Here is a 288,358-nt window from a genome sequence, read left to right as displayed (position 1 = left end):
GCCGTTCAGCCCCAAGTTGTCCCTTCAGTCCTAGCCATGGAGGGCTCAGCCCAGCTCCAGGTCCAGCTGCCATCACCAGTTGCAGGGGGTGCTGCCACCATCCCTTGTAGGATTTGAGGAATTGAACTGGCAACCCTTGTGGTTGAGAGCCCACACTCCAACCAACTGAGCCATCCGGGACTCAGCCCAGCTCAAGGTCCCATGCTCAATCTTAGTTGCAGGGGGCGGAGCCCACCATCCCCCGCAGGACTTGAGGAATTGAACTGGCAACCCTGTGGTTGAGAGCACACTGGCCCATGTGGGAATCGAATCGGCAGCCCCTGGAGTCAGGAGCACGGAGCTCCAACCGCCTGAGCCACCGGGCCGGCACTCCATCATGTTATTTAAGACAAAACTAAATATCTAATTCTTCGAGGGGGCTCTTTCTTACCCAAATTGCTCCTTCATCCATTCTCTGTACATGGAGACTTTCAGTTTACACTGTCTCCTCCTTCTTTTCTTCCTGCTACTTCTTCTATACACAGAACCTCGTTCTAAGCAACTGTTCGATAGCAGCTAACTATTCAACCAGGGAATTTTTTCTTCCTCAAGTTTGTGATGTCTCAGAGGCAGTCCAAACATTTTCCCCAAATTATCCAGAGATAAAATGAATATTCTTTAATTCAAAAATAGACATCTAAGTGATAGCAATTTAAATGTGGTAGCGATGCAGCAGGAAGTGGCAGAATTACTAAAATTAGAAATAGCTCACACCTATTAAGTGCTTAGTAGGCAGCACATACATTATTAAGCTTTATCCCCATTTTAATTCAGCTTTATACCCATTTTACAGATGAGGAAATAGAGATTTAGTGAAGTAATTTGTTCGAGTCCCTAGAGCTGAACTGCCACCACGTGGGTTTGAACCCAGGTGGCCTGACTCTGGGACAGGCACTCAGTCCCTGCTTATACAGCTGCAGTCCTAAAGTGGGGGATGATCACTGAATGAGGCTAGGGACCAAAAGGAGGGGTGGCTTTTCAGGAGTTGTAAGAACAACTTAGCTGAATTCTAGAGGCCCCAGCTTTCAGTGTCTGGGCCTATGCAAATCTTCAAGTGAATGTGGTCCTATTTCTTTGTTTCCATCTGGCTTAGTGAAACTGCCTCTGCTTAGCGGTGTGGAGTATTGCTTTCCCAGTTTAGAAAGTTAATTTATAAAGGCAGCTGAAGTGAAGAATATGGTTCAAAAGGGTGCCTCAGCTAGCAGGTGCTGGGGGAATAGGGTGGGGGCTATGAATGTAGGGCTGGAGAATCGAGAAATAAGCTGAACCTTTGACCCTTGAAGAATGTGGGAGGGGGCAAAAGTATGGATATAGGTCCACAGCCTGGGTAGCACCTATCCCTAAGAAACCCTGATTTTGCTCATTTTGTATTTTTGATACAAAAACACAAAGAGGTAGTTGTAGTTTCCAGTTTCCTGGGAGCAAACTTGCATGCAAACATTGAAAACGATTTCCCCATGTCCTTCTATACTGTAAAAGTAAACATGTTTACTGGAGAAAAATTAGAAACAATAACAATACGACTGACAATACTATCGCACAACAAAATTCACTGCGTAGCTATTGTGAACCATATTCTGGCAGGTCACCAAGAAAGTCTTCAAGCGAATTGCAATCAAACGATTGGTTGAATAAGAGGGGAAGAAGGGAGGAACGTAGAGGCCACGGTGAAGGCCAGGGTTAACCAAATCGGCCCTCTTGTATCAGCTGCTGCCTGACTGCTTAAACAGCCTCATACACTTTGTAGGGAGCAGACTGTCACTTCCTAAAGATGGGGCATCCATGAGGCCCCTCCTTCACCACAGACCATAAGGATCATCTCTGCCTTGCTGTACACTACCTCCCCAGGCCTGGAGTCTCTTGAGAGTGCCTTCCAAAACTCTGCATCTCTCTGGATAACCCTCCAGAAGCTAGTCATCCATGTGCCTGAACATGCTTTCCTGGCACTCGATCCTGGGTACTGCTCCAAGGGCTGTGGCCTTAAGTCTCTCAAAACGCCAGTGTTCTCTTTGGAAACCACCCCTGCCAGGCCTTCTGGAGGGCTGCACCACTGGGAGGTGTGAGGAAAGATGAAGTCAGTCTTTGGGGCGGAAATCTGTTGTCAGCCTGTCTTCTGCTGTATCACCCTGCAGCCCAATGTTGTGTGTGTGCATGCGTGCGTACACACGTATGTGCCTGTGCTCGTGATGTGTCATTTAGATACTGTTTTTCCTTTGAGGGTGGGTCACGTTTTTCTCTTAAAATGATTGTTTGATTTCTTTTTCATGGAAAATCCATGCACAGTACAAAAGAGCACATACAGTGAAAAATTAAGTCTCCCTCCAACCCCTCTTATCTCTAAGTTCCCATTCCCAGAGGCAGCCACTACTACTGACATGTTATTTGTCTAGAAATTCCATGCATATACAAACACGGCCTCTTCAATCTAGTCCACGTGGCCAGAGAGAATTTTTTTAATAGACAATTGCGTCCATCATTCCCTTTGGAGGCTTCTCAATGTACAGAGGACCAAGACTCAAAGGTCTGGCAGGGCCTCCAAAACCCTACCCAGCTCTCCAATGTCCTCTCGAGCCACCTTTTCCCCTGCACTGTGCTCCAGCCACACTGGCCTTCCCTCCTTTCCTACCTCAGGATCTTTGCTTGTGGTGGCCACACTACCTGGGCACTCTCTCCCCTTCCTTTGCCCAGCTATGCTCCTTCAGGTGTTCGTTTACATACCACTTCCTCAGAGCGGTATTCTTGGCTTCCTTCTCTAAACTGAGTCCTTCATATCCTCCCAGCACAGTCAGGTCATTTCCTTTGGAGCATTTTCTTAATTGTGGTTATATATTTATTTGTATTTAACATCTGTCACCAATTAGACTGTAAGCTCCCTGAGGGCTGGGACTCCAGGGTCCCATACAGAGATGGCACATGACGTCCCGCACACAGCCCTCAATTGATTGAGAGAATAGTGAAGTCTTGTCTGGTTTGGAGGCAGTTGGGTTTTGGTGTATTTTCTGCTTTTTAACTTAAACATTTTTATGGAAACTTTCAAATGTACATAAAAGTAGGAAGAACAATGTATTGAACCCCTATACAGACATCATCTAGATTTACTAGTTGTCAAGATTTTGCCACCTTTGCATGAGTTTCCTCTTTTACCGTTTTTTTTTTAGCCTTCTGAAGGCTTAGAAACATTTATAGCTATTATTTATTGTTTACTATGTGCTGGTAACTGAGCTAAACGTTTCTTAAATATACTGTCATTTAATATATTTACTCAACAACCCTGCTAGGTGAACATTATTACCTCATTTTAGAGATGAGAAAACTGAGACAGTTTAAGTCACAGTAGATGGAGAAGCTGGGGTTCAAACACAAGTCTCTCTGACTCCAGAACACAGGTTCTGAACTACCAAACTGCTTGTTGCACACTTTATCAGTGCACTTCTCTCCCACCCTTCTTTCTTCTTTATACATAGAGACTTTAAAAAAGTTTGAAGCATTTTTATTGTGCCTAAGCTGTAAGGGAAATGCTCTCATGCCTGTGAATAGAGTGCAGTAATTAGCTTTATTATTCCTCTATTAAAAAACCACAAATTTGGCCAGTAAATATTTATTGAACTGTTTTTTGTTTACCAAGCACGTGTTCAGAGCTATGGAAACAATAGTGAGAAAAATAAATAAATACTGTCCCTGCTGTCATGGAAAAGAGTAGTGCCAGGTCCTCCAACATTAATTCAGATGGTTTCTGGTTGAATCTATCCTATGTAAACATACCCGTGGCTGTTCAGCTGAGGCTGAGGATTTAGATTGAGAGATGTAAGATGAAGTCCCTAATGCTAAGGGTTGAAAAGAATCAACTCTACTACAGGCATACAATAAGACATTATTGTGCTTCCCTTTATTGTACTCACAGGTATTGCGTTTTTTATAAATTGAAGGCAAGAACCTCCACTCAAATAAGTGATGACTCGCTTTATTGCAATACTTGCTTTATTATGGTGGCTTAGAATGGAACCCGCAATATCTCTGAGGTATGATTTATTCAGAGGTTTCTTCTCTGGGACCCTTTACTACTTCTTTTTCTTTCCCTCTGCTTCATGACTACCTGAAGCAATATTGACTACCTGAAGGACCAAGGAAAGGTAACGTTATATAGTGGAAAGTTACTCTGATAGCTAAACATGGCTGTTGTGTACTGTTGCGCAGTTAGTGTACTTTGCAAAGACGACCGGTTGAAGAGGCCAGTTGGAGCTGAATCCAGCTTGAATCCCTACTTGCCAAGATGAGACCCCGGCCTGAGGCTCCACAGCTCTGAGGAAGGGGTGCCTACTTTTTCCCCAGGCTTCCCACTGCAGACTCACAATGGTATCATATAAGCTTGAGGTGGCCCTCTTGGTAAAGCTGAAAAAAGATTGGAAAGAAAGACAGTTGAAACTGCTGTGTCAAATTAAAGTTGTGTGAAATTTACCCTTTGTGCTCTTCACGTCTCCCCCTGACTTGGTTGATGGAATTCGAACTGGCTTAAGGTTTTCTTTCTTTCTTTTTTTTTTTTAAATACACATTATTTTTTGGAGCAGTTTTAGGTTCACAGCAAAACTGAGCAGAAGGTATGGAGATTTCCCATAAGCCCCCTGTCCACACATGCACAGCCTCCCCCATTACCAATATCCCTCACCAGAGTGGGACATTCGTTACAATTGATGAACCAACATTAACATATCATTATCACCCAAAGTCCTCAAGGTTCTGATGAAAGTAAGAATGAAAGTATTAGTTCAACCTAGAAACAAATGCATGGTGGTTAAAAGCATAAGCTTTATAGGCTACATATTCATGACTTACGAAATTTCCTGCCAACTTGTGCAAAGTAGTTTGGTGCAAAAGTAATTGTGGTTTAAAAGGTTAATAATTGCAAAAACCGCAATTACTTTTGCACCAACCTAATAAGTGGAAATAATGCGAACAACTGGTAATACTTTCAGGTGATTCACTTCTTAGACTTAATTTCTACGGTTAAATTGGTAACTCATCATAATGATGAAGAAAATAATAACAACTACATAGTCCTCTATGAATAAACTCAGAGATTTTCCATTTGGAACACTCTGACTGTTTTTCTTCTTTTAAAATTGAGATATAATTGACATGTAACATCACGTAAATTTAAGGTATACAACATGTTGATTTGATACATTTATATTTTGCAATAGGATCTCGATCATATCACATAATTATCATTTCTTTCTTCTTTTTTTAAAAAGATTTTATTGGGGGAGGGGAACAGGACTTTATTGGGGAATAGTGTGTACTTCCAGGATTTTTTCTAAGTCAAGTTGTTGTCCTTTCGATCATAGTTGTGGAGGGTGCAGCTCAGCTCCAGGTCCAGTTGCTGCTATTAGTTGCAGGGGGCGGAGCCCACCATCCCTTGCCGGAGTCAAACCGGCGAACTTGTGGTTGAGAGCCCACTGGCCCATGTGGGAATCAAACTGGCAGCCATTGGAGTTAGGAGCATGGAGCTCCAATCGCCTAAGCCACGGGGCCGGCCCTATCATTTCTTTTATATGGTGGGAATAATTAAGATCTAGTCTCTTAGCAAGTTTAATGTTTATAATACAGTATTGTTGTCTGTAATCATACTGTGCATTAGATCTCCAGAACTTATTTAGTTGCAAGTTTGTACCCTTAAACAATATCTCTCCTATCCATCCATCCCCGAGCCCTGGTAACTACCATTCTACACTCTGTTTTTATGAGTCTGGCTTGTTTAGATTCCATATCTAAATGATATCATACAGTATTTGTCTTTCTCTGTCTGACTTATCTCACTTAGCATGATGGCCTCCAGGTCCATCAATATTGTTGCAAACAGCAGGATTTCCTTTCTCAGGGCCGAATAATATTCCATTATGTGTTATCTACCTACCTATCTATCTATCCATCTATCTATCATCTATTTCACATCTTCTTTATCCTTTTATCCCAGTCAGACATGGGTTGTTTTCATATCTTGGCTGCTGCTGTGAATAAAAATGCTGCAAAACATGGAGTTCATATCTCTTCGATATCTTGTTTCTATTTCCTTTGGATGCATACCCAGAAGTGGAATTGAAGCATCATGTGGTAGTTCTATTTTTAATTTTTTGAGGAACCTGCATACTGTTTTCCATAGTGGCTGCACCAATTTGCAATCCCACCAACAGTGCACAAGGATTCCCTTTACTCCACAACCTCGCCAACACTTGTTATCTCTTGTTTTCAAGATTAGAACCATTCTAACAGGTGGTTTTGATTTGCATTTCCCTGATGATTAGTGATGTTGAGCATTTTTTCATGTATCTGTTGGAAAAATATCTATTTAGTTTTGCTCTCTTTTTAATAGGATTGTTGTTTTGCTATTGAGTTGTATGAGTTCTATATCTATTTTGATTATTAGCTCCTTATCTGAGTTTTATTATCATGTATAATAGTATTAATAACTTTAATGAGCACAGACATGTTAAGGGCATTGTACTGAGTTTCCCATATGGCTTAATTTAATTCTCTTCAATGCCCCATATGGTAGGTATTATTATCTCAGTTTTATACATAGGCACACTGACATTTGAATTACCCAAGGTCATATAACAAAAAAGTGGTAAAGCAGAGCTTGAACCCTGCTCTATTTGTTTGCAAAACCTACACATAGGACCAACATCTGTTTTGGGAGGAGGGATCTGTTCAGTATTGAAGTCTCTCTTGTGACCTGGGCGCCCAGTGCACAAATTTCAGACTTTCATAAACTATTTTCAGTCTCCTCTAAGTTGGACTCTTTCTCTACTTTCCTTTTGTAAATACTTGCTACCCACATAACGCATAACTGACAACCAGGAATCCTTCTTGGGTAGTGTGGCCAACGGACCACTTTTTTTAGTTAGTATAACCACAATTCACACTTCTGTCACAAGCCCCAAACCAGCCATGGCCTTTTATCTCTGCCAACCTCATTGCTCAGCCAGACTCCTGACATAAGAATATATGAAATCTCATAAGGATTTTTCTCTTCGACAAACCTCCTCGCAGTCATCTGTCAGAGAGGACAGTAATTTAAAGGACTAAGACAAGAAAGCTGTATGAAATGGGATTCGGGGAGATCAAAGAAACTTTAGTTTAACAGGATGAAGAATGTGATTCTGTGGGAAGGTGGGGCAGGAAGTGTTGGCATTGAAGGATGGTTTTCATGGTCCTAAGATCACAAGTATGATCAGGAGTTGACTGATCACAATTATTTTTTGCTTTGGACTCTAGTGAGATCATTGGTTTGCAATTCTTGGCCAGCATGATATTACATTTCACCTTTTCATCTAAGGATCCTATAGTTTTTTAAGACAATTTCACCAGTAATCACAACTCATATTTGGTTTGCATTGACCCTTGACTGTTTTTGGCACTTTATAGATGTTCTTTCATTTAATCCTCACAACTACCCTGTGAGGAAGTTACTATCATTACTGGCATTTTATCCAAGGAAGGATACATAACTTGCTCAAGGTCACAGAGCTAGTAAGTTGCAGAGCCTGGATTCAAAACCAGGCAGCCAGGCTCTTAACCACTATTTGATGTACCCTCCAAATTCTTGTGGGTGAATTACGAATGCAATCCATTTTGCATATAGCATTTGTTGGGCAGCAAATTCTGAGAGTGCTTCTTGCATACTTTTTAATCCAAGACTTGGGGTTTCCCCCAAATATGCTTGGCCTCTATCCCACCTTCAGTCCTCCCCTGGGAAGGTGGCACGAATTACCTGAATGGGAGAGAAAAAGGGGCCTGCATAGCCTATCTTCTTTCCCTCATTCCTCCCTTGGGATGGAATCTGCCTCTGGAGATGACACAGGGGCAGGTCTCCCCTATGGAGTGCGTGCAGGGTCATCTTTGGTGGTCCAGGGCTCCAGAGTGTGTCAGTCTGCCTACTTGATCATTCTCTTGTCTTCTTTCTCAGTTGATCTAGAAATCAGATGAAAAAAAGGGATGTTATGTATCCTCACTGCACCCTCCTCCACTGAGGGAAATAAAGATATACAGGTAAGAATATCACATGAATTAAAGATTCTTGAGCTAACTTCCAATAAATTCACCCCTTGCCCCGTCCAAGATAAGCAGGTCATTAATCAAGCTAAAAAAACAAGAACATAGCAGGTACTTTGCTCATTTAACTCGTGTAATAATCAGGTAAGGTGGGATTTATTATCCTGGTGTTATTCATAAGGAAACTGTATTTTATTCACTCAGTCAATATTGGGTGTGGCCCACTGGCTAGGCTTTGTTCCAAGCAGCTCAGAGAGGTAATGGAAATTGCTCAAAGTTTTATAGCTCAGTAGAAGAATTAGAAGGTGAACCCAGGTCTGACTAATGACACAGATTAGGCATTCCTTGGGGAGACGGGAGAGTGGGAACAAATAAAAAAATGATAATGAACATGTATGGAGTTGAGCTCTGATTTTATAGCCCTGTGTAACTTTATACGATTCAGTACTTTGTGGTGCTTTACCTCATTATACTTTGCACCACCCTTATAAAGTAGGTATCATTTTCTTCATTATACATACAAAGAGCCTGAGGTTTAATGTGTTAAATAATTTTCTTTTTTTTAAAAATTTATTGGGGTGACATTTGTTAGTAAAATTACATAGATTTCAGGTGTACAATTCTGTATTACATCATCTATAAATCCCGTTGTGTGTTCACCACCCAGAATCAGTTCTCTAATATGTTAAATAATTTTCCAAAGGCCACGTAGTAAATGGCAGAGTTCCACTTATAATCCAGGTTCTTTTCATTCCAAGCCTTTAGCACCAGCAAGTACTGTCTTTGTTCATTTGTTTGTTGTTTGTTTGAGCTTACAAAGTTAGTTGAGAGACATAGCCTCTGATATGACATCAGAGGACCTTTAAACCATTAATTAACAAGTGCAGATCAACCTGGTGGGTGTGCATGGAGGTGCTGAAGGGTGGGGAGGGAAACCAGAGGAAGAGGTGTTGGAGAAAAGAGGGGCCAGAGTAGAGTGATCAGCATTGGGTAGGTTCACCCAGGCTTCATGGAGAAAAATTTTCAGCTAGGCTTCAACTGATATATGCTTGCTGATGGTGAAGGAAAATAACATGGCAAGTTTAAGAATCAGAGATAAATTTTGAAAGGCATGCTTTTGTACATGGTACGTTAGTTGTTCAAAAAGAAAAAAAAAAAACAACAGCAGCAACAACAAAACCCCATCCCCTCTGAAAGTGAGGAACTACCTTGGCAAGGCGATGGGCTCTATCTAGGTCTTGAGGGTTCTGTTTGGGTGATCAATGCATTCAAGACCCTGAAGACCCTGGATCTTGTCATGGCTTTCTGTTAACTAACTGGTGACAATGGGGAGTCACTGAGTTTTTCTGGACCTTTATACCCTTATCTCTAAAATGGGGAAGTAGAATATGTGCCTTCCAGAGCTCCATCTAGCAATAATGATATTTCTCCTCCCCTGCAGGGCAGGGAAGACTACCAGCCTTTCCCAGAATTTCTGGCACATAGATGACGGTCAATAAATGTTGAATTGAATTAATTAAAGGCAATGATAGTAATTGAAAAACAGATTCCCCTACATAGTAGGCATGTCCTGTTTGCTATATTTTTGTTGCCTATGTTCTATACTTCATATGTCTTTGCCTCTGAGTTATCAAACTTGTCATTTCCTTGTTGAGAAAACCTCACCCCACAAATCACTCTGCTTCTCTCTTTCTAGACCATGTCTAGAATGGGATCCATCACTCTGTGAATCCCTCACATTCTTAATTATTCTTACATAGCCTTCTGATTTCCTAGTTCTTGGCTTCTGCTGAAATGCTTATTCTGCATTTTTTGTGTAATGGATGTGTGGAGAGTTTCACTTGCTCCATCGGTAGCTGAACAAATTTCTGCATGAAAGGGGTCAATGAAACCACATGACTGAAAGAGTGTAACCTAGTGACAGCATGCTTTAATTGCAGGCTCACGTTTTGACTGAATTCACTTCTTGAAAGTTGATTTAAAAAAATTAAGTGTATACACTGATAAGAATAACATTTCGTGGAGGAAAGATTATTCCATGTGCCTGTTATAAGCAGATGTATTTAGTATTATGTAGGTAAAACAACCGTACATTTGATGGAATTTTTCACTTTTCATTCCCATGGCTTAGCCCCATATTTGCAAAGCCTGAATCACTCTGCTCAAAATTCCCACTTGAAAAAAATCACTTCCACCTAGGATTCTGAAATTGAGCCAGAACCTTGGAATCCAGTTGATCTGGTTGTTTGTGGCAATAGTGTGGCGGACACTCCCGGTTGGCCTCCTGATCTCCAATCTCCCCGTATTCCTCACTAACAGAGCTCCAGCTGTGTGTAGTGTGGCAGTGTGCCCACTGAAGGACATGCACCTTCCTAGACTCCCTTGAAGTGAGAGTGGCCGCAACCCAGGTCTGGCCAGAGAGATATAGGTAGACCGTTTCCTGTGTGGAGCTTCCAGGAAAGCCATTGTTTTCCTGATAAAAAGAGATGAGTCCAATTAGCATTTATCCTTTTCATCTTCCTCTTCTTTCTGCCTGGAGTGTGGATGCCATTTTGGAGGGGCAGCAGCCCAGTTTTCAATTCTGAGGAAAAAAGTCAGGCACTAAGAGTGGCAGAGAAAGAAGCTAGAAGAAGTCTGGGATCTTGTTGATTTCCTTAAAACAGCTGCCTCAGCCTTACTTCAAAATTCTGTTATGAGAGAAAAATAAAACCTCTATTTGGTTAAGCACTATGGTCGGTTACTTTCAGCCAAGTGAAATCCTAACTGTTGCAAATGTAAAATAAAGAAAAATGTGAAAATATTAGTCTTCAAGAAAAGCTTGACATATCTGGAAGATATTGGCAATCACATGTACCATGCCATAAATGTATTTTGCTGAGCATTGGTCTAGCCAGATTTTGTCAGTGATTACTTGAATCCTCTCCTCTCCTCTCCTCTCCTCTCCTCTCCTCTCCTCTCCTCTCCTCTCCTCTCCTCTCCTCTCCTCTCCTCTCCTCTCCTTTCTTCTTTTGCTCCTTCCTTCCTTCTGTTTTTAAACAAATTTTGTTTAGCAGCATCTATACCATCTATGTGCTGGAGATAAAGTGATGAGCAAAATAGGCATGATTTCTGCCCCCCCCATATATACGTATAAAACAATCTAAATACAATGAAAGGAAATATAGGGAACAATGAGACCATGTATATGAGGGACCAGAAATGTCTGGGGAGGCTTCTCTGAGGAGCTGAGGTCTGAGCTGAGATTAGAAGGACGAATAGGAATTTATTAGGCAAAGGTGGTAGATGGAGTGAGAAGAAACAGCATGTATACAGCCCACAAGGCTGTATAGAGCATGGTACTTTTGAGGAACTGAAAATAGTCCCCTGTGACTGAAATATTGAAAATAAAGAATAGCCCCAAATTAGGCTGGAGAGGTAAATGGGCCAGATGATGCAGTAGGCATTTTATATTACGAGTTTGAGCTTTACACTAAGAACAATGGAAAGTCATTGAAGATCCTAAGTCTTTAGGGATGACCTGGCCAGATTTGAGTTTAAACACCCAAATGCCATTCTAACCATATGGCCTAGAATGGATTGGAGATATGAGGCTAGAGTTGATGTGGGGGTCCTGGTTAGGATACCAGATAGAAGATGGTGGACAAGATGAGAGATGATGATAATTTGGATTTAGGGGATGGCAGTGGAGATGTAAGAACACTGTGTGATTTGAATATGATATAGAAGGTAAAGTCAGTTAAGTCTGGTGATGGATTAAATACAGGTTGATGGGTGGGAAAGTTCAAAGAGGACTCATAGATTCTGGCTTGCAGAATTGGATGGTTGGTTGGGGGCGGGGGCGTGGGTGGTGGTGGAATTTACCAAGAAAGGAAACTTCGAGGAGGCCTGAGTTGGGTGGAGATTATTATGAGTTTCTACTGAACATGTTGAGTGTGAGGAATCTTGAGACACCCATGTCACACAGGCAAGTAGAGGTAGAGGAGAGGTCTGGGCTGCAGGATGGATATGCAGATGGTGCATGAAGTTAGACAGCATGAGCTCATTTAAGGAGAGAGCACAGAGGGAAAAGAGAGTGGGGCTTAGGACCAAATTGATGTAAAGATGAATAATCTTGTTTTTATGCTCAGGAAACTCATGACTTGGTAGAGGTGATGAGCTGCAACATATGTAAGTATGGTATAGACAGAAAAAGACTTGTATCCTACCAATGCCATGAACGAGGCATTCAGAGGAGGGATACACTACACCAGCTGAGGGGATCAGAGACTGTTTCATGGAGAAGCTTGTAAGAACATCTTTGTTGGATAACTAGAATAAAGTGAGGTAGATGAGGGAAAGAATGGGCTTCCAGCTGGAGAGAATGACTTGACAAAAGCTTTCAAGTCTGAAAAGTACGACACACTGGGGGGAGCGTCAGGGTTTTCAGTTTATCTAGAGATGAGGTATAAGAAAGGAGGTCATGAAAAGGAGAGTTGGAGCCAGACTGAGGAGGGTGGTAAATGCCAGGCTGAGGCGGTTGACCTGTAGAAGTGGGGATCTAGTTAAGGTTTGTGGATATGTGGAGGAGAAGGTGACATGATAAATCAGTGATTGAAGAAGACTCCTCTGGTTTCCCATGGGGGGTGCACTGGAGAACACAGACACTGGAAGTGGGGAGACCAGGCAGGAGGCTGGAGTGCAGTGTCTCAGAGACTGTTTGAATAAAATGACTGTCTCAAGTAAAAAGGAGATTTATTTTAATAAATAAATAAATAAACCTCCTGGAATGCAATTCTGGAAGTCCAGTTGGTTTACAAGAGATAGACAGTTGTTAGGCTCTCTCTGGGCCTCTCTCTCCCTGGAGACCCATGATGTCTTGCCATTGCTTCTCAGCATTCCTATGTTCCCTGCAGAACAGCTTTCTCCCGTGAGGATCTTGGCGTCTGCTCTCCCTTCACCATGGTTTGCACAGGATTTGAGTTGCCATGGCACTCACTCTAATCTGACCAAATCCATTAGATCTTAAAGCTCCAGAACCTGTCATCCCTTGGCAATCTCTGCAGTAATCATGGCATGAACACAAGCTGTACCTTTGGGTGACAAAGTAGACTCCAAGTTGATATCATAGTCACAATCAGTACCACAATATAATACATCTCCTACCCACATTCCATGTTGGTGGGAAATCATAGCATTTGTACAGGTTTGCTGAGCATGACTTGACTCACAGTATTTCCATATTTGTGTAATAATAGGTTAGCATCTGTTCCCAGAATGAGGACATGTTTGTTGTAGCTACATTCCGTCTATTGTTATGTAACAAATTACCCCAAAACTCAGTGGCTTAAAACAATAATAGGTATTTATCATCTCACAGTTTCTATAGGTCAGGAATTTGAGAGTAGCTTGACTGAGGTAGCTGTGGCTTGGGGTCTCTCAGGATGTTGCTGAGGCTGCACCATCTGAAGGCTTGATTGAAGCTGGAGGATCCATTTCATGATGGCTTCCTCACATGGCTGTTTGGCAGGAGGCCTCAGTTCCTCACACATGGACCTTTCCATAGGGCTACTTGAGAATCCGCACAACATGGCAGCTGGATTTCCCCAGTAAGAGTGATCCAAGAGAAAGCAAGGAGGAAGCAGTATTGCCTTTTATGATCTAGTCTCCAGAAGCCACACCATCACTTTTGCCACATTCTATTTGTTAGAAACAAGTCATTAAGTCTGGTCCACACTCAAGGGAAGGGGAGTTAAGCACCATCATTTGAAGGGAGAATTATAAAAGATTTTATAGGCATATTTTAAAACCTGCAAAGACTATGACTTCAGCACTTGGTACAGTGTCTGACACATAGTAGGTGCTTAATAAAGGTTTGTGAAAGGAATGATTATTCTCTCTTCCAAACTTGGATTCACTAGCGCTGAGTGGCACTAAGGCAGGCAGTCAAAACAAGGAATGGCCATCTGAGGCTTCATTCAGCTTTAATGTATTCTGCTATGTTGTCCCATCAGCAAATGGTTGGGCCATTTGGAGTAGTTGCCTGGACATTCACACAACATATAAGCTGCTGGGATTCCTTTTAGTATCGCACAAAACTGGAAGAAGAGATGTGAGGTCTCAAAGGTACCTGAGAGTTCAGTTTTGCTAGTGAACTAGAAATATAAGTAAATATTTATATTAGGAATCCCTAATGTTATTGATGTTGTTATTATTTGAGGAGCAGCTACTTTATATTTCTTTGAAGACTTGGGATCGCTAATGTGTGTAAGAGCAAGTAGATTCAGGTCAGAGTGGGTGTTATAGGAACTCAAACCCCACAAAAACCATAGGGGAGGGAGAGCAGAATGGGGTTCTTTAATACATTTTTTTAAATCCCTGGTATTCCAAGAGAAAAGAAGGTAAGTGGTAAGTGTGGCAGTAATGGATGGATGTATGCCACTCAGCTCTGCCTTCAAGAAGCAGCCTGACTTTCAGCTGGGAAGAGTGGTTAGTTGCAGAATATCTGGTGTCCAGCATAGCTTTTGAGGCTGTGCCCAGGCAACCCCCAGTCAATGACACGGTGAGGGTAGGCCTAGCTATTTCCGTCTAAGGTGAGTCTTCTCAAAGGAGTCATAGTTGTGTTCCAAAGCTCCGCATTGAAGTGGCTGAGACTTTGTCAATCTGTGTTGGCATCTGAGGGCTCTCCCTGCATGTGAAGTCAGAGATCAAGGTGTATCAGCAAGGTTGGTTCTTTGGCTTATGAAAGCATCACCCTGATCTCTGCCTTCATTGTCTTGCAGAGTTCTCCTGTGTGCATGCCTCTCTGTCCGAATTTTCCCTGTTTAGAAGGACAGCAGTCATATTGGATTAGTTTCCCATCCCCCAATGACCTCATGTTAACTGATTACATCTAGAATCACCCTAGTTCCAAATAAGGTTATTCTGAGGTTCTAGGGGTTAGGACTTCAACATGAATTTGAGAGAGGGCACAATTCAACCCATAACACCTTTTAAGGATTCTGTTCCCTTGGTCTCCTCCTTAGATCTCCCTGAGAAGCTTCATCCAAACCCATGACTTAAAGTACCTCACCCCCTCTATAATGAGAATAGATACCCAAAGGCATTTCTCTAACCTAATCCTCCAGCGAGTTTTGGAAGAATGGATCCAATTACCCAGTGGACAGATTTGGAGATTCACAGGTCTCATTAAATTTATTATGTCCCCAAATCAATTTATGTTTTCTTCAAAGCTTCTCCTTCTCTTGAGTTTCCTATCTCAGGGATGGGCTCTGTCATCCATCTGGCTCCTCCCACATCCTGGAAATTACCCTGAAGGCTTGCTCTAACTTTCCATCTCTACCCCCTATCAGGCACCAAGTCCTGTCAGTTCCACTTTTTTCATAGCTATCACATGGCTCTTTTCTCTCTTTTTTCCCCCTGCTATCACTTTCTTGGTTTAGTTTGCATCTCTTTTAACTTGGATTATAATTAATAATGACAATAGCAAGCATTTATTGAGTACATACTGCATGCCAGCCCCTTACATGAGATGCTTTCTAGTTTTACCGGTCTTCAATCCATCCTGGTTCCAGAAAGACTTTCATAAACACAAATGTAGCAGGTATAAATATTTAGTCTCCCAAATTCAGATGATCAAGAAAAATTTAATAGCCTATGATTCAACTTAACGATTATTTTAAACTTTCATTCCCTCTGATGGCAGAAAACATAATCTCAGATAATTCTGAGTAAATAACTAGTAATTCCTATGCTGTACTTCTTCACTTATAATTTCTAATATTATTCTTATTACTACTGCTGCTACTACTACTATTACTACTATTGAGACTGTCATAATTTTTCTTGGCAGCATAGTATTCTAGTATGTGAACATATCAAAGCTTTCATGTAGTTCTCTATTTATGAACCTTTAGATCATGTGCAGTCTTTTGCTATTACAAAATCTGTGTGATACACCTTTGCATAAATGTGCAAGTATAACTGTAGTGTACATTCCCAAGAGTATGTACGTTTTAAATTTTAATAGCTATTGCTAAGTTGCCCTCCAAAGAGCTTGTACCAATTCATAGTCCCACAAACAGCATATGAAATGCCTGTTTCCTCTCATCAACACAAACAGTATGTATTATGAAACTTTTAAGTATTTGCCGTGTTTTGTCTTATTTATATTTCTTTAATTATGAGTGAGGGTGAGCATATTTTCATTATATACTTTTTTTAAACCTGTTATCCCCACCGAATTTTACAGGAACACCTTTTCTTTTAAATAAATTTTCATCATTCCAAATGTACTTTTAGGAGTTTAGTTTCTAGTCACAAACCTATAATACCACACTAGACAGCATATTTTTTGAAACAAGAATAAGATGTTTGTGACTAAGCATTCTTAGGTGGATTCCAAGCCTTAGAATAAACAATAAGCCAAAAGTCTAAGCCAGCAGTGCCCCAAAGAAATATAATGTGTACCACAAATGCAAGTTGTATTTGTAATTTTAGCTCTTCTAATAGCCACATTAAAAAAAGAAAAGAAACAGATAAATTTAATTCAATAATATATTTTAAGCCAGTATATTCAAAAGAGTATCATTTCAATATACTATCAATATAAAATTATTAATGAGACATTTTACATTCTCTTTTTGTTCTAAGTCTTCTAAATCCAGTGTGTACTTTACAGTTTCAGCACGTCTCAGTTTGACTAGCCACGTTTCAAGTGCTCAATAGTCACATATGCTGCTAGCTACTGTATTTACTGTACTGTATTTACTGCACAGATAAGTAGTTGTAAAAAAAAAAACTTCCTAGTACATAGAAGCTACAACTCACTCCTAAATAGCTTAAAATTGCACGTGACAGTTTGCCTAGTTTTTTGAGGCCAAGTTCAATGCCTTTTAGAGAGAAGGTACTCGAAGTTTATTTTTCCAATTGAGGTATTTTTATTTTTTAAATTGAATGTTCATACTTGTTTTATGTAGCTATGGTCAAAATACCTCACTGTAGCCATGAATCATTTTGTTAGTCATGAAGTGAAAAACAATTCATACATTTTACTTTGTTTCTCAGAAATGAGAGATGTTTTAAGAATGTGTTTTCATAAGATTTGCCAAAATTTTTCACTGCACAATAGCTTTTTTTTCCCTTTTCCTTTTGGACAATTGTTGAGTTGATGAAGCTTTTAAGATAGGTAAGAACAGATGTGTTGACTCAGTTTGGGAAGGTAAAAACAATTTTACTTGACGAGAAGCCCTGAGGGAAATGACAGTCTCTCAGGGGTGTTTGAAATCCAGTGTTAGGAAGTAATGAATCTTCAGCAGATTTTGTGATAGGATGGAGACAGCCGAGCTTGGGCAAATTCTGACAGTTCTCCAAACATCATAACACAATATTAGGACCAAATTCCCAACTTGACATTTTGAAAGAGAATTTACATTTTAATTATTTACTCAAAATTTGCCCCTACAATTGGTCCCTTAGGTAATTGTTAATCCCTTCTCTTTAATTTTAATGCTCCAAAATCTACCAATTTATGGAAGGAAAGAGAAGTGTTCTATGAAGTTATATAAGTGCTTTATAATATTATGTGAGAAATAAACTGTTTTCATTAAGATAGTATTCGTGTTCAATTCAAACCTGGAGTCACTAACACATTAGAAATGAACTTGGAGAATGCCAGCTGGAAAAGCCCTATATGTCACCTAATTCAAGCCAATGTATTACTCTTACAAATTAGAAAACAGACTCAGAGAGGCACAGACACTTTCTTCAATCATATAGCTATTTATTTACAGGTCTAGATTTTAAGCTTTCCGATACCTGGAACAGTAGTTCTCTTTAGTATAAATTATACCATTATAACTTACTGAGCACTTGCTAAGCACTAGGCTCTGGGCTAAGTGCTTTTCATAAATGTGAATAATCACAAAATTCTTGTGATACAAAGAAAAAAATCATCATTCTTCTCTAACCATCTTTTTTTTTTTTTTCCAAAACTTCATTTGCTTTCTTAAACAGAAGTTGCTGACGCAAAAGCCATTCTCCACTTCCAGAGTCAAGTTTGCAAAGATGCCTAGGTATACCCCACTAGGCTGTGTTTGGATAGCTAAAGAAACAAAAACTTATTCACAACTCAAGCCCAATGTATTTCTGTTAAGGTTACAGAGAGGTTTGAAAAGCATCGTGTTTTTCCACTTTTTCTTCCTTAGTTTGTTCACAAATGAACTTCCCTCCCTCCCTTCCTTTCATCCTTCCTTCTTTCCTTCCTTCCTTCCTTCCTTCCTTCCTTCCTTCCTTCCTTCCTTCCTTCCTTCCTTCTTTCCTTCCTTTATTCCTTCCTCCCTCCCTTCTTTCTTCCCTCCCTCCCTCCTTCCTTCCTTCCTTCCATAGAAATTCAGGTGTTAAGTCCATTTTCTATTGAGATTCCAAACTCCCTTTGATTTGTCTTGGACATGTAGAATGTTGGAAATGTAAGGGCCTTAGGCATCATCTGAAGAAAAGAGGTGGCCCAAAAAGGTAGAGGATTTTATCTAAAGTCTATTAAATGAAATTCTAGCCAGACCAGAAAGCTATCACACAGCAGGAGTACAATCAACCCCAAGTGGAAAGCTGCTGGGATAGCAAGAGGCACTGTCTGGCTGGCTCTGGAGGTGCCATTCTTTTTTAGTAACTTTATTCAATCTCAAAAAACAGCAAGGTCTCCAGCTTCACTTGAAGAAGGTCAGGATCTCTTGCCAGGAATCTCAGAATGAAAAGCAAATCTGTAAGCATCCCCAGCACTTCAAAATCCCTAGAATTGAGGGCTAGGGGGCCAGGGGCTTTAGATAGAATAGGTTGTCAGAAACAGACGGGGTCAAGACTTGTAAATATGCACAAAAGGAGGAAACAGGACTTTGATTAAGCTTTGCTTTAAGGCTCTTTAAGTCACTGATTGTAGAATAAAACCAAGACATTAAGAAGACTTAAAGAGGAAAAACTTGAAACTGGTTTTATACTTTGGAAGCGCAGGTTTCCAGAGCCACCATCCTCAATGACAGGCTGGTGAGGTTCTCAACATCACGACCTTGACTTCCCCTCCCAATGACTGCAGCAAAGCAACCTCCAAAGTCCATTTCTGGGCCTCAGTTTCTTCCTCTTGCTTCACTTGTAAAGCAACAGAATTGGTCCATGAGACCAATTTATCTATATATAAGAACTGTGTGATTCTCTAGTCATATTAAAATAATAAAATGATGCAATTCAGTTGCTTGTTAATTTTTCATCATCCGGATTTTTCCCATCCTAGTTTGTGGCTTGGCTGAACTGGTTGAACTTAGAGGAGGAATATCATATGCTCCAAATTACTTATAAGAATTTTATCTCACAATTTTCCCCAAAGAATGTTAGGGCTGCTGCATTGTCTTTGAGATCCTTGCCTAGAAAACAATCTGGAAGCAAAACACTATTAGAGGTCAGCAGTGTGAGCGAAATGTTCCCCAATGTGTTCAGAATAAAGTCAACTCCTTCACGTGGCCTACAAGGCCCTACCTGACCTGGCACCTCTGTACTTTCCAGGCTTGTATCTCACCCTCTCTCTCCTCATATAATTTATTCTGGACATACAAGCCTTCCTTTCGTTCCTTGAAGGCACCAAGCTCTTTCCCAACTCAGAACCTCGATCTAGGCTGTTTCTTCTGCTTAAGCTCTCTTCCCTCACTCTTGGTCTACTTGGATGATTCAGGCTTGTAAATATCACATCGTCAGGGAAGTCTTTGCTGACCACCCATTTAAACCGAAAACAGGCCACCCTGTCCTTTTCTCTTCAGAGCACTCAATATGATGTGTGATTTACATATGTTTGTATGTTTATTTCAATATCGGCCTTCTGAACTAGACTGGAAAGAAAAAGCAGTGGCCTTTTTTTTTTTTTGGTTCGCTATTGTATTTCCTAGCCCCTAGTAGGCACTCAATAAGTATTTGCTAAATTAATGAATGAATGAATGCATTCACAGAAAATTCCCAGCACTGTCAGCTCTTACTGGTTGTTTATATATGACACAACTTATGAGAACACTTAGTGAAATTGTCACTTTGACCCTGTTTTGGTGTTGTGGGAATCGCTATTGGTCCTTCTGTAAGTTGGCAACGCTTCCAATGTGTATTTATTCAGACTGAATCGACCTCTTTAATGACTCAGTGAGACTACCATTGAGTCAGTTCATGCAACCTCAATTCTCTCAATCTGAGTTCTTGGAAAACTGGGGGGAAGTTATCCTGGCCAAGAAGACACCTGAGATTATGAGTTTGAACTAAAGTATCCTTAAGAGAAAAAAATCAAGTGACTCGCACGTCATTGATTTTGTCCATCAATAAAAGTCAGAATTAAGTCACGTGTGGAATTACTAGTCACCTGACTGCAATTAGATTTGCTTGGCTGTTGCTGGGACCACATAAAAAAGGGGTTATTTATTAAGAACAGAATAGTTCCTTTTACATTTTGTAGCAATCATGTCTCTCTCTTTTTTTTCTTCCAGTCCATGGAAAGTGTTATCACAGGCAGCTTTGTGCAGGAAGTTGGGTTTATCACTTCCTCACAGTTGCAGTTTGTCTAGGACTTAACTACATACTATCAGATTACATCAAAATGTAGGCCTTTGTGTGTTTAACTCATCAAAGGAGTGGACCCTCAGGACTTGATATCACTTCACTGCATATGTAGCCATGTAGCAAAACAAAGCCTATCTAAACAGGACAGAACTATTTCTGTTGTGGGGCAGCTCCACTAGCTCAAGCTTGCAGAAATGGTCGGGTTTCAGGTGTCTGCAGTGTTTCACTTCTTGTTTTTATATTTATCTCTTTTTAGAATTGCAGTCATTTGCCTGGTTGTGTGCGAGGAAGAAAAACCCCAAATATTACCTACAAGAGAAGAGACAATCCACAGGGTCAGTTGGAGGCAGTACTAATCTTTACCTCATCATGTTGATTTTCACTTGAGAACTCCAGTCGCGGCTGCCATAGTCTAGGTTTCGGAGCTGGCCATATGGGATATAAATCCTGGTTCCTCTGTTTTCTGGTTGTGCGTCCTCAGGCAAGTTATTTCACCTCTCTGAGCGTCAGTGTTCCCGTCTGAAAAATGGAGACAACAATAGCGCCTGCCTCTTAGCTTTATGCTATGGAATAAATGATATGGATTAAATGATAGGTGCAAAGTGCTTATGAGACTTGCTGTGCTCACCATGGGAGGGATGTCATTACTCTACAGCCTGAGGGGTACAATCAGCCATGCTGGCAGAGCTGTCCCGAGCTGGCTGAAGTTTCTCAAGGCTGCACTTCCACCTCTGGGGCCTTCGTTGCTATTTTCTTCTCCCTGGAGTTCCCTCTTCTCTGCGGTGGGCTGGCTGCCAGATGGTGCCTCTATTGGCAGCCACAGGAAGCCAATGCAACTGTGAAGTAATACTTCTGCTCCAGGGCTTGCTCCGCCCTGTTGACCAAGGTTTTTTTAGATCTGCTCGGCCCACTCCTTTCAATGCCTTGCCTAAAAAGGACTTCTCACCCAGTTGTACTGACTACCCCCATGGCCACGGACAAACAGCTTTCAGGGGATGGAAATGCTGAAGGGGACTTCTTCCTCCCAGCTCAAAGCTTCAGAGGTTTGGAGGTGCTATCTTGCAACAACTCTCCAATCTGATGCTCATTTACCAAAATTGGAAGTCAAAAGAAGAGGGACGGGGCTTGATTCTATAAAATCGCTTTGAGCCAGTGGGATATAATAAGGCAATCTTAAAAAAATATATATTTGCATCAAGGCACTATGCAAATTTTCACAGGCCTATGACCGGAAAGAAATTAAGTTACACCTAAAAAAACTATACTTTAAGAAAGTAAATGATGTTTCTTTTTTAAAATCTGAAACCATTTTACATAGGACTTTGAAACAAGCCTAATGCTTTATGGCTTCTTTATACTTGGGTTATTCACTGAGGTCTCCCTATCTTCAGAGCTTTCTCTTTTCCAGCCTCTGGTGGCAGATGTCCTGTGAGCCACACTGTGCCTCAGCTGTTCAGAGAATCACTTCAGAGCCACCAACTACCCTTCAGTCAGTGCCACCTGGCTTTGGGTTAGTGTCAGAGGTTCACAACCAGAGAATTTTGCCTCTCTGCCTGGCCCCTGGGGTTGAGCTCTTTGGGTATCTCTTTAGCTTTTGTTCCTGGATGTTGTCTCTATCTAAGAACTCCCCTTAATGGCCACAGGGCCAGTCTTACCTTACTCCCTACACTGGAGACAGATTCCCAGGCTGGATCCAGCATCTTGGGCTCCATGTTATCTGGGAAGAGAGTTAAGATATGCGTTTGGCTACAACCCTCTTAGAATAGTTGTGAATACTAAAGGAAGGCCAGCCCTTTCTATAGATTGATGAGATTTAAAATCGATTTTTTTCCCCCCTAATTGCAAAAGCAGCAAATGCATGCACACGCACTCACGCACTGCTAAATACAGAAATGCATAAAGCTTACAACTGAAAGCCCTATATCAACCTCCTAGTGAGAATTCTTTGTTATATACTGTTCCAGATTTATTTCAGTGCATATAAAAACATTTTACTTACAAAAGAGAGAGAGAGAAAGAGAGAATGGCATGCATAACTACTCTTCTGAAACTTGTATGTTTTCCTTAACAGTATGTCTTGGAGAGATTCACATGTCAGTACACACAGATTTACCCCATTGTTTTGTATGACTGTGGCTATTCCACAGTAGAGTGGACTATAATTTATTTACTCAATTCCTTACTAATGGACTTTTGACTATTTTAGTTTTTTTTTTTTTTAACTTAACAAACACTGCAGTACGGAACCTCCTTGTGCAAACATTTTTGTGCTCATGTGCGAGTATATCTCCAGAAGTTTTGGGTTAAAGGGTATGCACATTTTAAATTTTAATAAACATTGCTAAATTGTGTACCAGTATACTAATTTTCAGTCTCCTCTACCCCAAAATCTTAGAAGTCCTGTTTCCTCAAATACTTAACTGTAGTATTACCAAATTTTATAAATCGAACGGGCAGAAAAATCTTGTTCATTTGTGTTTCTTTTATTATTAGTAAAGTTGAACAACTCTTAACATTTTTTTTGCTTGTTTTTTCTCTTTGTGAGTTTTTTTTTATTTCTATCCTTTATCCAATTTTCTGTTGAGCTGTCTCTTTCTTATTGATCTGTGTATCAGGATGCTTTTGGCTGTAATTATAGAATTCTTAGTAAAAAGTGGCTTATGTTTATTATTTACTATATTTTTAAACACAATCTGGAGGCAGGGTACTCCAGGGTTGGGCAGAGGCTTAGCAATCTTGGCACAGATTCTTTTTCTGCTGTGTTGTACCCAACTTGTCCTCTTGTGGTTTCAAGATGGCTGCCATAGTTCCAGTCATCACATTCTAGACAGCTATCTCCAAAGCCCACAAAAAGTTCCCCTATTCCAAATCCTCAAGTTTCTCTTTGGATTCTGGAGGAAAACGCTTTCTACCAGTTCACCTGAAGACATCTTCCCCCACCCAGGTCCCATGGGTCAGAAATGGGTCACATTTCCCTTTTTAGGAGGAGATGCCCACACCATTTTTAATAAAAATTTCCCTGTTAGTCTCCATGTTGTCTCCCGAATTCATCGAAGCAGGCAAATGCAACTTGATTTTAATGCAATAATTCAAATATAAGGGCAAATGCTGTACACGAACTATAAGATTGTCCTTGGCTTTCATTGATTTATTTTTAAAGGCTCAATGTATGACTTGAGCATGGGCAGTCCAAGTCCTTAATATCTGACCACTCTGTAAGTCATAATATCCTGCTTAATCCTCCCAAGCAGGATAACCTCCTAGCTTTTTCCTCTGGGCAGCCAGAGACAGCAGGACCACACCTGGTCTGTGTAGCGATTCATAGGCCAGTTGGGATTTGATGGTAGAATTTCTGGACCTCCCCAGATGAGATGAGGGAGATTCTTTTTTAGGGGGCCACAGGTGGCTATAACAATACCTACTTTTTAAAATGGATGCTGAGCCCTAACTGAAATGGTGAGAAAGTATAAATTTCCTTATCCCTTTTGGGATAGGAATCTCCCCTCTTCTCCCTACTGACATAGAAAGAATGGGAGGAAATAGTAACAGATTATTTTTGCTTTATTTATTTCTTGTGAGTCAGCAGTCTTAGAGGAAAGAGAAATCTGATCTTAGTTACACATTTGTAACTAGAAAATTATCTTTTAATCAGAGCAAGAGACCTCCTCAGACTCATGTTCTCTACTCCCAGAGTCTCGCTGGCATCTTCTGGGTGCCAAGGCTCTGGATTTTTATAAAACTAAGCCTATGGACATACATTGAAGATGGAGTTCCAGAATCATTTAGCTTATCTTTATCCTCCCTTGATCTATTCTAATTTTCTCTATCTCAACCAAAATGAAAGTTCAAACAAATGTCTGTCCTCCTCTTCTTCCCTTCTTCTCCTAATCCCTACCTTATAACTAACACAATAGTCACAGTGATACCTAAACTGAGTGTTTATTAAGCTAAAAAAAGTACTCACTTTCATTTAAATATAGGGAATCCTGGACAACTATTATTTAAATTTATTCCCAATTATTTTATGTTTTTGAGGCTATTGTACATGGACTTAAAAATTGATTTCCAATTTTTTTTGTTGCTGGTGTATAGAAATACAATTGACTTTTGTATGTTGACTTTGTATCCTGCAAACTTGCTGTTAGTTCTACTAGCTTTTTTAGGTAGATTCCTTAGGCTTTTCTACATATATGGTCATGCTGTCTGTGAATAAAGATAGCTTTACTTCTTCCTTTCCAATCTGGATGGAAAGGCTCCAGGAGAATGTAACCCCATAAGCAGCCAGCTTGAAGAGATTTTAAGATCTGCTCTTCTCTTGACTGGGCTGCCTCAAACAATGAAAAACCTGTCCAATCACACTTGTGGTGGTCTTTTCTGCCTCTCTGGTTCTATGAATGCTATTTGCTGTTTCTATTCCCCCTATTTGAGGCTTTCCTTCCTTACTTAATGAATTTGATTTGAACACTAGTTCACTTAGAGTTTTTAAGTTTCCCTTATTTCTTCTATTTTTCTTCTGGCTGATGGACAAATCTGCATTCCCGAAGCATTGAGCACCTTCCTTTTTCCATTTTTGCTTTGGTTCTATATGAAGCTGTTGCAATGATTCTCTCCACATTCTCCAGCCAGTGTGGCTAGGTGACCGTTCACAAGCAAGTGGTCTGGTATCCTTTCCAAACGAAGGTCTGGGATTTGTATTGTCCCGACTTCCCAAATCTTTAAATTTTCTTTATCACGCAGCTTCTCATGCTGGGAAAGCCACAGTTGGTCTCTACTGCTTCCTCACAGTTTCAACTTGTACAAATTACTTGCTGGTAGTACCTTTGATTCATTTCCTTAATGACTTGTACACTTGCTTTGTTGAAATATTTTATCCTCCAAATCTCATTTATTCTTTCAACTGATCCTAATTTTTTTTCTTTTTTGCTCCTATATTTATTTTGGAGATTACTTCTTTTTCCATTTCACTCCTTTCTTTGTTCAAATGAAAGGACAAAATAATATCCAGTCAATAATATCCAATGCAATAATTTTTATACTTCCTTTGTGGAAATATAGGTATACAATTCTTTAACATCAGTGGAACTTTGTTTTTTAGCAGACTATGGTGAAAAAAACATAGTTTGTCAGAGGATCAGGATGGAAATTGGCCTAGGAAGGGACCACTCTCCAGCACAGGGATAATCCTGGATTTTTATTGATTGTTCCCTTTTCACCTTCTTTGTCGTTTCTTTCCAGTTTGTTTTTGCATTTCCTTGGCTCCAGCACCAGGTTATTTTCTTTGAGTCCCTTTTCTTTTTGAAAAATAGCACGAGTAAGTGGAAGGACACGGACTTTGGAGTATAAATAGACCTGAGTTACAACATCGCTTCTGCCTGTTACTAGTTGTGGGTCCTTGGGCACATTACTTACCCTTTCTGAGCTTCACATTTTTCTTCTAAAGATTGCCTCTGAAAACATAGAAAATATTTATAAGGCAACTACCATAGTGTGGGGCCCATGGAAGATATTCAGTACATGTTACTTATGATTATTACTTTTATAGTGTTGCAGAATCCAAGACCGGAAAGAACCCAAGCGGCACTCAGAGAGTTAGGAGAGTCAGCTTTATTACACTGGCGGGCTCTGCGGGATGCTTCCCAAGAGACTGAGCCCCTAGCAAGGTTTTGAGCAGGTTTTTATGGGTTGGGGACTTCCTTGAGTCGGGGAAGTGGGTAACTGTCATCTGGTGATTGGCTCAAGGTGTGGCTTGGAGGGGGTTATGTGGAAGTGGGCTGGGGCTTAGGCTGGGGACTTCTCTCTCTGCCACCATTTTAGCTCAGTTCCACGTGGCAGGGAACCATTTTAATGTCAATTTCCCCATCAATACCTCTGACATTCTTCCTCCCACACTCTTTCTGTAATCACTTGCTATTCATTATTGGGCTTGAATGAATCTATACATTTATGACCGTTGAAAGTAGTGGTTTACCTCTTATTTCCTCTTAATGTTAGGTCAACAGTGTGATGTATCTGCCTCCCCCGCCGAACCCCCCAAGAAAGCTTGTGCAGTCAGTCTGAATTACAAGGGAATGAACATAAATTGAATACGTTTGGAATCATAGTGTTAGAGCCTGAATGGATTTTAGAGATCAGCTGCTTCAACTCTTTTTATTTACAGATGAACTAACTGATGTAGCAAAGATAAGCAGTTTGCACAAAGCCCATAGTAGAGTATATGTAGACACTGAGATTTCCTCACTTTAGGAAAATAATTTTTTTAATTGACGCAAAATTCACATGATATAAATTAACCATTTAAAAATGTACAATTCAGTGGAAGGTAGTACATTTACAATGTGCGTCCATCACCTTTACCTAGTTCTGAAACATTTCTATCATCCCGTATTCATTAAGCAGTCACTGCCCATGCTCTCTCACACCAGCCCCTCGCAATCACTAATCTACTTTTTTTCTCTATGGATTTGTCTATTCTGGATATTTTATACAAATTTTATACAAATACACTATGTGACCTTTTGTGTCTTCTTTTACTTAGCAAAATTGTTTCAGTTCATGCTCATTGTTTAAAAATTCACACATTATAGGAAGTATAATGGAAAAAAAAAATTCTGTAATCCCACCCGCCATTGATGAAGTTTTGGTGTGGTGACAGTTGCTGTTTCCTTTGTCTCCCACATAAATAGGTTTACACTAATCACACCTTTCACTTGAATTTGGTTTTTCACTTAACGCTCTATGAGTATATGAAGCAGCTTCCTGTGTGAAGGGGTACAGATCTCTTCATTCTCTTTTTCGGATTGTGTGATGTTTCATTACATGGCTTTAGTCTAGGTTGTTTAGCAACCCTACTGATGGACATCCTTCTCAACCCCACGCCTTCCATACCCAATTCTATGCTAAGTAAAATAGTTTGCATCCTAACCTGCGGAATGTGAATTGTTTTGAAATCTCAATATTGGAGACAAATAAACATTATGACTTCCATTGTTCGGAGATCAGCTTGGATTCACCTGAGGAATTTATGCATCAGTAAGGACTAGATAAACTTTGAGATTGTTTCTAATTTCAGATTCTTTGATTCTTGGGATTAATACCCAAATCCTGGTAGTGCTAGGGACATATAGGCAAATGTCTAGGACTGGGAACTAGGAGGCCTGGTTTTAAACCACATTTTGCTAAGGACTAGCTCTGGGACTTTGGAAAGTTACCTCTTCAGACTTCAGTTTCCTCTTCTGTGAAATGAGGTGAATGGGCTAGTTAGTAACGAATGTGGTAACTTAAGCTGAGGTCACAGCTGGGTTTACAATGATTTCACTTCAGCAATAACAGCTCTGCTTCATTTAAAGTAGGTTCCCCTGTAGCCATGTATTATGAGACCCTTCTCTCTCAGTCATATCACATTATTCTAGTGGAAACCTTTGTCACAGGTCAATCCAACAAAAATCATTCTTTAGGATTTTAAATGTGAACCACAGAAAATATGGGCAGTTCCTCTCTTGTGGTTGGGTAATGTGAGAAGTGAAACTTGGTAGTCATTGGTAACCATATTATCAGTGTATTGATGTTCTAATGTGGAGAGGGAAGGGGTGGAACTCCTGTGCAATGGGTTAGTGGTGGAGTAATTATATAAACAAGGAGCTACCTCTAAATGCAAGGTGGTATCTTAAATTGTATTCTGGAACAGAAAAGAACAGTAGAAAAACTTGTAATCCACGTAAAGTCTATAGTTTAGTTAATAGTATTGTAACAATCTTTTTTTAAAAAAAAATTTATTGGGGTGACAATAGTTAGTGAAATTACATAGATTTCAGGTGTACAATTCTGTATTACATCATCTATAAATCCCATTGTGTGTTCACCACCCAGAGTCAGTTCTCCTTCCATCACCATATATTTGATTCCCCCTTACCCTCATCTCCCACCCCCTTACCCTCTGGTCACTAAACTATTGTCTGTGTCTATGAGTTTTTGTTTCTCATTTGTTTGTCTTGTTCTTTTGTTGTTTTGGGTTTATATACCACATGTCAGTGAAATAATAAGGTCTCTGCTTTTTCTGTCTGACTTATTTCGCTTAGCATTATACTTTCAAGATCCATCCATGTTGTCACAAATGTTCCTATATCATCTTTTCTTACCGCCGAATAGTATTCCATTGTGTATATATACCACGACTTCTTTATCCATTCATCTATCGAAGAACATTTTGGTTGTTTCCATGTCTTGGCCACCATAAACAAAGCTGCAATGAACAATGGAGCACACTTGTCTTTATGGATAAATGTTTTCAAACTTTTTGGGTAGATACCCAGGAGAGGGATTGCTGGGTCATATGGTAATTCTATTCGTAATTTTTTGAGGAACCTCCACACTGCCTTCCATAGCGGCTGCACCAGTCTGCATTCCCACCAACAGTGTATGAGGGTTCCTTTTTCTCCACAGCCTCTCCAACACTTGTTACTATTTGTCTTGTTGATGATAGCCATTCTGACTGGGATGAGGTGATGTATCATTGTGGTTTTTATTTGCATTTCTCTGATGATTAGTGATGTTGAACATTTTTTCATATGTCTATTTGCCATTTGTATGTCCTCTTTGGAGAAATGTCTCTTCAGGTACTCTGCCCACTTTTCAATTGGGTTGTTTGTTTTTTTGTTGTAGAGCTTCATGAGTTCCTTGTATATTTTGGATATTAGCCCCTTATCTGAGGCACCGTTTGCAAAAATCTTCTCCCATTCAGTTGGTTGCCTCTTTATTATGTCGATGGTTTCTTTTGCTGTGCAGAAGCTTTTAAGTTTCATATAGTCCCATTTGTTTTTTTCAGCTTTTACTTCCCTCGCCTTTTTGGAGTCAAATTCATAAAATGCTCTTTGAACCCAAGGTCCATAAGTTTAGTACCTATGTTTTCTTCTATGCAGTTTATTGTGTCAGGTCTTATGCTTAAGTCTTTGATCCATTTTGAATTAATTTTGGTACATGGTGACAGATAACAGTCCAGTTTCATTCTTTTGCACATGGCTATGCAATTCTCCCAGCCATTTATTTTCTTGTCTTTCCTCCATTGTATGTTTTTAGCTTCTTTGTCAAAAATTATCTGCCCATATTTATGTGGTTTTATTTCTGGGTTCTTAATTCCATTCCATTGGTCTATGCGTCTGTTTCTCTGCCAATACCATGCTGTTTTGATTATTGTAGCCCTGTAGTACACGCTAAAGTCAGGGAGTATGATACCTCCAGTATTGTTCTTTTTTCTTAAGATTGCTTTAGCTCTTCAGGGTCTTTTGTGGTTCCAAACAAATCTGATGATTTTTGTTCTATATCTTTAAAAAATGCCATTGGGATTTTGATGGGGATTGCATATAAATCTGTATATTGCTTTGGGTAATATGGCCATTTTAACTATGTTGATTCTTCCAATCCATGAGCATGGAATGTCTTTCCATTTCTTTGTGTCTTCTCCAATTTCTTTCAAAAAATGTCTTATGGTTGTATTCGTTGATTGTTTCTAATAGCTTTTTTTTTCTCTCTCTTTTTTTTTTTTCTAATAGCTTTTTGGTTGAGTCTTTAGGGTTTTCTATATATACCATCATGCCATCTGCAAAGAGTGATAATTTAACTTCTTCATTCCCAATTTGGATGCCTTTTATTTCTTTTTCTTGCCTGATTGCTCTGGCAAAAACTTCCAACACTATGTTGAAAAGCAGAGGTGATAGGGGACAGCCCTGTTGTGTTTCTGAATGTTGAGCAAAGAGCTTCAGTTTTTCACCATTAATTATGAGATTAGCTGAGGGCTTGTCATATATGGCCTTTATTATGTTAAAGTATTTTCCTTCCTTACCTATTTTATTAAGTGTTTTAATCTTATATGGATGTTGTATCTTGTCAAATGCTTTTTCTGCATCAATTGATATAATCATATGGTTTTTGTCCTTTATTTTGTTTATGTGATGTATCACATTGTTGGATTTGCGGATGTTGAACCAACCTTGTGCCCCGGGGATGAACCCCACTTGGTCGTGATGAATAATCTTTTTAATGCGTTGTTGTATTCAATTTGCTAGAATTTTGTTAAGGATTTTTGCATCTGTATTCATCAGAGGTATTGGTCTGTAGTTTTCTTTTTTTTGTGTTGTCCTTACCAGGTTTTGATATCAGGGTAATGCTGGCCTCATAAAATGAGTTAGGGAGTACTGTTTCTTTTTCAATTTTTTGGAAGAGTTTGAGCAGGATTGGTATTAGATCCTCTTTGAAGGTTTGGTAGAATTCACTAGTGAAGCCATCTGGTCCAGGACTTTTGCTTTTGGGAAGGTTTTGGATGACTGATTCAATTTCGTTACTGGTGATCAGTCTGTTTAGATTTTCCAGTTCTTCATGCTTCAGCCGAGGAAGGCTATATGTTTCTAAGAACTTACCCATTTCTTGTAGGTTATTGAATTTGGTGGCATATAGTCCTTCATCGTATTCTTGGATGATCCTTTGTATTTCTGTGGTGTCCATGATAACTTCCCCTTTTTCATTTCTGATTTTGTTAATTAGCGTCTTCTCTCTTTTTATCTTAGTGAGTCTAGCCAAGGGTTTGTCGATTTTGTTAATCTTTTCAAAGAACCAGATCTTTGTCACATTAATTTTTTCTATTGTCTTTTTGTTCTCTATTTCATTTAGTTCTGCTCTTGCTTTTGTTATTTCCTTTCTTCTGCTGACCTTGGGTTTCACGTGTTCTTCTTTTTCTAGTTCTGTAAGGTGTAACATGAGGTTATTTATTTGGGATTTTTCTTGTTTCTTGAGATAGGCCTGTAATGATATAAATTTCCCTCTGAAAACTGCTTTCGGTGTATCCCCAAAATTTTGGTAGGATGTATTTTCATTCTCATTTGTTTCTATGTATCTTTTGATCTCTTCTCTAATTTCTTCTTTGACCCAGTCGTTCTTTAAAAGTATGTGGTTTAATCTCCATGTGTTTGTGTTTTTTCCTTCTTTTTGCAGTTGATATCCAATTTCAAAGCCTTGTGATCAGACAGTATGCTGGGTATGATTTCAATCTTCTTAAATTTGCTTAGGCTGATTTTATGTCCCAATATATGGTCTATCCTTGAGAATGTTCCATGTACACTCGAAAAGAATGTATAGTCTCATGTTTTAGGATGAAATGCTCTATATATGTCAATTATGTCCATTTCATCTAATGTGTCATTTAGGGTTGCTATTTCTTTATTTATTTTCTGTTTGGATGATCTATCCATAGCTGCCAATGATGTATTTAAGTCCCCTAGTATAATTGTGTTTTGATCAATTTCTCCCTTTAGTTCTGTTAGTAGTTGCTTGGTATATTTTGGTGCTCCCTGATTGGGGGCATAAATATTGATGACTGTTATGTCTTCTTGTTGTATAGTCTCCTTTACTATTATGAAATGTCCATCTTTGTCTCTTGTTACCTTTTTCACCTTGTTTCATCTGATATCAGTATGACTACACCTGATTTTCTCTGGATACCATTTGCTTTGAATGTCAATATCCACCTTTCACTTTGAGTCTATGCTTGTCCTTATAGCTGAGATATGTCTCTTGGAGACAGCGTATGGTTGGGTTTCGTTTTTTAATCCAATCTTTACTCTGTGCCTTTTTATTGGTGAGTTCAATCCATTTACATTTAGGGTGATTATTGATATGTGAGGATTTACTGTCATTCTATCTTTAGTTTTCTGGTAAGGCTGTGTCTCCATTATTTCTTTGCCTTTTTGTTGTTGTCTATTATTTCTGTGTGGTGGTATTCTATAATGTTTCCCTCTGTTTCTTCTTTTATTACAGTACATATTTCAGTTCTTGATTTTTTTTTTTTGAGTGGTTACCCTTAAGTTTATGTAAAACAAAGTTTGATATTTAGAGTATTCCATTTTCTTCAGCATGCTTACTTTCTCCATTCCCATATTCTGGTTCAGGCCTTTACTCTCCCCCTTTTTATGTTTCGGTTGGTACAAATTGTACCTGTTGATGGTGGTCAAATAGCCTCCTTTAGTATTTCTTGTAGTGCAGGTCGTGTATTAGAAAATTCCCTCAGCTTCTGTATGTCTGGAAAGGTCTTTATTTCTCCTTCACATCTAAAGGATATCTTTGCTGAATATATTATTCTTGGCTCATAATTTCTCTTTTTCAATAGTTTGAATATTTGGTTCCACTCCCTCCTGGCTTGTAGAGTTTCTGCTGAAAAATCTGATGATAATCTAATGGGCTTTTCTTTGTAGGTTACCGTCTTCTTTTCCCTGGCTCCCTTGAGGATTCTTTCTTTGTCGTTGACTTTAGACAGCTTCAATACAATGTGCCTTAGAGAAGTCCTGTTGGGATTGAGGTAATTAGGTGTTCTATTTGCTTCTTGGATTCGAGGATCCAGTTCTGTCCACAAGTTTGGGAAGTTCTCATCAATAATTTGTTTGAATATATTCTCTGTTCCCTTCTCTCTTTCTTCTCCTTCTGGTATGCCCATTATTCTTATATTGCTCTTTCTGATGGAGTCAGAAATTTCTTGTAGAGTTCTTTCATTTCTTTTAAGTCTCAAGTCTCTTTCTTCTTCCATCTGTGTAATTTCCAGGGTTCTATCTTCGATGTCACTGATTCTTTCCTCCATCTGGTCTACTCTACTACCTAAGCTGGTTATTTCATTCTTGATTTCTTCTATTGAGTTCTTAATCTCCAGAAATTCTATTTGGTTCTTTTTAAAAATTTCAATCTCTTTTGTAAAATGCTCATGTTATTCTTTGATTGTGTTTCCGAGTTCATTAAACTGCCTTTCTGTGTTTTCTTGCATCTCATTGAGTTTTTTCAGAACTGCAATCTTGAATTCTCTGTCACTTAAGTCACATATTTCCAAATCTTTAAGTTCCTTTTCTGGAGACTTTTCACTTTCTTTCTGAGCTGTCTTTTTGCCTTGGTTATTCATGGCAATTACTGATTTATTATTTCTCTTCCTAGACATCTACAGGAGTGGCTTCTGCAACAGGTTGATAGGAAGAGTTCTTTCTTTTGTTTTCCAGTACTTGTTGGTAGAATGTTTCATTTTCTCTCTGACTGCAGCCTTTTTTTTCTCTCTCACACGGTAGTGCTATGTTATCTCTGCACTATTCCAGCTTCTCACACAATGGGGGGATTCCCTGGGAGACAGGCTTCTCCTCTGTTAATAGTTTGCCTGGGTCACAGGGCACAGTATTTGTGTAGGTATGCAGAGAGCTTTTGAAGTTCCAAAGCTCTTCCTGCACCAGATTCAGAGCCAGTATGTTTCAGCAGTTCTCTTTACTCCTGCAGGGATCCACCCGGATAGGTGGGGCCAGGGTGGGGGGTGAGTTGTGAGAGGTGGCCCAGGGCAATGGTGGAGACCACCACCACAGGGGGTCCTGCTTCCACAGCTCCCTCCCCTTTGCCGGAACTTGTTGGGCTGCGAATCTGTGTCTGCAGTCCACAGTTCTCGGAATAGTAAATATTCTGTTCTTTCCATCTGACACTCCTACTGTTCCGCTTCTAGCACCGGACAGGCGGGGGCGGGGCGAGCTCTGAGAGGGTAGGGAAGGGGCGGCTAGTCTCAGTGCCTAAGGCTTCCATTCTCTGCTTGGCAGTGAAGGCTTAAACCACCGTTTTCAGCCTTCTTCCCTCAGTCTTTTCTCTGAGGTCTCTGTCGTGAGCACTGGGTTCAGCCATATTATATGCTGCCCACTCAGCCCTGTGGTCCATAAGCGGAGCCCTAGCAGGCCAAGTTCTTCCCTCTTCCACAGCTGTGGTAGTTCCGGGATGCAGTGAGCTCGGAGCACTGAGCTAGGTCTGCGTCCTGCGCCTGCTCGGCTCCCTCTCTGCACTTCTCCCTACCCTCCTCCCCCGCTCGCGCGAGTCACCCACCTTTTGGTGAATTCAGTAGTGGGCCTCTTCGTCTTGCCTGTCTGCTGTGCTGGGAATACTTTGTGGAGTTATTGTTGTTCGATTAGTTGTAAATTCTAGGGGAGCTTTACAGAGGCTCACCTCTCGTCGCCATTATGATGATGTCTCGACCTGTAGCAATCTTAATTTTTTAGTTTTAACAAAGATGTTATTGTTATACAAATGTTAACATTAGGGGAAGCTGGGTGAGATTTCTCTAAACTATCTTTGCAATGTCAACATCATATGCTTCTTGATATGTTACAATGAGAAGGGTATAACATTAAAAAAAATACATACCTGACTTTAACCATGAGTAATTTAAGCATGAGGAAATATCATCGAAAGACATTCTATAAATGACTAGATGGTGTTCTTCAAAAATGTCAAGGTCATGATGGACAAAGAAAGACAGGAACTCTCCCAGACTGGAGAAAGTTAGGAGACATGAAAACTAAATGCAATGTATGATCCTGGATTCCATCCTGGACCCGAAAAAAGATCATTAGTGAGGTAATTGGAAACATTTGAATAAGGTCTATAGATTTGCTGGTAGTATTGTATCAGTACTAATTTCCTGGATTTGAATTGTTCTGTGGTCATAAAAGATGTTAGCATTTGGGGAAGCTGCAGTACATTATACAGGAATTCTTTGTACTATTTTTGCAACTTTTAAAAATTATGTCAAAATTAAACATTAAAAATGCTTACTGAAAGGTGACATCATCAAAATGGTGTAGGCAGCTCCAAACACCCACCCCTTCACAGAAATACACACAAAACAGTTCAGTAACTGTCAAAACCAGCTTTGTCAGAAGTGTGAAAAATAGTGAAAAATTTACAGCAACCATGTAAATACTGAATCAAGACAAAGGCAATTTAAAAATGGTAGGAACTCTTTGTGGCATTTTTACTTGCCCTTGGCTCACCCCCTCCTGGGTGCATTGGCAGTCTTGAACGTAGCAGCTTTCATTCCTAGTGTGGGTCCCTGCCTCTAGTTCTAGAGGGAGCAGAGATCGTATTCGTGAAACACTGGGTTTGTCTATTCTAACTTGTCTTGAGGCTACTTAAAGGACTGACACAAGCTGTGTCTCTGTTTTACTTATTCAGGCAGAAAAGTGGTGAATGTTGCCTGAAAAATTATAAGGTGAATAACAGCAAGAACAAAAACCCTGCAGTTGCCTGGGGCAAAAGATTATAGTTAAGACATGCAACAGACTGCCTTAAGCGTGGGAGGAAAAGCTGGGGGAGACTTTGTTTGGTAAATTAGGACTTTCAAAATAGTCTGTGCATACTGGGGAATTTAGAAAGTCACACACGTGCCAAGGCAGGACACTTCCTCAGAAGAGACCTAGGAAGACCCTAAGTTTTCACCTCTGGATAATCTCTAGGCTCAGTGCAAGCAGCAAATGAAGGCTAAGGCAGAATTGTAAGAAACCTGGCTAAGTATTAAAAGAGTGCACCAACACAGCCAATGCGCAAAGAGTGGGAAAGTTGTTTATTTTTTGTTTATTTGTTTTCTTAGCTCCAGGCATCAAGGAAATATTTTTTCAAAACACTAGCTGAATACAATTAAAGGACCAGAAACTTCAGTGACCGAAATCAACAAAGAATAGAGTCTGCAAAAATAGTTTGGAAGAGTCACTAAACAAATGGATAACTGTGGTATTCAACAATCAAGACTAGCAAACCTTGGGGAAGGAGGAGAATCTGCTCTCCAGAGTTACCATATTATACTATTCAAATGTACAATATCCAACAAAAAATATAAATCACACAAAGATACATGAAAGTATGGTTTATTCAAAGGTTAAAAAAAATTGGCAGAGATCATCCATGAAGAACATCAGATGTTTGAATTAATAGGCAAAGACTTTAAATTGACAGCCTTAAATATGCTCAGAGAGCTAAAGGAAACCATGCATAAAGAACTAAAGAAAACCAGGACAATGATTAGGAACACAATGAAAATAGCAATAAAGAGATAGAAATTATAAAAAAGAACTGTATATTATAGAAATTCTGGAGCTGAAAAGGACTGAAGTGAAAAATTCACTAGAGGGGTTCTGCAGATTTGAATATACAGAAAACAGAATCAGTGAACTTGATGATAGGACAATTGAAATTATCCATACTGAGGAGCAGGAAGAAAAAAAAAAGTAAAGAGAGACCAAGGTACTTGTGAGATAACCATCAAGCCAACCAACATATACGTTTTGGGAGTTACAAAGGGAGAAGTGTTCCTTTTAAATTCTGTAGCAATCACCCTAGGTTCCCACCTAATGAGGTGAAACTCTATCTTTGCAATTTTTATCAAATCTAAAATTATCCCAAAATTATATTTTACTTTTTAAAAGGGGGGGCGCTTCCTTCTCTTGGACTTCCAAGTTTAACTATGGATGCTTTCAGCTGTTTTGAACCAATTGACTCTTGTTTCCTTTTGTCTTTTCATCAGTCTTAACACCATGACATCAACATCTTAGCTAAAGCTTAGTGAAAGGCACCACTTTTGGAGAATGTGCATATATGGGGTCATTGTGTGTGGCTGTGCAATTTGTGCACTGCACACAGGCACCCAGATGGGGGCCATTGAGGGCTGAAACCCAGCCTGTTTTCCCTAATAAGCTGCTGTGCACCCTATAGGGCTCCCTTAGCGCAGAGGAAGACAGTACCATATGTGCCAGCAGCAGGCTTGTACTCTTAGAGAGCAAGTACTTCTCTTTGCTACTCTTAGCCTTAATTCTTTTTTTTTTTTTTTAAAGATTTTACTGGGGAAAGGGAATAGGACTTTATTGGGGAACAGTGTGTACTTCTTTCCAAGTCAAGTTGTTGTCCTTTCAATCTTAGTTGTGGAGGCCACAGCTCAGCTCCAGGTCCAGTTGACATTGCTAGTTGCAGGGGGCACAGCCCGCCATCCCTTGTGGGAGTCGAGGAATTGACCTGGCAACCTTGTGGTTGAGAGCCCACTGGCCCATGTGGGAATCGAACCGGCAGCCTTCGGAGTTAGGAGCTTGGAGCTCTAACCGCCTGAGCCACCAGGCTGGCCCCTAGCCTTAATTCTTGCCCCAGAGGAGAAGCTGTAAGAGAGAATGAAGCTAACACCCAGAAAAAGGCCAACACTAGTGATGGAGAAAGGGATTCTGGGTGGCATCCAGTCCTATGTTTCCTCTTGTCCTAATCAAGAGACCATACCCCTGGCTTCCCTAAGATTTACAATTCTACCCCTTTTTTCATTTAAATTCCCCTCTTTTAGCCTTAGTTACTTTGATTGAGTTCTCATTTCTTACAGAATATCTTAGATCTCTTCCGGTTCTGACATACAGTACAATAAACATAGGATGAGCTGGGATAGATGGCTACAGTGCTATTTTAGTAAATGTTTCACAATCAGCTATGGTGGGAGGCAGGGGGCTGATTTGTAGTATTTTCTGATATCTATGGTGTAAATACTACAACCATGGCTGGTTCCAAGCTGCCAATGTGATTTCATTGAGTACGGAGTTGGGAAGAATGCACCCAATTGGCTCTTGTAAGTGTGTATGAGCTGGCTCCACTGCTTTACTGAAAAGCTTCTATTGGGTTCAACTTTGTACACTGATTGGGTATGTGAACAATATTGGTCACCAAGTGGTAAAGACCACAGGCTAAATATGGCTTCAGATATGCTCTATTTAGCTTATAAATGTTTAAAATATTTTGGGTTAGTTGCTAGTGTTTAAATAACATGGTATTTTCCCTGAAAATACATATTCCCACATTTTCATGAGAAAGAGGAATATACTGCAATTTTGGGCCTGGTGCTTCCATTATTTATCGAAGGTGACCCTGAGATTATCCAAAATGACAAATAAGTTTCTGAACCAGAACAAGAACTTAGGTCTTGTGACTCCCAAACCAAAGCTTGGGCCACTTCTTCAAGTTGCCCTCTCATTTCCCTGTCCATTATTATCTTCACTACCATTTGCTTGCTTGGCATTTTTTCTTCAACTGGCATTTTCAATTTACAAAGCATTATGTGACTAAGGGTTGTTAAGGTCATTTCTGTGAGCCCATAACCAGATGAGTCATGGCAAAGATACTGTGCATTGACGAACTCTCTTCCCTGTTCACTTTTACGTTTTAGAATAGTGACTGTTGTTTTGTAAAGATAATGCAAGTTCATAAAGGAGAAAGAGAAGGAGGAGCAGGAGGAAGAGGAGGAACAGGAGGAACAGGAGGAGGAGAGAATGACAGCAAAGGATAAGGGAAAAGTAAAAAATTATCCCCAAACCTACCATGAACTCTTGTTATAGAACATTGCTTCAGACATCCTATGTACATTATCCAGAAAAAAAGATTGCTGGTCAGAAATGGGATCATTCCAGGTGTGCTGTTTTTAAATAACAATATTAAATTCAATCCTATTTGAATTTGACAAAGGAAACTAAAGTGAAACTGTAACAAAGGTGAAACTGAGGGAATTGCTGAAGTTTAAATAAATGTTTGTTTATCACAAGGAACATTAGTTCTTTAAAGACACTCATAAGATTAAGAAAAAATTTATAATAAGCATTGAGTTTTCAGTCATTACGGCTTCACCCCCTTCATGTTGCGCTTTTAGAGAACATCTTTGATGCATTCCTACTAGGAGAGCTAAAGACATTAGTACACTAAAAATTCCTCTATCTCTTCTTTCCTCAGCTGTGTTAAGTTGGTTCATTTCATTTTTGTATGGTTATGGTTTTTAGTATTTACATGCTGTTTTATAAGCATAATTTCTACCACTGCTTAATCGTTGTTTAATATTTAAGTGAATTCAGTGCACTGCACCAGTTTTTTATCTTATCTTCCCCATTCTTGAGTTCTTCCATTCCTCTACAGTTTATGGATTTCATCATCAAGTAGTCCCCACTCCTTACCCACCCCCTCCAAGAAGAGCATATAGTAGTTGTATTCTTTGAATACTTGTCCTCTGGACAATGTTTTTCTGTTATCATGAAAAATAACCTGGCTGGATATAAGATTCTTGAATCACATATTCTTTTTCTCAGAAATTGGTATGAGATGTTATTTCTTTGTCTTTTGACATCGGTTGCTAAACTTGGTCTTTTACCATGGCTTCTCCATTTATCTCCCTTTTGGTTTGAGTCATCACTGGATGTTTTTTACTAAGAAGGGTTCATGTGTGTTATATTCCCTGAGTTTGTTTATTTTCATATTTGAGATGTTTGCTTGTTACCTTTGTAGATGAATGACTTATTTTTACAGGCCTGTTCCAATAATTCTGGAGGGTTTGAAGCCTGCTTGGCTTCCAAAAACCAAATAAAAACACAAAAACAAATAGACAAAAGCCTTGTAAATTATCTGTTATTGTTGCTCGTTTTCCTAAAGAATTGTTTGTCCTTAAAATTCAGTTACAACCAGGATATACTCGTATCTCAATGTTGCTTGTGCTATATCATTTTTTTTCTTTGTGATTTGTGTGCTCCTTTAATATGGAGATTTAATTCTTTGTTCATTTCAGGGAAATTTTCTTCCTTTAGAACTTTGAACAATATTTCCGTATGGTTTGCTGCTGCAGGGAAATCTGTTACCTTTATGTTGGACTGTCTGTCTTCCATTTTTATTATCTTCTCTTTATTTACATTAATGTATTTGCTTTTTCCTTTGCATTTGTTGAAAAGAAAACTGCATTAATAAATTTAGTTTTCAGCAAATGTCTATTATTTCCCCCTGTAGTTTATATTTACTTAATAGCTCTTCAATAGTATTACTTTGGTTCTTGATTTGTTCCCTTAAACTCTATCTCCCTTTCAATTTTTTCTGCTGTTTTATCATCTTGTCATTGAGATCTTTTCCTCATTTCTTTGTTGCAGCATATTTGCATACCTGCCACACTGCTTTTGAAAATATTGCCCATGCTTAACATGTGGAGCTATTCCCAGATGTTCCTGAATTGCCTGATTTGCTCAGATCCAGTTTAGTGACTTCTTCCTGCTTCATCTATTTTTTGTTTCTTCTGGTATCAACTTGAGGGCTAAGTTTTATGCCCTAACTAGAATAAGTATGTGAGGAGGAAGGGATGGACTGCTCAGATGAGCTGTGCCCAGGGAAGATCCATCCCTGGGAGAAGATTTTAGATTTAGAGTCAGACAACCTCATCAGCAGTACCAAGCATGGGGAAACACGCCAGCAAAGTCCATCAGATATCACAGGAGTCCCTCACAGTAGTGGGATAACTGTATGATAAACAACACTTTATTGGACATTTACTCTGTGCTGGACACTGAAGGAAAAAAAATAGCTACCTTTATTATGTATTTATGATGCCAAACCTGTGCCAAGTGCGTTATATATTATTTTGCTCAGTACAATATGAAATACCTATATCAGCCTCCATTGCTTGAATGAGGGAGCTGAAGCTCAGAGAAGATACATCATTTGCCAAAAGTCTTATAGCTAATAATAATAGAGTTGAGTTTTGAAACCAGGTCTAAATCATAAGTGTTTAATATGGAAAGATTCTTTCACCAGGAAATTTGATGTGATATTAAGGATTACTTGTGGAAGTTTAGTCCACTGTGGTTTGCCTGTAATCTATTACAAGCTTTGCTATTTTTCTTTTCCAAAGAAATAGTTTTGATTTACAGGTGAAATATGATCTGAACTTGCTTCAGATTAATCTGAGGGGTTGAGGAAACTGATAGAACATAATTGGCCATGGGTTGATAATTGAAGTTGGGTGACTTGAAGCATGGCTCATTGTACAGACTCCTATAATGACTGCTTAATTTGTGACTTTTCACCATAGTGGGACCTGAGAAGTTATCCCATTTTGGGGACAATGGCTCCCTTTCTTGGTGTATAATGACCTACACGATCTAAATAAATATACCGTAAGAAGTGCTGTTTCAACAGTAGGTTGTTAGGCAAACACATACTCACCAATTTACTCAATAACGCTTTCTAGTCAGAGAATATTATATGGGACAAATTTGAATTGCCTGCCATGTTTGGAGGAACCCAAACCATTTTGCTCTGTATGCATATGTCAAGAGAGAGATGAAAAGGTAGTGCCATTGTCAACTCTTCTGTCTGTTTCATGCATATGTTCTTTTCACACTTAACCTTTTTTTCCCTCCAAAAGTGGTTTTCTATTCCAGAACTTTATTTTTAAGTGTAGCTTGAGTGTAAGACCTTTGAAAATTAGTAAATAAAATGGTACAGAAAGAAGACTGTACCTCCAAAAAAAGACTGCACCTCACTTCTCCCTCACATTATCTCCATCAAGTCTTTTCTTCCTCTTTAGGTGAGTACAATAAACTTTCATTATGTTACATTTTATGTACGAATGATGTTTATTTACTTTCCAGTTGTTTATTACTTACTAAATTGTGTCCCCTCAAAATTTACCTGTTACCTTAGTACCTTGGAATGTGACTGTATTTGGAGATAGGATTTACAAGAGGTAATTAAGTTAAAATGGGATCATTGGGGAGGGCCCTAATCCAATAAGACTGGTGTCCTTAGAAGAAAATTGACACACGCACACAACAGGGAAAAGACTGGGATACAGCAAGACGGCAGCTATCGACAAACCAAGGAGAGAGGCCTCAATAAAAACCAACCCTGGGGACACTTTGATCTCAAACTCCTCGCCTTCAGAACTGAGAGAATAAACTTCTACTGTGTCAGCCACCCAGTCTGTGATACTTTGTGATGGCAGCCTTAGCAAACTAATACACGTACTTAAACTTGTTACTTTCCTTGTTCGTTTAGAGGAAACATTTTTAGGAATGGATTAAACTCATTAAGGGAGGGATAGGTGTACTTTTTCTCTCTACTTTTGGATATTTTGAAATTTTCTGTGATAAAAAGTTTAAAAATATTAAAAATATTTCTGGCCATCAGTATTTCTGGCTTTCAAGGAGAATACTATTGATCGCCAATGACCAACTGTGATGTTATGTGAATAAGCCATTCACAGCGGTGATATTTAATGTAAGTAAAAGCTGGTCAGTAGGAAGGGTCTGTCTATCTCCTGCAGTGGGAGCCTGAAACCAATGAAGTATGAATGATAATCTGAGCTTTAGGCCTTGGCCATCTCTGACACGTGGATCAAAATTACTCCAAGATTAGAAAAGATTTGGTTGGTTCTGCACCTCATGACCCATGTGTACAGGTCTGTTTCCTATGCAGGGGCTTTGGCTTTCAGATAAGGCAGTTGGCAAAGTGGTTCAGAGCATTTTTCTAGGAGTCGGACAGAACTGAGTTTGAATCCTGGCCCCACTACTTACTATCTGGGTGACTCAGCTTAGATAAATTGTCTTCTCTAAATCCCAGCTTCTTTATCTGTAAAATGGGGGTAATGACACTTGTCTTTTAGGATTATTGGCAGGAGTAAATGAGCCCATATATGTAATGCACTTAGCTCAGTGCCTGATCATTATTGTATTGCTGTCTGAAAAAACATGTGGCAATTCAGAATGACTAAATCTGTGGCTTGTGTCCATTTTACATAATGTAGGCTGACCTGTCATTTGTGTCATTTTTTTGGTGTGTTACCACTTTTCTTAAGGTGACTGAAGTCAGCAGGCATCCTTCTGTTTGTTTTGCAATTTTTAAGCCGCATGTGAACCTCAGGAAATGAAGAGATTTCAACATGCTTAGGGAAACAAGAAGGCTCACATAGGAAGAAAGTCTACCTATCATAGAAATCCAATAGAGGTACAGATTTATTCATCCATTCGACAAATCAAACAATATTTATTGAGTACCCAATATATGCGAAACATTATTCTATATGCTAGGGATATAGTGATGAACAAAACTGGTACAAATCCTAGCCTGGGTTTGAAAGTTGTTACACTTATGTGGGGGGTTGACACTACACATTTAGTAGGTGTTACTTATTGCGTGTACACAGTGATTAGAAAATATATGGTAAGTTTTCTGCTGTTGAACCAGTGATCAAATTGTTCAGGAGGGTATAGGAGAGGTTCCAATTAATGAGGCATGAGTAAATGAATATGAACAATTGAAAGGGTAGTGAAACTCAGAGAAACAGTGTGGTTTCTAGGTATAAAAGTTCAGGTTACACTGGTTCATGGTTGTATGCTTTATACTACCTCTTTAACCAGTGTTCTAATTCTCACTGTGATTCATTTTATATTTAGATGACAGCTAGGTCATCTAAATTTGTCTTTCCTCTAAAGCATATTTAACATTCTCATTGTGAAAGGTATTATTCAAAGTTTAGACTTTCTTATTATTATTACTTCATTGAAGTAATACATGAAAAATTGTGAATCAGAAGGGGATGATGTAACTCATTACTTTTTCACAAACAAAAAAAACTTATGAGGAAATAAAAAGTATCAAGAAGTAAAATTTACAGAAAATGTGTAAGACCTTTATGACAAAAATTGTGAATATTCTCAAAATATATTAAGGTAGACCTAAATAAAGTGAAAGATATGCCATATTCATAAATGGGAAGACTGCGTATGATAAAGGTGTTAATTTTTTCTAATTTAATCTATAAATTTAATGTAATTCCCAACAGGGTTTTTCATAGATCTTGAGGAATTCAAAAATTTATATGAAAGAACAAATATACAAGATTCACCAAGACTGTGGAAGAAGAATAACATAGAGGGGTTTGTTGTATTAGTTATGAAGAGTTGTCATACAGTTATAGAAGTTAAGACAATATCGTTTTTGGCCCAGAGATAGACAAAGAGACAAATGGAACAGAATTAGAACCCAGAAATAGACCCATGCACGTAAAGAAATCTGATATATGATAAAGGAGATGTTATAATCAGTGGGGAAAGAATGGACCAGTCAATAGATGATGCTGATCCAACTGTTTATCCATACAGACAAAAAAAGAAAAAAAAAATCAAAACACTTTTTGACTTCGACCACATATCATAAACAAAAATAAATTCCATGTGGGTTAAAGACCTAAATGTGAAAATCAAAGCACCAACCATAAAGCAAAAAAATTGAGAAATATGATTATATTAAAATGTAAAATTTCTGTTTGACAAGAGATGCCATAAAGTAAAAAAAGATCAGACACTGAATGAAGATATTTGCAATGCAATAAATGATTATTGATATTCAGGATATTTGTAGAACTCCTATAAATGAGTAAGAAAAAGACAAAGAACGCAGTGGAAAATAGGCAAAGAATCTATATAGACAGAAGAGGAAATACAAATAGATATTAAACACATCAGAAGATGCTAAATTTTACCTGTAATCAGGAAGTCAAATTAAATCAAGTAGCTTTTCACACATACCAAACTGGCAAAACTTGAAAAAAGCCTACAAGTCCAGAGGTTGGTTAACGTGTGCTGTGGTCTGAATGTTTGTGTCCCCCTAAAATTCATATGTTGAAACCCTAATCCTCACAGGTATGGTATTAGGAGGTGAGGCCTTTGGGAGGTGCTTAAGTCATGAGGGTGGAGCCCTCATGAATGGAATTACAGTTGTCCCTTCAACAACACAGGGGTTGGGGTGACAACCCCCCCCCAAGGTCGAAAATCTGCATATAACTTTTGACTCTACAATTTGCCTTTTGCATCCTCACAGATTCAGTATTTTCCAGGGATGGAAAACAGTATATTCGCCCGGTGGCTGGGAATCCAAGGTTGGGAATCCGCTGCTGGGAATAGGAAAACGCTGTTTCCCAGCTATAGTTGGTCGAATCCTCGGATGTGAAACCCCATGGGTACAAGGGGCCAAATGTATGTATTGAAAAAAATCCGTGTGTAAATGGACCAGCGCAGTTCAAACCCATGCTGTTCAAGGTTCAACTGTGGTGCCTTATAAAAGAGGCTCCAGAGAGATCCATAGCCTTTCTACCTTGTGAGGATACAGTGAAAAGCCTGAAACCTGGAAGAGGGCTCTCACCAGAACCATGCCAGCACCCTGATCTTCTTCCTGCCTCCACAACTATGAGAACTAAATATCTATTATTTACAGGCTTATAAATAATACATATGTCACCCAGTCTGTGACATTGTGTTTAGCAGCCTAAACAGACTAGGACAAAGGGTATAGCGATGAAATCCTTATGTACTTTGATGGGAGGGAAACTTGGTAAAATCACTGTGGAGAGAGATGGGAGGGAAACTTGGTAAAATCACCGTTGGATTCCATACCTGCAGGCAGTTTTTAGGAAAAATGGAAGATGCCGATGGTAAACATAGTGTTGCTGTCCAGTATTTCTGATTCTTCTCTTCTTCCAGGAGCACAGGAAGGCTTTTTCTCCCAAATTCCTTGAAGTTAGGTTGGCCATGTCATTTGCTCTAAATGTGAGTGTAATTAATGTGTGTCACTTCTGGGGAGAAGCTTTAAGCAGCTGGTATGCCGGTCTCTATGCTGCCTCTTTCCTGCTGCTAAAATCTTGGGAATGTATGTATGGAGATGTCATAGATAGAAGTATCTAGATAAAAAAGCTAGCAGGTGGAGACCAGCTGCCCTGGAGAGTCACCTGTGCCCACAATGGACTAAAAGAAATCTTTTAAACTATCAACATTCTATGGTTGTTTGTACTGCAGCAAAAACGAGTTTTCCTGCCTGACAAATGCCTAGCTGATGACCTAAGGTTAGTTCTGAGTATATATTTTAGAAAAGCTCTAGCAAATGTGCACAAAGAAATATGATGCTTTAATAGTAAACAATTAGAAAGGACCTATATGTCTATCTAACAGAAATAAATGAATAAATTGTGTATTCATAAAATTGAATACTATATTGCAGTTTAAACGATTCAACTAGAACTGCATGTATCCACATGGATAAATCTCAAAAAAATGAGCAAAACAAAACAAAGTATTCTTATGCATAATTTCATTTATATTGAGTTTTAAAATATGCACAGTAATAGTATTTAATATACATAATAAAAGTCAAAAAACATGCAGGCAATGATAGAAGTTAACTTCAGGTTGGTGTTTCCTCTGCAGAAGGAGATGTATTAAATGATGAATGATTGATACTCAGAATATTTGAAGAACTCCTATCAATGAATAAGAAAAAGACAAATAATTCAGTAGAAAATAGGCAAATAATCTATACTGGAATTGGAAAGAATCTAATCTGGTATTAGAAACAGAACACTGTGGGAGTATCATTTATATCTATAATGTTTCATTTCTTAAACTGGGGGGATGAGGAGAACCCCAGTGCTTGTTACTGAGTTGTCCATGTTTTTTGGTAAACAGGAAAATAATTAAAGTAATTCATTTAAAAATTCCTATGAGGTATCTGAGAAGGGGGACAAGGTAAGGTCTTTAAGCTCGTGTGTGTGTGAGAGAGAGAGATATTATGGTTTAGTAAAACTTTTTTAAAGCAAGTATGGGAGGGGGAGGGGAAAAATTCCCATCTTTCACAAGAGGAAACTGAGACTCACACTCAGTTAACTATAACTTTCTCTAGGGCTCACAGCTAATAAGTGGTGGAGAAAATTTGAATGCAGGTCCAAAGTCCATTCTCTTTTGACGGTTTTGGGTGTAACTCTCCCTGCAAGCAAGCCTTTAACACTTTAAAAGAACTTGTTTACTCAAATTCATCTTTGATTGATAGAATCAGGATTTATCATCCTATCTGTTATCAGTGAAGAAAGAATGACTAAGTCAGTCTGAGATACATTTTCATATGCCTTTCTGTATCCTTTCTTTCCATTATTTCGGGATTGATTTCCTGGTACCTGTTTGAAGAAGTGGAAAAGTCCAGCCTTGGGCTATCAGTATCTCTGGTGAAAATTGTGGGTTTTTTTTTTTTTTTTTTTTTTTGTTTTTTTTTTGCCTGCCCAGCCTCCATTCTCTATTCTTCTGGTGATAGCATCTGAAACAGAATTGTATTTGGCTGCAAGAAACTGGAAACACAACTATAATGCTTAAACAAAGAAGGTTTCTTGTGTCACATAATAAGTCTGGATGTTGAGTCAGGGCTACTGCAGGCACTCATTGGAGCTATCGGGTATCTGGGATATTTCTGTTTTTCTGGCCTACCAGCCTTGGGGGTGGGGGTGTTCATATACATCGTCGTGCTTGTTCACTCATAGTCACAAGATGGCTGCTGCCTCCCTGGCATCACATCCATATTCCAAGTAGAAAGAAGGGTACAGGGCAAAGGAGCAAGAGAGCCATGTCAGTTTGTTTGTTTGTTTGTTTGTTTGTTTTAGGAAAGCAAATCTTTCCAAAATGCTCCACCCAGCACACTTCTGCTTATTTCTCATTGGTTAGAACTGGATCTCATGGCCATTCCTAGATCCATAATAGGGCTAAAGAAATAAGATTTCTAATTAATAATTTATCCCAGAGAATAGGATAAGAGAAAACTCTTCCTAAGATCAAGGGGGTCTCTGTCCTACCTGAATAATTCTGTGCAGGGAAGGGGGAAATGTATGTTGAGCGGCAGTAGAAAGTATCTGCTATGGAACCGTCATTTTCCTCTGGGGCACCCACTCTTAGCCATAATCAGCCCAGGTGGATCAGATGGAGCATCCTCATTCACAACCCATGGATAAGGAGGATGGGCAGGATATGCCTAATTCCTGCAAGGACTTCTGCTGGAGCTATTGTGGAAGTGGAAACTTCTTGGGGAGTGCTGGCTGTAAGGAAACAAGCCTTGATCTACTAGCACCCTCACATGTGTGGGGCTTGTCTAAGATGCAGTGGTCAAATGGAGACAGGGCCTGATAGTGTGGGACCCTGGTCCAGCTGGCTCTGAATCTAGAGATTAGTTCCTATACTTTTTAGTTACTTGAGCCTAGGAATTCTCTAGTCCAGTTTAAGGTGGATGTGGATTTTGCTAGCAAGAGTCTTAACAAATAGTGTAGGTACAGAGTCACTTCTATCAGGAGGCCCAGACTCCTTTTTATTTTATTTTATTATTTTATGGAGGGCGCAACTCACAGTGGCCCATGCAGGGATTGAACCAGCAACTTTGGTGCTCCCAGCACCACGCTCTAACCAACTGAGCTAACCTGCTACCCCTGGAGGCCCAGACTCTTGAGTTACTGTCAACATCTTTCTGAAGAATCAGCCAGACAACCTGAGGGAGGCAGTAATAGTCCATTATATGGTCAATGCAGTAAATGACCTAGCAAACTGTATACAGGTATAAAACCAATATGTCGTTTCCTCAAGTTGTAATTGATGTATGCTAGATTTTGATAAGTTTGTAAATTTCATTGTAACATTGTATATTTTAAATCTTGTCCATAATTATGAAGCTTTCCGTTACATAGGCTCAGATTGCATCATTTTCTTTCTTTTCTTTTTTAAGAAGCGTATCACTCATACAACTTGGGTTTCAGCTCTACTCACAAATAATATATAAGAGAAAATTCCACTTAAAAAAATGGTAATAGTCTATATGGGGAGGAGTATGACAAAGCAGCACGATCTTTTAAGCATAGAATCAGAAAGTTAAACCAAAGATGCATCTTTTAAAAAATATCAAAAGAAGATGGATCTTTTTTAAAATTTCAAAATCACTTTCAGTTCTCACAAGTGAAAAGAACAAGAATGCTACCATCAATAGATACTGTCTTTAAACTATAAAATGATAGAGAGAACCTTTAAATATTTTTGTTCATTTTTAAAACTTCCATCTTTCTGTGAAAAAAAAAGTGATAAAACTAGAATAACCTGAAATGGAAAAGCAGGCAAACAATGAAGGCAGGGAATGGTAGTTTGGAAAGGAGCAGATTTTAACTGCTGGGGTCATGTTCTATTTCGAGGATGTAAGGAAAGCTGCTAGGTACTCTCTTCCCTGAAAAATGCACTTTTATTCTGCAAATTTTGCACAAAGTTTCGGGAATTCACAGACATCTTAAAAATGAATCCATGGACACTCTCATCCCTGACATAGGGATTCACAGATCCTAGGTTAAAACTCCTCTTCCCTTTTAAGCATGTGAATCTTTGTTCTAAAATTCTTTGTGACAAGAAAAGGAAACTAACCAACCTATCACATTCTGGTCAATAATAATAGGTATCGTTTAAAAAACTTTTATAGTAAGACAAGGCACTAGTCTTGATAGTCTTACATGTTCATCTCACTGAATTGTTATAATTCTTGTAATAACCCTGTGAAGTTGACACCTTAGTTGGTCCTTGTTTTACAAATGGAGAAACTAAGGCTGACTTAAAGAGGTTAAGTAACTACATAAAGGTCTCACAACAGGGCAGGAATTCCAAGCCCTGTTTGTCGTGATATCAAAACTCACTATCCTCTTTTGCTTGTCATTTCCTGTTTTTCCTGCCCCAACTTTTTGTTTTCAGTTGGGTACCACATTTTTACTTTTTCGTTTTTATGTTTGTTAAGTGCAATAATATTTGAGGATATCTCCAGTATCACAAGAAACATTTTCATAATGTTTCTATTGATGATATTACTGAATCTATTTCTCTAAAAACCTGTTCAATCAGATCTCTTCTCAATCTTCACCTCCTCAGAGAAACCCTCCCTCATTTAAAATAGCACCCCAATACTTCATCACTCTCTATTTCCTTACTTGCCTTATTTTTCCTCATAGCACCTCTCATATTCTGATATGTTACATATCTGTTTACTATATTCTTGTATACCACCCCTCCAAAAAAGCAAGGACTTAATTTGTTGCTGCACCCCCAGTACCTAGCACACAGCATAGCATATGGAAGCCACTCTATAAATATATAGTGATGAAGGAAAGAGTGAATGAATGTATATTTAGGGAAGCAAGAGCAGAAGTACATATCTGGTCTTTGTTTCTGCTTCATGTGACTCTTACTTCAGCAAGATGGGAACAGTCCAGACCAACATTTCTCCAGCTGGTAGAGGGCCTCCCAAGGGAAGTTCTGAGGGAGCTGGGATAAGACCTCCCAAGGTGGGGTGCCTGTTAGTTCAACCTCTTTCCTCTGACCTCTCCAACACCTTGGCAGTGCCCTCCTTTCTTCCTATACTAAAGACTCCTCCCCAATGGACCCTTTAAATACCACTGGATCCAGGACTGACCTCTCAAAGCACTCCTCAGTTCCTTAATTAAGAAGTGGCAGAGAATCTTTGCTTTTCCAACCAAGAACAATGTCACTGAACTCCTGTTTCCTGACCTTTTAGAAAACCCAAAGATATGGGGCAAAAATCACACTATAATTAGTCAGATCAATCCTGCTCTGCTGCTGTTGCTCTCTATAACCTGTCTTCTTAGCCTGACCAGTTTTCTTAATAAAATCAGTATCATGTACTCTGTTCTGTGGGGTTTGAACATTGGTTGTATTAATTCCTTTTTTTTTTATTTTTTCATTTTTATTGGGAAATATTGGGGAACACTGTGTTTTTCCAGGACCCATTAGCTCCATGTCAAGCCGTTGTTTTTCAATCTTGTTGTGGAGGGTGCAGTTTACCGGTCCATGTGGGAATCGAACTGGCAACCTTGTTGTTAAGAGCTCATGCTTTAAGCAACTGAGCCATCTGGCCACCCCATATTAACTTTTTCCCAGTATTTCCTTGGATGCTGAAGTTAAGATGACTGGTATTTTTTATTTCCCTTTTATAACATAGTCACCATGTGAATCTTTTAAAATCTTCAGTATGAATTTGGAAACGTTTTGGAAGACCAAATGCTGTACACATTTTATTTATGTATGACATTTATTTTTCTAATGTCATTATTTAAAAAAAAATAAACTATTTTTTAGAGTAGTTTTAGGTTAACATTAAAATTGAAGGAGGAGACAGTTCCCATCTATACCCTGCCTCCATACAGTTTTCGTCTCCTCAACTGCTCATTTCTTTTTAGTGCTGAATACTATTTCATTGACTGGATTATAATTGTCGATTCATTCACCTTGTGAAGGAAATCTTGATGGCTTCCAGGTTTTGGCAATTATGAATAATGCTGCTGTAAACATTGTGCAAAAGATTTTGTGTGGATGTAAGTTTTCAACGTGAGTAAATATCAAGGAACACAACTGCTGGATCATATGGCAAGAATATGTTTAGTTTTGTTAAGAAACTGCCAAAACTGTCCTCCAAAGTGGCTGTGCCATTTTGCCTTCCCACCAGCAGTAAATGAGAGTTCCTGTGGCTCCACATCCTCACTGGCATTTGGTTGTTAGTGTTATAGAGTTTGACCATTTGATTAGGTGGGCAATGGTATCTCATTTTAATTTGTAATTCCCTAATGATATGTGATGTTGAGCATCTTTTCATGTGCTTATTTGTCATTGGTGTATTTTCTTTAGTGTGGTGTCTAGATCTTTTGCTCATTTTTAAATCAGGTTGTTTATTTTTTATTGTTGAGTTTAAGAGTTCTTTGTATACTTTGGACAACAGTTTTTTTGTATTTTTCTGTTTTTTGTTTTTAATCACATGTCTTTTGCAAATTCCTTCCCCCCCCCACCCCGTTTGTGGCTTGTCTTCTCATTATTTATTTTTATTTATTTTTATTTTTGTCTTCTCATTATCTTTATATTGTCTTTCAGAGAGCAGAAATTTTTAATTTTAATGAAATCAGTCCAACTTGTAAATTATTTTTTTCATGCGTTATGCCTTTGGTGTTGTAGCTGAAAAATCATTGCCATACCCAAGGCCATCTAAGTTTTCTCTTATGTTAACATTCTAGGAGTTTTATAGTTTTGCATTTTACATTTAGGTCTATGATCCATTTTGTGTTAATTTGAAGGATGTAAGATCTGTGTTTAGATTCATTATTTTGTATGTGGGTATTCAGTTATTCCAGCACCATTTGTTGAAAAAACTGTCTTTGTTCTATTGCTTTGTCTTTTCTCCTTTGTCAAAGATTAGTTGACTATATTTATGTAGATCTATTTCTGGGTTCTCTATTCTTGTCCAATATTTGTGTATTCTTTTGCCAATACCACACTGTGTTGATTACTGTAACTTGATAGTAAGACTTGAAGTTGGGTATTGTCAGTCCTCCAATTTTGTTCTTGTCCTTCAATATTATGTTGGCTATTCTGGCTCTTTTGTTTCTCCGTCTGAACTTTAGAATCTATTTGTCAAAATCCACAAAATAACTTGCTGGGATTTTGATGAGGAATGCCTTGAATTTACAGATCAACTTGAGAAGAATTCACATCTTGTCAATACTGAGTCTTCCTATCCATGAATGAACATGGACTATCTCTCCATTTATTTAGTTCTTTGATTTCTTTCATCAGAGTTTTGTAGTTTTTATCATGTAGATTTTGTACATATTTTGTTAGATTTATATCTAAGTATTTCATTTTTTTGGGTGACAATGTAAGCCATATTTTGTTTTTAATTTCAAATCCCACTTGTTCATTGCTGGTATATAGGAAAGTGATTGACTCATATATTAAAATTGAATCTTGCAATCTTGCAATAATCACTTATTAATTAATTTGATTCCTTTAGTAGATGTAGGCCTATTCAGATTGTCTGTTTCTTCTTGTGTAAGTTTTGACAGATTGTATCTTTCAAAAAATTTGTTCTTAGAGACGTCATCAAAATGGTGGCGTGAGGTGAGCCTCCGTAAAGCTCCCCTGGAATTTACAACTAATTGAACAACTATAACTCCACAAAGGACACCTTGCACAGCAGACAGGCAAGACGAAGAGGCCCACTACTGAATTCACGGAAAGGTGTGTGAATCGTGCGAGGGGGGAGGATGGAAGGGAGAAGTGCGGAGACGGAACAGCGTGGGCGCAGGACGAGTACCTAGCTCAGTACTACGAGCTCACTGCATCCTGGAACTACCGCAGCTGCGGGAGAGGGAAGAACTCGGACTGCTAGGGCTCCGCTTATAGCCCACAGGGCTGATGGGGCGCATATATAATACGGCTGAACCCAACGCTTATGGCAGAGACCTCGGAGAAAAGACTGAGGGAAGAAGGCTGAAAACGGTGGTTTAAGCCTTCACTGCCAAGCAGAGAATGGAAGCCTTAGGCACTGAGACTAGCCGCCCCCTCCCTACCCTCCCAGAGCTCGACCCACCCCCACCTGCCCGGTGCTAGAAGTGGAACAGTAGCAGTGTCAGATCAAAAGAACAGAATATTTGCTGTTCTGAGAAATGTAGACCGCACACACAGATTCGCAGCCCAACTAGTTCTGGCAAAGGGGAGGGAGCTATGGAAGCAGGACCCCCTGTGGTGGTGGTGGTCACCGCCATTGCTCTGGGCCACCTCTCACAACTCACCCCGCCTCTGGCTCCACCTATCTGGGCAGATCCCTGCAGAAGTAAAGAGAACTGCTGAAACATACTGGCTCTGAATCTGGTGCAGGAAGAGCTTTGGAACTTCAAAAGCTCTCCGCATACCCACAGGGACACTGCGCCCTGTGACCCAGGGGAACTATTAACAGAGGAGAAGCCCATCTCCCAGGAAATCCCCCCATTGTGTGAGAAGCTGGAATAGTGCAGAAAAAAACATAGCACTACCATGTGAGAGAGAAAAAAAAAAGGCTGCATTCGGAGAGAATGTGAAACATTCTACCAACAAGTACTGGAAAACAAAAGAAAGAACTCTTCCTAACAACCTGTTGCAGAAGCCACTCCTGTAGATGTCTAGGAAGAGAAATAATAAATCAGTAATTGCCATGAATAACCAGGGAAAAAAGACAGCTCAGAAAGAGAGGGAAAAGTCTCCAGAAAAGGAACTTAAAGATTTGGAAATATGTGACTTCAATGACAGAGAATTCAAGATTGCAGTTCTGAAAAAACTCAACGAGATGCAAGAAAACACAAAAAGGCAGTTTAATGAACTCAGAAACACAAAGAACAATATGAGCATTTTACAAAAGAGATTGAAATTTTAAAAAAGAACCAGAATTTCTGTAGATTAAGAACTCAATAGAAGAAATTAAGAATGAAATAACCGACAGCCTCTTCAATAAATGGTGCTGGGAGAATTGGATAGCCACGTGCAAAAGAATGAAACTGGACTGCTATTTGTCACCATGTACCAAAATTAATTCAAAATGGATCAAAGACTTAAGCATAAGACCTGACACAATAAACTGCATAGAAGAAAACATAGGTACTAAACTTATGGACCTTGGGTTCAAAGAGCATTTTATGAATTTGACTCCAAAGGTGAGGGAAGTAAAAGCTAAAAAAAACGAATGGGACTATATGAAACTTAAAAGCTTCTGCACAGCAAAAGAAACCATCGACATAATAAAGAGGCAACCAACTGAATGGGAGAAGATTTTTGCAAACGGTGCCTCCGATAAGGGGCTAATATCCAAAATATACAAGGAACTCATGAAGCTCAACAACAAAAAAACAAACAACCCAATTGAAAAATGGGCAGAGGACCTGAAGAGACATTTCTCTAAATAGGGCATACAAATGGCAAATAGACATATGAAAAAATGCTCAACATCACTAATCATCAGAGAAATGCAAATAAAAACCACAATGATATATCACCTCACCCCAGTCAGAATGGCTATCATCAACAAGACAAATAGTAACAATTGTTAGAGAGGCTGTGGAGAAAAAGGAACCCTGAAAAACACTATTGGTGGAAAAAATCTGAAAAATCTGAAAACATTTATCCATAAAGACACGTGTGCTCCAATGTTCATTGCAGCTTTGTTTACGGTGGCCAAGACATGGAAACAACCAAAATGTTCTTCGATAGATGAATGGATAAAGAAGTCGTGGTATATATACACAATGGAATACTATTCGGCGATAAGAAAAGATGATATAGGAACATTTGTGACTACATGGATGGATCTTGAGATTATAATGCTAAGCAAAATAAGTCAGACAGAAAAAGCAGAGAACCCTATGATTTCACTGATATGTGGTATATAAACCCCAAAAAACAAAAGAACAAGACAAACAAATGAGAAACAAAAACTCATAGACATAGATAATAGTTTAGGGGTTACCAGAGAGTAAGGAGGGGTGGGGAGTGGGAGATGAGAGTAAGGGGGATCAAATATATGATGATGGAAGGAGAACTGACTCTGGGTGGTGAACACACAATGGGATTTATAGATGATGTAATACAGAATTGTATACCTGAAATCTTTGTAGTTTTACTAACAATTGTCACCCCAATAAATTTTTTAAAAAATTGTTCTTTTCGTCTAGGTTATCAAATTTCTGGGCATAGAGTTTTTCATAATATTCCTTTATTATGCTTTTAGTGTCCATGGGATGTACAGTGATGTCCTCTCTTTTATTTCTGGTAGTAGTAATCTGTATCCTCTCTTTTTTTCTTAGCTCGGCTAAAGGCTTATGGATTTTACTGATCTTTTCAAAGACAGCTTTTGGGTTCATTGATTTTTCTCTGTTGATTTCCTGTTTTAAATTTCATTGATTTTTGCTCTAATTCTTATTTATTTTCTTCTGATTAATTTGGATTTATTTTGCTCTTTTTTTCCTAGTTTTCTAAGGTGGAAGCTTAGATTATTGATTATGTGTATTTCTTTTTTTCTAATATGTGCACTCGATGCTATAAATTTACCACTAAGCACAGTTTTCATTGTACCCTGCAAATTTTGATAAGTTGCATATTCATTTTCATTCAGTAAAAATTGTTTAAATGGACTACATCAAACTGAAAAGTTTTTGCATAGCAAAGAAAAGCAACAAAATGAAAAGACTAATAAATGGGAGAAGGTATTTGCCAATGATACATTTGATAAGGTGTTAACATCCGAAATATATAAGGTAGACATACAACTTAACACCAAAAAGACAAACAATCCAATTTAAAAATGGGCAGAGGACCTGAATAGACATTTCTCCAAAGAGGACATACAGAGGCCAATAGACGTATGAAAAAATGCTCAATGTCACTAATCATCAGATGAATGCAAATTAAAACCACAATGAGATATCACCTCACACCTGTCACAATGGCTATCATCAAAAAAATCAAACAAGTGTTACTTAGAACGTAGAGAAAAGGGAACATTCTTGCACTGTTGGTGGTATTGCAAATTGGTGCAGCCACTATTGAAAACAGTATGGAAATTCCTCAAAAAATTAAAAATAGAACTACCATATCACCCAGCAATCCCACTTCTGGGTATTTATCTAAACAAATTCAAAACACTAATTCGAAAAGATATATGCATCCCTATGTTCACTGCAACTTTATTTACAATAGCCAAGATATGGAAGCAACCTAAGTGTCCGTCGATAGATGTCTAGACAAGGAAGAAGTGGTAAATATATAAATGGAATATTACTTGGCCTTAAAAAAGAATGCAGTCGTAATCCTTTGAGACAGCCTGGATGGACCTAAAGGGTATTATGCTAAGTGAAGTAAATCAGACTGAAAAAGACAGTTACCATATGATTTCACTTATATGTGGAATCTGACAAACAAAATAAACAAACAAACAAAACAGAAACAAACTCATAGGTACAGAGAACAAACTGCTTATTGTAGTTTGTTGTGGGGTTTGGGGAGCTGGGTGAAAAAGGTAAAGGGATTGAGAAGTACAATTGGCAGTTACAAAATAGTAATGGGGCTGTAAAGTATAGCATAGGGAATATAGTCAATAATATTATAATAGCTATGTATGGTGTTGGGGGGGTATTAGGCTTATGTCTAATCATTAGGCTGCACACCTGAAATTAATGTAATATCGAATGTCAAGTGTAATTGAAAAAAAAATTAAGTCCTACAGAAAATGCAAAAATATTGTTTTCTCTTGAGATTTGTTCTTTGACCCATGTTTTAATTAGAATTGTGTTGTTTAATCTGTATTTTGGGATTTTTCAGTTATTTTTCTGTTATTGATTTCTAGTTTAATTCCATTATGGTCTGAGAGCAAACACGGTATGATTTCTAATTCTTAAAACTGGTTACATTGTGTTTTGTGGTTCAGAATGTGGTCCATCTCAGTGAATGTTCCATATGTGCTTGAGAAGAATACATATTCTGTTGGTGTTGGATGAAGTAGTCAATAGATGTCAATTATATTCAGTAGATTGATGAGGTTGTTGAGTTCACAATGTCCTGACTGATTTTCTGCCTACTGGATCTGTCCTCTTCTGATAGAGGGGTTTCAAATCTCCAACTATGATAGTGGATTTATCGATTTCTCCATGCAGTTTTATTAGTTTTTGCCTTATGGAGATGGCTGCTCTTTTGTTAGGTACATACATGTTAAGGATTGTTATGTTTTCTTGGAGAATTGACCCCTTTATCATTATGTTATACCCTTTTTTATCTCTCATAAATTTTCTTGCTTTGAATCACTGCCTGAATTTAATGTAGCTACTTCTGCTTTCTTAGGGTTAGTGTTATCATGGTATGTTTCCCTCTATCCATTTACTTTAAATCTGTTTGTGTTTTTATATTTAAAGTGGGTTTCTTGGAGACAACATGAAGTTGGGTCTTGGTTTTGACCTACTCTGACAATTTGTTTTTTCATTGATATATTTATACCACTGATGTTTAAAGTGATTATTGATATAGTTGGGTTACTTTACACGTTACTGTTTTCTCTTCATTGCCCTTATTCTTTGTTCCTATTTTTGTCTTCCGCTATCTAATGTTATTTTAAGTTTTATAATAATGTTTGTAGTTATAATTTATTGAGCACTTACTATGTGCAGGTGCTGTGCTAAGAGTTTTGCATTCATTGTCTCACTTAATTTACTTAACATCCTATGATAAGAACTATAGCAACTAGACTTACTATATGCCTGTTAACCTGTTAAATTCATCACATACATTATTATATACATAATCTCATTTAATTCTCTCAACAATCCTTTGTCAAAGGTAATGTTATCTCCACTTTACAAATGAGGAATCTGAGGTTTAGTGAGGGTATGTAAGGTAGCAACTGCAGTACTGTTTTACTGTTAGTGCTCCAAAATAATTCCTAGCGTCCCCACCCTGCCTTTGACAAATGTCTTCCTTTAATGCTTAAGGCTCAGCTTTGTTATTGCTTACCTGTCTCAATAAATGATAGCACATGTACATCCTTTCTTCAAGTTTGCTTATTCTTTCCTAGACTGTGAAGGCTTCTTTTACTCCTGTTAAAAAATTTTTTTTTTTATAAATGTTTTGTGTGTCTGTGTGGGTAGCAATTAGAATGAAAGCTAAGGTATAAAATATATAAAAAGTCTCTACCTTGGTGTTGGTCTGTCTTGTTTGCTTCCCCTCCCCACTACCACAAGACCTTGTTGGTTGGGCCACAGCCAGGGTTTGCTAGTACATGCCCAAGTAGCCAAGTCCTCCCTCTGACCTCACCACGCCTACACTTCCTGCCTACACTTCCGTGGTGTGGGTCCCTCTCTGGGAAAGGTCGGGACATTGTCACACTGCTTAAAATAACTATCTTTTCCTATTTCAGCTCATGGAAAGCTTTGTCTTGCTCATCTACTTTCATTTAATTCAGGAACAAACCTCATTGTCTTTGCTATATGAAACCACACACACCTGCAGACCTGCCCCTGTAATCTGCCTTTGCTTCTCCAAGTGTGGTCAGAATCCCTGGGAAGCTTGCTTAAATGCGCATTCCCTGGTCTCACTTTCAGGGATTTTGATTCATTGGAATAAGTGGCATAAGGAATCTGTGTTTTAATGCCCCATCCTCCCTCAGAGATTTTCCTTTAAAGCCCAAGAACCATTCATTGGTCCAGGCCCATCTGGTCCAAGAGAGTGTGAGAGTGAAGCATAATGAAAGCACATCCATGGTTGCCTTTTAATACTCCTTTGGAATTCTCGCTTCTCTCTTTTCCCCAATTCCATGGGTCTTTGCATAACTGGCTGCTACCACTATACCTGGCTTTGAGGCTCCCTCATCCCCTTGGCTTGGCCATAGACAAATGCATGTTCACTTTATCTCAATGCAGCTGTGATGCTTACCAATTTTTTTGTAGCCTTTGCTCTGCTGCTAATAATTAGCTCACACCAAGTTTTGATCCCATTGATTAAGAGCCCAACAGAGTATGGTAGTTATGCTCTCTGCCATGCAAATTGGAGAGCCCTGAGTTTAAATCTCAACTCTGCTCAGTAATGTAACTATATGATTTAGTCAGATACTGGATCTCTTTTGGTCTCCACTTTCTAATTTGTAAAATGGAATGAGGATATTTGCTATACCTTTGTGCAAAAGTTAATGAGTGAGAAAAATGGGCTAATGATGCATCCTAAAGGTAAGGTTGTGACATGGTTATTGTGCTATAAAGGAAAATATTCAAATTAGTTGGAACGATCTCTTAGAACACTGTTTTATGTTGAGAGAAACGCCCCCAGGGTGTTATAAGTAGTGGGGAGCATGGAGAAGTTTGCCTTTTTATGAAACTTTTTAAAGTGCTCCATCGAAAGCTGACAACCTACCATGAAACTAAGATCAAAGCTGTTCTCTTTTAAATGGAAAAGGAAAAGATAGCTTGTTATGTTTGTCTTTCTTCACGAGGAGTACCTTCGTGAAGGGCTTGCTACTTTGAGAGTGTGAGCCAATGCCTTACTTGTGAAATAGAAAGGACAATTGCAGGGTGCATCCCTGAAATTATTTGTTAATTCACATATATTTGTAATTTATTAAATATTAAATATTTGTAAATTATTTGTTAATTCACATATATTCTGTATCAGGGAGAAAATTGTTCTTGGGAAACTGGAGGATTCACACCGGCCAGGTGAGGTACTAGAGTCAGCGTTGGCTGCTTCTGAGAAGGCCCTATTTCTCACACTTGAGTACTTAGCAGCTGGTGGCTGGAAACCAGAAAGCAGTGCCTAGCAAGGCTCTGTCAGGCCTGAAGTCCCCTCCTCCCAGACCCAACCGCTGACGGTGCCCTCTGGAGGTTTATTCACTTTTGATGTTGAAGTATCTGGCCCTGCTTTTAATGGAACTAATAGCTGTACACAGTTGGAGTCTATTGCATGTGGTGGGTGAAAACGTGAGCCTGTAATTGCATGCTTTCATTATACCACAGGACTGTGAAGCACAGTCCTTTCCCAAGCTGGTGGTTTGCATGGGAAATGCCTTGCAGATATCGCTCACAATAGGGAAATCCTCTCCTGTAGATTGTGATTTGGGCAGAAAGCCTCAATAAAGGGCTGAGCTTTGAGGTATTTTAAAAGAGAGATTAACACTTATTGTAGGAGTGCTAATCACTGATTGAATTAATCAAGCGCCAAACTACAAGGTGTTAACAAGAAAGATTAGTGAGTTTTGGGTGTGAATATTCAAAACCAGGGATTGTGAGTGAAACCTGGGACCAGAGGTTTTCCTAGGTGCACAACAGAAAAAAGAACAAGTAGAAGACGAGTAATGAACTACTGCTTTTACCCAGCAGTTTCTTCCTGAGCAGGCTGGGAAATCATTGTTAAAAATATAAAATGTCATGTGCATGAAACAGTGCTTGGCTTATAATAAGAACTTTATAAATGTTAGCTATTGTTATTCCTTTTGTTTATGAAGATCTCTTGTTAGGAATATCAACTGAGGACTAGGGAAAAACTTCTGTTTTCGTTAGAGAAAAAAAAATGTCTGTCTCTATTACTTTAAAAAAATATTGAAGCTTAATTTTCCTGCAGGAAATTGAACAGATCTTAAATATGTAGTTTAAGCTCAACTATTCTAACAATAAAAGACTAGGGGAAATTCTTCAATGCTAACAATGTATACTAAGATTATTTTTACCTCTTTTCTGAAAAAACAGATCTGTGCTCCGAGAACCAAAGAACCAAGAAAATAGAACTTGAAAGTGAAATTAGAACATGTAAGAAAATGGTTGATTCAAATAAACAGCTGTGTCCAAATCATTAAGACTGGAGAAAATGGTTTTCTAGGAAGTCCATATTTGCAGCAAACACAATGGGAGGGCAAGAATGTGGGGTCATGTGGGGGAGGTTGCTTGGAGAATGGGGAGCTTTGGGAATGAGGTGTTAATTTTAGAAGAATATGATGGAAAGGCTTGAACAAATCTAGAAAGAAAAAAAATCCAACAGATAATATATTAAGTGAAGTGAACTTGAAAAAAAGTTTTTTTGACATTTGTGTGGAGGCATAGTTGTGTGAGTGTCTTTTTAGTACTGAACTGAGGAAAGCGGAGGAGGGCACTAACATTTATTGGGACTTAGTAGGGTCATTGAATGGCTGAAAGGATAATTTGGGTTAGGCTTCCAGCCCCAAAACGACTTTCACGTTTAGACAATTCCAGACTAAGTACCTTAAATAGGTGATCCCTTTTAGTCTTCACTATGCTTCTACACGGTGGGTAATATTACAGATGGAGAAACTGAAGCTCAGTAAGAAGTCCTGGAGATATCTATCTACTCAGTGTAGATTGAATGTAAAACAGACAAAATGGGTCCAAAGTTGTTGAAGCATGCATCTAAATTTCCTTAAAAACATGGAAAAAAAATATTTGCTGTATAAATTTAGTAGGAGTATTCAGGTAATTCACATGTTTAACATTGTCATCATCTGGACCAGCACTATCCAATAGAAATGTAGCATATGTCACATAATAGAATTTAAAATCTTCTAGTAGTCACATTTTTAAATGTAAAAGAAACAAATAATTTAAATAATATATATATTTTTAAATTAAAGTTTATTGGGATGGCAATTGTTAGTAAAGTTACATAGATTTCAGGTGTATAATACATCTATATATCACATGATTTCAACATGCAGTCAATACACAAAATTATTAATGAGCTATTTTGCTTTATTTTTTCATACTAAGTCTTTGAATTCTGCTGTGAGATTGACAGCCTATTTCAGTTTGGACTAGCCATATTGCAAGTGCTCAGAAGTCACATGTAGCAACCATACTGGATAACAGACATGGATGGTGTAAAGTCCAAGTACGCTGATTCTAGCCTTTGAAGGGACTGACCCAGTAGGCCAAGAGTATGTGAGGCCCATCAGAATGTGAATGAATGAATGGTGAATATTCCCCCTTCTGTTTTTCCAGAGGAAAGTCCATAATATGATTTTTAATTTTTTAAATTTTCTTTTTTGTCTCCAGCACTGATACAGATAAAGCAAAATTCACCTTTGATCCATTTGCCTCTGACTGGTCCAATCTCCTCTCCAGGAACAGCCACTGTTACCAGTGTGGTGCTATTTGTATGATTTTACATACATGCATACATTCAGAAATATATTGTTGACGTGTGTTTTTTAAAAAATTGGTGAAATAGTACATATATTTTTTTCCTAATTTGCTTTTCTCATTTAACAGTATGGCTTTGAGAACTCTTCATGTTGGTAGATTTATCAACTCATTCTTTTAAACTGTTGCACAGTAATCTACAATTTATTTAACCATTTCCCCATCAATGGATGAACTCTTTCTAATTTACTGTTGTTATTATTAGAACAACAATGAATGCAATGCAGTGGCCTCTTTTTGATGGTGAAAATAGCATCATTTTCAGAGAGGAGGACAGCAAATCTGTCAGAGATTGGGAAATTAAACAAATTGTTTAAATTGTATGACTGAGGGCTACTGCTGATGCCTCTCTGACTTCTCCAAGCCCTCTTTTAAAGCTGCACCATTTCCTCCCAGATGCTCAAAATGTCACTGTAAGTGTTTCTTTGCAAGAGGCTCTCTTGACATTTCAGAGGCTTGAAACTGAGGCGCAGGATGAATAGAAAGAAAATAATTTTCTTAAAGCCCAGAAGAGATAAAGCCTCCAGCCAGAACAATGGTGTGATTCCAGTTTAGAAAATTCACTGGGATTCTTCACACCCTGACCCCTATTCTCTAGGTGCTCAAAGCCTTCATGGTGCTTCTGGCTGCTCACTGATGTCTTGACCCAGGCCTGCCTTCTCCTCTCTTTTCTGTGATATATAGATGTATTACAGAATTATACACCTGAAATCTATGTAACAAAATTCTTCATCATTGTCATTCCTCCCAAGGAATTAAATTAATTTAATCCATACATATTGATGGCAGTAACCAACAGTCATCTAATCTTCATAAGGAGATCCGTACTTTAAAAGATGTGTTAAATGGATGATTTTCTATTCTCTCCATCCATCTATCCATTTATTCAACAAACGTTTAATGAATATTTACCATGTGCCAAGCACACTGGTTTAGGCCCTGGAAATGCAAAGATGAAGTAAGGACTTTCAGGTGTTGTCAGCAGCGGCGGTAATCTTTGGGTTGGTATGGAAGGAATATGTTGTAAAAGGTAGCCATGTCAAGGTTCTACCCAACACAGTATTTAAAATAGCCCCGAGTAAAAACATATTGAAAGGTAAAGTCCATTTAAAGGTATTCTGAAATGGAACATACACTCTCCTACCCCACACCACGTCCCTAGGGTTTATTTTCTTGTTTCCTTTTCTTTGTCCCCATGTCCTGTTTTGGCTGTGGAATGTTCCTTTGCTGCTCTCTCCACAGCACAGCTGTCTCTTATTTCAGGCAAGGAACAAATCGGGCACTTTAGAAACTGACAGTCCAAGAGCCCATGGTGTAAATCATCATGTGATGAAGTATTAAATCTCATTTGTGAAACAGATTTCCATGCAAAGCATAAACTGTTTAAGTCTGTGACTAGCAACTTCTTCCCCACTGAAGTACTTACTAAAATCATTCATATAATGTTTAATAATAAATTATGCATTATACTAACTTAAAACATTTTTCAAATAGATTTCTACTTCCTCCCCTCCCCCATGTTGACCAGACAAGCCTGGCATCTACCCAAAAAGGATTTTAAATTAGTGAGTCATTAGGCTGTGTAAAAAGAACTTGCCTTGTGCAAAGGTACCCTCTTCCACGAAACAAAAGGGCTTCAATGAGCACAACTCATTTAAAGTGGAGATTAAACATTTTAACCAGAACAGTGCTCTAATTCAGCAAATTTTATTTATGTCCAAATGCAGTGCTATTGGCAATGAAGAGCAATAATCCAAGACAATTATTGTGAGGGCCTTTAGAGTTCCCTATAAATTTCCCCTGATGACCTCAGAGCCAACGCTAGACCACATAGTCAAATATTTGTATTAGGTGTTCCTGTGTTTAACACACTAATTAAAAAGATGGAATTCTTTGATTCTATCTCAAATCATTTTACTTCTAATCTCTTTCTGGAAAAGCCTGCTGGATAAATGGAACTAAGAGTATGCTTTCTAAAAAGAGGCTTTACTGTGTTGCAATAAATCCAGGGACTAGGGACATTAATGTACCTGAAGTGCTCTTAATGAGTCTATGGTAGGGATCATCCTTCGAGTCCTGTTTCAGGGACCTTTATTTTGAAGGTTATAAATCCTTTGAAAAATGACTATAATGGGGAAAAGCTTTACCAGAGGAAACATTGAGTTCAAACATAGCTAAATGCACCGACCAGAAGGGCAGGTTTAAGGACAGGTGAGGGAGCCATGACACTTTGAGGCATCAACTCAAAAAACTTCTTTGGTGAGGTCACGTGACTGGCCCTGATATTTACTCAGAGGAAACCAAGATACCATTTGGGAGTCTCTCCATTGACCCTATAATAATGTATTTCTCTTCTTTCCTATTAACAGTTAGGGGTGAAAGGGACTATAGAGAGCTCCCATCCAAAGTGTCATCTGAGGACCACCTGCATCAGAATCACCTGGGGGAATTATCAAGACTGAACACTCTTGGGCCCACCCTCATTCTTACTGAACCACAAACCTTCCTGGTGGTGCTGGTGGTGCTGGTATTGGAAGGCTTGGATTCTGAATTTATTTTTGTTTTAGAAATTTATTTATTTACTAATCTATTAAAAATGACACTAATAAAACCATTACATGTTAACATACATAGCACATGAAAAAGAATTATGTTTTCTAAAACATCAAATAATTTAGTGAGGAGAGTGGTATTATTTTATATTTTTGCAAATCTCTTTAACTTTTGCAAATGACTTTAATTAAGGACAGATGGAGTCTCTTTTCTGCTTCTGTATTGAATCTGTTGTGATATGTTGTTTTGGTTGAAGTCTAGCCTCATACAGGTATGTAGCTAGAAAAAAGAAGGGTGTTTTAATAGCAGTCTCAGATAATTGTGAATTTTTTATATATGTATATACATGTCACCCAAACTGGACAAGTAACAGTTTCTTAAAGGGTAATCACAATGTGGAATCTGAAATCATATCATTGGTGGTTTTATACTGTTATGTAAAATTTATCCTTCTATCTGGAATCTGCTTTTTTATGTCAGCTACTTAGTGTGATTATTATACAGAGCATAGTTTTAGAACCATCAAATTCAATTTAATCCTTTTATTACCCAGAGGTAAACTGAGGCCCCATAAATGCATCTTCTTGTCACAGGGCCAAAGGCCTTTTGTGATTCTTCTTAATGACTAATATAATGACTAATGTAACAGGAGGTCTGTACCTTTCTCTAAATTCCTCGGAAATTTTCTTTGGAGCCAATAGACCTATACCAAATGGGAAAATGGGAGAAATGGGGAGAAAGGCTGCTTATCCAGGTGTGCAACTTCTTCAGGGCAGGATATTTAGGGAACCAAATAGGAGGCAGAAAACAAACCAGAGAACCAGAACTTTCCCTTGTATAAAAACGCAACCTGGGGCCGGCCCGGTGGCTCAGGCGGTTGGAGCTCTGTGCTGCTAACTCCAAAGGCTGCCGTTTTGATTCCCACATGGGCCAGTGGGCTCTCAACCACAAGATTTCCAGTTTGATTCCTCGAGTCCCGCAAGGAATGATGGGCAGTGCCTCGTGCAACTAAGATTAAACACCGTACCTTGAGCTGAGCAGCTCAGCTCCCAAATGGCTCAGTTGGTTGGAGCGCGTCCTCTCAACCACAAGGTTGCCGGTTCGACTCCTGCAAGGGATGGTGGGCTGTGCCCCCTGCAACTAGCAAGGCAACTGGACATGGAGCTGAGCTGCGCCCTCCACAACTAAGACTGAAAGGACAACAACTTGAAGCTGAATGGCATCCTCCACAACTAAGATTGAAAGGACAACAACTTGACTTGGAAAAAAAAAGTCCTGGAGGTACACACTGTTCCCCAATAAAGTCCTGTTCCCCTTCCCCAATAAAATCTTTAAAAAAAATGTGATTAAAATAAAAAAAAACTATTTAAAAATAAAAAAGGCAAGCCTGGGTCTACACCACTGGGTAATAACTTTAATTTTCAGAATCTTGATACATTAAACCAGAGTGAGATGTTGACATCTTGTGATCAAATCATAACCCCGCTCACAGTGTGTGGAAATATTCATACTGATATCAATAATATTTGTCCACATACTTTTACTGGAATCTACCTTCCTTTAGCAAAACCAGGGTAATCAAAGACTTTTAAAATTGGATCTTACCTAAAATAAATGTGCATTCCTCAGGAGGGAGAGGGAGAAGAGTGCTAATGTTGCATTCTACTGGGACAGACACTGTTTGTTGACTCACATAATATCCACTCTCATTTTTCATCTTAAAGTAATTTGCACATGCACATGGCCACCAGAATTAAAACTGCATTTTCCAGTATCTCTTGCAGGTTAGTTCTGGCTAATGAGGTGTGAGTGGAAGTGCTGTGAGGCAGTTTTGGAAACCTTTAAAAGCTAACTGGTATATGCCCTTTGCCCTTTCCTGTTTCCTTCCTCCTGGAGAGAGATGGAGGTAGCTCAGTCATGGGCTATGAGATCAAGACCTAAGTGTAGGGTCCTAGGAGTGGGAGCAGAAAGCTGGAAGTTGCTTAATACCCTGAGGACTTCATGGAGCTGAATCACCATCTCAGTTGGGCTTACTGCTGGACTGTTACATGAGAAACAAATACAATTCCAGCTTTTCAAGCCTCTGTTATTCTGGGTCTCTATTACTTGCAGTTAACCCTAACATAACTGATACCTTTTTTTATAGGTTGGAGAGGAAGAACCAGCTGACTTCCTGGAGGCCTTTCACTTGGCTGCCAGTTACCACTTACAAGAGCTTTTGCAGCATGGAGCGTCGATGAGACAGTGGTGCTTTTCTAGAGAGTTCCTGGGGGCCTGACCTCTCCCAGGTGTCTTGGCACCCAGGGCATGGCATTGTGTTCCCATCAAGATGGAGGTAAGAAATGCTGCTCTGCTCTTATTCCCATGGCTCTGCTTTCACCCTCCACCAGGAACCAGGGTTGGTGTGACTTCATTCAACCCAGATCACGTTAGGAACAGACACTACTTGTCATTTTTTCTGCTGTAAATGTATGTTTAATTTTTAACACCTTAGCTTTAAAAATATTTGTATTTTTGTAGACAGTGTATTTTTTTATTCTGATTTATATTTCTCTTTACTTAATTTTCACTAATTTTACCCATTTTAGCTTTAGTATAATTTTATTCTTTAATGTCTAAGTTTTTTTGGGTTTTTAACTTGGTTTCCTTTTTTGCTATTTTAATTTATTTTTTAAAACTTATTTACACTCTTTATTTGTTATTGTTCTTCTCTTACCTTATCATTTTATTATTTCCTTTTTCATTCCTTTAATCTTCTGATTAGATTTTTTAAAATCTACTTCTATCATCTTTTTATTTATCTTAAAATTACTGACTTCCTTTTCTTATCTAGCTTTAAAAGTTCTTTTGTGACTTTAGCTTGTCACTATTTAATCTTTTTGATTCTTGTGGTTTTAGTTTGTTCCATTTTTTAAGTTTATTTATGTGTACTTAGTTTTAAGTTTTTTAAAGTTCATTCTTACATTTGTTTTATTTAACTTTTTCAGTGTTCACTTGTTTTAGCCTTTAATATTAAATGTGTCACAGTTTTCTTCTTTTGATTTTTGGGTTTCTGGTTTTCTTATTAGACTTCAGTATTTCCATTTCTATTATTCCTATTTTTTGTTTTCTACCCATAACTTCTGAATTGATTTTTATTTACTGCTATTTGTCTATTTGCTTTAATGAGGAAGTATGGCCACAGATGTGAGGCCTCGGAATCCGGGCGCCCATTCTTTAACTTGCTTCTCCGAGTAGGGGTACCTTGACTAGAGGCTGGGGGCTGAGAGAAGGGGAGGAGTCTATAGTTTCTGTAGTGGGTCAGAAGGTACTGGAGCTAAAGGATAAACAGTGCATTTTCTTGAAGGATCCATTTTACTCAAAGTTTTGGGAGGGAAAATAATTCTGGATCTTTGAAGATCCTTGGAGAGGAGTGATCAACGTGTATACTTGAAATGTGCTGTCAAGTTTAAGAAATTCACCCCAAGTTTCAAAAATTAATAGAATTAATGTAGCAACGTCTCCATTGTAAACCAGTGAGAGAAGAAGGCTCCAGATAACATTTGTGTCAAATATGTTAATCCAAAGGCTTCTGGCTTCTTTTCCCCTTTTAGTCCCCCTTTGAAAATTACAAAACCCCTCCCTCATTCAGCCAGCCTTTGACATGCCCTTCAGTTTCCTCCTGATTTGCTAATACTCTGTCTTTCCATCACAATCGTCCCATGAAGCCCCAGTTTCTCCTCCTAGGCCCAACTCTTAGACAAAAGGGGTCTCAAAACACTACACTTTTCATCTGTTTTATGTCATGCTCAGTGTAGCAAGGGATTGTATTTTACCCATTTGTTTCTCAGGCATAGCACAGTACCTGGTTCTCTGTAGGTGTTTGAATCGTGCTGAATGAACAAATGGATGGAAGGATGGAGGGATGATGGATGGATGGAGGGATGGAGGGATGGATGCAGGGATGATGGATGGATGGAGGGATGGAGGGAGGGATGGATGCTCAGCCTTTAAAGTCACCACTGACTTCCTGACTGCCTGTGTAATGGCCTCCTCTCAGTTCTCATTGTTGCAAATCTTTCTACAATATAACCTTCTCAACTTTCTCTCCTACCTCTTAACCTTTCTTAAATATATTTTCTCCTTTGGCTTTCAAAATTAGATGCTCTTCTGGGATAACCACAACCCCTCCAAATACTTATTTCTGTATCTTTTACTGCTTCTCATTTCATCTCCTGGTTTTCATTGTGGACATCCCAAGACATAGGCCCTGGACTCATTTCTTTATTTTCTGCCTGGTTCTACTTGAATAGTTATCACAGCTTCAACCCTCACTGTCATGCTGATAACCCCCAAATCTATATCTGTAGCCCTGACCTATCACCTGAGCTCCTGCTATCTCTGTCTGCTTACACTGGAAACTTCTGCCTGAATTTCCCACTACCACATATCCCAAACCGATCTCTTCAGATTTCTCCCTATGGGGAAGTGTGTGTGGAGGAGGGGTATTTTACTTGCTTTTGGTACCACTGCAAACAGTAATGATAATAATAATTGTTACCGTATTCTTATTATGTACTATATGTAATAAGACTATATGTACTATATGTCAGGCACTTTATATTTGTCAGCTTATTTACTCCTCACAACAACCCTGTAAGGTAGAACTTATCTGCATTTTTATAGGTGAAGAAACTGAGGCACAACCTGCCCCAAATCACAAAGCTAGTTATGTGGGATTCAAATTCAAGTAGCTGCAAAGCTCAGTTTCCTTCTGCTATGGCACACAACTATCACATTTTAAAAATTATAACTAAATTCCTTGAAAGACAGGGAACATCAATGATCCCTATGAGTCTTTGGAATTCGGCGTGATCTATATCCCTACATTCACAATGTTTGCCAAATAAAATAACAGAGGTGATTAAACATTGAGGCTTTGGACTCAGGCAGGCTTGGGTTCAATCTCAGTGCCATTATTTACACGAAGGGGCAAGGTAGTTAACCTTTCTGAGGCTCAGTTTACTCATCTGTGAAATTAGGGCACTAATACCTACTTCCCAGGAGCATAGGAAAAAAAATGAAAGAATGTATGTCTAGAATCAACTGAAATGTCCATTGATTTATGAATGGATAAATAAAATGTCCTATATCCACACAATGGAATATAGTTGACCCTTGAATGGGTGTAAGGGGTGCTAATACCCACACAGTTGAAAATCTGCCTATAACTACTGGGCAGCCATTCACGTGCTCAGATTTCCAACTGCTGATTGAAAATACTATTTGGCAATTAAGAAACAATGAAGTTCTGATACACTCTACAACATGGATGAACCTTGAAATCATTATGTTAAGTGGAAGAAGTCAGTCACAAAAGACATGGTGTATGATTCCATGTATATGAAATATCCAGAATAGGCAAATCCATAAACACAGAAAGTTAATTGGTGGTTGCCTAGGGCAGGAGGTGGCGTGGGAGGGTGATGGTGAGAGGGAAATGAGGAGTGACTGCTAACAGGTACAGTGTTCTTTTTTGGAGTGATGAGAATATGCTAAAACTGTGCTTTTGGATGCACAACTCTGTGGATATACTAAAAAAAAAAAAATCACCATTGAATTAAACACTTTGAATTGCTGAGTTATATGATATGTGAATTATATCTCAACAAAGATTTTTTTTTAAATGTATATCAAATGCGTAGCACATAATTGGTACGCGATAACTTCTCCCTGTTCTGACTTTCTCCTCCTTGCCTGGTTTATCTTCCGCAACTGATTGTGAACATTTGCTCCTACTTGCAATGTTCTGGCTTTTCATTAACTTAAGTACAGGCTGTTTTCTGCCCCTTGTTAAACTCCTGGTGGACTGACTTTTTCTCCTTTTGAAGCACTTGAAGATTTGGAGGCAGTCTGCCTGCTGCTTCTCACTGCTTGACTCCTGGCATGGCTTGGGCTGTCCTGAATGTGCCCTCCTTCACTGAACCTGTCAAAATCACTGGTCTACCTTTCAGACCTTCTCCCTCTCCTCCTTAATCAACACTCGGTAGGTAACAACTTGAAGCAGAGCACCACTGGGCATTGTGGGTGATGCAAAGAGCTCTGTGGTTGGGGAAATGGCACATAGATACAAAAACACAACTAAGATAACAACACAATTCTGTTAAGTGTCGATTGTGTAATTCTCACTTAGGTGCTATGGGAGTTTAAAGAAGTGGGAGATCATTGGTCAGGGAAGTGTTCAAAAAGCAGTTGGTTTTAAACTAATGAGTAAGCTTCATATTGGAAGAGAGAATGGGGTGGGTGTATGAGCAAAGGTACAGAGCGTCTTCCTTCTTCCTTTCCTTCTTCCTGCCCAATACCTTTATTAGGCACACATTATACACTAGACCCTGGGGTTATAGGAAAAAAAAGTAAGATCTAGTCCTGCCTTCTAGGAGCTTATTAATTGATGTGGGGAACACAAAGAAATGTGGACACACAAAGAAATGTGGACACACAAAGAAATGTGGACACACAAAGAAATGGCAAAACATTTATGAATATAGTGGAGCAAATGAGGTACTTGTTTGAGTTGTAATGGCATCACTAACATTTGGACATTTAGAGTGAAGAGGCGAGGAAGCATGTAATGGTTCACGTCAGGAGGTAAGGAAGAAGAGTACCGCAAAAGCCAAAGCCAGGGACATGAAGGTTTGTTGGGGCTTCATTGTGAAGGTTTTATGTTTTGCGTTAAGCAATTTATGTTTTATGCAGATGTAGTCAAATGTGGTGGTGGGCTACCCATTTCACTTCTCGTAGGCAAAACAGTCTAATTCCAGTTCCGTCTTTCTGCTTTCTCTCGAACATTAGCTCCCTTTCAATGCTTCCCGAAGCAAGGCTCCTTCCATTAAACTCTGACTGCTGTCATCTTTTCTTGAGGACCTGCGATGGAAGTCCCTAGGTAAGGCACGCTTCCCTCCCCTTTTTCATCTTTCACACATCTTACTGAAAAGCAGGGAGGAAAGCTTGATAGCACCCCCACCCCAGCAGAGATCACCAAATTCAGAATCAAAATAATGTTGATCCCATAGATTTTTACCTGTGGTTAAATGCAACACATTTATTGTATTCCTTTCCAAATTTTATTTTGATTAAAGCATTTTAAAATGTAGGCGCAGACCACCCCCCAAAATAAACCCTTATAACATTCCCAAACTAAATCAGTACACTTTCCATAGAATTTGTCTTTCTATGTTCTGAAAGATTTAAGACATCTTTCTAAAAAAACAAATATCTTTGTAGATCATTGAAGGATTAGTAGAAATGCATATGACACTCTCAAATGTACTTAAGAAGTATTTTTAGACAGAGCACTGAACAGATATTATTTCTATAATCTACAAGCAAAATGAGATTGTAGTTTCCAAACAAAATAAAAGGGCAAGTTTGTTGACTGAATTCATACTCATTTATCATTCTCTCTTGTACTGTATTAATATCTTTAACCGGCCAGTCAATCATACAAAAATTAAATCCTCAGTAAATCTTATCAGTACCACAAAAATAATGGGATTTCTGTTTACAAGGTGTCGATTGTGTTCAGAGCCTTTGATAATGACTGCAGACAGTCAATAAACACTGAGACATTTACATGGTCAGTAGGAGCCTAACTAAACTATCTAATCTCAAAAGACAGTCAACACAATCAACTCTAAACCTAATCCTCTCAAATACTGGAGAGACAGTTTAGTGTTTTAAATACTACTCAACCCCAAACCCCACACTAAAAAGAACCATTAAGGCTTTTTCTTAAACTCACAAAAGTGGGACATTCTGATTTCAGTTCCATTTTCTGAGGGTAAATCTTTACCTTATAATCTAAGTTCAACCTTTTATAGCATGTGGGATTTGTGACGGGTGACAAGTATTTTGAGTATTATAGGACTTAACTGAAAAGGAAAAGAGGAGTAGTATTTGACACTTATTTTAAACGTTTAAAATGACTATTTTGTTTTTAAATTTCAAGAAAGTGAAACACATTACTTGCTGGTTTTGTTTGTTATTATCAAGTAAACTCACATTTACTCAGAACACCTGTATAGTTGGTGCTATAATTATTGCTGGGGTATTTTTAAAAAGAAGCTGAAAGAAAAAAAGTACTATTCATTAACCTTTTTTTTTCTCTTCTAGGCCTGTGTTACTCAATGAAGATAAAGGTTTAAAAATTCTAAAATCCTGACAAGAGACTTGCATAAAGGAAGTTGAAAATGCCTGACTATTGAGTCATTAGTTTAGATGTTAAAAGAAACTGGTTTATTGGTGGCAGAGAGAGAAAGAGAAATAAGAATTTCAGCATGATTGTATAAATACCATTTCGAGTCTATGATGTTTTTGTGATGTTAGTCAAATTTTGCTACCCAGCAATCATACCATATTTCTCTAGGCCATTCATGTGTTCACTCTACTGGAAGGGATTTATTTTATACTTTTTCTTTGCTTCTCAAATTTTCAAAATTCTCAAAATTTCAAAATTCTCAAAATTTGCTTCTCAAAATTTCATATGAAGGTGCTTGGGAGTGCATTTGTTGGTTATAGGTGGCAGTGGGGGGTGGGAGAGTGTGGGGGTGGGTGTGGGTGGGGGAGAAGTGTGTTCTGGTATCTCACCCAAACAGAATGCTTTTCCTGAGATGTTTGATTTTAGACTATATTTTTTCTTTTCTTGTATACATCCAAGGTGTTGCATTCTGTGTTATTCTTGTTTAAAGAGCCTGGGCCTGGCCAGAGAAGTTCTGATTTATGGGTCAATTCCCACCTGAGGCAAGAGTGGGGCTCAAAAAAGATCATCCTTGCTGTTTGTGGAACAGCTTTTTTTGTTTTTTTTTCAATTTTTATTGGGAAATATTAGGGAACAGTGTGTTTTTCCAGGACCCATCAGCTCCAAGTCAAGTCGTTGTTTTCAATCTAGTTGTGGAAAGTGCAGCTCACTGGCCTATGTGGGAATCGAACCGCTGATACTGATCTTATGAGCACTGTGCTCTAACCACTGGGCGAACTGGCCACCCTGGAACAGCTTTAATGATCCACTTTCAAAATAAAATGTGGCCTTGTCTTGAAAACTGATTAACACAATAGGCTGCCTGAGATCTGATGTTCAGTTTTCTTCAGGCTATAGAAATGAGAGATTCTTTGGTTGATCTGGCATTCTGCCATGTCAGAGAGCTCATTGGAAATCTCTACTTGTCATTTGCAGGAAATGGCTGGAAGTGTATGAAAACCTGGAATCCAGGAACAGGATTTAATCATGCCACATTATGCGGTCACTCTCTTTGTATCAGGTCAGTGATTGAAAGGGAAGAAGGCTGGTTTATTTTTTTGGGGGTGGGTAAATGGGGAAACTCACACTGGCAAGACCCTAAGTTCTAGCATCTTTGGACATCATTAAGGTTTAGATTTGAGCATTTCAGAGCTTTTCTCTTTTTTGTTTTGTTAATGAACATGCAAACACTCTGAACTTCAGCAATTCTTCAGCACCGTTGGAACCTAAAATCCATTGAATCCAACTATATTTTCACTACCCCTCCTTCCTTTCGTGTCCTCACTTCCCTCTTTACTCAGCTTAAATCTGTGGTCAAATGTTTTAATCACTGCATCGAATATACTCTCAACTCTCTTGTTTCTCCCTCACTTTGTTTTGAACTAAATTGGCTACACTATACAGCCTTTGTTAAATTCAACTTTCCCCTACTCCGTTCACATAGTTGAATGAAGCTGGAGAAAAACACACAACCAAGCTCATTGGTCTCATTTTCAATTCTTGAACACTCATCTGTAGTGGACCCTTCAAGCTACCCAGCAATCATACCATATTTCTCTAGGCCATTCATGTGTTCACTCTACTGGAAGGGATTTATTTTATACCTTTTCTTTGCTTCTCAAATTTTCATCCCCTCACTGTCATGATGACTTTGCTTCCTATATACAGAGAAAATGGAAGCCATTGGAAGAAAACTCCCACAAGCTCCCACAACCACATCTATCCACCTACCAGCATGTAGGCTCATAGACTCTGCCTTCCCTGCTGTTCTTCTGCATGAACTCTCTACACTCTTTATAAAGGCCAGCGTTTCCACCTCCACCTGCCTTGCTTACTCAGTCAAAGGCAACCCTCTCCTTTCTCCTGCATCATGAATTTCCCCTACTCTTTCCTAGTACCATATAGGCATTCTCTCATCATAAAAACAAAAACAAAAACTCTCTTGATGCCCCTTCTTTTTCCAGTTTACCCCTTCCCCCATTTCTCTCCTTCTCTGTATAGCAAAATTCCTCAAAAAAGTTTTGTATAATTGCTGTCTCTAATCTTCTCCTCTCAGTTCTTCTCCTCTAACCCCCACTCTCCACAGAAACTACTCTTACAGTAACCAAAGCAAATGTAGTAGTTGATTTTCAGTCCTCATTTTACTTAACCTATCAACAGCGTCTGAACAGTCATTCCCTTATATAAATACTTCGCTCACATGGTTTCCATGAACTCCAAGTTTTCTATGTACCTCATTGCTTCTCATTCTTGTCTGGTTCTTTTAGTTTTCTTGATCTCTCTATGTTGGAGTGCTCTAGGATTCAGTCCTAGGATCTCTTTACTACCTTGGTGAGCTCATCCAATCTCAGGGCTTTAAATACTATCTATATATTGATTACTTCTAAATTTTATATCTCCAGTCTGTACCACTTTCCTGTGCTGCAGACCATATATCCGACTTCCAACTTAACACCTCCACTTGGATGTTTAAAAAATATATGAGAATCTGATCGTCTACCCTTAGCTGGTATCTGTTCCTCCCTTAATGTTTCCCTTGTGGGGAAAAAAAAAAAAAGGATTTTGTGGAAAGTACCCTCACAGGGTGATCTGATCCCAAATTCCTAACTGGGCAGGTCATGGTGGATAGTCACAGCTCAGTCTATAACTTGTTAGTAAAAGTTCATCTTTGCCTTAAGCAACCCCTGTCCATTTTTCCTGTGCATCTAGGTTAGCAGTCCTTTGAAATAAGCCCTAACCACCCTCAAGAAAGTACAGAATCTTGTTAACTATCTGTAATCCAATTCCCACCTTGCTTTCCCCCACTTTCATGTAATCTTCCTTATGTGCCCTCCTTAATTTTAAATGCATAAAAGCTGCAAAGCTGTTATTCTTGGGAGCATTTGAGATCTTGCTCCCTGGCATACGTCATCAGTTTGGCTCAAATAAACTCTTTAAAAAATTCCCTACAGGTTTGGACGTTTCCTACGTCAACATCCTTCTTAGTAAGTGGAGACTCTATTCTTCCAGTTGCTTAAACAAACAAACAAACAAAAATCTTGACCCTTGACTTCTTTTTATCTGACACCTCACATTCTAACCCATTAACAAATCCTGTTGGCTCTACCTTCAAAATATATTCAAAATCTGATCACTTCTCACCATCTCCATTACTATTACCCTGGTCCAAACTACCTTCTAGCTGATTCCACTGCTTCTGCTGCATCTAGTAAATAGCAGAGCTGAGATCCAAACGCAATTATTCTTCCATTTTGAAGACTGATCTTTGGTCTGGGCTCCGCTGTCCCTCTGCCTCTTTACCTTTAGTGATTGCAAATGTAAGTACCTCCCCTACCTACATCCATTCCCATTCTTTCCATTCCTCTTTAGTAGTGGAATCTTAACTACATTCAAATGACACTGTGACCAATAAAGGCTGTCCTCCCCTGCCTTATATGCAAATAGGTGTGGCCATATGACTAAGTCCTGACCAATTAAATAGAAGCAGAAGTTGGTGGGTGGAATTTTCGGGAAAACTCCTAAGTAATCCGAACATGCAGCTGGTCCACACCCTTTTTGCTTTTCCCCCACTGTTCTTCCTGCTGCTAGATTGAGGACTTGGTGGCTGGAGCTCCAGCAGTGTTTTTGTATCCTGAGAAGACCTTGAGTATGCAAGCCACTTGCTAAAGACAAAAAGCAGAAATATAGAAGCAGTCTGTCTGTCTGACGAATTTTTGGATAATCCAGTCCATATCTGGATTCTTTACCATGAGAGAGCAAAGGCCACTGTAGTCTCTTCTGCAATTTAAAGCTTGACATAATTCCTGTCAATTCACCTTGTCACATGTTTTTTCTGGATCTTTTATAGAATCTAACATAGTGCTAAGCATAAAACTGATCCTCAGCAAATGGAAGTGATTGGTTGCTTATGATAAAGCAAATTCCTCAAAATTTTGTCTGACAATTCATTTCTACCTACCATTATCAGTAATGACATGACTAAAATTTGGGATTCGAATTTGTACACCTAACACTTCTAAGGAAACTTCTTTTGTGTTGAACTACATATGATTCATCAAAATGAATGAGTAATGTAATAAACTTATGTCAAACTGAATAGGACTTAAATTAATAATATAATTTATATAAAATCTAAAGTATGGATTATAATGAGACTGAGTTTATAGGTTTTCCCTAAAATAAACTTCATTACTTTAAGACTCTAAATAAAGATAAAAATACTATTACCGCTCTCAATTTTTTTCCCCACTGAAACATCATCACAAGACAAATTTCTATATAATACAAACTTTGAATCTTTACAACAATTTCAACATTACAAAATCTACTATAAGAAGAGAATAATAGGATTGTCCCTTGTGTCAAAATTTTACTGATGTAATACTTATGACTTATAAATGACTTAAAAGAAAACAATTTAGTCTTGATCGTTCCTGTTATTGAGAAGTCTTAAAGTTCCAAATCACAAATCTACTTGCAAAGCTATGAATTTGCAGGCCTAGTGAAGAGAAAGAAACAGTTGAATTTTACAAGTGTGGAAAATTGGTTGGGAGGTGATTTGTTCTGAAAATTGGTTGAGTCCCTCTTGTGATTCAGGCCACGTGATCTGGGCATTATTCATCTCTAAGATGAAGTGTGATTGATGGAGCATGTTCCCTCAAGTGCTGTCTCTTACTTAGTAATGTGTGGGCAAGTCATTTAACCTCTCAGAGTGTAAGCTTTTTAAAATTTTATCTGTAGAACCAATACTAAAAATAGCTATTCCACAGGGCTGTTGAGATGATAAAGTGAGGGAATATCTGTGAAAGGGCCTAGTTCATAGTAGTCACTCAATAAATATTTATTCATTCATCTTGATAATATATTACATTTTATAAATGCTTTAGAATTTTTGAAATGTTTTCACATACTATACAGTTACTGTCAAAATACCAAGCACCGATTAGCACTTCCTCTGAGAGTTTTTGGATGGTTGTATTTTAATTATTTTAGGATATGACCAACTTTTGTGGAGTTGAGTTAGTTGGCTTCATTATACTCCTGCAACATTTCCTTTGCACTTGTTGATTTCCATGGCTGCATGATGATTACTTCCTGAGAAACAAAGGAACACATGTGTTTAGAAGTAAAAAGGAAGCATACAGATCACCTATTGAACCATAACCCTGTAAAACCTGGTATAAATGGAAACTTTTCTTTTTATCATAGTGTATTTGAAGTGAAGGAATTCACATTAGTCATTCGCTCAGTTTTTAGTCTATAATAGGTGTCCTTGTAAGGGGACAGATTGTGTCAGGCCTTATAAACCAAATATACTCCAAAACATTTTGTGAGATAGACTGTTTACGACATCAAAATTTCTGAGTGGTGACCAATGCAGAAAGTGATAGTAGGTAATGGAAAATTTGAAGACAGAGTATGAGTGGAGGAAGAAATAACTCAACACTCTAACACACGCTGACTCTTTTTTATTACATTAATTAATTGATTAATTATTGTAGCAAACATTAATTGAGGACTGGTATGTATGAGGTCTTATACTAAGTGCTCTGAGCACTATGAAAGGGAATCAGGTCCAGAGGTGGTCTTTAAAGAATTCATAGCTTAGCATGAGAAATAAAATATATATGTCCCCTGTCCAAATTATGTCCTATGTGAAGTACAATTTAGGACCTAGGGTGGCTTTGAGGAGGGAGCTGTCTGTGTTGAATCTTAAAAAATACATAGAAATTTGTTCACCAGGTATACAGATGGAAAGGCATTCCACAGAAAAGGAACAGCACCTACAAAGGCCCAGAGGTGACCAGGCTCAGAGTTAATGGATTGGCAGATTGGTTTGGAGAAGACGGGCAGGCTAGGAAAATCTACGTTAAGGATATTATTATTAGTAGTAGGTGGATGTTTGGTGTATGGAGACTGGCTTAAAGTGGGAGGAGAATGCTATAGACTGAATGTGTCCCCTCAAAATTCATATGTTGAAACCTAGTCCCCAGTGTGATGGTCGGGGGTGGGGCCTTTGGGAGGTGAATAGGTCCTGAGGGTGGAGCCCCCTTGAATGATATTAGTGTCCTTATGAAAGAGACCCCAGGGAGCTCCCTCACCCTTTCCACCAGGTGAGGACACAGTGAGAAGATGTTCATTAAGGGGCAAGGAAGCAGGCTCTCACCAGACACCGGATCTGCCGATGCCTTGATCTGGACTTCCCAGCCTCCAGAACTGTAAGAAATAAATATTTATTGTGTAAGCCACCCAGTCTATGGTAATTCTATTATAGCAGCCTGAATGGATTAAGGCAGAGAAGAAAGTTAATGAACGCAGTTTTGGACATGTTGAATGTCAGATGCCAGTGGGACAGGATATCATGGTGGAGATGTTCTGCAGATTGTTAGAAACGAAGTTTGGAGCTCAGGAGAAAAGTGCAATTGAAGATCTAGAATTGGGATTTGTCAACACAGAAGTAGATGAACTGACAAGAATATAGAGACAGAAGATAAGATAATCAAGGACAGCTTCCTCAGAGACAGCTACATTTAAGGGACAGACTGCTGAAAAGAAACCTGGGGAGGAGGCTGACATAGAGAAGCAAGGGAGGTATGATGAAACCACAAGAAAGTGGCAGCTTTCCCCTTTCTCCACAGTGTAGTCTTTCTTTAATGAATTAGGAGAATGTCAAAGAAGAAAACAAAAAACAGAAAACAAAAATTGCTAAAGGTGCACGTAACCAAATCCTTTTGTGTTTTTTTTTTTTTTTTCCCAATGTTGGTTCGTCTCTTCACCTCCAAAAATGAAATCCAGGAGGCTGGAGCCTGGAGCCTGGAGAATGGAAGGTTCTAGGATTCAGGTAAAAAGGGATGGTCCTAGGTTGAGAAGCTCCAATGAGGACGGCAGTATCATATAGTGGTTATGAGCTCTAGAGTTAGACTAATCTGCATTTAAAGCCTGACTCTGAGATTCAGAGGTAGATTCTCCCAGCAGATGTGTGCCATGCTGGATATGAACTCTCAGACCCCATCCACTCTCAGTTTGCTTGGAATAAAGAAGAAATTTCTGCACTGATCTGTGGACATTTCAAGGGCTTGGAACATATTAACTTTTTAAATATACAGTTTTCTTTTTAAAGATTACTAAGTCAATTAATAAAACATAAAGTTCAGTACACAAGAAATAACTTTATAATAAGTATATGAGCTTTATAGTCTCAAAGCATTTTTATAGGTAACTGACATTTTCAAAACTCTAACCATCCGGCATCAGAGATACATCTGCATGTGTCCATTTGAAAAGAAATAGAAGAAAAATGCCTCTCGCTATCAAATTATAATGCAGTCGGTTTTTTTAAAAAACCAAAAAATTATCCTCAATGGTTCATGATATTGTTCTTAATATATCTATAGTACTTTTTAGTTCCTGACACTATTCTGAAGACTTTATTTGCATTAATTAATTTCATCTCCCCAACAAATCTATAAGATAGGAGTTTGTCTATTATACAGATAAGGAAACTCCAGGCACAGAAAAGTACCCAAGGTCACATAGCTAATAAGTAGCAGAGGTAGGATTTGAATTTAGGCAGTCCAAGCAGTCTATGTATGCAAGCTGCTACACTACACAAAAGCCTACTTTGATTCTGGTACCTGATTATATAGCTAGGCCCACTTTGTTTATCTCCTGGTACAGAAGAAAAGCTTTGTTGTGCATGGGAAGGGAGGCTTTCTCACCAGGGCGCAGTTGGGACAGGTGTGGGTGTGGGTAGTTGGTGGGAGATATATTTGTATTAAATCAGAACAACAAGCATGATACTTATTTATGCTAACAGGAATTAGAATCACACAATGATTTTATTTCACAGTTTACCTCTCTAATCCCATAGGAAGGTGACTTTGGTCCCTTGTGACAAACAGTCATAAAGCTAAGAGAGAGGCTCAGTACTTGGGGACAGGGCCCAAAACTGTGCACACTAGGGAGTCTCCAGGGAACACACGGACCCTGTCTGTCCTCTGTGGTCCTGCTGGAGAGTTTTCGGAGGGGCCCTTGTGTGGATGGCCTAATCTTTTAGTTGGTCTCCAGGAGCCCACACTGACTGTCCCTTACAGAGGGGTAACCGAGAGAAATCTCAAAAGGAGTGGACAGAAGAGGCTCCTAGCCATCAAGAGGAAACATTGCTGCTGCCTTGTGGGGAATTGAATACAAAATGATTATTTGGAATCACTCTAATGAATATATCCAACATATGCTATAGCACATATGTTTAAAAAAAAGATTCAGAACAAAATATTTCCTAATGTTATGTTCGATAATGAGGACATTTTACAACTTACGTAAATATATTTAATATCACTTATAGAAGGAAAGTACCAAAAACACATAAAAAATTAGATTAGGCTTTATCTTTTGATGAGTGTTTTATTATTTTTTTAACCGAACAGGAAAATGCTTATTAACAAAAGTTTTGAGAACAATAAAGTAAGTGGAGGTTATTAATATGAAAATATTGTCAATTGTTCCTCCTGTAGAAATCTCCCTGGACAGGCCACTTCCTGAAAAATGACTCAGCAAAAGCTCCCAAGAAGAGTTGTTCATGTTTAATACAATTGTTCATGGCATAGCTTATTTCTTATCTGTAATAGCCCTGTGTGATTGATGATTCATGTTTCTTTTCAATTATGGGCTTTGAATGCAAACTTTTTCTTAATGTAAACAAATGGCTTTAGTATTTAAAGCAAAACATTTCCGTTTGTTTAGTACTATTTCCTATTTTATGGCTGAAACCATATTTTTGAGGGAATTGTTTGGTTTCAAAAGAGGGAAAAGCGAATGATTGTTTAGGAGAATGTGTGCAAAAGAGGGGTGCACTTTCTGTGGGCAGCCTGCAAGACATGCGTGGACTCAGGTGGAGCTCACGGCACAAAGAAGTTAGTGTCCTGCATTCGGACTGTAAAGGTCCTGGTTTTCATGTGGGAGAAAAGGGTATCTTTGGCTTCTTGATAATAGACCTTGTAGCATATCTTTAAATTCTCAGTTCTTCTGAAGAGATCTGAGCTAGATGAATTGAGGATACGTGACACATAGAACAGTTGCCAAAAATACCAGAGAAAAGAGCAAGATGTAGTGATTTCTAACAACATTTTACAAATGCTAATATAAAAAGGTAAAATTAAAACCTAGAAGAGTACGAGCCAGTTTCAATAAAATACGTGCCAAAAGTTCACCACTAGGTAGCACCATAATCTAGCTCTATGACAATAGGGCTGAGACTGTTATACATAGTTTTACGTTGACCAAGATAAAAATACTTAAGACTTACACTTGGGAAAAGATCAACAAGGGCACCCTAACATTTTTCAATCAGCAGACCCTTTTGTAACAAATGGAAGAGGTATAAGGGTCAAGTGAAGCTTGACTTGGTGAAGCTATTTCCACTATAACAATGATTTTTATTGAAAACTCAGAGAAACAGACAATGTAGGTGGTAGGAGAGATTTTACCTTGCCTTCTTGTACTGAAACCCCAGATTTGCATGAAGATAAAGAAAAGGAATAATCACAGTTAGTTAAAACAATTAGTCCAGAATTTTCTTGTCAAATTGGAAAAATGTCAATTTAATTAAGCAGTGAACACTACTGGTATTTGTTTTGGAGTCGTCATTGTTTTCATCATTCCTACTTAAGTCTTCCATTCATTCAGCAATCACTCAGCACACGCTCACTGTGCACCTAGCATCATGCTAGACGCTTTGAATCTGAAGAAGCACAAGGCAGAGTCCTTGCCTTTGTGTAACTCATAGTCCAGGAAGGTAGATGAATGTATAACAAAAACAATAATACCAAGGGATAGAGCCTTGATAAAGACATGTTCAAAAGAGTTATGGGAGATAGCAGCAAATCACTCTCTACAATGAGGTGGCATTTGAACAACATCTTGAAAGAAGAGTAATAGTAACAGCTGGCATGTACTAATGTTCATCATGTGCAAAACGCTCTCCAGAGTGCTCTACCTAATAAATGCTCTACCCAAGTCGTGTCATTGTCACAACAACTGTATGAGGGATGCTATTATTATCCCCATGTTACAGACAAAAAAACAACTTTGGGGAGGGCATTAGAGGAAGCAGCATGGAAGAGGATTTAAAGATGTACAAAACTATGGCATGTTCGGGGAATAGCAGCTCAGGTAACAGTGGTGATATTACAATATTCATGGAAACGCTATGTCCTTTATGACTTTATAAACAAAAAAATGTTTTGAGTTGTATCAGATATTTAGGACAGATTTTTTAAAAACTATTTTCTTAATTACTTAAAGATGTTACTCTTCAGAGAACAGTAGGAACATAGTTTATTAAATATGGATTCATTGAAAGACCAAAATGCTTTTTAGTGTATGTGCTGATGAAGCGAGCACCCAAAATGCTTTTTATAATGAAATAGTACATCCTAAATTTTGAAGATGGTCCTGTGGAATCACAGTTTTGGATACCATAGAATTTCTTAAAATACTAACTTTCAGTTAACAAACCATGTTGCTATGAGCCTCCTGAAAATAATGCTATAGTTTTAAATTTTAACCGAATATTTTGAAAGATATTATTTCTAATGTTGAAAAATAATACTAATATAACTAAAACAACTTTTAACTATTTCATTTTAGATAGCCTTTGTAAGTTATACTCTGTGATATCATAATTAAATATTTATTGGTTACCCATTACTTACAAAGCACTGTACTACTGTGTTAAGATTAGTTCTTGAACAAATATTTATTTGAGCACCTAACTTATGCCAGCCACTGTGCTAGTAACTGTGGGTATAGTAACAGTAGCAGCAAAACAACTGCCCAATAAGAGCCCAATCTCTGCTTACCTCTCTATCCTCACACTTGTCTCCAACCAGCCACTCTTGTTCACCGCCCCAGCCTCACTCTCACTTCCCTGACCAGGCCCTCTTTCTATATTAGTGGTCTGTGTTCCCACCGACTGCTTTGCATATGAATTGGCTATGAGTGCCCTCACTATCTAGAATTGTGAAAAAGTACTCATTCTGCAACTCTCAACTTTCAATGCCCTCCCCCCATATAGATATTTTGTTCTCTTCTGAGCCTTCCTGCTATTTTTAAAACCACCTTAACCATTTTTAAATGTGCAGTTCAGTAGTGTTAAGTATATTCATATTGTTGTGAAACAAATCTCCAGAAGTTTTTCATCTTGCAAAATTGAAATTCTATAGCCATTAAACAACTCCCCATTCCACTCTTCCCCCATCCCCTGGCAACCATCATTCTACTTTCATTTCTACGAATTTGACTACTTTAGACACTTCATATAAGTGGAATCATACAGTAATTGTCTTTTTTGTGACTGGCTTATTTCACTTAGCATAATGTCCTCAAAGATCATCCACATTGGAGTATGTGACAGTATCCTTCCTTTTAAAGGCTGAGTAATATTCCACTGCATGTTTGTACCACATTTTGTTTCTCTATTTATCTTTCAATGGGTAGTTGGATTGCCCTTCCCGGCATTTTTATTCCTTCTTCTTTTCTAGTACTTATCTTTTACCTTCATATATTAAAATTATTCAGGTATTTTTCTGCTTTCTTGTTTGTATGTTTCTTTGCTTATTCATTCATCCATCCATCCATTCAACTAATATTTATTGTGTGTGTCCTATTTGCCAGGCATAGTTCTAGGTAATGGAGATACATCAATGAACAAACCAGAGAAAATTTCCTGTCCTCATTAATCTCACATCCTAAGAGGAAAAAATAGATAATAAACAAGATAAATAAGTGGACAGTATGTTTTGAAAGGTGGTAAGTACTAAGGGATAAAAACAAAGCAGAGATTGTGGGGTGGGAATAAGGAGTGTCGGATCAAGTTTAAAATGTGACAGCCATTTTGTTTCCAATGAAGGCATCACTCAGGTAGTGTCTTTAGACTAAAGCCTGAAAGGAAGTGAAGGAGTGAGTCAAGTGGATATAAGAACAACAACATTTCAGAAAGAGGGCAAGCAAGAGGTAGAGCCTGGCATACTTTTTAAAAAAATGTTTTATGACTCTTTTAGCACTTTCAGCCATGGCCCAATAGACTCCCAAATCCTAGTTAGGTAGCAGAACTAATTCCTAGATGTTTGATGTGCTTTGATGCTATGGTATATGGTATCGATTTTGTATTTCATTTCCTAATTGTTACCACTATATAGATTTATATTCAATGTTTTAAAATCTAGTTAAATTCGCTCAACCCCCCCAAAAAATTTACTCATTAATTCTGTTTGTTCATCCATCTATGTTTTCTATGTAAATAATCATGTTTTCTGCAAATATAATTTTTTCTTCTTTCTCACCAATCTTTATATCTTTTATTTCTTTATCTTATCTTATTGCATTGACTAGGACTTCCAGGTCAATTTTGAATAGAGCTAGTGATTATTGTTTTCCTGAGCTGAGGAGGCCAATGTTTGACAAATTGTCAACAAGTAAGATGTTACTGTATTTTTTTCTAGACTCCCTTTATTATATTCTCCCTTTAGTATATTAATAGAAGACATTTTCTTCTATTCCTAGGTTACTGAATTTCTTTTTTTTTAATGAACATCAAAATATATAGAGGTATGAGAACTACCTATAAAAGTAAGAGAATCACTTCCAAAGAAATGTATTATGTAGTGGTGAGAGGGTGAAACTCAGATACCACCAAGGCTCTGAACAGAACTGAACCACCAGGTGGTAATTGTAAAGCTGGGCCACCTTCTTTTGGTACCCTTCCCTACCTTCTGGCCACCATTGTCTTGCCCCCAGACTCTATATTTCCTAGAGACTGCAAATTGCAGAGAGGGCGCCTGTGCCAGTGAAACACATGAACATAATACTTCCCACTGGTGGTTCCAGCATAGAATGAGGAGGCTGAGATTCTAGTCTTGGTGAGGGAGGAATACAAAAGACTGACAGAGTTTTATTTGAATAATAAGCTTCCTTTAAAAAAAAAAGTCGATTTCTAGTTCTAGAGGTGCTAAGGTTCCTAGCAGACTAATAAAACACAGAGAAGTTAAAAAAAAAAAAAAGGCCTAGAAAGAAGCCTCAGAAACAGGGCCATATCAACACCACACATAGGCTGATTATGTGTCCCAAAGATCGGATTAAGGCGGGAATTCCCAAGCTTGATACTATTTGCAGTTGGGGCTGGATAATTCTGTGTCATGGGGGACTGTGCTGCCCATTGGTCATTTAGCAGCATCTCTGGCCTCTACCCACTCCCACTCGATGTCAGTAGCACTCACCTCCAGTTGTGACAATCAAAAATGTCTCCAGGCATTTATCTGGGGCTGAGGAGGGACAAGAACAACTGGCGTAGGGCCACTTAAACGTCTCCTGCAGGTGGTCAGGCTTGATCCTTGGAAGTAGTCAAACAGTTTGAGCTGCAGCTGGGAGGAGAGGTTAAGGGTGGAGACTAGGAACATTCCAGTTACACACACCAGTCACTTTTATGGGCATCTTGGAATATGGTTGTTTAAAAATTTTCCATTTCCTCCTTTTCTTTTCCTTATTTGGTGAATCTGTTGTTAGCACTATGGGATAGGGAAGGATGTTTTTTAAATGTTGCTTTCAAGAGGAGAGCGTCTCTTGTTCATTCAATCTTGTGTGGACTTCTGGCAGGAAACAGCACTCAAGGAAAGTTTTGAATAAAAGGAAGATGCTGGTTAGCCAGTGGAAACAGGAAGTTGTTGCCTGTGTCTTACACAGCTTAGAAGAAAGTAAGAGGCAGAGCGAAAATTCATTTAATAGAAGTGGGAGGAACAGAAGAGCGCAGTGTAAGAGTAAAGGAAGGGTGGGGAGAACTGAGGAGCAGAGGAGGCAACCAGGCCAACAGCTTGGAAGTCTGAATCTCCTGGTGGGGCTGGCTGCACAGGAAAAAAATGATGGGGCCGTAGAGTAGGAACAAGGTCACGCAGTAACAATGAGTCAATGCTATCGTGGTTTGTTTATTATACTACTTTGTAGTATTGTGTTATAGTATTCTAAAAATACTCTATCTAAATTAATACACATTTCTCACCTCACTCTATATGTTAAAAGCATATGCCTACATTATATAATCCACTTGAATAAACAGAGAGAGAAAGAGCAAATGTGGCAAAATGTTAACAGTTGGTGAGTCAGACGAAGGGGTGTTCATTGGCTGTTCTTTGTATTCATCTTGTAAGTCTTCCCTAAGTTTGAAAACATAAAAAAATTAAAATTTGAGTAATGTGGGGAGAAGAATCAGCTTCTGAACTATGTGATATTTAATGCTGATGGGTCAATACTCATATTTTCATGGGTATGTAACATTGCCTATGAACTTGTTCTCTATGATGTAGTATCGTGATAACCAAAGCTTTCTTGTGAGTAGTGTCATCTTGTATTTATTTATGTCTTGTCAGATTCTGATAAATTCAATCTGGAATTGTCAGATTTTTGCCTAATTTGGATCAACATTTTCTCACAAGTCAGAGGTAACTCTTTGCTTGTACTTTTGCTATTATTCAGTCATTCATTCAATAAGCATTTCTTGAGCACCTACTGTATGCAGGGCAATGTGTGAAGTGTTATGGGGTATGCGTATGTGAATCAAATAGATATTCTGCTCTTAAATAACCCGATCATTTGATATAAATTAAAAACCTTGCACATAAATGACTTTAACACAAGACAAAATCACTGTTGTGTGTCAAGTCTTACAGGAGGGCATCATCACTTCCTCTTGGGGGAAATGGTGTTAGGCATATTCCTGTTGCATTTTTTATCCATCCTGTCATGGAGGCACACTAGGGCTAAGAAGTTGAACCTATTAGTGGGGTTGAAGTGAAGGAGGCTGTATTGGTTTGCTGTGGCTGCACACCCCTTCATTCAATGCCTGAAAGCAACAATCATTTATTAAAGCTTCCGGGTCTGTGGATCATTTGGGGTTAGGCTGGTCTAGCCTGGGCTTGGGTGGGAAGCTCTGCTTTAGGCTGCTGCAGCTGGTTTGGAATATATGCCTCTCCCTGTGGTTTTGTGGATCACTCTGCTTCATGTATCTCTCATCCTCCTTGGACAAGTGAGCTAACCAGGGCATGTTTTTCTCAGAGGATGGCGGAGGTGCAAGAGGGCAAACAGAAATATGCGAGGTCTTCCTAGGCTTGGAGCTCACATGCTGTCACTTCACCTCATACATCATTGGCCAGTAGAGGTCACATGGCTAAACCCAAAGTCAGGGGGCACAGAGGCGCACTGTGCCTGCAGTGAGGCACTGGCAAGGGTATGGGTACTGGGAAAAGTGAAAAACAGACACAATTTATGACATATGTTTTGTATGCCTTCTGTGAATACTACATTTTTAGGAGCAAGGACTTCATTTTTTTTTTCCAGAGCAATGTTTAAAAATCTGATAGAAGCTTAAAAAACTAGGTTCACATAGAAGAGTATCACTATCCATTCCTTTGACTACCCACTTTCTAGTACTGGGCAAAAAAGCATGAGGTTAAACTCAGAGCTGTGGAAGATCTAGTGTAAATGGTAATGGGAAATACATGCTCCCTTAATTTTTTAGGTCTACTTGGGGATGGCTTGTAGACCACCTTTTTACTTGATATATTGGACCTCTACTTTCTGTACTCTTTCTTCCTCTCAGTGACAACCACTCCCCTTTAATATCCTGGCATCATCATGCTTTCTCCCTCCCCATCAAAACCTGGTCTGTAGAAAGGACCTGGCAAACTGATCCACAGTGAGGCATAGTTACAAATCTAACTGCTTCCAGGAGGATTTGTATTTGAACAGGGGACAAAAGAAAAAAAGGCTCTGTAATGGAGAAACTTCCCACAGCAGTAAGTAGGATGAGGAAGTGAAGAAGATGGGGAACCAAGGAACTAGCCCAGTGACCTCCACATCATAACCTATAGGGTGTTACATTTTTCCTGGACAAACTACATGCTTGGGTTTATGGGCAAGGGTGTAGTTGCGGGAATAACTAGAAGCATAGCTCTAATTATGTATTTAGCATAAATAATATTAAAAATATATGCCCTAACAACTCAATTGTATTTAATAACTTTAAGTTCTAATTACTACCAAGTTAATACCATGTTTCCCTGAAAATAAGACCTAGCCAGACAATCAGCTCTAATGCATCTTTTGGAGCAAAAATTAATATAAGACCCGGTCTTATTTTACTATAATATAAGTCTTATATAATTTATAATATAATATAATATAATATAATATAATATAATAATACCTGGTCTTTTATTGATTTTTGCTCCAAAAGACGCATTAGAGCTGATTGTCCGGCTAGGTCTTATTTTCGGGGAAACAGGGTAGTTACTGTCTTTGAGAAACAAGTAAATAAATATAGCAGGCATCAGGCAGGAACTTTCTGAACTGTGTCAAGGTTAATAATAAGTAAAATGTTATAAGTAGAGAAAGGACAGCAACAGCTGTGCAACATTCTTGGAAGCAAGGATTTTGATAGCATGAAGTCAGACAGTGAGCTCAGTTTTGCTGCTACTCTGGGTGAACAGAGAACCCTTATCATAATTGCAAAGAAAACTACATTTCTTTTATAAATTACAATTGTTTTGCACTCAAAATCTGATGTCTGCAGCTGGAAAATCAGGGGCATATGGAGCAATGTTGGAAGAAGATCGAGATCAAACCTATGAGAATGTCCTGGCTGAGATTCAGTCTTTCGAGCTGCCCCTTGAAGCTACTTTAAGGTAGGACTCTTTTATAATTTTATTATTTCTTCTTAAGTGCTGGTAAGGTAGCACTTCTTTTTATACTTTTCTCTATAATAGAATAAAAAATAGTTTTGAGAAATAGCTACAATTCTGTATACACCTAATCTCAAAGTTTTCTTATCCTTAGAGAAATTACAATTAATAAATAATCCACTTTTTTGGCATTATATTTGTTTCTGGATTCATGACCACAAAGTGAAAAAAATAGAAATGACTTTCAAGTGACCAAAAAGGGCCTCATGCCGTCTCCAAATAGATATTCCATCTCATTTATAGGAAATTTCAATTGTTTTCTCTAAAATGGTGCTTAGTAGAAAACATGGAGAACTATTAGACATTTCAATAAAACCAATTTGTATATGGGTGGATATGAATTGTAGAAAAAATGTAGACCTTTTATTTGTATCGTTGCTGCCCTCTCAAGTATCTGGTGACTTCTCAGATATATATATTTTAAATTTCTACATAAGACTTAAAAATAGCTTTTTTGTTAGTATGGGGATTAACGTGCACAGTTCCAGAATAGGATTAACATGAAAGACAGTGTTTCTGTGTGTTGAAAGGGCAGCTTTTAACATTTAACTCTTTCTGACTGTCTGCCTGTATCTGACACCTATCAGTGTGGGAACAGGATGGCAATCACTGAATGTGATAGTGACAGTCAATAAATATTTGTTGACTAATATTTGTAGATTAAGAGAAAAGGTCTTTTTTTTTCCTTTTTTTTTTTTTTCGGTATTGTCTCTCCTTTCTCAGAAAGGTCCCAGGGCCAAGTGCTTTGAAATAGACTACTGTTTAAATCTGAATAAATTTCTCCCAAGTATTTAAATTTGGTTTTGCATTAAGTATATTTTGAATCTCTTCAAAAGGCCTAGGATAGTGTTGCAGGCATGGGAAACTATTGATATTTCTTGGTTTGATTCTTGGATTGTCAATACATAGGCAGTTGCAAAATACAACTTCATTATAACTGTTCCTTATATCTTCATTTTATCTGAGCATCATGCAAAGAGGGGCAAGTAATTTTTACCCTGTTCAATGGATGGAAGAAACCAGCTTTTTACTAATGGGAAATTCAGTAATTTTTTTCCACATGGAACATATTTTATACTGTACCAGAACCTTGCAGAACTTGTGCATTTACCTGGTAAGTAGGTCAGAAGTCTAAAGGGAAACGAGAAGGTGGGGAAAGGAGCCTAGATGTATGTCAGTTACTATGGCCTCTGTGGTCATCGCTGCTTCAGAGCCCTCAGCCTCAACCCCTGACTCTCTCCATCTCTGCCGTCGTCTTACAATGCTGGCCAATATCTACAATCTTTATTTATCCTTGGAACTACCAGCTAATCTTGCTCTGGAATTAGACCTGACTTCCTCCTTTGGTTCTTGGATCTGTTCTACCCTTTGTATTTAGGGCAAATACCCCAATCTTGTACCTGGTCTTCCTAAAGAAAAAAAAATCAGTTTAGATCTGGTGGTCACAGCATCACCCTCAAGAGTGGAGACTGCACAGATGTTTTCCCCAGGTGCTATCCTGTCACCACCACCGGTGGATCCGTAATGCCCACTGTTAGCTTCGTATTCGGATTATTAAATGAAGGGTGAGAGCACTTTCCAAAGGCTACTGTTAAAACACTCCAATGTTATTTTGGAGGAGAGACAAAAAGCTCTTAACAAGGCTTTATCTGGGATAATATTAACCAAAATTAGTTTTCCTAAACTGTTGCTAAAATCATGATTAAATGAAGACTTCTTAGGCTGGCATTCGAGGCCTTTCTGTACATACCTATGCATATTATCAATATTCCAATGTCAACTCTTTTGTTCTGTTGCTCTTATGGAGAACGTCAGCCATGTGACCAAGTATGAGGATTGGAAAATAAAGACAAGACTTCCATTTTGGCCAAACTGGAGTGTTTGCTATTTGACAATACGCTCTGATATTTTCTCCCTCCTGGTGCTCCTGGTTCCCTTTCTTTATTATTCTTCACTCTTAACCTCTGCCTGCCAAAATCCAGCCCACCTTGCAAGGCACAGCTCAAGCGCTCTTTCTTGTATGAAGGCTAAAGATTCCTGAGGGCAGAACCTGTGTCTTAACTTATATCTCTGTATCCTCTGCAGAAACTTCCACTAAGTCTGCCACATAGTAGCTAGATAAACATTTGTCAAACTAATTTGCATGCATTTCTGAGCTAATGGTGACTTTGTGAGGCAAAAGAAAGAAGGCAGTCAAAGAGAATGTCTTCATTCAGGGAAGAAGAGGAAAAGGTGAAATATTTAAATAGCTACGGGTTTGGCTGGAGGGAGTTTGGCCGATAGGACTGCCAAGTCTCTGTCATGGAATGGACAGTGAGGGAAGGGTTAGGACACTGAGAGGATGGAGCTGGGAATATAGGAGAGAAACACGATCAGGAAAAGCCCTTGAAATTGAGGTGGAGGGAACATCCAAGAGTTCTCCTGTTTGTTTTGCCCTGTCACAGAAGGAAGGCATTGCTTCACCAAACATTTTCTGTTGTAAAATTCCAAACTCTGTTAGCTTTCTCTCTCTGCCTGCCTTGTTTTTCAGGTAGAGAATCTGAGGTACCTTGCTTAAGGTCAACGATCAGATCAGGGCCAGGTGGGTTTGCTTCTGCTTCTCTAATAAGGGGAGTTCTGAGAACTCAGTGACTCATGGTTTCCACCAATATCATTTAAGGATGGCTCAGATGTCCTTCTTTCACAGAATGCAAACCTTCCTTGTATACTCACCCACATAAATCATCTGGAAGAATGGGTCTTCTCCATTTGAGGAGTCATGAGGGGGTTGCTGAGTCTGGGAGTCATGCTCTTTGGTGATTGTCAATGGCCTACAGTCTCTCTCACCCAGCCCAGGCACATTCCCCCTACCTCTTGACTTCATACTTGGCTGCTCTCAGAGTAAGCTTCTCTCAGATGACCAACCTGTCTCCTGCCTGACTCCCCCAGGCTCTTGGGTCAGCTTTTTCGTTTTGGTAGAAAAGTGAAGAATCAGATGATGCTGAAGTCCTGTGTTTGTTTTCATTCTGTGTGTGAAATGGGCCTACTGCCCATAATGTTATGCTTAAAGGAGAGAGTTTTAGGGGAGAGCTGAGGTGCCATGCTTTTTCCATGGTTTGTTTGTGTTGTCAATGAAATACCCATTAAAGACATCTCAGGCGGCTATAGCAATTGCATTGGGGAATAATATTCCAGAGTGGACAGTGGAATGTGATGATAGCCATGGTGACTGAATTTAAGAGAAAAGGGGGAAATTAGAGAAAGGTCTACTGGGAGTGCCTGCGTTGTCCTAGCATAATTTTGCTTTGGGCTTTCAAAATCTTCTGGCTGTCAGATGGTAGGCTGAAACTCACCGGCAGCTGGGAGTCTGGAATTAGTTTTGTTGCCCTAATCCTTTTGCCCTGTAATTTAGGGAATATTGGGGAACAGTGTGTTTCTCCAGGACCCATCAGCTCCAAGTTGTTGTCCTTTAATCTAGTTGTGGAAGGTGCAGCTCAGCTCCAAGTCCAGTTGCCATTTATGCAGGAATTGAACCAGAACTGAACCGGCAACCTTGTTCTTGAGAGCTTGCGCTCTAACCAATCGAGCCATCCTGCCGCCTCTCCTTAGAGTTTCCGGTTTTCACTACAGTCCCTCCATTTGGCCAGCTCCTTGCCAGCTCCTTCTTTTAAGGGGCTTTCCCTGGTAGGCTTAATGGCTATCTGTAACCACACTGAAGGAAACTCCTAGTACCAGCCTTATTAAGCATTACCAACTTCTTTGAATAAGAATGGTCAGTAGGTCTCATCTAGCCTATTAATTCCAAAGGCATTGGTAGTGGTTGTTTGAAACTCGTGCTGAAAGTGATTCTGATAAATTAGTGATGGCAGCTATAGTATTAGAATAGGGCAGTAGTGTTCCTAACATTTCCTGTATTTATACTAGCACTTTCTGCTGCCAGGCCTCACCCATTAGACCTGCCCTCCATGGATCCTGACTCCAACCTGGATGGAGCCTGGACTCATTATTCTTCTTGGGATCCTAGAGCTGTATTGTTACGCTCTTAGAACAGGTTCTGCAATCACAGCATTCTGAACCAAACTCGGTTCAAAAGTCACAATGTGTATTATTGCTATAGCTGAGCCTGTGATAAGAAAATCATAGACACATTGAAGGGCACTGCAAAATGAGTGGGAGGTAGAGAAAGCAAGCTCTGCAGAGGGCTGGGAAAAATAGGAGGAAGAGGGAATTGTACAAGATGACGTACCAGAAGACATTTTTGTAATTGTTTTATGATAACATAATTGTTTTACACTTGTATTCACAGACTCTCTTGGGCTCTTTTCCAAAAGCTGACCATGAAATTTTACCAGTTTAAGAGCAAACAGGATATTGTTATTTCTTTGACTTTAATGTTTTTAGGAATGAAGATAACTTACTTGTAGGAAACGATGGAAAACACTAAAAAAACAACAACTAACAACCTAAACTGTATACATAATCAAATTTTAGGATGACATACTAAAAAATATGACTCGTCACAGTCAGCTGTAGACATTCTAGAATGCTCTTGCTTTTTATATCTTTAGACATGTAAGATTTCTATTAAATCATATTCCATTAACTATAGTGATTAAGATCAAAAGTCTAAGTTTTATTAGTTATTTGATTTTTGGCCTTAGTTTCTGAAACTATAAAATGGAGGTTATAATAAAATTTATCTCAAATGGCTAATGCCTATGAAGTGCTTAGCACAATGACTGCCTAGCACATTGTAAATGCTTAATAAATATTAGCTGTTATTATGTCTAATTTACATCTGAGATATATATTCTAGTATAATTTAACACATACTTTATGGATCTAAACAAGCACTTACAACTTCTTGAAATTCTGATCAGGTAAGAAATTTTGAGTAATGTAAATTTTATTTTGGTTGCATAATGTGTATGGGAGAGAGGTATCTCTTCTTCAAAACTATACTTACTACTACTACTACTACTACTAAGTTAATACTAATAATTATATTTTATACTGATATAATATTATGACATTATTTAATGTCTAATGAGAGTGGTATAGAGTACTGCATGGTGTGGATATAAAATGGAGTCCAGAGAAACTGTTCAGAAATAAATGTGGGCCTAACCATGACTGAGGCCTGCTATGTCTGCAGCACCTCAGGAAAGCCTGGGGTCCCTGATGAGAGTGAACTGTGCAGCTGCCAAACTTTCACTGAACATTTAAATGCAACACTAGAAAGGAGTTAAAAAACATTTTTCATGTATGGGACCCAAGTATACGAACTACGGAGACAGTTTTGTTTATTTAGCAGTTAAGTGAAGACGCTCTAGAGCCAGAAGGACATAGGTTCAAATTTTGCCTCTGTACTTACTAATACAGTCGTTGAAAGGATTACATAAATGCAATTGATGTAATGCCTCATACACAGCAAATGCTCATGCATTCATTCATTTGGTAAATAAATATTTATGGAGCATCTGCAATATAGCAGGTAGTAGTCTAGGATGGTCTTGTTGATATAGCAAGATCAAGGCCTGGAAATTCCTTATTCACAGGGAGCTTGTATTTTATTGAAGAGAGCTAGAAATAAACAAATTAAAAGTGGTAATAAATGCTATGAAGAATAGCAAAACAGGATGAAGGATAGGGGTGCTACCGTGTTTCTCTGAAAATAAGACCTAGCCAGATAAACAGCTTTAATGTGTCTTTTGGAGCAAAAATTAATATAAGACCCAGTGTTATATTATATTATTATTATTATTATTATTATTATTATTATTATATTATATAAGACCCAGTATTATAGTAAAATAAGACCGGGCCTTATATTAATTTTTGCTCCAAAAGACGCATTAGAGCTGATTGTCAGGCTAGGTCTTATTTTCGGGGAACCGCGGTGTTTTAAAGAGAGTGACCAGGAAGGAAATGTTAGCTTTTATTATCATTTGATTACATTACATTAGCTACATTTCTAAATTGATTTTGCTGAGAGAATAAAAATAGGACAAGTGAGAGGAGAGAAAGGGCAAAAGGCAGTAAAGGAAAGCTAAGTGGGAAAAGAGTGAGGAATGGAGACTGCATTGAACAAGATGAAGAATTAAAACATAACTAACAATGAGGAGAAGGAAAGAAAGAGGAGAGCAAAAAGAATATAGTTGGAGTGGTAAGCTGGGGTGGGGGGGGAGAAGAAGGAAAGAGGGAGAATAAACTCAGAGAAATTAATATTGCCCTAGTTGCTCAATGGACTTTAAAATGTTTAGCTTTGGGATGAGTGAGCAAATGGTGCTTTCAGGACTTTGTTCTGCGGGCAAGAGTAGTGACATAGTTTACAGGACTCAACGCAGAATGAAAATGCAGCCCCCCTCGTTAAAAAATTATTAAGAATTACAAGATGTGATGGCAGAGCATGAAGCGAAGTTCAACTGCATAGGTCACACACTGATAAGCCAGCCCTGTCTGAGCTTACCGTAGAGCCTGTCACATAGCAAGCATTCAATAAAAATGGTTATTAAATGAACAGAACCCAGGGCTAATGCCCTGAGGCTAATTCTTTTTGAATTGCTCTGAGGACTGGCTCATATCTCAGAAAAACTGATTTTGTTTGGCTTCAATTTCAAATTTCCTTCTATTGTTCTCTACTGTGGGGTTCAGATGTTTATGGGACAACAGGTTCCTGGATAGGATTTTGCATCAGGAATCCTCTGAGGCCGGCCCGGCTCTGTTGCTATTCTATTGGACTTACAAAGTGTGGCCACTTGGGGTCACTGCACCAACAAGGCAGAGACGGGAGGAGTGCAGCTTTCAAGGCATCCCCACAGAGTGGCTAAAAGGCTTCCGAAAGGGTTAGTTTATTAGAGCCAATGTATAAAGACTACCTGTACTTTAATATTTTGATACAGTCCCACAATTATGTAATTAGGTCTCTTAAACTATTTAAGAAATATCTGAATGATATTAGCAAAGTCTTCAGAAGATGAGCAGGAAGTCAGCTGCAGGATTTCCAGGAGTAGGGAAGGGAATCTTTGTAAAGTTTTACCCTACCTCACGAAACATGCGTTTACAACATTAAGCTTAATGTCAGAAGTATCTGCTTGTGGGTCCTTTATTTAAAAGCTATCAACTGGGCTGGGCAGTAAACAATACAGACAACGTCCCTGTGCCTGGAAGAGGAGACAGACTCAGTGATTTGTTTGCCACCACAGTATGCATGTGCCTCAAAGGATAAGCACTACCTCCAAAGACAATCGAGAGGCGCTTCACGGAGAAGCAAGAACTGGAAGCCTCATCAAAGTGGATCAGGAACCAAGAATATAACCCGAAGACATGGTTTCATTTCCCTCCTCCACATCAGGAAACAAATTTCAGGCAGTTTCCACTAACTGAGCATTCAGAAAAAATGAGGTTCAGGTTCAGAGAACCCTGGTACAAAGTTAGCATATTTTTTAATGATTAAAAAAACATTTATGTGTCCCGTTTTATTTTTATTTTATCAAGGGAAGCTAAATTCTGGGCTTCCTGGATTAATAATAAATGCCTGATAATCCTAGCCTACAACGCTACTGTTGATTGAGCTCTGGGCTAAACAATATACATGTATTACTTCCTTTAATCACCACACAACTTGGTGAGCTAGCAACTATTATTGTCCCTAATTCACACTTGAAGAAACTGAGGCTTAGACAAGTTAAGTAACTCTCCCAAGACCCAACATCTAGTTAAAGATGAGTTGGAATTTGACCCCAAGTTGTTAAATGCCAGAGCTGAGCAGCTGCATTCTATGGCTGCCTTCTGAAAGAGGGGCTTTCCCAAGATTGGTTATTAGTCTGAAGACAAGTGGCTCAAAGTATAAGTCGTTAATGACTAAGACTTTATTTACAGGTTAAATCCTTACGTTGCTGGTTAGTTTCATACTGAACACAAAATGGCTCCTGCCCTGCCAGTCTTTCTGGTATATCTTTCCCTTCCCAGGAGCCCTGAAGAGAGATCTTGGGGGAATCTCTGTAAGTCAATATCTACTGCAATATAACAACATGGATATACAATCTGCCTGTATGTGCCCTACTACGCTCCAACCTCCTCAGGTCAGACTGATGAATTCCTTTATCCCTTGAGTAAAACAACATTGGAACATTCTTGGCTGGCTTTTACTAATGGGAAAACAGGAGCTGGTTAATAGGTCCATCTTCTCCAGCTCACTGCTGTGTGGTCTTGGACTTAATCTCTGTAAGTCTGTTTCTTCAGATTAGATTGGAGATAGTAAAAGTACCCCATAGGAATTATTATTATTATTTTTTTAAAACATGAAATGGTTTTATTTGTCACTATGAAAAATCTGAATTTTAAACAGATTGTTGGACTGGGGACTCATATTGGTTATCTCATTCAACTTTAGCACCTGTCTCATCCCCAGTAGGTTTTCCAGAACTGCTACCTTCACCATAAAGCTCCATGAGTCTTCCCAATTCAAATTTGGGTTTCTTCAGCATTTTGACTTTTCTAAAAAAGATATCATGGAGTGGATAAATAGATGGGAAGTCTTTTCTATGTCTTTTCCAATGCTATCTGGAATCAAGTTATTGACCACTTCTTTCAAGTCAGTTGTCTGCATCTCTCGGGTCATGATTGCCATTACCTTCTTCCAGATTTGGCAGACCTGTTGATGCTGAGCATAAGAGGTCTTCCAAATCTGCTTGTTGCATTGTTTAGTAAAACCAACACAAAATAGATGAAGCAAATAACCATCGGCAGTCTTGACATCAACATGCGCTTCCATCATGGTCTGCCATTTTTTGACCATGGAGCACATTTTGTCACAGGTAAGATCCATACCATGGAAATTAGTCAGGCAGTTTTTGCCCTGAACGTCCTTAGTAATTAGCTTTTTTAAAAAAAACACAGCGCTTGACACCATCAGATGTGATTTGGGTTCCTTGAGTTCTTGTTTTCCCAATATTTCTTATATTGAACATAGTTGGTGCTTTCACGTCATACCAATCTTTTTAAGAAAATGGTTCAACCAATTTCTTCTTGGCTCCTTTCTTGCTGCCTTTTGTAAGGCACTTGTTCTTGTGCTTCTCAGAGCCAAAAGCCCAAAGGATTTAAATTAGATCTTAGTAAAATGAGTACTAACTTAATTACCAATTAAGTTGCTGATTAAATTAGTAAAGATTAAATTAGATAATATAAAGGGCTTAGCAAATAGTGCTCAATAAATAACTATTACGGGTTTTATTTTGGCCTATTGCTAAAATTCTTCATTTTAGAGCATTTAGAAATATATCACTTTAGAAAAGCCTTTTTGGGGGCACATTTATGTTTTTGTAATATCTATGCCCATAACTAAAATTTACATAATTATTTAGGGCATTTAGCTTTAGCAAAAATCTTCAAGTACTAATGAAACTGTCAGAAGTCACAAAGGGAACCAGCAAAAGCTGTTTCAGAAGGAGAAGTGGTATATGAACTTCCTCCCATCTTGACTTGAATTGCAGGGAAAATACTGCAGCTTATGTTGAGGTAATCTCTATGGGTAGATGTTGAAATAGGCCAGAAGTGAGGAGTGCCTAAGCAGATGCAATGTTTTTAAGATTGAAGCCATGAGCCAATGAATGTGGGTGGTCTCTAGAAACTGGAAAAGGTGAGGAAATGAATTCTTCCTTAGGGTCTCTGGAAAGGTACACAGCTGTGATGACACCTGGATTTTAACTCAGTGAGATTCATGTCAGACTTCTAATCTACAGAACTGGTAAGATAATAAATTTGAGTTGTTTTAAGCTATTACGTTTGTGGTAATTTGTTATAGCAGCAACAGAAAACTAATACAACATGGGACAATAATATAGAAGTATACACTACCTCACAGTCATTTATAGATGGGGAAGCTGAAATATAAAGGGATTAGGTTCTTGCCCAACGTCACCCAGCTGGGCAGTAAAGGAGCCAGGAATTAAATTGAGGATGCCTTCAGAGCTCATGCTTTTAACTATTATACGACTTCCCAGGATTTTTGTGGGGAGAAGGATGGAAATAGGCTTCTAGAAAAACTTACTGAAGGGGGTGATTTACACAGCTGGATAATAAAGAGCTTGGTTGACTCAAAGGGAAGTTCAGAGCCCTGGATTAATGGAGACCAGAAAATAGTTGTCCTTCAGGGCTAGGTTTGCACTCCCTTCCTGATTAATCTTCCTGAGTCATTACTTTGATCGTGACAAACTGGTTTACTCAGAGTTCCACAAACATGTCATTGAACAGGACTCTTCTACACTAGTACCTTTGTTCAAGCTACCCCTGCCTCTTTTTCCCCATCTCTCTGATGTTCTCTACTCCGAGGAGCCTCCACCCTCCGCCCATCCCAGCTGCAGCACCTTGGGGGCACTGTGGCATGAAATCACATACTGCCCTGGGCCTCTCTTGCATGTTTGCCACTAAGTGTCATAGTTCTTCGTCATTTAATTTTTCTGGCGCTTATAATTTATTTTCAAGTTGACTGACCCTCTGCGAACTTCCGGAGGGCAGGGACGTGCCCACATTCCACCCACATTGGTCAGCTGGGATTTTCTTGGTTCATTCCTAAAATAAATTGTATACTCCCACACACAATTTTGCTTTTCTTGAGTGCACGTTTTCCCTTTCTCTGACTTTTCACCACCCAGAGTACATCAGGCTTCCTTGTGAAACGATCCCGCAGCTTTAATTACAGAATGAGGGTTATTTGGCTGTCCACCTCCGTCATTACTGAGGTATCCCCAGCACGTAACAGAGGGTCTGGCACACAGAAAACAACGTATGTTAAAGCCAGGCTTAGTCAAACGACAGCAACTGTGGGCACCAGCCGGGCACAACGGGAGGCGACGCGTCTCCAACCCTCGCTGTACTAGGCAGCACCTTGGTCTTTGGCAGGTGCCAGCGCCAGGACCCGGGCCGGCTGGCACCGCCTCTCCGCGCTCCGCTCGCCCCCGCCCCCGCCCTTCTCCCCGCCCCGCTCTTCTCCCCGCCCACTCGCGCTCGCGCCGCGTGCCGCTCGCTCCCGCTGTCCGCGCGCTGCTCGCTCCCGCTTTCTGCGCGGCGCCGCGCCTCGCCGGCTCCTTAGCTACCAGCCAAGATGGCGGAGAGCAGCGAGGGTCCGGGCACTGTCCCGGAGCACGAGCGGATCTTGCAGGAGATCGAGAGCACCGACACCGCCTGCGTGGGGCCCACCCTCCGGTAAAGCCTTCATCCCCCCAGGACCTCGAACTGGCTCCGCCGGCCCGTCGTCGGGAGCCGGGCGGGGCGGCCTGACAGGTGGTGCGCGCGGAGGAGGGCGGGGGCGGTCCGGGGCGGAGGTCTGGGACCCCGGCCGGGCTGGGGCGGGGCAGAACCGGCAGCTGCACCTGTCTGCACCGCCCGCCTCGGCCGTGGGAGCTGTCACCTCGCAGCCGGTGGGTGTGGCTACCGCGGTGCCTCTGACCCCCGGAGCCGCCGCGCCGCCCTGCGATTGCCGCCTGGCCTCGGGCCTGCCGGGCTCCCTGATCGCGGCGGGACTGAGGGCGCTGGGCTGCAGGAGTGCGGGGAGCGAAGGTTAACTGCTGACAGCCAGCGTGACTGATATGCGGAGGCGCGCGCAGGTGGAAACCCTGGCGCGCTGGGCTGTCGCGGGCGTGGGAGAATTGAAATTGAGCGGGAGACGCCTGCACCATCATCCCGCCGCGCGGTCGGAGTGGGCGAGGAGGGAGCGTAGGCTGGAGGGGAGGAGCTGGTGCTCTGGAAAGCGCTGATGTGACAGTGCGCTCACCCGGCAAGCAGGGGAAACTTTTACTTATTTACGAAGGTTTCATTAATTTTGCATTAATTTCCCCGTTTATTTAAAAAAGGATCTCCACCCTTTAAAAGCAGTGCTAGATAATGAATATTCCAGACTGCATACCTGCTGACCTAATGGTAGAGTAGTAGCGGGAGACTGTACTGATCTATTAGATTACGTTCGGCACTCGCTTCGATAAGTTCCTTTTAAAATGTAAGGCTTCGTCTTTCGCAGCCATGATAATGGAATTATAATCCACTTAAATCAGGGAATTTAAGACTGATTGTGCTTTATCATTGTTATTTTCTTCAGGATATGCTTTCTAGAAATGAAGCGCTCTGTATTTTGTGGACCTGTGGATGTAAATAATACAAAGTGAAACCAGGTCAAATGTAAATCAACCTTGCCTAGAATCCGGAGACTTGGGTTTTGCCCTACTCTTACCACTGATGAAGTGTGCAGTCATGGGCAAAAATCATTTAACCTCTTTGGACCTGGATTTCCTTAGGCGTAGACTGGCTAGGAGTGGGTGTTTAGATGCCCAGAATGCTCAGGACGTTTGGGACCTTCCCTGTTTGTTCACTGTTGTATCCCTAACTCCAAGTATATGGTAAGCACCTGATAAACTTTTGTAACATGATGTTCTTGCCATGGTAAGATAAGCATGATGAATGCATTTCCTTAATTTTCCAGCATAATTATTTCTTTTCATCCAACTATACTTTTGGTAATGAAAGTAGAAATCATAGATTAAAAGAAAGCTTTGTTTTCTTCATTGCATGGTGAAACTGAAAAAATACAGTATGTAGTATACTTATCATAACAGTCTGTTTTTGAAAGCAGTATTGGTTATGAAGGAAATGCTTCATCTTGGGAAAATGTGCCAGGCAGTATCCTTGAAAATAGATGAAATAACTTAGAATAAAATATTTAAATATATTGAGAGACTTTTTTTTTTGTTGAGAGACTTTTGTGACACAAATAGAATACATGTATTTACGGTGTTAACATTCTGTTCTGTTTTGCTGGACAATTGTGTCACCTGCTCACTTTGTTGAAACCCATGCTCTTCTTTGACTAACTCCAATGACTCATACTTATTCTATATATAAACTTGCCATTTCTCATTTACAAGCAGATTCTTTCCACACACATAGCACTTGTTAGCAAGCAAGTTCTTTCTCTAGAACAGGGTGTATTTTTCCCCTAGGTTTCACTGAGTGAAGTGCTAATATTAAATTCTAACAAATTTTTTATTGTGAAATGTTTTTAAATGAAACACCATGAACCCATCGTCTATTTTCAATTCATCTTGGGGCCAGTCTCATTTGATCTTTTTCCCTATTCATTCTCGCTCACCCTGGATTACTTTGAAGCAAATGCCAGACATCAATTCATCCATAAATATTTCAGTATTAAGATTAATTTTTGTTATTTCCCCAATTATCTTTTAGCTGGCCTGTAGGCTTATGTTGTTGTTATTATTATTAATTTTCTCAGTGGCAGAGTTTTTTAGCCTGACCTTTTCCTGATTCACTGTTTATCAGATCTGGCTTCCAGGGAAAATCAAGTGATTACATGAGAAGCATGTATGTACTCTTCACAGTGCCTGACATATAATATGGTTCTTTGACAACAATGGAGCTAAATTAGAAATCAATAATAGAAAACTCTGGAGAATTCCCAAATATTTGGACACTGAATAATACATAACTAAGTAACCCACCGATGAAAGAAGAAATTAAAAGAGAGATTAGAAAGTATTTTGAGCTCAATAAAATAAAAATAACATATCAGAATTTGTAGGATACAGCTAAAGCAATACTTAGAAATTTATAGCACTAAATACTTCTACTGGAAAAGAATGGTTTCAAGTCAATGGCCTCACCTTCTAACTTAAGAAAGTAGAAAAATAAGAGCAAATGAAATCCAAGAAAGCCAAATAAAGGAGATGATATATATCAGAGTGGAACTCAATGAAATAGAAAATAGAAAAACAATTGAGAAAATCATTGAAACCAAAAGCTGGATTTTTGAGATTAGTAAAACAGATAAACCTCTAGGGAAAAAGAGGGAAAAGATACCAATTATCAGGAATTACCAATTCTCGAAATGAATACCAGGAATGAGAGAGGTAACATCATTACAGATTTTACAGATACTAAAAAAGGTAATAACAGAATATTATGAAGAACTTCATGCCAGTTAATTTGGCAGTTTAGAAAAAAATGGACAAATTACCTGAAAGATACAAACTGTCACAGCTCACTTAAGAAGAAACAGATAACTAAGTATATTTATATTAATTAAAGAAGTTGAATTTGCTGTGTAAAACCTTCATCAAAAGGAGACTCTGGGCTCAGATGTATTTACTGGTGAATTTTGCAGCATTTAAGGAAATATTGGTACCGATTCTATAAAAATTCTTAGAAGAGGGAATATTTCTCAACTCATTTTTAGGTCAACATTAACCTGATACCAAAACTAAACAAAGACACTTCTAGAAAAGGCAACTATAGACCAATATTACAGACACAGATGAAAATACTTTAAACAAAATTGTAGCAAATTAAATCCAACAGCATATAAAAAGAATAATGCATCATGATCAAATGGGATTGTTTCAAGAAATCATGTCGACTTAACATTTGAAAAAAATCAATGTAATTCACCGTATTAAACTAAAAAAGAAAAATTGTACAATCATCTTAATAAATGCAGAGAACACATCCACAAATCCAACATTTCTGATTAAAAACCCTCAGGAACTAGGAATGGAACATCCTCAGCCTGAAAAAGGGCATCTATGAAAAACCTACAGCCAACATTGTACTTAATGGTGAAGGAATGAATGCTTTCCTCCTAACGTCGAGAAGAAAGCGTGGATGTTCATTTGCACCGTTTCTATTCAGCACTCTACTGGAGGTCCTTGCCAGAATAATAAGACAAGAAAAAAGGTAGATTAGACAACTGTATTTGCAGACAGTGTGATCATTTATAGAGAAAAATCGTATGCAATCTGTAGAAAAGCTACTAGAACTTATAAGTGAGTTTAGCAAGGATGTAGAATACCATGGCCATATCAACGTGCGTAAACCAGTTGTGTTTCTATATGCTAGCAAGGGACAATCACATTGAAATAAAAAAACTGATGTAATAAACAATATGAAATAAAAATAAATCTAATAAAAGATGTGAAAGACTTGTATATGAAAACTGCAAAAACACTGCTGATAGAAATTAAAGAGGACCTAAATGAATGCACACATATGTTGTATTTATGGATTAAGATGTCAGTTTTCCCCAAATTGGTCTTCAGATTCAAGGCTATCCCAGTAAAACTCTCAGGAGAAGTTTTTGTTTTTTTGTGTGTGTATAGAAGTTGACAAACTGATGCTAAAGTTCATAAGGAAATGCAAAGGAATGGACTAGCCAAAGTAACTTGAAAAATATGAACATTTGGAAGACTTATACTACCTTGTTTAATGATTTATTATAAAGCTACAATTATCAAGACAGTGTGGTACTAGCATCAAGATAGATCAGTGAAACTGATTAGAAATGCCATAAATGGACTCATTCACACATGGTCAATTAATTTTTGACAAAGATGCAAAGGTAATTCATTAGAAAAAGATAGTCTTTTAAAATAATGGTGGTGGAACAATTGGATATCCATATGCAAAATAATGAACTTTGCACCATATTTAAAAATTAACCCAAAGTGCATTTTAAAGGTAAAATGAAAAACTATAAAACTCCTAGAAACCATAGGAGAAAATCTACATGACTTTGGACTGGGCAAAGATTTCTTAGATATTATTCTAAAAGCATAATACATAAAAGAAAAAATTGATAAGTTGGATTTTATCAAAATTGAGGACATCTGGTCTTCAAAGAGACTATTTAAGGGAATGAAGAGACAAGCCACAGATGGGGAGAAAATATTTGCAAATTACATACCTGATTTAAAAAAAAAAGTGTCCAGAATGTATAAAAAAGTCTTTAAGACTGAATAATAAGAAAACAGACAACCCAATTAAAAACAGGTAATTGATTTGAACGGATACTTCACAAAAGAAGGTACACAGAGGTCAAATAAGCATATAAGAAAATGCTTAATATCATTAGTTTTTAGAAAAGTGCAAATTAAAACTGCATTATTACAGTACAACATGACAACATCGGAATGTCTAAAATTAAAAAAAGACGGACTATGCCATGTATTGGTGAGGTTGTGGTACAATTGGCACTCATACACTGCTAGGGGAATTTCATAGATGCCATTTATCAGGTTGAAGAAGTTCCCTTCTCTTCCTAGTTTGTTGAATGTTTTTATTATGAAGTAGTATCGAATTTTGTCACATCCTTTTTCTGCAGCTATTAAAATGATCATGTGGTTTTTATGCCTTATTGTATTGATATAGTTTATTACATTAATTTTCAGATGTAAACCAACCTTGCATTTGTGGGATAAATCATAGTGCATAATCCTTTTACATGAGGTCTGACAATTAAGTTTGCGAATTTGTTGCACTGATATTGCTAACCTTTTTTTGATATCAGAGGGATTATTCATTATTAATTTGTACCAACTGGACAATCAACCAATTTTACTACTTGGAAGTGCTGGAAATGCTGAGTGAAAAAGTTAGATAACCTGAACTTTTCGCCAATAATTCATGGCTGTTGCATCACGACAGTGGACTAGCTCACACAGCACTGTCTGTGAGGGAGTTTTTAGCCAGTAAACAAATAACTATATTGGAACACCCTCCCTACTCACCTGATTTGGCTCCAGTGACTTCTTTCTTTATCCGAAGATAAAGGAAATATTGAAAGGAAGACATTTTGATGACATTCAGGACATCAAGGGTAATACAACGACAGCTCTGATGGCCATTCCAGAAAAAGAGTTCCATAGTTGCTTTGAAGGGTGGACTAGGCGCTAGCGTTGGTGCATAGCTTCCCAAGGGGAGTACTTTGAAGGTGACCATAGTGATATTCAGCAATGAGGTATGTAGCACTTTTTCTAGGATGCGTTTGCAAACTTAATTGTCCGACTTTGTATGTTGCTGGATTCTGTTTGCTAGTATTTTGTTTAGGATTTTTGCGTGTATATTCACAAGAGGTATTGTTCTGTTATTTTCTGGTGATGTCTGATTTTGGTATGAGAATAATACTTCATAAAATGTGTTGCTAGTATTTTGTTCAGGGTTAGAGTTCTCTGAATTGAGATGATCTGTGTTTTCCCCCCTTTGTTCTACTCATATGTATTACATTGATTTTTTTTTTTTTATAATGTTGACTCACTCTGGCATTCCTGGAGTAAATCACATTTGATCATGGTGTACAATCCTTTTAATATGTTGTTGAATTAGGTTTGCTAGTGTTTTGTTGAGTATTTTTATGCCTATATTCATTCATAAGAGGTATTGGTATGTAGTTTTCTGTTTTTGTGATGTCGTTATCTGGCTTTGGTATCAGAGTAATGCTAGCCTCATAGAATGAGTTAGGGAGTGTCTGTCCTCTTCCACTTTTTGGAAGAGTTCGTGAAGGATTAGTTTTAATTCTTCTTTAAATACTTGGTAGAATTTGTCAGTGAAGCCACTTAGCTTTTCTTTATTGGGAGTTTTTTGATTCCTGATTCAATCTCTTATTATAAGTACGTTTAGATTTTCTAGTCTTCTTGCGTCAGTTTTGGTGGTTTGTGTCTGTCTCGAAACATGTCCATTTCTTCTAGGTTGTCTAAGTTATTGGTATACAGTTCATAGCATTCCCTTAGAACCCTTTTTATTTCTGTGAGATCAGATCAGTTGTAGTGACTTCACTCTTGATTTTACTTAATTTCAGTCTTTTTTTCTTGGTCAGTCTAGTTAAAGGCCTGTGAATTTTGTTGATTTTTTATTTTTGTGTGTGTTTTTTTTTTTTAAAGAGCCAACTCTTGGTTGTATTGATTTTTCTCTATCGTTTCTTATTATCTATTTCATTTATGTCTAAATTTTATTTCCTTTCTTCTGCTTGGTTGGGTTAGTATGCTCTCTCCTTTTTGTTAGTGTCTTATGATGGAAGATTAGGCTATTGATTTGAGATTTTTCCGTATCTTAAAATATAGGCTTTGGCAGCTATGAATTTCCCTCTAAGCACTGTTTTACTTTTGTCCCATAGGTTTTGATACTGTTTTCATTTTCATTCACCTCAAAGTAATTTTAAAATTTCCTTTGTGATTTCTTCTTTGATTCATTGGCTATTTAGAAGTGTATTGTTTAATTTCCACATATTTGTGAATTTCCAAATGTCCTTCTGTTATTAATTTGTAATTTCATTGCTTTGTGGTCAGAGATCATATTTTGTATGATTTCAGTCCTTTTAAATTTATTGAAGATTGTTTCACAATTTTACATATGGTCTATCCTGGAGAATGTGTCATGTGCACTTGAGAATAATGTATATCCTACTATTGTTGGGTAGCTCTATTCTGTTTCTCTTTTTTGTACTATTACTGTTATCCATCTTACATCTGTATATGTTACAAACCCAACAATATATTGTTATAATTGGAAGCTGAGAGAAGAAAGGAGAGCAAGTAGTATTTACAGAGTTTGTTGTATTAACCTTAATTATCATTTCTGATTCTCTTCATTTGTTGCTGAATTTTCAGTTATCATTTTGTGTCATTTTCTTATTCCAGTACAACTTCGCACCCACACACCTCTGTGCACTTATTGTCAAATATATTTCTGTATATTTTGCCCACCAATAGAATTATGTATGTGTTGCTTTATGTAATTGCCTTTTAAATCAGTTAAGAAAAGAAAGATGCATTTATATTGTTTTATAATTACATAGTTACTGTTACTGGTAAGTGTGTGTGTGTGTGTGGGGGGGGGTATGTGTGTATTATATTGCTACTTGGGCTTACTTTTTTGATCTTGAAGAACTTTTATTAGTAGTTTTCATAATGATGGTCTGCTAGTAACTCATTCTCTCAGTTTCTGTTTATCTGGGAGTACCTTTATTTCACCTTCATTTTGAAAGATAGTTTTGATGGATATAATAAGACATTTGGTTGACAGTTTTTTCTTTTAGCACTTCGGATATGCCATCCCACTGTCTTTTGGCTTCTATTGTTTCTGGTGAGAAGTCAGCTGTTAATCTTATTGGCATTCCCTTGTATGTGATAAGTGATTTTTCTTTTGCTGCTTTTAAGATTTTTCTTCTGTCTTTCATTATTTTTTTCTATGATGTGCGTGGGTATGGATCTCTCTGTTTATCCTTCTTAGAGTCTTAGACGTTTAGATTAATGTTTTTCATCAAACTTGGGAAATTTTAGTCATTATTTCTTCAAATGTTCTCTCTGCTCCTTTCTCTTCTTTACTTTGGTACTCCCATCATGTGTATGTTGGTGTGCTTAATGGTGTCCACATTTCTCTGAGGCTCTGTTCATTTTCTTTATTCTTTTTTTTATTTTAAAAATTTTTTTAGTTTCAGGTGCACAAGATAAAGTAATACTTAGACGTTTATCATTTATGTCCCTCACACTGTGTGAACCCCCCGCCCCCCATCCACTATCCCTCTGACATCGCACAGAACCATTACATTTCCACTGTCTCTATTCCTAATGCTGTACTCCGCTTCTTGTAAGTATATACATATACATATATATATATATATATATATATATATATATATAAAATTATAGTTGGCATTCATTATTGTTCAGCTTCAGGTGTACATTGCAGTGATCAGGCATCTACATCATCCCTGAGGTGGTCTCCCAAATGGGACAAGTGTCCATCAGATACCCTACAAAATCTTTATAGCATTATTGATTACATCCCTCAAATTAATTTTCAAAACCCCACGGCCATCTTGTGGTTACTGACTGTTTCCTTTTCTTTATTCTTATTTCTCTCTGTTCTTTGGGTTGTATAATTTCTGTTAGTCTGTCTTCCAGTTGTCTTTCTTCTGACAATTCACATCCACTCTTGAGATCTTCTGATGACTTTTTAAAAATTTCTGTTATTGACTTTTCAACTCCAGAATTTACATGTGGTTCTTATTTATAATTTCTATTTCTTTATCAACATTTTATTTTCTATTTAAGGTCTATTTTATTAGACATTGCTATTATACCTTCCTTTACTTCTTTAAGTTTGGTTCTCTTTGGTATTATGAACATGGTACTTTGAAATCTTTGTAAGATCCAACATCTGGGCTCTTTCATGGGCCAGAAACATGGGCTGTTTCTTTTCCTGTGTATAAGTCACAATCTCCTGTTTCTTTTCTTATCTCATACTTTGTTGTTGTTGAAAATTACAAATTTTAGATTATCTGTTATAGTAATTCTTGGTACTGATTCCCACCACCCCACCACCTTCTGGGGCTTGCTATTACGTTGTTTGTGTTTGTTTGTTTAGTGGCTTGGATGGACTAAATTAGTTAAGTGTATTTCCTTCACAGTGTGAAACCTCTGCTGTTGCTTCAGAGGGTGCAATCTTGGCACGTACAGAGTCACTCTGGAAGGATAGTGTGTTTAGCAGAGTTCTCTTTGAGGGTCTCTTTCTTTGACGTCTCTATTAAGCTGTCTGCCTCTGTTGGTATCACACTCAGCTGTTAGACACCAGTAATTACCAGCTGGTTGCTTCATTGTTTCAGTAATATCCTGGGGCATAAATTGTTTCACAGTCTGGTCTGGTTAAACTTTGTCTTCTTTGCAGTGGTAGGTGTGTGTGTGTATGTGTTTGTGTTTATGCAAGTAGTTTGTTGAGGGAATACTTTAGATGAAACCTGTAGGAGTGAGGGAAACAGGATAGGGAAGAGGAGATCAGCAAAACTGGATTCAGCTAAAGTCTAGCCTCAGCCTGATCCCAGAGGGAGCTCTGGAGCTTGAATGACATCACAGAGTTGTTACACCTTAAGGCAAAGGGGCTGTGCTTTTACCCTTACCTCCAACAATCTCTCATTTGCTATAGGCTGCCCCCAGAATATATATGTATTGGGGGGCATAACCTCCTAGGCATCACTGGGTGGAGTGTATCCTGCTTACAAGTCTCCTGAGAAGGGTGCAGCTTTAAGTTCTTTGCAGCTGGAAGAGGATAGTATCACCAGGTAACAGTGATCTATCGTATTTCCCCGAAAATAAGACCTAGCTGGACAATCAGCTCTAATGCATGTTTTGGAACAAAAGTTAATATAAGAGCTGGGTTTATTTTACTATAAGACCATATTATTTTTATATTATTTTTTGCTCCAAAAGATGCATTAGAGCTGATTGTCTGGCTAAATCTTATTTTCGGGGAAACACGGTACACATCCCAGCAGCTAGAAGACATCAAACTAGATCACGCTCAATTTTTGTTGAAGGAATAAATGACATAATTTTTTCATTTATTCGTTTCACATTTATTCCTGGCTTAATTACATTTCTAGTGGATTAAATCCCTAATCCTAAACTTGTGGTAAAAATTGTAAAATATACAGAACATAAAATTTACCATTTTAACAGTTTTTAAGTGTACAGTTCTGTATCATTAAGTAAGAACAGTCACATTATTCTGCAACCATCACCACATCCATCTCCAGAACTTTTTCATCTTCCCAAACTGAAGCTGTATTCATTAAACATGAACTTCCCGTTCTGTGTTCCTGTCAGTCCCTTGCAACTTCCATTCTGTCTCTTTGAGTACTTTAGATACCACATATAAGTGGAATCATAACATTTGACTTTCTGTGACTGGCTTATTTCACTTAGCATAATGTTCTTAAGGTTCATCCTGTTGTGAATAATGCTGCTCTGAACATGGTATATGAAGTCAATTAAATTTGCAAACTCATCCTAGAAAAAGTGCTACATACCTCATTGCTGAATATCACTATGGTCACCTTCGAAGTACTCCCCTTGGGAAGCTATGCACTGACGCCAGCGCCTAGTCCACCCTTTAGAGCAATTTTGGAACTCTTTTTATGGAATGGCCATCAGAGCTGTCGTCGTATTATCCTTGATGTCCTGAATATCATCAAAATGTCTTCCTTTCAATATTTCCTTCATCTTCCGGTAAAGAAAGAAGTCATTGGGGGCCAGATCAGGTGAGTAGGGAGGGTGTTCCAACACAGTTATCTGTTTACTGGCTAAGAACTTCCTCACAGACAATGCCGTGTGAGCTGGTGCATTGTCGTGATGCAAGAGCCATGAATTGTTGGCTAAAAGTTCAGGTTGTCTGTAACTTTTTCATGCAGCATTTTCAGCACTTCTAAGTAGTAAACTTGCTTAACTCTTTGTCCAGTTCATACAAATTCATAATGAATAATCCCTCTGATACCAAAAAAGGTTAGCAACTTCGTTCCAACAAGGTCACACACTTAATTGTCAGACCTGGTACAAATATGGTATGGTTTGAGTGCAGTGGTAGTTTTTCCTGCCGGTATCTAAGATTTGTTTTGACTTTGAGGGCTCTTCACCTTTTCTTTCCCCGCCCGGTTCTCTTTAGTAAACTAGCTGACCTGTGGTTTAGCTTGTTGCTTTCATGGAATTACCAGCCTCCTCTCAATTGCTTTTACTACTGAAAATCTCCATTGTTTTTCAGAGTACCCTTACGTTTCAACTCCCCCACACCCTGTTCTAAATAAAGTCAGTTTCTTTGGGGAGAGCTTTGCAGCTTCCTGTACTTGTCTCCTGCCTCACATTATGAGTATGATCTCTCAAACAGTGCGCCAGAGCCATGATCAGGAACAGTGGCCTGCTTCTCTTAAAGTGACACCCTTGCTTTAAGAGCAGGCCTCTGGGTGGAGCAGTAATCTCTGGTCTTGGTTTGCCACTCCCATTGTAGAGCCTCTACCCTATGAGTGAACTGATGCAGGGCAGTTGTAACCCCATTATTCCTGGTTGCTGCATTTGTGGTAGAGCCTTTGTCCTATGACACCCTTCGAGACTGAGTTGAGGAGGTGGTGCTAGATGGAAGAAGGAAGCCCACAATCTCTTGGCCACACTCACCTGGATTTTAGCTTCTGGATTTTAGCACAGGGCAATGGGAAGGGAGGATGAGAAATGCTGGATGCCTGCCCTTTCTTTGACTCTTGACTGAAACGTGGGAGGAGAGGAAATGGTGCCTTCTTAGCCACATTCACTCAGGATGGAGCTTCCATCATACTGGGCTGGGGGCTGTAGAGGAAGGGTGTGGGTTGTAGTTCAAGGGACACAAGCTTTTACTGTTCTTACTAAGTATTTAGTAGGTCGTCTTTGAGTAAATGTTTCTTTGTTAGTTGTGTGTTCTCGGGACAATTTCCAGAAACTTCAAATGGTGGTTTTTTAAAAATAACTTTTTACAAATTATGGGTATTTCACTAGGAAGCAGGTTTGTAAGTTATGGAAGCTTCTTTTTTAATAGAGATAAAATTCACAAAACAAGATAAGCCATTTTAAAGATACAATTCAGTGACATTTAATACATTCACAATGTTGTACCAACCTCTATTTAGTTCCAGAACATTTTCATCATTACAAAAGGAAAACCTATACTCATTAAGCAGTTATTCCGCATTCTCCCTCTTCTAGTTCCTGGCAGCCATTAATTTGCTCTCTGTCTCTATGGATTTACCTATTCTGAATATTTCATTAAATGGAAGCATATAGTATGTGAATTTATATGTCTGGCGTCTTTCACTTTAGCATGTTTCGGATTCATCTATGTTGTAGCATGTGTCAGTATTTCTTTTTTATGGCTGAATATTCCATTGTATAGGTATTCCACATTTTGTTTATCCCTTCATTAGTTGATAAACATTTGGTTTGTTTCTACTTTTAATTATATGAAATTGGATTTTTTAAATGTTTCTGAGTTAATTGTTCTAAGAAGAATTTTTTAAAAACCCCAGCTTATTTAAAATATTAGAAACTCAATTTTCTTGTTTCCTGGGAATTTTTACAAATATTCCATTTTGATAAATACTATTTTTTTTAACTAATAAGCCAGTCAGAACAGAGTTCTTTTAAGAGACTGTAAAACCTAAATTATTAATACCTTCTGGAGGTAAATTGTTTGATTTATCACGCATGGTGAGAGGTAAAAGCCTTTCTGAATTACAGAGACAGAGCTTTATAGCTTTCTTTCTGTAATTTCACCCACAGGTCAACAGACATGAGTTGTAAAGATTAAAATAAAACTCATCGGTCCAGATATCAAAGACCTGTTTTTGGAGGTTATGAAATTCTTAATCAATTTGAGCTCAAAATAAACAAATAGGCAAACAAAAAAGATAAATAAACTAATGTCTTTTATCTTTTACCCAAGAGATCTCTGTCATCCATGTAGAGGGATCACCAAATAAATGGTCAAATCATAAAACCAAATTCTTAGTCATTGCTACCACTTAGGGGTAATAACTTATTGGCCATACAGTAACTGAAAACCAAACCAAAACATAACAATCTGCAGAGAGGAAAAAAAACCCCAGAGAAACAGACCTTCAGTAAAGTTAAATGTGTATTGCCACTTGGGGTTTACTACTGGGAACCAAGAAAAGCTGAGCCTAAGCTTTAGTAGCCCATGAGGTACAATTCTCTGGCAATGCAGTTTCCTAGATTTGTCAGGTTAATCTGCTGGAATCGTGGTGAAACCTCCAAAACTATTAAAAGATAATTTTCAAAAAAGATAAAATCATGACGCTCATACAAATATCAAGGTAATGCATGCCAAAGATTTAATTTATTAATGAGGTAACCGGTAAGATGTTACAACTGTTTCAAAAGCAAAGGCAAAAAACAATATTGGCATTTGGGTAAATAGGCACATAACTGGTTAGTATCTCGAGGGCAATAATCAGTTGCATTCCACAGGCCAAAATGTTTTTGCATTTCTATAGACAAGAATAACTTAACAGCAGTTTTCTACAATTTATAGAGTTGTAAAATAGCCCCAAAACAGTGAAAGGTATCCATAATCTAGAAGGATGTGCTAGACGTGAAGACGAGAATAATCATTTTTGTCCATTTAAAAATCTTTCACAACTTTTCTTGTCATTAGTTGGAAACACTTTCTTTTTTTTTTTTACTTTATCGTTTACGATGCTTGTGCTTACCCTTGTTTTTGGCCATGGAAAAGTTTCTATTTTTATGAAAATGAAATTCACCAATCTTTTTCCTTTTTTTGTTTCTGGATTTTGAGTCACAGGACAGTTTTCCATGCTGCCTGGTTATAGGGGAATCCATCCACATTTTATTTTGATGCTTGTTTTGTTTTGTTTTTCACTTTTACATTTCTGTTCCTTTTTGAATTTTCCTGGGGTATGGTGCGATGAATGATTCCAGTTTTATCTTTTATTTATTTTTAAATATGGCAATCCATCTATCCTAACACTGATTAAAAAGTAGGTCTTTTTCACATTGATTTGAGATGCTGTCATTATCATTTACTGAATTTTCATATGTGGTAGGTCTGGTTTTTCTATTTTCATTGTCCATGTGTCTATTTATGTGTTATACCATGCTTTTAATTGTGGAGGCCTTATTGTTATAATACCTGGTAGGGTTACCCTCTCCTCGTTGCTCATCTTTTTCAGGTGTTTCCTGGTGACTCTTCCTTGTTTACTCTTCAAATGAACTTAATACACTTGTCTTGCTCTTGAAAACATTTCAAATATTTTATTGTATTGAATTAAATTTATAAATTAATTAGTGGGAACAGACATCTTGATGATGTTGAGTCTTCATATCCAAGAGCATGTCATGTCTTTCAGGAGAGTTAAAGTTTTCCATGAATAGATTTCAGAATTCCTTAAGATTTGGTGTATTTTTGTTGTTATTTTCATTGGATCTTTTCTTACATTATGTCTTCTAACTGGTTTTTGCTTATATTCATGAATGCTCATGATCTTTGTATGTTAATTTTTAACCTTCTACTTTGTTAAATTTTGTTATTGTTCGTAGCAATTTCCCCCCATTGATTTTTATGGGTTTTCCCGGAATGTAATTATATAATCTGTATTTAGAAATAATTTTACTTCTTCCTTTTCACTTCTTAAACTGTAGATTGCTTTGTCTAGTCTAACTTCATAGCCTAATTGCAACATAATAGTTGAGACAGTGTATATCGTTATCTTCTTCCTGACGTTAGCAGGAAAGCCTTTAGTGTTTCCTCATGAAGGAGAACTTTGGCTTTTGGGCTTAGGTATTTATATTTTATTATGCTGAAGAAATACCCATTAATACCTATTTTATCTAGTGTTTTTTAACATGAAAGACTACTGAATTTTGTCAAATGACTTTTCTGTATACAATTTTTCTTTGCCTGCTATGATCAAATTTATTAATGCATTTCCTATTATTGAAATAGTTCTGTATTTGTAGACTAAATCCCACTTGGTCGTGATGAATTGCTCTTTTAGTGTGCCGTTGGATTCTGTTTGCTAGTATGCTTTTAAAGATTTTATTGCATTGATATTCATAAGTGAGATTGGTCTGTAGATTTCTTTTTTGAAGCAGTTCTTTTTCAGGTCTTCAGATAAATGCTGTGCTTATTTTATTAAACAAAATTGGAAGTTTTCCTTTTCTACTTTTGGAATACTATAATTAGCATTGATGTTATCTGATATTTAAAGGTTTGTTAGAATTATCTTGTAAAATCAGTTGGGCCTGTGCTTTTTGTTGTTGTTGGTGGTGGGAGAATCTTTTAATTCCTTTTTCTTATTTATTCTGTGATAATTGGTCTGTTTTAGACTTTCTGTCTTTAGAGGGTCAATAAGTTGTATTTTTTTGAAAAATTACCATTTCTTCAAATTACTTGAGTACAGTTGTGTAAATGTAGTCTTATGTTATAATTTCTTATGTTTTGATGGTTTTATCCCCTTTGTCAGTTCTAATATGGGTATTGGGATTTCACTCATTTTTCCCCCTTGATTAGATTTGCTGCTGGTTTGTTGAATTTTTTTTTAATCTGTTTTTGAATTTATTTGTTCCACTGATTTTCGTTTTTTTAAGACATCCCTTTCTGTATTTATCTTTAATGATTTATTTCTTCTGATTTATTTTATTCCTTTCTAGCTCTTTGTATTTTGGACTCAATTCATTATTTTATTGATGTAATTATTTAATGCTATAAGTTTTTTCCTGATCATTGCTGTAGCTTTATCGCACATACTCTGTTTTCCGATTTGTATTTTAAAGAAATTCTGCTGTTTTATTTTTGTATTTTCCCTTTGATCCAACAGTTTTTAATGGGGTTTTATTTTTTGTTTTTTAATTTCTAAATGTGAAGGATTTTTTAATTTTTAAAATTTCGCTAATAATTTTAATTTTTATTACATTATAGCTAGGTAAATCTGTATTATTTCTATTTGGAATTCATAGAGGTTTCATTTGTGGCTTAATATATGGTTGGATTTCATGAGTGTTCCATGTATTCTTGAAAAGCATCTTCTTTTTTTATTAAGACTCAGATTTATTTATGTTCTCCCTCTCTCTCTTCTTACTAAGTTGGTTATATCTTCTAAGGCCTCATACTGGTTTTCACCTGTTCTTCCTTGGATTGAGAGAGGTGTGTTAAAGTCCCTTATTAATTGGTTTGTCTCCTTACATCTTTTGTAAAAAGTTCCTGTTTTATGAATGTTTGTTGCTAAAGTAATGATATATAAATAATTAATTTTCTGCTTTTTTTCCATGAAAAAACCGTGAATAGTGGTTTTTTGTTGTTTTTGCTATAGTTTTGCTGAGAAATCAGTTCTGAATTTCACCTTAACTGTAGATGAATACTCCTGTAAAGGACTTTGGTGGGATTTATAGATTATGTCTTAAGCTATTAGGCAAACTGCACATTAGATCTGCTGTAGACAGTTAATGTTTTTGATTAATTTTCTAAAATCTTTAGGAACCAGTCTACATTTGCATTCATTAATCTGCTTAATTGTTTACTTTTTTTGAGTTAAATTTTGTTTAGCAATTCAGCTTGTTATCCTAGAGGACAAATAAAATTTTTATGGGTTGGATGTTTCCATTTGTCATCTTTTGCATTTTAACAAGTAGCCCAAAGTTAACAGGAAGAGACATCCACTTGGTTAGGAGTGTAAAAACAGGAAGGAGGAAGTCTATTGCAAATCTGTGTTAGCTGATTATCAATTCAGGTTTCACCATAGAGGATGTCCATTAATGATCATGATTGTGCTATGTTGTTATCCAGAATTGCAGTGAGTGTTAATGTTAGTACTACAGAATATCAACCCTAGTTATAGGAAGTAATGTTAACTAACAAACTGCACTAGGCTCTTTCCTATGCATGGAAACAGGATACTATTAGTGAGAACAAGTCGCAGAAATTGCATATAGAGGAAAACAATGCAAGTAAAATCCCGCATCAGAAATGTAGGGAAAAACCATCTTTTCTCTTTTGGCTTTGCTTGATTTTGATGCTTTGATGGATTGTGTGATCCTTTAAGATATTGTACCCTTTTTTTTAAAAAAAAAAGAAAATTAGGATATGTGAACTCTATTATTTAAAAAATTGTTTGGCAGATTGTCTTCAATTGAATTAGAGGAAGCACCTGGGCATCATTTTATAAAACATTCTAAGAGCGCATGTGGCAAACTAGAAGAAATATTTCATGGGAAAATACACAGAAGGTGAATATTTTATAAACAAGAAATCTTTTTCAGTATTCTGTGATGAAAGAAATTGGATTCTCTGTTTATTCTTTTTTGTTCTCCTGGGTTTGCTAGAAACTCCCAGTTCCACTGCAGCTACAGGATACCTCCTTGGTATAAGATGCCCAACAGTGGTTATTTAGGACACTTACCTTATCCTGAATTCTTTACTTAGCTGTACAATATTGTCGACGCTTTGAAAAAAAAATTTAAAGTATTGTGGAAAAGCTAGATGACATTATGTTATTATTTTTTTTCTAGAGGCCTGTTTGACATGCTTTTCCTCAGGAGTTGGTTCACTTCAGCTATGCCTCTATACCTTTATTTCTGGACTATTTTGGGGTAGTACTTCCCAGCATTTTTTTGTCATGGCACAAACAAAGTCAGATTGAAGGCTGACATGACCATTACTGTGGTGTGCCTGTAGCCTATTCACTTGGGAAGATGTGCTGTAACGTGTGGGTCAGATGAGGGGGTTTGTGAACCCCGTATAATTGTAAGTAACGTGTGTGGGGGTTTGTGTGTGCACGTGTGTCTTAGTTAAGGATTGTTTTGTTTTGTTTTCGTTGTAGGTACCACTCCAATTTGAGTTAGCTTAAGGAAAAATGGGAAAAAAATAGTGGCAGGTTCCTGGGGTATCTCTCAGAATTCTTAGGGCAGTCATACTTCTCAGAAGACTGGAACAAAGACGTGGAAGACCATGTTTCTTTCTGTTTTCCTTCGTGTTTCCCTCTGTTGTCTTCATTCTTCCCTTAAGTCTGGTTTTCTCTACTTCTCTCTGCACTTGGTGAAAGATGATCAGCTACAGTTTCCATATGTCAGTCAGGCACATACAGCCGGGTATCTCTGAATTCCAGTTCAAAACTCCTGAGTGTATCTGATTGAATCAGGTGGGATCAATTGTCGGCCTCTGGTGCAGTGTACTGTGATTGGAAGAGGCTGTACTGCTCGTCCAACCTTGTGGTTGGTCAGCCATTCTCAGAAAGACTGTATTTACTACAGTTGTGTTTGTGTTTGTGCCCTTTTCTGGGGAGGAGATCCACAGCCTTTACCCAAACCACAGAGGACATTCTTGTCACTCTCCAGGCTCAAATGGAGATTAAAAATAACTGCTGTAAGAGGTGTAATAGAATTCCCACTACTTACAACCAATATCCTTCATACCGGTTAAGCTGTTGGTCACTTTCACAATGCCATGTTCCTTTCTGCCCGTGATTACCCGTGATTGAGTACCCTCTCCTTATTTCTCCACTTACTCAAATTTTACCTATCGTTGAATTCTCATCTTCGGTCCTATTTCCTCCATGAAATCTTTGCATCCTAGAACACTGCTGCATTCTACATGGACACACACATACGCTCTTATTTTCCTGAGTCTGAATTTTCATAGCATGGATTTTTTAAATGATACACAATGTAATTTGGTTGTGTGTGAATGTATGTCTTTGTATGTGTGTCTTATGTAAATGGCTTAAATGCAGGCTTAATGCAATTGTCCCTGAGGCCTCTAATTGTCATACATATCTAGACAGGTTCGACTATGTTACAAAGTATAGTACTGTGGTACAACAGACTCAGTATTCTTTTGAACTGAATTCATGAAAAATAAAAACCTTCATTATAGAAAACTTGTAAATTATAGGATAATAGAGAGGAGGAAAAAAATCACTTTTTTCCTACTACTCAAGAATAATCATAATCGACATTAATCCTAGTCTTTTCTTATATTAGAAACAACAAATATTATATATTTGTTGAATATTTATCAAAGTTATATTCAGCATATTAAATTTTTGGTATGTTGAATGTTGTTAAATATTTGTTAAATGAAGTTACAGTTGTATATAATTTTCATCCTGTTTTCTCTGTTTATTTGAACATTTTCTTGTTGCTCAGTTAGGTGGTTCTTTTTTGTGAAATTCTATGAACAGTGATATTAACTTTAAAACAATTTTTTTTCCAGGATTTTTGTTGCTGAAAGTAAAAGTAATTATGTAGATAATAATAGGTAATAGCTAAGATCTATTGAGTATTTACTGTGTGACACTGTTCTAAATATCTATCTAATCTATCTATCCCTAGTATTTAAAACAGTGTCACACAGTAAAGGTCGTTGCTCCAGGCACTCAATAAGCGGTGGGGCTGGATGTGAACACAGGCCATTTGACTTCTGAGGCTATATTCTTAATCGTTATCTTTTGCCTTTCAATTTAGAGTATCAGTTAATGAAAGCTGAAATACAAAAACCTTATTGAATTTTAACTAAAAAAATGGGAAGGTTTACATTAAGATTGGGAGTGGTAAGGAATGTGACTTGAACTGTACTCAGGGAGGGTCTTATCCAGGTGTAATATAATATAACATATAATGAAATATAATGTATAATATAATATATAGTTAATATAAAATATAATATAATATATACCGGATCTTACATTAATTTTTGCTCCAAAAGATGCATTAGACCTGATTGTCTGGCTAGGTCTTATTTTCGGGGCAATACAGTAGTGATGTAGGTCCCTTATTCCTCTGCAGTTCCCCATACAGACCTCCTGTGGCTTTATTAGGCCAGTCTTTAAGTTTATTCTCTGCAGGAGATGGGAGCTGCTTGATTCATGAGAAAACACTGGCCCTTTTACCCTCTCCATGCCCTTTTCAACTCTAAATAATGGAAAAAAGAAAACATTACCATCATTCCTTATCTTGCCCTTTTATTCCTTTGGTAAAAAAAGAACATAAATCAGGTTTGATTTTAAGCCTGTCTTACAAAAAGGGCTAGTTCTTTTCAGTTTAGTAGACCAGGCCTTAATAGAATCTCTGTACTATGGTTTATTTGTTTTTGTTTTCTATTTTGTTACACCTGAATGTGAAGGCAGGCAACTATCCTTTGTGTGGTTTGTGAAGACTGTGTATGTGTTCTTGATGTCTGTGCATTGCCTACTTCATTATAAAGGAGCTTAATTTTGAGAGAATTCATGAATAGAGGCATTACCATAGTAATAAGAAAGATATTCTGGAAATTAACATATTACTTTGAACATACTACAATGAACATATTACTAACATATTTAAGGTAAATAATTTCGGCACCTGAATGGCAATTTTTTGCAGTGAGCTCCTTTTACCTTTTTTTTGGTGCAGTGTCCTCCAGTACTCCTTATGAGTCCAAGACTTTGATTGTATGCCTGGCTCTGGCCTTTTAGTAGGCACAAGGTATTGAACAAATCCTTTAACTTCTCTGAGCCTCATTTCCCATCTGTGAGCTAGAGATAAAACCAATTGCCCTGTCCACTTTGCCAGGGTTCTTAGGATCAAATTCGGTGATATATGCAAAAATATATGAAAATTGCAACGCACTAGTACAAATATAAAAGATGTTTTTTTGTTTTATTTCTCTTTTCAACGTATTCTTTTCTCCCCATTTCTTCTGCAAAACTGAAATGGACAACAGAAATAGATTGTGTGGTCAGGATGGAGAGTTGGGATCAGTCTTATATCAGAGTAACCATGTTTCTGTTTTCCTCCATACTACTTCTGAATTATACTTATTTGGTAAAATTCTTTGTCTTTGGAAAAGTACATTATAAAATTTAAATTAATACATATTAATTATATATTTTAAAAATGTATTTGTTTGGAATCTTTTCTTCCAGAGTTAGAATTAAATACATCAGCATCTGGCTTTCATTTTTTTTTTAATATACATTTTTAGAATTTTATTGGGGAATATTGGGGAACAGTGTGTTTCTCCAGAGCCCATCAGCTCCAAGTCGTTGTCCTTCAATCTAGTTGTGTAGGATGCAGCTCAGCTCCAAGTCTGGTCACCGTTTTCAATCTTTAGTTGCAGGGCTCCCAGCCCACCACCATCCCGTGTGGGAATCAAACCGCAACCTTGTTCAGAGCTTACATTCTAACCAACTCAGCCATCTGGCTGCCCCTCATTTTTAACATTTTCTGCAACTTAGTAAAGTTCTTGTTTTTACTTCAGGATATACTTATACAATGATTTCTTTTCCAAGAGGACCTCCAAAAATTATTACTTTTTTAAACATTAATTTTATTTGACATATTTGCCCCATAAAAATGCTAATGTTACATAGTTTAGAGGTAGGTTAAAAAAAACTCCTACAGCTGTTAGAAGTTTTATATTATATTTCATTCATTAATTTCAGCATTATCCTCATATATAAGATACCTACCTTATGTGTAGATTTTCCAATGCTGATGGAAAAGAGAAGTGAAATACATTTTTGTTTGTATTTGACTGATATTTAATTTCTTTAGATCTTAGACTTATGAATCAGTGCTAACTTTCCATCAGTTTGCAATATAATGTATGAACTTACATGTTTATTATAAATTCAAAAATTTACTTCAAGATGTTCTTTAGAAAAATTGTGTGTTCTTTCAATGTCAGAGTGCCTACGATATGTCAGGCTGAATATAATGTAGAAAAGTTTATCCTATGCTAGATTTTTCATAGTTACCTATGGAATTGCCAGAGAATTTTTAAGGTGTTTATGGTTCTGTTCTGTTATTTTTAACCGTTGTATTGAAGCAATAGATAACAGGATAAAGCAGCTTCAGAAAAGGGTAAAATCTTATTTTTATTTCATGGTTCTTGGTTGTTAATTAGGTTGAATATGAGATTCACACCATATTGTGATGCAGTAGAAAAAAAAAATACTTGGATTTCTAGAGGTTATGTTTTGGTCAAGTGTGCCCTCTAGTGAACCTGTTCATTCCATTAAAATTTGCAGTTCTTTATATCCTCACAGCATTTGTGAATTGAATATAGAAACAGAAGACACCTTGAGTTCTCAAGGAATTTAGAAGATAAAACATACACTAAATAATTGGAGAGTAAATTTGATGTATTATACAAATAAAAGATAATGTAGTGTAGGCTTTACATAAAAGAGCTGGGAAAATTCCAGGTAATGGGAAAGTTGTTTAGTATGGCTATTCATGAAATTATCCTGAAGGAACTATCTTGAGCTGAATTTTGAAGGAAGTTTAAAGTTAAGATTGAAGCATATTGTAGGAGAAGGGCACGTTGGCGTTGGAAAAAAGAAGATAAGGACTGCCAAAAATGATTAGTGGTAAAAGGAAAAAAAAAAATAGAGAAAAAAGGAATTATTCTGGAAAAGGTTTAAATTTAATTCTGTTTTAAATATTTTATGAAAATGTCCAAATAATTTGTATTGTACTTGGAAAGCTTTATTTTAGGCATTCAGGTAGGGCTCAGCTGGGCAGTTGTGGTTTGGGGTCTTTCATGCACTTGCAAGTCAGATATTGGTTGCTGCTTGGGCTGAAATCATCTGAAGGCTCAACTAGACTAGACAACCAAGATGGCTCCCTCACATTGCGGGCAGTTGATGTGGCTGTCATTTGGGAGTGCTCACATGTGGCCTCTCTCCAGCATGTCATTTTTAGAATTGTCAGATTTCTTACATGATTGGTGGCTTTCCCCAGAGTGAGTGTCTGAAGAAGTCTAGGTGGAAGTTTCATGGCTTTTTCTAGCTTCTGAAGTCACATACTATATTACTTCTGTCAAATTCCATTGGTCAAAGTAGTCATAGCCTGCCCAGATTTAAAGGAAAGGAATGTAGACCCCATCTCTCAATAGAAGGCGTGTCAAAGGATTTTGGACCTATGTTATAAATCTACTTCATTTACTTTCCTGCCTCCTTGAAAAAATAGGCTCAATGCAGATAAATTTTAATGACTTAGGTACTAATTATCCTCTGTATTAAAATTGCCTGTGCATAACGTTTGTTTTTTGCACTTGATTTTCAGTTTCTACTGCACATGGTCGGTACTTAATGAATATCGTTGGAAGGAATTCTCCTTTTTCTTTATCTAGATGCTACTTCATTTCTTATTTGCTCCTGGATTACCGAGTATCAGGGAAAGTTATGGGAAGGTTATTATTCCTGTTGGATATATATGATGAAATGGTTAGAAACTGTTAGAAATACTGGGCATGATACTTTTGTATTGACCATTTTCTTTCTTGCTGTTCTACAGTGCTAAGTAATATAGTAGAAATATCTTTTTTCGAGATTGAGTGGTACTTTGAACAAGGCTTTGGAGTATTTAAGCTAGGGTGATGGCACCTTTGCTATTTGTTGTTTAAAAGAAAAGAATTACAAATCATGTGACTTTATGGAAAAGGGGCCCTTCTCCCAAATGATAACTTATTTGCTATTTTTGACTAATATTTTAGCCCATTGTTTTTCACACAGATATTACTGATATTTGGGCACCTTAAATGTATCAAAAGGTTACTGAAGAGAGTTCCACTTCTGACTAACTGCAGGGTATCAAGTGGGTTATAAACTGATATTGAAGAGACTGTTCAACTGAAAGATTAGATTAAATTTACAATTTACATAGCCAAGGGTACAAAAACCAAGTGGTCACTCGGGTAGGAACAGATAGAATGTCTCAGTGTAGCTTCCCTTAGTTTCCAGGATCCATACAGGGGGCGCAAAGGACTGCTGATGACTTTATCTGGGCAAAGTAGGGTCTCACTGGATCTCAGAAGCTTAATTTTTCCTGTGTAATTGCCCTTTGATATTTGGGGTTTATGTATGCTTCATTCTGAAAGAATGTAAACTAACAAGTCATGTGCTTTTATAAGGGCATGTTTAAAATCTTGGCTTTAAATTAATTCCCAAAATGACTAATTGGTTACATGACCAGTTTGCTGAATTGACCAAATTTACAGCTAAACCAAAAACCTGGTTTTTAAAACCATTTTTGAGGTTGATAGCAAGCAATTTGTATTGGATAGGATGGTTTTAATAGCTTTTGAAAATGTATGACAAGTTTTTTGTGTGTTTACTTTTAACATTGTTTGTATAGCCGTGTTTTTAGGAATGTTTAATTTGTCAAAAGGTGATAATCATAGTGTGGTTAAGTGTCTTATATATTTAATATTTTTTAGTTAGTAACCAAAATTTCAGTAAGATTAGAATCTGAAAAGCATTGAGTATAAATATGAAATTGCTGAAGAAGTATCATAAGCAGTCTCGTTAATATTAAATACCAAATCTTAATTACTAATTACTAGAAATATAAAATTAAGATTGATATGCTAGATCTTAAGCTTGATATGCCATTTGAAACACTAGTGAAAGAATAGTAAAAGTGCCTGTGGACTGAAAGAATAAAGAATGCTGAAAAGGATGCAAAAGCAATTTTACTAGAAATACAGAATCAAGACTAATGCCTCATCTGAGGAACGGCAAAAAATGTGCTTAATGTTTGAAAGAAGAAAATGATATTAAAAAGCATCCAGTGGAAATCAGAAGTAGCTGATAAAATTTTGTAAGAGATAAAAGAATGAAATTTTGTTTTCTAATAAAGGCTTGTAGAAAGTATTGACACTAGAAGGTGTCAGTGCCCAGGGATTCCTGAACAGTATTTCTGCCTTTAGTTTTCCAATATTTTGAAAGTCCATTTCCTTGCTAGAGTCATTGTTTTTTCTTAAAAGCAGCTGATTGATATTTCATATAATTTACAGGAAAGTCTGCTAATGGCTAATATTTTAATGGCAGTCAGTCTAGGTGATTATCTTCTCACAGGATTCTTCTGTGTAGGCCTTTGTCTTTTGTGATTATGCAACCAATATATCCATTCTATTGGAGAACAAAGGATTCTGAGATAGAGAAAGGCCATTTTTATTTTGTCTAGAAAAGGAACAATAGTACTCCAGTAAATATAGGTCATGTGGAGAAGTTGGGATTGGGCACTTTGAGATTATATCTATTTTTCTCAAAGTGAAAAAATTTTAGTAAGAGTTAAAAAATCTTTTCATAGGAAACTAATACATTTTATTTTCTTCACAGTTATTGTGATGGAATTTTTTTAACAATGTGAAAGATACTGAAAATACTATAGGAATATTATGTGATTTTGACCCCAAAAATCCTAATATGTTACCAGTGATAAAGAGAGTCCTCTTTTACATAGTATCATGTGAATGTTGTTTGTTTTCCACTCAAAAAAGATGTTTTCCTTAAATAAACAAACAGTAAAATATGATTAATAAATCATTTGTCTTAACAGAATATAGCATCTGTCCAAAAAATGGAAATAGCCTGAGTTTCTCTGTTAAGACATTTGATTTGATGATAAAAACATTAATTTTCTGGCCGGCCCGGTGGCTCAGGCGGTTAGAGCTCCATGCTCCTAACAACGAAGGCTGCCGATTTGATTCCCACATGGGCCAGTGGGCTCTCGACCACAAGGTTGCCAGTTCAATACCTGAAGTCCCCGCAAGGGATGGTGGGCTGTGCCCCTTGCAACTAGCAACAGCAACTGGACCTGGAGCTGAGCTGAGCCCTTCACAACCAGGCCTGAAAGAACAACTTGAAGCTGAATGGCACCCTCCATAACTAAGATTGAAAGGACAACAACTTGACTTGGAAAAAAGTCCTGGAAGTACACACTGTTCCCCAATAAAGTCCTGCTCCCTTCCCCAATTCTTTAAAAAAAAAAAAAGCATTAATTCTTTTTTAAAGCATTAATTTTCAATGAACACATTTTAACATTTTACTGACATCTTAGTTTTCTTTATATTACCACTAGGTGGTGCTCTATACATATAATTCAAGAAGGTTTTTCTGAAAGATCATTTACTTCTTTAAATTCTATAAGCCTTGATCAAAGACAGTGTGGTAGCTCATGTTTTAATAATTTGCTTTGGTGTGAAAGACTAAATATAATATAGAAAATGTGTTTGTACTTAAAAATATTCTTAGCCGTGCTTTCGAGACATATACATTGTTTTTATACATACCTAGTTGCCAAAATTAAAATATGTACGTAAAATCTTTTGTATAGCATAATCCACCTTTGTTTTCTATTCACATGAAAATTTAAAGTTATCTGTTCTTTAAAATTGATTTTGCATCTGCATTTTTGTCTGATGAGCAATACATTTTGCCAAAAGCAAGATTTTATTGTGTTAAGCTTTTGGAAGGGGTGACTAAACTCTTATATTGAAGCCATTATCAGTCTATGGAACATTAAGGTACATCCTAATGCGTATATATGGGATAATGGAAAATTTATCGACTTTTTAATGTTCACTTTTTCTGGTTCTGTCATACATATATGTGTGTATTTATTTGTAGGAGTGTGATTAGACTTGCCAATAAACATTGTAAAATTATGGGGGACATTTTGAAAGGAGAAAAAATTATTTTCATTAAAATTGTGTATTGCTTGAAAATTTAGAACAATGGTATATCTGGCACATTAGTATTTTAATGAGATGGATACAACAGTTAACCAACCTAGGGTTCAAAGAATGAATGGTGCTGAATGGTACTTCCCTTCTTGCCATGCAAATCAAAATTTCAAAGAATAATGCTTATCATTCAAAGAGAAGAAAAAATAAAACTAGATTTTTCAGAGTCCCTTTAGCTGAGGTCGGATGAGTCCAGGGTCCTCAATTTTCTCTACTTCGTATTTTGCTCTTCCTTATTTTGTTGCGTATGTAATTTAATACTGCCTAACAATTAGCTATGCCTCAGTTCTCATCTTCCTTTTCTGTCCATTGGATGATTTCACCTGATGGGTACAACAGTGCACATCAGGGATTCCCTACTAAGTCATTCTCAATTGTTCATCTTCAAAGGTGATCTGGTTAGTTGCTATGCTGGTAACTTCTTTGCATTCCCTACTGCTTATCACCATTTCTGATTGGAGAGCCTATATAATATAATGGTCAAGAGTACTGGTTCTGGAGTCAAGTAGACCTGGGGTTAAATCTTGGCCCTACTACTGTGTGACTTTGGACTTAACGTCATAATCTTCCCAAACTGCATTAGTAAATTGGGATGCTAGGAGAATGTACATCATAAAACTATAGTGAATATTAATGAGATAATGAATGTAAAGCACTTAATAGTAAGTACTTGGTTGTGTGTTACTATTTTTTTTATCTTCACCACGTTAAGCCAGAAGCAGCAGATATGATTCTAGTCGGTTAAGTCATTGTGGAGTATTGTTTACAGAGAGTGTATATTTTTGGTTTTTTCCTATCCTTCTCTCTCCACTGTCTTTCTAAATCATCTCTGTAATTAAACATAGATCTCTTCAGAAAACAGGTTGATAATTCCTGCTGTGCATATGTTGTGGAGAAATTCTCGGGATAAGAGCTGCTTTTGCTTTCTTCCCTTTTCCAGTGTTCTTATACACAGCCACCCTTTCTTCCTTCTTGTCTCTCTCTATCCAGTCAGCTATTTATTACTGGCTCTATTAGTAAATTTTTAGACTAGTTATTTTTAATATTTTCATCAGTGGGGGTAGAGAGTTAAATCAACCACATATAGTGATTAATGCCATTTTGAGCCCTTAGCTATGCCTCAGTTTTGCTAGCTCTATTAAATTGAGAAAGTCAGAACTAGGAACTTTCGAGGGTCCTTTCCAGGGCCAGCATTCTATCTTTTGATGAGTTTTGGATTCTGGCACTTGCCTGATCTTTCAGTACTTTAAGTTCAATTTATTCCTGTGGTTTAGAATATGTTTCTTTACCTCAACTTCTAAATTTCTGTGTACTCTGCTCGGAGTGCTCTCATTACTTGGATTGTGGGTGACAAGTGGTTCTGTCGGCTTGGGCTGCAGCTTGTACTCATGTCTGGAATAACAAATGGTTATCATGGGTAAGCCTTAGTAATAGGTAGATCAAGACCTACTCTTTCTCATTTTACAGTACTGATTCCTTAATGTTATTTTTATTTCCTTCATTGAGATTTATGGCCTCCTTTAATAGCAGAAAGCGTAGAATGTAAATAGTTCATCTATTTCAGGCTTTGGTTTTCTATTAATGGAGGGTGGGTATTGCACATGTTCTGATACTGTTTTTCTCCATATTAATAACATCAGTAGAAAAAGTGGCGTTCACCTATGATGCTGTAATAGGTCCACTGGCAGTGTCTTGAATTACTATAAAGTGATAGTAGTTTGGTTTTTAAAACTCAGGAGAATAAATTGGAAAGACATACCAAAGGAGGGACTTTTTAAGAGCTTTCTAAAATAAAATAGACTTCTGGGAAATAACTATTTCTCTTCTTCCTTTTTATTTATATGTTACTATTATTTTTAAAAGAGATAACAGTATTTGTCTTTGCACTCACAAACAGAGTCAAACCCTCCTTTGGAGGGACACTGGAGTAGGGCAGTCCTGAAATCTCTCTTGCTAGATTTTTGCTACTGTATTACAACTGTTCTAAGAAAAAAAAAAAAAGCCAGTTCTTTGGTATGTTCTATTCACTACTTGGTACTTTAAGAGCCAGATAAATATCAAGCTGTTTTATTAAAATGTGTAAAAAAAAGTCTTAGAAATGCATATATGTTACTTAAAGAATATATAATACTTGCCCACAATTAATGAAATAAAAATTTGTTAATGATATATCAAGGTTAGTTAAACTTCCTCTTGCACATGCATTTTGCTTTGGAATAATGTTGTTTGTTTAATTAAGAATTCTTGTTATATGTGTAAATTGTAGGAAAAGCGCAAGGTGGGAAATTCTAGTGCTGCCTTAGTCACTCACTAACTGGGCTGTGTACATCGATCAAGTCATTTACCATGTTTATGCCTGTTTCATTTGTGAAAAGAGGCAGTGATTCTTTCTCTGGTGTGGTATAAAGAATAAATGAAGCATTAGATGTAAAAAATGTAAAAGGCCCTATACAAATGTCAGATAGTCAGCTAAAAGCAAGGATAATTGAGTGTTAGCTGTATCTGATATTTGCACTTACTAGTACTCAGTTATTCAACAGGGTTTACTCAATTAACAAGGATTTGGTTGTCTCTCAAGTGCTACCATGCTAGTAGGCAGTGCATATTGAGCACTTAGTACGATGTGTCAGTTATTGTGCTAAGAATTTTTCATATGTTTATTAATTTAATCCTCATAACACTCTGATGTAGACACTTTTTTGTTGAACGAATTGAAATTTAAAGAAGTCAGGTAGCTTACTTGAGGTTGAACAGCTAATGTGTCATTTCTGATTCCATCCATCCACCCACCCATTTATTCATCAATTATTTACTGAGCCTCTGCTATGTGATAGGCACTATTCTAAGGCTGGAAACAAAACAGACAAACATTCTGTGGCCTCATGCAACTTATATTCCAGGAAGGGAGGACAGAAAATAAAGTGTGAAATAGAGAGGTATACTCTACAGTGGTAAGTGTAATGCAGTGAGAAAGTAACTCCTTTATTTTAGAATATAAAAAAGGAGAGAAAATAAAGCAGGGAGGGGAAGTTTGTGTGTGTGTTTGTACATGCATGTGAGTTTATAATGTAGATATTGTAGCTAGAAACGGCCTCATCAGAAAGGGGGTAACAGACCTGAAGGAGGTGAGGGAGGCGGCCACAGGTGAGAAATGTGACCCAGGTAGAGGAAGCTGTATGGACAAAGCGTAGGACAGGAATGTGCCTGCTGTATTTCAGGAACCACAAGGAGGCCAGAGTTGCTGGCATGGAATAAGTAACGTGGAGAATAAGTAGTAGGAAATGAGGTTGGTGAGATAACATTGGATAAAGTCATGTAGAGCTCTTTGGGCTCTTGTAAGAAAATTAGGGTTTGAGCAGAAGAGAGACATGGGATCTCATATATGTTTTAATGGGACCATCTGTCTCTTGTGTTGCGAATAGACTGAAGGGGCGCAAAGATGCAATCAGGAGACTGGTTAGAAAGCATTTGGCCATATCTAGGTAAGACACGTTGATGGTTTAGTCCAAGGGTGGTACCACTAGAGGTAGTGAAGCTGTAGTTGGATTTGCTGGATTGTTTTGGTGGGGGAGGGTGAGAGAACAGTCGGGGATGATTTCAAGGTTTTTTGCCTGAGCAACTCTAATAGAGTTCACCGAGATGGGGGAAGACTGGGGGAGGAGCAGGTTTCAGAGAAAAAGGTAGGAATTCATGTTGGACATATTTGAGGTGCTTATCAGATATCTACTTGGAGAGATGTATGAGTTTGAATTTCAGAGGAGAGGCCAGGGCTAGAAATGTACGTCTGGATGGTGTCTGTGTGTTTCTGAAATTTGAAGCTCCAAGTCTAGATGAGATCGAAAGAGTAGTATAGGTAGAAAAGATGTCCAAGATCAGAGCCTAATTCTAGCTCAGCTCTTAACTCTCCGAGTACCTAGTAGTTGCCATCCTATATTGCCCTCTCTAGTATTATAATAGGTACTCATTAAAAACCTAAGTCATGGAGGCTGCCCTCAAGAAGTTGATGGTCTATGTGGAGAAACATATAATCGAAACATTTAAATTACAACGCAAAGTCATATCTGATTACATATGAGAATGTAGAAACGGACTCTAAATTTACCTGTCCTGCAGATGAAAAGATTACTGGGAATGGAAATGAATGACTGAGGCCTACTGGAGGAAATGGGACTTGAACTGAACTCAAACAATGGGCAGCAACAGATGTGGGGACGGGTGCCTTTTTGGGAGGGCACCAAGACTGCTCTCAAGAATTCAGTAGGAGGATTCAGAATTTAGCAAAGCTGTTATACTTACAATTACAGCAAGAGGATACAGATTAAATTCACACCAGGAAGAGCCTTAGAAGGCAGGGTCTAGGAGAGTTCCAGGCAGGAGCTTCCAGTTGATTCCCAGTGGAGTCATCTGGACAGCACCTACTTCTTCCAGCAATGATGCATGTCAGCACTTACGGGGTGTTGCTAACCAGGGTCGCTTGCTCCAGCTAGGGTGTCCAGAATTTTTACTGGGGTTGGTCACAGACATGTGACTGCCTATGCTGCTGACCTTAGTCTCCAGCTCCTCCAGAGCAGATACTGTCCCCCAAGGTCCCCACCCCACCCCACTGTAAATCACATTGTTAGCATAGACTGTTTGGCATCGCTCACGGCCTGCTGTCAGGAAACAAAGACATCTATCTGGCAGGACATTCCAAAGGCTTACCTCCCAGGAGCTGGGGGCAAGGGCCAAACCTTTCTTTGGGCAAGGTTAATCCTTTCCTGCATGGCAGGTCGGGGTGCCCTCTATGTGGAGACAGAATGAGCTAAGGTACAGTAGGAATGTGTACACCGTATTTAGAGAACATTGTGGTGCCTGCAATATGGCGCTGTACTTGAGAATATGAACTCTGGAGCCAGACGACCAGGATTCATATCCCAGCTGTCACTTGCTAGTTGTGGAATTTGTGGCAGTAACATAATCTGTCACTTATCTGTGAAGCAAGAGTAATAACAGTACCTACATTATAAGCTTGTGAGGATTAAAGGGTTACTATATGAAGCACTTGGAATATGTCATAACACATAGTAAATGCTGTAGAAATCAGAGTTTGTTCATTTATTCCTTAATCATTCACTCAGTGATTCTTTTTTTGAGATTCAGTATGGAAAGACTCCTTCCTTGTCCTCAGACCTTTATTTCCAGATACCTAGTGATATATCTAGAGGGCTTGTGGCTCTTTTAGTATTAACAATACTAATTGTTACTATTAATTCAAAAATAAATATTTTCACTGAATTTCTTTCTGCTAATCGCGGTACTATCAACCTAGTTTATCTGTTCAGAGATTTAATTTTAAGATATTAGCTGTTGCAAAGATGGAGCTTAATAAATAATAAATTTTGGTGATCTGGGAAATTAATGTTAGCTTTCTTTTTATATACATACAGGTCTGTGTATGATGACCAACCAAATGCACACAAGAAGTTTATGGAAAAATTAGATGCTTGTATCCGTAATCATGACAAGGAAATTGAAAAGATGTGTAATTTTCATCATCAGGGTTTTGTAGACGCTATTACAGAACTTCTTAAAGTAAGGACTGATGCAGAAAAACTGAAGGTAGGAAATATGTTAAAATTTTATTTATCTTTGCTGTCATTAAATTACTCAAGTATTAGTTTGTAGTGCATATGTACAAATCATTGTTAAATATACTACTTTCAAAAAGTGAATTAGTGTATATATTTGGGAATGTTCTTTATGCTTAATTAACACGGTTGTCATGCTAATGTCAGAAGTAGTCCCTTTTTGGTAAAGCAAGTAATGCATTGACTCAACAGGATTTCTTTCCATGCAGGGAAATGAACTAAAAAACTTCATACAATGAAAGGCCTCATTTGTTTCAGAATTTTAAAAATGACAATTAGTACAGTATTGGTAAAAAAGCTATCTTCTAAAAACCTTTAAAAACTTATTATATATAATTGTGTTCTCAGAGTTATTTAATTATGTTGAAACTCTTTTTTTGTTTAGTGTAATAGCACTGCATAATTTTGGTCTACATTTTCTGTTATACAGCAAAAACATTATTTATTAAATGAGACTGCATTTGTTCATTGAGAATACAAAATATTTAGTTATAAGAATTATCCTATTTATCTTCGATTTGGAGAGCTTAGCAGACAGAATGACCCTGGTTTACCAAAGGTTATGATTAGAATACCATGATATAAAGGATGTTCACATAATGAGAGACCAAATACAGCCTCAATGAGGTCACTGAGCATCTTTGTTTGGAAATTAATGAGATTTTTAATAAACCAGAATGTGCTTCCTTACTATGACAACCTAATGAGTCACTTAATATGTGGGAAAATTTAAGGTTGAGCTTTGCCTGCACCTGCAGCATTAAAATGTTGCTGTGGATCGAGATTTCCGTGTTTGATGTTAATCAGCCACCCAGTGTTTGCATTCAGCAAAGTATGAATGTTTAATTACCGTAAAATGAAGTCACCATTTCCTACAGACAATGAGTGGCACATAGACCTCATTGAAGTTATCAAAAAGGGACCAGTGGTCAATTGGGTCAGTGATTTGAATTGTTTGACAGACTTAGAGAAGCAAGGAAAGTTAAAAACTCTTGAGTAAATTTGAGAAGTTTGCCACAGAATCTGTTAAAAAGAACTGTCATAAGTAATTGAAGTTAAAAACCCTTTTCAATCAAAAGTTCAAGTTCAAGCTGTAGAGTTAATTTGAATTTGCATTTCTTTGTTCTAAGTTTTTCATGAAGCATGATCTGATTACAAGGCTGAGTAGTCACATCAGGGTAGTTTTATACATATTTGTCTAACTAAGGTGAAATTATTTTTAAGGTACAAGTTACTGATACCAACCGAAGATTGCAAGATGCTGGAAAGGAGGTGAGAAAATGATACATTTCTTTTGTGTACCAGTATGTGGATTTAACTGTTAATCACCAGTATGTGATTTAACTGTTTGTCTAAAAATATGAACATTTCTTTTTTTCCTAAGGTTATAGTCCAAACAGGCAATATTATTCGATGTAGAATCCAGCAGAGGAATATTACAACTGTAGTAGAAAAATTGCAGTTATGCCTTCCAGGTGAGTTAAACTTGTTGATAATGTAACGTTTGGCTTGGAAAATTATAATAACTGAGAACATATAGTCATTATTCATTATGGGAATTACAGATAGTTGGTGATTGCCCCCCAAAAGTCTTCATGGTTATCTTTTTATCCACTTTATTCCCTGAATTTTCGTGGTTTTCCTGGATTATAAAGCCCTTGTTTGCTGATCGGTCACATCAGTCTTTTAGAATAACCTCCACCTTTCTGTTTCCTTTCTGCCTAGTTTATCCTTTTTCCATGATCTTCCCCTGCAACTTTGTTTTTCCTCTCAATGCGTTCCCACGGGGAGAGTGTCTTTAGATTACATTTTCATGTCTTTCCCTAATTTGCCTAATTTTTTGCTTCTAGTTTTCTATTGTTTTCTGTTTGATACTTTAAGCAGGTTGGTTTTGCTTTGCTCGTGGTCTCATTTTGCTGATAAGAAAACATCCAAAAATGCTAGGTCTTCTCCCTTCTTCAGTCTTGCCTTTCCTCCTACATTTTGGAAAGACTCACTTTTTATGTTTCTGAGATTCTAGTCTCTCTGTTAAGGCTCAAGTATCACTGGGACATCAAATAAATTCTGAAGAAACTAACGAGTATTTTCTTTACCTGAATGTATTCTGTTCAAACAGAAGGAAGTAGGTATACTCCTATGTCATCTTTTTCTTAATAGAGTAAGCTAAACCCATTTTTTAACTTACTTTTTAAGGAAGGAAGCTGAACCTCCATATTCAGGGGTATAGAATAAGGTGCTTTGTATATGATAATTATATAATACAAATTTAGCTTAGAATACAAGTTATATGTACAAACTGTTAGCAGATATAATTAGCTAAAAATTACTATTTTCAGACTTGTGAGAATAGCTTTTTTGTTTTTTTAGAATCATTGAAATTCTATTCAGTTTAATTCTGGTGGACCAGGGATATTTGCTCATTAATTTTGAGTAAATAAAATGTCTGCTTATGATGTTAAGTTTCAGGGTTGAGAAACCTACTTCCTTCCTAGCAATGTTTAATAATACCTCTTTGCCACCATCAGATACACTGAAGTAGTCATGAAGACAGTCTCTAAAAGTTTGGATGCTTTGTCCTTGAATGGTAATAAGCCTAAAAAAATGGGTACTGATGAAATGAGGAAGAGCTGAACAGGTTATTCACCTAGTGGGCTATTTCAAATAGAGAAATAAAGGGAAGTAGAGGGTAGATTTTTGTTATGGCTACTGTCTTTGTTTTCAATGCTAGAGGGGAAATTTGAGTTCATGTAAATATTGTATTCCTAATAGTCATGTCCAGAACTACCTCCTTTCTTCCATCTATCCTTCCAATTACCCTCTTATAAATACTTTTTTAATGTCAGGAATTATGGTAGATATTGGAAATATAAAGTTGACAATGATCTAGTCCCAGCTCTGAAGAATCCTATAACCTCATGTGAATAAAGACAAGCCATCAATTACTGTACAATTGCTTAACTCCTCCTTAGATTAGGAGCACTATGAGAGGATATAAGAAGTCACAAGGTAAACTATGCATTTTCCTGGTGCATTAGTTTTACTTGATTATATTTGAGGAAAGCACTTTTATATGAAAACTAGAGGAATAATATCAGGTAGATGTGAAATTTACATGAATTGTTGAGATAAAACAGGAAACTTCAAAGCAAGTTTATACTTGTAGCAGCAGTTTTAGGCTTTTTCCCAGGTATGTGTTCACTCTAATATTTTGGTTTGAAAAGGTGAGAATTGCATTACAATATAGGGGCTATGATAGTGACACCACAGAATTAGGACTGGTTCACTCTAGGCACCCTTGGCAGTTTTTATGGTTTTCAGACAAATAAGCAACATCTTTTGTGAACTTGAAGACCTCTGAGGATAGCCAGAAAACTATAGAAAATCTGGAAAAAAATGTTGTCTGTCACTTTGGTCTAGGAAAATGTGAGCTGACTTAATGAGCCAATAATAATTTACTCACTTTATACTTTGAAATTTATTAAGGATGAATGGTAATTTATATAGTTGCATTAAAACTTTTTTGGTGGCAGTGTGTCATCTTACTGAAGCTTATAACAGTTTTATTGAATAATTGTATTTCTGAACCTTTGATAGAAATGATAACAAAGAAAGATGCTTTGTTATGTTTAGTTGTGCTTTTATTATAATTCACTGCTGTAAGCTTTTGAGGTTTTTCCTTTTTTTATGGATTTGATGCAAAATTTTACTTAGTGAGCTATATACATTTTATGTGATATGTCAAATCAAAATCAATCGCACTGTCACTCAACTTTCTCTCTCAGATAAAGTCCAAACTTCAGTTCCATTGCAGGGAAAAGTTATTAGTAAGTTTCTGAACAGGATATTTGTTAGTAGGTTAATGTCTCAATTATAGGTCTCAGCATCTGCAAATGTTCCTAGTTCAGTATAATGTATTAATATATATAATGTACAATTATGTAGAAATTTAAAGGTTTTTATTTACTTGACGTACAAAATTTTATTTGAAAATGTAAGCCTAAATCAAAAGTATCGAGGAAATTAATGAATTTATAATATGTTGTTTCCTTCCTTGATTATTTTCATCTCAACATTTTATTTTCGTTTTGAAAGCTAAAATAAGTTATATTTTTTTAATGCAGTGCTGGAAATGTACAGTAAGCTAAAAGAACAAATGAGTGCAAAAAGGTGAGTTGGTTTCTTTCCTAATTGTTTCTAATAAGAATTTTTTAAATCTGTTTCTATCTAAACTTATTGTAAATTATAGTGAATCGTGACATTTTGCTTTCTACCTTTAACTGTGCTTTGTTCATGCAATTTGCCCATTAGGATCATACAATCAAGCAATTCTTAGCCATTTATTTGTAGATCCTTGCCCTATTATGTAAGTGACATCAGAGATTGATAATGTTGATGAAGGAGAAATAGACAACTGAACAGGAATGAAAAAAATATTGATTAACTTACCAACATAATAACATTGCATACAGTCAAAGGCTATGTTTATTGTAGGTCCACAAATGAAAGCAAAGTGTGGGTAGTTATATTTTGGCAATCTGGGTTAGTGTAGTTCACATTCTATTTTATAAGACAAATGAATAAATGACAAATGAAAAGTAAAAATAAAATAAATTTAAAGTAGTTTATAGATTGCCATAGAAGCATTAGGTGTAATAATGTTGAAGTGTTCTAAAGATGAACAATAATAAAGTAACACAGAAAAATCAGAATAAATGAAACACAATTGGAAAAGGGAAACAATGATTTCCTGTTAGTTTATTAATAATTACTTATTTATCACAACACATCATATACACATTTATACTCAAAGTTTTTTGTATGTTCTACTTTAGAATGCTGCATATTGAATTTTATTAGGCTTTACCAATTGGTACTAATTAGTAGAATGATTTTTTTCCTTCTTAATACATGAACCACAAACTATTCTGAAATAATCTTTTATTTTTTGTATATATTTTGATATATTCTCTTTTTTCTATCAAAGTTGTACATTCTTATATTTTAAAGATCCAAATAATAGTTCTATTTGTTGTGAAAAACAGGCACAACCTTCCCTACTTGCCATTTACCATCCCTCCTCCCTAGGGACAAAAACTTTTATCTCTTTAGGGATTTTTCACATTTATGTCTTTAAATGACTAACTTTTATCATTCTGTTTTCCAGTTTGGGACACTATGTATTTTTCAGTAACATAATCTAATGTATTTCCCCAGTTATCCCCAAAATGTTTTATATCTTTTCCTCCCTAAAACATGGGTTGGTATATAATTTTTGTCCTTTTAATCTAGAATGATCTTCCCACTTTTCTTGTTTTTCATGAAAGAGTCCAGGTCATGTCTTGTAGACCAGGGCATTTTGGATTTAAGTATTTTTTCATGATTAGATTCAGATTTAACGTTTTTGGCATATATTCGACATAAGTGATATTGTATACCTTTCATGGTATGACATCAGAAAGCATATCCTGTCAGGTTATGTCTGGGTTGTGCTAAATTTGATCATTTGGTGAAGAGGATAGGTACCAGATTTTTTTTGAAAAGGTATATTTGTCTCTTTGCAGTTAATAAGTAATCTGTTGGGTGATGCTTTCTTTGTGTCCTGTTTCCTAAAAACCTTTTACCCAGTAGTTTTAGGACTCTTGCTTTAATTAGTTAATTATTGTTTTCTGACTTGTGAGAATAGCTTTTGGGTTTTTTTTTTTGTTTGTTTTAAAGATTTTTTTTTATTGGGGAGGGGGAATAGGACTTTTTTTTTTTTTTTTAATTGGGGAACAGTGTGTACTTCCAGGGTTTTTTTTTTCCAAGTCAAGTTGTTGTCCCTTCAATCTTAGTTGTGGAGGGTGCCATTCAGCTTCAAGTTGTTGTCCTTTCAGTCTTACTTGTGGAGGGCACAGCTCAGCTCCAGGTCCAGTTGCCATTGCTAGTTACAGGGGGCGCAGCCCACCATCCCTTGCAGGAGTCGAGCCAGCAACCTTGTGGTTGAGAGGACATACTCCAACCAACTGAGCCATCTGGGAGCTCAGTGGCAGCTCAGTTCAAGGTGCCTTGTTCAATCTTAGTTGCAGGGCGTGGAGCCCACCATCCCTTGCAGGACTCGAGGAGTTGAACCGGCAACCTTGTGGTTGAGAGCCCACTGGGCCCATGTGGGAATTGAACCGGCAGCCTTCGGAGTTAGGAACACAGAGCTCCAACTGCCTGAGCCACCAGGCCGGCCCCTGAATTCTTCATTCTGATGTTTTTTTTTTTTTTATTTTAAACATTTTCACTTGATTCTTTATTGTAATTTCCAATTGTCTGCTAAAATTCTTTATGTCTTCATGCATATTAACTACCTTTTCTACTAGATTCTGTAACATGTATAATAGTTATTTTAAAGTTTTTGTCTGTAATTACAAGATCTAGGCCATTTATATGTATGCGCTCAGTGTCTTTTTTTTTTAAACTGTGGTTCCCATTTTTGCACTTATTCATGTATCTTGTAATCTTTTCTTATATGCAGGACATTGTATTTAAAAAGATTTAGTAGAGCCTGAACTAACCACTTCTATAATAGGACAAACTATAGTGAATTGGAAATGCTCAAGGGAAGGCAAATGAAGTAAGAACAATGGCATAATTTGTACCTTGTGGGCCAGAGAATCATTAGACTACTCACATGTTTTGCATTTACAGATGATACACAATTTTTTTGAAGTGTCTCATGTTTATAAACTGACAACTTGAGAGAGGTTTATAATATAGGGGGGAAACTTCCTGTAGTGTTGTGTATAAAAAAATAAAAAATCAGAGACTTAAAGATCCCAACAATTAGGACATCATTGCGTTATTATAATAGACTTACAAATAGAATAATAATGTTTCTAAATAATTTTCGTTTACGATAAATTCCATGATATATTGTTAAATAGGATATGAGCATATAAAATTGGAAATGTTATAGGTATATGACTGGATATAAATGTGCCCAAGTTACTGAGGCAATTACTAAATGGTAGCGTCAGATCATGTGTGCCTTCAATTTTCTCTCTGTAGTTTTTATATTTTCCCAATGGTTATAGATTACTGTTATCATTTCTTCAAATACTAAAAAAGAAATGCAAATTTTTCTTATATTTCAAAATAGATAAAGCTTAGGATATTTGTGGCTAAATTTTAGAAAGGCTCCAAGGTCTGGTCTTTGGCTTCCGTTCTCTGCCTAAGGTTATAAACTTTGTGTGTGTCTTAGCCTCCCAGTGCAAAGCCTGAGGTATAACCTTATGTTTTACTACATTTTTAGGGAGATGATCCTAGGGAAGCTAAGAAGCAGGACTGAGGGAAAGAGAAATGAGATAGGGAACTTGGGAGGGCAAATATGAGGTTGAGTGAGTTAGCTAGTGCTTAACATTAATCAATTTCAGAGAACTTTTGGGAGTTTATATTAATTATTGGAAATCAGAACATTTCATCCAGGAAGAGGAAAGTAGAATTACTCTTCTGGTTTTCTTTTTTTATTACTTAAGGATTTAACCCACGGGGATTAACTGCCAACATTGCTGGCTTGTCTGTGTGGGTGCTTGGAAGGTCTTGTGGTGTCTCATGCCTTAGTGACACAGAGTAGAAAGTGAGAAATGAGCAGCACGAGGGAAGGCGTAGTTGTATTATGAAGTCAGTTGATTGTGTCTGTGGTGTGTTGCAAAAACTACTGGTAATACTTTTCACTTAGAATCTATCACTCATGATTTTAAATACATTATAGATATTACCATGAATTTTCAGAAAACATACCTGTTGTAGGGAGAATTCTTTTGAGGTATACCTAATTTAAATCAATTCAGGAAATGTGCCAGGATCAAATAATACACTTTGTCTATTGACTGATCCATTGTATCTAAAATGTAATTTTACTCAGAAAAGATACTATTTATTATTTTATATTATCTAAATCTGTGTCTTAGGTATAATCAAAATCATTGTAATGATATCTCCTCACCCGTACCATCCCCTAAATATGTTAATTTCTGACCTAATATGTATTTTGTTAGATTATATTATAACCATTCTAGTGATTTTAAATAACCAAGATAGAATTCAGGTGTAATTTTTAAATTAGTGGTACAATTTTGTGACAATTTACAAAATATACTCTGTCATGAAAAAATAGGCTAGAAAACAAATATCTTTAAATAGCTTTTCAACTTTCTGTCTTTTCAATTTACTTATATATTACTATTTTTTGTGTTGTTTTTTAGGTAGTGCCTTTTCTCATTTTAATATCCAATTCAGTGGGAAGGCACAGAATATTATTTAATTAAAAAAATTCCTCTACCAACTCTTAAATGGATTTTGATGATGAATATTATTTTAAGATACTGACAATTTTGGAAAGTCTCACTACTGCTTCCGGTTAATTATAGTATCTTGACCAAATTATGTACTCTTTCTCTGTGTTTCAGTTTTCTCATCTATAGATTAATAGTAATATCTGCCATAGACATCTGTCTCATTGAAGTCTAGAGAAAATTGAAATACATACATGAAAGCATATGTCAGTTTCTCTATGACAGAAGCTATATTTTACTAATTGCTACATACCCTTCATGTCACTATGCCTTGTAAGTAATAGGCATTCAGTAAATATCTGTTGAATTCAAAACGTCACTCTGTCAGTGTTTTTTCAGTTGTTTTTTGTGACACTTAATATTATTTCTAATTGTCTTAGATAGTATAAAAAATTGTTTTAAAGTTCCTTACAATATATTTTGCTTAAATTAAATCAGTGCTATCTACTTTTTTGATATCGGTGCTATCTACTTTTTTGTGATGTTGTGTGGATGGGAGAGACTATGAAACTCATATCGAATAACTGAATATTCTAATTAAAAATATGTAATTAATTATACATGTACATTTAGGTATTGGTATTGTGATGACTATGATAATGCTTGTGATGTTATAGATTTAGATGAAGTGAAATAAGGAAGTTGTACGTTAGTGTAAGCCATGAATTTTCAGCTTGCAACTTGTTCATATAGTTTATAGTTTGTGCTTAGTAAATAAAAGTAAATGATAATTTTACTTTAACCATAACTATGACCTTTTTGATCAGAACATTGGGCTGATTATTTTTGGAATATTATTGGATTATTATTTGGGATTACTTGTGAAATTAATGTAGTAAGAACTTTTTATAGAATTTTCTTTTTAACTTCTCACAGGTATTATTCTGCTTTAAAAACTATGGAACAATTAGAGAATGTGTATTTTCCCCGGGTTAGTCAATACCGGTTTTGCCAGCTTATGATAGAAAATCTTCCTAAACTCCGTGAGGATATTAAAGAAATTTCCATGTCTGATCTCAAGGACTTCTTGGAAAGCATTCGAAAACATTCTGACAAAATAGGTGAAACAGCAATGAAACAGGTGAGATTAAAAAGGACAATTTTAATTTAATGTTATTTAATAATTTGTTATAGAATATACCCGAGGTTTTCTTTATTTACATGAAATGCTTATTACCTCTTTTTTTTTTTTTTCAGTTCTCCCTTATCTTTCCTGATTCTTGTTTAGAAGGCATTTCATCAGCGTTTCCTTTCGTTTACCATTATTCACTTAATTTGATTCACCAACTAATTCCTTGGTAGTGTTCCCCAACTATTTGTATGGTTTTTTTGTGTGTTTTTTTAGTATTGTATTTCTGTATCACATTTCAGTCCCGATGTAGCCTCTTCTTTACATTCATAGTTATAGGGGTTCTGTTTAGCTAGTCTTTGGATGATTTTTAAAAAATTTTTTTATTGGGGAATATTGGGGAATATTCCAGGACCCATCAGCTCCAAATCAAGTTGTTGTTTTTCAGTATAGTTGTAGAGGTCGCAAGTCACTGGCCAATGTGAAAATCGAACTGGTAACCTTGGTGTTACGAGCACTGCGCTCTGAGTCAACTAGCCGCCCTTCAGATGATTCTTGAGATTGATTGTTCTATACTTTGTAATTTTGGTGTGATTCTGGGATGCAGTAGGCATAATGTTTACCTAATTCGCCATCTTGCCATCTCTGTGTTATTACATTAACTTTTGCCAGCAGTCACAGTTGGTATAAATTTAGCTGAAAAATGGCAGTTCTTTCATGCTAAGTTTCTAAATTCCTGTTTTTAAAACAAATTAAAAGTATTATCTTGAATTAACACCTCCTACAGCTCAATAATAAAAAGGCAAACAATGGGAAAAGTACTTACCTTTTAAGTCAGCATTTTCTCTCCAAGGTATTTACCAATGAGAAATTAAACATGTCCTCATGATATTCATAGTAGTTTTGTTCACAGTTGGCTAAAAACTAGAAACAACCCAAATGGACATCAAAAGGTGAAGGAATAAACAAATGGTGCTATACTTATAAAATGGGATATTACTTAGCAATAAAAAGGAATAGATTTCTGATATGTTCAACAAATATAAATCTTCCAGACATTACTCTGAGCTACAGAATATGGACACAAAAAAGCACACTGTGTGATTCCACTTATATGCAGTTGTGAAGCAGGCAAAAGTAATTTAAGGCGGAAAAAATCAGCAGTGGTGGCCTCTGGGTGGGGAGATTGACTGGGAAGGGATACAAGGGGAGTTTCTGGGGAAATGGAAATGTTCTTTACCATGATGAAAGTTTATCCACTTGTCAAAATTGTACAGTGTAGATCTGTACATTTCAGAGTATATAAATCTTACCTGAAAGAAAATTGTAAAAAATAATTGGGGTATGTGTGGAGTGAGTAAAGATACAGATGAAACAGTGTATAAATACATTGAAGATAGGTGATGAGTACTTTGGAGTTCGTTATATTAATCTGTTTACCTTGTTTACATTTAAAATTTTTAGTAATAAAAACTTTTTAAAGGATTATAATTTAATTAAGTTTTTTAAGAATTAGCTGTTAAAATTCCCAGTAATAACAGTGTCAAAGAAATAAAATAATACTCAACATGCAGTCTAACTCATGATTTTTTCTTCAAATATTACAAACTACTTTAGAGGAGCTTTTATATCATTTTTCTAATTAAAGAAATATGTATCAGACTATTGTCACATCAGAAGAAATTAAAATTCAGTATATAACTTTCTCCCTGTTTTAACTTGTTGAAGGATTATAAGTCAGATAATAGCTGTTATATTTCTGTTTGTTTCAACTTTGTACCATGTTCTATTCTATGTTAATTTGCTTTGTTTAATAGATTGTTTACTTTGAGGATTTATTGATTTTGAAAATTCTTCACCACAATCAACTTACTTTAATAAAAATGAAAACTATATATAATAATGTAGGACTTGTAATGCGTAATAATGTTTTTTAAAGTTGCTTCATTTTCTTTTTTTCATTTGTGGTTAATTGTTGCTTATCTGTAGGTGGGCTATAGCAGATTTGATTTTCAAATTGTTTTTGGTAGTGTCTTTTGTTCAGACTTATTTGACAAAATTTCTTTATTTGCTGTAAATAAACAGATGCTACAAAATGGAACTTAAGCCAAACTTATTGCCTCTCTTTTCTATGGAAGCTAGGCCTGAGGCCATTTTCCCTACCATTAGGATGATCAGAATATGGTCAGTTGTGGGTGATAGTATGGCAACAGAAATGGTAGAAGTGTATGTAGGTCAGTGGGTTAGAGTTTGAATATCAGATTCGTTGATGGAAAAGATGAAGACTAAGAAAATTTAAGTGAATTATGATTTGAAGCCAATGTTTAGAAGAAGAGTCCAGAGAAGAGTCTAGAGACTATGATTACCCCGGAGGACAAGGTAGGTTAGGAAAGACCCAGGAATGGAGAGCTAAGTAGAGCCAAAAGATTGGATATTACCTCACTGTTAAGTTGGAATGAAGTGTGGGATTTCATAGTAATCCTCTGAAGTGATCATCATTCTTCTTCACTGTTGACACTTCAAGATACTAATAGGATTGATATATTTTTTGATAAAATGGAAATCAGGGGAACCACTGATCCTTCCTTTCGCACCTCCCATTACTTCTCAGGATCCTAAGTCCTTCAGACTGCCTCTGATCAGTGAGTGTTCTTCCCCATTGGAGAGCTCTTCAGCATTATATGAGGTGTGATCAAACAATACGGTGAATGTTTAAATAAATAAAATTTCTTATAGTAAAAAACACATTGCCATTAATCCCCCTCAAAATACTCCCCCGCACTTCAAACACACTCATCCCATCGTTCTTGCCACTTTCTGCAGCAGTTTTGGACGTCCTCTTTCATGAGTGTCTTTAGTTATACTGTCATGGCTGAATCATTTTGACTTTGTAGAAGAGCCAAAAGTCGCACAGTACCAGACTAGAGTCTGGCTCAAGGATCACATTGTCTGTGAAATCTGCCTCCTCCTATCTCACTACTGCCAGCAAGAAATGGTCACTTCCTGCTCAGTGCATGCATCTATTGTACTTTTCATACTACATTATAATTGCTTGTTTTGTATTCTTAACTAGACAGTGGGTTTTTAAAGTGAGGGATTATATCCTATTTAATGTTGTCTTCCTGGACTCTAGCACTGTGCCTATGCCTAACATGAGTGACACAAAAAGTTATTGTTGTTTATTTGTTTGTTTATTAAAGGAGTTTGAGCTGAATTTTAGCTTTGCTAGGGAGAATTTTTAAAAGTAAAAGACAGTCTTGCACTTGTAGTGGTTTTTTTCCCCCTTCATTCTACTGGAAAGATGAATCCACTATGAGTAATCTGATGTTTAATTAGCAAATACCTAAAATTCATAGTTTCAGTTAACATTTTCCAGATTACATTCCTTGGCATACATTTTAATGGTGTTCTTTAGGGGAAAATAGGACTAAATGTTCAAGTAAGTTTTGGAAACCTGGGTTAAATAAAGTTAAGTAGGTTTCTTAACTTATGAATTATAAATCTAGAAGGGAAATACAGTATGTAATATTTATCTAACTTATTTGAGCATAGAACCTTCTTTTCAAGGAATACCCATTGATACTGTGTTTTGTACATAACACAGTTTAGAAGAAATACTCTAAATGAATGATTTTATACTCTAGAAACAGAAAATCATTGACAAAGTTAGCTTGGCACAGAGGGAGAAAGGAAGTTCTGGCTTTTTTGTTGTTGTTTTTTCAGTGAGTAGGTTCAGAGTGTAAACGGAGGAGAAGGAATCATGATTTTCTCAAGTACAAGCCCCTGGAGGGCAGCCAGCATCAATGTCTGGGTAAAAGGAGAGCTATATTTCTGTGATTTGCATGGTCTGATTACCTGGGAGTAGAAAGGTCTGATTAATAGTTGTGTATCCCATAGAGAGAATTTATCACTAAAACAGGCAGTAGGTAAACTTTCTGTATGCTAACAGAACAGAGTAATTACAATCTGGCCCATCAGAACAGGGAATGTTTCACTAATATGAAGTATGTAAGAAATTGAAATCTTGGAATTAAGCCTATATATTTTTTCAATCTCTGTTAATGAAGATTTGCTAGTAAAGTATCACTAAAATGAATAGAAGAAAATATAAGGGTGTTCAACTTCTTAATCAGTATAAACATTTATTTTTATCAATAATTAGGTCAATTTGGGATACTCAATTATCTTCTGCATTCTTAAGTCTTTACAGACTGTGGGCATTTTCAGTGGAAAATAAAATGAGCTTGTAACTTGATACTACAGTTCCTTCTATGAGGTTAGTGGACATTTCAAGGAGTTGGAATTTTGACCAAAGAATGAACCAGTCCCTCTCACCAACACAAACAAATGCCAACTTAGAAAGTAAATGATCTAAAATAATTTCAGGGCTTCAGGAAATTAAAACATTTTTTTTCATCTACAAATAATTGGAGTCAAAGTAGCATATTTTATGTATCTTCATGCATGTGTAATATCTTTTTAATTTTCTGGTGTTTTTAAATATATGTGTCTGGTTTTTTCCTTAAAAAAGAATTAGTGTATAAAAGAATTCTTGATAATTCTTTTGTAAAGCTTTGTGCTCCAAACCAAATGGCATTAAAATAATTGAATCACTACTTGAATCATTCAAAGGAAGAGGAATATACTCTTTGGTAATTGATTTAAAGCTAACTCTAGGATGGGAAACAAAGTCTAAGCAGTGGAACTATTAGACATGGACTTTAAAATTTACGTTTTCCAAAAACTCATAGACACAGACAATAGTTTAGTGGTTTCCAGAGGGTAAAGGGGGTGGGGGGAGGGAGATGAGGGTAAGAGGGATCAAATATATGGTGATGGACGGAGAACTGACTCTGGGTGGTGAACACACAATGGGATTTATAGTTGATGTAATATAGAATTGTTCACCTGAAATTATGTAATTTCATTAACAATTGTCACCCCAATAAATAAATTTAAAAAAAAATTTACGTTTTCAAGGAATTATAAAACAAGATTGAGAATTTGGGCAGATTATTGGAAACCATAAAGCAAACCATCTGGAAATTCTAGAATTGAAAATACATTAACAAATAAAAAACTCAGTGTACAAACAGGTGGTAGCAAAGACTAGACACATCTGAAGAGAGAATTTATGAACCAGAAAATGGGTCAGAGGAAAATATCCAAATTGAAGCTTAGTCAGACAAAAGGATGGAAAGTACAGGAAAGAATTTAAAGACATAGGATAAGGTGAAATGGTTTTACATATGTGTAACTGTAGTTCCACAAGGAGAAAAAGGAGAGAATAGGGTATAAACAACATGGATAGACCTTGGAATCAGAGAATCAAAAAGACTTGTGAATTCTAAGCAGGAGAAACAAGAAACAAACCCAGACTTAGGCACATACACTAAGTCGTCACTTTATGTTGTTGATAGGTTCTGAAACTTTAAGTAAAACAACATATAATGAAACCAATTTTACCGTAGGCTAATTGACATAAATAAGAATTGAGTTCTCATTGTTATAGTGAAACAATGTTGAATGAAATGACGTTTGAGGACTGGCTGTAGTTGAAAAATGCTGAAAAGTAAAGAAAAATCTTAAAATCAGCCAGAGGGAAAAAATATGTTACCTTCAAAAGAGCAATAATAATACCAATCAATAGCTGACTTCTCAGTAGAATTGATGGAAACCAAATGATAGTGAAATATTACATATAAAATGCTGATGAACCTTATTATATGTCAACCTAGAATTCTATCCCAGCAAAAATATCTTTTAGAAATGGAGGGGAAGTAAAGATATTTTTCAGATAAACAAAACCTGGGGAGTTTATTTCTAGCAGACGTATACTAGCAGAATTATTAGTGTTTTCAGATATCAAGAAAATGATCACAGTTAGAAGCCTAGAGATGCAGGAAGTAAATAGGGCAACTATTTTGGGTAAAATGACATATACATTGGCTGTATAAAACAAAAATATCTTATGGGGTTTACATACATGTAGAATTAACTGCAAAACAACAACCATATAAATTGGGAGGGGAATTAATATGGTTTTTAAAAACCCTATTAAATCATGCTGCTTATAGGAGACATACGTTATACATAAACATATAGAAAGGTTGAAAGCAAAAGGATGGAAAAGATATATCATGCAAACATTAACCAAAAGAAAGCTGATTTGTGTATTTTAATATGAGAGTAGGCTTTAAGACAAAAAGCAGTAGTAGTGAGAGAAAGGAACACTCATAGTGATAACAGGTTCAATTTATCAGGAGAATAATTCTAAATTTGTTTACATGTAGTACTATGGTCTAGTAGTATACCATAAAGCAAAAATTGTCACAATTAAAAAGATAAATGGACAACTTGACAAACATAATGGGAGAGTCTACACTCCTCTTAGTAACTACTAGAACCAGTAACTCCTAGAGTCAGTAAGTATATATTCCGTTTAAGATTAACAACCTTGACCTAACTGACACATGTAACGCTGTATCCCATGATTTCAGAATATATTCATATTTTTAGGAACATATTTTTAGGAATGTTTACAAAATTGATTATATTCTGGTGCACAGAGCACGTGTCAGTAAATTTCAAATGATTGAAATAATACGGAGTATGTTCTCAGACCACACTGGAATTATTCCAGAAATCAGTAATCAATAGATAAGTAGAAAATCCCTGTATGTTTGGAAATTAAGATATAAAATTCTAAATAACCCATGGGTCAAAGAAGAAACTAAGTTGAAACCAGAAAATATTTTGGATTGAATTGCAATGAAAATATTACATATCAAAACTTATAGAATGCAGCAAAAATTGTGTTTAAGGGAAATTTTGTAGCCTTTAAATTTACAAATTAGGAAAGAAAGACAAATCAATCATCTAAATACTGATCTTAAGTTAGAGAAACAATTGGAAATTAAATTCAAAGAAAGGAGGAGGATATGACATTAAAAACACAGACAACAGAAACAAGTTGATTACATCAAACTAAAAAGCTTCTGCACAGCAAGAGAAACAGACAACAGAGTGAAAAGGCAACCTACGGAATGAGAAAAAAATATTTGCAAACTATGTATCTGATTATGAGTTAATCTCCAAAATATGTTAAGGAACTCTTACAACTCAATAGTAAAACTAATCACCTAATTAAAAACTGGGTTACAGACTTGAATGGACTTGTCTTTAAAGAAGACATACAAATGGCTAACCAATGTAAAAGAAAATGCTCAATATCACTAACCATCAGGGAAATGCAAAACAAAATGATAATGGGGTGTCACCTCACACCTGTCAGGATGGCTATTCCCAATATAACAAAAGACAAGTGTTGTTGAGAATGTGGAGAAATTGGAACCCTTGTACAGCAAAATGGTATCGCTGCTATGCAAAACAGTATGGAGGTTCCTCAAGAAGCTAAAAATAGAACTATCATATAGATCCAGAAATCCACTTCTGGATATTTATCCAAAAGAATTGAAATCAGAATTTCAAAGCAATATTACTACACCCATGCTCATTGCAGTATTATTCACAATATCCAAGATGTGGAAACAACCTAAATGTCTATTGATAGATGAGTAGATTAAGAAAATGTGATATGTACATACAATGGAATACTATCCAGCCTTTAAAAAAGAAAATAATTTAAAATAGTCAAATTCATAGAATCAAGAGTGGGATAGTGGTTGCTGGGGGCTGGAAGGAGGGGGAAATGGGGTGTTACTAATCAGTAGCCATAAAGTTTCAGTTAAGCAGAAAGGAATAAGCTCTGCTTCCTTAAAAGGTCAACATTGTACATATAGTCATCAATAATGCATTGTCAATATATATTAAGAATGTAATAATGTACCCTCTTAAACATTTGTTAAGAGGGTAGATCTCATCTTAGTGTGCTTATTACCACAATAAAGTAAAGTTAAAAAAACAAAGTGGGAGGAAATAATCCAGGTAAGAGTAGAAAGCGATACAGTAGAAAACAAGAAAATAGGGAAGATCAACAAAGTCGAAAATTGGGTCTTCATCTTTTGAAATAAAATTATAAACCCCTGCAAGACTGTTCAAAAAAGAAGAGGGTACAAATCATAAAAAATGGGACATCACTTCAGATCCTCTGCCTACAGACATTATTAAAAATATAAGTGGGTTTCAGTAAATGAACTACATTCTTTCAAGCAATTGTGGTTATTATTGTCTACACTGGCATTATCTTTTAGAATATCTATATTGGTATTTCTATCTGCCAAGTATGGAAATAAAGTTTTCTTGAATTAAAAAATATATATATATATATGGAAATGTGAACAAGTTCTTGAACCAATTTCGACCATAATAAATTTTGAAATAATGCAAATTTTTCTTCTTCCAAAATAGGCACAACAGCAGAAAACCTTCAGTGTTGCTCTGTCAAAGCAAAATAATGTAAAATTTGGGAAAAAGATGTATATAAATGATAGAATTCCAGAAGAAAGGAATGAAATTGAATTGAAACATGCATTTGAGGAAGAGGATGAGAATGAAGAGGAGGTAATGGGAGTTAGTTTCTCTCTTTGTCTTTCTTTTGATGAATTTTTCTTTTTGAGTTGTATGTGTGTGATTCTCAGTCTTCCCATGTGCAGATTGAATTTATGCAGATCAGTTAGAAAGGAGCTATTAGGGCAGTGGAATCATCTGAAATATTATACTGCGTAATTGGTAAGGTAAACAGGAAATATTGTAGATTATATTTGTAAATCATAGTTGAAAACAGTTCTTCCATAATTAGCAGTAAAAGTGTAAATCTAATAATTTTTTTGTAGTGATCACTTATATTGTAATTATCTGGGGCTAACATTTAATTTCATGATGGCTTGATCTTGCCATATAGGTCAAGAATAGCCTACCTTTTTGTTTTCTTTAATTGGTGCCAAGGTACTACAAAATAATATGATTAAAGCTTTTTATTTCTTAAAAAAAACTTAAGTCTAGAAACTTTGAAATTACCCTTAACTGCTTACTTTTATCTTCTATATCCAAGTTCTGTCTTAGTCCTATTGCTCCTTTTAGTCTCTCCACAGTCTTCTATAGAGCCTACTTTTTATCTTTTCCTTTGAATTCTTTTTGAATTTAGTTAATACCATAAGGAACCTTGTTGTTCCCAGTTGTTTATAAATTTCACCTTGTCAATGAGACTTTAAATTCTTTTTCAAAGCCTTAGTTGGGGCATAGTAAAAACTTCTAATTGATTGATAAAAAGAACCATGTGAATATGTGCCCATAGCCTTCTCTGCAGTTGAGAGAAAAGTATAATATGTACATATCTACTATATGCCTGAGGATCAGTGAGACTACAGATGCTCCTTGACTTATGATGAGGTTTACATCTTGACAAACCTGTCATAAGTTGAAAATATTTTAAGTCAAAAATGTGTTTAATACAGCTAACCTGACGAATGTCAGAGTTTAGTCTAGCTTATATTAAACATGCCCAGAACACTTACTTAGCCTACAGTTGGGTGAAACCATCTAACACAAATTATGATCAAGTGTTGAATATCTCATGTAATTATGTGTATTGCTTTCACATCATAGTACAGTCACATCGTCATAAGTCAGGGTCCATCTTTATGTGTTTATGTCTCTGTATAAATATGTATGTGTATGTGTACGTAAATATATGTGTACATGTATATATGTGTATGTGTTTATATATACACATATGTATGCACATGCACAGATATCAGATATTGTAATGAATACAGACAAGTGAACAGCCTTAGATAGTTTAATGTCTTCCTAATATAGAATTAGTGTATCCTGATTAGTCCCTTGAAATTAAATAAGTTTTTTTTAAATCTACCTTTTATTCTTTCTTAATCAGTATTCATAGAATCTCTATATTCTTTTCTTCCTTGAAATTCAGAATGGTGAAAATGGACCATTTAGTCTTGCTTGATTGTCCCCTAGTCTGTTTTGCACATTGTTAACTGCTGGGCGCATCACCATCATGCCCAATGCCCAGTGCCCAAATCCGTATCTAAGGAACACTTGGTTGTTACCTTGTTCTTTCAGATCTATTTTATTATTCCTACATTTTGTTTCTATCATTTTCCCTAATAAGTAGCACAATAATAAAAATAATTTAAATTCATTCTGAGGACTCATGAGCTTAGAAATGTTGAGCGTAGAAATGTGTTCCTTTAAAAAGAGTTTCTCAAGTTTTGAGAAACTTTATACTACTCTATTTCAATTCTGAGGTGCAATTTTTAAAATATATGGCCTCTTAGAATTTGATACATCTTAAAATTAATGACATCATAGTTTCAAGTGGTAGCGTTTGTTTTGTTCTTAGTGTTCCATAAAATAATAGTGATAATGTCTTTAGTTTGATTAAATAATGATAAATTATAAGACTTAGCTACATAAGAGAAGGAACTTTGTTTACAGCTAAACCATAAATCCAGGTACCGTCTTTACCAAAAGCAATAATGATGTATCTAGTTATCGATAGAAATTTTCTGGTAATCTGCCAAGCATGTTAAAGATACACAGTCTCTCCCCTTTATACCTTATAATCCAAAACAGTCAATGGTGATAAATATGTAAAGAATGAACTACTGAACAAATGCCAAAACAAAATGAAAAAGGCATTGCGTTTATATTGTATGCTTTTTGTAGGTGATGAATGTTATAACATGAAGGCCATGAATCTCCTTGTGTATCATTAACTTTACATTATCCAACAGTGGACTAATAATGACCTACAATTTTCTTAAATGGTTTTATTTTTCAGGTCTTAACTGTTCAGGACCTTGTTGATTTTTCCCCAGTTTACCGATGTTTGCACATTTATTCTGTTTTGGTAAGTAGCGTGCGTGTGTGTGTGTGTGTGTGTGTGTGTGTGTGTGTGTGTGTTCTCATTACTCTGCTGCTTTTATTTCAGGGTGACGAGGAGACATTTGAAAATTATTACCGAAAACAAAGAAAAAAACAAGCAAGACTGGTATTACAACCCCAGTCAAATATGGTAAGTATATGAAAATTTTGAATTATGTTGTCACTTTTTAGCCCCTTACCTGCTTGTATCACTGTTCATTCAACTACAAATATTTATTGAACACCTATTTCCAATAATTGGTTTAGGTGCTAAGGGTACAGTATTGAACAAAACAGATAAATCCCTTCTCTTATTAGCTTACATTCTATTAGAGAAGATATACAGTAAACAAATAAAATAGTGAATAAGTAAAAAGATAAACAAGTAAATATATGAATTGTCAGGTAGTGATAATTAGTTTCTGAAAATATAGTGGACTTTGTATCTTGATTAATTGTTCCACTGAAAAACAACTGAAGATACTGGATAAAACATTTTTTTAAATTTTAAGTTGCTTCTAAATGCACTGAAAGTATAGACCTGACAAAAACTAAGTGAATGTGGAACTGTTTTACATGTTGGTTTTGGTGATAGTTACATGACTAGATGTATTTGTGAGAACTGATAGCAGTAGCACATAAAAAAGAGTGTTTTATTGTATGTAACTTATACCTCATCTGACTGTAAAACAGGAAAACCTAAATGAAGGCAGAAATTGAGCTAAGTTTAAAGAAGCACTAAATGTGACTTTTATCTTAGGGACATCTGCTGAATGAGAAAGCATGTCCTTTTCAAGGACATGGGGATACAGAGGGCCAAGCCAGAGCCACCCAAAATACTTGTCTTCCTTGTAAAGAAACCTGAGACTCCAAAGAATTATAGCCCCATTATGACGATGACCTAGAGATACAAACCATCTAACAAAATCTCTTTGTTCCTTCTGCCAAATATTCTGAGGAAATCGCCTATCTCAAATCTTGGTACTGAGTGAATAACAATAAGAAAAAACTGAATTCATAACAAATAGTTCCTCACATGTGTTTTCAACCCAGTTTATTCTAGTTGGATAGTCAAAAAAATCTCAAGTTGAAAATTTAGTTTAAAGTGGTTCCATGCTGATATTGCCTCCAGGTGCTTAGTAGAAGCAAATGCAGATCTTCTCTGAACCTTCATAGCAGAGTTAAGGAATATCCATAGTTAAAGTTTCAAGGAAAATTAGCATTTTGCAGTGAAAAGTAATTACCAAAAAAGTGAGAATCATTAGAAATACTGACAACGGAAATAAATCCTAGACTTCCAATATTTGACCCATTAGCGATAGAATATAAAATAACACTATTTAAAATAGTTAAAGAAATAAAAGGCAAGCTTGCTGATATAATTAGGGAACAAGAAAATATAAAAAATGACCCAAAAAATGTGAAGAAAAACCAAGTAGAATACCTAGAAATTAAAGGTGTATCGACCAAAATTAAAAATTTTATGATAGGTTTAACAGTTGATGCATTCTCTTAGGTAATCTGAAGAAATTATCTAGAAAGTATCACAGAAAGATGAAATGATAAAAATACAGACGAGTGTGAGGATACAGAAAGAAGGTCTAACATATTTCTAGTTGGGGTTTCAGAAAGAGAAGATAGAACAAATGGGACAGAGGCGTATTTGAGGACATAATGGCTAATAATTTTCCAGGACAGATGAGAAATAGAAACCTACAGAGTCAAGCCCAAGAAATCTCAAACAGGTTGAATAAAAAGTAATGCATTCTTAAAGACCTTACAATGAAATTTCAGAATACCAAAGGGAGAAAATAGAAGACCTGAAAAACATTATCAGCTAACTTGATTAATTGACTTCTATTGAATACTCCACCCCAGAAAGCAGCATACACATGCTTTTCAAGTGCACGTGGAAGGTTCATAGAGGTAGATTGTACTCTGGGCTATAAAATATATCTCAACAGATACAAAAGACTTGAAATCATCCAAAGCATGTCTTCTCACCACAATAGAATTAAATTATCCACATGCAAAAAAAACCCAAATTTGATTCTTACCTCATTCACCAATTCAAGAAATGGTCATGAACCTAAATGTAAGAGCTGAAATTGTACAACTTTTAGAAAAAACAAAGATTACATTTTTGTGACCTTGGGTTAAGCAGTCAGTAATGTGAGATACATAAAGCATGAACCATAAAAGAAAGAAATTGATAAATTAAACATCAAAGTGAAAAACTTCTCTTCAAAAGGTATTGTCAAGAAAATGAAAAGACAAGACACAAGAAGGATATATTTGCAAAACTTGTGTCTAACAATGAGGTTGTATCCAGAATACATAAAGAACTTGTATAACTAAATAATTAAAGACAAACTAATGGACAAAACATCCAAGTAGACATTTTACCAAAGATAGACAGTGACAAAAATGCACATGAAAAATGTTCAATATCATTTTTCATTAGGGAAATGCAAATTAAAACCACGAGATACCATTATATATCTACTAGAATGGCTGAAATTAAAAAGATTGATAATAGCAGGTACTGATGAGGATGTGGAGCAACTGGAACTTTCATATACTTCTGGTGGGACACTTTGGAATATAGTTTGGCAGTTTGTTAAAATTTTAAGCTTACGCTTACCATATGACCCAGCAGTCCTGCTTCTAGGTTTTTACCCATGAGAAATGAAAATGTATCTTCACACAATGACTTATATGTGAATTTTTATAGTAACTTTATTCATAAATGCCCAAAACTGGAGGCATCTCAGATGTCTAACTAGTGAATAAACACATTGCCATACATCCATGTGATGGAATACTGCTTAGCAGTAGAAGAGGAACTGATAACATGTAGTGACATAGATGAATCTCAGAAGCATTATTTTAAGTGAAAAAATGTAGCTACCACAAAGTTATGTATAGTATGATTTGTTATATTACATTTTTGAAAAGGCAAATCTATGTGACAGAATGGGATCAGTGGCCAAGGGCTGGGATTGGGCAGATGATTCACTGCAAAGGGGCATGTGCGATCTTTTTTATGAGATGGAAATATTCTGCATCTTGATTTTTGGTGGTGGATATACAGATGTCTACATTTGTCAAACCTCATTGGATTCTACATATAAAAAGGGTTAATTTTACTATACATAAATTATACCTCAATGGACTTGGCTTTAGGAACAAAGATAAAGAGAAGACCTTAAAAATACTCAAAGAAAAGAATATTTTCAGATAAACAAAACAGTGGAATATTTTTAATGCTGAAGGAAAATAATTGTCAATCTAGGATTCTATATCCAGTGAAACAAGGGCAAAGATAGACATTTTCAGACAAAAAGAGGAGAGTTTGCTACCAAGACACCTTTACGAAGGAAGTTCTAAAGGATCTATTTCAGGCAAAAAGAAAGTGATGCCAAATGGAAGATATGAGATGCTAGGAGTGAATATCAAAGAAAATATAAATAAGTGAGTAAATCTATGTTGACTGTAGGAAGTAATAAAATATTATGGACTTTAAAACAAGATAGAATTAAAGTAAACAATAGCATAAACATAACATTAGAATGTGATGGAAGTTAATGAAATGAAACTATTCTACAGTTTCTGAATTGTCCAGAAGAGTAAAAATACTGATTAATGTTAGAGTTTGATTACCTAAGTATTTGTAATATAATTTCAGGAGTAACCACTGAAAGAGTAGTAAAAGTACATACTTTCGTATAACACAGAAAAGCTAGAATGATAAAAAATAAAATATTCATGTCTCAGAGTTGATAAGAAATGGTAAGTTAAACCTGTAAGCACTTACTAACATTGAATCAAAATATTTAAAGCAAAATTGCCACAACTAAGGATAACTAGTATAGTGGAGTTTTAAGCATGTCAGTATCTTATAAATCAAATAGATATCAGTATATCAGATATCAGTAAGAATACAGAACACACTTAATAGGTTTGAGCTTATGGACTATATAGAATCCTGTTTCAACAACTCTAGAAACAGATTCTTTCAAGCACAAGTGGAACATTATAAAATGTAACTAGTAAGCAAGTATCAAGAAATATGAAATATCTGATGTCATATAGACTACACTCTTTGATCACAATATTCTTAATCAAAAAAGTAATAATAATACCCCTCCCAACCTCCCAAAAAATCCATGTTTAAAATTTTTGATCACATTTTTGAAATAAGCAAAATATAATATTTGAACTTAATTGAAGTAATTAAATAAACTTTTCAAATAATGTAATAAACTTTTATGAATGAAATTCAAATGATCAAATGTTTTCCCATATGCCTTTTGTTAAAATTATGAACGATAAGCAATTGTAGACCATTTGCAAGGAATTTGAATTTTTTTGTGAATCAGTTGAAAAGTTATTGGAAAGTTTTTAGCAGAAGATACATGATCTGATTACTATTTGAAAAGTATCATTCTGGAGCTATCTGGAGATTAGATTCTAGGAAGTAAACCTGGAAGCTGGGGAGATGAGGTAGGAGAATGGTAATAACCCAAGTGAGAGATGATGGTAGCTTGAATTAACCTGGTGAGAGGGGGGTTCTGAAGTCATATTTACTTTTTAACTTGTTTGTTGTCTGTCTCCTTTTGAATGCAAATTTCATGAGGGTAAGGACTTTTTGTTGTTAGCCAGTATATCCCTGGTACTTTAAAAATGTACCAGCATATAGTAAGCTCTCAATAAATGTTAATAAACGTTGTAGTGACTTAGAACTTTTATGTTACTGTTATGTATTGGTTTAAATTGATTTTTATTTTTCATTTAAAGCATGAAACAGTTGATGGCTATAGAAGATATTTCACTCAAATTGTAGGGTACGTATCTAATACGGAAATAACTATTATTTTTATAGTATGTTAAATGTCAGAACTAATCATTTTCTATTTGGATTTTAATTTTTTTTTGACTCATGTTATGTTGGTAATGACTGTTTTTAGGTTCTTTGTGGTGGAAGATCACATTTTACATGTGACCCAAGGATTAGTAACCAGGGCATACACGGATGAACTGTGGAACATGGCCCTCTCAAAGATAATTGCTGTCCTTAGAGCTCATTCAGTAAGTCAAACAATTTGTCACTAAAATTTTAATTCAGTTACTTCAATGACTTCTGAGATGCATAATGTCAGAAGAACACTATACTACATCGTTCTGTATATTTTTGGTAATTGCTCAGATTAGGAAGTAGTAATGTCAGGCTTTTGTTTGGTAATATTGGGCTGTGATATTTGCAACTGGGGCTTCCCAAGACATGTTTAGTCCAGAATGATAGAAAATGAAGAATAAAGCTGGTCTCATTAGTCTCAATTGACCTCTTCATTAGATCACTGGAAAACACCATGAAGAAAGGGTTTTTAATTATCATTCCAAATTCTTCCAAAGTAAACTCCACTATTAAAACTCAGTAGAACTCGTTCTTTGATGTTCATAATTTGTTTGCAGTAATACAATTACTAACTTTTAAAAAAATATGCAATTGTTAAAATTTGAACTCATTTGAATAATTAACCTTTATGTAATGAGGGTTCTTTTTTTATGAATGAAAGTAAAATGATCAAATGTTTTTGTAATATGCCTCTTATGGAAATAGTAAATATGTTAGTGGTATGAAGACTACTGAAATTGATTGCTCAGTGTAGACTTTTACTTAACACAGTTTTAGTAGTTTACCCTCAGTAAAATCTCTTCATACTTAAAATTTTGTAATCTATTATTTATAATTTTATTACTGACAATAGGGATTGAAAATATTTTAGAGGAGGATTTTTAGTTTATGTGATATTTAGATTATAAATACATTTTTATTTATCAGGAATGTAGGTTCTTGATATACTATTTGTCCAGTGAACTACACTTTTCCTAACACATTAATAAAGAACTATACGTTTTATCATGGTTTATATTCAGACCAGCTCTGAATGTGTAAAATTATAGTATGCTTCCTATTAATTCTGTGACATCAAATACAAAGTTATAATATGTTAAATGCAACATATCACACTCAAAATCTTATTAAATACTGTTAAGGCGACAGAGTGATTTTCACTATCCCTTTAGAATTAATTACTTTCTTTTGGTGAATTACTACAAAAATACTTAAATTGATGTTCTTATGTTGGAAAATGTAACATATTTGTGTCTTTTTAATAAGGGAATAAATGATTGAAACTAAAAATATGTGATATGTATATATACACATATACATATCCCATTTTTTCAGTTTAAAATAACTAGTGGAAATATAAGCATCATTGCTTTAACCAAAGCTTAGTGTGAACAAATTTCAGAAAAATTCCTTTTCATACAATACAGATACTTTAGAAATGTCATTTTATGATCTTTCCCTAAGAATTTTTACAGAATACAGGAAGCTAGCTGTGGATCTAACTAATAACTAAGATTTAAAATTTGTCATTAAGTCTGGCAGATTAAAGGGAAAAATTTCAGGTTTTATTAGTTTTTAACCAAATAACTCTGGTTTTTGTTTGTTTGTATTTGCACCCCTGCACCTACCACTTTTCTCCCTCTTCTTCCCCCTACAGTCTTATTGCACTGATCCTGATCTTGTTCTGGAGCTGAAGAATCTCATTGTAATATTTGCAGATACTTTGCAGGTGGGTGATAATCTAACATTCAATTAATGGCTGTTTTAAGTACTTAAAGACATACAAAATAATAGACCACGCTCACTTATTTTATTGTGGATTAATTAATTGTAGTAAATTAGTAGTAACCAAACATTTACATATATATTGATATTCCCCTGTTACCCAGAACTTTTCATACCGCTTTCTTCCTGATTTTGAAACTTGGACAGAGCTCAGGGAATTTTATCATCTTTTTAAATATTGGTCATTCAATTGGAATGAAGTATTTTTGTAGTTAAAAAGAAAAAAAGTACATGATGTGGTACAAAGAACCCTGAACTAGAAATTAGAAGATATGAGTTCTGCCGTAGGACAATGATCCTGGGCCCTGGGAGTAACACAGGCCCTGTGTATGTTATAAACACAAATGGTTACAACAAAATGGCTGTAATTAATAGATATATGTATATATATTTCTATATAAGTCAGTGTCCGGCAATTGACCGTGGCACCTAGGGAGCGAAGTCCAGCCCTGAACTCTCCCTTCTCTGTCACATCCCTTCTTGCGGGATTTCATAATGAACACAAAGCTCCCACAGCCCCTGAGATTTTGGGATGGGAAGATGAGTACACAGGGCCTTGGTTGGCAGAAAAGAGGACAGGCTCCAAGAAAAACTCACACTTCTAAGCAACCTTCAGTCATTTTGGGGATCACCAACCCCTTGGGGACCACATCTCAGCCCGTGCCCCTTTACAAATAAAGGGGGTCTGACCACCACCCAAGTCTCCTTCCTCCAGCATTAAGTAGGAACTGAAGTGAGACCATGAGGAGGAAGAAAATGGCTCCCAGGGATCAAGGCATGTGGCAAACCTGTTCTTTTGCAGGCAATATTAGAACAGGAGGCTGGTTGCATTTAGGGCTCCCTTCTTTTTGGCATCTGGGAGAGCCAGTTCTCTAGTCTTCCATCAGCCTGAACTTCGAGGATTATGAGGGTAAGGAAAGAGTGAAATGCCCACACGAGAAAAGTTTCTGTGAGGTCATAGCAAATCCCTCCCTTGAGCACCAATCCCAAAATTTTAAAAGCTAGTCCCCACCAATCAGGAGGGCTGATGTTTCTTTTGAAGAGTTGAAAATAAGGGTTGTATCCTCTGAAGAAAGGCAGTACCTAAGGCCTAAGGAGATGGAGCCAAGGCTTGTCAAGGAAGAAGGACTTTTCCCACCAAGAGGAGTTAGAGAAAGAAAAGACCAGAACTTCTTTTCCCTCTTCCCAGTGGGTGGCAGCATAGGTCTCTATTGGCTGTCTAGGTGCTCCACCTGGATGGTGCTGGTAGTGCCAGTGAGGCAGATATCTCCTTATGATGCTTCACTGTCTTATAGGGGGTCAGATCAAAGGAACACAGGGGTGGAGGGTTGGGGTTGCTGTCCCCACCCCCCCCCCACCCTGGAGGGCTGCGCCAGGGGACTGGAAGTGTGGTGTCTGTGGCTGCTGCTGCTGTGATGCCTGGGAAGCCTGGGCTTGAGTCTGAGCTTGAGCTTGCGCTTGGGCCTGGGTCAGTACTGCTGCTCCTGCCGCTGCCTGTACTTGCTGGAGATCGGGAGGGTTGTGTTTGCACACACCGTGTTTCCCCGAAAATAAGACCTAGCCAGACCATCAGCTCTAATGCGTCTTTTGGAGCAAAAATTAATATAAGACCCAGTCTTATTTTAATATAAGACCGGGTATAATATATAATATAATATAATACTTAGTATAGTATAATATAATGTAACATAATACAATACCAGATCTTATATTAATTTTTGTTCCAAAAGACGCATTAGAGCGTCTTTTGTCCTGCTAGGTCTTATTTTCAGGGAAACACGGTATGTTTCATAAGGTACATTTCCGATGTATATACCTGACCACAGATAGTACAGGTGTATACCTTGAAATGCTTCACCGTATGCGTCGAGAGGTGCATCTCAAGCGAAGCTGCCTCTTGTACGCCGATGACAGTTGTGGCACTTGAAGCATTTATCTTTGTTGTGCTGTCTCTGTGGACTGCAGATTGGAGAGCTATGTGGAGGCTTTCTCACAGCCTGGGTGTGCACATTTGTATGGTCTGTCACCATTGTGGATTCGGGTGTGCTGCTGGGGGTGAGAGAGCTGGCGGAGGATTTCTTACGGAAGTTACATCTGTAGGGCTTGGTCCCCTAGTGGATACGGATGTGCTGGGCCAGGAAGGAGCTGTTGGCGAAGGTCTTGGAACAATGGGAGCACTTGTGGGGCTTGGCTTGGAGTGGATCTGCATCTCCGACTTTGAGTAGAATGTCAGATGCAAGTTCGTGGTGGAGCTGGGAACTGAATCCATGAGCCCAAAGCTTTGTCTGTTTCCTGTGCCGTAGATCCCTTCGCTCCTTTGGCTTTTCTGACGGTCATCATCATCCTCAGGGGAGAGAACATAAGGGTCATTCATTTCAGGTAGCCTTGATTCCAGCATCCTCTTCTTTTAGTTTGGGGGTGCTTAGGAGCCACATTGCCACCTTCACCTCCTTCCCCCTAGGCCTGATGATACCTTTTTGGAGAGGTCAGGGACCACCTGCAGGGCTTGTGAGCCAAGGGGGAGAGCTGAGACAGCCATGGGGGCTGAAATGGAGAAGGTCTGAGCTGATGGAGCCCCAGGGGGACGTGATTACCAAACCAGGACCAGCAGTCATCAGTTCTGTAGATGGCACCAGGGCCACCATTAACAGACGTCTGGCCATGTAGGGTTAGCTGGTCTGACTTGGATTCTGACCATATTGATGCCGGAGGGCAGGGACACTGAGGCAGGCACAGTTACCAAGGTGGAGTAGTGGGGTGGAGTCACCCCACAGCCCATCTCTGGCAACAGCTGATCTTTCATCTTGTTGATGAATGTCTTATTCCCAATCTGTCCTGAGATAGAAGGCCAGAAGTACACGGTAGAAGTTAAGTGAGTTTTTTTCCATTCTACTCTCTCTCTATCTTCTTCCTGGAGTTTTATTCTTTCTCCTTTCCAGGGTTCCTGAACTTTCTGGAAGTGATGCTGCTGCTCCTACTCCCTAGAACCCCAATTCCTCCACACCCCTTTCTCCCTCACTCCCCCCACTGGCTCAGAGTTGAGCTGCCTCGGAGAGAAGGCAGGAGCGCTAGAAATGAAAAGGGGGGCCAGAGGGAAATAGTAGTTGTGTAGGGGGAGAGGCAATGGGGAAGGGACGGGAAATGCCCTAATACTTTAACACTAACAAAGTAACCCAGAGTGAAAAGACAGAAGAAATGGAGAAATTATTTCAGCTTCATAAAACTCTTTCTAGCCTCTGTTCTACCTAAGGCAACCTTGTAAAATCTAAAGGATACCTTTATTTTTCATACTGTTGGAATGGCATATAATGTGTATAGTGATCACATTCAAATAATTCTCCATTATTCCCATTATTTTTAAATGAATACCTTTAAGTTATCCTCTTTTTTTATGTGTGTGTTTTAGGGCTATGGTTTTCCAGTGAACCGACTTTTTGACCTTTTATTTGAAATAAGAGATCAATACAATGAAACACTGCTTAAGAAATGGGCTGGAGTTTTCAGGTTAGTCTAAACCATGGTGCCTTAATGTAGTGAGAAAGTTTGTCAAATACTACAGTAATTGATTTTGTGTTTAGCAATTTAAAATGCTTATAATAATTTTTTATTGTGGTAAAATATACATAACATAAAATCTACCATTTTAACCTTTTAAAAATGTATAGTTTAATGGCATGAAGTACATTTATGTTGAAACCATCACCACTATCCTTCTCCAGACCTTTTTCATATTCCCACACTTAAACTCTATACCAATTAAACAATAACTCCCTATTCCCTTCTTTTTCTAGCCCTTGGCAGTCACCATTCTACATTGCCTTTATGAATTTGTTTTAGGTACTTCATATAAGTTGGATCATATAATATTTATATGTTTTGTGTTTGGATTATTTCACTTAGCATAACGTCTTCAAGGTCCATCCATGTTTTAACATGTATCAAAATTTCATTTTTAAAGGCTGAATAATATTCCATTATATGTATATACCACATTTTATTTATCGTTGATCCATCTATGGATATTTGGATTGTTTCCACCTTTTGGCTATTACGAATAATGCTGCTATGAACATTGGTGTACAGATATCCTGTTTGAGTCCCTGTTTTCAAATCTTTGGGGTATATATATATCCAGAAGTGGAATTGCTGGATTATATGTAAATACGTTTAATATTTTGAGGAATTGTCATACTATTTTCCACAATGGCCGCACCACTTATAATTAATTTTTAAATGTACTACTTATAATTCTAATCTCTATAGTTTTTTTCCCCCAATAAATGATTAGGCAAAAGGCTGTAAGTATTCAAAGGTATTTAGCATTAGAGTCATATTAGTATTTATAGCTTGTAAATTTTGTTTAGGGAAAGTGCTATTTTTACAAACAGCATAACTAAATTAAAAATCTTAAAGCATCTAATTAGGAAGTTACTTTTGCTTTCATCACTTGCCTGGAGGGACAAAATATTTCAATAACTGTAATTTTGTATTGCCATGAAAAGAGAAATGTGCTCCCTCCTTTTTAAATTCTAAGAACTTTTCTCGTTCCCCTTTTCCTCCCTTCCTCCCTCTCTTCATTCCTTTTTCCCTCCCTCCCTTTCTTTTTTCCTTCCTTCCAAAAAAGAAATTAATCTTGAGATCTTACATCTAGTTTACCCAAAATATGGTAGAAGTAATGTGGCAATAATATTTGATGAGATTAAAATAGAAAATTTGTTACATGATTTAACAGCAGCGTGGCATATACGCCATCAATTTTCAAAACTGTGGAAGACTGACCTTCTGACGACTGTAATAGAAATCTTTTTAAGCTACCTAAGTGGTTCACCAAGTGATACAGTTCTATTAAAATCAACTAAATAAATCCTTATATAAGAATTATGTGTTAACATTCCTTAGCAGTGATAATGGTAAGGATGTTGTTCCAAATGGATAATTGACAGTCTTGATGAGTCGTGTATAAGTATCAACGATTTTTTTATATTTAGTATTTTAGAAATAGAGGTAGTGCTTACTAATAGGGGTAGTAATCTATAATATATATGCTACAATATAATAACATTAATAGTAATATGATACCTTTATATATAATAAAATATATAGCTACTAATAAAATATATCACTACTTTCTTTATCTTATTTCTAAACTTTGTACCTCTTTTATTGTTTGTTTAACACATCACAGTTAGCTCAGAACCTAGCACATAAAAGGTGCTCAATAAATATTAATCAGACTGAGCTACTTATTAAAGGGAAGTTGATGATTGGACGGCAGGTATATTAAGACTGTCTGGGTTATGCAACAGTAACAAAAATGCCCCAAATCTCAGTGAATGAACAAAGACATTTTTCACTTGCACAGAAATCCACAGTGTGTCTAACAATTCAAACCTAGGCAGTTTGCTTTTGTGATTCTGCTTTCTCAACATGTGGTCTCCCCTGTCACCATGGGAAGAAGCGTCACATAGTTAGCTCATAAATGCTTTAGATTTGAAGCAACACCTATCACTTGCATTCACAGTTTGATGGCCAAAACTGGTCGTATGACTGCCTATTTGTAAAGGAGCTGTGTGGGAGTAGTATATAAGATTTTTTCCTATAAAAAGTTTTTTTCTAATTACATTATGAGACACTGAACAATAGAAGACATTGTTGTCATATGAGATAGTTGGGAAGAGAGAAAACACAAGACATACAACTTCAGATTGTTCCTATCAAAAAATATTACTGGAATACTCTTCATTTCATGGCTTTGTTTTTAGTTATAGATAACAATGAGTTCATTTAGATTGTATCATCTTGAGAATTGTTCTAGATCAGAAAACTAAAAGTACAAGTGGAAAGAAGAGGTTGCACATGAATGCTGAGGGATAAGACTTATTTGATATTGAATTTAAAAATACTGGATGATTGTGTAGTGTTTTCCTATTTAGACCTCTAACTGACAAAATAAATATGCTTCTGTTATAGTTGTTTTTTTTTTAATATATTGCCCTATAGCAGTATAATGATATATTTTCTAATATTAAATTTTCAATTTTCTCTTCTTTTTTAACAGGGACATTTTTGAAGAAGATAATTATAGCCCCATCCCTGTTGTTAATGAAGAAGAATATAAAATAGTCATCAGTAAATTTCCCTTTCAGGATCCAGACCTTGAAAAGGTACAAGTTAGTTTTTAATTCAAGAGTTTTCTTAAAAATAAACTCATAATATTTATTGGTTCATAATAGTAACCTGACTCTGTAAGTAAGAATGGCTTCTTTTGAGGCAATTTTTTTGTTGTGTTATTTAAGAAAATCGGTTATGTTTTGTTAACTTTTAAAGATTTTGTTACTACCACTACTACTACTACTACTATTTTGGTGAAGTTAAGAAGTGACTTTCCTGGCGATATTGGGAATAGTTGTCTCAAATGTTAGGTGGATTCTCAGGTAAGGTATTACTAACATTGGGTGGATTCTGAATTAAATGCACAAAATGTTGAGTAGGTTATAGGAATAAGAGTATATTCTAGGGAAAGAGAGGAGAATTTCTTTGAAATGTCCATCATTGTGGAAGATCTTATTTTTTGGCTTTTTTTCCTAGAAATACACTTCCACAAAAAGTTTACCTTGATTAAGCAAGAGGTGTATGAAGGCAGTAGCCAGCTGTAGATTTTTCCTGGAGTAGGAATATGTATTTTTAGAGTCAAGGTGTCTGAACAAAAGACAGGATGGAGAAAAGAAACAGATCAGCATGTAGAGTATTCTGTGACTGTACGCGCGCGCGTGCACACACACACACACACACACACACACACACACACACCCCTATCCAGTATCTTTAGGTAGAATCAGATCTCATAGGAAAAATGTACCATACTTCCTGTTATTGTCATCTTTTTTCATTCTCTTTATTCTTGTTTTTTTCCCTTATGCTTTATGATTTTTCCAACTCTTTATAATGTAGTCATTTTCTCCATTGTATCCCTGCACAATGAATAAAAATGAATTCTGAGTGAAATGTGTGAATTGTGACTGTTAATTTTTGTAATATTTTTGTATACATAAACTAAGCATATTATATCTAATAATCACATAATATGTGACATATTATAGTTAACACTGCCAGTGCATGTACCTAATAGCTGTATTCTAATACACACAAAAGACCAGAATAAATGTCCTAATTCCATGTTTTTAAAACCCCAATCAGAGTTGTCCCTGTCAAGAAATATTACCAGAATACTCTCCATCTCATGGCTTGGTTTTATTTTGTTTTGTTTTGGTTACTAGTAATAAAGTTTGTTCAGGCTGTAGTATCTCCATAAAGAGCATTGGATTGCTCTGGGTTCACATGTCAGTTCTGCCTGTAGCTTATTATGGACAAGTGACTTACCCTATTTGTATATTTGTGGCTCATCTGTCATGTGAGGAGGTTGAGCTAAATCTCTAATGATGTTCCTTCAAATTATACTCAAGTATTCTAAATAGATTTACAGTTAAAAGGAAGTTTGACTTAGCTTCTAGGATGCTTCCAAAATATGTAGTAGGATTAAACTCATTAGGAATTGTAGTCATTGCTCCATATATTACTTATCATTAAAAAGAAGAGCTGCTGTTAAGGTAAGAGCCACATGGAAAATTGAAATTTGACAACTTAAAAGGAAATCCCATGAATTATTTAAGAACAGTCTCTTGGTTGTGTGTGTATGTATATTTAATTTTTTTCCTAATTTAAGTATAATTTTCAATTTAAACTATTAGCAAAGATGTAAAACTGTCTTTTAAATAACGAGTTATTATTTTTAGTGTAAATTGTGAATGAGAAAGGACTAAGACTGAACATATATGCAAAAATCAGTCTTTTTTTGCAGATAGCTGTGATAATTTATTAAAACCCTCTGGCTAAATTAAGAACATACTCATATTCTGTCTTGTCTTTAATGTCATTACAATAAATTCTTAAATCTGAAATATCTTCCAAATAGTATTTATTGGGTTCATTATTCTGCAAAGCATAAGTTGGATGTAAGTTAGCATTTACATTATTATGAGGTGATTTTAAAGAATAGCAACTCTTCAGTTAATTTTTATAGTGCTCCTAATTGAGTCTTTAAATTTGGAAAAGTTAAACCGAACAGTTTTGGAGAGACACTGTTCTCTATGAATGTCATCACTACTAGCTGGTTGTAAGTTTCCTTATGCTGGAGGTACCTAAGAATACAGTTGTTCATTCAAATGTTTGTCCTCACCTACTAGATAGTAGCCACTGTGCTACATGCTAGTTTTTCAGTCTCTGCTGTCAAGGAGCTTATAGTCAAGGAATAGATTTAAAAAAAACACACACACCAGGAAATTACAATTCACAGAAGTTGGCACAGCTCAAGATAGAGGAAGCGGCATGCAGAAAGGGTATAATTCTGTAGTATAAAGTACAAGATTAATAAAATACAAGAGATGAAGATCAAGCAATTAAGTAGAAAGTGCCAGACTATACTAGCTCTTGTAAGGAGGGTAAGAGAGTTTAGCCTCTGTCCTGAGGGAGCTATGAGAAGTCACCACAGGATTTTAAGTAGTAGAAACATAATCAGATTTGTGCTTTCGAAAGATCTCTCTGGCTAACGTGTGGAGGAAATGGATTGGAGAAGAGTAAGACTGGGAGACCAGCTAGGTGATTGTTGCAGTTCTCTTGGTAAGAGATTGGTGACTTGAGTGAAAGTTATGGCCATAGAATTTGGGAGGTGTTTAGGAGATAGGAACAACAGGAGTTGGTGATTATTTGCATATGAGAGATGACAAAGATTGACCGGTCCATTATAATAGCCAAGTTTCTGCCTTGGACAGTGGTAGTTTTCACTAAGATAGAAATCAGAACAGATTTAGAAGGAAGGGATGATAATTTCACTTTGGGATTTATTGAGCATGTCTCAAATACCATCAAACACTGGTATACAGCCACAGGTACTGCAGCTTAAGTGTTACAGCCAAATGGAGGTGTACGAGTGGTACTTAGATGGCTTTGGACTGCAGGAGAAAGATTTGGTCCGGAGTTGCAGATTTGGGAGATATTAGCACTTGTGTGGTAATTGAAGTCATGAGAGTAGATGAGATCATCTAAGGATAGAACGTGTGATAAAAAGAGAAGAAGATGTAGGCTAGAACCCAAAGGCAAAGCAATAATTAAGCAATGGCTAGAAGAAGAGATACAGAGAAGGTAGAGAACTAAGAAGAAAACCAGTGTGGGGCATGGATACCAAGGAAGGAGGGCTCATTTAAGGAGTAAGAAGAGGCCAACTGTGTCAGATACTTCAGATGCAAGTAAATCGGTAACATGAGAGCTGGAAAAGTCCGTTGGATTTAACATTTACAAGGTCATTGGTGACGTTGTTGGTGAGGGTACTTTCACTGATACAACTAGGTTGCAATGAATGTGAAGATAGAAGTGTAGATTGGACTTCATGAAGTATAAATAAGGGGTGTTTGGTAAAAATCTTGGAAAGAGTTTACCTTTTTGGAAACAGAATTTGCTAATGGATGTTGGCTGATAAAGCAGTTTAGCCAAGAAGCACATTGTAAACCATTGGCTGCATACCAGTGTTTGATGGTGTATGGGTCAGAAAGCTGTTGTGAGGTGTTCTAGGAGTTATGGAATGAAATGGGTACCTACTTGAATTGGCATCACGCCTTCATTGAGGGTGAGTGAAGGGAGTCTTTGATGATTCCTGGCCAACCTGACTCTTGTATTATGGATGCAGAGAAGCAGACAGTTAGGCATCTTCTGTAGGATACTTACTGGAACCTGCAGAGGTATTGATAAGTGCTTTCACTGCTTGTTTGCAGTCTGACAATATGATTAAAGATTATTGATACATGCTTTCACTGCTTGTTTGCAGTCTGATAATATGATTAAAGAAACAGGTAAATTGCCACATTATTTTCCTAAAAAATATTTTGGTGTTCTTTAAAACCTAAAAATAATGTAGAAATATAGCAGTAGACTTTGAGATGCAGGTATTTACTATTCAAATGTGAAATCAACTTAATTTTTATACTTTTAGGTGATTAGAATATCTTTTTGTAACACTGCAAAAACAATGTCAATTTTTTCTTCCTACAGCAATCTTTCCCAAAGAAATTCCCCATGTCTCAATCAGTGCCTCGTATTTACACTCAAGTTAAAGAATTTATTTATGCCAGCCTCAAATTTTCAGAGTCACTACACCGAAGGTAAGTTTACTAATAAGAAATGTATCTTTATCATATCTGTTTTTATGAAACATTAACCCTTGATTTCCAGGCAATGACTCCTTAATGGATTATTATCTCATTGGAAAGGCTACTATATTTCAGTGACATATGGGGTTAAGTTGCTATAAATCTAGTATTATATTTATATATATATAATATATTATGTATTATGTATTGTATTATATATTATATATTACATATATTATATATATTTTTACTTTTTATTACATAAATCTTCAAACATATATAAAAATGGAGATAATAGTATAGGAAACTCCTATGTTCTCAGCATCTAGATTTAACAATAATATTTTGCCATATTTTATCTACTTTTTTGCTGAAGTATTTTAAAGCGAATTCTAGAAATAGTAATGACATTTTACCCTAAATACTTCAGTATGTGCTTCTAAACGCAATAAGGACATTTCATTGTTTAACCACACCTAACAAAATTAACACTATTCCATAAATGTCATCAGTTCCCTAGTCCATATCAGTATTTTCTTTGTTGTCCCCAAAATGCCTTTTATAGTTGGTATGTTTGAATCAAGGTCCAAATAAGATTCACACCTTGCATTTGTTGTTAAATCTGTTTTACCAATATCCCCCTTTTTTCCTTTAGTTGTTTAGATCTTATTTATTTTAGTTTTTCTATTTAGCTTACTAATAGGTAAACAATATCCCTTCTTTATCTGTGTCATTGACTTGTCAAAAGGCTGATGTTCTCAATAGTTTTGTCTCAAATAGGTTTAAGATGAGGCTTCATATAAAATAATAGAATTAATAAAGCATGCTGTAGCAAATTGTATTATACTCAGTAATGGAGAGCAGCACAGCAACTGTTGGTAGCCATAGCCAACTTGATTTTATAGATGAGAATACTATTCATTTGGTATGATAAAAGTAATAACCTACATTTTTGGAAATAGGAAATGTGATATTACGCCTGTTTTTGTAATAAGGAAACTGAGACTCAGAGAGGCTACATCATTTATCCAGAATGACCAGCTAGTTTGAGAGCTGGGTTGAAGGAGCAGTTCTGACTTCCATATTAGTGAAAGTGTCTGGCATAAAATGAACAATTAATGTTAGAGGAACATTCATCTTTACGCCACACTTGTACCAGCTACCTGTATGGCCCCTGCATTATGGACATATCCTATACTTCTAATTGTGAATGCCCTCTGGAGGAGGAGGTGTGGGTGATACTGACTTTCTTAATATAGTATCTCCCTCTCTGAAATCTATTCTTTCGAATTTATATACCGAATAGAAGGAAATGTCCTTCAGTGTGAAGCTCTTCTGAATTTTAAGTCATAAAGAGATGTGAAGGCAGTTGAAATATAAAAATTATTTGTCTTTCAAGCTGAAACAATAAGAACATTTATAGTTATTTTATTGTATGTATTGTATCTGTGTCTCTTATTGTAAGCAACCACTATTTTTAAACAATGTATATTTAAAACAATGTATGTTCTGCTCGGGTAAAAGAGTATCTGAAGTTAAGGGATAGAGAACAATTTTACTTACACTTGGGTGGACGTGAATTTGTTTATATACTCTCAAATAGATTCTAGTTATAGTCATCTTTGAAAACAGTGATTCATGCATTCATCTATTATTTTGAGGTAAACATAAAGTAAAAGGGAGAAACAAGAAATCTTTATTTAACAGTCATCCTACGATTTGGCTCAATGTTACATTTGAGAATTATTCTTGAAGCTGCAATCCTGGATCTATAACATTGATCCTTCTCATCTTTTCCTTAAATATAAGTTACTTTAACGTTTTCTAACTTGGTAAATATACAATTTACATGTCCTAACAAGTACTTTTTATTACCTGATCTGAATGTTGATTCTTGAAAAATAGGACTGATCTAATTAAGATATTGTTAAACTATGGAAAATGTAGAAATTTAGCAGTTCAGAATTAACTTTTGTTTACAGAGGAGAGACAGAGGCTCTCTAATTATTTGATATTTTTTACTGCATTTATAACACCAACTATAAAAGTCATTGGTCATAATATTATGTATACTTTTCCTTAAAGCCTCCCTAATAACTGACTAGAGCTAGAATTGCCACCTCAGTTCAGACTCTTTCTGTATATGACCTCCTCGCATTCTAAAAGGTAAATGCTGTGTACTAATGCTACAGCAGAAAACATTGTCAAAATTTTCCTTTGATAAAAAGTGTCTGTCACTTTTATTCAATACAAATATTAAGAGTTCTAATTAACTCCTTATAACCATGAGTTATTCATTCACAAGGCTTTTATGCGTACCTTTCTTTAAAAAGTTAGGCTTTACTAAATTCATTGGCTATTTTCATTTTGAGAGTAATAAACAATTCAGAATGCAGAGACAACATATTGATTTTAAAATATGTAAATCTAAATTTATTCTAGATTATCAGCTTTTCTGACATATATTTTTATTTAAAGAATTTCCATCTGTGCCCTAAAATTGAGTAATTAGAGTTGCTTTGTTTGTCATTATGGCAAAATGGCAAAATCACTTTCTGAGTTTAAAGGTCTTTTATTATGTTTAAACATATTTTGGATTTGATTTTTAGGACTAGAAGATACTTCAGAGCTCTTACAGTACAAATGTTTGGGTTCTTTTTATATATGAATAAAAGCAGGGCCAGAGAATAAAGTTACTTCATGAAGAGATGCCAAAGTTTCAATTATTTGGTTGCGGAGGAAACATTTAGACTTAATATGATCTTTAAGAACTTTTCAGTTTGCATAAGAGGTTAAACTGTAAAATATTTTAGGAGTTTTATTACATAATAAGTCAATTACTGTGAAATGTTCTTTAAAAATTAGGAAGAGTACAAGTTATAGGCTCAAAGAACAAGGGGTTAAGGAAAAAAATTGCTCAGTTAGGATGAAAACCTCGAGGGGGAAATACTGCTCATTGTCAGGTAAATTTTGCTGGCACAGATACTGATAGGTTTTCTTTCTCTGCTTTTACTTGTGGAATAAAAAGTATACATTGACTCGGCATTCAAGGAATTTCAGGGAATTTAAACAGAAGACATTATCTATTATGATACATAGATTATCTATTTTTCCCTTTCATTTGCAAATGTTTCACCTGAGAACAATGTTATACAGGGTGTCTTTAAGCATAATTTGTTTCAGAAAAGAAAACAAAGGAGTTGGCAACCACCTCCTTTTTATCAGGATGAGTACTCCTACGTTGCTTGTTCAAGGGACACTACTGACATACCAGAAAGAGTTTTCTGAGAGTTTGATGCCAATAACCCTAAAGCCCTATTCGTGGTATACGTATTCCCTTTGGAAGTCTTGATTTTTAGATATAAAGAATCAGAGGGAAATACTCTCCTCAGATCTGTCAGAATTAGGGTTGGCAGAAATTGAAAAAAGTGCCTGCATTAAAATGGAAAACATTATAGTAGTGAGAAAAGTACCTGTGTTTCGTCAAATCTTGCTTTATTTGCATTTTTTAAAAATAAATATAAACTAGTAAATATTTGTGCTTTATAGATTTCTTTAAGAGTAACATTTTAATAAAATAAAAAGTAAAGTGGTGCTAAAATTCTAGCCTATGTTTAAGGCAGTGGTTCTCAACTGGAATATTGCCCCGTGGGGTACATTTGACAATGCCTAGAGACATTTGGCGTCACAGCTAAGAGGAGGGGTGCTGTCTGCATCTAGTGGGTAGACGCCAGGGATGCTGCCAAACGTCTTTTAACGCCCAGGACAGCCCCACAACGAAGAATCATCTAGCCTGAAATGTCAGTAGTGCTGAGATTGAGAAAACTGGGTTTAATGACAGCTTAACTGTTTCGATAATGAAGCTATATACAAGAAATCACTATTTACTTAATTCGTGACAATTTGTGAAAATAACAAGCTTTTCAGTGCTAACCTAGAAATCTTTACGATATTAAGAAATATCATAGATATTTTTTAAACCGGATTAAAACTAGTGTAAGGTAACTAAATATATTTCTTTGAATCTCTTAAAAATCTCAGTGGAAATGGATATCTTAGGTTAAAATTAAATCTAGTAATTAATTATATCTGGAAAGAGCTCAGAGCAATTTGCATTTTAACGGTAATTTTAGCTATAGTTGCATATGAAATATCTTTGAAAGTGACTGTACCACAATGGAATCGTAATTTAAGAATAATTTTATTTCCTTATACTAAGAATCCCGATGGTTTTACTGTAATGTAAATTGAATACATTTAAATTATGCCATAAATGAATATTTTACTTTATTGAAAATGTCCCTTTTGTGAAATTAAATTGTATTGAAATTTGTGATTTAATAAATATGGGTGGATGTAGTTTTTTTAAAGATACAAAGGAATGAGGTGGATCAAATAATTTTACTAAATTGTATTAAATAATTCGGGAAGCTAACTATACCCTGGTTGAAAGCTTAATAACATCAACTTTTGTTTTTAGCTCAACAGAAATAGATGATATGCTTAGAAAATCTACAAATCTGCTGCTGACCAGAACTTTGAATAGCTGTTTACTGAACCTTATTAGAAAACCTCATATAGGTTTGACAGAGGTAGGTTTATAGTTAAGTGTTTCATTATGTGAAACAATTGTTATAAATTAAGTTATTGCTCAACATCATCCTGTAAAACTAGCTTTCATTTTAAATTTATTAATAGAAGTGGATTTGTTTAAAAAATAAGGAAGCATCAATGTAAATTCAAGCAATGTGAGGGAAAACAAGTTTTTACTTGGGGAATATTACATATACCGTGTTTTCCCGAAAATAAAACCTAGCCAGGTCTTACATTAATGTTTGCTCCAAAAGATGCAGTAGAGCTGATGGTCTGGCTAGTTCTTATTTTCGGGGAAACATGGTAATAGTCTCCCCATTCCACGGTTTCAGTTACCTGTGGTCAACTGTAGTCCAAAAATACTAAATGGAAAATTCCAGAAATTAACAGTCGAGTAAACAATTTATAAGTTTTAAATTGTGCACTGTTCTGAGTAGCATGATGAAATCTCGCACGGTCCCTCACCATTCCACCTGGGATGTGAATCATCCCTTTGTCTTACGTGTCCACACTGTCCACACTACCTGCCTGTTTAGTCACTTCGTAGCTATCTCATTTATCAGAAAAACTGTTGTGGTATCGCACTTCTTGTGTTCAAATCACCATTATTTTACTTAATAATGGCATCCAAGTGCAAGAGTAGTGATGCTGGCAATTTAGATCTGACAAAGAAGCCGGAAAGTGCACCTTGAAGCAAAAAGGTGCAAGTTCTCAAATTATTGAGGAAAGAAAAAAGTTGTGTGCTGAGGTTGCTAAGATCTATGGTAAGAACCAAGTTTCTATCTGTGAAATTGTAAAGAGGGAAAAGGAAATTAGTGCTAGTTTTGCTGTCACATCTCAAATAGCAAGAAGTTAAGGCACAGTGCGTGATAAGTTAAGATGGGAAAGGCATTCCATTTGTGGGTGGAAGACATGAACAGAAAATGTTTCAACTGACAGCAGCATGTTGTGTCAGAAAGCATTGATCCTGTGCCAAGACTTCAGCAAGGGATGCCCTGAAACAAATGACCACATGCACGTAACTTTTATTACAGCGTATTGTTATGATTGATCTATTTTATTATTAATTATTGATGTTAATCTCTACTATGCCTAATTTATAAGTTAAACTTTATCACAGGTATATATGTATCGGAAAAAACATAGTATATACAGGGTTCAGTACTATTCACAGTATCAGGAATCCACTGGTGGTATTGGATGGAGTGTATCCCCTACAGATGAGGAGTAATTACTATAGTTGAAGGTGTTGGAACATATATGTAGATTTATGATGGCCAGACCATAGTAAAAAGTGAAAATACTTATTTTTTTACTTGATCAATATATAAAATTTGAAAAACTACTTTGAAAAATTACTTTAAATTAACTTGTAGTTAGTTAGACCTTGGTTATTTTTTTAAAAATGATAGCATTCATAAACAGTATTTGTAGCGGGCTTTTTAAATCACATAAGCAGTTGTATCCTGTAATGCTATAATTATGCAGAAATGATGCAATTATGGGAAGTAATAATCCTATTTTTAAAAAAGCAAATGGCTCTGTGTACATGTTGCATGCGTTTTACCAAATATATTTTGTATTTTCTAGCTAGTGCAAATCATAATAAATACAACACACCTGGAACAAGCATGCAAATACCTTGAGGACTTTATAACTAACATTACAAATATTTCTCAAGAAACTGTTCATACCACAAGACTTTATGGACTTTCTACTTTTAAGGTATGTAAAAATCTGACCGAAAGTTTTTATTTCAATCACCATAAACAAATTTTTAAAAATTGAAGACAAAGGTGAAGGGATTAGAAAGTACAAATTGGTAGTCACAGGGAATATAATCAATAATGTTGTAAAGATCACGTAAGGTGCCAGATGGGTAATGGACTTATCAGGGGGATCACTTAATAGATTATGTAGATGCCTGACCACTGCGCTATACACCTGAAGCTGAAGTAGAATAATATTGAATGTCAACTATAATTAAATATATATACATAGACATATTATATAAATAGATATCTATATCTGTATATTCAGGTTGTAAAGTACAGCATAGGGAATATAGTCAGTGGTATTGTAACAGCTGTAGATGATGTCAAAGGGGTAGTAGACTTGGGGGACTGTCACTTTGTGAGGGGTGTAAATGTCAAATCATTATGAGGTTTTGTACACCTGAAACTAATATAAAAAAATAAAGTGATTTAAAAAAACATAAATTTAAAAATTAAAGACTATTTTTATATACATATTATATTATATATATACATATTATATACATGATTCCATTATATTCCTAACAGTTGAAAATTAGAGGTAATCATTGTCAGCAATGAGCAGATAAATGTCAATTCCTTTTTGACATTTTAAACATCTTATTTAAATGGAAGAAACTGTATTGATTTTCTACAGCTTTATTACATTTTGTTCATGTTTTGAAGACTTACAGTAGTACTGAATTAGTCTCACTGGATTTCTATTAATGTCTCACAGTTCAATAATTAACTTTTATGTAATGTGTATATGTGTGCGTGTTTGGAAATTAAAAATGTAAGATGAATTAGGTAAGTGTAAGATTTGCTTTACATCTTTTTTGGCTCTGATCTGAAGAAAAATATCATCTTATTACATGTTATTAAAGTCCTACTTTTATCTGAACAGAAAGATTTCTGTTTATATACTACCATAGGATATACTAAAAGATTAATTAATGGTTGTTTTAAGCAGAATGGAAGATTAAATAATTTCATAAATTTATTTTATAAATTTTTATTATTTAATTGATTTAGGGTCATATAGATGAGACATTGGCATAGTGTAGTAATATAAATAGTTTTACATTGAATATTTTGCTAAACAAATATAAACCACTTACTGAACCCTTATCTGTAAAATAGCCTTGCTAGTTTAACCTCATAGCCCTTTCTAAGTTTTCTATTGAAAAGAACTCTCATCTTCCTTCTCTTGCTATGTTTCTTGTAAATTAACCAGCTTATCTCCTAAAAGTATAGCATAATCATTTACACTTTAAAAATTCAGTATACTTGTATTTAGAAATTAACTTAGTATTAACAGTAACTAGACTTTGAAAGTCCAGAAATGACCCTTGATTCTTAAAATTATCTGTCTGGCCCCCAGATCTTGTACTCCTCTGGTGATTCTTGAGCTCATGTGGTCATCCTGATACAGAAGGCACAAATACAAATAATAGCTGAGTGAGCAGAATGATAAAATTAGTTATTAAAAGTGAGACAGAAGCTGTACAAAACAGGCATTATTTATCAAGATAGTATTGTACAGTAATTAAGGGCATATAGTCTGGAGTTGACTGCTCTGTGACTTTGGCACATTCTTTAATTTTAATGATTACCAGTTTTGTTATCTATAAAAGTAGCAATATATTATCTACCTTACACAATTGTTATGAGGATTAAAGGGGATACTTACCACAGTTCCATTTGTTGTACTTCATCTATGCTCTGAGCACTCTATTAGGTGCTGAGAATATAAAAATATATTTCTTCCCTCAAGAAGCTCATAGGAGAAAAAACTATAAAAAGACATTTGATAATATGGTATGATAAATACCATAACATAGGAAACTTTACAAGTTTTTGGACACTTATTTATTCCAGAACAAATTGATTCTTTGCTTTTATATTAGATTTTATACAATCTCTCTTCCTTTTCTTTATTGCTCTCTGTCCTTATGTCCATGTGTTACTCATATGCTGTCAAGAAGAGATTTGCTAAGACTGGAATTGTAAGAATATTTAACTGTTGACATTAAATTTAATAGGCTTACTCTGTACTCTGATTAAAACATGAATTGCCTTGACATCTGGTGAAGCTACGGATATTCACAAAATTTTCTTATCAGTTATAAGTTAAAGAACCAAAGATACTGGAGCATGATGCTCTTTGACTAACGGATCTTGGAATTACACTTTTCAAAATCTGGTTGTTAGGAGGGAATGTTTAGAAATGTTAATTATGGTCCATCATTCCATTGATCCCTTAAGTAGAAGATATTTAGTTGAAACTACAACTGCCATAAAATACCCGTTGGATTTTCTTGGAAATCAAAAAATCAAGTTCAGCCTTTATAAATAGTTTTTTTTATTGTTGTTTGTTTTTTGTTTTATTTTTCACATAGAACTCAGGAAACTCTATAATATGAGAACAAGAGCTGATTCAAGCTCAGTCTATGAAAGTCAAGTATTCCTCAGTTCTACCTTTGGTCTATTTCAAAAGGAATTTGTTGTAAACTATGAGGTGAAGCAATTCAACATCAAGAATTGTTAAATGAATATTAAAGTGAATTACTGAGAGAAATTGGGAGCATTTCCATTTTTTGTGAGTAGTCAGTCTGTTGCCTCTTTCACAGAGATGATTAAACTAGTCTTGATTACAGACGTTAGTATGGATCGCTTAGTTAACCTCTTAGCCTAATTCTTTTCAGTCCAGTGACTACCAAACATATTCCTATTTAGTTGCTTAATGATTATGGAAATAAGCACTTACAGGATCCTTTTATCCACACCTCCTTTTGCTTCCCCTGTAAAAAGCACATGTACACACACAAAGTGCTTGTTTTTATCATATTTATTTTATGAACTATATAGACTATCTTGTTAGCTTGTGCCTTTTATTTTGCTAAATTTGTGAGTGAAACAAAAAAGGAAAGTAAGTAGTTCCTGCCCTCAAGCAGTAGCTCAGCTTTTTGAAATTAACCTGGACCCACACTGAGAGCTACTTGAAGCTAATATAAGACTTCTAACTGAAAAGATTTGCATACGAATAGAGGGTAAAATGGGTATACCATTCCCTTTTTAATCTGTGTAGTAGGGAAAAGACCCAGTTCTTCTTTGGCATCAGAGCTCTTTAATTTTGCTCCCTGGAGCTTTTCTAATCTGCCACTCTGAAGAGTTCTTTCCTTTAGAGTCCTGGCAGTGATTATATCTGTAAATGCCTAGAAGGAATATACTTCTGATTCTTTTTCTAGTTTGCGTTTTTTAAATCTGTTGATGACTACTCGTATGTAATGAAGTTTTTTTAGGATTATGGCTACAGAGTGATAGATAAGTTGTCTTTGATTAAGATCTTGAATTTCTCTTCCTATGGAGCAAGAGCATAGTAAATGGACTTTTAAAATACCTTTTTTATTTGAAGTATAACATACATATGTAAATATGCATAATTTATAACTGTGTAGGTTATACATATATAGCTCCATTAATTATTAAAAAGTGAACAAAAACTTCCATTTCTAATCTGGTATGTGAAGAACTTGGAAGTTTTCACTTTGTCCTGACAAGTAAAAAGCTGAGAAAACTGAAAAAACAACGACTCTTTGATTTGTCAGAGAAGTGAGATCATAGGGCAAACCACTACCCCCAAATTTGGAGAAACAGTTAGGCAAATACAGAAAATCACAACTTAATGGAGCAGAAACCTCTTCAGGAACCACTACAGTAAACCTGAACTGTACTTGATGAAGTGCTGGAGACTTAGTGTGGATAAGTCTGCAAGTTAAAACTCCAGGGGGACCCAATCATGGTTGTGCACACTTTTGTGAGCTTTACTTCTTAGAGCCCTACCAGGTGTTCCCAATGAAGATAGGAGAGAAAAAAATCCTTTTGTGCTTCCAGGAAGGGGAAGGAAGCATTTGAGAAATGCCAGAGCATTTTGTTCTTTAAGCATTCTATGCTTCTCAACAAAAACTAATCTCAAAACAAACTATTTACCAATTCCTAAACTATTGGGATTTTATCAGAGCCTAACCAAATTGGGGGAAGGGAAATACCCAATCCCAGCATCCTGCTCCACCTAAGGAGTGAAAATGAGAAGCACTTGGGAATTTCGCTGTCGAGGGGCAAAGTCTTACTTAAAAACTGAGGTCTAATCATAGGACTGTAGTACACTTTCCTTCCCCCCATGCCTTACTAAAACGTTACTAAAGGCCTGTCTACTGCAGTTCTTTTCACCTAGTAAATCATGTCTGGCTATCAAGAAAAAATTACAAGACAGACTAAAAGGAAAAAACACAGTTAGAAGAGAGAGTAACTATCAGAACCAGATTCAGATATGTCAGAAATATTGGAATTATCAGACTATGAATTTTTTTTTAAAAAAGCTATGATTAATATGCTGAGGGCTTTAATAGATAAAATAGACATCATGAAATAACAGATGTGTAATGTAAGCAGAGAGGTGGAAAATCTAAGAAACACTAAAAACGAAATGCTAGAGATCAAAACCCTGTAACAAAAATGAAGAATGCCTTTGATGGACTTATTAGTAGACTGCACACGGTTGAGGAAAGAATTTCTGAGCTTGGGGATATGTCAACTGAAACTTCCAAAACAGAAAAGCAAAGGGGGAAAACAAACACTGAAAAAAATCTGCACAGAATATTCAACAATTGTGAGACAACTACAGAAGATATAACATACATGCAGTGGGGATATTAGAAGGAGAGAAAACAGACAAAGGAACAAGCAATATTTGATGCGGTGACTGAGGATTTTCCCAAATTAATGTCAGACATTTAAACCATGGATCCAGAAAGATTAGAGGACACAGGACAAATGCCAAAATAGCTACACCTAGGCATGTCATATTCAACTGCAGAAAATTAAAGATAAAGATAAAATCCTGAAAAAAACCAGAGGAAAAACCACTTTACCTAGAGTAACAAAGATAAGAATTATATCTAATTCTCTTAGTTAGCCATGCAAGCAAGAAGAGAATGGAATGAAATATTTAAAGTGTTAAGAGAAAAACATTATATCAATAATTACTTTAAACATCAATGGTCTAAAAAGAACAATTGAAAGATAAGTTGTCAGAGTGGGTCAGTAAAACAAGAGCCAACTATATGTTGTTTATAAAACCCACTTTTAATATAAAGATTAAAAGTAGATTGATGGGGGTATTGAACTTATCAGGGGACCACTTCATGGACTGTGTGGTTACCTGACCACTGCGCTGCGCACCTGGGGCTGAAGGAGAATAGGACTGAGTGTCAACTGTAATTAAATATATGTGTGTATGTAATATACATATATATGAAAAGATATTCCTCCCATATATTATTAGGGAATTGCAAATTAACAGTGAGATACCACTGCACACCTATTAGAATGGCCAAAATCCAAAACACTGACACCACCAAATGCTGGTGAGGATGTGGAGTGACAGGGATTCTTATTCATTGCTGCTGGGAATGTAAAACGGTACAGCCACTTTGGAAGACAGCGTAAGAATTTCTTATAGAACTAAACATGCTCTTACCGTGCAATCTAGCAATTACACTCCTTGTTATCTACACAGGTGAATTGAACATTTGTGTCCACACAAAAATCTGCACGTGTACGTTTAAAGCAGCTTTAATTCTGATTGCCAACACTTGGAAACAACCAAGGTGGTCCTCAGTAAATGAACGGTTAAACTGGGGCATTCAAACAATGGAATGTTATTCAGCGCTAAAAAGCAATGAGCTATCAAGCCATGAAAAGATGTGGAGGAACTTTAAATGACATAATACTAAATGAAAGAAGCCAATCTGAAAAGTCTACATATTGTATGATTTCAATTATGTGATATCCTGGAAAAAGCAAATATGGAGACAGTAAAAAGATAGTGGGTTGGGGGTGGGAGAGAGATGAATAGATGGAGAAAAGGATTTTTAGGGCAGTGCCACTACTCTATGAGACCATAATGATGATGCATATCGTTACACGTTTGTCCAAACCCATAGCATGTACAACACCAAGAGTGAACCCTAACGTAAACTGTGGACTTTGGGTGATAATGATGTAAGTTCATCAATTGTAACAAATATACCACTCAGGTGGGGCATTTTGATAGTGGAGGAGACTGTGCAAATGTGGGGGTAGGGGGTATATGGGTTATTTCTGTACCTTTCCCTCAATTTTGCTGTGAACCTAAAACTACTCTAAAAAGTAAATTCTATTTAAATTGAAAAAAAATGAACTCACCTATGGAATTACGAGGTCAAGAAATAAAGCATTAGTAGCATTGTAGAAGCCTCCCTTATCCCTCTTCCTAGTTATTATTTCTTCTTCCTCTCAGTACTTACTTTTTTTTTTTTAATTAAAATTTATTGCGGTGACAATGGTTAGTAAAATTACATAGGTTTCAAGAGTACAATTCCATAATACATCATCTATATATCACATTGTGTGTTCACCACCCAGAGTCAATTCCCCTTCCATCACCATATATTTGACCCCCTTTACCCTTTTAACAGCATGTTTTTCTGTTTTTGAACTCTATTTATGTAGAATCATAAGAGTGCTTTTTTGTGTGTCTAACTTTCACTCAACATGATTTGTGCTATTTCATTTATGTTGCATGTAGTTGTCATTTATTTTCAATTTAGTATAGTATTCTATCATAGGATTTACTACAACTTATTTATTGGTACATGAAGTATGATACCACTTTTGGCTACTCAGTGACTTTTTTTGGCTTTCTTCTTGGTTATTGACTATATGTAACCTCTGAATAACTGAGGTGTTACTGTATAAGTAAAATAAAATGTACATTTATTTAACTTTTAGTAATAAAGATATACATTCATAAACTGAATACATTTAAAACTAGTAAGCTATTAGTAAGGTATTAGGAATTTTTTTAATTTCTCATTTTAATTATAATTTTTTATTTTGCATATATAAAGTTGATTTATTATTGCATTGCTAGCACACTTGCAATATTATTGACTGATTAATTGCATTTCAACTTCTGATTATTTACATGCTTTTCTGTTATTGATGAAGTGTTCCTTTGTATAATTTCTCTTCTTTATTGTCATTTTTAAAAGCAATGCATGTAACATTTCTTTCTTTTGTTACCTGTTACCACCAACTTCTCCTCTTTTCTTCCCCCATTAGAGAAGGCTGCATAAAGCAATTTTATGCTTGCAGCTGGTTTAATATATTTGAATTACATAAAGCCCTAAAAGGTAGATCAGAGAAAATTAAAAACTTAAATATTTATTGACTAGAATAAATAATTAGGTCAGTTATATAGGGGTCTACTTTGCCAAAACCATAACATCTAACAGAAAAACCAAAAGCATTTTTCAGTTCAAAAAAATTTATAGACTACCTCAATCCCCATGGATGCATGAAAGTATTCAGCTTTCTGTTTTTCTGTAATTTAGCATCAGTAATCAGTTAATTATAACAAGTACCTCTTATAAAGTGGTAGAAAACAGAAATAGAATAGGGAAGGAAATAGTTGAGGAGTACTTTAAAAAGCTATTTATATCAGATGATTTGCAAACCCAATGAAAAACAACTTAGATTACCTAAGAAGTGGCAGATGCTATTACAAAGACCCTAGCCATTCTTTATCACTTTTGAGGTACAAAAGCCCTTGAAAACTGGAAAGGTAAAAATGTAGCACTCACCTTTTAAAAAGGAAAAAGAGATAATTTAGGTAATTTGAGAATTAGAAAATTATTAATTTAGAATCACCACTATCCCAGATAATCCAGAAGCTGGATTTTAGATCATTCTAAACTCTAATTCATTTGACTATAATGTGAAGAGTCTCATCATAATCATTTTTATAATTTTTCTTCCTTTAGGTAAATAGTGTTTGTTTTCCCTATCACTTCAAAATTTCTAACTATTTGGTCCTTCTCCCTATCTCAGCTTCTGGTTATGTTTTAATTGTCTCATACTGCTTTGAAAAATCCAGGAAAATCATAAATAATATCTTCTTTATTTAATTTAACAAAAGTCTATATAAAAAGGAGAATTAAGAAATATGCCATTGATTCTTAAAGGTGAATTTAAATTAGGATTTTAAAAGAATAGTTATTTTTAAAAATATTTCAAGTTCCATCAAGTATTTTAGCTCTGTGAGATTGGAAGACTGAAGTCTGATACTGGTTTTTGAATTTTTATTCGGCATCTCTTTCCTTTCCTGCCTATGTTAGAGGTGTCCCAGCAAAGCAAGAGAAATCATATATCACAGCCCGAGTGCAGATAGGAAATGTAGTAGAGAATAAGAGCAATCAGACTCCAAATTTCCTTTGCCTGGTGATAGAAAGGAAGTGGGTTGAGTATAATGGTGAGTATGCACTTCTGAGCTTTAGGTCTCCCTGGTTTGGCTGCTTTCTGAAGTTGCAGTCTTACTTCATTTCTGTAGTGACCTATATTCATCTGCTTAGATTCAGTCAGGTAGTGAGACAGAAATAGAGCAGACCAGTGAGCACTAGGTCAAAATGCAAAGTGGTAAATAAATTATTTTTATATTTTTCTATTTCTTTGAGAATTTGGTACATAAGTGGCATCATTGAGGTGTGTGATGGCCATAAGCATTTGACCACTTAGGTACCTCTAATGATGTTAGGGGGCTAAAGAGACAGAGATATTACTGCTGTGCCTAATGCACATTAAACGTGATCCCCTTTTCTGTTTCACACATGCTTCACGTTTAAAAAATCATTCTGCGAATGTTTGATACCCAATTTTTTTTTCTCTTTCATGCAAATAAGTACAGGAAGATAAGCTAACTTGGGCAATTTGGATGGCTTGTGATTCTGATATGCTAATGTCCCATATAGTTCACTTAATAAACATTATTCAGCATTATTAGGTACCCAACACTAGTGGGTGTAAGGAAAAGACTATTTTTTTGAGCGTCTACTGGGTGCCCAGTACTGTTAGACTACTTTACATTAATTATAAAAGCTTGTGTAATGCTCAAATCAGCCCTCCGAGACAGTGATAGTGATGATGAGTCTCTTTTCATGGATGAGAAAACTAAGATTTACACAAGTTAAGTAATTTGCTCAAGATGTAAAGATAAGTGAAATCGTGGAAATCAAACCCTTTCCCATTTTCTCAACCCCCTGGCCTATATATTCTTTATGGGCCACTTCTCCATTGTTCATTATTAGCAGGATAGTGATTTTTAACATGACCACAGATTGCTTGACGCTACTCAGTGAGAAGTGGAGATCTGTGTCCCCTCCCCTTGAATCTAGGCAGGTTTGGGACTGCATTAACCAGTAGAGTACACTGAGACTAGGACAAAAAAGGCAATGTCACTTCTACCTTATTGCAAGCATGAAACACACATGCTTCGAGGCCTGCTCTGCCATGTAAGAAGTCCAGGTACCGTGTAGCTACCATGCTGTGGGGAAGCCAAGCCACATGGAGAGGCTGCCCATCTCAGGTGCCAGACATGAGGGAAACACCCTCCACATGATTCTAATCCCCAGCTGTTGAGTCTCATTTCCATCTGAGGTCTCAGATATAGTGGAACAAAGTCATCCCCACGGTTCCCTGTCTGCGTTCCTAACCCATAGAACCTGAGAGCATAATGAAATGCTTGTTATTTTAAGCTACTAAGATTTGGGGATTGTTTATTAGTAATAATAGTAACTGGAATAGCAAGTGATATAAACCTTTTCAGCCCACATAGCTCCTTTTTTGCTACATATTTACTATACATGTGATCAATACTAAGTTAATATTTATTCATTCTGTGATTATTTTATTTGTGGTACTTTTTTGTCCCAACTAGATTATAAACTTCTTTAAGACAGTAATGATTTTTTAAAAAAATTTTAACACATACTCATCTACTACCTACTCTGCTGGAAGCATTGTTCTAGGTGCTGGGTATTCATCAATGAGCAAAACAGACACAAACTTCCTGCCTTCATGTTGCTTACATTTTAGTGGATGTTTTGTACCTACATTACTCAAAGTGCCCAATTTATAGTGGCTGGTAAGTGATTGCTAAACACTAATGTTCAGCGTCTCAGTCTTAAGATTTTTCTGAGGAGCTTTGCATTGCATTAGAAATTTTAATAGAGAAACACTAATAGCTTAAGTTGCTATAAATAACTTTATTTTGAGTCAGAACTGATTTTGCTACTGCCATATTTAATGCTTCATTAACATTTTGGTTAATAGCATTAACATTATCTTAAATTCCTTTTCTATCTGAAGTAGTGTTTACTGTCTTCTGTAGTTGAAGAGAGACACTGTTGAAAGTTTTTATTTTCTGTGTCACATTTGTGTTAGACCTCTGAGTGGAGAGAGAAGAAAAATCTTTCTTGGAATTCCTGTTCTAATCCTACTGTGAAGGCAGGCATGCAAATACGGTAGCAGTAGTTGGTTTTCTTCAGCCCAATCTGGCTGTGAGTAGTCAGTAGTTAGACAATGTGAAAATTGGAGAGGGAGCCAAAAAACAAAGCATTGAAATGTGAAATGGGGTATAGTATTTTGATTAATCATGTTTACCTTCTCTTACGCTATTCTTTTGAAAATTTCTTAAGGCACATAAACCAAAATACCTGAGTTCCTTTGTTAAACCTCTAATATAGCACAAGTCATGTTTTGTTATAGTGTATCTCTCCTTGGATTGTGAGTTCCTTGAGGATGGGAGCTGTCCCTTGAGGGTGGGACACTATCAACTCAGTGTCTTTATAGTGCTCTTCCTCTTAGACTTGATGTACATTATATATGAAGTTGTATTCAAATGTAATATGTGACTAATAAATGGTGAGTGATACTCAGGTCTCTTCTTAGTCAAGGTAAGAATCTAAATAGCTACCTATTTATTAGTTTTGTCAGAAATATCACATTGCCACCTTCCCCCAACCCTCATCAGATTAAACCTAGCTCTCAAGCTCTGCTGGCCAGGATGGTCTGCTGTACCCTCCTTAAGGTGGTACAGAGAATTCTGGGGGCTTGTGCAGTCCAAAAAACCTGAGAAAAGGGCAAAGATTGCTCTAGTTTTAACTTTCAAGATGCTTCCTCTCCATGTCTATGTGATTTTTTTTTATTTTTTTTTTAAAGAAAAGCACCGGCATGGGGATCTTTTGCCTTGGTTCCAAAGGCCACCATGCCTAGTCTTCAGTTCCCCAATCCCCCTCATGCAATTCTATCAGAGTGCTGCTGTTTGAGTGAGCGAGAACCCACAATTTTTTTTTTCTGGTTTCTTAAGGTGGAAGTTTAGATTATTGATTTGAGATCTTTCGTTTTTTATAATATTGGCATGTGTAGCTATAAATTTCTCTAAGCACTGTTTTCTTTACGTCCCATAAGTTTTGATGTTGTGTTCTCGTTTTCATTTATCTCAAAAATGTTTTCTGATTTTGATCATGATTTCTTCTGTGACCCATTGGCTACTTATTTGAGTCCGTTGTTTAATTTCTACATATTTGTGAACTTTTCAAATATCCTTCTGTTACTAATTTCTAATTTCATTCCATTGTGGTTGGAGAACATACTTTGTATGATTTCATTCCTTTTCAGGGTTTTTTTGTGGCCTAACATGCTCTATTCTGGATAGTGCCCCATGTTCACTTGAAAATAATGGTCTGTTGTTGTTGGGTAGGGTGTTCTCTATAGCTTTCTGTTAGGTGTAATTTGTTTATATTGTTGATCATATCTCCTTTGTCTTCTGCCTGCTCAAATCTGCTGTTGAACCGCTGTAGTGATATTTTTTATTTATTTATTGTACTTTTCAACTACAGAATTTCTTTTTTCTTTTTTTAATTTCTGTCTCTTTATATTCTGTATTTTGGAGGCATTGTTTTCATATTATTGTTTATTTCTTTTGACATGGTTTACTTTAGTTCTTTGAACATATTTTAAATAACTGATTTAAAGTCTTTGTCTTATGAGTCCAATATCTGGGCTTCCTCAGGGACAGTTTCTATTGATGGCTTTTATTTTTTTTCTGTGTATGGGTCATTTCCTTGTGTGACTTGTAAATTTTGTTGAAAACTGGACATTAAAATAGTATGTGACAACTCAGGAAATCAGATTATCCCCTCTTCCCAAGGTTTGTTTTTCTCTTGGTGATGGTTTGCTTGTTTCGTTACTTTTCTGAATTAATTCTATAAAGCCTGAATTCTTTGTTATGTGTCTCTGCTTGGTTAGATTAGTGACCAACTAATGACTGGACACAGATTTCCTTAAAAGATTGGAACAAATACATCCCTCAGTCTTTGCTGAGGACCTCTTTGTGTATGTTGGGGCATGCTTCAAAAGTCAGGCATTTGACAGCTCTGCTTTTAGCCTTGACTTCCTGCTTCAAGGTCAGCCATAGATGAGAACTTACAGCCTTCTCAGGTCTTTCCTGAGCATGTGTACAGCCCTACACATGCACATAGCCTTCTAGATTCCCAGGAATGTGTCAGCTTTTCAAAGCCATCTATTGACATTTCGTTCCTCAGTTTTTTCAGTTAAGCTTTTTGATTAGTCTATTTTGTGTCCTGTTATTCACCGCCTAAGGCATCTGTGTTGTTAAACAATTGCCTCTGTTTTCAACAAATGGCTTTCAGGGAAAAGGCTTTCTGCACTGGACAAGCCCCAATTTAGGTCATATAAAGACATCCCTGCAAGTAGGATCTTCCAGGGAATGACCAAATAGGTCAAATATGATAATTCTCTGGGAATGTGGCTTTGAAGGAGCTCCAACCCCGTTCTGCCACTTTGATGGCTGAGAAACTTCTGGTTTTCATCACAGTTGTGGGGTGTTGATTTTTAAGGGTACTGAAGAGCTGGAGCAAGAGAGGGAGAATGGAAATAAGGCACATTAAAATGTCACAAAGCTTGTTTTCTTACCAAGATTCAGCTGTTGAAGTGTATTTAATAAATGCTGCCTGGATTGCTGTAAGTTTTGTGTTAATTTTCAGAGTTCTGGGAAAGTAGATTTTGACAATTTTTCTAGTTTTCTTGTTGCTTTTATGGAGAACAGAAATGTTTGGAGATCCTTACTTTTCTATTTTGTATCACTCCCTTCATTTCTTTTCTCCTCTTTTGAGAAGTTACCTCTCTCTCTCACTCTCTTGCTCTCTGCATGTTCAACTTAAAACACCAGTAACTATTCCATGTCTTCTGTTATAGTCCAATTTAATTTCCCTTAGTGAGTCAATGGATGGGGGGTGCTCTTTTGCATTCTTGACAACTTCTGTTTTTCTGCTTCTGTTTCTCTTAAGGGTCTTCTTAGAACTGTGAGAACAATTCATAATGAGTAACTCATAAATTATCCTACCACATAAAGATAAAAAAGGTGATAACAAGGTTGGAAAAAACAAAATGACATCCAGACAAATAAATAAGAGTACTGCCAGCCAAAATACAAACAATTTTCTTGGACTTTGAATAAATGACTAAAACATTACAAAATGACTAAAATATTAGAAAAATATAAAATAAAATGTAGAATTTTAAGAAAACTTGTTTTATTGTCTGCTTCTATAACTGTTTCTTTTGTTGTTATTTTGTCCTGTTAGGATGCTCGACACGCTGCAGAAGGAGAAATATATACCAAACTTAATCAAAAAATTGATGAATTTGTTCAGCTTGCTGATTATGACTGGACAATGTCTGAGCCAGATGGAAGAGCGAGTGGTTATTTAATGGATCTTATTAATTTTTTGAGAAGCATTTTTCAAGTATTTACACATTTGCCTGTAAGTATAAAACATTTTCAAAAATTATAATTTTGCTTACTAAAGCATATTTTAGAATTTAGTTTTAGTTTGAGGGTTACTTGTTTAAATCAACTACTTAGCTTGAATATATCCTTTCCCATTATTATAAATTAATTTGTAAAGAATCATAACTTAGTCAATTATTTGAACTTTTCATTTGTTTAAGTTTTTAATCATTGGTATTTTAACCAATACCAACAACTCTCTTCCCATCAAAACCAAAATAAAATCATGAAATTGACAGTATAAAGAGAAATAAACTCTAATAGGAGTAGTTTTTATAAAAGTCTATATAATTAATGGCTTTTCCAGTTAGAAAAGGCCAAGAAATTATTGGATGTTTTTAGTCAAGAGATTAAAAGTAAAATAGCATTGTTCTACGCTGATACATAGTCATAGTACATCTGCATCTTGAACAATATGATGATGGAACATTAAAAAGAAATGAAAAGTATGGCAGGGACATTTGAAGGCTGAAACACTGGATTCTTCAGATAAGGAGTGCAAAGACCAAAGCAATTATGGTGGAATGAACATGCTGTCATTAGGCATATTCAGAAGTAACAGAACTATGGTTAAAACATGGAATAGTTTTTGTACAAATAAAATAGGAAAAATTTTATTGATCTTTTTATTTTATAAGATAAGCTCAACATAAAAACAAAGTATTTAATCTGGAGCCTACCCAACTGACTCCAACCATATCCCTTGTTTAAGATGAAAAAAGAAATGTTACTCTCTTTCCTCATCAGGAGCTGCTCCAAAGGGCCGACTAGAATAGTTGAAGGAAGGTGTTGCTAAAAAATAAATAGAAGAATTTCTTAAAGAGTTTGTAATGGTGAATTTGTTTCAAAGAACTTTTAGAAACTTAGCCGGGGATGATGTATTCCTAACTTCTGTACTTGAGTTGAAAAACGGAAACTGTATATATTTAATTTTTATATTCAACTAATTTCTTAAAAAGTGCTCATATAATACACATTAAATACTTGTTGAATTCATTTGAATTCATTTTGTCAGTAAAATTTCCATGCTTTCATTCAAAACCAATCCTCAGTAATAAACATGTGCATGTGCACACACTTGTACACAGATATACACATCATGTTTTTATGTTGCAATGTCTGCTTCATGGGATGGCACCACGTGATGGGTAGGAATTTTGTGCATAACTGTGGTAGAACTGAGAGGTTATATGTTAAAAGTTTGGGGTAAATGCCTCATCTCTGGAGACTGCCATCTGGAGGGAAATCTTACTTTCTCATAGGACATATTCTGGTGACATTGAGAGAGACTTCTGACCTAACTAAATCACTCATTTGATCTACTACAGTATTTTGTATAGTTTCAGATGAGTCTTCTTATACCATTTTGAATTTTTATGTTATCTAACATGGGTTTTTTTATAAAGGAAATAAATTTTTATACAATGTAGATCAGCAAATTCAATATAGGACATGACCAAATAAAAAGAAAATTATAGTTCATAGTCAATAAAAGAGAAAATGGTCCTAATAACAGTGTATTCTTATTTAAGGGATGAACTAGAAGCATAATTCCCAAGCAAAAATATTAAATTATTGACTATGGTAAATTTTAGCTAGAGTTAATAATTATATTAAGACTTAGTGTATTAATTCTCTGAAACCCTGAAATTGTATAAAATGCTCAACTAAATTGTTTTCTTTCAAGTAAAAAACAGAGGCAATGTTCTTTACTTGAGTGTTCTTAAATGTATATATTTTCTAAGCAACATGGCATGATATAAGCTACCATTTTTATTTAAATGTTTTAAGCTAAAAATAATTCATTAGTTTCAGGTTACCCTTTGACCCAAAGAGAGAGAGGCCAGTTCTAGACTCCTTTAACCCTCAAAGAAGCTTCAGAAGATAATTTATTATCACATTCACTCCCAAGTCATTCAGCGTAAGCAGAACTAGCTATCCTGATTGGAAACCTGAGGAGTTAAGTATTGCGGCTCGTTTTGGCAGTGTTCAGAAACATTGCCATTAGAGTCAACGGGAGTTGTGAAACCAAGGGTCACTCTTTCAAATAGTAAGTATTGGCCAACACTGCAAATAATTGGACAGAGAAGTGGATTCTGTGGGGTAAAAATGTCTCTCTCACCCCCAATCCTAAAAAGTACCTAACACAGAACACTCTTAGCTTTCCTGCATATTTAGTTTTGTCAGTCCCTATCCTTGTTGCAAAAGAATATTTTCTCGGTCAAAGACAGTCATGATGTACATTTGCTGACCACATTACCAGTAAAAGTTCCACTGATTCCAGAAAAGTTATAATTCACCCAATACAATTTTGTTCTCTGCTTACAAGGTGGAGAACAGTAGAAATTAATGGGTAATAATGGTTTTGATGGAGCCCAGGGAAAGAACTTTGTCATTTCCACTTTTCTACTACATGGTGGTAGCAGTAGAAATCTGTATGTTTGCAGGATCACCAATATTGTCCCCTTTAAATACCTCTATCTCCAGGGTTGGATCAGTGAGAGAATTGGCATGTTACTTCCTGTACCCTTTTCTTTAAGAGTCAGCCAGGGCAAGCCTACGCAGGGGAAAGGAAAGAACTTCCCTGCTTTCATATTAACTTTTCTATTCATCTGCATTTCCCTGTGCTCTAGCAGAGAAGCCAAACTCTCTACTGGCCATAGGAATTCGCAGCAAGCTAAATAAGCAGTATTTATAATAATGACAAGTATTTCCCCATTACCCAAAATGTTAAGCTGCCTTGCTAAATATATTATCTGTCTCAAGGAACTTGACTTTTTTCTGACTCAGAGCTAAACACATTTATCTTTTATTGTTCTTGGGGGCCAGGGTGCTGAAATGAGGAGTGTGTAGGATGGGCTCTAGAGTTAGAAAGAGTTATGTTTGAACTTTAGATTTGTAATTTACTGGCTATGGGATCCTGGCAATTTCCTGTACCTTTCTGAGCCTCTTACCTTCTGCAAAATGAGCATAAGCCATTTTTTTTTTCCCCAAAGGACTATCATAGGATTAATTAAAAGAGTGTGTACAAAAGTTGTCTGGCAGGGTGCTTGGCGAAAGGTAGGTACTATTAACAAGTGTTAGTTTTGTTTTTTCCTTGTTTCTGTTTTAAGGCACAGTGTGGTACTCGTTTCATTTTAATATATTTTCTTTTTTTCTTGTATTTATGCCTGCATTTTATTTTTAGCTTGTTGTTTAGCTATGGGTCTTATGCTTTTGCATTATACAGACATTTAAAGCTTTTTTATTTGAATAATTAGTATAGCTTGAGTGCAGTGCTTATAATGGCTAATGGTCAGATGCTAGCTAATGCCAATGAAGTCTGATTAGTATATGAAATAACTATTATTTTATCCCTAAATTAGTACTCTTAGAATCAGCAGTTTTTTCTTTTTCAAATGTATGACACTTCTTGTTTCTAATAATTTTTTTCTCTAACAATTAGAAAATACAGTATAGAAGACAATAACAATTATGTGTTATTTTGTCAAAGGATGACCACTGTCAACATTTTGGCATCTATTCTACAAGTCATCTTTTCTATGACACTGTTTTAAGCCTAACTTGGAAGCAAGCTTTTTTTTTTTTAATAAGATTTTATAGAAAATTTGAAAGTGGAAGAATTTTAAACAGCATTAAACATTCATTTACCACTTACATGTATATAAAGAGAAGAAATGGTTGAGCAGCTCAGACTTACCTAATCATTCTTCATGACTGCCAAATGGAACGCACTAACATTTTACTGTGAACGTACTGCCTACAGACCCAGCAGTGGTCTGCTTCCAGAAAGAACAATGAACATTTCCTTCCTTCATAAATGCTAATCATGTTTTTGGTTCAATAAAGATATTTTGTTGATTTACAGCCACTAAGGGGTATGTGTAAATGATAATGAATTTTAAATTTCTTCACGTTAATTCACTAAAGGGACCCAATTTATCCAAATATTTATATTAACAAATGGTTGTCTTTTATAGTAGAAATAAATAGATCTTGAATCATCAGTGTGCTTATATTTCTTACTTTGTACAAACTATTGTTTTATCTTTAGCCGTAAAGTCATCTGTGCTTATATTTGCTACTACGCTAGGGGTGTTAAACTAATCTGCACTCTGTTTGAATTTTAAATATCAAAACTTTTTTTTTTCCAGATAGATGTTTTTCTTTTGCTTCCAAGTATGATTAACTTGATTTTTTGCATTAATAGAAGTGGTGATGAACAATTAAAAATTTGACATGATTTTTAGCAATAATGAGTTTCTTTGGCATGGGGTTCTGTAATTACATGTTAATATGATCGGGTATTTTTCAAGAAAACCATTATCTGGTTAAAAGTGTATCTCATTTTAGAGAATAGATTCCTGAAAAGCTGTTCATAAGAAGAACATCTATTAATAGGATCATTCCTCCCAATATCTTTTTCTCTAAGATTATAGATGCCTTCCTACTGAGAGAAAATTGTACAACTCTTTCCAACTGTTCGTTCAGTGATATCGCATTTGTAGCCATAGTGGGAGTAGTTAGACCATGGAAATCAGCAAATCTTACAAATCAAGGCTTTTTTCCCAGAGAATTGTTGTTAAAATTTTACTAGCACAGCACTAAAAATAGCATAGCTTTTAAAATCACATTGTCAAAGAAAAATTATCTACTTTTTATAAACTCAAGAAATAAATCAGAGTATATGTTCAATAATAAAATTAAAATACTATAGAAGAAACTACTTTCAAGACAGGGAAATATGCCCTAAATGTTATCTTTAAACTCTACGTCTACTTTAAACTCTACATCTACTTCCCTGTCTATCCATTTCCCTTTTAAGGTATTTCCCATTTTAAGTGTTCCTTTTGAAGGGTTTGTTTTTTGTTTTTTTGTTTTTTGTTTTGGCTTAATTGTTTACTTCCAGCTATTTGTGTTTTATTGATGAGCTAATGTAGTACTATCCTTTGCAGAGACTTTACATTTGGGGCTATAATCTCTTTTGCTACTGAATGTATCTGGTATCACTAAATTTTTAATTTGCATTTTCTATAAATGATTTTAAAACATACTATTCTGCCTTTAAGTGAGAATCAAATATGTATTCAATAATAAATGAAGATACATGTTTTGAACAGAAATGGGTAATATCTAACTTTTAAAATTATTCTCTCCTAAATAATTTTTTTTCTGAAGATTGAGATTTGGGGTCTAGGCCCTGATTATTTTAATTGACTAGTCTTGTAAAAATAGACAACTCATTCAACCTCTGGATTAATTGTCTCATGTCTGTTTTATTTCATTGAGAGAGCCGAAAATATAAGTCAAGTAGTCCAAAGAGTTTGAGATGGAAAATAGCCTCTCTCCTTTCCCTTTCCCCACTCTCAATTCCATTCTCTTACACGACCATTTTTCACCATGTTTTTATTTTTTTTTGTTGGTTAACTTAATAAAAAAGCAGAGTGTCTAGTGATTCCATGCTATGAAAGATAAAGCACACATAACAATCTCTCCTTTCCCCCCTTTTCTCCTATTGATGGTTACATTATAGTATATTTCTTCTGTTTATGGTTTTTTATGTAAAATAGTTATATGCTTATTTTTTTTTGTTCCGCCGACTTTAGTCAGTATTTTAATTCTATTTAAGATAAAGATACTAGCCTCCCTTTCCCTTGCTTTATCAGTTCTTCATTTACTATCAGTTCATCATTTACTGTCTTGTGACAGCTACAGAGGCCTTTGTCTCTAATTTGTACCAGTTGCTCTCTGGAATTGTTAGATCATGCACAGCTGTTATCCTGGGACTTTCCTTCTCTGCTGTCTGTGTTGAGAACTATTTCCTGGGTTCTTCGTGTTTTTATTACTTCACTGGTTGGTTTTGCTGAACTGTCTCAATAACTTCCTCCCAAAAGGGAAGTACACTATTTAAGTCCTTGTATATTAGAAAATATCTGTGTCTTCATATTTGGTTAATAGTTTAGCTGGTTATATAATTTTAGGTTGAATAGTTTTTTCTCTGATAATTTTTATTGCATTCCTTCAGTGTCTTCTGGCATCCAGGTTTTAGGTTTAGCTTTTTAATCTTTCACATTCTGAAATGTCATGGGAATGTGTGGAGATGTAAGCTTTTATTTCATTCACTGAACTCTTTACTCATTGACCCCTTTCAAAAAATGTGTGTCCTTATTTATCACAGAGAAATTCCTTGTACTATTTTAAAGATAATGTTGTTCCCTCCATTATTCTGTTCTCTTTTTCTTGGACTCTCATTAGTTAGATGTTAGAGTTTCCAGATTGGTCCTCTATGTCTTTTATCCTTTGCTTCATTTCCTATTTCTTTATCTTTGTTCTTCTATATTTTGGGAGATTTTCTCAACTTTTTTTCAGTCCTTCTATAAACTATTTTATAATTATACTCTTACTAATTTCTAAGGAATCACTTCTGGTTTTAAGTATTCTTTTTTCATTGAATACTCTTCTCTCTTTTTAAAAAAATACATTATCTTTAAAACCTGAATGAGTATTAGAGGTTTTTTTTTTTTTTTTTTTAAGGCATTTTCTCTTTCTTGAATTATTTCTGTTATCCTCAAACAGGGTTTTGTGTTTTTTTTTTTCTTTTAATTTGCTCATTACCTTTTAATAAAGAAACCCTGGAGAGCTTCTATGGGTTTATTCTGCTACCGAACAAATATGCTATTTTTTAAATTAAAGTTTATTGGGGTAAATATGCTACTTTTTGATAGACTTATTTCCCCAAATAGGAATCTGAGAATTTTTTATATAGATTTTTAGGGCATTCACCTAGAGTGAACAGGTATGGAGCTAGCCATGAGATTGTGGTTTCTCTTGAGGGTCTACTTCATGGATGTGTGACCTACACAGTCACATGGGGTCTTGAGTTTAGAAGGGTCCTGGATGAGGTTTGGTGCTCTTAATTGTCTTGAAATTCTTAATAATTTTTAACAAGAGGCCCCACATTTTCACTTTGCACTGAATTCCACAAATTACATAGCATTCCCTGCCTCTCTTACCATTACCACCACACCATGCCAGAATGAGGACGACTTCCTCCCCCTTTTCCTTCTCTCTCTCTTTTTGCCTATACCAGGAGTCTCAGCTCTCCCCCAGATTGCTTTCATTATGGAAATTGCCTATGCTCTGTAGGTAGAAGATCATTGGCACAGTTGTTCCAGAAATTTTCAATAACTTTATCTCTTGTTTTGCATCCCATTTTTCATTTCCATCCTCTCATACCTGCCAACTCTGGACCTCTGATGCATAGCTGGCTCCCAGTTCCACTGCAGTTCCTTCCTAGTAGCATATAATGGACAGTGGCTCTCTCTTCTTTGTTTCATTTGCTTTCTGTCTTCTAGAAAGCATCACTTAATGAATTCCCCCCATATACCTTCATTTTCTCTGCTGTTAAATGTTTATTCCTTTTTGCAATTCTATGCTTTTTATTTCACTTGTATCTCAGGATGGTTGGGAAGCAAACATATCAACTTAGTTTATCATATTAATTCTGAATAACTTGTTTTCTTCTCTTTGAAGTAAAGTGATTGCATTAGATCGTCTCTAAGGCCTCTCTATATAATATTATGTTTTAAGCATCATTATTTCAGACACCAGGTTGGGATGTAAAGTCCCAACCTAAAATTAGATTTATTTTCCTGGAACCCTATTTTCTCTTTTAGCCCTGCCCTTTTATTTTTATTTTTTTATTTTTTCATTCACACTTTTTGTCCAAATTAATTATATGGGTTTAAATGGGTTTTACTTGACTGAAAACTGCAAAGAACTTTAATAATCAACAGTACAATCATGTGCTTTAATCATCCTTTTTTTAATGTGGCACCAGAAAGAATTGTATTAAAAATACAAAGTTGTATTTTCAAAATTGTGGCATAGTCAGCTTTGAGTACATTTTAGTGCTTATCAAATGAAAATATAACCATACATTGTATATATGTGCTTACAAATTGGTTTTTCTTAGGTGGATATTAATTTTTAAAATATGTAATGGTAATGAATTATATTGATCTAATTTGACTAACTCACATAAAAATGATATGATACGGACTATGATGAAAGTATCATAAGTCCTGTGACTTATGTGGTGTTTGTTAAATTGCTGTTGACTGACTTTTATTGACTATGTTACTAAATTTTAGCTAAATGTTATCTTGACCTTGTAGTTTTAAATATCTCACAAAATACATACACTTTGAAAGATTATGGAAAAATAGTGCAATAAAATAACAGTCGTGGTGGGATAATTATACTAATCCAAACAAAATTTATTAGAAGTTAAATTTAGAAAGAATGTAGAGATAAAGTTTCTAGAGTTTAGTTATCCAGTCTTCCAGAAGAATGAATTTATCTGGCTAACACAGCTGCCAGCAGGCTGCTTGCTCGGGTTAATTAGGTTGATGGTCCTGGCTAGTTGAGTGTCTCCTTCCTCCAGTTCTGCTTGTGCTTCTCCTTTACTCATTGTGTTTTTGGTGAAGAGGACAACTTCCTGTATGAAGGGGCACCTTCTGTGTAGGTTATACCCGGCATTCAACTTTCATTAATAAATAGATTTTGAGTTTAATGGACCTAATATGAAAAGGTTAAATTCATGTATTTAAATTGAAAGCAGTGATTTGGTTTTTACTTTAATCTGTTGTTCACTACTTAGGGGAGAAAATGCATTTAAATGATTAATTATAAAATAATTTAGTGTGCTGTCTTTCCTTGAGTAATTTGTTTTACGCTATATTAGCAGATTATGTGGAAGCAGAGTGGCTTATCCTTTCTAAGCATCTTCAGAGTCATAGTCAGTACAACTTGCTATTTATGAAAAAATAGACATTTTATTTCTTTTTGTATTAAAATTACATGTGAGAAGAGAAACTTGTTAAAAATTCAGATTCCAGTGCTTGGCTCTAGACTTAATTAAAATTTGCAGAACTTAGAAATCTGTATTTTTGCTTAAAATTTGAGCACAACTGCTCTAAAGCAAATAACCTTGTTAAAGAGCTGGTATTTTCTAAATTTGCCAATTCAGCAGACATTTAATAACTGCTAACGTTCTCAGTATTTTGATGCTGACTAGACAAGTTGATTAGGTAGACAAATGTGTGGAGGAGGACTTATCTGATTATGTAAAAACTCACAAATCTTCAAAATAAAATGATCATCAGATTATTTGATAAATACCTTTAAATTATAGCAAAACATGCAGAGCCAACTAGATTATTTTTTATTTTGCTCCTGGAAATACTGCTTCTGCTGTTATTGGAATACATTTTCCCTTTTTATTTGACCGCCTGGCTGTCTTCCTTCTCAGACTAATAAACAGTGATCACGCAGCCATGGCAGTAAGTAGATACAAGCTAAAGCTAGCATGTGAATTAGAAAATTGTGTACTTCCTGCATGTTCATTTCTCTCTGCTTAGGTATTTACTAATGAATTCTAATTATTTTAGCATTGTTCTTTATATTTTCGCTATGTTGTGTTCTCTATATATTTGTAGTTTGTGGATACCTGAGTTTGCAGGTAATAGCGGTTGTTTTCGGTGAAACAGTCCAGGTACTCTGGGACTTGCTGGTGAAAGTTAGTATGGTGTGTCTATGGTGAGTGCAGTACAGTGGGAAACCTCTGTAGTCACCTCATGCGTGACAAGGTACACTTTGCAGATGTTTTCCACATTTGGAAAATGAGGTCAATAAGAGTATATACCCTATAGATTTTTGTGATTATTAAGTGAGAGTGTATATATAAAATGTTTAGAGAAGTACCTGGCATATAATAAACACTCAAAAAATATTAGTTGTTTGTAAGACTACTTATGCTTTTCCTGAATGCTTTTTCTCTATAACCAACCCTATCCCAAACTCCACTTGTAGCAATCTAACTCAGACCATAATCTAACCCAGTGTGATTCATGACCCACTGCAAATGTTTCTTTTTTCGCTCCATACCCAGTATATTGCTCTAATGAGTTGCCTTAGCTTTTATTTTTTTAAATGCTTCATACTTTTCTTTTTACTGTATTTGTTCATCCTTTCTATCTCCAACTGTTAGCTCTTGAAGACCAGAATAAGAACTCATACATTTTTTCTGAATGTATAGATATTGAAAATTCTTCTTATCTTAAAGACGCTCATCTAGCATTTGAAGTTTAAATGTCCTTAACCTACGAGGTCGGACAGTTAAGTTCACAAACTTATCCTAGAAAAAGTGCTACATACCTCATTGCTGAATATCACTACAGTCACCTTCGAAGTATTCCCCTTGGGAAGCTATGCACTGATGCCAGTGCCTAATCCACCCTTCAAAGCAATGTTGGAACTCTTTTTCTGGAATGGCCATCAGAGCTGTTGTATTACCCTTGATGTCCTCAATGGTATCAAAATGTCTGCCTTTCAATATTTCCTTTATCTTTGGGTAAAGAAAGAAGTCATTGGGGCCAGATCAGGTGAGTAGGGATGGTATTCCAATACAGTTATTTGTTTACTGGCTAAAAACTCCCTCACAGACAGTGCCGTGTGAGCTGGTGCGATGTTGTGATGCAAGAGCCGTGAATTGTTGATGAAAAGTTCAGGTCGTTTTCGTCTTTTCCACGCAGCCTTTTCAGCATTTCCAAATAGTAAACTTGGTTAACTGTTTGTCCAGTTGGTACAAATTCATAATGAATAATCCCTCTGATATCAAAAAAAGTTTAGCAACATTTTCACAACAATTTTGCAAACTTAATTGTCAGGCCTGGTATAGCCTGTCCTTTCTGTTTCTATTCCTATTATTGAAGTTCAATTTTTGATTATTGTATTTGTCTTCTAATTAGTTTCTCCCAATAGTCTCTCCTTACTTTAATTCATCCTACATACCAGTGACAGATTATTCTTTTTAAAGCACATTCTAATCATATTTCCCTGTTTAGAAACTTCAGGGTCTCTTGCTTATTTACTGAATTAAGTAAAAATTCCACAGACTAACAAAAAAATGATTTCAGCCTCTTTTCAGATACGTTTCTAACTCTTACTCAAGATGGGCATCCCAAGTGGAAAATTCATTGTGTCCTGGATCTATCTTCAATTTTCTACCTTGGCTTCATTTGTAACTAAAAATCCTGTATCTCTTCCAAAAGCCGTCTTTAATGCTACCTCTTTCATGAAGCTTTTGCTAATTCCATTTAACCATATGTGATACTTTACATTTAGGGTACTATTTATATATTGTCTTCTACTAGATCTGTTTGTAGACTTGCCTTCTTTCCACTATTAGAATTTAATCTTTTTATGTCAGGGAGTGTATCTACTCATCATTGTATCTTCTATAGCACCAAAACTCTGTCTTACACAGAGTAAGTGCTTGTCTTACCCAGAGTAAGTATTTTTTAACTTAATGCGAGAGAAATAGCGAAGAAACAGACTGTACAAAATTTATTTTCTTGTATGTATGAAGAGTGTAAAAAGTATACTGCACTAATCAGAATTTTTGAATCGAGAAATTTGTCAGATATAGAATACTTTCTAGTTTTGAGGAGAAAGTTTTCAGGCTAGGCTGATACTCGCAGGTAGAAATTTGGAAAAATGTCTATATGAACGTTACTTAGTAAAGGTGATATTAATACCGATTACAAATATTTGTGTTTATCCCTTCCTTGCACACCTCCATGAGAGAATAATATAATAATTCAAACCACAGTTCTCTAGATATAACTATAAATTGAATAGTGATTAAAACAAAATAAAAAACCTGATAGCACCAAAATAACTGTTGCAAATTTCCAACACTAATGAAAAATGATTTTTCCTATTGAAGAGGTAGACCCACAGGCTTTTATTTGACCTTTTCACTCATTTTATATGGTAATTGTTAAGTAATTATTAAGTTTGCTGACAGTTTTGCTGCAGATAAACCATATACATATGCAAAATACAGAAGTGATATTCAGAAGTGATGCTAATCTTTTTCCCAATAAAGTTCAATTGTTTCTTTTCCTTTATTTAAGAAGGCAGGGATAGATTTGGGGATCAGTTTTAAAGGTTTGGCACTTTAATGTCCAGTGTTTTGAAAAAATTACTTACATGAGATAGCTCTTTCTATGATGATAAATGAGGTATTTCTATGGCATGTTTTGGTTTCCATCCTTTTGTAATAAATTAATTCCAACTACACAAAAATCAGCAGGAACAAATCATTGAGAGTATATTAATGCAACTGGAGAGAGTTAAAGAAGTTTGAGAGAGAATGTAAATGGAAAAAGTTGAAAATGGTGAAAGCCTGTTACTAGAAATAGAATTTATATTTTTTTCTTAAGCTTTTTTTAAATGTAATAAAACAGTTAAGTGATTTTCACTGCTAGAAGTTAATTGCAAAAAAAAGTCTTGCTTTTTAGTTGAAATGTGAACATACTTGAGCCTTACAACTTTAATCCTTTTAGGTATTTATTAAGTTGATGTCTCTATTAGCTAAATGCTGTGACAAATCTTGGTGAGAAATTTAATTTTATAACTTGTAAGTCTTATGTGTGTATAGTGTAGCATACTTAAATATTTCCCTGCTGTCAACATTTGTAGAAAACAATATTTTGAATTGCTCTTAATCAGAGCATCATTGGAAGAAGTAGTAGTAATAGATGGCTTTTAGAAAGAAACAGCATGAGAGTTTTAGTAGGAAGCCAGTGGATTAGGAGACAACTATGAGACCTGACCTGTAAGTAACAGAACAGGGAGATATAAATGGAAACAATTAAAATGGACTCTTCTGAGCCTAGAGACTCTATATATTTATATCTATCTATCTGTCTATCTATCTATACAGTATTAGTGTACATATATACATATGCACACTTACAATTATCCTATAACTTTACTCTTTTAACAGCTACGGATGAAATAGACCAGCTCACTGTACAGTCTTTATGAACAAAGTACCATCTTGGACAGGAAGATTCAGTACTAAAACCAAACAAAAATGCACCATCTGGCAACAAAAAAGTCATGTTTAGAAAGTTACGTGAATTTCTGCAGATAGGAATTGTAAAGTTCTAGGAATGCATATGGTAACCCATGTTCTACAATAGAAAGAAAAAATAGAAGATGGTTCTCCACCCCACCCCCAATTAAATGGGTCAAAGTTGAAATGGGGGAAGAAGAAAAGGGACTAAAATATGTGGATAAGAGATTGTTTGAGTTGGGATTATGTTTTATTATGAGCAGATAAAGACAACAATAAGGAGGTCAGGTCCCCTGAGGAGAAAGAAAGGAAAAGATGTTGGAGGCAGAAGTTTTCTATGCAAGTCACAATCTGGTGATGCCAAAGAACCTCTTTTTTGTTTTTTTTTTTTTTGGTATGGAGCAAACAGGATTGGAAAACGATAGAGCTGGTGGGAGAGATGGACCAGCCTTGGTGCATTCAGATTTACAGGATGTTTGCAGATCAGTTAGAGATAACAGAAAATACAACAGGGCGAGGTGCTGATATATCCTTATCAAAAATACTATACAAGGTCCGATAACACAAAAGTAGAGATTAGACTTTGTAAAGTCCCAGCCAAGGAGCATGTTCTGATGAATATTACATATAGGGGAGGAATTCAGAAGATGAGCAACATTTTAATCACTTTTTTTTTTTCATTCAGGAGACTTAAGGTATTGTAGGGAAACTGTCGTGTTGTTTTAAATCTTTCTGCCTTTTATGTAAATAAGTATGGTAGATGGTAGCGCTGAGATGAAAAGCTTCTGTCAATTCTTTGGAAGCAAGAAGGGAGCAGCTGGCAAAAGCCTACTGTAGCTGTCTGGAAAGACGTGTTCAATGTCATTTGCAGGGTTGTCCTTAGAAAAAGAAGTAGTAAACCTTGATATCTGCCTCCCACTTTGTATGAGTTTTGTTTTGTTTTAATGTACATCTTCCTTTCTTCACTTGATATGTTTCTCTTATTCTTTTAAAATCCCGTCTCAGGTACTCCCTCAACTGGAAGTGATGCTAATGGTATCTACCCAATCTTATTCCCATAATCTAGGATTTAGCCCAGTGAAATTACCTGTTTAGAAAGCCCTTGACATTCTGGATGAATATATTCAAAAACTTCGAAAATTCTCAAATTTGAGAATACTCCATGTCATGTAATTTCTTTCAGAAAATGTTATAAAATACTATTTAAAAATGTAGACATTAACAAGAGTTACTTTATCTGTGTCAACTAACAGAAGAAAGCCAAACCACATTGAGTTGGGGAGTTTGGGACTTTGCATTCAGTCTCTGATTTCCCCCCTCATACCCATTTCACAGAGCATGTTAATCAAATGTGTGCCTCTTGGCAAATGAAGCGCTACTTGTACTGGACTCTCAGAATCATTCCTTAAAAGGTTGAAACCTAAATATAAATCCTTGAATGACAAAGTCCTACTCCGTGCTATGTTTACACACACACACACACACACACACACACACACACACACACACAGAGAGAGAGAGAGAGAGAGAGGTTTGTAATATATCAGGCACCTATATTAAGATAGAGTCAGTTAACTTGGGTGACAGTTGTCCATTTTACTAATGATCATGTGAAAACCACCTATATTGTCTAACCGATTAGTGATTTTGGCAACTTTGCAAATTTTAAGTCCTACGGTGTTGTGAAGTAGTACATTTTAGTGATGATATGGTCTTGATCCTCTGAGCTGGATGCTTCTGTAAAGAAATGAGGAGGACGCTGCCATCAGGGAGCTGTTGCTTTACTAACAGTTCCTGGGATGCCTCAGTTTTTCAGTCTTAATTCTGTGGCTTGGCTGTATTACACATTCATCACAAGAAAAATTACAGCTCGTCTTTAACTTCCCTTGCTTTTCTTACATTTGTCAAGTGAGAGAAGTTATAGAAGTTAATATTTCCCTATTTAATCATATGCCTGACAGCCCAATTTGCTATTATCCAATAGAAATAATCCCTGTCAACTCCCAAGTGGCACAGACTAGCTTTCTCTTCCTGCTACTCTGGGCAAAAGTGCATGTAGCTTTCACCATTTTACCTAGATTTCTGATATATCAGTAGCTTGGATGGAAGCAGAGGCATTTCTTCAAAACCTTGACATCTTGTAGACTTTTACTGCTTTGCTTGTCCTTTCATCCTCTTTCTGCCTGTTAAATTAGTTTGACAAGATCATGGATTGCCATGACAGCAACAATGATACAGAAAGCTAAAAATCTGGTTATTACATGTCATCTAAAGCTGTGTTCAAAGAATTGCTTTTAAAAAAGAAAAAGGCCACCAAAGTTTGATGAGTCCTTTTGTTGGGATTAGGAAGTTTTGAGTGAAATATTAATAGATATGTGTCATATATTACAGGTGTCCTGAAGTTTTCCCAGCTTGGAGAATTTTTTTTCCCCCAACTTTAAGATAATTGTGTTCTGTGTTATTCGTGCGTGCATGCGTGTGTGTATGTGTGTGTGTTCCCATCCATTAGTCCCAAGAGTAAGCATTTATGGTACTGTGTCATATCCTTATGATGCGGAAATGTTAGGAGGAGAAGAGCCTTAGAAGGGAGATTGGGAATTTATAATTGAGTGTGGGGATTGTGGTTAACTAATGTGGTAACCAATTTTGGGGGGGGCTAAAGTTACTTAGCTGGGGACACAAAGAGAGTATGAGAGGAAGGTAGAAATGCAAAAGAAGTATATTGGAGAATGTCAGGGATATTAGATTGAGTATATTTTGATAGGCTTATGAATGTTTTTGGCATAATCTCAAAAATCTGTCTTCAAGGTGGTGTTAAAGTTGTTATTAAAACTCACTAAAGGAATTCATCTTGATATTTAAACCTTATAACTCATCTATTCTCTATTAATGGGAATCTGAGACATTTCAGTATTATACATTTCAGTGTTAGACAGAGTGTTCAGCCAGAAAATAGATTAAAATTTACCTTACTAGATAGAGGAATCTTTGTGCATTTTTGAAATCATCTTGGGGAAATTTTCATGTTTTATATTAATGTTTTAGGTATGTTTTTTCCTGATTTAATAACATTCTTTACATTAAGATGTAGTTTCATAAAGTAAAACTTTACATTAGAAGTTCTTATATAAAATAGAAGCATAGATTTCTTAAATTAAAATGTCTACTTTTTAACGAGGCATCTTTTTTCATATTTCAATTGAGAATTTATTTCTAATTTTAATGTTTACTCCACATTTGATGAAAGTCCTCACTCTTTGGGTCTGTGTGTTTTCAAAGGACATAAATTGTGGCTCTTTTGGAGACTGACTGATTCATTAAAATACTTTACTTCCTCTTTTGCCTTCCCTCGGAAGAGACTATTTAACAGTCTCCTAACTGAAATGTATGTAGTAAACTGAGAGGCAATGAGTTTGAACACTATAGCAATATTTTACTGTTTTAAGTTAACTTAAAAATATTAATACTTAAATAACTTTAACCAGTCATGTAGAATCAGAATTAATAAATTCACTTGTCTTACTAGATAGAGGAATCTTTGTGCATTTTTGAAATCATCCTGGGGAAATTTTCCTGTTTTATACTAATGTTTTAGGTATGTTAGATTTAATTTTCAAGTTGACCACAATTTTATTTCAGTTTTTCCACTTTTTCTGGCAAGAATTACTTAAGTTTTTAAAACAAAATCTGCTATCAATTTAAAGAATAATAAATACAACACAATATTTCTGAGTCTGTATATTCCTTTTTACTTAAATAAAAAAGTAGTTTATTGTGCAAAGTTGACCTTTTGTGGGGACATAAATAAAGGAGAACGGGCTCTCTTGGGATCATTAAGAAAAGTAGACCAATGCAGAAAGAATGGTTGTGATTTCAAGAGCACATTTTTATGTTAAATGTACTTGAGAGAATGAAAGCAGCATTGAAAAAATGCTTTCAAATAATTACTGCTGAAATCAAACCTTTCTTTTTTTTATTAGATCTTTGAAATAAGAGACAGGAATGAAAACTTCAAATGAAAATTTAAATGTGTCAAATTAGTTTTTAAGCTTTCTATCAAAACATTACTTTGAAACAAAAACAGTTTTGAGCCATAATCTAATAAAATGTGTTGTAATTTTGTTACCATGTCATATTATGACGTTTCAAAGGAAACAGAGTATCTTTAGCCTAATCTATAATAGTAAATTATTTGTGGGTTTTTTTATTCCTTTTAAACTGAGGGTTGGTGGTTTGTGGTTTATTGTTCCTGTGATTGGCATTAAAAGCCTTATTTCACAGCTTGCAGTGAGGGACTATTGGGTAAAGAGTGTCTGTGTTCCACAAACTAAATTCAAAAAGTGTCACTCAAGGTCTCACATAGGTTACTTAGAGAATGAGTTTTCTTACTGATTTCACCAAATGTCGCCTCATGCTGTCTTTGATTGGCACAGCCTGGCAGGGAGGATAGATGAATCTGTCACCGACTGGTTAATTGTGTTGCTGGTCTCAGTCTGACATCAGGTCTTTGACTCTTAAGTGGCTCAATACAAAACAAATTAGCAGATTGTAGTCATATTTCTCATTCTATATGCTTTGACTTTGTTGAATGCAGTCCATAAATCATATTGACTGACACACAAGTAAATGATGAAAGCTGCTTTTGAGACATGGATCTAGAAAGCAGCACTGTGAAGGTGCCATGGAAGGATGCATATGGTTGACCCTTTGGGAATTTCCTAGGAGCCAAATGTCTCTTTACCACAATTGTTCTTGGAAGAAAAGCTTTTGGGTAATGCAAAAAGGATCTAATATGTCAGCAGATTCTCTTTTACAAGTTCCTTTGAAATATAAGAAGTTTGTCTAAGAGTGTTCTCTCTTTGCAAGTTGTTTTTCAGCAAAATGTTAGAGCAGGGTAAAAAAAGTAGTTACCTTTAAAAGTTTGGCAGGTGTTTTTACTTATTTATTGAACTTTATGTTGTTAAGGGGAAAGAAAATGTTTAATAATAGTTGCAATTAATTTTTCAGATGAAGGCAGCGGAAATTTTTAGGTGCTTGAGATTTATTAAATGTGCTGTTTTCTCACTTCACTTAATTATTTTGGCTTCATTTGTTATAATGTGAAAAACTAGAACATCTCTAATGAAAAAATCTAGTTTTTAAGATAATTGTAAAGTACTGAGATAATTCTAGAAAATTATATATTATTAAGAGTGTCAACAATAATAGCAATAATACTGTTCAGAAAGGGGTGTTTTGGTTATACCAAAGTGTACCAAGAGCTGTAGGCATCAGAAATGAATTCCCAAAGATGTTTTTGGGGTATGCAAATTTTTGGAATGTTAAAACTTTTCTATCTAAAAGTAAGTAGTAAATTAAATTCAAGAAAATTTGTGTACATTTTATAGTTAAGAAGTAGACATTTTAGAAAAATAATTGTCTTATAGAAGATAACTTTTTAAAAATTTAAGAATCTGAACCTTTAATGTTAACTTCAATTTTGAGCTATAAGAATTTATTTCATTTGAAGATTTACAAAATATTTTATAAATATTTTAAACTTCTATCCTTGAGAACAATAGTCTGTATTTAATATGCATAATAAAAAGAAATTTAATATTCAAATTTTATTAGGTTGGTGCAAAAGTAATTGCGGTTTTTGCAATTTTTTTTTTTTTTTAACCTTTTGAACCGCAGTTCCTTTTACACCAACCTAATATTCTGTGATTTACACAAAAAGCTAAATTCGTGTGTGTGTACTCCTGTGTGTGTTTTCATTACCTGTTTCCATCAGGTTTATGGAATAGACTGTCTTTCTGTACTTTTACCATCATTTTTGGCTCCAATACTATTGCTATGTAGTTATTTGTAGCATGTAAACCTATGTTACATTTTACAGATCACCTTAAAATAATACCACTGATATGTGCAGTGTGTTTGCTTATGAAATGAATATATTAGTAATTTTGTTTTGGCAATTTATTAATCTGCTTTTGCAGTTAGTACATTATAGTGGCAACATAAGTACAACATGGAGCTGATTTGATAGAGAAGTACATTAAACTAAAATGAACTAGTTGTTCCATTAGGTCAAAATGACTTTTCTATTAAGTATTCTCAAGTCTATTATATTGTAATTAAGTTACATGCCATTGATTTCTCCTTTTTCTGCTTCCCCCCCTCCCATTCATATTCATATTATTCTGCTTGGGGAATGGAGCTGCTTGTCTCCCAGACTAATTCCTCTTGGGTTTGGGGGATCTTGAAGCATGCTGGGTTTTGCATTGCTTGTTGCATTCCTTTTTGGCAGTTCATCAGTATCTGTCAAATATATTGTTTGCATCGGCTTTTATCTCTAAAGTTTTTGATTGAGAAATTGACATTCCATTTCAGATACACAGTTTTTCACTGTGCATAATGTCTAAATGCTAAAGACTCATTCATAAAAGTTGCTTGTTTCTATTCTGACTTTAAATGTGTAGTTTAATAAACAAATGTAGTTCTAGCAAATATCGTGAAAATATATTTATATTCTTTCTTACTCTTCTAACACGTCAACACTATGTAAATATTTTTGCACCAATATATTGTGGAATTTATGTTTGTGAGATATTTTTCATTATTTTGTAGCTTGGCCTTTGTGATAAGTAGGAAAAAAATAATTATCAAATATCAGCTGGGTAAATAAATATTTGTTAATGCAAATGAAGCAAAACATGGTACATCTTCCAAAAGTCATTATTTCTAACCATATTCAGAGTCTTTGAATCCTATCATGGGAGTCCATCACCAAATCACATCATAATTATGGGTTAAAGATAGTCATCCTAAGAGCAGTATTACACTGGAAAACCTTAAAAGAGTCTTTATATTATTTTATTTTAAACTTCTAGTTGAAATACAAAGCCTGTTTAAAGACACAATTTATACTAAAAGTGATATTGAATTGTGATTCAGCTATGTAATCTACAGGCTAAACATTTATAATGATCATTTTTATCATTTTTGATAAAATGTAGCCTTAATAAGGCTATCAGTGAAAGTTCATTTTCACTTTCATTCAGTGAAAGTAGCGTTTTAGGAGCTTATTATAGTAGAAAATGTTTTCTAATGATATATGTATGGTGAAAGAAAACTGCAAGTACTTGTAGTTTTACTTAACTACATATTTCTAAATTATTGGATGATTGTAAAACTTACTTTTGAAAACTAAATGTAGATCTGTAAATGATTTTGAAGTCATATTGGTAGGCAAGCCTTTTTTCTTCTCACTAATTGAAGTTATGCTACAAACTAATGTTCTGATTAGATGTAAGAACTTATGACTCAAAGTTTATTTTGAATTTTAGGTACAGTTTAAATGATAATAACTTAAATTACACTGTTTATTAACTTCCTCTATTCTGGTTTAGTTAATTATATAAAGGAGAGCTTAAAAAATATTACATGAATAAAATGTTCTATCAATATGACAGTTATTCTATGTCATAAATGTCATATTTTAATGTTTGTTGTGTAAAATACTTGAGACATTTTGAGAGATCTGATAATTATTTACTTGTATTTTTATGTTCCTGTGTGCAATTAGAGTTTTAATGATACTTACAGCCTGAGAGGGACAAGTGAACAAGAGTATTAATTTCAGTTCCTACACTAAAAGGCATAGCCACTCAGGATACAGAAACAGAAAGGCTATTAATCACCATTGTAACCAAAAAAGGCAACAAAAGATAGCCAGATATATAATTTTTCTGATACGTTATGAGGTATTTCTATGTTTGTTTGTTTAATTTTCGGTTTGGAAATTTGTTTTAAACAGGGGAAAGTTGCCCAGACTGCTTGCATGTCAGCCTGCCAGCATCTGTCAACATCCCTAATGCAGATGCTACTGGACAGTGAGTTAAAACAGATAAGCATGGGAGCCGTTCAGCAGTTTAACTTAGATGTCATACAGTGTGAATGTAAGTACCTTCTTGGTTAAATCTCATGCATTTCTAGGAATCTATATTTAAATTATATGAAAAAAGAAGTATATAGTAGGATAGTTCAGAAAGGAGGGAAGAGGCCTGATTGAGGTAAACTTTTAGGAGCCTTAGAAGCAGCTTCCTTCCAGGAAGAGAAAAATACCACAGCTTTACATTTAGGGCCTCTAGAGAGAGGCACTGAAGTGGCAGTCCAGACTGGGATCATTAAAAAGATGATTAATTTTCCCCTTATTCCTTCTTGTCATTCTTGCCTTCTTGCCAGGACTTTCCAATGTTTGTCATAAATGAATGAAATCATTCTAAGTTTGTCATTCTTAACTTTCCCTGTAAGTAACTCTTTAGATATTTGCTAGAAGGATGCTCTTAGGACTCTGCATTCCAAATGAAGCTTCTGTTATATTCTGAATTTTTTGTTCTTTTCCCCAAAGAATTTCTCAAGCCTTTACCTTTGCCATTGGTTTTCACTTAATTTTTTTTAGGTAACGAGGTTAGCAGATTCCATAATCTAATGTTGACGTTAGCCAGTTAGCTTCAAAACTGGATGTGCTGTTCGGTTATTAGCCTTGTTATATATGCTTCTGGATGTGGGTTTTATAACCCTTAAATTGTAACTCTTTAAATACAGGACATGAGCATATGGAGCAATTTTTCAGCAGTGCTTTCAATTCAATGGTACAATGATTAAATGATGAAAAATCCCTGGTTGACAATTTAGTCAGGTACCTTTGTTAATAAATTGAAAATCAGTGGGGCACAAGAAGGATTAAAAAATGTTTGTCAGAGGTAAATTTTGCAGTAATATATTCTGTGTGAAAGACATTTAAAAATTAAATGTTAGCAGCTTGCAACTGAAGTAGGAGTGACAGATTTTTTTTTCAAAGAAATATCAAATATTTGCCCACTGTATATAAGACATTCTTCTAGGAAAAAAACATACTTCATATTAAAAAGAATAATTATGAAAGTTCTTTGGTCAAGTACAATTGTTTATTACACACATGAAAATAAATAAATACAAAGTTTTTAAAAACCTATTTCCCTCAAAAAAAGAGAAATGCTTATCTACAAAACAAAAGAAAGATAGTTTTTCCCTAGGGAAGAGAAAGATTCCTTTCCTTTCCTAGAAAGGACTTCTAATTTTCTGTAGAAAATCTTTATTATACTTCTTTCTCAAAATAAAACTATTATTTACAAAATGATACTTATTTTGTATTTACAAAAAACCTTTTTTTTTTACAAGTTTCCAAGCTCAAAGTAATTGTTATTCCATTCTAGAAATCATTTGAAACTGATTTCTTAAAAGTTCTTAAAAAATTGTCCTATGAGATCATTCCTGTATGACATTGCTTATGTATGAAATTACATCATACAGAAATATTGCTTGAGACATTTTGTATTACATCTTTAATGTGGACTCAAGTCATTAAGTGATTTGAATTGTTTATTGGCATTTGGTTGTGTCTTTTTAAGTAGATTTTTTGGTTCAAAAATGGAAATTATTGTTTGGTTCAACAGCTTTAGGTATCTGGATCTTCCTTCTATTCTCTTGCCTCTCTCCATGAAGCACTATCCTAATTATACTAAGAGAAAGGCACGTAAAAAACAATCTTTGTCTCTCTGTCCTACCATAGGGCAGAGTGGACGGAGTTAATGAAGGCTCCTTTTAAAATGCTGATGTTTTCTTAAAGGACTAATGTCTTGGAAGAGACCAAGAAAGGTTCTAAGTATGAAGTATAAGGCTATTAAAGAAGTCTTGGGGTCAGGTACAGAGGGGTGAATCCCAGCCTGATGGAGACCCAGGTTCTGGCACTGTAGATAAGGAAAGGGAGAGACCAGGACTCAAAGACAAGCCACAGGCAAATCTCAGCTTCTTTTGTGATCATGCCTGTGGTTGTCTCTGCTCCTTAATACTTAGTGTCATGTATTACTTAGTCATTACTTAGTACAATATCATACATTCTGGACTCTGAACAAAAACATTACATCTTTCATGCTTATTTCATTCTCTTTCTGGTGCAAAAGAATTACCTACCCTCCGACTCATTACTTTTAGTGGTTGGTACATAGATCACTTAAAAATGCAACTTAGCTTTCTCTAATGAGTATTTTAAGAGAATTTTAAGTTTTCATCCTATTTAAGTTGTGTTTTTGTTAGTTAAATATAGAAAAAACTTTAAAATACAAAATTTATTAATATTAATGCAGTATGTTTGCTTTCTACATACTGGGGCAAGGAAAAAAGAAAGGGAAATAGAAAAAGGAATTTGGCTAGGTAGGAAGAAGGCTAGAATACATGATAAATTTGTGACGAGAAGGGATCTGCATACCATAAAAATCAACTGGGATATGCAGAAGATGGGCAGGCAGGTCAGATGTAGAATCCTAGAAGCTAAAAGATTGTTGAGTTTCCCCGCCCACCTGGTGATACACACGCACACGCTCACACACGCTCACGTGTTCCTCTGTCTACCTTGCAATCCTCTCTAAAAGAACCCTGCCAAGTAGTTGTCCAGCTGTTCTTGAACATCCAGTTTGGTAGATGAATCCTCTTCAGAAAAGAAGTTTCCATATACTACATCCTTCTTACCATTTCTCACATTGAGCTGAAATCACTTTCTCTCACCTTCTCTTGATGGACCTAGTTCTACCTAAGGCTAGTCACCACAAGTGCATATTGTGACGTGCAAATTAGAAAAGGTATTCCCACTAAAAGAAAAAAGTCCCCCATAGTTGTTCCCTTGATAGGAATTAGAAAAAGTTTACCCTTTGTCCCAGCTAAGGCACATGGCTTATCAAGTGAAATGTGAGCTAGATTTCAGTGCTCCCTTTCCCTTCTCCTCTCGTTACTTGGGCAACTATGTAGTAAGCAGTCTGACAACTAAGTATATGTAGTAGTTGTGCTTAGAGTCATCCAGAAAAAAAACAAATCCTTATCCACAAGCCAGTTATATGAAAACTGCTCTTATAGCCTTCCAAATTTTCTGAATGCCAGAAATCAACAATTCTTCTTACTGTTCTCAAATGATAGGATTTTAGATCCAAAGCTCTTTTAACAAACTAGTTTGATTGATTACCTCTGGTTTAATGTCTGAGACCCAAAGTTGAATACAGAGATACTCAGGTGTGGGGGAACCAGTATAACATATAGTCAGACTATCAAATGCGTTGTTCTGTATTCTGTAGTTTATTAGTAAAGCCCAAACTGTTACTACTTTTTTGTTTGCCAGAGTATACTCTCAAATCATGGAAGTTATAATGTTCTAAAATCTCTTTGTCTTTCTCCTTTTTTGTGATTGTTAAGCTCTGTTTTTCTTATCCTATACTTTTATATTGTTTTTTATTTTATGATTTTAAAGTTATCCCTATAAAATTTTATTTTAGGATTTGTCCCATAACTAGCCTATCAAGATCTTTTTATACCACAATTTAATATCATCTGCAGACTTGTAATCATACTTTTTGCATATTTAACAAGGTCATTAGCAAAGTGTTGAACAAAACCCGATGTCTGTAACTCAAGACACAGTACATCATCACTGGGCCCCAAACTGCGGTCTTCAGATGAGCAGCAGCAGTATCACCTGAGAACTTGTCAGAAATGCATATTCTTGGGCCCCAGTCTGCTGAATTGGGTACTTTGGGCACAGGACCCAGGAATTTCTCTTTGGATAGACCCTCCAGGGGATTCTGATGCACAGTAAAGTTTGAGAACCACAACTTACATGGTCCTCCTTTCATATTGACTTAGATCCATTATTCAGAATTTTATGGGTATCTTAAGATTTTTTCCAGCCAGTTACTAATTCCCTAATTGAATCTAACTCGTAGTTTTGCTGTTATGAGCAACTTTGTCAGATGCCTTACTGGCATATAGGGATAATAACGACCACTGAACTTTCCTTATCTACCAGTCTAATTACCCTTTCAAAGCAGAAAATTACACTACTCTGATTCCTTATAAACCCATATTTACTCATAGTAATTACTTTCTCTTCAAGAGGCTTAGAAACCATTACTTAAAAGTCTGTGACTGGTTCTTGGGATTAACATAAAATCCTACCAGTCTGTTTTGTGCTAGCAAGAGATCCAGAGTCCAAGGAAGTTGGGTAGCAGGAATCAAGACTGGAGACCATGAACACCGAATGGGGAATTCAAGAAAGGCTTAAGTCAAAGAATTTAAGCAATTGGAGGTGAGCGTAAAATATAAACATCAAGAATGGACTTTATTTTGAGTTAGATTTTCCTTTTATTTGGTTTGATCAGAAAAGCAGGATGTTTCTTTTTTCATCCTCTTATTTTGTAAAAACAGTATACATGTATTTCCCAGACCCCAAAATGTCAGTTCATAGGTAGAAACAAATAGCACATCTAGCTGAAGTTGGGGAGGTGGAAAGTTGGAAATAATTCAGTTTCTCATGTCATTCAGACACGTGCTTTTAGTTTTTGTTTTGTTTTACTTTTCTGATGATGACAGAATTAGCACTGATCCATCTACCTCACCTGTTTTTTCAAACAGTGTTTTGGTGCCCTTTTCCCTGATATTCCTTGTGACACACATGCTTGTGAATTAAACTAGCTTAAGCTAAAATTTCAGTTTGTAACTGAATTATTTAGCATGTAAAGTCAACTGATTTGTAGGAAGATTCATTTATTCAAATGTTTAATGAGAACCTGTTACCTGTTATACACTGGGAAATCGAAGATGAATCAGGCTTCAAAGATCTCACAAGCTCTTTGCTCGGGGAGGAGACAGACATGTAAATAACCATCATAAAACATAAAGTCTTCAGAGGAGTATATATTTTAGAGAGGGAGCAATTTTATATGCCATGGGGTTGAGAAGATTAGCTACATTAGAAGTGAAATCTGAGCTGTGTCTTAAAGGATGAGTAAGATTGCGTCTAAAGCAGGGAAGGGCATTCTGAGCAGAGGGAATAGCATAGGCAAAAGCACTGTGATGATCAAATGCTTAGGGAATCGTCAAACAGTCTTGTGTGGCTAGACTACAAGATGCATGATAAAAGTATTGAAAGATGGGGCTAAAAAAGTTGGACTCCTGAATGCTTGGACTTTATTTAATAAGCAATAGGGATCCACTGGAGCTTTTTAATCAGGACCATGACATGATGAAATCTCTGTCATAGAAGGTTAACTGTGTCATTCAAAAATTGAACCAAAAGGAGAGAAATACAGAAAGTAGCAAAACCTGTTTAAAAACTATTGAACTTTTTCATGTGAAGGATAAAAAGATTTTGATTTTGGGCAGTGGGAATGAAGAGAAGAGGATGGATTCCAGACATTTTGGAGGAGGAAATATATAAAATTAGTGAATGAGTAAAGGTGCAATTTGATATGAATTAGATGGCTCGTATCAGAGAATCACAGTGGAAGAGAACTAGGGAGGTGGCGTGTGAAGAGAGAGAAAAAGGAATAAAAGAGATTTAACAATCCAGGATAGACCAACATAGAATTTATAATTGTAAGCAACCTGCAGAATTCTATGCTCGTAGCATATTTGTTGAATAAATGACCAAATTAACAAATCAGGAAATCTCTATAATCTACATTTGTCTCTCCTAGAGTTATACCTTTGTTGTGAAAACGTTAAGGCCAGTTGATACTGCTGTACTTTAATTCAGGATCACTTAACTTCTTGATACAGGCATAACCGATCACTTGTAAAAATTTTTCACATTGATGACTATGTTTAAATGACTCTTAAACTTCATCTGTTTTGAGCTAAACCGTCATAGTTTCTTTAATGTTTTCTTATGGGATTATTTTCACTACCCTTTTGATCATTTTCCTTTGGATCTTTTTCTATTGTTCTTTTTTAACTCATACTAGGTCAAACTTGATAAAATGTCTGAGTTCAGGAATATAGAATCATGTGAACTTACATAGACCTTTTTTTAAATGCTGCCTTCAAATCCATCTTAAGATATTCTGAGTACATGTCAGGAAGTTGAGACCTTGGTTCCAGACCTGGCTCTTCCCTATGTTTTGGGCAAGTGGCTTTGGACATACCACTCAACAATCTAGAGGCCTAAATTTGTCCTTGAAATATGGTATTTGGAATTGATAATTTCCAAGATATATCCTAGTTCTAAGATTCAGAAGCAGCAAAAGTTGAGGCAAAGAAGAGTATGGGGCTTTGGAGTCATATATTAATTGTGTCATACCTACTATGTGCTTGGCATTTAGAAGATACAGTAGTAAGCAAAACAGAAAAGGATCTAACCCTCCTGGGGTTTAAGCTCGTTGAGGAGGTAGTCATTAAATAACTGCATGAATAAATATGATTAAATTGGTAAATTCTATAAAAGAAAAGTATGTGGCACTGTGAGAAAGTACAAGGTGTGATCAAACAATACAGTGAATATTTAAATAAAAAGAACTATTATAATAAATGACACTTTGCCATTAATCCCCTTCAAAATACTCCCCCTCTCTTCAGACATACTTTTCCCATCAGTCTTCACTTTCTGAAGCAGTTCTGGAAGTCCTCTTTTGTGGCTGTGTTTAGTTGCGCTGTCGTGGCTGCCGTGATGTCCTGAATCATTTTGACTTTGGGGAAGAGCCAGAAGTTGCGCGGTCCCAGAGTCAGTGAATAAGGTGGCTGAGGACACATCATAATGTTTTTATTGACTGAAATTGCCGTACCAGAAGCATGTGTGACATGGAGCCTTTCCGTTGTGATCAACAAATATGGTGAATGCTGCTGCCGAGTGCCATCCAACGGAAAGGCAGGGATCTTCAATAGGGGAAGTGGTGTGATGAAGCTGAGTAACAGTGTGTGACAAGTTTCAACTTGTTCGGTGCAGTCGGTTGGGTGCGAGCTACGGTTAAGAAAAGGTGTGTTTTAAAGTATGCCATAAATTATGGATCACAAACAAATATTAACATGAAATGGGCAAACAGTTTCATCCTCCATCATGATAATGCTTCTGGTGTGGCAATTACGGTCAAATAAAAACATTACGGTGTGCTTATTCACGGTGATAAGGTGCTTTCACCTGATCTGGTGCCGTTCGACTTCTGGCTCTTCCCCAAAGTCAAAATGACCATGAAAGGCAAATGTTTTGAATGGATTCAGGACATCGAGGTAGCTACAACAGCACAACTAAAGACACTCAAGAAAGAGGACTTCCAGAACTGCTTCAGAAAGTGGCAAGAATAATGGGATAAGTATGTTCGAAGCATGAGGGAGTATTTTGAGGGGGATTGATGGCAATATGTCTTACTGTAATACAATTTTTAAAAAATTAAACATTCACTGTATGTTTTGATCACACCTCATATAAGTAGCAGACCTAATTTAGATAAAAGTTGTATAGGTTGAGAATATTCGGTAGAGTCTATGCCATGAATGAAGTGGATGCTTTTGGTTAACTTGACCATAACCATAATACTGCTAAAACTGTGTGGTTGGAGAAGTCAGGAAGTCATAAAGGAACGCATCTTTGGAATTGCAAACATAGCCCCCTCCAAAAGTTGCACTGAACCTTTGATCCTATTATAGATTTTGTGTAAATTCAAGAGAAATCACTTCCTACATGGAAGAACATTTGCCAAGGTTAACATAAAGCTGATGTTCTAAATCTATTGAATGTGCTTTGCTTTATAGTATTTTTTAAACACCTGTTAGGTATGGGGCCACAATATAGGTACCTTACAAATGCAACTGTAAAGTATAGAGGAAAAGATCAAAATGTCTTCTTAAGTTCCTATAAAGGTATCTCAGAAATTCTTTGTATCACTAACAAAATACAGAATATTTCCAAAGCATCAGGCAATCAGAAAGATTGGAAGTACCCAGAATAGGTTTAGATGCACTTTTTCATGCATTCTATAGAAATACTTAAATGGGGAATACAGAAATACTTAAGTACAGAAATACTTAAATACTGAATCATCTCCTAAGAGTTTAACTTCTGAATCTATAGGCATTAGAAAAGCTCCAGATTGAAGAGTACTGGCACCTGTTTCAGTGGTGAGTTATTGAGGAATTTGTGAATCTCTAGGTGTGAAGGCCTTGGTCTTTATTCATTTTGGATAAAGGCTTAACCCACCTCAAAAGAAATGAAGCTTCTTTATAGACTTTTTTTGTGCATGACAGTAACCTCAGGGCTTCTAATTCTAGCCTTTAAAAAGACGCATACCCCAAAATAAAAGGATTCAGGGAAAAGCATATGGATGATATAAAATAATATTTAAATATCATTTTTAAAAGTAAGCTGGAGGCTATTATACTATTTGGCTATCTTAATTTATTCCTGGTTTTAATGGCATTTAAGGTGTCAGATTGAGGCCACTTTGCCCATGTTTAATTCCAAGAAAGGGCGAGGACTAGATACTACTTTATATAAAAGGAGAGTGATGAATGTAGAGGGGCATTTGGTCCAAGGGGCTTGTGTCCCACTGCTGCCAACCACTTGTGACAGAATGTAATTCTAAGAACTAAGAATTCTCTAAGACCCTTGATTCCCAGGCATAAGTTCTTCACCACCAAAAAACCCACTAGATGGTGCTCTTAGTCATCCCTTCTAATGACACATCTGGTAAACATAGGGTACTTTGCCTAGCCAGAATTTGAGTTCTAACTTGCTACTTTAAGTCTTCAGGTCTAGCAAGAAAGGAATGATCAGAAATCTGTTCAGTATGTAAATTATTTGGCATTTATAATCAGTCATTTATTTAGTTAGAAAATTATTTCATTATATATGCCCCTTCCTTATCATCCACAAGTGAAGTCTTGAGACGTTAGCCTAGCCTCCTCACCCTCCTTTTCAATCTTTTTTGACTGCATAGACACTTTTTCTTCCCCTTCTCCTACTCCCTGTCAATTCTTTCCACCCTGTGTAGATGTTTTCCAATTAAGATACATTCTTTACCTTGCAGCAAAGATAACTGCCTAGGACACAATTGTTCAAGCACTCATTCATTCTGCATTTAATTTTAGGGAAAGTTTCATGTTTTCATGGCAGGATACATACTTATACAGCCTGACTTGCTTTATTATGAAGGTGATGGGGAACCATTGAAAGATGTTAAGCTATGAAGTGGCACAAACCATATTTACATCTTACATAAATCACACTGGGAAAAGTGGATGCAGAGGTGGCACATAAGAAGCAGGGAGACCAGATAGGAGTATATTTTAATTATCAAGACAAGAAATGATAGCTTGAACTAAGGTAGAGACAGATTCAGACTCAAGATATTTTGAAGGTAGAAACAACAGGGTTGCCTGAATTTAAGTTTTAAAGATGTAAAGGAAAAAATAGGAAGCTGTTGATACATTGAATAGCATGTAATTACAAATGTCCTCTGTGCCAGATGATTATTAGAGATGGCTAAAAGATGAGAGGTTGAATATTTAATCAGATTCTGGATAAGCAGATTGAATGCCATGAGGTCTGAATTAACTATGTGATCATGGGCAAGTCACTTCACTTTTATTTTTCCTACCCTATAAAATCAAGGACCAGGTGACTTTTAAACTGAGCCTTCAAGGGACTGATGGAGGTATTTCAAAAAGGATGTCTCTTCTAGCTGCCCTCTTTAATAAATAAATTATTGTGATGGTCAAAGAAGACAGTGTGTGAGAAAGTGCATTGTAAACTGGAAAGTGCTATATAAATTTATGGTAGTTATAATTTTGACACTGAGCTCTTAGGTTTAATGCCAAGCAATGGGTCTTAAACTGCATTATCTTAAATAGGAAATGAGGAAGAAGAAAAATGACATTTTCAGCATAGAAAAATTTGGGGAGAGTAAGTAGATAATAATTGCAAGTATAATCAAAATTGAACTGATGTTTCTGCCTGATATATAAAGTAAGTCTCCCTGCGTTATAGGAAGTCTTTATTTTTGTGTATATGTGTATATATATGTGGTAATGGTGGAAGCTGAGCTAATATTTACAGTCTTGGTTGGTTGGAAATCACTAGGGATTCATAGTTAACTATTACTTAGAAATAACAGTCTAGGAGTGTGGCCAGAAAAGCTAACAGTATACGGGAGGTCCTTAAGAAAGGATTTTTTAAATTAAAAAACACTATGACTTTTAATAGGCTATTACAATTTTGCTTATTATTCTTTCATTAAGATCTGATGGTACTAAAGAAAGGCAACTCAGTTACCTGGGACACGGTAGGCAGGTGATGGGATTGCCACAGGATGAAATTATGCCCCTTTTCATTGTATGAAAAGACAGAGGTGTGAGTCAGTTATACTAAATAATGAAAAGCGTGACTAGATTTGTTCAATAAATCTTAGTTTTCTGGATATTGGGTAAGTGGATATAGGGTAAGTGTAGTCACCTATCTAATGGACATAACTACTTGGTACCTAGCAGAGAACGAAGAAGTAAGGGGGGGCGGGAATGGTGTACCTCTGAGTAACCAAAAAGTTACTTATAGTCAAAAAGTACGTACTGTATACTCAAAGGCATTTGTAAAACCCAAATGTGGGAGGGGCCCTTGTTCAGGCTGTATTTGCTCTTACTTTAGACACAATTCAGGTAGTTGACTAGCTAACTTACCAGCTCAAGAATATTAAAGATTACATATTAATGAGAGATTATATATGAAAAGATTACATATTAATAAGATGAGTAAGAGAACCGGGAGTAAGAATTTATATTAAAACTACAAGAGAAAAGGCAAGAAAATAACAAAAGCTAGACACAAGATCTCAACACAGCATTCTGAGCTATTTAGAAAACAGCTTTTAATACCATAGCAGCCCTGGAAATTTATTATATGGAATATAAAGTGTTTTGTTCTTACTTTCTATAGTTTTTTTTTTTAGAGGTATACTTGACATATTAGTGATCCAGAGAATTAAGAAAAGTTCAAATAATATTTAGTATACTCAAAAAAAATAAAAGATAAGGGAAGTTGCAGTTTAAAATTCCATCAAAAAATGCTTAAGATTAAAAAAAGTTTTGATGCTTAAAGCAAAGGTTATCATTATGTTAAAAACAACAGCAACAACAGAAATTTATTTTGAATTCTTTATTCCTTAAAACTGCCAGATAAATTAAGCTGTGCTAAGCTTTCATATGTTTATTGTTTTTAATCATTGATTTTGAGCCTTTCTAAACTATATTTCACACAAAATACACTAAACTTAAGAATTATTTTTGGGGGCAGCCGGTTAGCTCAATTGGTTAGAGCGTGGTGCTTTTAACAGAAGTTGCCAGTTCCATCCCCACATGGGCCACTGTGAGCTGCGCCCTCACTAACTAGATTGAAACAACTACTTGACTTGGAGCTGATGGGTCTTTTCAGAAAAACACACTTAAATTAAAAAATATATATATTGTATTATTTCAAGAACAATATAGGCTGAAAATTTAATTGATTTCTAAAATACTGGTCAGATAAATTCACAAATGGAAAATTTATAATGTTGTCTAAGAAAACTCAGATATTAATGGGGAGGAAGAATGATTGCAGGCATTCTTATTCTTATTAGAGAAGCTTGAGTGTAAAATGGTAGGGTCTTATTTTATGAGCCAAGTTTTTTGTCTTCAAAATTACTAACATTGGACTTGTTTTCAACTTAACTATAACAAGCTATGTGTTACAGTTTTTAAGTATAAAAGAACTGTTGAAAAAAATCTTGGAAATTTGGTTTTCTATCTTGTCTTAATAGATCTTTTAATTTTTAAAGAGGTGGGATTCCCTTATGGAAAAAAACTATTTAAAGATCTGAGCAGACATTCCTGCATCATCTTCATTTTGCTACTTAGAACATTTTACCTGTTGTCTGCATGTAAAGCTGACTTCTTACATGTCTGCCTATTATTGCTGTTAGAGGTAGGATTTTTATAGCACATATTCTGTAACAAAGCAGATTTTTTGAAATATGTTGACAGCCATGGAATTGGTATAGTTTCAAAATGCTTCTATAATCGTTCACCTAAGGCTAAAGAGTCAGAAAACTTCTCTTGATTGAAGTATATTACTACCTTGAACTTCATGTAGGATAACCGTTCTAAATTTATTGTAATTAAGGATTATAGTGATTAAATGTCAGATTAGAAGTTTAAAATTATTAAAATATTTGTGGTAATGGGTGTGGAAAACATTCTCAGTAATGGAAATTGAAGGTTATAGATAGTCTTCATTTGGAATGGTTACGTGTAAATATTATAATACATTTGTAATGGGTAGAAATTAATTTAGCGGTTAAACCCTTGTATATTTTGCAATCTTGTTTTTCTTTTTCTTCTTTTTTTTTTTTTGGAATAGTGTTTGCCAGCTCTGAGCCTGTGCCAGGATTCCAGGGGGATACCCTGCAGCTAGCATTCATTGACCTCAGACAAGTAAGATGTAATAATGTACTTCTCATTTATTGCCTCTACCTCTTGCCCTGTTTTTTTTAATGCTACAGGAATGCTTGTTTGCCTCAAAACAACCTTTCTTTACAAAAGTGCTTCTTTGATAACTATATTTGGCCCTTCTCTGTGAACCTATATCCATTCAGTGTTCTCAACTTCATGGAGCGTTCTCATCAGTGAATATTTAACGTAGTCATTACCTGCTAAGCACATAACTAAATAATAACTTTATTCTTTGTTTAATGACTTGAGGTTTAAATTGTTTTTTAATTATTTCATGGTCATATTGGTGGTATATAACATTAGTGTCAGGACCCAAGTGAAGTGTAAATTATTACAAATTAGATAGGAGCTCCTCTTGCTTCAACTTTTATCAATGGTAAAGAAAAATGTTTTCATAACTTTGATGTATGTCTCCAGAAAGAAGAATAAAACTAAAAAGGTAATTATATACTTACGTAATTCTTTTCTAGTCGCATTGACTTGAAGTATAGTAACAAATATAATTTTTTAATCTTATCAATTTTACTACTCTGTAACAACTCTATTTTCATTTTTAAATTTTCTTTCTATTAACCTTTTTCCATTTCCCCCATGTATATTTTTTTCTTATTCCTTTCTTCTTTCCCCCTCCTTTTTCTTTTTTTTTCTTAATCCCTGGATTAAGGAGTTTAATAAAGCTGGGAGGCACAGGAGTGTGGAGGAGGGGTGGATCCAAGTTAGAGGGCTCAGGAGTGCTAGAAATGACAAGAGTGACTGCTGCCCTTGGCAAGAAGAACCAAATGGAGATGTAATTAAAACAAAGCCACTGGGATATTGGTCTGTTTCTGGTGCCGTACCCTTTGGGGGATGGAGAGGACTGGAGATAGGGCTCCACCATTGGCATGAATAGACTTTACCACAGTAACGTTTAGAACAGAACCAATGTGAGCAATTTAGGAGCTCTGATTTCAGTAAATGTTTGAGAATAGAGCTATTTTTGCTGTCTTCCAAACCAGTATTCAATAAGTATTTATGAACTATTATGTATTTATGATTTGGAGAGAGGAGATGTGGTTGAAATAGACACAAAAGTAATGTAAGACTTGTTTCATCCTTTTGGAGCTTTAAAATCCTTTAGAGAAGCAAAACACCCATGAACTGGTTAGAATACTTATAAGACAGTGAGGCGTGTGGGAATAAATGGTATACCTTCAAGTCAGGCTCAGAAGTAAACTGGAAAAGCCATTCCAGTCTCTAAATTATGTCTGTAAAGCACTGGACATATTAAATATATTCATATTTATTTCTTTTTGCAATCAGTGCTCATGTATAATAATTATGCCAAATAAGGAACATTGTTATAGATAACCTAGATCTATAGATGATTAGCCTTACTAAATGGGGGAAGATAGTAGACAGTTCCAGTTTACCAGAGTATATTCTTTCTCTTGAATATAGATTCATTTCCTTTAGAAGGAGTTCTCTATTATAGTTCTATTGCCCTGAACAAGATAATCTAATACAGAAAACTGAGTCCTTTAGCAAGTTAGAAATAGGTTTGGTTGTATATTCATTTCCCATTGGGTTGTATATTCATTTCCCAATTAGGTTGTGGTAAGTTTCTCTATTGCAAAGACATGAATTGTTCCTCCAATCCAAAGAGTATGTGATTTAAAGATAGATCCCATTACATACAAATAATCTGGTTACAGAAAATTTGAAATTTATTATGTGATATGTTTTCAGTTCTGTGTGAATTTGTATAGTTTGTAATCTCATTGTAGGATTGTGGATAGGACCACATAATTTATGAAACTGTTGATATTCTTTTCCTTGTTGTCCAGATAAGTAGTTGATTCAATGCAGATTAAAACTCTGATGCCAGGCACTTTATTCCTTCAAAGACAATCATCATTTGACAGCAAAGTCCTCTTTATAAGCATATAGCTCACTAGGGAATTGTTATTAAGGCATACTTATAAATATTAATAAACATCTCAAGTCTTTTTGGTTGAATTTACTTTTCAAGTATGTGCACTTAAAGGCATTAAGTCCTGGTTTACTTTTCCTCATCAGTGTGATTTCTTTAAGAGACTTTCAAGTGAATAAAAAAATTTATGAAATATTTAGAATTCTAAAATCTATTATGACACATATGTAGAACTGTTAAAATAAAAGATTTATATAGAAATAACTAATATAAAACATAATTTTTTGTTTTGTAATACTTTCTTTAATTTTTCAATTGCAATTTTGACATCATATTATTAGTTTCAGGTGTACAACACAGTGATTAGACATTTATATAACATACATAGTGATCACCCCAAAAAATCCAGTACCCATCTGACACCATACATACTTATTGGAATACTACTGACTATATTCCTTATGTTATAACTACATCCCCATGAGTATTTTGTAACTACCAATTCGTAACTTAATCCCCTCCCCCCTTCACACATCCTCCAAATCCCTCACCACAATCCAACCTTCAAAATGCTCTCTGTATCTATAAGCTTGTTTCTGTTTTGTTTGTTCGTTTATCCTGTTTATTCATTTATCCTGTTCTCGAGTTCACTCATAAGTGAGATCATATGGCATCTGTCTTTCTCTGTCTGACTTACTCCACTCAGCACAATACCCTCTAGGTCCGTCCATGTTGTTGCACATGGCAAGATTTTATTCCTTTCTTATGGCTAAGTAGTATTCCATTATATATATGTACCACCTGTTCTTTAGTGATTCATCCATTGATGGACTGCCAGGTTGGCTCCATATCTTGGCTATTGTAAATAATGCTGTGACAAACATATGAGTGCACATATCCTTTGAAGTAGTATTTTGGGTTTCTGTGGATAAATACCCAGAGTGGGATTACTGGGTCCTTCTTTGTCTATTGTTATAGCCTTTGTTTTAAAGTCTATATTTTGTCTGGTATGAGTGTTGCTACCCCAGTTTTTTTTTTTTTCATTTTCATGAAATAATTTTTTCCATCCCTTTACGTTCAGTCTGTGTGTCTTTCGATCTGAAGTGAGTCTCTCATTGGCAGCATATGTAAGGGTTTTGTTTTCTTATCCATTCAGCCACCCTGTCTTTTGATTGGAGCATTTAATCCACTAACATTTAAAGTAATTGTTGATAGGTATGTAGTTATTGCCATTTTACTATTTTTTATCTTTTTTCTTCTTAAAGAGGTCCCTTTAACATTTCTTGTAATACTGGTATAAAACACAATTTTAAAGTATGGTAGTTAATATACAGTGAAAGTGACTACTGGATGCAAAATTTTGATGAGCTAATTTTTTATGTGTTAATTTTTCTAGTTTTAAAAGGGGCTTAAAGTCATTTTCCCTGACTATTAATGTTAAAATTTATTCATACTCTGTTCTTATTCTTTTGCATTTTAAAGCAAGAAGATGCAATTAATTCTTGTCTTTAGCTGCTGGACCACTGTGACATAACTTGAATTTTATGATTTCAGAGGTCTGGATTTAATAACTTCATAAGGATGTTTCACCTATATTGGTTTTTCAAATTAATTCATAAATAGTTAAGTGGTGAAATGCCAAGTATGGGAACTGGACAAAAATAAAATTGAAAACTAAAGTCTCACATGAGGTGATACAAGCTTTTTGTATCAGATGTCAGTGATTATTTAAATAAGGATGCCTTAAGTTTCAATCGTGTTATGTTCCTGACTTCATAAAGGTATTTCATAGCATATTATTTTAACACTTTTATATGAAGTAATATATCACTAAACATAAAGAGGGTGTTAACACTTTTATTTACATTTCAGTTGGTTTCTACACTTTTTCTTCTTTTTTCCCAGTCTGTGATCCATTTCTGTCTTAATAGGGCGGCTGACAGTTCTTTTCAAGTATACTTAGAAAGGCAAAAGAGCCCTTTTCATAGTACTTATAAGGGGTCATGCTTCTGTTTTTTTGGTTTAAATTTGATACTGCTTCATGAATTGCTGGGTATGAAAGATTAGGAAGTAGGTCCAGTGGTCAGATTTTACCTGCCCACCCGGACTTTGCCCTGAGGTCAAACTCCTGATATTTGCTGTTCTGAATAGAGAAGTTGATGACAAGTATGAGCTGATACAAGAGGAAAGTTAGAACCATATCAAAGCTGAAGGCAAGAGAATTGGGACTCAATGAGAAACTGTAGCTAAAAGATGGATCATCAGAATTGCCCTCTTCTAAAGAAAAGGAAATAGCTGACCTGTGAGTGAAAAGACTTTATCGTACTGCCAATCACATGCTTGCTAATGGAAGCCAGTTATCTCAACAATATCTTAAGGCCAACTGCCCCGAAGACAATGTGGAGGATTAGCAGTACTGGTACTGCATTATGTGAATATACTTCCTCAGTCTATTTTAAATATGCTGTTTGAACATGATTTGTATGTGTAAACTTTTTTCACAAGTAAAGCCTATCATCCTCCTACCCCTGCTTCTGAAATTGTCACTAAATGAAGAAGGACTTTGAAATACTTATGTGTGTCTTTTTGCTTTTACAAAGACCATCTATTTTGTTAAATACAATCTTTCAAATGGATTTCAAATAGGTAAAATCTTTTGACAATGTACGAAAACCTTCAAATTCTTAAATTATTTTTATTATAAGACTATATAATATACAGTATTCACTGATAATTTTTTATAAGTTGTTCTTAATACATAGAAATATTTCACTAAATATCACTAGAAAATGAGGTATCCCATATAACTGAATTATCCAGGTAAGTAAAGATTAGTTTTTAATCACCAAAACTTTTTAAATGTAGCCAATTTAACTGGAAACTTTAAAAATACATGTCTCACCTCCATAGCTTCTTATTGAACATAATTCTTACAGTAAATGGAGTATCTATGGCTCACTAATTTTAATACTAAATCCTCTTTATTTGGTCCTATTTCTCTTTGTGTAAGTTAGATTAGTAAGATATCATTGCTGCATTTGACAATATCTTGATAAACTTTTAGACAAGATGGAGAAGTTTAGGTAGGTTGAATTATAATGCAGTTAGGTAGGTTTGAAGCTAATAAAGCAATCTCTTGCTCAAAAAGTGTTGGTTAATGTATTATTATCACCGTAGAGCAGTGTTTCCCAAAGAGTTTTTCTAGGAACACTGATTTCTCAAGATGAGAAAAGATTGCTTTAAAAAAAAAAAAAGTCCAAGTCAGGTAAGTTTGGGAAACACTTTATACTCTAATTGCCTCTTACAGACTTACCATGTGCATTCGAATTGTAAGAACTGAGAAATTCTGCAGTAACCCAGCATTTCCCAAACTCATCACAGAACACCTCCCTCATTCATTCTGGATTGTATTACATGAAACATAATTTGTGAAGTGCTGCTTTAAGTCAAGACTCTGGCAACACCCTCTAGATGTCTGTCTTTGACAGTTTGGGATCAACAAATATTTTAAATGATGACTTGGATATAAGAAATAGGAATTATATGTATAGATTGCACAAAGCTAGAAGAGCTTTGAATATAGCTGATATATAGCTTTGAATATAGCTTTGAATATATATATATATATTTGAATATATATATATATGTATATATATATAGCTTTGAATATAGATGATAGGAGACAGAATCAAAGTGCTCTCAGTAGGCTTGAGTGATAAGCCAAAGCCAACAAAGTTAAATTTAGCAAGGAAAATATTAAGTGCTCTATTGAACTTTTTAAAATTAAGTTTTAAAAAGTACAGCCTATAGGAAATCTGACTTCTAATATGAAAAAGATCTAGTAGTTTCAGTTAACCTCCAAATGAACCAACATTGTGGTGGAAATTCTTAGATTGTGGTATTTGGGTTAGACCACTGTGCTTTGGGGCTAAGACTATTTCTCAAGCGATGCATGATGACATAGATACTCACCAATTGGAGAGCACATAAGAGAACTATTTAATAGAAGGCTAGTGAGGGATCAGATACCTTGTCATATGAAGAGCCTTTTAAACATCTGGGAATATTTAGTCTAAAGCTTTAGAGAGGTATACTTTTGTAGAGCAACTCAAATATGTGATTCTTATTAGCCTAGATATGAGTCAAGTATATCATTTTCTTTTTCCTATTAAAATCCTATGTCATAAAAATTATCTTACAATTTTTCTTTTCCTATCCAGGATTAGATCCTATTTTCAAGTATTTGATTTTGGGCAAACTAGTGAAAAGAGGAGTGACCATTCCTCTGAACTATGAGTAGAGAATTTGAGAATTTAAATTGTGCAAAATATATTTGGATCTCACAGAACTTTTCAAATGTTTTTGAAGTATAACATGCATTCAGGCAAATCATAGGTGTACTATTGCAATTTTTCAAAAAGTGAGTGCATCTCTCTAACACCCAGATCAAGAAAGAAAACTGGACCAGTAAGTACCTCAAAAGAGCTATCAACTTTTTGGTTCTGCTTTCTTTCGCTCAATGTTATGTGTGTGGAATTTACCCATGTTGTTACATGTAGTTGTGGTTTGTTCATTCCCTTTGCTGTGTAGTCTGCCGATACATAAATATACCATAATTTATACATTCTACTAGTGGTGGACATATGAATTGATCCCAATTTTCCTGTTACAGACTGTGCTAACATGACATTCTTTTACATGTCCCTTGGTGAACATACGCACACATTTCTGTTGAGGTATTTACCTAGGAGTGGAATTGCTGAGTTGGGGTGGTATGTATGTGATCAGTTTTGATGGACACTGTGAAGCGGTTTTCCAGAGCAAGGTTGCTAGTTTATGCGTCAGTGTGGAAGAATTCTCGTTGCCCTGCATCCCTGTCACCACTTGGTATTATCTCTCTTACTTTTTAGCCATTCCAGTAGGTACACAGTAGTTTTACATTGTGGTTTTAATGTGCATTTCCTTGATTTACAAAATTAAACTCCCTTTGATATATTTATTGTCCATTTGAATATCATCTTTTGTGAATAACCTGTTCAGGTTTTTTGCCATGTTTTTCCTATTGCATTGTCTATTTCTTACTGATTTGTAGAAGTTCTTTGTATATCCTGCATATGAGTCCTTTGTCAAATATATGTATTGCAAATATCTTCTGCTCTATGGCTTGTCTGTTCACTCTTAGTGGTTGGTGTCTTTTGATGAACAGAAGTTTATAATTTTAATGAAATTCAATTTATCATTTTTCCCCCCTTTATGGCTCTTTTTAATGTCCTGTTTAAGTAGTTGTTGCCTACCCCTGAAATTATATTTTCCTATGTTTTCTTCTAAAAGTTTATTGTTTTACTATTCACATTTAGATTTATAATCCATCTGAAATTGATTTTTGTGCTTAGTGTAGGGTATAAGGTTCAAGATTCGTATTGTTTCCATATGGTTATGGAAATGACCCAGCATTGTATATTGAAAAGAATTGGATCTCATAGCATTTTAATTTAAAATAATTGTAAAACACAAAACTGAGACATAAATGATATGTGCTTTTAATGTACACGTAAGATGGTTTCCATTATCTTCCAGTTGCTTACATTATCTTCCACATGCTTACATTTCATGGTTCATGCCATTCCTCATTAGCAAATTAGTTGTAGGGTTGAAGTTTTTTAATAGCAGCCTAACTATACTCTCGCCACATCAAAGATACATTTAAAAATAAAGTAATTCTAGGGTAAATATTCATAACAACATAGGCAATACAAAAGTAAAAAAGCTAAACTATAAGTCCATGAGGACAAGAATATTGCCTTTTTTATTCATTGTTGTATATTCATTGCTTAACACGAATCCTGGCACACAGTAAACAATAAATGTTGAATAAGTGAATGCAAAAAGTGATTTTTGGTGCACAAGCACCCTATTAGGCATTGAGATATTCCACATAAGTTAATGTTCCACATAAAAATTCTTTAAAAGCAGTAAATTTTGGGGGGAGAGGAGTTATCACTGTGTGAGGGATATAAATGATAAATGCTAACTAGTGAAAAAAAAAGAGGCTATATCTTATATATTCTAGATTCAAATTCTTGGATTTCATTCCTACTCTTCAAAATACTAATTTTATGACCTTGTACAAGTTACATAATTTCTTTGTGTATCAGTTCTCTTATCAATAAAAAGGGAATAATAATGAATATTCTTTATAAAGTTCTTTTTAAGCTTAAGTGAGATTTTGTAGTAAACTACTCAGGCCATAGTGAACATTTGATACTATTTTTTTTTTATATTTTAAAATAAAATAGCCATATGGATGCAAAAAAATAAATAAAAGCAGTAAATTTCTATTTCAATTATTTTTAATGAGAGTATTACTAAAAATAAACACATTTCTTTGCCTTCTCAAATAAAAAGTGTAACAAATATAAACGTTTCTTGATTTATCTTGGTCATCTTTAGGGATACTAAAATAGTACTGTAAGTAATTACTAAGAAATGTTGTCATTGCTCCAAAACAAACTGCTTATTCTTTTATTGATAAAGAAATATTCCGGACAGGGCAATTCTAGGGATTTAGACAATGGCAATATATACTTCAAAGTGATCAATAATGACAATGTAAAACAGAACTTAAAGCAGCATATCCTAAACTACTGGCATTTGGGATGGTGAGTCATGAAGAAAGTAAACTATGGTCAAATAAGTTTAGGAAATCCTACATACTGTGTCCCTCTCTTGTAAAGTCACAATTTCATTAGCACATTAAAGGCTTTGAGAAGTGTATCTCTTTTCCCCCCCAAACCTGTTGGAGTACTGACTACTTTTCACAAGTGAAAATCTCTTACTGTCCTGCAAAAGCAGTGTTCTATGGCACACCGTTTAAAAACACTGAATCATCTGGAACACTACTGTATTACATTAATGTATGGATGCCTAGAACTGTGTGGTTAAAACAGAGGGGTATGATAGCAAATAGATATGCCTCTCAGTAGAGAGATTAAATTTAAATATTACAGTGTAAATAATACAAAAATGATGAAAAATAGTAGTAAGTTTTCAAAAATAGTTTGTTAAACTTCCTTTTTTATAAAAACACATTCAGATGACTTTGGAAGGATAATAATTACTAGAGGATTAATGCTGCTTAGATGCAGTAAACCAGTCAGTCAGTCATACAGAATAACTTGTTTTTAAGAAGCATGAAACGGTAACACAGGATTGCTGGTGAAGAATGAAAAGATTTAAGTGTGAAATTAAAATACCAGCTCGTGTGGAGTTCAGATCCTAGCAGTTGTCAGATTCCTTAGTGAATCATCAAGGCTGTTGTTACTGAGCCACTGTATGCATAGTTGGAGAGAAATAAAGAATATATTCGCTACTTTTTTTCTTTTACTAATACACCGTAAATGAGATGGGGAAAATTTGAAGGGGAGAGATTTTAATAAAATGATCAAGGTAAGTTCTGTATTTTCTATGTGTTGTAAAGAGTGTCTCATTATTAAAAAGGAAATACAGTTGAAGTGACTTTTTTCAAGATCATTGCACCTTAAGACAGAAAATCTAATACCAAAATAAGGACTTTAAAACAAAGTCAAACTTCCCCAAAGAAAATAGTGGCTCTTACTATTTAGTGGTACTAAAAATGTGATGAAAAAAGTTTTAAGTTCTTTAGAACTTAAAGAAACTTTTTGCCCAGATGGTTTACTTTACAAGCCAGCTTAACTGTAAGCACCTACAGATACAAAGGGAGAAGGGGTAGGGGAACAAAAGCAACTTTGTTCAGTTGGTCTTTTTTACCTGACACCAAGTCCATCCTAGCAGGCAAGGGAAGAGTTTTACACCTAAATATATTCTTTCTCCTGCCATTACTTCTTTGATCTGACATAATTTAAAGAACACATTTGTGACCCTACACGTGTGTCTTGTTATTAATGGTACGCAGGGAAGATTCTCTGCCTCCAGATGAATTCATGGACCGTTCTGAATATTAAGCCAGTCCTTTTTAGTGTTTTCTTTTTTAACTTTATCAGTTCCTGGAACTTGACTCGCTCTATGTGTATCCCGATCCAGTACTATCTTGTTCAGTTAGGACAAGAGTATAGTCTGTAAGATTTTTTTAAAGAGGCAACCCATAAAACTACTCACTTCGCAGATCTGTTTTCTTAATTATGTATGTCATCAACATATATGCCATTTTCTTTCATGATAAATTCCAAATCTGGGCTTTTCGATACAACATACTAAGCAACCATTAGACATGGCTATTAACTTATTTGACTACTTTTATATCTACCACTTTGTAGAGAAGTCTATTAGGAATGATTTGGAGCTTTTTATTGATTTGTTTCCCTCTTTGAAAACTTCAACTCCATGGACAGGAATTGGTTATAACATAGATTGCTTTGCATAAACGTCTTACATGCCCTTACATCAGAGATTCTAATTTAGGGACCATGGATTGGTTCCTAGGAGATTTGTGCAAAATTTTGTGTGTATTTTTCTGAGAAGAGGATCTAATGTTTTCAACAGATTCTCAGACTCATCGTATATGACCTAACAATAGTTATCTAACCCTCACTGTTCTAGGGAAACTGAAAACTGTCCAGATTAAGACAGACCACCAAGAACTGCCCCGTTTTCAGATAGTTCTTCATTTACTTGACAAATATTTGAGCACCTGCTCTGGGCAATGTTTTAAGTCCTGGGGATACAGTGGATGCTGGGGATACAGTGGTGAGCAGGAATGGCAAGATCCCGTTCTCCTCATCTTACTTTGTTAGAGGGAGATCCACAACAAACAGTGATAACTTCAAATAGCTTTAGATAGAATTTCAAATAGCTTTAGCTCCTGTGAGAAAAATAAAAAAGGTTAATGTGATAGTGACTGGGGGTGAGATGGACCACTTCAGACTGGGTTGTCAAGGAAAACCTCTAAGGAGGCAACATTTGAGGAGATGCCCAAGTGTGTAGGATAGCATCACATGCATTTTACGTACTAACCTCATTTCCTCTCCTCCCTTCACTTTCCCCTGGCCCTAACTTTTCTCAGTTACTAAGTTGTATTTATCATGTATGTATTTTTGTAAGTTGCTTTAAAAATCCCTTTGGAACAAGCAGTGTGTAAATAAATTAAGTGTTTATTAGTAGAATCCTAAAACTGCAGTAAATAGAATACGTATGTATGGATTTTCATTTATTTCTTCCTTTACTCATTCATTTCTTCAACAAATGTTTATTGAGTACCTACGATAGCCAGCAATGGGGGAAGCAGAATTGAACAGCACGCAATAAAATAAGACCTAGACAGTTTGAGAGATGAAATACTTGGGATCAATGAAGGTAAAGTGAAAAAAAAGATAAAGACTGTTAGATTCAGAAAGATACCTTGCTAAAGGATAGAAATTAAGGAGTATAAAAGAAAGCTACTGAGATATCCGAATGGTGTGCTGAGAAGGACACAATTGTGTAGGAAATCAGGAAACAAAGTGGAATCCTGCTTCTCTTAATAACTACTGTACGACTTTGGAAAGTGTTTCCTGAGCTATTTCAACTCTATGTTAATGGTTTAATGAAATCTGTGAGGAAAAATGTACATTTAACTTCTGGAAGAGATCTTCTTCATGGTATGCTTAATCTTTATTGCTAAAAAATTAGTGAATTGTGTGACGCTTGCTTTGCAGAGGTCATTAATTGATTAAGTCATTAGTTACCATCTCTCTGTACTTAGCATACTTCCTCAGGGTGAATGCGAGGATGGTGTGCCAGATGAAGAGCATAGTTCTCGCACACAAATAATGTTTCATAAGGGAAGTATCCTGGGCACCCTCCTGCTTATTCTCATTATCCCCCTCACCTACTACTTTCACTTTTTTTACATGGTCTGGTAATCCTTCTCCACAATACCCCTAAATGGTTGTAAAGTTTAAGAAAGAAATTCAAATGTACTTCACCATAGAAAGATAGGAGAACCTGATAAAGATATACTTGTATTTGACTCAAAATGAACAACTTTGGATTCTACCTAAAGGGACATGAACAAGCCTTGAAGTTATAAAGGAATTGTTTGGCCATAATTCTTGCCATGGAGACTGGGCGTCTGCCAAGACTTTACTTTGAAATTTCTGTCTTCTGTTTCTAATCTTAAGGCATCATAACATACAATTCTTTTGCCACTAGTCCAGTTTATTCTTTTATGATGAGGAAGAAGGCACTTTTAAATAACAATTATTTCCACTATAATTAAACAAATCTTCTTTTGTTTGCATTATATTTGTTACTATATTGTATACACACTCTGCTTGCTTAAACTTGCCCCTGTGACTACTTCACAGGAACTTTCTTTAGAAGTTTTAAAGTCTTTGACTTCTTAAAGTATTAATGGGATTTGCCAAAGTTGTAGTATCTGAATGCTTCACTAGATATAGTAGCAGGACAACAAGCTTGTTCACACAGCTCCTCCAGCAAGCATTTTTTTTTCTTAGACAATCCTAAATTCATTTGAAGTGCCAAAGAATTAAAGGAAGATGTATTTGGGTTTACTCTTGAATATAACAAGACTAGACATCTCACAAAGTTTACCTTAAGGTCCAGATATTAGACAAGTATGCTGCCCTTTGGGAGAGCTTAGATTATAAAGGATTATCTTGAACCTAAATGTCTTTTGCTTTTTGTTCCCGTGTCATAATTCTGGTACTTTACAGTTTATATGCTTAACTATGTATGTGATTCATGCTCATACCTTCAGTTACTGATACAAATTTTGAACTCAGATTCTTGTGATTATTTTAAGAGTAAAGGTTAGAGAGGCCCTATCTCCAAATACAGTCACATTAGGAGTTAGAGCTTCAAAATATGAACTTTGGGGGAGACACAATTCAATTCGTAACACTCAGACTAACAAAACGGAGAGAACTTGTCACCAGTAAATGTTAAAAGAAGCTATGTGGAGAGAAGGAGCATGATGTCGGTTAGAAATTTGTATCTACATAAAGAAAGGAACAGCTTTAGAGAAGGAATAAATAAAGGTTAAAAAAGAAAAGGTTAGAGCTGTTTTGCAGTTTGTAAAATTAACCCTCTAATATGATTTTTTGGAAACCAGAAAAACAAATAAGCAAACAAAACACCATGATAATTACAAAAATAATACATGCCCACTGGTTTTCAAAATTTTTTATTTTTAAGGCATTAGAGACTCACAAGAAGTTACAAATATAGTTCAGAGACGTCCTATGTACACTTTACTAGGCTCCCCCATGGTAATTGTTTATATAGCTATCTATAATTATCAAAATCAGGAAATTGACATTGCATGCTTGCTATTTAAAACAATGGCAAAAAAATCGGGTATGTAGAAGTGTATAAAGAGAAAGCTCTCTAGTTTCTCAGGGTCATCAGTGTGTTTCCCTGCAGACCTTTTATAATCACTTAAATACAGAGACATGCACCCACTTGTGTGCCACATGTAGAATTATTTGCTTTTCGGGGGGGAAATGGATCATTTATGCTATAATTTACATTTTTCATGCAACGCTACATGATTTCATATTGGTAAATATGTATCTATTTTATTTTTCATTTCTTCATAATGTTCTATGGTATAAATATGCAATAATTTATTAAACAAGTCCTCTTTTGTATGGAGTCTCCAGTTTTTCTTCATATAAATAATGCTGCAGTTAATATTCTCAGACATGTATATTGAGCACTTAATGTATTTCTGTAGGCCTTTTAGAAGTGGATTACTGCGTATTGCCAAAATATCACATACATTTATAGTATAAAAAATATGCTAGTCAGAATTATTTTTGAAAGAAGTGCTTAAGTTAGCAATATTACAGTAAACAAAATTAATAGATTTATGGGAAAAATTGTTCGTGTTAAGTGTGCATTTGAACAAATATGGAATATTTCTTATTTATAATATGAGCCTTTTTATACTGTGATTAATTTTGAGGTAAATTTTCAGTGTTATGCAAGGAATAAGTCTTTGTCTCCATAGGCTGGGAATTACAATCCAGTGCATAATGTAAGAGAGGCAGTCTCAAATTTAAATGCCTTTAGTTATTAATATTTTTGCTATTTTTTTCACTGAAAGGGATAGGTTAAAATTTTTTAGAGAAGTCTGTCAGCAATAAAGGATAGTGATATTCTGGCCTTTGATAAATATTACACATTCATTATTAAATAATCATCTCAGTATTGGTACTGTCCAATAGGGAACTTTATCCTTCCTCTCAAAATTCACATTTTTACCAAATTTTATATTTTATAAGAAGTAATATTTTTTCTCTAATAGTTACTTTATCTTATTGAATGGAAATGTTCCTCTTCTTTTCTGTTACAGATTTCTTTGAGTTGGGAGAATAGTTTATGAGAAGTTTAAATATTTAAATACTTTGCCAGAAAAACAGCAAAAACGCATGTGTATTTCATACATTAATGAGTATTATAGCCAGAAAGACCATATTCTCTGTTACGATGTTTTTGCTGTATAAAACAAAATTCCCTAGACTGCCTATATATTTGCCATATCCAGTGTGAATCTTAAAACAGTGTTCTAAAAAACCTTACCAAGCATTTTTTTGAAAGCAGATTGGTTACAGGTACAAATAAAAGGAAATCTTGTGTAAATTAAGCCAGCCTAATCTAGTTGTTCAAGCACTTAATTTATAAATTGAGGAAATTAGATTCTAATTCTACATTACATATAAATTTGAAAAAGACAATCTCTCTGAAGATCAGTTTCTCCTATTATAAAGTATAGGCGAGCCTGCACTTCGCTGGAATGAGTTGTTCAAGTGAAAAGATACACACAAATATAACTAATGGTCTGAGATAGAGATAAAGAAAAATTAACAGTAGGTTAATCAGGATCCACTATAGGTAATCTATGTGTGAAAGACTCACAGCCTCAACATATATTTATGAAACTCTTTTCCAGTGGTTTAAATTAAAAGCTTTTTCTTGTGCATTAATCTCTCTGCTTTTCCTTTGTGGCCATGTTTTGTCACAGAAAAGACAAAATCCTTAAACTTTTGCTTCTCAAAGTGTTCTGTGCAATATAATTTAGTTCAGTTCAACAAGCTTTTATTGAGTACCCTAATGGAGAAAGAAGATCTATTATCCTGCCCTTGAAGGACTCATAACTTGGCTGGAAAGTGAAAGCAAACATAGCCAAAAAACTAGGTATATCCATATGTACATACTCCAAACTTGAAGAAGTTCTCAGTGGCCCACAGAGCCACCCATCCTCTCAAATTTAGATGACTCAGGGAATTCAACACCGCTAACATTCAGCTAGCACTTGGAAGGGATGCATTCTGCCACACACACACACACACACACACACACACACACACACACAGTGCAAAAAAATGTATACACATTTTAAGAAAGGAAACAATATAAAAATTGTAATAATATATACCGATAAAAAAAGATGAATGCAAGTCACATTTAACTTCTGCAATTACAAGAGGTGCTCAAAGTGGTTACCATCAGTGTCCAGACACTTCTGATTACGGCAAACTACTGCTTGAGCAACGCTGACCAAAGTGTCCACTTGTATACATTTTTTGGCACCCCAGGGATAGATTAGATAGATAGATAGATAGATAGATAGATAGATAGATAGATCAATCGATACTAGATATCCATCCATATATTAAAAGAAATTTAGCTTAGTGTCTCTTAAGATCCAAGTGGATATATATATATATATATATATATATATAGTCATGATGAAAATTTTTACTAATATATGTCAAAAGGATGAAATTGTTGAAGGGATTATTTGATTTGAGAATTAAACATTTATAGTATTTTTGCCTGAACTTCCTCCTTAGGTGCACATTACAATGCTTCATACTTAATGTTAAGTGACAGGTTAGTCCGTAGAGTGTTTTACAATTTATAGTTCTTTTTCACTGACTCACACGTTTTCTTACATTTTAAATCACCTTTCAGTTACCTTTAGTCTGTGATTCAGTGATTTTCTTGGTCATGAAATCCTAAGACTTGAAAATTGGAAGGAACTTCAGAAAAATCTTACCAAACCTCCTGGAAGCTCTCTCCTTAACGAGGACTCTTGCTGCTGCTGCAGTTCCTTGATAGAGCCTACATTCAAATAGAGACTTGTCTGCCCTTTTGAAAACCTCAGAGCAGCCTTCACCACTTCTTCCTGGACCTGGTCAGACATTGTCATATCTGACACTTCCTCACCATACATCCATCATTCTAGAAGATTAAAACATTTGATTATTCAGTATAGTTCAGTACTTTCTCCCTACTCTTTCCACTTTCTTACTCCACTCTTTCCCACCTCCCCAACCTTTTTCCTGTTTATTCGTTCCTTGGTTTGTTGACACTTGCATTTTCACTTCTTCTAGCCCTCTTACACCTTCATTCCTGTGTAAATGGCCCTACAGCTTCAACTGTTGGGCAGAATGTTTTCTTCACCTCCTTGTCCCAGAATTCTGAGGATCCTGCTAAGCCTGTAGCCCTCTCTAGTGGTAGCTACATATTCTTTCACGTGCTCCACAGTGTTACTGAGAGATTGCTTTTCTCCTACTTCCCCTTTTTCCATTTACAGACTATTGTCCTTCCATTCTTGAGTGAAAGCTCCAGCCCCTTTGAGCCTCCTCATTCATCTCTATCACCATCAACCTCTCACTGTTGCTGTGCAATCAGTTTACCTGTATTCACACTCATTCTCATTTCCCTTCCTTCAGACTCATGATAGGTAGCCATTTTATTCAAGGTGCTCTCATCTTCCTATGCCCTTGACCCCATCTTTCCTATGGGACTTTATTTCATTATTCATCTACCTTTCTTCTGCTTTATCCTTTTCCTAACTACCTTAGCTTAAAAACATGTTCACATCTTTCTTATTTGAGAGAGAGGAGGGGAGGGAGGCAGGGAAAATATCCTTTCTAATCTCATTCTAGCTATTTCCAATCTCTTCTCCTTTGCATCCGGTTTCCTTAAAAGAATGATTTATCATTGATCATATGCTTATTTCCTCATTTCTCATCCATTCCTCATTCCACTACTCTCTGCTTTGCCATACTGCTGAAACACTATTCACTTAGTTCAGTGGGGAAAGCCAATAGATGTTGTAGCCCTTATTTTACTGGTTCTTTCTGCTGCATTTGATAATGTCGATTATGTCCTCTATAAAATCTTTCTTCTTCAAAGGCTATACTCTGACATTTTTTTTCTGTGTCTTTTGTGGCTTCCTTTTCTACCCCCTAGATGTTGGGATCCCTAAGGTTTCTGTCCATAGAACACTGCTCTCTCTACACTTTACTTGGGTGAACTCATGCACTTTCATCTTATCTCTGGCACAAATGCTGTGTGCCCTAGATACAGATCCAGTTGCTTGGTAGACATTTTCACTGGGATGTGTATCTCACATCCTATGTGACCAAAGCTGGCAACATACCATCTTCCCGTATTCTCACATCATATCTTCCTTTTCTGTTCTTTATTTTGGTTGATGGCACCACTCTACTGTGTTCCTCATCGAGTCAATCATCATGTCCTAGGGATGTTTTCTCCTAAATATTTTCAAACCTATCCTCTTCTTTCCATCCTAACTATCTGCCTACCACCTATCCATCCTCTTCTCTCTATACCAACTACCTAACTTGTCTGTCCTAGTGTAGTTCAAGGTTATCACAACAGTCTCCTGATTATTTTTACTGCCATTACTGTTTTCTCCTCAAATCCATTCTTCACAGAGCTGTTGGAGTTACATACCAAAGGGATGAATCTGACCACGTGAGCTCCCTTGTTTAAAACTCTCCCCAAGTTCCTAAATCAGGCATAGTCATACATGCCCCTTCTCCAGTCTGTCTTGTACTATTCCCTTATATTTTAATTTAGCAGCACTCAAGTACGTGGCACTCCCTATAAGCACAAATGTTTCTCATCTTTGTACCTTTTCTCATGCTGTCTCATCTGCTTGAAATACCACTACCATTGCCTGATTCACTCCTTTATACGACTCAGTATGGGTACTACCCTTCTTAGGTTTGCTTCTCACCCCCCCCCAACAAAATTGAATGCTCTAATAATAACCTATGCATAACTCTATCATTGTAATTAATTAGCATGTTCATAATTATGTTTGTGTGAATATCTCTTCCATTATGCGTATGAACTCCTTATAGCCAAAGACCAATCGTCATCATCTTTTTTATGGCTGTCAAATAGAGTGCTTGTCACATGCAAACACAGTCCCTTCATTTTACAGAAGAGGAAGTTTGAGACCCAAAGTTTACAATCCCCTTAAATGATTAATTCAAAAGGAAAGTAGCTTGATTTAAAAAAAAAAAAAAACTGGGAGGGAATTTAATAGGGCCTGTGTATTAATACACTATTGGTATCATAAGAAATAGCACTTTTTTATCCATGTGAGCAATCAGTAAGCAAATAATATCCATAGAATAGTGATTAGGCGAGATATTTGAGGAACTTGATTTTTCCCAACAACACGATGCCAATTTCTAACATTCTAAAACATCATAATCAAATACCAGATGTTTAAAAATCATTCAGAAAAAAATGCTGACTTATTTTAAGCTGTAGTGTTTCTTGAGTATTTCCTTAAAATCGTTGAATACTGTCTTAATTACTCCATATTCTTACTAAGAATTAAATTCCTTTTTAAAAATATTTATTTTCAACTAATCTGTAATTATTTAAGGAATGCTTCCAACTTTCTTACCTGTTTGTTATCCCTCTCTCCCCTTCTTTGTCCTCCTAATTATCAACAAACTTTACCTCCTCAACTGTGCTGAGGGCACTGGGCCAGGCGTTGTCTTATGTGTTACAAAGAAGAGACCCTATGGCTTGAGTTTTTCCTGGTGGCCTAATGTAAGATGTTTATGCAAAATGTCAATGGAAACAATTATCTTAGCAGGATGACACAGCCTATTTTGCTCAGAAATGTCCTAATTTCCTGTTTAGGTTATCCAGAGGTCAGGTAGGGATTTCCTTTTGCACTACTGCAGTGCAGATTCACATCATGCAAGCACTGTAGGACTTAGGTCGCAATCCACTTAATTCCACTGGCTGCATTTATCTTCCCCCCAAAATAAGTCCTTCCCCTGTTGTTTCTATTTAGTTTCTCTTTTTGTATTTCACTGCTATAACCTGTAGTGGAGATCATGCCAATAGCTCTTTTCCAATAGCTGCTTCTTAACTAAGCTGCATCTTAAAATTTGTCTGTTGCCCATTTTGAAACTCATGTGGATACTTGCATTAGCCAGAATGTCACAGTGTTGTCATTGTTACCCTGTCCCAGAAATGTTACTAAGCATTCAAGCATCAGGCCGCAAAGTAAGCCATGGCTACATGCTATGTTCTCCTACTTTAGTGAATCAGCTGCAGTGTAGTTTGATAACTTCCCTTTTTTTGTATTTAATTATGCCTTGAGGCCGTAAGAAAGCTGAATTTATCAATTTAAACAGACTGAGTAGCAAGTGTTCTGACATGTTTATCGAGCAAATTATTGTATCTGACCAAAGGTAAATTATATATGCAATCAGGTCTGCGAGTAACTGGATAATTAGGGGTTAATAAATTGTCTAGCGTAAGAGACGTGCCTTTTAGAGTCTAGAAAAATGAACTAAATATATATCTTTTAAAATTGTTTAAGATTACAAAATCTATTACAAGATTAGAAAGAAATGAAATGAGGATGCAAACCTCTTAAATATGAATACTAACCAAGATATTGTAATATTCTTGTATTTAATAGAGACCAAAAAGATCCTTATTTTCCTTATTGCCATCATGCTAAGTATGGTAGTCTAGCTAACTCTTCATTCCTTTGGGAATCCAAGGCAAAAATGGTAAAGGTCCTGTATTTATATTCTAGGACATAAAACTGAGACCTTATCTCTAGAAAGCCAAGCAAATGAGATATGTATCTAAAATTCAGTTCCCTGCTCAACCAAAGATTGCTTGCAAGGACTAGAACTGAGGTTTTTACTTTTGTCACTGCCTGCTAAGGTATTACCAGAAACACTATTTCCCTTTTACTTTTGAGGTAGCTGGGATTTAATGGCTTTGGTTTGTTTCATTTATCTCAAATGGCCTAAGTTCCATTTTAAAGAATAGAATGATAAGGTGTCTCTAGGGGGTGAAGTATTGAGTTATAATGTTAGTTTAGCTTTGTTTTTTCAAAAGCCAAAAGTCAGTGTTTATAAATAATGTCAAATTATACATAATATATATTACTTGACTTACTAAAATTTTAGAGTGAAGCATACATGACTAATTTTATTCAACACTAAAATAATCCAGCTATTAGATTCTCCAAATTTTCATTTGCTTTATTTTAAGTCATAATTGTGGGAAGGAGGGGAGAAGAATAGCCACTTAGATTTTTACAAATTTTTGAGAAGTAGTTACTCCCTCCCCGTTTTTCTTCTTTTTTATTTTTTAATTTTTTTTATTGGGGAATATTGGGGAGCAGTGTGTTTCTCCAGGGCCCATCAGCTCCAAGTCGTTGTCCTTCAATCTAGTTGTGGAGGCTGCAGCTCAGCTCCAAGTCCAGTTTCTGTTTTCAATCTTTAGTTGCAGGGGGCGCAGCCCACCATCCTTCCCAAATGTGGGAATTGAACCGGCAACCTTGTTATTAAGGGCTCTCGCTCTAACTAACTGAGCCATCTGGCTGCCCCAGCCCCTTTTTCTTCTAACAGTTGCACTGTAAAGGAGTACGTAAAGAAACCCCAGCATAGTTTAGCTTCTTGCATCCAAGCAACTACTATATCCAGAAGTATAGACACATTGGCATATAATTTTCTTCATTGGCATATCCACATTGTCTTTCTATGTTGTTTGAAAATTCTTCCGTCAATTCATACAGGCAGATCTTATTTCTTCATTGCTTCAATGAAGCAAAATGACTCATCAGAGAGAACTGAAAGTCTAGTGAACACCTTGTCATGAATTTCAAGGTTTGATTTCCTTAGTATTGGAAGTCTGAGCTTCATTGGTGAGGTCATTACATAACTACCAATTAGATAAGTGTGGCTGGCAGATGATGTGATGAATCTGGACAGAAAATAAAATGTATGGCCCAAGAATGTTTGTTTAACAATGTTTGATGGTGGCACCACTGGTTTCCAAAAGGTAATCTCAAGAGCAGAACTTTGGTTGTGAAATATTCTGGTACATTCCATAGCACAAATTAAATCAGTCAATAAAATGAACTAGTCTGGCTTTCAGAGTAATTATAAGACATTACTAAAAATTCAGAGATGTCTTTATTAATAGTTTACAGTAAATAATAACATAGCCATCTTATAAGTATATAAGATGTGGGTTCAGTGTAGACCTAAAATTCTGTGTCAAAAGGTAACCTATGCAGTTCATCTCAATGTATATTTATTTGATGCCTGCTACATGCCAGGTACTGGGCCAAATGTGAAGATACAGATATTAAGCAAAATAAGTCACCAGCTTTAAGGCACTTACAAAGTACATTTTTTAGGGGAAGAACAGGCACTTCAGTTATTGGGATATTGGAAGGAGACAGGGCTGAGGTAGCCATGAGTCACCCAACTACGAAAGGAATTAATTGATATTTGATTATTTCCTGGGGAGACAGACACATTAACCCATGATATCAATAATACTGTGGTAGAGATATGTGGAGGGTGCTATGAGGATGTGAAAGAGGAATAACTAACCCAACCAAGGTCATCTGGGGAGGCCTTAGAGAGGTGAATCCAGACTTCAATTTTATGAAATAAGTTACCTGGGTGAAGAAGGAACAGAAAGTGACTCCCATACTGAGAAGAAAATAATAAATATATGCTTTATAGGAGAACTATGAGTGTTCTTTGTTTAGGAGCTGAAATTACAAGACAGGAGAGGAAACCAAGAAAGGTTGACCTGGATTAGGTGCAAGATAGCTTTCCATGTCATGCTAAGGAACTTGAACTTTATCTTGTAGGAGTTGGGAAGCTGTTGAATGTCTTAAGCAAGTGAATGGTGTGATCAGATTTATATTTTAGCTAGATTGCTCTGGCAGCAATGTGAAGGTTGATGGATCTGGGGTGTTAGGAGGGAGAGGCAAAGGGGATAGGCAATACCAAAGGCCCCAAGGGGAGAGATTATGAAATCTAAACTCGAACAGTAGTAGTAGTAGTAGTAGTAGTAGTAGTAGTAGTAGTAGTGGTAGTGGTAGGTTGGTGCAAAAGTAATTGTGGTTTAAAGGTTAAAAATAATTGCAAAAACCACAATTAGTTTTGCACCATCCTGATAGTAGTATAGTAGTAGTAGAAGAGATGGAAAGTAGGAAGCAAGTGAATTCAAGAAATATTTAGAAGGCTGTTTGACACAATTTAGCAATAAGTTAGATGCAGGAGTAGTGAGAGAGAAGAGTCAATGCAGACTGAATCCAGATTTCTGTTTTGGGTAATTAGATAAGTCCTACCACTCAGTGTATGACCCACCTTACAGTATCAGGAGACTGAACCAGGTACTCTCACTACTAAAGGAAAACAAGCTGCTTATATATGTAATGGTATTATAAAAACCAAAATCACACTGAACTACAGTTGACCATTGAACAACATGGGGGTTAGGGGCACTGACTGCCCATATAGTCAAAAATCCAAGTATAACTTTTGACTTCCTAAAAATGTAACTACTAATAGCCTACTGTTGACTGGAAAACCTTACCGGATAACCTTACCGATAGATAGCATAAACAATTTATTAACAGATATTTTGTATGTTATATGTATGTTATATATACTGTGTTCTTACAATAAAGTAAGCTGGAGAATAGAAAATGTTAAGAAAATCATAAGGAAGAGAAAATACATTTACAGTATTTATTGAAAAAAAACCTGCAGATAAGTGGACCTGCACAGTTCAAACCCTGTTGTTCAAGGATCAACTTCTTGAGGTGAATCTACGTGAAGATACTATCTGAAATGTCTTTTTCCTATTTTGGATAATTATAGGGGTTTTTTTGTTTTTCAGAAGTAGAGGGTAAAATTCTTGTTAATTTATTAACGTCTTTCTGCATTCATAAAGAACTTGTAGGGAACTTTAGTTAAATACCTATTGTTATTTGGGTTCAAATACATAACATAATATTTTAAACCTCAATTGCCAAAAGAATTATTTTAAAACTCAACTATAGAAGGTGCTATTAATAATATTTTTATATTACTAAATGGAGAGTCAGAAGATACTCTTAAAAATTTATATGACAAATTCTATGCTGTTTTATACTCAAGAGAAATATTAATATAAATATATATCCACACAAAAACTTGTACCAGAATGTTCATAACAATATTATTTATAATTACAAAATGGAAATAACCAAAATGTCCATTAATTAAATTGATGAATGGATAAACAAAATGCGGTATATCCATACAACGGAATATTATTTGGCAATAAAAAGGAATGAAGTACTGAAACATGCTACTCCATGGGTGAACTTGAAAACATTATGCTAAGTGAAAGAATCCAGTTACAAAAGTCTGCATGTTATATGATTCCTATTTGGGGAGTGACTGCTTATGGGTATAGGAGTCTTTGGGGTGATAAAAATGTTCTAAAAATGACTGAGATGGTTGCACAACTCTGTGAATATACTCAAAACCATTGATTTGTATACTTTAAAAGGAAGAATCATACAGTTTGTGAAATATATCTCAAAGATATTTTTCAAAAAGATGTTCTTAAAAAGTGGTATAACAATAAATGGAAGTTTAATTATATTAATGTTATAAAAGCAAAATAGAGAAAAATTGTGATAACTGCCAAAAGTAGGAACGTGGTATAAGTAAGATAAACCCTTTTATGTGATAGCTGCAAGATGATAAAAAATTAGAAAAATAAGCATATTTAGAGATAATGAGGTATAATCAACAGAATTAAAAACAGAAGGGGTTAAATATGATTGCTTCTGATCAAAAAGTTCAAGATAAAGCAAATATGGATGTGTATAAATCTGATTATGTAGATTCCATATTTTGCCTCTTTTCCCCCCAAATTTCAAGCCCACCTAGTAGTTATTTAGGACTAGTGCATAGCTTAACATCAGAAATCGTTTAAGAACATTCTGCTGCTGTGTGCCGTTCACTTGAGAGAAGTGACTTGAAGAGACCAGGGCCTGTCCACAGCCTCTGCAGCACAATGTGTGTGCTCGAGGCTGCTCCTGCTCCTCCCAGAGGCTGCCGGAGAGCAGGTTTGGCGAATGGGACATCGGCAGAGGGCAGGTGTGGGCTGGGGGTCAGGTGGAGCAGAGAGCCCAAAGGCTGCATGAGGGCTAAGAGGGAAGTGGGTGGAAGCACAGTCCTGCTTTTTTTATAGCTCGGTCCTAGCCCTTTCTGGCTGCTCCTTCCAGTTCTCTTCTGTGCAGCATGTGGAGTTTCCAAATGTGTTTTCCCACAGCTGGAAAAGAGGGTAAAGCCAAGTGCTCTAAAAATCATATGGCGCTCATCATTTGATTTAAACTTCTGCTGTTTAGAAAAAGGACTTGTATTTTCCCCATTGTGGCTAATTTAGTAAGACCCATTTTTCTTGAATCCCCAGTGCCTAATTACTCATATTTCTTCCTTAAAGCTGTATTATGGTTTAGGATTTTTGTTGTTGTTTAAATCTCAGAAGCACTCTAGGAACCCTTGCTTTGGCTTTGTTTTTTGGAGGCAAAGGAAAAATGATCTCCTGGTTTACTTTTGGAATCTGCAGAGCACCTCTGAGGTCCCAGGTGGATTTGGTGTTTGGAAAAGGGACTTTGGGGGACTAAGGTTGACCCTGAGCCCCCAGGTCACTGTTCACATTTACAAAAGCAAACCTGGTATCCCCAATTGCTTTTCTCTTGAGGTTGGCTTAACTTTATTTATCTTCTGTCTTGGGTCACCGCCCCTGAGGTGCTTCAAAAGCAAAACCCAAAAGACCCAAAACAAAGAAAGCTAAACCAGATTCAAGGAAAAAATGACCTGGCACTCTGGGTTCACTTTTACAAAGGCAAAAAGTCACTTCAAGTTCCATAGAATGGTTTTAAGTCGGCCTAGATTCATTGTGTCATTTGCACAAAGTGATCTCAACAGGTCTGAGACCCCAAGTTTCTTGGGTGTACATCTGGAGTGAGACTTAGGATGGGAAACTGTCAGCAAACTAAATGTGATGACACAAACGAATTCTTCAGTGATTCTGAAGTGATTCAACTGTTTTGAGCATATAAATGGGACCACCCATGCAACCATTTCTTTCCTTAAGCTGAATCTTTTTGTTTGCTGGACACACACAGGGAACACTGAGGAAGTGAAACTTACAACTCACTTACAAATATTGGCATAAATCCACTTGATGTTATCAGATTAGTTATGAAGGATACTTTTGAATCCTTGGTGAAAAAAAGTTAGGATACTAATTTTAGGTAATCTTATAAATCATGATGAGATAGAACTGAGGCACATTATTTGCCTGTTCATTTTTATATGATCCATACTTTGCTTACTTCCCAAAAGGATTTAAGGTGGAATTACTTTATTTGACTATTTGAACAAACCCATTTATAGAACTTAATGCCAATTTTCATTATAATATGCCTGACTTTATCCTTTAATAAGTAATTGTAAAATTGCTTTTGGATAATCTAGGGGAGATTTTTGTTTTTGTTCATATTTGATCTACATCTTTGAATTTCAGGTGTATGTGTTAACTAATAAATTCATCTGTTGAGACTGTCTTACTATTTATTTACAAGACAGAGGTTTTGTAAGATTAATAACAAATGCATTGTTTATGTACTGCCATCTGAAGGAAGCAAAATTTGAGGTAGAAAAGTGAGGTTTTCCATAATTTAGGTTTTAATATTTAAGGACATAGTGCATCCTTAAATGCACTATGTGCACAATCCTTACATAGTGCATCCTGTGAAACCTGGCCAAACCATTGCCTGGCAGTCCCCAAGGCCGTGACTGTGTGTGTGGAGTGAAGGTGAGTGTCAGTGGTTGTACCTGTCATCACTCCAGTTTCCTTGTCCCTTCCTGTTGCACTCTGGCGCCAGAGCAGTCATGTTCTTTTTAAACCATCCCAAAGACCAAGGATCATGCATCTTGGTGAAAACAGGCATGGATAGCAGCTTGTAGAAATTGGCTTGGTGCATAAATCTGCCCTGGCATAGTGTTAGGTAGGACCCAGGAGTAACGTCCTAGTATTGTGTTACATCTTTTACATCAGTAGAGCTAACTGTACTTTAAAAGTGAAAAAGGGCCTTATAATCATTATGGATAAGGGACACTCGTAGACCCCTCAGAAATGTTAGTGCTTCTTTCTTTAGGAAGAACATTTAACTCATTCAACATTAGACCCAATGCTTTATTGTGAAGGACTGTATCTTCTTTACCAATGCTGCAGTTAAAGCCTGGGAGAGGTAGAAGGAAGGAAGTCAGTTGACTGCATTCACTTGCCCGAGTTTGCTTGCAGGCCAGCACTGGCCTTTTACAGAGAGCTGTCAGCATAAACCATAGTACCTGTAGGGTGCTCATTTTTTGAAGTCATGAAGCCTAAGAAAAAAGCTCCCAAGTAAACTTGGAATAGTGGTCTGGCATTGTCAGTCAGTTATTTCTTGTATATCTACTGAGTAGTTACACTCCATTGGACACATTTTATGAGTCTTCCTGCCTAGCTTTGTGAGGTTTCTTTCTATTATTAAATGCAGTATTATGCATTTGAAAAATCCTTACACACATAAAAATGAGAAATCAGAATATGAGATCAGCATGCTTGCTGGCCTCTTATTTCCTCTCCACCTACATCCATGTGTCCTTTGGGGCATAAACACTGAAATGGTGCTCAAGTCTACAGCCACTAGATTCATGGGCTGAGAATAATGAGCAAGCAGTCCCTAGCTCCTACATAAATCAGTAGTTTCTATCTTACTTAGTATTATATTGACAGTTGCTTCCTCCTGTGTTACTGTAGTTTAAATTATTGGGATTTTGTGTGAATAGTTTTCTTTATAATTCATGTTATAATTTTTTCTTTATAATTTTTATAATATTTTTTATCAAAATATTGTTTCCTTGTTAACTGCCTGCCTCTCCACTATCCCCACTTATAATGTCAACTCTTTGAGGACAGGAACGTTGATGCATTCAATACTTTGGTGCCTAGCACAGAAGCCAGCTCATTAGAGGTGGGCACTCAATATCTGGTGAATAAATAAATGAATATTATCTAGATCCTTGGCTCTTTAATCCACATTGGTAATACAGTTCTTAACCATTAATGTACAGATTTATGCAAATTTCCACAGAAAGCTACAACTTAACTCTGCACAATATTTCTGCAAAGTACTAGTGTAAATTTGAAAACATGTAGATTAGATTTGTCTACATGTGGACAGGTGGGTTAAATTTTGTGGTTCCTGTAATTTCCAAAGATAAGCGATTTGCGTAGGGGTCTCTGGCCATATGTGGAAATTGTAAACATAATATTTCTTTATCTAGGAAATCTGTTTTTGTGCTGTAAAAGAACCAGTTCTGTATTCACAGTTGGAGTTGGTGTAGGTTTTAAATTAATTAAGTGGGCTCCTCCTTTCCCACCTGGGGGTAGATCAGCACCAGAGAAAAACAGACTTATTTTAAAGCCTCTTCCTCTTGCAAATCCCAAAGGTCATGTTGCCAATGCCTTTTGGAAAGAAAGGGAGATTACAGCCAGTATACAGTTATTAAGTGTTTCTTTCTGCTGACTGCGCGCATGCCCACACACAGTTGTGCAAACACACATACCTGAAAGAAGGATCCTTCAAAATGAGGCTTTTGTTTAACAACTCTGTGAGGCGCATTCGTTATCAAAATCTAATATATAAATATGTAAACATTATTTCTAACTCTTGAGTTAATATATATCCATTGTAGAATATTATGACCATAAAGAAGACAATAACAATTAATCCATAATCCCACCACACAAATAACAGGCATTCTTAACATTTTCTCAAATTTTCTTCCAGTCTTTTTTGATGGGTTTTTATGTCATTTTAGTAGCAAAATTTATCATAAGCATCTTCCCAAGCTATGTAAAATTCTGTGTAGACATCGATTTTAATAACTACATATTTGTCTTACCTCACTACTTAATCATTATTTTAATAGTGAGATTTAGGCTGTTTTCAGGGTTTTTTTTCCTTCAGTTTTTTTGATAAATAACATTTTTGAGATTAATATCATTGCTCATAAATTTTTGTCCACCTTTACTATTGTTTCCTGAAATTAGATTCCTAGAAGTATGATAGCTGAGACACAGGGAATGGCCATTTTTATAAGGTTCTTAAAAACATATTGCAAAATCACATTCCAGGGAAGTTACACCAATTTACATTTTCACCAGGAGAGTGTATGAAAGTAACTTGTCCTTGTGAAAGGAAAAATGTACTTGTTACAAGAGTCAAAAAATTAAACAGATTTTAAATAAGTTCTCTTTCCTTTTTTTAGATAGTATATTCTTTTAACATTTTATCAGTGTAGTTTCTGTACTAGTGTTTTAAATTTTGGCATGCCCTAAAATGTCCGAAAGAGAACAAAGTAGCTTTTAATATTAGTAGTTAATATTATCTTGATACAATTTTCCTCTTTTTACAAGAAATGCTCTGTTAATAGCTGTAAATTGAATGGGAAAAGAGACAAATAAGTCCATTACCTTCCTAAGGAAGAGCTAGTTTCTCGTAACCTTTCTTTAGATTTTAACCACCCTATAGGTTTTATCCAAACTCTCACACATATCCTATGAGTAAATGCAAATGCTTCTTTCATTCAAAAGCAAAAGCAATATACTCTTTATGTATAAAGTGAGTTTAAAACAAAAAAGAAAGAATAATATAAAAACTGAAGGAAAGTAGTAAGTAAAGCATTTAGCTTTTTGAAACAATTCGAATGGGGATAGGAAGTTGGTTTTAAATGGCTTAAAGGGGATTAGGGTTTTAAAGTTGGATAAGGAGTTTGGTGCTTTGGTTTAGGTATAGCATTGCTTTTAAAAGATTACTTCCATATTTGACAACAGTTCTAACTGGAGATTATAAAGCAAATAGTCAATTTTAAAACAGCACGGAAAACAAGAGGGTTTCTTTTTTGTTGTTGTTTGTTTATACAAAATGATCGCCTAGAGTTAACATGCTGAGTCCTGAAGACCTCATTTTATAATACTACTGAGGATCTATCACCAGGGAGAATCCAGCAGAGGTTGTTTAATGCACTTAATTGAGATTATCTGAGCTTTTGGTTTAAATTACTTTGGGAAAGTCTAGGTGCAAATGGCTTCTTAGAAAGGTAAACATACTTAACCTCTAAGAGAAAAGGTTCAATTTAAGTTCTTTAAAATTCTTCAGTTAGTAGCACCAAACCTTATTAATTAAATTTGAGTATGAATTGAATAATGTGTAAAAATTAAATCTCTGTACCTCGGTGTGTTAATATAATAAAAATGTTTTCATTATTTTACAATTATTTGAAAATGCAACCAAGTACTTTATTAGAAAAGCAACCCCTGACAATTTTAGTAATGTCAAATGTAAAAAGATAGTATATACTATTTTGGTTGTAAAGTGTGTTAATGAAGTTTTAAAAATGAATTTCCTTATTCTGTTCCGTCTAAGAAGCAGGTCGTATTAAAATGGATCAAGAGTGGTGTATACTTTATGTATTAGCTGTAGGTAAATAGTGAAAAGTTGGTTTAATATTTTCCCCATCTTCTTCAGCTCCTTGATCTGTTTATGGTTTGGGATTGGTCTACTTATCTAGCTGATTATGGACAGCCAGCTTCTAAGTACCTCCGGGTGAATCCAAACACAGCTCTTACTCTTTTGGAGAAGTGAGTATATTTGAAAACTTTTTCGCTTAATATTTTAGCATTTCGTGATTCAGTGATAATTGAAGAACTAGATATTTTCATTAAAAGAGAAATGTCTGCTCAGTCCATTTTAATGACCAAAACCTAAGCCTCTTTCTTGCCCTTCAGTATTGGTGTAATAACAGTAATTTGGTGTAGTTTTACGAGATTCCTGTTTATGTTGATAGGAACAAAACATTTTTCCTATTGTATCCTCAATAAGCAGGCTTAATTGGCCTTAGAAATATGTTTACAAGTGAGAATTCGAACAATTTTTAAAAAATACTATAATATAGAAAAGAAAGTATTTTGTAAAATATGGCTAGGAATTGGAATGTTTGCTACCAGTGAGTACTATCAAAATCCCACCATTATGGACTCGGATTCTTTGCAGGTAAAGAAGTATGTGATTTGAAAAATAATATAGTAAAAACTGAAGTAACAGGACATTTACTTGTGCATCTTGACCAATTGAAAATAACACACATTTAGGTATTACTTTTCCTTCAAATTATGTGGCACATTTTCTTTTTACACAATCATATTTCTTTTTAAGTATTACTATTAAATTTTTCAATTTTTGAATTAAAAGTGTGTATTATTTTCTCACTTTTCAAAATATTTGTGGTGTACTGATTTGAGAGGAAAAAAGGAACTGTTTAAAATAAATGTAAATTTATTTTACAATACCATGAAACACCACTGAAGCAAAAAAAATTGCTGCTTTAAATTTTCTAATGTTATTTTTCCTTTCACCTGTCTTGCTATGAATGTGATTTGCAGAGTCCATAGAGGGTATGTATTTTAGCATACTTTATGGAATTATATTAGAAAATAGTATAATATTAGAAAACTTAACATACTTTAGATTTACATAATAATGCAAAAACATCGCTTCATATAGAATGTAAACTACAGCTGCTAGTTTTTTGTGTGGTTGCTATTTCTGTAATTTTGTTAGTACTTATTTTCTTTGAAATATGTTTTTCAAGCATAGAGTTAGTGTGAGATAATTCAGAGCATGCCAAGATATTTTACTTGTGACAGCATAGCTATTAATTTCCTTTTACTAAGCTTCTTCGTTCACATGTATTCCTAGGGTGAAGGATACTAGCAAAAAGAACAATATATTTGCTCAGTTCAGGAAGAATGATCGAGACAAACAGAAGTTGATAGAGACAGTCATGAAACAGCTGAGAAGTTTGGTGAATGGTATGTCCCATCACACATAGACTTCACATGGCTTGCACTCAGTGATACCAAATTCATGATTCAACGTTGGTCTCTACCAGACACTGGCTATAACAGTAATTTGTTTGCAGAATTCAAAAATACAATAGAGAAGAGAAACTGAGGAGAGCTCAAACAAGAGACTAATAAATATCATTTGTATGGATTTTTAAATAATTGAATACTATTTTGTATATGGAAAATGTGACATTAATATTTTCACTTTTAAAAAATATATAAATCAGGTAAAACATTGTATATCAAACTGATTGTAAATACATTAGAAAAACTTATGCCCCTACATATAACGATTTTTTTTTTTATTCAGACTTGAATTTTTCTTTCTTTTTCATCAGTATCCGGTTTGGGAATGCAGTCGTCTGATATGGGAGTACTTCACTATCATTTTCTTTTAGCGTTCACTTTCACCTCAATATGGTTTAAGTAGACAAAAATTTTGTAATTCTGCTGATTCTGAGGGGGAGATAGACAAATCTTTAAAGGTCCCTGCAATCAAACTTGATTTAACTCAGTAAGAATGTGAATTATTTGTTCTCCTTGGGTGGTTTAATTTAATCGTTCTGAACACGAAGACAAGTTTTTGGATTTTCTAAAGATGCAGTGTTGTTTCTGTTCCGCAGGGTTATATTTCTAACTATATTGTTTGTAGCTGACCCCATTCTAGGATTTATTTGGTTTGGTTTGGTTCTAGTTAAAAGAGAGGACAGGAACTAAGTGGGGCTAACCACTTCAGGTGCAGCTTGTGTGAGAGTAGAGATATATTCCTACACACACCAGTTACCACAGGGGTCAGGTTACTTTCTCTAAATAGCAGATCTCAGTACCATATCCTCACTGTGGAAACAAGCCAAACCAAATGAACTCTGGAAAACCTAAAACCAATGTACATTTCCCTTTGTGTAAATTACCGTGGTCCAAATGGTAACATCAATCCAATCGCTCCTTTCTCTTCATTGTATTTATGCTGAATACTCCTTTTGCATTTTCAGGATTTATGCCTATAAGAAACATTATCCTTGACTCTGTAAAATAAGTGTAAAGATTATATGTATGTATATTTCTTGATTTTGTGCTGAAATATTAAAAAGGTTGAGCAAGTTGTTGAAAATGAGTTGCTATTGCATCTATTCAGAGCTTCCTGATTTAAAACAACTACTTCCTTCAGAAAAGCTACTATTCCCCAGTTATTTGGATGGAGGTGTCACCAAAACTAAGAAAATAAACATTTATTCTGTTAACTATTAGCCTAAGGTATTTCACACTTTAAAGACTATTGCATGGAAAACATGGTAATTCTTAGAAGTTACAAGAGGAGCGGTGAACAGTTAGCTCTCTTTGAAGACTGGAATGTGGCTGCCCCTCGCGTGCGTTACCCAGCCCTCCAGGGCCCTCAGGATGTCTCCCTGGCTTTGGCCAGGCGTCGGGGATTCGGAGAGACGCTACTTTTGCATTGTTTTGTAGCAGACCACTGCGTGTCCTCAGCTGGGATAGTCTTGAGGTCACTTTACTCTTCTCAGTAATAACAAAGACCCTACACTGTACTCCCATCCCTCTGGTTGCACTGTAGGGACAGGGACGTTCCAGTCCTGGGGTATTTGGAGCCCTCAGACGGGACAAAAAGACCGACGAGCAACTATGTTGACTGGGGGGATGGGGGTGGCGGAGGGGGAGGGAACGGTGAATTCAGTCCTTGAGGCCCGAAAGGCGCCTGGGGATATTGCTCCATGTGGGTTTGGGCAGCAATGACAGACACTACTATCTTTTGAACGATTCCTGAAGTAGATCAGAGACCGGGGAGGGGTGGGCGATGTCGGAGCGCCTCGACCCCGGCTATCCTTACAGGCATTTGCGATGATGCCTGAGGCTGGCTGGCATCGAAAGGCGAACAGCAAATGGGAGAAACGCCAGCCCTTAGCCTTGGAGCACTGGGAGGGGAAGGGGCACCTAGAAGCTCGAGGGTGGGGACCCAAAGAGAGCGCGTTAGCTCAGTGCTCTCGTTTCGCCGACCACCGAGCTCCTGCGTGGAGCCCGGAAGTTCTGCCGCGAACCCGCAGGCCCCGCGGAGGACCTGCGCGGGGCTCACCCCCGGCGGCTGCCACGCCCTGCTCCCAGCCGCTAAGTGCGTGCCGCTGTCCACCACCTCCCATAGTGACTCTGCGTGGAGCGCTTTAAATATGCATGGACGCGTCACATCGTGTAAGTCGGCATCAGTCCGCAGGGAGGGAGCCAGTATGTATATAAGTGTGTCTGGGGTGGGCCGAGAAGGGTTAACAGACGGGAGGAGAGAGACGAAGGTGGGGCGGGGGTCTGCAGCCCGGGTGGTGATCACAGCCCAGGTTGGCAACACTGGTGAGTAGCTCCTCTCTTTGCCCGCCCTCGCTGCTTTTATCAAAGGAGTCCTGGCCGTGGGCGGAGGTGGGAGGTGCCCGCGGATGCCCGGCGTGAGCGGTCCGTCAGAGGCAGCCAACACCCCGCCGAGGAAAAGCCCTGAGCGTGCTGGCCTCGAGAAAGGCACGTTCCCTAAGGGCGCATGGTCACTGCCACCTTCCACTGCCAGTGGGCTTTGAGAGGGAAGTCCTTGCCCGAGGTTATAACCCTCCGGTTTGGCCCCCAAACCCTGGGACTTTTCCGGACTGAACAGGTGAGCACTGCGCGCTGCCTGCGCCCCAGCTCTTGCTTCCCCTGCTCTCCAAGTGCTCTCTGAGGGACCTGGCGCCCACAGGCTCACCATGTTCCCCTGCGGGCTGAGCTGCCTGTCGGTGCTGGGGGCGGCGGGCACCGCTCTCCTGTGCGCGGGTCTGCTGCTCAGCCTGGCCCAGCACCTATGGACCCTCCGGTGGACGCTGAGCCGAGACCGTGCCTCCGCCCTGCCCCTGCCCAAGGGCTCCATGGGCTGGCCCTTCTTCGGCGAAACGCTGCACTGGTTAGTTCAGGTGAGCAGTGTGTCGTGCCCCTTACCCCGTACGGCCCCTTCTTCCCTGGCTGGATCCTCCTCGCTCTCCATGCCCCCAAAGTTCGTAGCTAGTCCCTTCCCGTTGCCTAGGACCCCAGGGAGCATACACTACCCTCGCCTTTGCCCAGCTGCTCCCTCGGAAGGGCTGGCTATCACCGGAGTTCTCCCTAACTAATCTTAAAACACATCCCAACACAACGCGGGGGTGAACAGAGGTTTTCTGGGAAGTAGCCTGAGGAGCATGTCACCCGGTCCTGCAGACAGACCACCTGGAATTGGGCAGTTCTCAGCCGTGAGCTCTTGGGCGCTCATTGTGAGCCTCAGTTTCCTCATCTCACCAATGGGAACAGGGGCATCTACATTCCCATGGGGTGTCGAGAGGCCCATTGGAAACTTTTGTAAAGAGTAACGCGCCAGCCTGGAGCAGGGAGTTGTTATCGTGGGGCAGTTGGGAGGCCTGGGCTGGATGGCTCGCGGCCCCAGCGCTCTTCGCGGCTCCTCGCTCGCAGGGCTCGCGCTTCCACAGCTCCCGCCGAGAGCGCTACGGGACCGTGTTCAAGACGCACCTGCTGGGCAGACCAGTGATCCGCGTGAGCGGCGCTGAGAATGTGCGCACTATCCTGCTGGGCGAGCATCGCCTGGTGCGCAGCCAGTGGCCGCAGAGCGCGCACATCCTACTGGGCTCGCACACACTGCTCGGCGCGGTTGGCGAGCCACACCGGCAGCGGCGCAAGGTGAGCCAAAACCAAAGACGGGGCCATCGGGACGTCACACCTGCTGTGAGCCAGACCGGAGCGAGGTGTTAGGGGTACACTGTGAACCTGGCCGGGACCCCTGGCTAACGAGCGGGTAGCCTAGAACCAGTATATCTTCGGCTTCAGTGTATAAGGCCAAGACTGGGACTTTCATCTCCGATATTTTGTAACTCGGATACCAGAAGCACTGGAAACGCAAACTTGGAGAGAGGTTAAGGACTACTTCTTGGAGGAGAAGGCAACTGGAACCTGGATGGATGGGAGGGGCTGTGTACATCAGAGAAGTGCTAGAGGGAACTGCGAGTGCAACAGCCAACAGTTTAGGTCCCTGCCACTTAGAAGAGGAGGAAGGGCCCAACACTGGCCTTCTGGCTCCTCTGGAATCGCCAAGCAGAGGAGGCCGGACCACAGCTGGCCAGGGCTGACCCCTCGTGCTCCCCACAGGTCCTGGCACGAGTGTTTAGCCGCCGGGCCCTGGAGCGCTACGTGCCCCGCCTGCAGGGGGCGCTGCGGTGTGAGGTGCGCTCCTGGTGCGCCACTCGCGGGCCAGTTGCGGTCTACGAGGCCACCAAAGCCCTCACTTTCCGAATGGCCGCGCTCATTCTACTGGGGCTACGGCTGGAGAAGTCGCAGTGCGCGGAGCTGGCCCGGACCTTCGAGCAGTTCGTGGAGAACCTCTTCTCGCTGCCCCTGGACGTGCCCTTCAGCGGCCTGCGCAAGGTACTGCCTCACCAGCTCTAGACCTTCCTCTTGGGGTTCCCGGTGTGGGAGGGTCTCCCAGACCAAGACTAGGCTCCCTCAGCGTGCCCCACGAGTCATCGCTGCTGGCGGACAGAGTCACGACCCAGGGAGGGGAGGCGGCATGGTGTGGCGGTGGGCGCTGGGGCTGGCCTCTGTCCTGACTCGCTGTGTGACCCGAGGCAGGCCACACACCGTCTCTGGGCGACGCCTGACACGCCTGACGGGACGTGCTCTGGCCGCATCAGCTGCGGGCCTCCTGACTTGGGTCTAGGTGGCGGGCGCCTGGCCAATCGGCCCAGCCCCTCCCCAGAGCGGCGCCTCCTGGCCAGGCCTCCAACGCCCCTTTGGAAGCCCGGATGGCTGCGGAACGGATGGGAGCATTAGGGCCGCAGACACGCCCCCGGCCCAGCCCGGCGCCAGCCGGGGTTGGAGAGGGGTGGGTGCCGGCTCCCCGCCCGAGGCCCCGGGCCCGCTAGTTTCCGGATCAGAGAACCGCGGCCTCTTCAGACTTCAGAGCCAAGGGCCAGGTCCAGAGAGCAGCTAGGAAACCCCATCCCGCCTTGCCTTTCTCCATGGACCCGGTTTTTTCACTGTGCCAATGCACTGGTTTTCAGTCATCTGAATAAAAATAATAGTTATGCATAAAGGGACATCATATGGGCTAATCACCTTGTTTAATTTCATGACTTAATTCTCTCAGCCTGCAAAGTGTTCTTCTCATTGTGTTGAAGCAACTGAAGCTCAGAGAGGTTAAATGACTTACCCAAGATCACACAACTAGTATGGGCAGAGGCAGGATTTGAACCCCATCTCCTTTGACTACAAATCTCAAGTGCTGAAATGCTTTTGCCCTGTTTGCTCCCTCAGCTCTGGAGGGGCACCTGGGCCCTCCTGCCTAAGCCCTTACAGAAGCGAATGCTTAAAACCTCCAATTGCCTCCTCTAAGCCAGAGCTTTTTTGGATGCATCAAAGGGTCCCTTGCTCTCTGCACTGGTGCCCACTGTCCTTGCCTGAGCCCAGTGCAGGGGAAGGGCAATGGGCTGGCTCCACCTCCATGACTTTGTGCCAGGTATGCGCACTGACGGCTGTGTGACTCTGGGCAATCATTTGTCCCCTCTAATCCTCAGTATTCTCTCCTCAGGACGACAGCAACTGTTTGTTTGCCTTAAAGGGAGCTTGTGATACTCAAGACAGAATGATATGTAGGAAGAGTGGACAAGTTCCTGAGCATTTATTAAGCCCCTACTATGTGGGAAGCTGGGAAACTGTTCACACCAGGAGCTCAGCAGAACCAGAGCAGCCGTAGGAAGATTTTAGGGATAGGTGCCCACGTCTGGCCCTCTCAGCCTTCGGTCCCCACCTCCCTTCTCTCCTCATGCAACAGGGCATCCGGGCACGGGACCAGCTGCATCAGCACCTGGAGGAGGCCATTGCAGAGAAGTTTCATGAAGACAAGGCCGGGGAGCCAGATGACGCCTTGGCCATGATTATCCACGGCACTAGGGAGCTGGGCCATGAGCTTTCAGTACAGGAGCTGAAGGTAGGTGAAGGAAGTTTCTCCTTCTCCCCTCTTTTGCATTCCTAACAGGTCTCCACACATATGCTGCATCCCCAGAGCAATGTCCTCTTTGGCCCCACTTTAAGCCACAGGCACTGAGGGGGGAAAAAGCGATCTGGGTTCCAGCTATGGCTCAGCCACAAGCACTTGCTCTGCGGCCTTGGGCCAGTTGCCATCCCTCTCAGTGGGAGCAATAAAGGCATAGATCCTAGGCCCTTCCTTACAGGTTCTGGCCATAAACAGCTCCGCTCCCCTATTCCCCTTCTCTGTCACTCCGTGCCTTTGCCTCTGTTGTCCTCATGCCTATGAAGCCCTCTTCATGTCTTTTCTCTGGAAACCCTAAGGGCTCAGGGTCAAACTTCACATCCTCCTGGAAGCTCCTCTCATCCTCCCAGAAATCAATACTCTCCTCCCATGAGGCACCTGGCACCTCTACCTGTCTGTGTGACCACTGCGAGATCTCGCAGAGAATTGGAACCCCTCCCCATGTACACATAGAGTGCATGCAGTGGAGGTGGGGGGAAGCTTTGAATGGCCCCCAGGACCTGCTTGAGAACCCAAAAAAGAGTGAAGAGATTGGACAGGAGAAAGTTAGAAATGGGAACACCACAGCCCTTCCAAAAGCAACTCCCATCCATTCTCTGGGCCTTGATTTCCCCTTTCCACCAGCCTCGAAGGTTGGGTCTCAGCCTGTTTTTTCTCTGAGAATGGGGCTTATAACCTCTACCTGATTCTTGGGTGGTTGTAAAGTCTGGGAGAGTTAAGGGGGTTAGAAGTAGATGAACAGTGGACTCCAGAGTCCTGGGGGAGCCCGTGTGTATGAACTGTTCTGGATGGTGAAGAGGAGTGGTATGGAATGGAATGGATGATTCCTCTGCCTTGACAGAGCTGGGGATGGAGGTCCCAGGTTTTCAGGAAGAGATCCTCTACTCAAGAATCTTCAGTTCTGGTCTGGGATTCAGGACAGGACAGGCAGGCAGGCAGGCAAGGCCTCGCCAGGGAATAGGTTGGGGCTGGCTTTAAGGTCTCTGTCCTGGCTCCCCATCTTGTGCAGGGCAGGCACTTAGCCTGGAAATCATTCATTCCCCAAATATTATGTACCTAGTGGGTCTCAGGCTGTATGTTGGGACTGGGGATTGAGAAGTGATCAAAGCACAGCCCCTGCCCTTGAGGTGCAGGAGGGGAGAAGTCCACCTTCATACTGTGATCACACAAATCAGTGTATAAACACACACTGTGGGAGCTGCAAGAAGGAAGACCGGGTAGACGGGAGGACAGAAGCGGGCGGTGAAGGCTGGGGCCTGGAGGATAAAACCTGCAGGTCCCTCCTCTGCTCTTCCTGGGCAGTGCAAATCACTGAGAGCTTTGGTGTCTCACTGAGACCACTCCACTAAGGGGGAGGAAGAAGCCATGAAGACTGCATGATGTGAGGCGGGGGTAGCGGCTGCCGGTGCCTTCCTCAGTTCCACTGCAGTCACTGTCAGGACATGCAGCTGGCGTTGCAGATGCCACAGGGCACTTAAGAGCACTGGGCTCTCAGCCCAACTGGCTGTAGGGACTTTGAGCACCTTTCCGAGCCTCAGTTTCCAACCCTGTAATTGTGCCTCGTGGAACTGGGGTAAAAATCCAATGAGTTCATACACTTACAGCACTAAGAACAACACACAGAAGAAGGTTCTAGTATTATCTCTGGGAACTTTCCCAAAGAAAGTGGCTATTCTGGTTTTGCCTATTGCTAGACATAGCTTTCCCGATTCAGTCGACTCTGGGACCGCGCACGTAGCCACCACAGTGGCACACCCTGGTTCTCTGGCCTTTGCACATCGGTCAATTTGGGCCCTTTGCATCTCAGCCCTGGGCCCAGGAGGCCAGGGCCCACGACAAGACTCAGCGCCTCCTGGCTGTCTTGCAGGAGTCTGCTGTGGAGCTCCTCTTCGCCGCCTTCTTCACCACCGCCAGTGCCAGCACGTCCCTCGTCCTGCTGCTGCTGCAGCACCCTGCAGCCATCGCCAAGATCCAGCAGGAGCTAGAGGCGCAAGGGCTGGGGCGCGCGTGCAGCTGCGGGCCAGGGGCTGCAGGGAATGGCGCGGGGCCCTGGCCCGACTGCAGCTGCGAGCCAGACCTCAACCTCGCGGCGCTGGGCCGTCTGCGCTATGTCGACTGCGTGGTCAAGGAGGTGCTGCGCCTCCTGCCGCCGGTGTCCGGGGGCTACCGCACCGCGCTGCGCACCTTTGAACTCGATGTAAGTGCGCCACCCCGCGCCCCCCACCCCGAGCCAGCCTTCTGGCCCCACCCTCTTAAGCCGGCCCCCTGCTTCCTGCGGGGCGTCTCCAGGCCTCCTCCCCTCTCCACTCCCCCACCCCCCACCCTTCCCCCTCCCCCCCTCCTCCCCCCCTCCCCGAGCCCGGCGGAGGGTGGGGATATTAGGACTGCCTGTCTCCTCTTCCACTCTCACAGCCTCCACTTTCCTGCCTGTGAAATTGGCTGATCCCTGCTCCATTTCCCCAGAAACACGGTTGAGGGGCGCAAGCCTACTGCCTGGCGAGTCAACAAGGTTAAGAACTCCATATACTGCTTTTGGCAGCAGTGCGGGTCGGTCAACTCAATTAGAGCCGAGTTTTAGAGTCAAAAAACACATTTTTCTCTACACGGCAACCCCTCTTAGCCAGTAGGTCTGGGTGGAGAACAAAGAGAGCCTCCCACACTGTCCTGTCTGTACCCCACCCTTCAGACTCCCTCACAATGTCAAGAAACCGATCCTTGTTACCTATTCAGGGCCTTGGCTAAGGTTGGGTTCCAGAAAAGCAGGACAATGAAAATATAGGATAGAGTCTCGTAATGGTGGGATCTGCTGGCTTGGGCTGGCCAAGAAGGTTATGGTCTAGGCCTGGGTCTATCTCTTAAGACTTTGGGCAATTTCTACCTCACTCCAGGCCCCCGTTTACTCTCTGGAAGGAAGCTGTCTTGGTCCCTTCCAGCTCTGACACTCCAGGTGGGGCCAGAGTTATTGGGCACAGTGCAGCACCCAGGAGCCGAGCCCTAGCGTTGCCAAACTGAGGGTGTTTGCCTGAATGGCTGCCGCTGCAGTCCTCTCTCCCCCCAGCTCGTTGCTGGGAGGCTCCAGGCAGAGTGGATACTGCCTCCTGTGACCCTTACTTTAAACATCGAACATCTAGAACAGCCGTGGTGCATTGCTTACCAAGGTTCCAGAACACCGTGGGGACTGGGATTCTGTCCTGGAGGAGCTCATCAAGGAGAGAAATGGGGGCAGAGCTGACAGCTTCATCCCAAACTGTGGTGTGAGGAAGAGTGATCTCTAGAGCTAGATGACACCAAAGCATTTTGGGGGTTGGCATTTAAGCTGGAGCAGTAAAGGGTTAGGAGGGAGACAGCACACCACAGAGAGGGGACAGCCCCCACAAAGGTGGGTGGATTAATGAGGTGTTTAGAAGTGTCTTGGATGCTGCATTAGAATTCAGATTTTATTCTGCAGGCACTGGGGTGCCCCACAAGACCTTAGGGAAACAGAGGGAGAGGAACACAGGTCCACCTGGGTGAGCAGAGGGCAGAGGTCTTCCCCAGATGGAAAAACTGAAGCCCAGAGAGGAGAGAGAGAGACAGAGAGAGAGAGAGAGAGAGAGAGAGAGAGAGAGAGTTCTTGAGTGGTTCCAAGATCTCTCCACCTGTTGAAAGCCTCTGAGTAGGCGTCCTGGAGCCTGTTCAGGTGAGGGAAGCAGGATAGTCAGGGAATTGGAAGACACGTCAGAAAGTGGAATAGTTTAAAAAGCTGGAGGGTGCAGGGAACATAACAGCTGCTTTCCAACATTTTAAGGCTACCCCAGTTTAATTCTTATGTGCGCCTTCTAAAAGTGTGGCTACCAGACCCGAACATTATTATTGTACAGCTGATGGATGGGGAGGATGGAGAGACAGTTTTCAGTTCAGTGCAAAGCAAAGCTTTATAGTTGAGCTGGTCATAGAGAAATGGGGATCCCTGTCATTTGCGTTGTCTGGCACAGGCAGCTGGTAGGCGCAGAACTACACTTTCGGTCTCCTGATCTAATGTCAGAAGAAAAAAGACAACCAAAACACTGAAACATAAATAACAGTATCACATTTACTGACCACTAATATGCATATCAGACCCGTTATTCTATCCTCACAACAACAAAATGGGCAGTTTTGGTATTATTTTACAATTAAGAAACTGAGGCTCCGACAGATTGAGTAGCCCAAGGTCACACAGCTCACCAAAGAAGGGGCTGAGACTGGAACGCAGAGCCGTCTCCTAGTTTCCGGGTTAGACGCGCGTTCCTGCCAAGTTTCGGGAGCCTGTTGGATGCACCCGGGGTGGAGGGTCGGTTCAGGCCGGGTTTCCTGGTGCCTCCTGGTCAGGCGGGTCTCCTCACCTCCCCGCAGGGTTACCAGATCCCCAAGGGCTGGAGCGTGATGTATAGCATCCGGGACACGCACGAGACCGCCGCGGTGTACCGCAGCCCACCCGAGGGCTTCGACCCCGAGCGCTTCGGCGCGGCGGGAGAGGATGCGCGGGGCGCCTCTGGCCGCTTCCATTACATCCCATTCGGCGGCGGTGCGCGCAGCTGTCTCGGCCAGGAGCTGGCGCAGGCGGTGCTCCAGCTGCTGGCGGTGGAGCTGGTGCGCACGGCGCGCTGGGAACTGGCCACGCCTGACTTCCCCGCCATGCAGACCGTGCCCATCGTGCACCCAGTGGACGGGCTGCGGCTCTTTTTCCACCCGCTCGCGCCTTCGGCAGCGCGAGATGGACTCCGCCTCTGACCCCCGGTGCTGCGAGACGTGGCTTGGCCAATGGCATTGGTGCACTCACAGCGCCATCCATCTGCTTCCCCAGTGCCAGGTCGGGTGCTCGCTCTTTGTTCAACAAACGGTCACTGAATGAGTCTCTCTGCCAGACGCTGAGAAGGGGGAGTGCGAGCCTCCGTCACCGCATAGAAGCGCCCCGGCCAGGGAGAAGGTGCCTCTTGTGAGCTTGGCGCCTGGAGGAAGGAAAGGTCGTGGACCACGCCTCACGAGCCCTTCCCAGGACCCCGAAGCCGGGGTGGAAGGAGCGGAACTCCGTTAGAAGCTATGCGGCCTCGCCTTTTCGCGCCAAACCTGGGAGGGTGGGTGGGTCGTGGGGCCGCGGGGAGGACTGGGTCTTGTGGACCATGCCCGAGACCCACCGCACACGGCCGTACGTACCTGCAAGCCTTGCAGGGAAGCGGGGACGCCCGGAGCGCATCCTTCGCCTGGCTTTGGGCCACAGGAAGACATGCCGAGGAGGCGCCCAACGGAAGGCCCTCAGGCAGCTGGCCTCCGCTCAGCGTGTCGTGGCCACTCTGCCGTCTCCGCGGAAACTCAGAACTGTGGGCGCTTCCAGGGCTCTAAGCGGCTTCGCATCACCGGATTCTGCTGCCGAGTTCTTAAAAGAGAAATTCCTTCTTCAAGAACTCATTTAATCTTCGCATTTATACGGGGCAGAATAGGCATACCGAGATGTCTCTAAGGCTAGATTATTTTCATGGGAGGTTGAGACATAATCAGAGAGGTTTGGGATAAATGTACCAAAAACAGGAAGGCCAAGAAATAAAGTTTCCTGGCAGCGGTTGAGCAAGGAGGCTGGGGCTTAACTGGGCAGCTGCTCCCTGGTGGAAAGGCATAGAGTAAGAGGTAGAGGACACCCAGGAAAGGCCTCCCCCTCAAAACACTCATCCTAGCATACACCCAAAGAGGGGCCAGGAGCTGGGGCAGGCTGCTGAGACATCCCCCCTGAGCACAGGATAGCCCTGGGAGCTGGGCTGTGAGTTACCTCCAGTAGCTGGCTGCAGGGGTCTTCCAGGTCACTACCTCCACCTCCTCTATTACAGAGGAGAAACTGAGGCCAAAGACTCACCTGAGGAGCCAGCAATGGGCTCCTGGGCTGCTAGGCCAGTGCTTTCCTCCACCCTATCACTTACCTCTCTCCCCCCAGCCTCTGATCCTGTGTCCACCGTCTAGGGCTCAGCTCTTTCTCCTTTCATAGTGATACTTAGGTTGGCTGGACCTTTTCAACACAGAGCTTCCCACCAATGTTTAAATCAAAGCCAAGAACCTCCAGTGTTTTCATTCCCAACTGCTTCAACCTGCCACCCATCTTCCAACAGGCCGGGGCAGCTGGATGCGATGGGTGAGCCAAGAAAGTTGCCGCCCAGGCCCTAGCTGACCCCTTAGTGAACCAGAAGGAAGCTGGTGCCCTCCTGACCTTATGCATAAGGTGGATCCCAGGGCCAGAAGGAAAGGGGAAAGCAGCAGGCTCAGGCAGGGCCTTAGCTCCAGAGCGCAGCGGGCTCTTCCGAGCCCGGCTGACACCACCATAACCCCATCCAGGGCAATTCATCACCCACTGCCCAGCACAGGCCCGGCGCCAGGCCTTGGGCTCGCAGGCGCCCGAGCTTGCAAAAGTGGAAGCACTGGGGCTTGCCCTCAGGGCTCTCTAAGGTTGCACAGACAACAGCCAGGCCTGAGAAGCTCCACCAGGGTGTGGGGCAGGAGGACCAGATTTTGGGGGAGAGGAGAAACATGGGAGGGAACTCTCCGGAGCCCTGACAGTAGAGCTGATTCCAAGAGACCTGGGTTACCAGCTCTGGGGTTTGTACTAACTATAAGCCCCTGTAGGGGGCAGCTCCAATTTTACTCTACCTACTTTGCCCTTGATCCATCATTTTCAGTGATTTCACGAATACCTGAGCCCCTGTGTTAGTAGCCCCAGATCCTCTGAGGAAGGAGCAGACATGGTCCTTGTCCTGCTGGACTTGATATGCTCATGAAGAAGGTGGACAATACACTAGCAAACAAAAGAGCAAGAATATGTCCAATGATGACAAATGCTGACAAGAAAACCAAGCATGCCTGTAATGCTGAGTCCCTAGGGGCTAAATTCGGCAGGGTGGGCAGGGAAAACCTCGCTAAGGAGGAGACATTCAACTTTGGAAGGAACCAGCCAGTTGTGGCCTGGGAGAGGGGCACCCCAACCTGAGGAAACAGCAGGCATAGAACCCTGAGACAGGCCTGAGTGCTCAGGAGATGGAAAGAAGGAGCTGAAGGGAGTAAAGGGGAAGATGGATCTTAGTTACCCTAGCTCACCTGATTCCCCTCCCCCAGCCCCAGCAAAAAGCTACTCCCTACCCCCGACCCTCAGCCACAGGGAGACTGCTTTGTAAACAACTTGGAAACATTTTGTTTTCCAGTGAACCAGCCCTCCCCTGCCACCGCCACCCAAGAAAGCTTGGCAAGGTTTCTAGATCAAAGTTTTCATCGAGCTGGTAATTTATTGACCCCTTCCCCCCCCCTTCAAGATGTTCTTTAATGATCTGCACTCTCATATTGGATCCTTTCCTCCTGGACGCCCCCGCCGGACACCCCGGTCGGTCTCGATGGGCAGATAGATTAAAACATCCCCCACTCCATCCCACCCCGTAGCAATTTCCAGCCCTCAGGTCCCGCTCATCTTGTGACCCAGCGCGCACTGAACTTGGCGAGGTGGCCATGCAGAGTTCACTCGGATGTCACGGTCCGGCCTGCATGGGTCACAGGCAGGTCAGACCCGAGGATTGGGACTGGGCCCCAGGTCACGCCCCCGCTCGCTAGCTTTGCTCACCGGCCGGAGGCACTGTCCAGAAAGGGGTGGGACGGGATTTCTGAGAATTACCTCTAGCACTTCTGGCTCCGGTTTCTGCCGGAGCCCAGAAGTCGGCTGCACAGTTTACAGTCACCAGATCGCTAGAAGAAATGAGAGCTGGAGAGACCCTTTTCTAGAGCCTCTGAACCGCCAAGTAGGATTATAGGGAAACGTTGACTCTCCGAAACACGTCTTGTGGCGACCTGGGCCTAGAGTGTTCCGGGGCTGTGAAGTCCCTGGGACTCCGCAGACATTTCCCAATACCACCGGCTTTGAGGACCACTGCAGGAGGGCCGTGTATTTAGCAGCTTCCAAGATCAAAGAGTTTTCCACCTCCAAGGCGTGTGGCGGGCTCCTGAGAGAGCCAGTGTTCAGTTTTTAAAAAACGTATATTATTTCTGTTTCCTTTTCGGCGCCGCTGGTGCGTTCTGCGCTCAAATCAAGGGAGCGAGTGGCCCTGCCTGGTCCCTGGTCTGAGGCGGTATGGCTCGGCCAGGTAGGAAGCCGGGATCACAGGTGCACTTCCTGCATCGCCCGATCTCCAGGCATTGGCTGCAGTAGCAGCTGACTGTAGTTGGGCGAAGGCCAGCAGACCCGCTTCCCAGTACGGATTCCGACACTCCCGTTAGCGGCCCTCGGAGGCCTGGGTTTAGCGCCTATCACCCCATTCACCCGATGGCTTTACGCTTGGTGGAAGCCGGGAGAGAGGAGAGAGACTCCAGTGCCTTGAGTTCAGGTCACTCTGGTAATGCCTGGAGCTGGGAAGAGTATTTGCAACCAAAAGCCCCTTTTGGAAACTCACAACTGCACCAAGGTATGAACAGGTCGTGAATGATCGCCTCCAAATTGAGGAGGAGGAAACAGGCGCAAGGATGTGTGGTGACCTGCCCAAGGTGATGCAAGAGAGATGGAGCCGGGGCTGGGAGCCCAGACCTCCAGGCTTTCCTTTTTCTCTCTGTCTCTATCCCAGAGGACCTCTAACTCCTCTGCCTACCTGGGGCTGTATGCCCCCGGATCCTCGGAATCCTGGCCGCTGTGGCCGCATGGCAGAGCGCTGGTTGCGGAGCCGCGGAGGCATTGCCCCTGCGGTCCTCCACTGGGGCGTCGGTGGGGGGGGTGAGTTGTGCAGGTTTGCGCCCCAAATCCTGAGAGACCTGGGGCTCTCTCGTACCCTTAAGTAGGACCTTCGAAGGCTTCATGAGTGTTGGCCTCCTTGAGGGATTTGGGGAATTGGGATCCATGATCCGCCGGTCCTGCCTGACTCCCCGAGGCTCTCCCTGTGTCCTGGGCGCGGGCTCTTCTGCGGGATCTTCGGAAGAGTCAGGAGGCCTGCGTTTTGTTCTACGTTCAGGCAAGACCTCAGTTTCGTCACCTGTGGCACAAGGCAGCTGGACGATCCCTGAACGCACATCCCTTTGCTTCCCCAGCAGGTGGAAGGGAGCCCACGCGGCGCCTGTAAATGGAAAACCAGTGAAGGCAGCTCTGGGCTGGAATCGCCTGTCGGACCCCTCGGGAGGGATTCCACAGAGACCACCTGGAAGCCCAAGGCTTGGAGTTCCCGCTCCCTGGAGCCGGGGTCGGCTCCCGCCGCTACCTCGGAGCTCCGCACACCTTGGATGCGGGAGGCAGGCTGCTCCTAGCTCTGCGCCTCAGGAGGCGCGCTCCGAGGGAAGCCGCCACCGCGCCGCCTCTGCCTCGGCGCGGAACAAACGGTTAAAGATTTTGGGCAGCGCCTCGCGGGGGGAGGAGCCAGGGGCCCAATCCGCAATTAAAGATGAACTTTGGGTGAACTAATTTGTCTGACCAAGGTAACGTGGGCAGCAACCTGGGCCGCCTATAAAGCTGGCGCGCGGCGGGGTTCGGAGGCGCTGGCGGCGGCGGCAGGTGGCGCGGGAGGTCGCAGCGCGCCATGGGGCTCCTGGCGCTGCTGGCCAGTGCGCTCTGCACCTTCGTGCTTCCGCTGCTGCTCTTCCTGGCCGCGATTAAGCTCTGGGACCTGTACTGCGTGAGCAGCCGCGACCGCAGCTGCGCCCTCCCTTTGCCCCCCGGAACTATGGGCTTCCCCTTCTTTGGGGAAACATTGCAGATGGTGCTACAGGTAAGGGAGCTTGGGGCGGGACAGGAGGATTCTCCCGACTCGGCTCCGGGCTTCCACTGACGCCGGGGGTAAGAGCCCCCGGGAGGGAGGTGACTACGGCTAGGATGAGGGCTAACCCGAGGCGCGGCGCTCCCCGGCGCCCCCTCACGCCCGCCTCTCTCCTCCGCTTTCCTCTCGCAGAGAAGGAAGTTCCTGCAGATGAAGCGCAGGAAATACGGCTATATCTACAAGACGCATCTGTTCGGGCGGCCCACCGTGCGGGTGATGGGCGCTGACAACGTGCGGCGCATCTTGCTCGGGGAGCACCGGCTGGTGTCGGTCCACTGGCCCGCGTCGGTGCGCACCATCCTGGGCTCCGGCTGTCTTTCCAATCTGCACGACTCCTCGCACAAGCAGCGCAAGAAGGTGAGGGAGGAAGGAGTTGGAGGCGCCTGTACCGCAAGGGGGACCCCATTCTCCGGAGGGGTTCAGGCTGAGAGATGCTGGGCGAGCGCTCCTTGCAGGAGACGTCGGCTGGGACCCCTCTCCAGCCCAGTTTAGTGTCCTAACCGGGAAGTGCCTTGGGTCTGGCAGGGTTGGGTGTCTGGTAGGAGACCCCGGTAGGCGAGAGGGACGGGTGGGGCCCGGTTTTAACATTCTCCCCTCCTCGGGGCTCAGGTGATTATGCGGGCCTTCAGCCGGGAGGCGCTCCAGTGCTACGTGCCGGTGATCGCCGAGGAAGTGGGCAACTGCCTGGAGCAGTGGCTGAGCTGCGGCGAGCGCGGCCTCCTGGTCTACCCCCAGGTGAAGCGCCTTATGTTCCGCATCGCCATGCGCATCCTGCTGGGCTGCGAGCCCCGGCTGGCGAGCGGCGGGGACGCGGAGCAGCAGCTGGTGGAGGCCTTCGAGGAAATGACCCGCAATCTCTTCTCGTTGCCCATCGACGTGCCCTTCAGCGGGCTATACCGGGTAAGGGTGGCACGCAGGGTGCAGAGCTAGGGACCCCGGGACGCCGGTTGCCGGGCCTTTGCTCACCGCTGTACGCTCTTTGCGCTCAGGGCATGAAGGCGCGGAACCTCATCCACGCGCGCATCGAGGAGAACATTCGCGCCAAGATCTGCGGGCTGCAGGCGGCAGAGGCGGGCGGGGGCTACAAAGATGCTCTTCAGCTGTTGATCGAACACTCGTGGGAGAGGGGAGAGAGGCTGGATATGCAGGTGAGCAGCAGCTTCTGGAGGGGCACCGCGGAGTTTGGTCCCCTGGCGTTCCAAGGGCGGTTCCTGGAGTCCTCAAAGCGCCGGCCTGGGGCCTAGCTTCCCTGAGTGGTCAGCCTGCGCAGTCCTCGGAATGGGCCCCCGGAGGCTGAGACGCTGGGTCCGGAGAGCTGGGCAAGAGGCTGCAGCGGAACAGGGAGAGTCCCCTATCCCTGTCAGATTTTAAGAGGAGAGTTGGAATTTGCGAAATGTAAATAATCTTGGGCGATATTAATATAACTAAGGCTTTAATTCAAGCGTTCCCGGTGGAGTGGGATTTTACTGGCCTTCCTGTTTCAGCAGAACTAGTGGGACTTTGCATTTTGTGAAAAATGTCGCTTTCCTTGACTATCAGCAAAACTTGTCGTCTTCTCTCCAGAACCCTCAGTCGGGTTCTGAATAATCCATCTGTAAAATTGCACGCAGACTTGTAAAAACGTTCTTTTTATTCCATTGTCAGGCACTAAAGCAATCTTCAACCGAACTCCTCTTTGGAGGACATGAAACCACGGCCAGTGCAGCCACATCTCTGATCACTTACCTGGGGCTCTACCCACATGTTCTCCAGAAAGTGCGAGAGGAGCTGAAGAGTAAGGTAGGGGGCTCTGGGGGAGGAGAGAGGAGTCCCCATTAGCTTAAGAAATTCCGCTGCTCCCTAGCCAACTTCCCAATAAGTAAGTGTGCTGACTTCGCTGAGCATTTTAAATGGCAGGACCAAGGGCAAAGAGAATTCACTTTGTGAGTAAAAATGAAGGAATCTTGAACTGTGATCCCACTCGACAGGATTTGATCTAGTATTCCTGCCCTTTCTCTACCTTTTGCAGAACTTTGGAGATTTTCATATAGGTTCCACTTACTTGGATTTGTGTGTCCAAGGGCATGAATAGGGGGACTTCTAGGTGGGTGGCAGCGGGTGGGGGTGATGGGGGCGGGGAGAAGCTTGGTGGTTCTAACTGGTGAGCAGCATTCTCTTGGAATTGTAAATAGATAGTGGATTTGGGCCAAGGGGTGGAGGCAAATGGTCACTAGCTAGCTGCTCTCAGTTTCCCCCTCACACTCTTCCAACCATGGGGCCCTTTGGGTCTAGTCGCCACTTAAGCCCTGTTTACGTCTGCTGGGCTGATTTTATTGGAGCACAAAATAACCGTTCACCTCGGTATGACTGTTTTGATAGGGTTTACTTTGCAAGAGCAATCAAGACAACAAGTTGGACATGGAAATTTTGGAACAGCTTAAATACATTGGGTGTGTTATTAAAGAGACCCTTCGACTGAATCCCCCAGTTCCAGGAGGGTTTCGGGTTGCCCTTAAGACTTTTGAATTAAATGTAAGTTAAACGTTCTCCCCTTCCCCTTTTGTTGTGGTTTTAAATCTCCCCTCGCTTCCCTGTGCATTGGCTTAAATTCCTCAATGCTTTTGATAACAGTGTCCTGCCGCATGGGTACACATGTTTCAGCAACCTGAACGTCGTCTGTCTGTCTGTATCCCTCCCACCCTTTCTTTTAACTGAACGCCTCCAAAGATATCAGCGATAGCTTTTTGTTGTTGAAAGTTAGATTCCAGTTTGTCAGCCCTCAGGACTTCATAATCTTTTGTAGGGATACCAGATTCCCAAGGGCTGGAATGTTATCTACAGTATCTGTGATACTCACGATGTGGCAGACATCTTCACCAACAAGGAGGAATTTAATCCTGACCGATTTATGCTACCGCACCCTGAAGATGCATCCAGGTTTAGCTTCATTCCATTTGGAGGAGGCCTTAGGAGCTGTGTAGGGAAAGAGTTTGCAAAAATTCTTCTCAAAATATTTACAGTGGAGCTGGCCAGGCATTGTGACTGGCGGCTTCTAAATGGACCTCCTACAATGAAAACCAGCCCCACCGTGTACCCTGTGGATGATCTCCCAGCAAGGTTCACCCGTTTCCAGGGGGAAACCTGATGGGCATGCATGCCCCGACCTTGGACTTAGTGCAAATGTACATATGAGTTTTTACATAATGTCATGTTGATTTTTATTATATTTAATTTCTAAATGTATATTATAATATTTATGTGCCACTACTACAGTACCACAGTCTTTAAGTATTAAAATAATGAATTTTGTATAGTTTCCAAATAAAGTAAAATTGGAAGGTGCTTGTCTTGCATTTAAGATTCCTGTGGGGAGAAACTCGCCGGTTTAATATTTGTACTTAGTATATTTAATCAGATTTCTAAATGTCTACATGCATGGCTTTGTCATCTGTGCACATATACTTTCTGTGAGGAAGAAACTCTAGCTGTTTTTTTTCTCTTAACAGTTATTAGAAAATATATATTATATATGGATGTGTGTTAGTCCAAAGGTAACTTTGTAGATTTTTCTATGGTAATTTAGATTTCCTATTTGGAAAATCTATCAAAGTTAATTTTAGATTTTGGGGGGTTTGCTTTACTTTAGGGAAAGATGACTTCGAAAAGGTAACACGTTGAAAACGATTATATTCTAATATAAAACCTTGAGCCATAAATTTATTATGTTTAATAAACATATTCCATGTTGTCACACACCAACAGAACTGTTTTCTGAAGTCAAGGTTTTAGGTAAGACAAAGCCAGTCACTCCAGTTATGGACAGTTATTGACTAAAATGAGACCAAACATCATTGGCGTGTTTCCTTTACTCAGAAGTTGCAATGAAAACAATACTGGGAAAGGCCAGTCTCTGGTTTAGATAAGTGAGTCCAGGTTTTCTTTATTGAAAATAAGGCAGGAGGAGTAGAGTTAGCAAACTGACAGATAAAGTTTTTATCTATGCTAGGCAATAGGGTGTGAGCCTGACATGACTGATAAAATGGCCCAGTCATGACCCTGTGAACCTTGGCTAACCTCCGTGAAAGCTCAGTTTTGTCACATTTCTGACCCTGGCATATCCATGTTCTGAGCTGAAGGCCAGACTCAATCCAGAAAGGTTAGCCCCGGTGACTTGCTTATGCAAGCACATTTTCAGTTTTGAAATGGCACAATCTGCTTACTGAACCTCTGATGGCTTGTAGGTTTTGGACTTTAAAATTTTCATTACATTTTTAGAATTTGGCAATATTACAGAAACTGGGTGGTCTAAATAGGTGTTTGAAAAGGGTCCTGTCTACAATTAGAGTTACGTGTTCTACCTGACTTTAGATTTTGAGGTAGAACTTAGATTGTACTCACTGCTGGAATCCTTGGATTTTGAAGCAGTGTTTACATAACAACTTATAATGCCTATAATAATCTTATAATGCCCTTTTTTAAAATGGGAAATTGCAGGCTTAATTAATTTCAGTCCAAGCTTTAGTGTGCTGTGGTGTGCAGAGGTGACCCTTCCCCCGATAATGTTCTCCATCATTCCAGCTAGGAACACACTAGCCTGAAGACATTATTTCACATAATTTATCCAAGGCCATTTTTAAAGGGGTTCAATACTTTTCATTTTGCCAGAAGACAGGTAGTCTTCCAAAACGTCTTTGGTGACTCCATAACCCTGTGTCTCTATGAACATAGAGCAGGAAGAAATTTGAGCCATTTTAGCATATAATTCAATTTTTTAAATTCAACTATTTTTATCTGGAGAGTTTTGAGGAAAAGTGCTTCTGGCTTGCATTTTCCGGGACTGCATTTAGTTCAATTATACACATTGATTACAGAGGAGTGCAGATTTTACCTCCAAAATAAGTTAAAAACACAATCTTTGTTAATGTGCTTAGTGCTGAGTAAGGTGGTTTGGAAGTGTGTGAGCGTGATGCTTGTGCGCTGCCTAATTGTACATTAAATGGCCCTGGGTCACATCTATCTGAGGCAAGCATGTTCTATGGCACAAGCACCTCCACCCAATGGAAAAGTGTTTCAGGAAGAGGTACGAAAGTTAGACTGGGCCAAAGTTGCAGAAGGAGGGGAGACCACTGTGGTAAATGGCAGGGCTCCAAGGTGCACGGCACAGTGAAGGGCAGATCTGCCAAGCTGGCGAAGCTGGTGCCCTCTGTCTCCCTTCCACACATGTCCTTTGCCCTGGCCACCTCCTGTCCCCTCTTCTCTACAGTCAGGGGTGTGGTGCCACCAATGACAGACCATTGTCAGGACCAGCATGTGAAAGCCTCCAGCTGGGTCTATAATTTGCATTCAGAGGGATTGTTGCCTTCACCTAGTTTAGCCCTTGGAGGCCTAGAAAGGGACTATGATTTGCCTGGGGCCACCCGGGGAGTGGCAGGACCAGGAAAGGCCTCTGCTTCCTTCTCTCTCTCTCTCTCTCTCTCTCTCTCTCTCTCTCTCTCTTTCTTTCACAGCTAATAACACCTTCCTAATTTCTTTCCAACTTTCTATTGCAGGACAACTAGATCCAAGGATCTTTACCTCCTAACTTCCCTTCATATTCCCTGCCACCACTCCCTTGCCCTGTGACAGTTAAGATTAATTCTCTTGCAGGCCACCGGAGGCAACTGGTGAAATGGGAGCAGTGACAGGGAGTGGCTGCTCCCCCAGATCCCTAATCTCCTGAGAGGTTTCAGGGTGCTTTCTGCACCTTGCCACCACCCAGAGGTCCACAAGGGGGCGGGCTTTTCCCTTTTATGCCAAGCTCAGGGCTCAGTGGTTTTCCCACCAGTGTCCATGAAATCCAGTGTCCATAGACTCTGGCCTAGGGCCTGCTTTTATCCCAGACAGTGAGAAGCTTCAGACCCATTTAGGGCTTAGCAAGTTCTGAGGCTCATGCTTGGTCAAGCCTGGCCTCTCTGGAACGGTCATGCTAGGCTGGGTTGATTTGGATCTTCATTCAGTTCCTGAAGTAGCCACCATCCCACTGTGGTCCCTGAGGTCAACTGGCTCAGGTTGTCAGCATTGCACACATAATGCTCAGGATCTGATCTATACTGCTTTCACTATCCCTGGAAAATGGCTCTCAGTGTTGGGGGAGCAGGGAGCACGTTTTTCAAAGGACTTGGGCATACTAGTCAGTGTTCAGGTGAGTTTAGCTAGGTCCAGGAGCCATCCCTCCAAAACACTGTGTGAAGAATTAGGGATGTTTAGAGAGGTCACATGGCTCCGCCTTTGAATAGTTCAAGGGCTGCTGCAGAAAATGCAGGTTCAGACCTGTTGTGAAGGACAGAGCATGCATTTAGGACAGTAAGAAGAAAGGAGATGTCAGCACCATATAAGGAAAACATTTTGAGACAGCTAGAGTGCTTTGGTGATGACACAGGCTATACTTGTGAGAGAGAAAGTTCCTTGTCAATGAAGGCATCCAAACGGAAGCTGGATAACTAAGCTGTTGTAGGAATTCTGACGTGGAGATGTCCCTTATGTTCCCTTCCAAAATTAGAGTGATCCTCTGAGATTTGATTCTGTATTGATTCAGTTCCTCAGATACCTATCCTCTCTAGTAGTGTTCAACAGTCCTTGGTTATCATTCTGTCAAATCTCCTAGCCAGATGTGGAGGTGAGACCCCAGGGGGCCTGACATGTGACCTCAGAGAGACATTGAGTTCCCTGTGTTAACAGCTAGAGAACCTCTCTCCTGCCCCATGACCTGGTGCTTCTAGCTCCAGTTCCTGCATCTGCTCCAGCACCCCTCCAGGCCTCTCCCAGCTGTGCAATGCCGACCATCCCCTTGACCTGGCTTCTAGGGTAAATACCCTGAAACTTTTCCCAGTGCTCCCCGGCCTCCAAGATGCCAGGCGCTGACATTGTATTTATCCCAACCGTCCTTTCTCTCTCCCTCCTGAAAGGCAGGAACTATGTCTCATCATTGGGATCTTGTAAACTTAGCCTACGTATTCTCATGCTCCTCCCTGCCCTCTCCCAGAACAGTTTCACACATAGTAGGTGTCTTTGAGAGAGAAAGCTTCCTGGGACCAAGCCATACCATTCACCTTATGTGTCTCCTGCTTCGTGGTGCCATGTTTTTCTTTGAAAAGTGAAACTTTCATCCTTGGAAAATCTCAGTGGCCGCAAGCTTACACGGCTGTGGTTTAACAGCATGTCACATTCCTGAAACCGACGCTCCATGGGTATTTGGCCAAACAAGCTTTCCTTCGTTTGAAGTAGAGTCAACTTGAGTTAGAACCCTGGGACAGGGTGGAAACTTAGCTCTGGATTACGTGGTAGGTTTTCTGGGTGAGAGTTATCATGTTGCAATATTCATAACCACGCACCCACAACACAGAAACTCACCCACACTGCACGATTTTTTACCACTGCCCCGCCTCTCCTTGGTCCATCGAGAGGTTAGAAATCTACTCACTTATTTCTGACCATAGATACTTCAAGATTTTTATCTGAAGTCACTAATGGGTTCACTTAACTCAAATGTATTGCAAAAAGAGGACAAGGTGCTTTGTTTATAATAGATATTTGATAAAACGCATTGATTGATTCATTAAGTACAGTCATACCATCGACTGTAATAATGATTTATTTAATAATGTAGGAGGGGATTCAGTATTCTGAAATGGAAAGGTTGTTTAATATCAATGAACCACAGACTTTTAGAGCTGGAAGGGAGATCATGGACAGATCATCCAAGCCCCTCAGTTCACATCTGAGAACTCTGAGGCTTAACGAAATTTAAGGTTACAACAGAGAATCAGGACTGTCTGTCCAGGGTCCAATACATTATAGGATTAGAAAAAAACCCACTATGTTGTTTATTTATATATGTGCCGGGGAAAAAGGGCTGGTGAGCAGATCATTTGAGACGGAATCGCTTCCAGGTCCTTGGTCCCCACCATGCCTCTGCAAGGGGCTCCCGGAGAGGCCCTGAGAACTTGGAGTTGTGTGGGCGCTAAGGATCTGATACAAAGCCTGACAAGAGGTATAGACTGCTGGCATTTCTGCTGGGACTGAGGCTGGGTCTGCATGTTGGTCGAGCTGGACCCTCAGACATATCCTCCTCCCTAAAAAAAAAAAAAAAAAAGTTGAAGTCCTAACCCTCAGTACATCTGAATGTGACCTTATTTTGAAATAGGGTCTTTACAGAATCAATCAAGTTAGAATGAGGTCTTGGGGAGGGCCCTAATCGAGTATGACAGGAGTCCTTATAAAAAGAGGAAATTTGGACACAGGGACAGACATACACAGAGGGAAGATGATGTGAAGATACACATGAGAACGCCCTGTGAAGACGGAAGACTGAAGTGATGTGTTTACAATCCAAGGAGTGCCGAGATTCCCCACAAATCACCAGAAACTAGGAAGCGTGCAGGAAGGATCCCCCTGCAGGTTGTAGAGGGTGTCAACAGCTTGATTTTAGACTTCTAGCCTCCAGAACTGAGACAATACATTTCTATAGTTCGAAGCCACCTAGTTTGTAGTACTTTTTAACGGCAGCCCTAGAAAACTAATATAATTTCCAAAGGCAATAAACTTTATTTGTGAGAAACAGCGGTTCTCAACCTTTAACATGCATTAGAATCCCCTAGAGGGCTTCTTGAAATACAGATTACTAGGTTCCACTCTCGAGTTTTAGATAGACCCAAGAATTTATATTTCTAACAAGTTCCAAGGTGATGCTGGTGCTAATGCTGCTGGTCCTGGGACCGTATTTGGAGAAGCACTGGCGAAAAGACTTCCGATCTCTAAGTCAAGGATCCCAGACTCAGAAGATCCAGCTGTTAATGTCAACACGGGACATGTGCCACGGGGAGAGACAAGTGGAGGTGGTGGGTGTGCTGATGCAGGGCGGACCAGCCTACTCTTAAGGTGCAGGTGCTGTTCAGCCCCAGCCTATCTTTAACCTGTAGGGATGAAAGCCTTTCCAATTTTTCAGAAGGTGCTGGAAATCCAGATTTGCACAGAAATATCCTGTTTGTTAGATGTTGGTAACTAATTCACATTTTAATTAAAACTGTGCAGCCAAAATAAAAACTTGTCTGTGGCTCGGCTGGCTGCCAGTTCTCAACTTCTTGGGTCTTTGATCACTGAGGAGTTTTCAGAGTGTTTGATTGAGAGTGGCCTAGCTGAGCGGTTTCTTCTCAGAGTCTCTCATTAGGTTGCAGTCAAGAAGGTGGCTAGGGCTACACCAGCTGAAGGCTGAAGCTGGATGATCCACCTCCAAGATGGCTCCCCCACAGGGTTGTTGGGAGGAGGCCTCAGGACCTTGCTATACAAATCTCTCCAGAGGACTGCTTGGGTATCCTCACAACATGGCAATGGCTTCCCCCAGAGCAAGTGATCTAACAAACCAGTAAGACAGAGGCCACAATTTCTTTTATGACCTGGCCTTGGAAGTTACACTCCATCATTTCCACAATATCCTATTGACTACACAGGTTAGCCCAACCCAGTGCAGGAAGGAGCCGCATGAGGATATGAATACCAAGAGGTGAGAATAACTGGGGGCCCTCTTGGAGGCTGGCTGCCACACTCAGTTTTTGAGTGCAGGGGTAGACTCTTGTCCTGCCCTCTCTTTATAGCATTTTCATCTCTTTTCTGTACAGTCTAATATTTTCTAATATTACTTAATAAATATTTCTAATAATATTCTAGTATTATCTAATAAATCTAATCATGTTATCTAATATTATGTTATAATAATACAATTAGACAGTAACTTTATCTGATAAGTCTAATATTTTCTGATCGATTTCTAATATTTTCATTGTGACCTATCACCTATGGGTACTTACAGCTGCCCTTAGAAAAATCGATTACAGAATTTCCCAGTTGGATGGAGTCTAAGGGGTCATCTTGACCAGGGTTGTAAGTTGGAGACTTTTGGGTAGAGCCCGAGAGAGTGGGTGTTTAAGCTCTTCTGTTTGCTGAAGTTTCCAACCAACCCACCTCAGTCATGTATTCATATTACATTTCAGGCCTCTGAGTTATCTGACTCTGATCTAATCCTACCGTCCTGGTTTTGTGGGACTCAGGGGTTTCAGTTCAAGACCTGGGACAGTCCTGGGGAAAACTCAGATGGTTGGTCATCCTAATTAACCACATTGTTTGACAAATGAGGACAATTCAGTCCAGACAGCACATGTGAATTGATCAGATCCTCACAACTCAAAGTGTGGTCCACAGACCAGCAGCATCTGCCGCACCTGTTAGAGACACAGCACCTCAGGCCCCACCCCAGTTTAACAACCTACAGTTTAACAAGAGTTGCAGGTGAAAGTTACGCACATTGTGGTTTGAGGCTCTGTGGATCGAAGCAAAACCTGAACTTGGGCTTGCTGAGGATTCAGATTTTCTGTCCATGTGGGTAAAATAGACCAAACAATGACCCACGTATGCTGTGGTAATCTTATTTTTTCTTCCTGCCTCCCTTAATTGCCCCCAGTGAAAGGCACCTAACATTTCATTGTTGGAAGAAACCTAAAAGTCCCAGTTCTTACCTGGGTTTGAAATAGCCTAGGTTTTGCAGCTGAAATTTTTCCATTCCCCAAACAAAATGCTATGAACAACGCAGCTCAGGGGAGACTGCTGGGCATTTAGGTTATTTCCAGTTTCAGATACTCAAAGCAACGTGCACTAAATAAGCAGCATTGTGTACGTGCAGCCTTACATATAAACTGGTGTTTTATTTCTATAGGATTGATTCCCAAAAATGAGGTTGGTAAGTCAATGAGGATGTGTATTTAAAATTGTCATGGATATCCAAAAAGGTGTCTACCCAAAGAGGAGTGCTTGAAAAAATAGTGGGATTATGGAAAATGATGGAGCCATCATAGAGTGAGGACGATAACATTCATTGACCTTGAGGGATGGCTATGATATACTGTTAAGTAGGGAGAACAAGTTGCAGATGGACTTAGCTAATTGGCAAGGAGAATTGAGGGGGATATTTTCCAAAGAGATTCATCACACTCTCTGAGTACATTTATGGGTGCTTCTTCTGGTTGTAAAAAATATGTGTTGATTTTGTAATTAAGAATTTTAGGACAGAAAAAGTAGAGGTGCTGTGGTTGAAGTGAATGAGACCCCCATAGGTCAGTTATCAGCCTCCCTTTTGTGGGACCCTTCCCATTTCCATCCTTCTCCCTTCTCTGCTTTCAGAAACAATGGCCCGGTTGCGAGTTGTGAGCATTGATGGGCTGAACCCAGTTCACCTGCGCACACTCTTGCTGCCGATTGTGGGGAGAAGGTAAGTCTGACTTCCTTTTGTTTAGGAACATTTCCATCCACCTTTCTGGGAATACCCCCCAAATAGGAGGTGTATTGTAATACATCTTGGCCCCTAATCAACAACTAAAGTGGAAAATCTTACTTTAGTTGCTGTGGTTGGGGAAGCAGTTCTGAGTTAACTATATTTTTGTAGAGTGCAAGGAAAAATAACAGCCAAAATTCACTGAGCATTTTACTGTATGTGCCAAGTATTTTACATTGTCTCATTTCATTCTTAACAACATTTCTATGACTCAGTACAGTTTTTAATGCTCCTTTTATAAATGGAGCCACTGAGGCCCAGAGTGGTTATGTAACTCGCCCAGAGTCACACAGTTAGTAGTAAGCAAAAAAGTCAGGATTTGAACCCAGGATTTCTGAGTAGAAGGTGTGTGATCATTACATTATACTGCATCGAGGTTTTGAGTACCTGGAACTGGCACTGATTTTATCTGGCATAAGAATGATACCTATAGTCACCGAACGTTTAGTATATACCAGGCACTGTCCTAACTTCTATTCATGAATTCATCAATTTAATTCTCACAACTCCAGATGAGAAAACTGAAAGTCAGAGATATCAGCAACTCACCTAGGGTCCCTCAGCTGGAAAGGGGTACAGGCAGAGTTCCAGCCCAGAGAGTCTGTCTCCAGAGCCCACACATTGAACTTGACATTCCACGGCCATCTGTCCCTGTTACTTACCAATACACCAGCATGCTTTTTCTTCTGTATTGATCTGAAAGCAGTTCCCTTGGAGAATATAGAACTTGGGGCAACTGTCAGGATAATTCAGCTGAAGTCATGGGTTTTATTTCAATTTTTCATTTCATTTTGATACTGAGGACCTGGCCCCAGCTGATGTCAGCTAAAATGATTTCAATTAAATCTGACCACTGTTTCATTTGTGAGGATTTGTTAGGAAAAGAATTCTGAAAAGAAAGGAGTTGTGTGTGTGTATGTGTGTGTGTGTGTGTGTGCAGTTCTAAATTTCCATCATTAGAGAGATGATGGGAAAGAATAAAAAAGGGAAAAGAGATCAATAGCATTTTCTTGTTAAGTTGTTACACATATAAAGTATAAAGATACGGCTTTTTGCGGGGATTTATTCAAAAGAAAATTTTATTGCTAGAGGAAATGTGTTTTTCTAAGTGAAAATACAGTTTATCCTCAATTTGAATTGTAAATCCTTCCAAAAGCAGAGTGGGAATGAAAGATAATGCCTAACGGGAATGAGTTCTTTCTACTTTGTTTTATAAAAACTTCCTGAGACAAGACTTAAGAAATCATAATTATTTTCAAAAATTCAGGTATCCTCCTGATCTGCATATTTTAGATAAATCAAAATAACCAGATAATTTTATACAATATCAACTTGGTTTAAAATGGGAAAAAGAAGACACTCAATACTATTGCAGCTGGATGACTGAAAGCAGAAACTTGCAGGATGTGTTTGGCAAACTATGACTCTAGAAATCAGATTTGACTCTAGAGGATAAACCACACGATGGAGAACAGAGCTGGAGAAGTGGGGGAAGAAGAGATAACTTAACTCTTGTTTGACCCATGCTGTGCTAGGTGGTTTTATGCATATATGTTACCACAGTGCATCTTCCCACAGCCCTCTGTGGTAAGCGTCATTATACCCATTTTACAGAGGGAATAACTGAAGCTCAAAGAAGTAAAGTGACTTGTTCCAAGTTTTCCAGCTGGTGATTAGTTGTGAGGTTATTGGAAACATTCAGAGAAGAGGAAGTGAGGGCACAGTTAGATGTGTCAAGGAGGGGACAGAGCCAGAAACATTTAGGAGGTGGATGTGCTAGGGCTCGGTGGTGCTCTGGATCACAGAGTGATGAGCTTGGGAACCACCGTGACTGGGCACAGGTAAGGTTCTTGAAAGGGAAGGGGACCAGAAGCAGGCACTGGTTTTGGGAAGAGATGGTTGGGTCCACCATGGGACACTACCCAGGTGGTCCCCAGGCTGGCACCAGGTCTACTTTTCAGGAGAGCTTGGCTTGTGGAGATGGGTTAGGAGAGAGAGGATGATGTCATTTGGGTGCTGAGAGTAAGAAGGGAGCTGGGAAGACAAGGGGTGGGGGAGGGGGGAGAAAGGGGGTGAAAGAGAGAGAGAGAGACTTTTATGTTTGTTTTTTTTTTTAAGGCGCTTAAAGGAGGTAACTCCATAGGCCACAGAGCATGATGTAGATATAAGAGAGAGAGAACTATAAAGGGAAGCTGAGACATTTTTAAGAGACATAAAAATTAGATTTTGAAGAACTAAGCTTTCATTATTAAAACAAACAAACAAGATCAAAATCTGCTTTGTTATCTGTCTTCCATCTTAATGAACATGGTAGTCTTTCTGCATGAATGAAAACACAATGGAATTTTGTGTGCTTGGGGGAAGCAATGGGTCAACAGATATGAAGGCAGAGAAGCAAGTGGAGGGGAGCCTCTATGTAAATCCTGGGTGATTTCAGCCAGGTTGGAGGAGGGGCCACGGGTCCTCCAGTCCCCAGTACTCCACGGGAGCCTGTCTGGCACTTTCCGCACATCCAAGCAGGAAAATCTGGGGGAACAAGTCAGGAGGGGCCAGTTGTCCTTGGCCACTCAGTCCTGGGCTGTGCCTCCTGCATCCAAGGCTGCCCAGTTGCCAAGTGGAGCTTCCTTTGCCCACTGAGAAAGCAGCAGGAATGCACCAGAGGAGGCTGGATGGACTTCCAAGAGAGACTGGCATGAATTCTGTCAGGTCCTGAATCCTGGTAGTGAGGCGGCCAAAGGTTGAGGGCAGGGCAGGTTTTGAGGCTTCCCAAAGAAACTTCCCATCCATACCTTTTGGGATGCTGGTGGCTGTTGTGCTCTTAAGTATGCCCTGTGTATTCAGGAGGCTTTCAGGATGTGCTGCTGGGCAACTGTCATCATATAAGAGACGCTTTTGTCCAATTTTGAGAAAGAGGTGATGGCTTAGTCAATTTGGGCTGCCATAACAAAATACCTCTGACTGGGAGGGTTAAACAACAGAAATTTATTATCTCACAGTTCTGGAGGCTGGGAAACCCAAGATCAAGATGCCGGCTGATTCAGTTCCTGATGAGGGCTCTCTTCCTGGCTTACACATGGCCACCTTCTTGTGTCCCCACATGGCAGATAGAGAGAGCCCTATTTCTTCTTTCCTTCCTTCCTTCCTTCCTTCCTTCCTTCCTTCCTTCCTTCCTTCCTTCCTTCCTTCCTTCCTTCCTTCCTTCTTTCCTTTCTCCAATGTGGAAGATAAAGTTTTTTTTTTTTTCAATTACAGTTGATTATTTTATCAGACATTTATATAATTTAAGAACTGATTCCCCCATTTTTTCTTCCTTTTTATAAATAAATATGCCAGCCCTATAGGATTAGGGCCCACCCTTATGATCTCATCTAACCTTTATCACCTCCTCACAGGCCCCATTTTCATTGAGGGCTAGGACTTCAATATATGAATTTGAAGCAGGGTAGAGGACACAAACATTCAGTCCATCACAGGTAAGAAATTTAAACTTGTCTTCCAACCTCCAGTCAAATTACATTTGTCTTTAGGTAGCACAGGCCCCTGAAGAAGTGTAGAACTGGAAGAGGCACTTTGTTTTCTAGATGGGAAAACTGAGATGCAAGGGGGAATTGTTTGTCTAAGCTGTCCCAGTCTTACTGGCACAGCTCCTTCAGGATGGCACCAAGGATTTGAGAACATGTTTGTCTCCTGAGCTAAATGGGAGACCAAGACGGTGTATACTATCAGATTATCTTTGGTCCCCAGATCTACCCACAGAAAGGGCTTCTACATGTTTGTGGGTTCCACCAGCTTTCTCACTTCCTGAAGCACATGGCAAGACATGGCTATGTAGGAGCTCCTTGGTAGACCTGCCCCTCATTCCACCCAATTGTCTAGACTGAGAAGCTGTCTCTCAGTTGAAATCCAAATTTCTGGGCAAGAATTTCATTGTTCCAGCTAAGGTCAGTTATCCCCCCATGAGCATGGTATGAATGGGGCTTCCAGGGTTTCTGGAAAAGAGATGCGAGTATTGTGAGTTCGGGAGACGCTGCTGCTGTTACTTCAGAATTAAGTAAGAGAGGATTTGATTTTTCTTGTTTGCTGGCTTGTCTTACCTAGAAGAGTTCTATCACCTTTTTTCTATTATACTGAGAAGAACAAGTAGGACCTTTCCCTTTGTGGGATATCCTAAGTTTCATTATACATTTTTTCATATTAGCTGGAATTGAACTGACATTTTATGTGATTAAAAATAAAGAACTAACAAAATAACCTTCCTATCACATTTTCAGGTATAAACTTATTAAAATAGTTGGACCATTTAACAATGATTATTAGTGCCCTTTGAAGGCAAAGGGCAAGTCCAGGAACCACTGGTGCTAATAGGTTTTTCCTAGGGCCTCTCAGGGGAGTGAGCATCCCCAGAACTCAGTGATGCTGGTGGCAGGACCCATGTGCAGCTGCCACTCCCAGCACCTTGGCAGCTGCAGTCCCATTCCTTCCTTCATCATCCTGAACCACCGAAGCACGAAGATTGAATGTCCCTGATTAACTTTCTAAGCCATTCGGTTTCCCCTTTGTTTCTTACACCCACTGTGGATTTCTCCTTCTTAGGGCCTTTGCACTTGCTGTGTCCTCTGTCTGAAATATTCTTCTCCTTGCCATGCTTTGGGTGGTGTGATCTTTACTCAGGTTTACCTGAACTGTCGTCTCCATAGGAGACCTTCCCAGTTATTTTATATCAACGCTATCCTTCATAGCACCTACTACAAACCCAAAATTATTTTACTTATTATTTATATGGTTGCTGGACCATCTTCCCCACTAAGTGACAGGCTCTTGATTGTCTTGTTTATTGCTCTGTGTTCAAGGCATGTGCTATACAGTAGGAGGTCAATCAGGATTTGTTGAGTGGAAAAAAACCCATGGTGATTGGGGAGAGGGCAAACACCATCTGCCTGAAGAACAGGCTCCTGAAGTGGGCTTCATTGGCTTTGCTGGCCAGCTAGATTCCCGATCCCACGGCTTCTTCCTTCTACCTAGCTGATCGATTAGCCAAAGTCCCAAATTCCTGAGGCTCTGGTAGCCATGTCCCTTTGCCCCCTTCCAGCTTTATGTTTTTCACAGACCCTCAGCTGGCCCGAGTCCCAGACATTCAACTCACTCACTCAAGAAATGTTTGTTGAGGGCCACTATTTCATGATCCGAGGCCCCTTGGGTCTGACTTGATGTTCCTGGCCCAGCGACGCAGCCCATCCCTTTCTACCCCCACAGTTTGTTCTCCACACAGTAGCCAGAACAAGTCCTTAAAAACACAAGCAGGAACCGGCCTGGTAGCTCATACAGTTAGAGCTCCATGCTCCTAACTCCCACATGGGCCAGTGGGCTCTCAACCTCAAGGTTGCCAGTTCAATTCCTCGAGTCCCTCAAGGGATGATGGGCAAAGCCCCCTGCAACTTAAATTGAACATGGCACCTTGAGCTGAGCTGCTGCTGAGCTCCTGGATGGCTCAGTTGGTTGGAGCGCGTCCTCTCAACCACAAGGTTGTGGGTTCGATTCCCACAAGGGATGGTGGGCTGCACCCCCTGCAACTAGAAACGGCAACTGGACCTGGAGCTGAGCTGCGCCCTCCACAACTAAGACTGAAAGGACAACAACTTGACTTGGAAAAAAAGTCCTAGAAGTACACACTGTTCCCCAATAAAGTCCTGTCCCCTTTTCCCAATAAAATCTTAAAAAAAACAAAAACACACAAATAGGGTCATGGCGCTTCTCTCCTCAAAACCTTACAGAGACTCCCATTTCACTCTGAGTAAAAGCCAGAGAAAAGCATGACAATGGCTGACAGGCCCTACTTGATCCGGAGCCCCCACCCTCCTTTCCTCTCTGTTGCCATCTCCTGTTTCCTTCTTGCTCCATCTGCACAAGGCCCCCTTGCTGTTCTGGAAAAACACACAAGCCACATTATGCCTCAGGTCTTTTGCACTTGCAACTTGCAACTCCAATACCCAACCACCTACTCTTTTATCACCTTTAAGTCTTAATTTGTTTCACATGTCACCTTCTCAGGGGGAGCTTTCTCACCTACCCTATTTGCAATTGCTTCCTTCCTCCCTGGGCATCCCCCCTCCCTTTCCTGGCTTTATTTTTCTCCAGGGCACCTTAGCACCATCTAATA

At 37.7% G+C, this 288,358-nt stretch overlaps 3 protein-coding genes and 2 pseudogenes across 8 annotated transcripts; 3 read left to right on the top strand and 2 right to left on the bottom strand.

The window, feature by feature from the left end:
- The first annotated feature begins 89,917 nt into the window (after nt 1-89,917).
- On the top strand, nt 89,918-256,278 carry EXOC6 (exocyst complex component 6). Of its 3 annotated transcripts, none has more exons than XM_081074011.1 (22): nt 89,918-90,184; nt 133,321-133,492; nt 134,746-134,793; nt 134,906-134,996; nt 137,643-137,688; nt 142,716-142,920; nt 151,279-151,431; nt 153,677-153,745; nt 153,827-153,910; nt 158,560-158,606; nt 158,730-158,850; nt 160,335-160,406; nt 163,869-163,966; nt 166,521-166,626; nt 170,564-170,673; nt 175,142-175,253; nt 176,845-176,979; nt 190,556-190,735; nt 211,488-211,629; nt 223,917-223,990; nt 253,654-253,766; nt 254,884-256,278. In XM_081074011.1, the coding sequence occupies exons 1-22, from the start codon at nt 90,063-90,065 to the stop codon at nt 255,014-255,016; spliced, it is 2,433 nt and encodes an 810-aa protein (XP_080930137.1). In that variant the 5' UTR covers nt 89,918-90,062; the 3' UTR covers nt 255,017-256,278. The 3 variants fall into 3 exon arrangements, with proteins under 3 accessions (XP_080930137.1, XP_080930136.1, XP_080930138.1); XM_081074010.1 differs by lacking the exon at nt 89,918-90,184 and adding an exon at nt 101,094-101,425 and having other exon boundaries at nt 254,884-256,277; XM_081074012.1 differs by lacking the exon at nt 89,918-90,184 and adding an exon at nt 101,695-101,826 and having other exon boundaries at nt 254,884-256,277.
- On the bottom strand, nt 98,602-99,285 carry LOC308508289 (small ribosomal subunit protein eS1-like; annotated as a pseudogene). Its single transcript has one exon. The product of its transcript is annotated as a small ribosomal subunit protein eS1-like (transcript).
- On the bottom strand, nt 161,671-163,805 carry LOC308508194 (zinc finger protein 384-like; annotated as a pseudogene). Its single transcript has 3 exons — nt 163,739-163,805; nt 162,243-163,393; nt 161,671-161,992 (listed from the first exon to the last, which is right to left on the bottom strand). The product of its transcript is annotated as a zinc finger protein 384-like (transcript).
- A 1,486-nt stretch (nt 256,279-257,764) lies between the features above and the next one.
- On the top strand, nt 257,765-265,839 carry CYP26C1 (cytochrome P450 family 26 subfamily C member 1; the record flags this gene model as incomplete). The annotated part of the gene is made up of 6 exons (XM_081074188.1): nt 257,765-257,968; nt 258,498-258,722; nt 259,188-259,463; nt 260,869-261,024; nt 262,955-263,284; nt 265,462-265,839. 6 exons carry the CDS (start codon nt 257,765-257,767, stop codon nt 265,837-265,839), a joined length of 1,569 nt encoding a protein of 522 aa, XP_080930314.1.
- Nucleotides 265,840-268,714: 2,875 nt separating this feature from the next.
- CYP26A1 (cytochrome P450 family 26 subfamily A member 1) lies at nt 268,715-274,184 on the top strand. 2 transcript variants are annotated; one of them, XM_081074186.1, is made up of 8 exons: nt 268,715-269,531; nt 270,145-270,815; nt 270,996-271,220; nt 271,473-271,763; nt 271,853-272,011; nt 272,508-272,642; nt 273,222-273,374; nt 273,646-274,184. In XM_081074186.1, the coding sequence occupies exons 2-8, from the start codon at nt 270,627-270,629 to the stop codon at nt 273,985-273,987; spliced, it is 1,494 nt and encodes a 497-aa protein (XP_080930312.1). In that variant the 5' UTR covers nt 268,715-269,531; nt 270,145-270,626; the 3' UTR covers nt 273,988-274,184. The 2 variants fall into 2 exon arrangements, with proteins under 2 accessions (XP_080930312.1, XP_080930313.1); XM_081074187.1 differs by lacking the exon at nt 268,715-269,531 and having other exon boundaries at nt 270,588-270,815; nt 271,599-271,763.
- The last annotated feature ends 14,174 nt before the right edge of the window (nt 274,185-288,358 follow it).

This window comes from Rhinolophus hipposideros (assembly GCF_964194185.1).
Source record: "Rhinolophus hipposideros genome assembly, chromosome: 15".
NCBI lineage: Eukaryota > Metazoa > Chordata > Mammalia > Chiroptera > Rhinolophidae > Rhinolophus > Rhinolophus hipposideros.
The sequence above is the reverse complement of the archived record's forward strand: the minus strand, read 5'-3'. Positions and strand labels throughout refer to the sequence as shown.

What these genes read in the sequence shown, in the direction of transcription:
- EXOC6 (XM_081074011.1), top strand. Translation starts at nt 90,063, where the DNA reads ATGTCTGCAGCTGGAAAATCAGGGGCATATGGAGCAATGTTGGAAGAA. An exon ending in GAACAAATGAGTGCAAAAAG is followed by an intron (nt 137,689 to 142,715) that starts GTGAGTTGGTTT and finishes AACTTCTCACAG; the next exon opens with GTATTATTCTGCTTTAAAAA. An exon ending in AGATGTCATACAGTGTGAAT is followed by an intron (nt 211,630 to 223,916) that starts GTAAGTACCTTC and finishes TTTTTGGAATAG; the next exon opens with TGTTTGCCAGCTCTGAGCCT.
- CYP26A1 (XM_081074186.1), top strand. Translation starts at nt 270,627, where the DNA reads ATGGGGCTCCTGGCGCTGCTGGCCAGTGCGCTCTGCACCTTCGTGCTT. An exon ending in CATTGCAGATGGTGCTACAG is followed by an intron (nt 270,816 to 270,995) that starts GTAAGGGAGCTT and finishes TTCCTCTCGCAG; the next exon opens with AGAAGGAAGTTCCTGCAGAT. An exon ending in GAGAGAGGCTGGATATGCAG is followed by an intron (nt 272,012 to 272,507) that starts GTGAGCAGCAGC and finishes TTCCATTGTCAG; the next exon opens with GCACTAAAGCAATCTTCAAC.